This window comes from Natrix helvetica, assembly GCF_964273705.1.
Source record: "Natrix helvetica genome assembly, chromosome: 2".
Taxonomy (NCBI): Eukaryota; Metazoa; Chordata; class Lepidosauria; order Squamata; family Natricidae; genus Natrix; species Natrix helvetica.
In genome coordinates this window covers 202,193,934-202,482,291 of record NC_138552.1, presented here as the reverse complement: position 1 = coordinate 202,482,291, position 288,358 = coordinate 202,193,934, and positions in this window count along the sequence as shown.

Sequence of the window (288,358 nt, the reverse complement as noted above, 5' to 3'; positions counted from 1 at the left end):
ATTAGCCTCTCCGCAGAAAGTAAATGCTCTTCAAGGCTTTATAAATTATTCTGTAAGTTATAATAATGATACACATGAGCAATGGTCTATAGGAAAAATGAGAATCAATAATAAAGACTAAGATGTTGCAGAACAATATATAATTTGTAGATAGAATAAAAATTGGGTATACCACTTCTTTGGAAAAGAAATTTGCTTCTTCTGCTATTCACTGACAATAAGAGATAATATGAGGAATAAATAAGATTCATAACATCGTATTCAATCAATTTCCTAGAAAGGTCTGAAAAGCTAAACTTTAACACAGAATTTTCACACACATTGGGTGGAATCCAAAGAGCATCTGACCAAATATGCAGTAGATAGATAGATAGATAGATAGATAGATAGATAGATAGATAGATAGATAGATAGATAGATAGATAGATAGATGATGATAGATAGATAGATAGATAGATAGATAGATAGATAGATAGATAGATAGATAGATGTTGTATTTGTACTGATAAATAAATAAAGGGAGACTAGTATAGATCTATTTCGAGCTAATTAGCTCTCATCAGCTAGCCATACCCTTACTGGGATTTGAACCTGGGCTGTATTATATCTTAGGCAGAAGTCTTAGCCACTAAGCCACAGGCTCGCCTCCTTATCAGTTGAGCCAGGGAAATAGGTATGTATTTGTGTTACAACCCCTGGTATGCCTAAATATGGGAGGAAGATCACTACTCCCTCTTTCTGTCCTTCGGCTTATCACAGAAGACCATGCAGGCAGAAAACCATATTTTTATTTTTTTAATGTTGCCTTTTTTATATTTGTGTTGTATTTGTACTGATAAATAAATAAAGGGAGACTAGTATATATCTATTTCGAGCTAATTAGCTCTCATCAGCTAGCCATACCCTTACTGGGATTTGAACCTGGGCTAACACAAATGTATAACACAAATACATACCTATGTATACCAGGGGTTGTAACACAAATACATACATACATACATACATACATACATACATACATACATACATACATATATTCCCAAGAATTTTCCAGAACATATATACATACATACATACATACATACATACATACATTCCCAAGAATTTTCCAGAACATATATTATATAAACATAAAGGGAAGTGATTGTAATCCTGTTTCTAACTCCAGCTCCAGTTTTGATTTTATTTTGAAGTAAAATTATTTAATTATTTATTTATGCTTAACCTTTATCAAATTTCTATACCACCCTTCTTATATGCAGAGGTGGTATTCTACCAATTTGAACTGGTTCACCTGAACGGCTAATGGAAATTGTGGGTGGCTCCAGCCACACACACCCCTGGCTCTATGGCATCCCAATTAGGCCCTTTTTTAGTCATAAGCGCATGCATGGAAGGCTTAGCGCATGCACGGAGGTGGTGCATGTGAGTGAAGCAAGAGGAAGGGAAGGTAAATGAATACTACCCCTGTTATAATATAAATAATTATATTTTAGCTATTTAATTACATGTTAAGTTCATTTAGTCCTTATGAGACAGCATTCCTCTTGAGACCCAGGCAGTCCTACCCTGGTTAGCTTTCTGAAAAGTCTTGAAGGCAGTCATTGGGACCAGGTTATGTCAGTCCTTTGAGGAATCAGGCACAACAATAGTTATTGGAAAGTATTCAAAGATCTTGTGAAAGATGGCAGGATTAGGGGTTATACTTCCTGAGCAATAATCTTCCAAGAGGTGAGTGCAATTACAGAGAAGCCTCGCTGACCATGCAATTAATATTAATTAATTAATTAGTTCTTGCATGATAGTAAAGAAGAATTTTCACTTTGGGAGTTGACATGCAAAGCTTTGAAGGATGCACAAAACTTTGACATTTCACTTGGGAAGTATATGAAAACATTGCTAATTCTTAGCACACTACCAAATCCAGCATTTGGATTTCACAACCTTATTTTGGGATTGTCATTTGAACTTAGCTATTTCAATTGGCTGGATGAGTAAATAAAGTTGTTTTGATATTCATTTTTCTTTTCTTCCCAGTTCCTACCCATATCAACTAGTAATGATTTCAGCACGTCAGCAATCAAAATGATCAAATACTGAATGCTCTTGGATTTCAGATCTTATAAAGCTGGGATATAAAATGCTGGTTCTGAAGAATATAAAGTATTTTTGAAATATGCAAAGTAAATATGAAAAAAGAACACAGTACTGACACTTCAAAAAAGAAAGAATTTCACCTCTAAAATAGAATAATTTAATATTGAATATGTGCTTATATCTTGATATCAACATATCAAGATCTGTTTCCCCCCTTATAATAACAATCCTGTGAAGGATATTGGATAGAGAGTGGTCCAAAGTCACTGGTCCAAAGTCACTCAAAGCAAGATCTTCCTGTTGCTAATTTAGCTTGAGTCATTACACCATGCTGGCTCTTAGACTAATAACCATTTATTAACACACTATCAATTAATTATGAGAAGAACATTCTCTGTTTGTAATATGGCTAATCATATGGCTATATAGGATTTCTAGTGCAATAAGCACAAATGTTATGTTTATTATCATGTACCTTGCATTTTAATATAGTCTACTATTTACATCCCAACCAAAACAAAAACAAAAAAACCCCAACTTTGTAGGTTTTTAAACTATTCTCCAAGGAAAAGCTAGTGATAATTAAAACTACCTCTTTGGAATTCAACTGAGAAAATTAGAAGTTTCAGTTATTTATAATAAAATGATTTGTTTTATTTACACAATTATTAGCACTACCGAAGCACTTCTCAGGGGTCAAGTACAAATGTGTAACACATACAATATGATTTCATTTATTGCACATAGTCTCATGAGTCATTAAAGATTCATATTAATTCAACTATTTCTAACTAAATTTGCTTTTCAGTTTCACGGAAGCCTTGTTGTTCTGGGGAAAAAACATTTTAATGTGGCTCAGGGTAATTCAGAATTATCTTCAGAGCATCAAATTTATGGACGATTGCGATATTGTGAATGAATTGTGGATTGAGAATCAAATACTGCTGAATTACTCCTTGCCCAGTTTCTTTCTTAGGTGAACTTTTTTCTGGATGTTAATGTTTTGTACAGATGCATTAGATATAATTTCATCAGGAATATTATTAACAAGTTTTTCGGAGCTGTACTTGTTGAATGTGTCAATAGACACCTTGTTCTCCATCCCAAGGCAGTCCCCGAGACCAGTGCAAAAGGTAGCCTGGGTTTGCTCTGACTTGTCAATCCCTTTGTAGCATATTAAGATTTTATAGCTAATGTGCTGCATGAAATAGTACTTTATGCTCTAAGCTGCTGGAGTAAACTGAATGACTTTCTAAGAATCTTGCTATTGTTTATTCTTTTCCCTGTTCATGTATATTGTCTGAGCTGCTCTATGAGAAGCTCATGGTTTTCTGGAAATGAGAATGGGTTGATTACGGTCTTCTTTATTTTGTTTTTGTTGGAGCTCCAGATCTGGGGTCACTGATTTTTCAGCTGCACTACTAACATATGGAGCAATAAGGTATAAATACAAAGATGAGAATTACCTCTGTTTACTCTCCTTCCCCCCCCCCCCTCTAAGAGGCAACTGGACTTTCTGGTTTTTCTTTGCTTCTCATCCAAGAAGCTTCTTCAGCTCTGAGTGGATGGTGGAGAATGGAAGGACCATCTAGTTGGAGCTAAAGAAGCTTCTTGGATGAGAAGAGAAATGTTTTCAAAGAAAAACCAGAAACTCCAGTTGCCTCTTAGAAAAAAAAGCACCTTTGACACAACCGTGACCTGGATGAATGAGAATCTCCATAGACACTCTGTTTACCCTCTTCTCTATCATTCCACTCATTCTTTGTCTATGAGGATTTATCCATGCTCTAGCACATTTTTGCTGAGCTGAATTTCTCATTTCTCTCTTATACAGCCTTTTTCACACACATAGACATATATATTACAAATTTCTTCCCCAACTCCACCTTGCTCTGTAGTGATTTTATATATATATTACTCTCTATTTAACTTTCCAGAAATTGTTTTGTTATGATACCAACTGCAGCCTTTAAGTGCAGCCCTTTTACAACTCTGTCATCTATTATTTTGTAACTGCTAGATTGCACACATATATTTGTGTGTGCATGTAGTTGGACACAGGTCAGGAGGGGAGAGGGGAAAAAGAAGAGAGAAATAATTGGATATTTGTTCATATGTGGTAGTGGCTGCAAACATTATCACCACTTCTGCCTTCCTCATATATGGATAAGTGATTTAAAGTAAGAGCAATGCGAAGAGAACTGCCCCAGATCTTGTTAAATGTCTTCTATTTTTTCCCCACCTTTCCCATCATTAGAGTATTTTCCAGAGAAGTCTTTGTATGAAAGTCCAGATTTCACTTCCAAACACTGTCACAGGGAAAACCATTGCCTGCACAATTCTGGTCTTTACAGGTAAAGAGGATAATAAAGGTAAAGGTTCCTCTCGCACATATATTCTAGTTGCTCCCAACTTTAGGGGGTGGTGCTCATCTCCGTTTCAAAGTCAAAGAGGCAGTGTTGTCCGAAGACATCTCCATGGTAATGTGGCCGGCATGACTAAATGCCAAAGGCCAAGATCTTTCCACCAAAGGTGGTCCCTATTTTTCTACTTGCATTTTTACATGTTTCAAACTGCTAGGTTGGCAGAAGCTGGGACAAGTAATGGGAGCTCTCTCCATTATGCAGCACTAGGGATTCGAACCATAGAACTGCCAAGCTTTCTGATCAACAAGCTCAGTGTCTTAGCCACTGAGCCGCCACGTCCCTTTTAAAGAAGATAATACTTCCCTCCAAAAGCCATATTCGGCATTTTTTCTGTTGGTAACTTTACAGCAGGAGATACGGTGATGGACAGCATAGGAATCTTAATCTGTCTGATAAGTAAACTAACATTTATCGTCTTACCTGTGAATATTTTTTTATATATACCAAATTCTATCTCTGTTAATAAAATAGCTTTGCCAACTCTTTGCTCACACAGAACAGCTGTTCTATAATCACCTTTGTCAATCAGTCTCATTATTAAACTGCTTTTTTTCATTTCTACTTGATGTCCCTTCTTCCTGCTCGTGGATGAAGGACTTCAGGATGACTGTTATTGAGAGACCTGTCATATCAAGACATACACATTTCCTTTGCATTTTAAACAATAAGTCCTATTTAATACCACAGTTGTAATCCTAGCCCAGTGGGAGGGTAACCATCTCTCAGACAAAGACTTTGTATTCATTTTCCCTCCATTTATCAGCCCTTTGAAATGAATGCAAACTATAAGATTAACTCTTTTATTATAAGTGGCTTTTCATCTTATTAATTGCTAATTTATCCTATGTGGCTTGACAATATTTATAAAACAATGAAAAATGAATTTGATGTTTGCATTTTTTTTGCTTGCACTATTATTATGTTAATATTTTCATTTGCTTCTTTAAAAATGCAACCAAAAAGAAATGAGAATGAAATTGCAAAATAATATATTATTCTGTTCTATTCTATTAGAAAATTAAAATAGTGAAACATTAACTATTTCAGCATATTCCACAAGGCCTGTATAATGGCTGCAGAGATATACAGGAATAAGCTTCCATTAAAAAAGGACCCTTGAATATAAGCTATAACAAGAGACAGGAAATGCCACCTCTGCAAAGAAACTGGAGTAACAGTAGACCACCTAATAACTGGAATAACAGTAGAGTAACAGTGGCCCACCTAATTAGCTGCTGCAAGAAAATCACACAGATTGACTACAAACAATGCCATTGGAAAGTAGCAAGAAAGGCACATTTCAATATCTGCAAGAAATACCATTTGCCTGCAAGCAAGAACTGGAGGGATTACAAAATAGACAATAATGATGCTAAAGTGCTTTTAGAATTTGAGATATACAAGCATCTGTCACATAATAACCTCAACCTAACAACTGTCAATAAGAAAGACAAAAAAGTCAGATCTTGGATGTTGCAGTACATAGTGGCAGCAGAATTGAAGAGAAAGAACTGGAGAAAATTACAAAATGCAAAGACTTGAAAATAGAAGTAAAACAACTTCTATTGTGTAGAAGAAAAGCAAAGATAGTACTGACAGTATTAAAACAACTGGAACATTATTTGAATATCATCGGCATTGACACAATCACCATTAGTCAATTGCAAAAGGCAGGTTTATTTGTAATGGCTTACATCCTGTACAGTGGTGGGTTCTGGATTCCGTTCCAACTGGTACGGTTGCAACGGCCCCGGAGTTACCCACATGCATTAATTGATGCTTCCGCAAGCCTCTGCAATGCTCCAGCTGCTCCACAGAGCGTCGCGCAGGCACCATATGTGCCATGCGCATGCACAGAAGCACCAACAGCATAAAGCACCGTTAAGGAGTGCAGGCGGGCAGGTCGGCCCTCCGGAGCATCATAATGGAATAGTATCCAGTGCTCTGGGCAGGATCCGGTATGCCCGTACCTGGGCGTACTGCCTGCAACCCACCACTGATCCCGTAACAATACTTTCAATACCATCAAGCAACATTTGCTTACCCCAGATCCTTAGAAAGGACTTGATAGCTGAATAAAAATGCCAAATCTAGCCTAAACTTCTTCCTGACTATATGATCAATCATAATATAAAGTTAAGAAATGCACCCCTGCTGCTACTTTTAAATTGAGATTATCTCAACATATACATTTTTCAAAATTGTGCTACTATATCAAAATTTTCTAAATTAGCCTTGCATTTTAATGCTGAATATACTGAGGAATTACAAGTAAAAGAGGAATTAAACTCTTACAATGATAAGTCACATAAAAAGTCACATAAAAATGTGTCTATAATGAATCTTTGGACTTTTTCATTAGGATTCTATAGAGATATAGATGCCACAATGTGTGATAAAGCAGAAAGTAAGGGAAATTAAGTCTGCCATTATCATAAGAGAACACCAATTTACAGTACATATAGAAATTTGGGTGTTTGCTCTTTCCATAAAGAAATCTCTTAATAATTTAGAAATCCTACTATTTATTTATTTAAAACATTTATATATAGCTGCCGATCTTGTACAAAATTCTGAACCGCTCACCATTAACAGATAAAAGCACATCAGTGTGCAATAACAATGATAAAAAGAAATTGGCAGGGTAACTAGTAACTAATAAAGGTATTAAGATAAAAATACCTCTTTTATGTCAATCTTGAAATTATTCACATTTTTAATTATATTTATCTTTGCCTCATTGGAATTTTTAACTATCTGTTATATCAATATTTATCTCAGATAAACAATTAGCAATGCTTAAATAGACAAATATTTGGGGCAGGGGAATAATCACTTGAATTCCACATGGAAGAATTTATCAACAATACCATAGCGTTGAAATGACATTTCTCTTTACCTTCCAGAAATGGGAGGTTGCTACAGATTCTCCTGAGAACTTTGCAGTGGACAAGCTGGAACTAAGAGGAGGAGACAATGTTGGAGATACCTTTGTTCCAAGCCATATATGGCTTAAATGATCAGAACTGGCATTTTAAATTGTACAGAAGTGAATAAATAGCCAATGCACAGGCCAGAGTGCTGTGGCTATGTACTCATGTTTATGTATATCAGCTAATGATCAGGCTAGCATTGGGGAAAGGGGTTAACATAGGAAGCAATGGTGGGATTCAAATTTTTTTACTACCGGTTCTGTGGGCATGGCTTGGTGGGCGTGGCATGGCATGGCTTGGTGGGCATGGCTTGGTAGGCATGGCAGGGGAAGGTTACTGCAAAATCCCCATTTCCTCCTGATCAATTGGGACTCGAGAGGCAGAGAATAGATGAGGTGGGGCCAGTCAGAGATGGTATTTACCGGTTCTCTGAACTACTCAAAATTTCCACTACTGGTACTCCAGAACTGGTCAGAACCTGCTGAATACCACCTCTGATAGGAAGTAATCTGATTCTGATTTGGGGAGAAAAAGCTCACATTTAAGTCCTACTAATGTAGTGTTTCCTTCCCAATTATAATCATCTAAAAACAGGGGCATGTACAGTAAAGAAAATTGAGAGTTATGTGTTTAGGCTTTACAAGTTGAACTTTACAAGTTCAACAAACATGCCAACCTAATTTTTTGATATGGATCATGCAGTATATCAATTAGTCATCTCAGGATGGCAAATTCTATCCCATTCAGTGCGAAAATAATAAATTACTGGGAGCCTGTCTTATTATAAGCAGGAGAGCAAGGACTATGTTTGACAGGTTCATGAAGCAAGTACTGTTTGGTAGACCAGCTTTGTTGGTCTGTACTGCATCCATAACACCTGGAGGCAGAAAAGGAAAAGAGGCAGATGTGTACAAAAGGGACATAGTTCAAGACTGAAGACCATCAATTGCAATTTCTTGATCTTCCCTTAGTCCACAATGATAAGAGAATCACCAGAGAAGCCAGCGCTAGAAGAAGAAATTGGAGCCACTGCAATCCTCCACAAAAATATCCCCGGAGTAGTGAAATGTAGAGACATGGACATTCAAAAGGTGATCAGCCTCTTAGTCCAGGAAATATAAATGTCACTGGAAGTTCAAGCAAAATTATCTCACGTTCTTCAGAGCATTCGGCTATCAGAGAATGGCTATTAATCACTGGTCCTGAATGAGTGTCATTATACCAAGTGAAGTTGGGACAGCAGCCTCTTCTGGTAGTGCAGATATACTATACATCATAGGGAATCACATAAATACTTGTTCTTTACAGAGGGAAATAATTCATATATTTGACTGCTTGATTTACCATTTTAACTTTAGAGCAGAGATAGCAGACAGCCCACATTCTGCCTCCAGCATTATTTCTTATGACATCCACTATTAGTCCAAGCCAGATTCGAAGTTGTTTGTGTGTCTCATAAACTGATTCTAAACAGATAGAAATAAACATAGACACAAATAGAAAAAGGCAAGAATCACCACTAAATGGACAAATGATCAAGATGCTTGAGGTCATTTCTGAATTTCTTCTTTGGGGGATTCTAATTTTATGGGACAAGTGATCTCACAATCTGTTGTTGTTGTTTTGTCTTGCTAGTTAAAATATCTGGCAAATAACCCTGTATCTAATATCTGTTAAAAACATCATAAACATAATAAATACATAATACATAATACATAATCAGCCACCAATGTAAAATCTAAAAACTATCAAATCATTATCAACATATTGATTTTATAAGCTCTGCCATACATTCTGAGCTCCCCAATGACTTAGCCATGTCTTCGTATGAACAATTTCACAACTATATCAAGCCTCTAAATTATGTGAACATAGCATGTTTTGGGCTAGGTGCCAATGCTTTGAAGATGTTTAGCACTACATAACTTCCAAATGAGAGATAGCATGCCTGTTCTGAACACATGTCTAGCTGTAGTGATGAAAGCCAATAAATAGGGACAATATTTGCCATCTTTCAGTTGCCTAGCATCTATTCTCAACATTTCTCAAAGTTAATGAATATTGGTTGAGAGCACATTTCTTCTCAACAATGGGATTCAATCTATCTGGTGCTACAAAACTGAATTCATTTAAGATCAGTAGGTATTCTTCATGTTTCTATCAAGATTGAACTGAAATCCTGTTTCTTCCACCTGTTCCCAGTGGACTGATAAAATACACACTCTTGTCAGGAGAAGACTCAGCCAAAATAGGATTTTAATAGTGCTGCTGCTACTTCATTACCTTAACTTTTATTTTGCCATCTTCACCTAGCAGTTAGTATATTGTTTCTTTACTTCCCTTTTAATTTTAAACATATCTAAAGAAATCTCTTTTGTTACTCTTTGCATCTTCCACTAAATTCATTTTGATCTTTAGCTTTCATGACACCATTTCTACAAATATAGACTTTCTGTATTCATTTGTCATCTTTTATCCCTCATATGGGTCCTTTTTTGGCCATTAGATCTTTATTGAGGTTTTTTGAGCCCATGATGGTTTTTTCTGCTGCCTTCCATAGTTTTATTCATTTAGAACTGTCTATATGGTGCCTGTAATATTTTTTTTCCTGGAACTTCCACCCATCTTGAGTTCTTTTCCCCATTACTTTCTCTTGCTTTGGGATCATCAATATTTGGAATTTATTAATGCCTTGAAGGCCAGAACATTCACTTTATTACACTTATCTTTAGTTTCCCTTAATATTGCAATCACTTTTCCTCAAAGTTCCACTGACTTTCACTTTGTCTATTAAGTCTTGCCTACTGGCTATGATCAAGTAAAAAAATAGCAGATCATTTGGTATTTTCAGGGCAGTATCTTTATACAATAAAGGCTTCTTTATGGCTCTAAAGAGATATGTACATAGTTTGATCATTGCCATAGTTATGCTCTGCTCAGTATTGCATTAATCATCAAAATGCATAAAATGAAGAATCCTAATTGGAATTTAATGAATGTTACCTTGATTTTTTTTTTGCATACATTGTGGAAGTCAGCAAATAATAACTGGCTTCAATATGAAACCCTGCTTCTTGTTTCTTTAAATAGATATGAGTGTTGTAAGGGATACATGAAAGAGGAGATAATGTGAAGCAGGAATGATTATTGTAAAGTTAACATACTGACCCTGCAAGAAATCCACTGCATCAGCAAGAAAAAAATTTATTAGAACAGTATCATTAGACAGAAAAGGGAAAAAAGGAAAGAAAATCCTGCATTCTTTTAAATATGAGTTATTGAGGTAGGACAATTCCTTGGACAAAATCCAGCAGAGAACACCTGAAGAGTCCATTTTTGTTTGACCATTCTTTTAAAAAAATATTTCTTAAAAAACACAAAGTTTACATTCAGGGAAAATTTGAAGTCCTTTTCTTTCAAATATCATTATCACCATGAGGTTCAACTACCCTGAACACATTACCTGCCAAATTTTTACTTCACAGGTGAAAATGAACCATACTAAAGGATGGTTCCTGTCAGTCTGAGGGAAAGCTGGTAAGGTAGGGGGTAATGGGGCTAGCTGTGTGATTCAGATAGAATAGGATGGCTAAAAATAGCATTATTTCACTCCTTCCTGTAAGAATGTGTCCTTTCAAATGTTATCCTACCAGTCCTGCTGCCATTTTGATTGCATTTGGACAACTTGTCTTCCTAGGGCATATGATCCTGCTTAGTCCTCCATTTCTGCTCTTTTTATCTTGCCAATGATGAGCTCTTCTCTTCCTCCTTTACTTCTATTTACTTTCATCAGTCAGTTAAGCAGCCAGTCAACCTATGACAAACATAATCTAAAGGAAACAGTACACCAGTCAAGTAAGCATTAGCACAGGCATTCAGCGAGATGAACCAATCAGATACTACCCTTGGGGATGAGAGATAATGATGGTAATGATCCATGAAATAGATCCATGAAATAGTCTCATTGGCTGTGAATTTCCACTGCCTGTATCTCATTGGTTCAGTTAATGCAAGCAGAAGAAAAGAAGAAGAAAAAGTGCTGAATGTAGCTTCTACACTTTCTTCTGTTGTAATGTAATGTTACTACTGCTATTGTCTGGGAGGCAGCTTGCAAGTTGTGTAATCTGGTCCTAGTAATTGCATTATCTTACAACACTAAGAACAAATACTTGTATAGTTTAGCTTATTTATTTAGCTTACACATGCAATGTAAGAACAGAGTATAGACAAGCTATTTCATGGCAGAATTTGCACTACAAAGATAATTATGAAATTACTGAATATAACATGTACCATTGGTGATTACATATAAGTACAATTGCTAAATCCAGGGAATAAGCTGAGATCCATAAAAGAAGGCCATAGAACATAAACCTTGAAGAGAAAGCCAGCAGAGTCAGGCCACCATTACTTGTGTACTAATGAAAGCCATTTAATCCAAAGCAGTTGAATTTGTATTATATAGCATTTCTGCATAGTGCAACAGCCTATCAAACAATGAAACAGACCATTAACAAATGATACTTAGTACCAGACTATAGATCTGCTGATTACATCTATCAGTAGTCTGAGGATGCCAATATCTCACAGTAATTTGCTTGGATTCCCCCCCCCCTGCTTAAAATAACACAAGAATAGAATGAAACAAGCTTTAACATTGGAAGTTTTTAAGAAGATATTGGGCAACCATTTGTCTGAAATGGTATAGAGTTTCCTGCTTAAGCAAGTGATTTAAATGGAGGACCTCCAAGGTCCCTTCTAACTCTGGAATTCTGTTAAGCTAATAGCAATAGCAATAGTACTTAGACTTATATACCACTTCACAGTGCTTTACTGTCCTCTCTAAGTGATTTACAGAGCATACCCCCCCCCCAATCTGAGTTCTCATTTTATTGACATCAGAAGGATGGAAAATTGAATCAACCTTGAGCTGATGAGAATAGAACTCTTTGCAGTGGGCAGAATTAGCCTGAAAAAACTTCATTCTAACCACTGCATCACGAGGGTTAGTGACCTGTTAATACATTTCTTGAATGAAGAAGGGATGGGGGTAGGGAACAAACTCTTTTATCCACTTCAGTTTGTGTGTAGCAGTTGGAGCACTTTCTAAATGCTTAGCAAAAAAAAAAGTGTGTCAAAGAGGCTGATATTCCTTTTCTCTGCATGATCTCTAGGATTTTAACACTTTTAAAAAGTGCTCTGGTAAAGAAAAACTGAATTCCATTGGGACAATGTCCTTTCAAAGCATCAGGAATAGCAACAAGAGATTTTCAAGATTTTATTCTAGCTTAACCTGCCCAAGTGACTCGCCACAGCACTTACTCACGTGTAAAGTCAGACAATTTTCAGAATACGTGTGTTAGTGATAAGGCCAGTCATCCAATCAGATAGGATGTTATGCATATGTTTGTAATACTTAGACGTGGTGGCTCCGTGGCTAAGATGCTGAGCTTGTTGATCAGAAGGTTGGCAATTCAGCGGTTCGAATCCCTAGCGCCACATAACAGAGTGAGCTCCCGTTACTTGTCCCAGCTTCTGCCAACCTAGCAGTTCGAAAGCACGTAAAAATGCAAGTAGAAAAATAGGGACTACCTTGGTGGGAAGGGAACAGTGCTCTGTGCACCTTTATGCCAGCCACATGACTATGGAGACGTCTTCGGACAGCGCTGGCTCTTCGGCTTAGAAATGGAGATGAGCACTACCCTCTAGAGCCAGAAACAACTAGTACGCATGTGGGGGGAACCTTTACTTTTACTTTATGTCAGTCCCAAAATGTTTTGGCTATATTTGGTTTCTCATTAAATCTTGATGTGATACTTAAAGGTATTCTTGCAAATCTAATGGACAGGATTAAAACTGAAGGTCTTATTGTTCTTCCCTTTTCCTCAGACATCTTTTGAATAATGGAAATAAATGACATAACCCCTGTCTATGTGGATTTTGTCTGAAATAGCAGATAAAAGTCTTTGATTTTTCAATTCTGACTCTGGAAAAACTGATTGGCAAGTTCTTACTTGTGTAAACATATCTTTTACATATGTGACTAACTTTGGTGAGAACATATTAATATTTATATCTATGAATGAAATTGCCACTTATCTGATGTGCTGTTTTGCTATCCAATTGCCCTTGAGAATGCCTCTTTCCTTCTCTTGATATGAATCTCCAGTTTCACATGAAATCCTGGCCTTTTATTTGCTCCTTGTGCAGTACATGTAGTCCTCGATTTACAACAGTTCGTTTAGTGACTGTTCAAAGATACAACAGACTGATGAAAAAGTGACTTATGGCCATTTCTCACACTTATGACCATTGCAATCCCTGTGGTCACACAATCAAAATTCAGATATTTGGCAACTGACTCATATTTATGATGGTTGCAGTGTCCTGGGGCCCTGTGATCACCTTTTATGACCTTCTGACATGTAAAGGTTGTCAGGTTGTAGGTTGCAAAAAGATTGTAAATGTTGTAAAATGGGATAAATCTCACTTCATAACTGTCTCACTTAGCAACATAAATGTTGGGCTCAATTGTGGTCACAAGTTGAGGACTGACTGCATTACAGTTTGCTATTAAGGAAAAAAAATACATTGAATACTATAAAGTTCTGCTCTAATAACTTCTTATTCTTCTTGGATGGATTTTGCTAAAGATAGAGAGGTTCCCAACTGTTTCATCATAGCTGAAAAGAAATTCCTACTTAGAGCAGATGGCTTTCATGTTTGGCATTTATCGTATTTGCTTATTTGGATTGATTTTTCTTCTGACACCTTATTTCACTGCAACTGTCTTGGAATTGGGAATATGAGTTTCATGAACGCCTATTGATTTTTCCATATTACATTTTCCCCAGGATATCTATAAATAATACATATTCATTGAAAACCTTTCAGCTTTGTCTGTCCCAACTCCTCCCATTTGCCGCATGCTCTTTTTAAAAAAGGGTTCCCTACTTCTTTTCAAATGCTTTAAAGCATCATCTGTACTTTTAAGAGCTGACAAATTGATTTTCAATATTTTTACGCACGTTAAAGAAGAACATAAAAAGTAGTGGATTGACTAATAATGGCCCACATACTATGTGGAGAAGAGGCCATCCAAATACGAGCATTTGTTTCATTTAATATTTGCAACTCAGTCTGAACTCATAAGTTCAATTCTTTACTATAGCAATAGCATGTAACACTTCAAAGTGATTTACAGCCCTTTCTATGGGGTATACAGAGTCAGATATTGCAAAACTGCAAAGTAGTAAAAAGGAACAACCATCAGGCAAAGTTGGATCATATAATTAGGCCCCTACACAAGGAGGCAGAGCATGGTGCTTGTTATCCCTGACAGCATCACTGTATTCATATGTCTTATCTTCCAAACTGTAGACAAGTGAGGCTTTTTATTATTTTTCTAAACAAAAGTGTCACTCCAGCACATTATTCATTACTGATGACAGATCCCTGCATCAGGCATGAGAACTGTTAACAGAAAATTATACATTTAAAAGCAAAAGCCAGAAGAACACGGCTTTTCATTTGTGAATAACAGTAATATTTCCATATGGTGACCAACACTCAACTTGTTACTAAGCCTCTTTGACAAGCTATCTTTGCTTAGAATTATCTGATTTACAATGAAATCTTTTGTTAATAAACTTAAAAGGGAGTCCCATTGATTCCATGTATACAGAGAGTTCCAGCATCTTCCATATATTTTTCTAATAGGTTGTCAGCTGACATCACTTTAAGACACCAACTTGCCAATGTATCCTACAATCCAAACAAAATCTTTCAACATATTGCAAAAAGAGTTCCCGCTTTCATTTTTTCCCCCATAAACACCCCGAGGAATTTTGTTTGCAAAACTCATAAACTCTAATCGATTTTTCTTCCAAATTTCAAGTGAAACACCAATTTCCAGATATATCAACTTAGTTGTGCATATTTAGCTAATTGCTACTGAAAGGATTGTATGAATAGTGTTGCTGTCATGGAAAATTTTGATTTTGGAATGTTATTAAATAGAGAGGATATGAATAAAAGTTGTAGCAATGGGAAAAAAAGTAGAAATGGACTGATCAAAGTCTAGCTAAATCAAGATAAGCAGTCAATGCCACCAATTTATACCCCACTGAAATAAACTTTTTGAAATATGAATTGAGCTGACACTTCAGGACTTTTAGCGAGTTGTTTTTGTTGTCCTTTTGAACTGGAGGAATTATTTGTCAATTGATGAAGAAGTATGAGGATGTTAAAGATTACACTACCTCTAACTCATGACCGACTGAGTATAGAGTCAGGATTGTTACACAATCTGTTATATTAAATACAGTGGTATGTATTTTGTCTCCTTCGGTTGCACATTTTTACATTAGATATGTATATAAATATACATATAATTTTATTTAGTTTATTAAATTTGTTATGGCTGCTCATTCCAGTAGATAATATATGATCATTAAAAGATTGTTATACAACAGTTCTCCAAGGCTGCCTTAGCAAGTGGAAATAAATTACCATATTTTTCACACTATAAGACGCTCCAGACCGTAAGATGCACCTAGCTTTTGTGTGACCATCAAAGAAGACAATTATACCAATCTGATTAATAAAACTAAGAAGGATCTAGAAAGATGGAAAAACCTACAACTGTCCCTGATGGGCAGGATTGCAGTTATAAAAATGAATATATTACCAAAATTTCTTTTCCTATTTCAGAACATACCCATTAAATTAGAAAAAGGTGTCTTCAAAGATTTGAATCAATTGGTTTCAAAATTTATCTGGCAGGGAAGAAAACCAAGAATAAAACTTAAGGCTATGCAAGACACTAAGGAAAAGGGAGGATTTGGCATACCAGATTGGGAATTCTATTATACTGCGGCCATATTAACATGGCTAAGGGAATGGATAATGCTGAGAAATAAAAGATTACTCAAATTGGAAGGTCATGACCTCCAAGCAGGCTGGCATGCCTTCCTCTGGTATGAAAAAGGATCTGCACACAAATATTTTAGTAGACATTACATTAGACAATCTCTGTTAATAATATGGAATAAAATTAAACATGACCACTATACCAAAATACCTATTTGGCTATCTACGATGGAAGCATACATACACCCAAATTTAATTAACGTGGAAAATATAGTCATATATAAAGAGCTATTGAACAGGGAGGGGGAGATCAAAACTAGATCAGAATTGACATCACAAGGAATACAAGTAGAATGGTGGTCTTATTTACAGATACAGTCAAGGTATGCACAGGATAGGAAGAACGAAGGTATTGCCAAAGACTACACAATATTAGATAAACTGTTGATACAGACAGAAAACAGACTGATCAAAGTGCTGTATAGATTTTTGTTGGAATATAAACTAGAGGAAGAACATGTCAAAGAAACCATGGTCGCCTGGGTGAAAAAATTCAGTTACAATGTGGAATTGGCTAAGTGGGAAAAACTTTGGATACTTAATCAGAAATTAACATTGGCTACGGCGTATAAAGAAAACCTTTACAAGATGTTCTACAGATGGCATCTCCTGCCAGCACGGCTTTCTAAAATGTTCAAAAATCTGGCCCCAAATTGTTGGAAGTGTAAAAAAAACACAAGGCACTTTCTACCATATGTGGTGGACGTGCAATGAGGCAAAAAAATATTGGAAAATGATCCAATCATGGTTAGAACAAATGGTGGGATAACAAATTATGTTTAAACCAGAAACTTTTCTCCTAGGCATAATACCGGAGGGGTTTAAGAAAGATACACTCTATCTAATTATACATATACTGACTGCAGCGCGCATAACCTATGCACAGCATTGGAAAAAAGAAAATACACCATCAGAGCTAGATATAATCAGAAAAGTGTTGGCCTGTGCAGAGGCAGATAGGCTCACTTTGGAACTTAAAAATAAAGGGGAATCAGAATATTTTGAGGTATGGAATAGATTTTATGACTGGTATAAGTTAAGATGACAAGACTGGAACAAATGTATATATTGTGATCGAACAGAAGGACAGACAATGTATTAAGTAGAATAACTGTTAATGGTTGAAACTAGCTGTACATAATGTGAATATATGATCACCCCGACTCCGTGGCATTACTTTGTTTTAAATATAAAAACAATAAAAATATATTACAAAAAAAAAAAAAGATGCACCTAGCTTTTGGGGAGCAAAACAAGAAAAAAACATCTGCCTCCCAGCAATTTGCTTCCTTGCAGCAAACAGAAAACAGCCTGGTCAGCTTCAGCACAGCCTGACTTAGCACAAGAGGCTGGTTGGTGATTGGATTGGCCTCCTGGAATACCATCAATCAGCTGTTCCAGGCTGAGAGGATCACCACCACCCATCACCGCCACCGCTGCCTTGAATGGGCCAAAAATGGGATGAGTAAAGCTTGAAAATGGGGTGTGCAGAGGCCAAAAATGGGGTGCGCGGAGGCAGAAATAGGCAAGGCGGCAAGGGCAGCAGTGGTGAGGAGAGGCAGGGAGGGGTGGCAGGGAGGGGTGGCTGTGATCCCCACAGCCTGGAACAGGCTGTGCTAAAGCTGACCAGGTGGTTTGCTGTTTGCTGCAAATTGCTTGGAGGCAGAGGCCGAAGGGTGGGGGCTGGTGGGTGGGCGGGGCTTCAGTAATATTTGCTCTATAACAGCGATGGCGAACCTTTTTTGGCTCGCGTGCCACAAGTGGGGGGAGCGTGGGGGGTCGTGTGCGGGCGTGCCGCACCCATAATGCAACGCGCCCCCCAGTGCGCATGCACGCACAACGCGTCCATTTTTGCATGCTTTTTTCGCCCTCCCCAGGCTCCAGAGGCTTTATAGGAGCCTGGGGAGGGCGAAAAGAGCCTCGCCCGGCCCCCGGAGGCCCTCCGGAGGCTTCAGGGACCGTCCCGAGGCTTCCCTGAAGCCTTCGGAACACTTAAAACCACCCTCCGAGCAACCCGGAAGTGACTTCCGGGTTGCTCGGATGGTCGTTTTAAGCGCTCTGAAGGCTTCAGGGAAGCCTCGGGATAGTCCCTGAACAGGCACGAGACATGCATCTCCATCGCCCGGGCCTGGATTGCCTCCGCTGCGCGGCGCCTCAGGCCCGGCGTCCTTACGCCGCTCCGCCCAGCCTCTGCGCGCTCGGCAGGGCCCAGCCTTCACATTGCTGCTGCCGCCGCCAGGACAGGCTCGGCCGAAGGGAAGTCCATCAGGCCTCAGCCGCGCCGCCCTTGCCTCCTCCTCCTCCTCCTCTAGCCGCGCCATCGCAAGGATTAAGCCGAAAGGGGGGGGACGGGGAAAGCGAAGGGGGCTTTGTTGTCCTCCTTCTCCTCCTCCTATAAGATGCACAGACATTTCCACCCACTTATTTTTTTTTGGGGGGGGGGTATCTTATAGACCGAAAAACATGGTAGCTAATCTTAGTGGATTCCAAAACGCTAAACTCTTGGAAGAGGATGCGCTCAGATCTTGGAAGAGGAAATTTTATGTTTGAAAATTGTAAAAATCTCAGAAAACAACAAACAATCAGTACCATATTGTTGCCCAGAAAACTATATGGATTTGTCTATATAGTAATCAAAAACTGAGCTATGAGGGAATATAATTTTTAAGACAAAACTAAAATAAGAATTGTGGACAGACTGATAAATATTTTAGCATATTCTTAAGAGAGTTCATATAATCTGAGATTTAACATTGTGAAATAGTCCTGCTTCATTTGTATGTAATGAGTCACCTGGCTAATCCTCAAAATTGGTGGAATTTATTTGTTGATGTGGCCACCCATCTAACAAGAACTTCACCACAAGCAAAAAAAAAAAGTATAAAAGTAAACATGTAAAACACAGTCATATTAAAAACATGCACACATATTCAAGAGATTGGATCAGTAATGGAACTACAGACAGATAAATAGTTGTCTATTTCTTATAAATTCAGTAGTACCCAATATTTCTCATGATATAGCCACATTGTACCTTAGTTACAAAATTTAAAAAAGGCATTTCTTGACTGGTGATAATTAATATTTTTTAGAGAACTGGAAAAAAATATGTTGTTTCATCCCACAATCTGAAAGTGAGATACACTTCTAATCCATTGTATACCAGTGGAGAAATGTGAAACTTTAATTGATTCCCATTTGCCTCTCTGTTCACACTTGAAGTGTCATTTGACAGTAGATAATTCAAGCTGTAAGGCTACTTAAAGTCAGCTGTGCTTGCCAAACATTTTATTCAGCCTTAAGCAGTTGCCAGGGGAAACAGATGTACGTCCTGAGGCTTGCAGCCTATTGTACTCTGAGTACAGGGATGCAGGATGTCACTTGGTGAATGAACTTGGATAGTGGAAATAATATTCATGGAGACACTTCATATGGGGAAGACAGATTCTTTGGAAAAACCTGAACAATACCACAGTTGCAGAGCATAAGTGAGCATGGTAACCTTGTATTTGTTGGTTTGTTCTTTGGTGAATTATAATCTGTGATGTTAAGGGAACTTGAAAAGGATATCAGAAGAACAAACACTGACTCTTTTTTGAACTGCAAGATGCAGACGCCTTAAAAGGCATGTGGTTGTCATCAGGAATATCATCATTATTGTTATGCCCCCCCCCCCCAATCAAATATAGTAGGCTAAGCAGTGCTTTGAAAGAAGTGCTTTGGATCATCTTGAACTAAGGACGTATTATCCACTGTACCTCTGGTTTGTTAAAACATCTAATTCCTCTTTTCAGGTCTACTGTAGTTGCATAATGCTAAAAAAAGCAGCTGCCTTAATGAGTCATATCATAATGCTACTAAATCAAACTTACACCAATCAAGCACTCCTATGTACTATGCAAGGTTTGAAAAAAATATCTTACTTTTGAGGCATCTCCCTAGCCTCTCTCTAGGTCCTGTACTAGAATTACAACTTGAAAAATCCAGAGAGAAAGGAATTGAGATATAGAAACCATTTTGCTGCTATCTAGTGGTGATCTGGATACTGAACCCAGATCTCTGACTGGATATATGTTAAAGTAGCTATCTGTGACCCACACATTAACACTGAGCACATGGCACACAATAAAAAATTCAGGACACTATTTTATAATGGCCTGAATCTTTTGAATATAAGATTATAGTTCTATCAAAATAATTACTTCTAAAACAAGTCCATGTAGGAGATGATCAGGCTGAGCCTGAGAGAGGGGTCAAATGCATCATAAGTCATGAGTGCCTGTATGATTGCAAGGGATCTAAGTCCAGCCTACCTTGAATGCCTTTCTTATCTCTCACTCCTTTCCTTTGACCATTAGTTGGTCAGATTCTTGTAGAGAGTGTTCTATCTTGCGGAGAACACAGGTGGACAAATGGAGGCGAGCCAGGACTTAACAGAATGCTAACAATTTATTGCTAACAGGTTGCCAACGCGGCAATTCACAATACACGCGCTTCGCTAACAGGCAACAGCTGAGCTCTGCTCTGACAGCCTTTATATATGCCGCTGTCAGAGCAGTCAGCCAATCAGCGCTTAGCACAGCGCCCCCTAGTGCAGCGGACCAGAGGGAAAACTATATACATAACACTCCTTCACACTTAGAAGGCGCATGCGTAATCTTGCAAATACCTTGGGCGGCAACGGACCCGCCCTGATCTCCGCAGAGTGACGTCTGCTTCAGAGTTAGTGGCCGCGGCTTCCAACGGCCCGGGCCTTATCCCAACTGATTCAGCCACCGCTGGAAGTTCACAGGGAAGACAAGGTAGGTCCCTTGGTCTCCTTGCTCTATTTTGAGGTGGCTCTGGGGTGGTAGGCCTGGAAGTAGGTGTTTGTGTGTTTTCGGAATTTTGGCCTGGTTGTTCCCCAGTTGTGTCTGCCTCCCCTTGCCGATTTCGCAATTGATTTATATGGCGTCTCCATATTCGGCCGTCCTCTAGTTCTACTAAGTACGAACAGGGACCCGTGATTCTTCTAATGATTCCCTTTACCCAAAGTGTGTGGCTGGTGTAATTCCGGGCATATACAGTAGCGTTTACAGAGAAACCCTTTAATTGATAGTGTGAGTCAAGAGGTTTTGCTGGGGCATATTCAGGGTGAAGCCTGTCCAGTGTTGTTCTGATGCGCCGACCCATTAATAACTCAGCGGGGCTTTTATTAGTTGTGGCACATGGGGTGGCATGTTGCCAAAAGAGATAAGTGTCTATGTCCTCCTGCCAGTTGAGTGGACCGAACCTAGCCAGCGCTTCTTTAGCAGATCTGACAGCGCGTTCCGCTAGGCCATTGGCCACCGGATTGAAGGGTGCCACAAATGCATGTCGGATTCCCAATTGGTCAAAGAATTTTTTGAGTAGGGCAGCAGTAAATTGGGGACCATTATCAGATACCACCAGATCCGGTAACCCATGGGTAGCAAAAACCCTTCTGAGAACCTTAATAATGGCAGGGGCAGTAGTACTAGACAATAAAGCAATTTCTACCCACTTAGAATAAGCATCAACAATAACAATAAAAACCTGGCCCTTTACTGGGCCCGCCAAGTCCATGTGGATTCTGGACCACGGAGCTCTGGGTTGCTCCCAGTTTTGTATGGGAGCTCTGGGACCCGCAGGTCGGGACTCCTGGCACTTTTCACAGCCAGAGACCCACCGTGCAATGTCCTGGTCCATGCCCGGCCACCAAGCGTAGCTGCGGCCTAGTGATTTCATTCTGACGATGCCGGGGTGGCCTTCATGAAGCGTAGTCAGCACCGCGTCTTGGAGCGAAACAGGAACGACCACTCGGCTTCCCCACAGGAGGCAACCTTGCTGGGTAGAGAGTTCGTGTTGTCTGGTTGCAAAAGGTTGCCATTCGGTGCCCAGAGGTTTGGCTGGCCAACTACGCTCAGTCCAAGCCAGCACCCTGGAGAGCAGCTTGTCTCGCCGCGTGTGTGAGGCCACGTCAGCTGCTGTGATGGGCGACTGCATTTCGTCGATCAGGAGCACGTCGGAGGCAGGAGCAGGATCCTGGACAGCAATGGGTAGAGGGCATCTGCTTAACGCGTCAGCATGGGAGATGTGCTTCCCGGGTCGATGGAGCAGGGTGTAGTCATAGGCTGCCAGGAACACCGTCCATCTCGTGAATCGTGGAGACAAGATCTGGGGCATTTGCTTGTCCCCTGCGATGATGCCCAACAGGGGCTTGTGATCCGTCACTATTTGGAAATGACGGCCATACAGATAGGAATGAAAGCGCTTCACCCCAGCTACTATAGCCAAAGCTTCATGATCGAGCTGGCTATAGTTTCGTTCGGGCGAAGACAAGGTGCGGGAGAAAAATGCGACCGGCACTTCTAAACCAGACTGCAGACGGTGGCTTAAAACCGCTCCGACCCCGTAGGGTGATGCGTCACAAGTCAGAGTCACCGGGAGGGATTCGCTGTATTGGTGCAAAACAGTCTCAGAGGTTAAAAACTTTTTGATATTAGCAAAAGCAGCGGCCTCTTTCTTTCCCCAAAACCATTTTGCGGAACGGTCTAGCAATCGATGGAGGGGCTCCACAATAGACGCTTTATGAGGCAGAAAAATATTGTAAAAATTGAGCAGCCCTAAGAAAGCTTGGAGTTCGGCTTTGTTTGTTGGTGAGGGGGCTTGGCTGATTGCCTGCACCTTAGCAGGCGTAGGACGGATTCCTTTCTTATCGATTAAGAAACCTAAAAACTCAACTTGTGGAACCGCGATTTGGCACTTGGTAGTTTTTAGTTTTAACCCAGCACCGCGGAAACGCTGAAGTACGGTTCGTAGACGGGCCATAAGGTGCGCCAGCGAACGGGCTGATACCAGGACGTCGTCAAAATAAGGCACGACGCCTGGTATCCCTTGCAAAAGCCTCTCCATTAAGTTCTGAAATAACCCTGGCGCTACGCTGACCCCAAACTGTAATCGGTGGCACTTAAAAGCGCCTCTATGCGTAACTATAGTCTGGGCTTCAGCAGTTGCCTCATCCACAGGCAACTGCTGATATGCCTGAGCCAGATCGAGTTTAGCAAATATTGTTCCCTGTCCCAGTGAGTGCAATAAATGTTGCACTACTGGTAAGGAGTATGCACTCTGCTGTAATGCGCGATTAAGTGTGCATTTAAAGTCCCCACATATGCGCACAGACCCATCATGCTTCACTGGTATGACAATGGGAGTCTCCCAGCGGGCATGGTCAATAGGTTCTAACACCCCCTGAGCTATTAACTTATCTATTTCAGCGTCCACTTTAGATTTTAACGCGAACGGCACCCTGCGCGGCTTGAGCCGCCGTGGTGGCACTTGGGGGTCTAAATTGAAAGATATGGGTGTGCCAGTATATTTTCCTAAACCTTCCCCGAAAACTTCGGGAAATTCCTTAATCAGTGCATCAAGGTGTGGAGTGGTCTGAATCTGATCTATACCAGTTATGGCTAGACCTAAAGCTTCAAACCATTCCAACCCTAATAAACTTGGCCTGGGGCCCTTGACTACAATGAGGGGAAACCTCTTGTGAAACTGTTTAAATGATACCTTACAGTAAAACTTTCCTAGTACTGGAATGGAATTCCCTTGGAAGTCCCTCAGCTTCAATGGGCACGGGGATAGACGTGCCTGTGAAATACCTGGCACAATTTTCCTGATTCCTGCCCATGAGATGATAGACACGGCTGAGCCAGTATCTATCTCCATCTGACATGGTTTACCCTCTATCCTGACATTGAGGAATATTTCCCCCCTGGGTGCATGGATGATCTGATCTACAGCAGACTCATCCCTGTCATCATTGACTGTGAAACAAGAATCTTGTTTCCTAGACCCAGCATTCCTGCTAAAATTAGAGGGCTTCTTGAAACTTTGGTTAGGGCTGGGAGAATTCCCTTCTAACGCGCTTGCACAAGGCGCCGCTGCCCTACAAACTCTTGCCAAATGGCCCCTTCTCCCACAACGGAGACAGGCAACGTTCTTAAAATGGCAGTCTGCCCTATCATGCTTACCCCCACACCCAGGGCAATTTGCACGGAATGCAGCCTTACCCTGGCGCCCTTTTTGTTGCTCCCCACGCAGATGATGTACTTCATCGTTTCCGACAGCTCCAGAGTCCTCGAGAGTGTCTTCATGGTGAACCTCGGTAGTCTTTTCAACAGGTAGAGGGTTTGAGAATCTCTGGAGTTCGTTTCTGGACTTATTTGACATTTCTACAGCCCTGGCTTCATCAAGGGCTGTTTGCAAATCAAGTTCGGGTTTGGCCAGTAGATGGCGTTGTATGCGGAGGTCCCTAACACCTCCCACAATCTGATCTGTTAAAACCTCATCTAGGTCTCTAAATCTACAATGTACAGCTGCGGCTCGTAACGCAGCCACGTAATCATTTATGGATTCTCCTTCTCGCTGGACCCTACGGTAAAAGGCAAATCTTCGTGTAGTGCGGGAAAGCGATGGGGCGTAATGATTCTTTAATTTGGTCATTAACACGTCCCAGGTTATGTCGTGGACAGAGTGTGGGGCAACTAAGGTTTCAGCCAAATTAAACATCTCAGTACTACACAAATTTAAAAAACAAGCCTTTTTTCGCTGCTCAGTTAAATCTGTGAAGCCGTTGGCTTCTAAAAAACATTCAAAACGCGAAATATATGAGACCCAAGTCTCTGTGGCCGCGTTGAAGGCGGCAAAAGTATTCATGGATGCCATCTCTGAGGTAACTTTTTCTGTAGATTTTCAGCCAACGTAGTCTGCGAGGACAATGACTCACTCGACCTCTCGTCGAGTGATTCCCCTGAGGGAATTCAGCTCTTGGTGACTCAGCTCGTGGTTAGTGACTCACAGCTCTGCCTGGGCTCCTCCAGAGGATCCCACCTTCGTCGCCAAATGTTCTATCTTGCGGAGAACACAGGTGGACAAATGGAGGCGAGCCAGGACTTAACAGAATGCTAACAATTTATTGCTAACAGGTTGCCAACGCGGCAATTCACAATACACGCGCTTCGCTAACAGGCAACAGCTGAGCTCTGCTCTGACAGCCTTTATATATGCCGCTGTCAGAGCAGTCAGCCAATCAGCGCTTAGCACAGCGCCCCCTAGTGCAGCGGACCAGAGGGAAAACTATATACATAACAGAGAGTTTAAGCTTGCAGTAAATATTTATACTCATTTGAATTGCCTGAATCTATTGATTTTCCCAGCACTTGACAGTCTGTAGTTTTCTTCCTTAGTAACTTTTATAGTGGTCATAGTGGAATTGATTCCTATCTACTTCAGGATGATGCTTTAATGGTATCCTCTGACTTGGATGCCTTTATAACTGTTTTCATAAAGAAACAGAAGATAAATTTGAAATTACAATTTATCTGCTCTACATTTCTTAATGAAATGTGATTGTGCTCTTGGTTAAATATACCATAACATGACTTTCTCACCTAGGGAAGAGGTATTAAAGAAGACTGTACTTCACTTCTCACAGATGATTTGATAATCAAGGAAATATTGTGGAGGGAGGGGGATAATCTAGAATTAATCTGGATTCATTTTCTAGAACAGAACAAATATCAGGGAACAATTTCTTCATTAGGTTTTATATGGGTTAAATTCTGCACCAAATACTAATAAAAGAGTATCATAGTTCATAATATTAAAAGCTGTTAGGGTGAAGAATAAAATAAAAAATGCAAGCAAGGGATAATTTTTTATAGTAATAAAAAAAATTACTACTCCCACTTACTCCCAATTAGACTAGATTAACATGTATCCCAGGCATAGAATCTCAATTTCAAATAATGTATTACTTTTATTTTAGGATTTTTGAGATTTTGGCAGATATATGAAATGAACTTTGTCCCGTTGTGTTTGTGGCACATTCTTTGTTTCCACTGCAACACGATTTTAAAGAAACTCCCACACTTTACATAAAAGAAAAGAACACACTTTTTATGTTTGAGAAACAAAGAAAAATGTGCACAATTTTCTGAACAGCAAGAGGATTTTGCTAGAGCTGCACTTTCAAGTACTGGAAATCTCCTTCCAGTTAGTACTACTTGTAAGGTTAAAAGAAAAAAAGAAAACCAGAGGTTTGCTTACAGGATGAATAGATGTTATCCAGCTGTTCAGATGAATATATTATTTGCTTTCAAAAAGAAAAGAAAAGAAAAAGAAATGAATCTAAAAGTGTATGCAAAACATTCCTTTGATATTTTTTTTAAAATCCAGTTAACCATTTGAAAAACAAGTCAGTGATTAAATCCCTTACTGACTTCAGATGGCTTAATTTTTGATTACTACTACTACCACCAATACAATCACCATCAATTGCAAAGGCAGCTTTATTTGGAAAGCTTACATCCTGCGATACCTTTAACACTGTCAGGCAACATCTCCCTAGAGAATGGGACAACTTGCCACAGCCAACTTGCTGTAGCCAACTCACTGTGGCCAACTCGCCACAGCCATCTCACCACAGCCAACCTGCAGTGGGTGAAATCACCATGGGTAACTCATTCCATGACAATTCGTCGTGGGACAATTTAACAATTCTATTTAATTATTTAAAATAAATAAAAAATTTTTTTAATTTTTGCCATTCACATTTTACTCTCCTTTTGCATCCTTTCTTTAATGATTCTATTCCACCACTTCTTTGATATTAGTGTAACTCTTGTTCTAGAGTGAGTTGTCCTACAGTGAGTTGTCCTGCAGTGAGTTGAACGAGGCAGGTTGGTCATGGCGAGTTGACCGTGTCAGGCTGCTCATGGTGAGTTGACTGTGACAGTTGGTCATGGTGAATTGACTCTGGCAGGTTGGTCATGGTGAATTGACTGTGGCAGATTTGTCATGGCAAGTTGACTGTGGCGGTTGGTCATGGTGAGTTGACCATTGCAGGTTGATCATGATGAGTTGACCATGGCAGATTAGTCATGGCAAGTTGACCATGGCAGGTTGGTCATGGTGAGCTGGCTGTGGAGAATTGTCATAGACCCATCTCACTATCCCAGATCCTTGGGAAAGAGTGATTAGGTAGATAAAAAAGTAATGGATTTTTTAAAAAATGTCTGATATGTGATAAACCTAGAAAATAAATATGGCAACTCTACACTTTGATGAACTATGCAAAGTAGAGATCTGATTGTGATAAAGGTGCCCAGCTTGGAAAGCCCAGTGATTTTAGGAAATTCTTAGTCCCTAAATAATATAAATAGTCATTTATTTGGATGTGCTAATTCAAATATCAGTGACAGTGTTATCAGTGTTATCATTCCCAAGAGAGAAAGTAAATTTCTGGCTTATCAATGGCAGCCTTATTCTGGATCAGTTGCCCAGTACTGATATTTAATATGCTAGTAAGATGGACAATATCATCCTTTGTTACTACTCTGATTCATTAAAAAGGATGGATGTTGAAGTCTGCATTTAACTGAAGGCAACATATTTGTACCTTTTTGTGTGTGGGGGTGGGCAACATTGGTCCTACAGATACCCAAAATAATGATTCCCTGTGGTGAGAGAGATCCTTGTAACACCTAGCACTTCTTCTATGACAAGTTTGGACAATTTGATGTCTTTCAGTGATGTTGGCCTGTAATTTTCACCAGCATAGGCAACAACTTTGTCAGTAGCATTTGAGATGTCACAAGGCAGCTGAAAGTCACCAAGGCACCCTTTGACTGTCATCCCACTTACTACTTAGCAATACTTAGCAATTCTTTCAAAGGGAAGAAGAAATGTCTTTTGGAGTCAAGTAACCGTGCTGTTATAGGAATATTTACTGGTGACTATTACCACTTCCAAGGCCAATAACTCTTAACTCTGCAGCTTCTTGTCATGCAGTGATTTTATTGGGAAGTCTTTTATTGTCTACAACTAAGCTCTAAAATTATCCATTTGGGCCATAAAATAGAAAGTCATTAATAAAGTCATTAATAAAATACAAGCTATTTCAATCTAAGAACAGGATAAACATTTCATAAAATAAAATAACAGTTTAGTAGGTTGACTTGAAGCCTGCAAGTGCCACTTTCATGCTTATTCAAGCTCATAAGGTAGGAAGAATAGATTAGCAGTGACTCACAGAGGATTGGGAGAAAAGGGAAGTGATCAACCTTTTAGAAGACATGTTATATGATAATCATAGTTTCTGAATGCACCCTGAATGCTCTTTCCAGTATAATGTAGGGGCAGGTGGGATTATGGGAACTGTAGTCCACCACTTGTGGAGGTTCGAAGTTAGGAAAGACTGCTCAAATCATTAACATGTATCCCTAATATGCAGGTGCTTTTTCTATAAAATGCATGTCAAAAGTGTTTGTATTACAAAAGTGAGATGCTTAATATTTCCTTTAAGAATATAAGCACTCAGAAAAGAAACAACATATTTGTCATATAGCCTGCACTGAAAAATCACTTTAATTCATATTTAATTTAATTAATCACTTTATTCTTGCACTCGTGGTAAAATGGTTCCACTTGTATCCTCATGAGATACTCTTATTAACTTTGCTAATATGCTTATTTCTCAATCCACACTATAAAATTAATACAGATCATTCTTCAATGTCTTTTACTCACAGTGTTGTGATATTTAGAGGTTTAGAATATTCAATTATGATGAATAATTTCCATTTTATGTTATACCAAAGAGTTACAGTCAAGTGTAATGACTCAATAATGTTTATTTTCTTCCATAACCTTAAGCATATAGGTTCAGTTCTTGAGTGAAGCATGGTGAGAAGTAGTCACAACATCTTATTCTTTAATTGCCTCATACTTTGGCAGCCTCTCATTCTATAACAATTCTATATATTGGGTTCCTCCTCATATCCTGCTTATCATGGCAAAAAGATGCTGCATTATTTTTAAGGGACATGTCCCCATGATCCTCCTTTTAATCCCCAAACCACTGGGAAGTAGCCTGAATTCATCCTTAGTTGTTTTGCTCCACTTTAGTGAAGTTTTCCCTGTTCTACTGACACAAATCTTGCCCTACAAACAATCCAGATTTCTTGGTGATGATTCTGATAAACTTTAAAGTCTGCAATGAGAGTACTGTTGGTTATAGTGGGTTAGACAGCAAAGAGGAAGGGACATGTGGTTAGGGCAGATGCATTTGTCCATGTGAATCAACCCACCTAGGTAGACCAGACCTGAGACATCTGCCCATGTAGATCAGCCCCCCCCCCCCCCCAAGTAGACCAGACAGAAAACCAATGCTACGCGAAGACTATAATGCAGGGGTGTCCAAACTTGGCAACTTTAAGACTTGTGGACTTCAACTCCCAGAATTCCCCAGCCAGCAGAGAATTCTGGGAGCTGAAGTCCACAAGTCTTAAAGTTGCCAAGTTTGGACACCCCTGCTATAATGGTACTTTATTGATATAGGCTGATGTAGATATCTTACAATATAGACTCTTGCAAATCTGGCTAACAATCCCTCCCCTCCTTCTTACAACCCAGTGAATCAGATAAGTGTTTACTGAGGTCACTTCTTCTGAATATTATAATGACTCCCAGGACTTAAAAAATGTTTCAGCCCTCTTTCCACGGGTGATGGATTCTTGCATATTTCTGTCAAGTTCATCTCCCTTATTCTTTGCAATGTCATACTATATGGCACAAAATGCTGTTTAGGCATTTCACATTACACATAGGTCTACTGGTCTTGTAGAAAACAGCTAGAGCTGCTTTTAAACACATATCTTTCAAAATACTACTAGACCTGTCTCTATGGGGGTAAAAATAATTCCAGTCAATTTTTTAAAAAGTGATGTGTTGTGGGTTTTACCCAAATAACTGTGTTAAAGCCTTTTTCACTGAATTGGTCTCACTTGGCTTTGCACTATCATTTATCTATCCTGGAACAATTCCAACATGAATGTTCATACTCCATGGGATCCTTCTGGGTATTATTGGGCATGATGACTTGTTCTCAGAATAGAAATTCCCTTGATTTAGATTATACAAAAAAAGAAGAAATAAATGCAAACCTATGTCTCCTAGCTAGTTGGTCAATGGAGTATTGGCAGGGGAGTGGGAGAGAACTCCGAGGCAGATTCCCTCCTACCTGCATCCATCCTGTATCCCACAGGACTAACCATCCTTAGAAAAACCAGCATTATCATGTCAAAAGAAATAGATGGGGTATAGAAGAATGCAAAATGAGGTGGAAGAAAGTTCTTTTGATGTGCTTATATGGTCCATCCAGTACATTCCTTCATCACATTGACTTGTCAACTAGAATGAACAAATAGGTGGACATCTCTTTGTCTCTTCTGAAAGATTGATAGAGTTGGATTCACTTGATCAGGTTGGTAGAGATAAACCTTCACCTTCTGGCAAAGGGCTAGATTTCTCCAAAGTTGTGTTATATATTAGGGAATGTGACTGTTGGTTTTCCTCTGAGAGATGATGTCAGGTGGGAGGGTAAAGGAAGCTAAGAAATTCACCAATTGATTCCCTGAAACAGACTTACATTAGATCTGTAAAGACAGAATTACTTACTGAAACATCATAAAACTTGAATGAAAGGACAGAACAGTTTAGGTTGACATACTGTACTTTTCTGCTCATTCAAGAACAAAAGGAGTGCATTATAATAAAACCATGATAAAGATCTATGGTACGATAGCAAATCTTGGTTTGCTGCTAATGATGCAATAATCTGGGTCCTTTAATTCAGTGGTCACCAATTAAACCATGGACTATCGGTGGTCCACAAGAAAATGTTGGTGGTCCACAGAAAAATTATGTGCATTTTTTATATTGCACTAAAGTAGGAGTCCTCAAACTCTGACCCCTGGGACGGATACATGCAACATTTGTGTTGCTGCAGAGAGTCTCCCCCTTCTGGGTCTTTTTGTGTGGGTTGGAGAGGGGCAGAAATTCCAACTTGGGGTCTGCTTCAACCTCCTGGTGTGGGGCTTTGGGCAAAGGCTGAAGGGAAGTGCTGCTGGTGGTTAAGAGCTGGGGGGGCTTCATTCCAGTGAGAATGCACCATGGTCTGGAACTGGTTGACCATCTCATCCTACTGAGCCTCCAGGTGCTGGCACCTGGCCTTGCAGTACTGCATGTCTTCCCTCTACTTGGAAAGCTTATGCTCGTAGTCCTCCGTGAGGTGCCTCCTTCTTGGTCAGATCCAATTTGAACTGAGCCAGCTGTTTTGCCAACTCTTTCTCATGGTAACTGCTTAGCTCCAGCAACTGCTTCCTGTTGGGGTCCAAAGGAGCAGGCAAGGAGTGGCAAGTAGAGGCTGGCAAGGCGCCCCTCGACATGAGTGACATCGAGTTTGCCACACCCACCCAGTCACATGACCACCTTGCCATGCCTGCCCAGCCAGTCATTAGGCAGATCATATTAGTGGTCTGCGGGATTTAAAATTATGAATTTAGTGGTACCTAAGTCCGAAAGGCTTCTTTAGTTAGTCTTGGCCATGTGGCTAGGTAGAAATCACCTAGTTATTTCATATCATGTAGAACTGACACAGAAACTAGAAATGTACAACCAAGGGGAAATGAAATAATAGAGTCATTAAGTTGGAGTCATTAAGTACCTTTGAGGTCACTTAGACGATCTTTGATAGATGGTGAGCCAGCCTTTGTTTGAAACCCTCCAATGGATTGACTTGTTTGATTATGGGGGGGAACAGCAATTGCTTTAGAAAGACATTAAAGACCTTTTTGAACTCTTTGCTGAAAATGAATAAAAATGAACTGGAGATTTCTGGATTTATTAATTAAAAAGGTTTGTTTGTGGGGAGAAAAGGGAACCATGATATGCAAAGCAATTCGCAAGGGTAATTACTGCAAAATGCTGCAAAAAAAGATCAGAAGTCATTTTTTAAAAAGATATCTTTCTCTTTCTCTCTCTTTTGATCTTTTACTTTTTATTTTTATTCTTCCACATTTCCTTCTTCTTTCTATTTCTCCATTTACGGTGCTGTAATTTTTTTTTTTTTTTAACCTCGTGTGAAATTTTCTTTTAATAAAAATTGTATTAAAGAAAAAGAAAAGACCCTCCCCTCCCCGGTGAATTATCGTTGATCACTTCATCTGCCCGACTGTTCTGCTGGGTGGCAATTTGTTGTCAGGAAGTTCCTTCTGACATGTAGCTTAAGTCTGCTGCTTTGTAATGTTAATCCATTGGTCCAATTTGTCTAATCCGTTTTCTGTGTGATAACCTTTCAGACATTTGAAGATTGCTACAATATCACTCTTCAGTCATCTCTCTGTATGCTGTAAACATGTTTAGATCCTTTAACTGTTTATCATAAAGCATGGTGCAGATCTGAATTAAGCAGGGCAAAGTAAAATTTAGGTATATAATATGTATTTATGAATACCATTTATACCAGTCTTTTCATACATCATTTTAAAACTGTGAATTAAATATGCAGTATCATTGAGAGATTATCATAAAATAAGGTGATAGGGGAAAAAATCACTTGGTAAATGGTAGCAAAATATTTTACCAGTTTTACTAAGTGGCCACATTAGACAAGATATTGGAAAAGTGATTGAAACTTCCATCTCTGTTTTACACACACACACACACACACACACACACACACAAACTTCAGATGATTTGCAGTCACTATAGGTCCTCCTTCCAGGACAATAGCAGCTATGAGAGGAAACAGGTTTTTTTATATTAAAGATGTATTGTGAGGAAAATATTTCTTCTCTATGTGGATACTGCTATTGAAATGATTGAAACTAAACTCAAGAATCTTTATTCATGCCTCATCTAATTTGGCCCTGAGTACCCCTTGTTATGTGGCAGGAAAATTAATTCTAATTCTAAACTCTCTTAAACGGGTGTCATTTTAAGCCAGGAACCAATTTAGTGAAGTATTCTGCACCCAGGGAATTATTATGACAAATAGGAGATCAATTGCATAGATGAAACTGGATTGATTACCAGGATCAAGCTTTAGATTTTCCAATTCCGTATTCTTAAACAATCTAATCTCATTCTTGGCTTAGTGGATAAAGGGAATTCAGCATATGTAAGCATATTTAGTTTAGCAAAGGATTTTATACAGTTGTCTGTGAAAGCTTCACAAATGAAAAAAAAGTAGCTTTAACATTTTTGACATGTTCAGTTTTGTAGACATGAGGTATATGAGGCACACTATGTAGTAAACATGCAATGAAAACTTCATACAACCCATCCATATCCATGCAAATAAGACAAACCCATATGGGGAGCATGTACATATATTATAGCACTTCTAAGGATACTTCAACAGCATAATTTCCATTAGTTTCCACACTGCTTGCATAACATCTAAAACATGCCCAATTAGAGGCTTGCTGATGTTTTCTCAACCTGAGCCTTAAACACTTATTCATCTTGGGCTAATTTCATGCTGTTGTGAAATTGTGTGTGCACTAACAAATGAAAAAGCAGAAATGTAAGAAAACTGTATGAGATGTGAAATAAAGTACAGATCGGTTAAAGCCAATAGAAGCATTACTATTGAATTAAATGTAGCCAGAATCATACTTTCATGTTTTAGTCCAGATCATCACGAAAAATTAGGACTGTTGGGAATTAAGTTCACCCAAAGAGAAGAAAGGGACGCAGTGGCTCAGTGGCTAAGATGCTGAGCTTGTCGATCAGAAAGGTCGGCAGTTCAGTGAATCAAATCCCCATGTACTGGGCAATGGAGTGAGCTCCCGTTACTTGTCCCAGCTTCTGCCAACCTAGCAGTTCAAAAGCATGTAAAAATGCAAGTATAAAAATAGGAACCACCTTTGGTGGGGAGGTAAGAGTGTTCCATGACCTTCGGCATTTTGTCATGCTGGCCACATGACCATGGAGACATCTTCGGACACTGCTGGCTCTTTAGCTTTGAAACAGAGATGAGAACAGCTCCCTAGAGTTGGGAACTACTAGCACTTATGTGCAAGGGAACCTTTACCTTTACCCAAGGAGAAGAAAACTGGACTCTCTTGCTTGTCTTAGAAATATCTTTCATACTTGTCTTATGTTTTTTCTCCATGCTTTTCACCCACTATCATCATAGGCAGGGGCAAAAATTAAGTCCCACTGCTTCTCCACTCCTGCCACTGCTCCATTCAGCCTTAACCCCACCAGAATCTCTCAGAATGACTTTCTTAGACTTCTAGATATGGGTTGCATGAACTCAGATAATTGATGATGAAAACTTCTGAGATCTTTTTGCTGCCATCTGATGACCAAGTCATGATCAGATTTTTGCAGTATAGAAACTTCAACTCTACATTCTCCTCACTTGTTCCTTCATAAGATCAAAGTAGGAGTCTGAAAAGAGAAAGAGAAAGGCCTTTAACAATTATCAGGGAATCTACCAGGTCTTGCAAGAATGATTGCTTTCCACTCATTGAGGACCTGTATACTGCACAAGTCAAAAAGAGGGCTGAGAAAATATTTACAGACCCTTCACATCCTGGACGTAAATTGTTTCAACTTCTACCCTCAAAGCCAAGCTATAGGGCACTGTACCCCAGACACAAGGACAGTTTTTCCCCAAATGCCATCACTCTGCTAAACAACTAATTCCCACAATACAGTCAAATTATTTACTAAGACTGTGTTTACTAAGATTATTCTTCTCATCCTTACTATTGCCTATCTCCTCCCAGTCATGACTATAACCATGTTGCTTGTATTTTTACTATTTATATTGTTCTGCTTGTTTCCTAGTATGATTTGATAGCTTATTAGTAACCTATGATTATCACTAAGTGTTGCATCTTTTTATTCTTGATGAATGTATTTATTCTCCTTATGTACCCTGAGAGCATATGCACCAAAGATCAAATTCCTTGTGTGTCCAATCACATTTGGCCAATAAAGAATTCTATTCTATTCTATTCTATTCTATTCTATTCTATTCTATTCTATTCTATTCTATTCCATTCCATTCCATTCCATTCCATTCCATTCCATTCTATTCTATTCATTGTGATGCTCTTAAGATGTCAGCTGATCCAATAGCAGCTGGTGGAGATGGTAACAGTGGCCGCATTGGCTCCTGCCTCACCAACTCAGTCCTTTTTCTCTCCTGCCCATCTGCTGATGTTCTACTACATATCTAGGCTGCAATAATCCCAGTAACCACTAGACACAGCAACAAAGAGATACATAAAATCCTATTTCTTTTCTACCATCTAGTGACTGCAGATTTTTGGCACATCTATGCCTTGAGCAATTAGAGCAAAAAAGTTGATGGCAGGGGAGAATATGATGGACCTTCTGGATCTCTGGCTTTCAAAATGGCTCACTTCACTATATATACTCTATGTCAATGCCCCAGTGGCTGCTTTTGCCTCCCCATCTGATCTTTGCAAACACACCCCTTCAGGTCAGGCTACTGAATCTCAGGTCCAACAGAATATTTCTTTTGTAGTGAGCCAAACATGGAAGTGTGATCAAGGCAGCCTCAAGCAAGCATGGGTCACCCTCTCCTCTCTTCTACTGGAATTATGGGGGAAGGGGGAGAGAAAAACAAGTATCTGAGGATTGTTTGTACAATCCAAAAATGAGTGGTTTTGCAATATTTAAGAACCCACTTAATTCTGAATAATGATTAAGGGCACCCAATTACTTCTTTTTGAATCTAAATATCTGTATCGCCATATTTATACATACGCGCAGGAATTCTATAGTTTATTTTTAAAAAGCTTCTAAATTCAGATCTAAATACTGCCTCATTCCTTTGCAATGAGCTGAAGCTTTTTTTTTTTAAAGGACACGAAATGTATATTGTATGACCTGCTTTATTAAAATGTCTGCCAAATTAAACTTCTGTTCCTTTTTTATTCCTACTGGATCAGTTATGAAAAGCTAAGCAGTGGAGTTGGCACCTTGAAGCAAAAATTATATCCAGTTCGTGCCATTGCTTTTCCTTCAGCCTATACAGTTTCACATGTCCTTTGCAATATTTTCCCCCCTCCTGCTCTGTTCATGGGGCTAGTGAGCACTGCGCTGCAGTGAACAAGTTGTGGAGGTCATCATTTCTATAGGCTGACTTTAATTTCAGGGCTCTATTTCATCATGCGTAGCCTGGGGAATTTGTGGAGTTGGAAGTCCACGTATCTTAACATTGATTGAAAAACTGCTGTAGTGGTGATCTGCTGAACACTTGAGGGCAGAACTTAAGGTGGATAACAATCTGTAAGCTTTTCCCCACTGCAGAATTGAAGGGCGCTCTAGCCATTCTTGGCATTTGCATCTGGTCCAAGTCAGTGGTGGGATTCAATTTTTTTTTTACTACCGGTTCTGTGGGCATGGCTTGGTGGGTGTGGCAGGGGAAGGATACTGAAAAATACCCATTCCCTCCCCACCCCACTAACCAGCTTTCCAGCTCCTTTCTCCTGTTCAGGGCAACAAAAGATCAGTTGGGAGGCAGTGGGGGCGGGGCCAGCCTATTTGCCAGTTCCCTGAACTACTCAAAATTTCCGTTATCCGTTTTCCAGAACCCGTCAGAACTGGCTGAATACCACCTCTGCAAGTGCAAATCATTTTCTGGGTCTGTTGGCTTCATTTCCAGCTACTGCTACTGCCCTGGCTTCTTTCCGAGGAAAAGGGTGACAGCATAATAGATGATTCAGCATCCCTTAAGCCTGCCCCAGGAGAGACTCAGGATAAAGAGCAATAAAAAGTTTTCATGGCGATGCACTAATCCTGACTTAAACCTGTCACGTGAAGTGTTAATATCACTTTATAATGCCTTGGTAAGGCCACACTTGGAATACTGCATTCAGTTTTGGTCGCCACGATGTAGAAAATGTGGAGTCTATAGAAAGAGTGCAGAGAAGAGCAACAAAGATGATTAGGGGACTGGAGACTAAAACATATGAAGAACAGCTGCAGGAACTGGGTATGTCTAGTTTAATAGAAAGAAGGACTAGGGGAGACATGATAGCAGTGTTCCAATATCTCAGGGGTTGCCACAAAGAAGAGGGAGTCAAACTATTCTCCAAGGCACCTAAGGGTAGAACAAGAAGCAATGGGTGGAAACTAATCAAGGAGAGAAGCAACTTAGAACTGAGGAGAAACTTCCTGACAGTTAGAACAATTAATCAGTGGAACAGCTTCCCTCCAGAAGTTGTGAATGCCCCAACACTGAAGTCTTTAAGAAGATGTTGGATAGCCATTTGTCTGGAATGGTATAGAGTTTCCTGCCTAGGCAGGGGGTTGGAGTAGAAGACCTCCAAGGTCCCTTCCAACTCTGCTATTGTATTGTATTGTATTGTATTGTATTGTATTGTATTGTATTGTATTGTATTGTATTGTATTGTATTGTATTGTATTGTATTATCTGTGTCACTTGGGGTCTGAGGACAAGATAAAGGGGAAAAATATGTTCATGTGATCTGGCGGCTGAATCATGGCAACTGAACTTCTTTTCTTGCTGGTTCGGAATGTTTCACAGCTTATCCAAGCAGAATGCAGCTATGGAGGCAGTTGTTAAAGGTCCTAGAATGGTCCATGTTACACCACTGGTTGCCAGTTTGCTTCTGGGTGCAATTCAGGGTGTTGATCATCACCTTTAAAGCCCTGTATGGCATGGGTCCAGGTTACTTGAGGAACTATCTTATCCCGATGAGACTGGCCTGCCCTGCCCCACCTGCCCCAGCAAAGGATGCATACTACGGATCTGATTAGTGAAGGAATTTTGGCTGGCTGGATCTGGCAGAAGAGTATTATGTGTTGTGATTCCTGCCCTTTGGAATATATTAACCCCTGAGGCGAGATTGGCTCCCACCCTCCTGACTTTTCATAAAAGCCAAATGATTTGGAGACCTGATGGGGCAGCTTCACTCTGGAGGTGGTTGACTAATTAAAACCTAATCCTACCACTCCTACCTCTGGTGTATCCAGCTCCCTTGGTTGCCATCTTGTGTTAATGATTTTTATCTGCAGTGCTATTTTATAATTGATGGTTTTAAGGGATTTTTAAAAATATTTTTTATGTTGTAAGCTGCCCAGAGTCATTGGATATGAGAAAGAGAGTGTGTGAGTGAGTGAGTGAGTGAGTGAGTGAGTGAGTGAGTGAGTGAGTGAATGAATGAATGAATGAATGAATGAATGAGAATCTTCATTTACATCCATGTGAAGTTGCCTAATTCTGGTCTGGGTCAATACTGACTTGTTTGCTCCATAGCAACTGGTGATAGTTCTCCATTTCTATGAGATGCACACAAAGAAGCTTTTTGGTTCTGCTTTGCATTGGCACCAGCTATCCTATAGACGATCTTCTCATTTGAAGAAATGTCCCCTTTATTTTTGGTTTTCCAGCCTCTACTAAAAATAAAGCACTGGAGAATCTACAAGGATGCACGATCACTGGGAACAAGAATATATCATGGCTGGGGATTTTATGACTTTGTACCTATGTAATTTTTTTTACCATTAATTTTTATTTCCCATGTTTTATTACTGTAAACAGCCAAAGATTGTGGCAGGTTATAAATAAAGTAAATGAATTACCTATCACATGCATTCAGACAATTGTATTCCATAACATTTTCTGTAATTAAAAAAAAAAAGAGAAACACCTTCGTTTGTTACCACATTCTTTTTTTCCCCTGACGCTGTTTTAAATTCCACTTCCTCTGACATTCTTTTGTTCACAGCTTTCAAATATGCAGACATTGTGGGAGGACTGCCATTGTCAGTCTCTGGTGACAAAAATTTAGAAGGAGTCTGTCCGATGAAGTGGGCTGCAGCTCACCAAAACATATGCCTTTTCATAACATTTGTTAGTCAGAAAAGGTGCCACTGGACTTCTGATTTTTTTTGTGCATGTGTATTTCAGATGTTCATTTTATTCCTCATTTTCGAGTTGTCAACTATTATAGTATAGTGGGAGCATCATTCTTTTGTGATTTTTGTGGGAGCATCACTATTTTGTTCTAAAACTAATCTGTGGCAGATTTCCTTTCACACAATTTAGAGAAACTGGAGTTAAAAAAAACCACAGACCAACTAAGGTAATCCTTAACTTATGACCACAATTGCGCCTAAAATGTCTGCTCTTAGCAAAACAGTTAAGTGAATTTTGCTCCATTTTACTTGCCACAGAAGGGAAAAGGCGCTGAGGAGCCTTCTGCACACATGGTCCGGGAATGGGAACACGTGTGCAGGAGGCTCCTCTAGCCTCAGCCTTCTTTCTGCACATGTGGTCCCATTCCCCGCCTTCCTGAGTCAACATGAAGGGGACCGCGGAGTGTGAGCCGCGGTCCCGGGGAGCGCGCTCCGTGGTCCCCTTCATGTTGACTCAGGAGTCAGGAAGGCGGGGAATGGGATCACGTGTGCAGGAGGCAGCCTCAGCCTCCTGCACACGTGGTCCCATTCCCCACCTTCCTGAGTCAACATGAAGAGGACAGTAGAGCGCGAGCCGCGAGACCACAGAGCGCGAGCCGCGGTCCCCTTCATGTTGACTCAGGAAGGCGGAGAATGGGACCATGTGTGCAGGAAGAGGAGGCAGCCACAGCCTCCTGCACACTTGGTCCAATTCCCCGCCTTCCTCAGTCAACATGAAGGGGACCATGGAGTGCGAGCCGCGGGACTGCGGAGCACGAGCCGCGGTCCCCTTCATGTTGACTCAGGAAGGCAGGGAATGGGACCACGTGTGCAGGAGGCTGAGGCAGTTTGCTTGGAGGATCGTTTTGAACTGTCCAAAGACTTCAGGGACTGTCTGGAGGCTTCCCTGACGCCTCCAGAGGGCTTCTGGGGGGCGGGGAGGCTGTTTTCGCCCTCCCCAGGCTCCTATAAAGCCTCTGGAGCCTGGGGAGGGCGAAAAATGGCTTTAAAAAAGGGTGAACTCTGCTGTGCTTGCCATAGGTTCGCCATCACTGCTTTATAAGTCTCTTCCCCCACCCCAGCTTTTTAGGATGGCCTTTTTTTAAAAAAAATCATCAATCACTCAGGAAGGAGGGGAATGGGACCACGTGTGCAGGAGGGTCCTCAGTGCTAGCCTCCTGCACATGTGGTCCCATTCTCCTCCTTCCTGAGTCAACATAAAGGGGACCGCGGCTCGCGCTGATGACATCACCAGCCTCACCAGCCATAAACCTCACCGCAAGTCACTGTCACACAACCCCGAGACACTGCAGTTGTCATAATATGAGTCAGATGCCAAGCATCTGAATTTTGATGATGGGGCCATGTGGATGCTGCAATGATCCTAAGTGTGAAAGATAGTGATAAGTCATTTTTTTTCAGTGCTGTTGTAACTTCGAACAGTCACTAAACAAACTGTTGAAACTTTAGGACCACCTGTATGAAGAACAGACGCTGGTGTCTTGTACATGGAAGATTATGAATACTACAGTACAGTTAATTAGTAGCTCTTTGGGGTTCACATTATCTTAGGTCTGTGATGGCGAACCTTTTTCTTATGGTGTGCCAAAATTGTGCATGTACATGCTAGCCAGAAATGGATCGTTTCTGAACTTCTGGTCTTGTTGGGGCCTTTTTTTGCCCTCCCCAGGCTTCAGGAAAGCCTCTGAAGGCTGGGAAGGGTGAAAAACAGCCCCAACCGGCCTATTGGAATTTTGGACATGATCCATTTCCAGTTTCCAGGGGGTCGGGTTGGCTAGTTGGGGCTGTTTTTCACCCTCCCCATCCTCCAGAGCTTTCCTGAAGCTTTAGGAGGGCACAAAAACAAGGCCAATGAGCCAACCGGAACTTCCGGTTGGCTCTGTTTTTTCACCCTCCCAAGCCTCCGGAGGCTTTCCTGAAGTCTGGGGGGGGAGCCTTCTCTGGCCATCTGGAAGGCCAAGAATCAGCTGGCCAGCTGGCATGCCAGCAAATATGGCTCTGCATGCCACCTGTGGCACACATGCCATGGATTTACCATCACAGTCTTAGGTTGTATGGCAGAGAAATAATCATCCCATTGACTACATCACTGCTGAAAACTATTAAGATATAAGCAGTCTCCTCACCCCATCTCTGTCCCCCTTTTTTCTCCCCCTCAATATGTGTATAGGTATGTTTATTTCATTATTATATTCACAATACAGTAATCTTATAGCTAGAGAGTACATATTCTAAATAATAGTAATTTGCAGATAGTTTAGTTATTGGTCATATTAATGCACTGTGGTCTGTATGAGCTCTTTTATCCAACATCTGAGAAAACAGCTTGAGCATAATAAAGACCAAACTCCTTATGATCACATCTGGCAACTTTTCAATTAATTCAGCTATTACCACCTGCATTTTTATAAACCTGAACCACAAGCTATAAAACACCTGCAGCTTTACTTCATATATCTATTGAATCCCTCTTGGATCTAAAGGGTGCCAGTAACTCTGTCTCTCCCTACCTTGCCCCCTCCCCTGATACAGTAACTTCTCGTCTTAGCAATTTGATGTTTTTTATTTATGAATATGAATAGATATGATTTTGATTGCATTGATTCATTAAAATCTCTATTAACATGTGTATTCAAATAATTCATACGTGATGGAATATTTTTGCTAGCAATAAAAAAATCTTTTGAAAACAATTGATATAAACTTTTTCAAAATGTACTTTTTAAAACTTCTTCTATAACCACCTCAATTTTACAAATTACAGTGGAAATAAATAGCAATAGCACTTATATACCACTTCACAGTGTTTTACAGCCCTCTCTAAGCAGTTTACAGAGTCATCTTATTCAGGGGTGGGTTGCTACCGGCATTACTGCCAGTTTGGTGTGCAAACTTTTTTTGGGGGGTGTGGCAGTGGCACACCCCCAAAGTTACTACCTATTTGGCCAAACCGATCCGAACCGGTAGGAACCCACCTCTGATTCTATTTCCCTTAGCAATCTGGGTCCTCATTCTACCCACCTCAGAAGGATGGAAGGCTGAGTCAACCTTGAGCCAGTGAGAATTGAACTGCTCAATTGCTAGCAGCCAGCAGTCGGAAGATGTAGCCTGGCATACTGCATTCTACTGTCCTAACCTGGAATCCAAGATTGTTCACCTGATATATGCAAGATGTAGTTGTTGATTCAATTTGTGGGGCTATGATAGACTATGGATATCCAGTTTTGCTCCTTGTTGCTTTTTGGTTAAAAATCAATTGACTTTGTTGTCAAGGCTGTCAACCTCACCTTTAGTCATGGACTAGCATAAAATCCTTCTAGAGGCAGAAAGACACATGAAACAACTAAGCAAACCTACATGGCAACAGGTGTGTGATTTCATTGATTGATTTTTAATACAATTTTAATTACATAGCTCTACATTATTCATTATAGCAATTCTAATAATATGTTTTCCTTTACCCAAACCAATCCTGATTACAATGTTTCTACATTGCCTATTTCTAGGAATGTCACACAACTTTAACCTAAATGGTTATAGAAAAAAGGAAACCAAATCTGCCATAGACAAAATCAGTGACTTCTTACATTTACTGAAGGTTTTGAAAATGAAGTTCATTTTCATCAGCTTGTTTCAGGATAAGACCATGTTCTTTTTCTATCAAAAGAAAAAAAAACAATAAAAACAAAACAGCCTTTGGGAATGGAGTGTTTATTAATTATTTTTAAAATAATATAACTGAAGTTGTTTCCATTATGAACATTTTTTTACAAATGTTTAAAATATTGTATCTATTTCTCATAATCTCTAAGAAAAGAAAATGCCTCTATTAACCTTGGATCTATTTTCCCATTCTTCTTAATCCCAGGGATTTAACTATGACCCTTGTGTTATGACTTTATGAGATTTTTAGGGGCAAAAATATTATGGTAGGAATATCCACAGAAAACCAGTCCAAGCTGGTCAGCAAATGGATTTTGAAATTGTAATTTGATATTTATATGGGGAAATACCAAGAGTTAGGCTTTTCCACTGCTTCAAGTGAACATACAGTTTCCTCTTTCTTGTATGGAAAATTTACTGTTTTGCAGCTTCAACACAGCTATATCCAATGACGTGGGGTGAGGTTTATGGCTGGTGAGGCTGGTGACATCATCAAACTGCATGGTTGCTCCGATCGCATGGGCGCAGCCCGATCGGAGAAGTTTCTCTTCTCAGAAATGTCAGAAAGGGACAGGCAGGCTGCTACAGCTCCACTGAGAAGACATTTCTGAGAAGAGAAACTTCTCCTTTCTCCTCCCCCCCCTCCACTCCCTTCTAGCAGTGATGATGTACCTAGGCATTTTTTGCATCGGGTGAGCCCAGGATTCTTGCAAGGGGAATGGGATCACATGTGCAGGAGGTCCCCTTCCCCTGCACCCTATTCCCCTCCTTCCTGAGCCAACATGAAGGGGACCGCGGCTGCGCTGATCTGAGGCTGGTGCTGAGGAGCCTCCTGCACACGTGGTCCCATTCCCTTTGCAAGGATCCCGGGCTCGCACAATGCAAAAAATGGCGAGATTGGCACACTTGGGGCTGCTGCTGTGGTATCTAGGGAGGCTAAACCAAGCCGCGCGCCTCTCCCAGCCACTTTCTCAGCTTCCCGGAGTATTTTTTTTTTATTTTCATGATGAGAGCGGTGAGGCTCTGCCTCCCCTGCCTCCCCTGACTGCACATCACTGGCTATATCCTAAGTAAGCCATAGCTTTTGAGCCTTTCTTCCATTTCACATATGCTTAGTTCTGCAATGTGATGAAAAACTACTAACCAAGAACTCAAGGAAAGCTTTGCTTAAACAATCAGTAGTGACCATTTATAAAGATTTGGAGAAAACATACATTGATTCTGAATATGTATTCATTCTAGTTTCAGTAAAGCTAAATCAGGGAGGATATAAGTACTGTATGTATGTATATACACTTGTATTTTCTTATTTGATTTCTATTGCTGTCCATCTCACATAAATAACTCTACTCAGTTTATTAAACAAACAAACAAACAAACAAATGAAATAGACGTTTATAGTTGTCCAATTACCAAAAGGAACTCTTGGCAACAAACAGAATAAAATCAGTAATACATATTAAGTTAATTAAAACAGTGTCCTTTCACATCTGATTCTACTAGCCTCTATTCAATTCTTTGTTGGATTTTTTGAGTCACGTAACACACAGTATATGAGCATAAGAGGCGGCATTCAGCCGGTTCTCTCCAGTTCAGGTAAACCGGTAGTTGCGGCTGTGGGAGGCTCCAACCCCCCACCCCAATGTAATGCATGACCTTTTGTGAGCCGGTAGGGAAGGTAAGTGAATCCTATCACTGATGAGTACATGTACGTATATTTATTGAGGATGTACATTGGAAAGATTTTTTAAAAACTTTTGCTAGATTAGATTAAGGTCTACCAACTTCTTCCATAGTGGCCAAACAGAAGCCCACAATCAGGGCACAATTGCATTCCCAACAATATTTTCTAGTATATTTATTTAAATGATAGAATGGTGAAGAATTGAAATGTACTAATGGTCTGTACATTACTTCATCTATCTCCTGACACCATTTCCTGCTTCTATGGGCATCTAACAAGCAAGTAATTGAAGATCAGTGATTCCCAACTATAGAGTTTTCTGGTGTTCAAGGACAAGATAATTGTCAGCTTTACATCAAAGTGGCAATCTAGATGTAAAAAGGCTTCTTTGACTTAAAACTTTTGTCCCTATCTTACATTCCAGCTCCTGATCCCAATTCCTTGCCTTTCATCTATTACTCCCTGACATTTTCTGACAGCTTTCTGGACTTTTGCTATTCCCCATTGTGTTATGTTTAGTACACTATGAAATCATATTATTCAAGTCATTCCAGATTATTTAAAATCAGATTTTTATTCTACTTAACACACTAAATACTTATATTTGAAGTCCTACAGATGAACATACTTCCTTTGTCACTTTGAGAATACATTTATTTCAATCTGTTGATTCTTGCAGAATTTTGAATGACCTCTAGCTGTAAATATCCATCTCTGGTCTGAGTTTATCACTGGTTTTTATCTTCGATTACATGGTAAAATGTTCTCTTCTATTCCTGTGCTTTTAAATAAATGCTTCTGAACTGGACATGAAAATCCCCGGGGGCATGATAGGAAAATTAATTGAAGATTCACTGTCCTTGGAATTTTCTCTACTAGAATGTAATAGCTCAAATTAATTTCTCTCACATGTTAATATATTACAATGACACTTAGGCATTTTGGACTTGGCATTTCTTCAATTATTATTCCGCTATCATCGCTGTTTGCCACTGCAAAGCTTTAGTCATGTAATGTTCAATCCAATCATTCAATTTCTTTTCTGTTGTTTGCCTGGTGAGATCTCATAGATTATAATTTCTTCTAATATGTTTGTCTATACTGCATAAATCTGTGTTATACTCTCACTTGTGGGGAAATTCAAGGCAGAACTCCTCAGAATATTTATACAGTTACATACAGTCATGCAAGATGATACCTGCCTAAGTTTTGAAACTCTCCAGAGACATTTTTAAATTTAAAAATGACCATATTGTCAACCCTGAAGCTGATCTGGCCAAAGCCATCTTGGAGCTTCAGTGTTGCCACACTGGTGGGAGGGATAGGAAGGGGAGAATAGAGATAGCTGGGGTTGTGTACTTTCCCCTGGGACCCAAGGACGTCCTCACACCTGACCGGAGGAAGGAATAGTGATGTCACCAAACCTGCGGTTGCTACCATGATTTGGCCAGGTGACTGATTGTTTGGGTTTGAAGGGAAAACTTTTACTTTTAATTAGGTGAAAACCAAGGGGCCTCTCATAGTTGATTTTCACCAGATATGTGCCAATTTGATATTTCGAATAAAGCTATTCTTTGAGGAATTCACCTGCTTCTGAGTTTTTGCTGGCAGTGGATCTATTACTTCGGAACCTGACACATACAGTATATTTTAAGAGATAAAAATATCAAAAGACACCCAACCATTTTAAGATTACTGATTCTTAACTTGTAACATTGTTTTATTTTTACTAACATTGTATAAACGGAAAGACTGTGTATTTGTTTATCTAAATTTAATGTAAGGATCTCTAAAATCTGTTGAAATTCCAAGACTTCATATGCTTATTACCTTTTTTTCTCCCTCCCCCATTTCTTCTTATTGTTGTTCTATTTTTTTCTTTTCCTAATATGGCATTTGTGAGTTTTATATATCCCTTTGGGGATCCTTACCCACAGATTTTTTTTTGATCAAAAGGCATAACTGAACTGTTCCCTAATAGATAGATATGGTAAGAAAAATGATAAAAGTAGTGTAGAAAACCAAAGGCACATTACAAACAAAAAATAACACCCAAACTCTCATGAAATCACTGAATGAGCTAAAGTAAATTGTGGATCAAAACACTCAACAGAATAAGTGGTCTCATTATTATTTACAACATCTTCAATAAAACATTACACAATTCTGCATAAGTATTTATATATTGATACTTTGATGTTTCTCACCATGAAGCAGGAATGAAATTCAGCAGGTTCTGGAGAACCAGTAATGGAAATTTTGAGTAGTTCAGAGAAGCGGCAAATACTACCTCTGGCTGACCCCAAAGTAGGTTGGGAATGGAGATTTTGCAATATCCTTCCCCTAGGAGTGGGAAGGGAATGGGAATTTTGCAATATCCTTCCCCCAGGAGTGGGAAGGGATGGGGATTTTGCAGTATCCTTCCCCTGGAGTGGGGTGGGAATGGAGATTTTGCAGTATCCTTCCCTGCCACACCCACGAAGCCATGCCCACAGAATCAGTAGTAAAAAAAAATGAATTTCAACACTGCCATGAAGCACCAAGTAATAATTTGACATGTAAAAATAGCTCTTAAGGGTACATGAGGATCTCTCTATTTTGCTTAAGCTAAGCATAACTGAGTTTGCTTAAGCTAAGCATAACTGAGTTTGGTTGGTTTATGAATGGGAACACTATGTTCCACACAGAAAGGAAGACTGCATAATTATCTGCTCATTATTGACATTAACACAAATAAATGGACATTCAATGAACAATATTTCCCCCTACACATTATAAAATGGATTATGAAAATGCTTTGGTTATCATCATATTATTCCCACCCACCCATCCCAAACAATATGAACATTATTCTTTAGTTCTGCTTCTTTTTAATTACCATATAGCACCAAGCCTTGGGGTTTTTAAGGCCACAATTTATTATCACTTTCCAGGTAACAGAGAAATTCAATTTTCCATGATTTCTATAAACCATGAAGTCCCTATGGATATGAGAGATGATAGTGTTATTGCATCACCCATTATATCGAATGGAATCTACTCCATGAAGCTTCTTCTGTAGCAAATAAAATGCCACAATGTCTTTTGTCCTGTGAATACATGTGCTGTAACCAGATCTTCCCTAGAACAATTATTAATAGCTATGAGACACAATCTACATATTCCCAATTGGAAGATATTCACAATAAATTGCATTCAATATGCTACTGAAAGTAGTTCCAACTGATTTTCTACCATCATCATTTCCATGTGATGTCCTTCTGTTGCCTACTGATTTTTCTTCTTCATTTTTTAAAAAGTCTGAATTAATTCCATTGGAACAACTCATGCTGGTAATTAAGATGTAAATCTGGAATTGTGTGACTTGGGGCAGGGCAGTTAAAATAAGCTTTACAGCAATGCACTTAAAGTATTAAATAGATTCTGCAAAAGATTAACTACCAATTTCCCTTTTGTCAGAATGAAACACGAAGCATTTTTGTTATGATAACAAGCATGGAGGAATTTCACAGAGGGAGAGGTGCTGACATTCAAATTTACAGTACTTATACTTGTAAAATTTTGTCAGCCTGCCTAAAACATTTCTCATTACCAACAACACTTCCATGCCCTTTTGCCTTCACATGAATACCAACTTATATTTAATGCTTTATTTTACAATTCCTCTTTTTGCTCTCCCCTGCTCAGTTACTTCTGGTCATATCTCATAATTATTCAGTAGGTATGTAAAAGGCAATGTTTTTCTTATGAAGAAAAGAAAAGGAAACTTTTTTTTAATACAGACATTTTCTGCTCATTTATCCTGGGGTATTGTACACCCTAATTTGAATGTAAGAGCCACAGTGGTGCAGTGGTTAGAATGAAGTACTGGGTACTTCTGCTGAATGCCGGCTGCCTGCAATTTGGCAGTTCAATTCTCACTGGCTCATTCTTTCATCCTTCCAAGGTTGGTAAAATAAGAGCCCAGGTTGTTGGGGGCAATATGCTGACTCTCTAAACTGCTTAGAGAGGGTTGTAAAGCACTGTGAAGCGGTATATAAGTCTAAATACTATTGCTACATGATTGTAGATACACTATAACAATGAAATGCTCACTTATTCATTAGGTAAGGTTTGAAATTAAACTTAGCAACCAATAGTGGGGGGAAAGCATCCCTTACAGAGAAATATATCTGAAATATATCTATGTTCTAGATACATTGTACAAATTCTCACCAGACTAATTCCCACTGAACCTACCTATAATACAAACATGCCCTTTTTACATAATTTATTTGGGTCATGTTTCCTTGATATTGCCTTCATCTCATCCTAATTTTTCCTTAGATGTACTCCTGCAAAAAAAAAGTATTTCCCCATTTATTCCAAACGTATCCAAGGGAGACTTCAAGGTATAAAAAGATCTGCAACAGCCATTGCCTCAAAAGAAATCTAGGATAGATTGACAATGAGGACAGCAAATGTCATCTTTTTTTCTTCTGATGACTTAAGGGTGGGTAGATAGAATATCAACTCCCCCATGGGCAGGGAAAGGTTCTCTGTATGGTTCAAAAAGATGGCCAAAATAACTAGGGAGCCAGAAAAGATTACAACATTGTAATCTTTTGATTAGATAAGAGAATTCAGAACAGAGAATTACAAAATCATGTCCAATAGGAAACAAATAAGATATACCCCAATGTGGGATGCTAGGATCATCCACTAATTCTAAATGGAAGAAATTGATGACTGAATAAAAGAAAGTGCTTCTTCTCACAACATACAGTTCAACTTAAAAAGAGAACCAAGATAGTGTAGTGGGTAAATGGTTTGCATGCATGTGGGTGCCTGAGTCAGTATTGCCTGGGTTAGTCCCTTCAGCTTAATCAATGCTTAATCAGAACAGAGCTGAAAGGGACCTGTGAAATCTTCTAGTTCAACCCCCTGTTCAAGCAAGAGACCCTATGCTATTTCAGACAAGTAACTGTCCAGTCTCTTCTTAAAAACCTCCAGTGATGAAGCACCTCCAGTGATGAAGCACAACTGCTGACAGCAAGCTGCTCTACTGGTTAATTGTCCTCACAGTTAGGAAATTTCTCATTAGGAAGATTTCTTGGCAAGATTTCAGAAGTGGTTTCTCCTTGCCTTCTTCCTGGGGCTGAGAGAAAAAGTGACTGCCCTAAGGTCATCCAGCTGGTTTTGGGTCAAAGGCGTGATCTCATAGTTTTCCAGTTTCTAGCCCAGTGCCTTAATTATGGCTCTTTTGATAAAGTGACAAGATCAGTTCTCAGATATGATGGTCCAAGTTGGGTTTTTTTTCCAGGTTTTATCAGGAAAGGCTACAGGAGGAGATGCTTTATATGCAAAGGTTTTCTGTATATTAGGCAGGTGGGAAAAGGTCCTTTTATGAAATAATGGCAACTGTGGCATACTAATACTTGATAATACATTTGATAATAACAAAGGGAATACAAATAGCAATAGGTGCACGCTCTATCTCTATCTCTATCTCTATCTCTATCTCTATGTATATCTATATGTATATCTATATGTATATCTATATGTATATCTATATGTATATCTATATGTATATCTATCTATCTATCTATCTATCTATCTATCTATCTATCTATCTATCTATCTATCTATCTATCATCTATCTATCTATCATCTATCATCTATCTATCTATCTATCTAGCTAGCTAGCTAGCTATCTCTATATTTCTATCTATCTATCTATCTATCTATCTATCTATCTATCTATCTATCTATCTATCTATCTATCTATCTATCTATCTATCTATCTATCTATCAGTGATGTGCAGTCAGGTGAGGCAAGTGAGGCACAACCTCACCACTCTCATCATGAAAAAAAAAAGTAAAAGGAAAAAGCTGAGCTAGTTACTGCCTCACCGTGGATGACTCTGTTTAACTGTTTAAAAAAGCTGGAAAAGGTACGTGTGGGTTGGAGGGAGGGGGAGGAATTCAAACTTCATCCTCCTGCTGCTGTGCAGGGCTTTGGGCAAAGGCTGGAGGGAAGGACCCTGGCTCGCTTGTGCTCTCCCTCCCCAAGAGTAGTTTGATTGCAGGCAGAGCCACGTTGTGGGGCCAGTGTGTGTGCTACAGCATGGCTCTTTGCCTGGCTTCCTGCCTCCTCCTGTGGTCTCCTCACTGGTGCTCTCCCTCCCCAAGTGTAGTGACTTCCTCCCCAGGCCCCCATTCATTTCTCTCTCTCACACACACAGCTGGATAAAACTATATAAAAATCTAGCCCAGCTTCACTGATTACAAGTTTGAAAAGGCAACGTGGCTCCGCCTGCAATCAAACTACACTTGGGGAGGGAGAGCACAAGCGAGCACTGAGGAGACCACAAGAGGAGGCAGGAAGCCAGGCAAAGAGCCATGCTGTAGTACACACACTTCCCCCCAGCCTCTTTCTTTTGGAAGGCTCAGATCGGCTCCCCTCCGGCTTCTCTGCCTCTCCTCTCACCCCAGCCTGCCAGCAGGAGGTGGTGAGTGGGCTTTATTGTGTTCCAGGCATTTCCCACCCAGACAGCAGGCTGCATTTGCAATGGTGGAGGTGTTTGGGAAAGGCAGCAGGGGAATGGGGGGGATGGCAGAGGAGCTGCTTTCAAGCCACTGGAAAAGATATCCAATCCAACTTTTGTGTGTGGGGGAGTTTGTTTGAGAGTGAGTGAGAGAGGGAAGGGGTAGTCCAATCCAACTTCTGTGTGTGTGTGTGTGTGTGTGTGTGTGTGTGTTTGAGAGAGGGGGAGGAAGGGAGAGAGGGAGGAAGGAGGGGAAGGAGAAGAAAAAGAAAAAGAAAGAAGGAGCAAAGGAGAAAAACAAATGCTGTCGCTTTAAATTGGAACTGAGCATGCCTGGCTGTGGAATTCTGGGAGTTGAAGTCCACAAGTCTAAAAATATTTGAAACCCAGCACTGTGTCAGTGCCTCACCAGTCATAAACCTCACCGCACGTCACTGCTCTCTCTCTCTCTCTCTCTCTCTCTCTCTCTCTATCTCTATCTCTATCTCTATCTCTATCTCTATCTCTATCTCTATCTCTCATATATATATATATATATATATATGTGTGTGTGTGTGTGTGTGTGTGTGTTTGTGTGTGTGTGTGTGTGTTGTATTTGTACTGATAAATAAATAAAGGGAGACTAGTATAGATCTATTTATAGATCTATGTGTGTGTGTGTGTGTGTGTGTGTGTGTGTGTTCTGAGGTTTTCGCGGGTGTTTGCATGTACGTCTTTGGTTGTTCGGGTTTTCTCCCGCGTAGAATTGGAAGTATCTTCACGACGTTTCGATGAAGTCTCATTCATCATCTTCAGGCTGGTGCTTCCGGCTTGGTGCTTCCAGGAGCAATGTGAGATCTCAGCCGGTTCTTCTTTTGATATATATATATATATTTATTTGTATGTATGTATGTATGTATGTATGTATGTATGTATGTATGTATGTATGTATGTATGCTGCTCTTGTTGTATTCGGGTCTTTTCCCGTGTAAGATTGAGATTGTCTTGGCAACATTTCAGCGAGGTCTCACTCACCATCTTCAGGCCGGGTTTTGGGCTTAATTATGATCAGAGCTGCCGTCCTTCCATAAATCTTGGTGGGGTGTGTGTGGAGTGCTGGCTTTGTCTCAGTAACAGTGGAACAGTGGTATGCAGTCAGGGGAGGCAGAGCCTCACCGCTCTCATCATGAAAAAAAAATACTCTGGGAGAAGCGCGCGGTTTGGTTTAGCCTCCCTGGACATCGCAGCAGCAGCCCCAAGTACGCCGATCTCGCCATTTTTTGCATCAGGTGAGCCCGGGATCCTTGCAAGGGGAATGGGACCACGTATGCAGGAGCCTCCTCAGCTCCAGCCTCAGATCAGCGCAGCCATGGTCCTCTTCATGTTGGCTCAGAAAGGAGGGGAATGGGACCACGTGTGCAGGGAAGGGAGTGGGGGGGGGGGAAGAGGAGAATATATATATATATATATATATATATATATATATATATATATATGTATGTATGTATGTATGTATGTATGTATGTATGTATGTATGTATGTGTGTGTATATATATATATATATATATATATATATATATATATATATATATATATATATATATATATATATATATATATATATATATATATATATATATATATATATATATATATATATATGTATATATTGACCCAAGGTATTACTCACTATTTTATGTTTCTTCATATTCAACTATATATCCTTGGGAAATGAACAATTTCAAGCTTTCTAATTTCTTTTTGTGGTGGAGAAATTGAATTTCTAACTTTTCATAAATTGAAGGCTTCTGCTTCATTCATCACAAGAAACTGTCACTCACATCAGACACTTCAGCTGGGCAAACTCTAATGCCTGTCCTGTAAACACAAATCACATCTTTTTATATTTAACAGACATATTTTTACTCTAAGATGATTATTTTTAAAAGATATGGCAGAAGGGGCAACTACGTTTTCTCCCTTTGTCTAGAAAATCCCTTGTGTAGAATAAGAGATTGATCGCTTATATGCCTGATGTCAGAAAATTCAATTAGCTAAATCAAATCAATTTTTCAAATTGATCAATTTAATTGAAATCAATTTAATTGTCTAGTTGATTGCCTCTGAACTGATGCAGTGTTTTGATAGCATTTTATAAATGAACAGAAAATATTTTTCCCAAGTTCCTTTTCCAAATTGGATAGATTAACTCTTACCAAATGGATTAATTATCTTTCTCTATGTCTTTACTTTAAGGGTTTAGTTTTGAGACTATTCTAAGGTTTGAATCCCCCATTATGCTATAATATGGATCTGAATTCAGAATAAATCAGATCTGCATTTGATATTGCAATTCAAGCAATCAATTTTCAGAAAATGCTTTCTTACACAAAAAGCCATTGAATTGCTAAATGGGTTTAGAGGCAACTGATTTGATTCAGTAATTCATTTGATCCAGTGACTCATTTCTAGTTTGACAATCTAATTCACAAAGTTGATTGCATCCAAAATTGGATTAAATCACCTTCTAATTGAATTTCCAAATCAAACCTACCTACAGGTCTATCGGATATACTCAATTAAATGTTTAATTTTTCCCTTTAGAAATTTTTATGAGAGTATAAACCTATTATCCATGCAGAACTGTGTGTTAGCCTTTTGTTTCAAGACAATAAAATATCCATGGAGTACTAGAACTGGGGTGTAGTTCTATCACTTTCCAATATTTTGCTCCTTCATTTATTACAGGTCCTTTGGTGAAAAGAAGATAATTGATTAGATAGAAAGATAGATAGATAGATAGATAGATAGATAGATAGATAGATAGATAGATAGATAGATAGATGATAGATAGATAGATAGATAGATAGATAGATAGATAGATAGATACAAAATGATCTCATGTCATATTAATGTGGCAGTAGCACAATCCTTTAACATATTACATTTAAGGCATATGGAAACATGGTTGCTCCCATTTCTATTTTTGCAATATAGAATATGGTTTCTTTGCACCTTGTTAAGGTAATTCTCTTTTCCCTACCTGTAACCTATGGCAATATACAAAAGAGTAAAACTGCCAAGGTTTTCCCCTGGAGGAAAAGATCTAAAAATTCACATTGTATCAAGAGTTTTAATAGGTCAATAAGGCCATCAATGTCATATTGCAAGTGTTTAGGTTCAAGAATTCTCAGTTAGAACAAAAACATTGGGGATGAAAATATAGTGAACAGATGTTTGGATATAGGACACACGCAGTTTTAGATAGGTAAAAAGTTAGTACCCATCCTAGGAAAATGAAATATTCTAGGAAATATTAAAAAGGCATAATATTATATTTTCTGTAAAGGAGAAACATGTTTCTAAAGACAAATTCAGACCCTCAGCTCCCTGCACCCCAGCAGATATTTTGATGCCAACCTATCTACAAGACAAAGGCTGGGCCAGCTTATCTACAACACAAAAGACATGGCCCTCAGGACATGATAGGGTTAGTTCTCACATTCAAGATCCAAACCAGGATGAAGCCATTAAGCCATAAGAGGAATTGCCCAAAGCCCCTTCATTACATCATCACCCAGCAAGATTCAGCCAGGCCTGGGAGTCTGACAACCAATCAGAATACATTTCTTACACAGGAACAGGAAGCTCCAAGGTGAGGCCCAAGATAGGGTGTAAATCTCTCTCCCTCTCTCACCCATGTGCTCTTTTTGTCCAAGACCTCAAACCATGTGGTCCTGTCTACTATTAAACCACCTTTCCAAGCAGTCTCCACATTTCCAGCGTCTTTCTTCCCACTTGGAACTGAACCCAGATAGGACATTTCTTCCAACAGATATAATATGGGAGTAGGCTATAGGAGCCTATATGAGCTTAAATGGACTCCAGAGGATGGCAGAGGACAGGAAGACCTGGAGGAACATTGCCCATGGATTCGCGATAGGTCGGACACAACTTCGCAACCAACAACAACAAGACTATAGGAATATGGATTCATTCTACCAAGTGGACAAATTATGACTAGGACTCCCCCAATTGCTGTTAGAACTTTTTAAAATATTAAGAAAGAAATGGATGAATTCACATTGTTAAAAAATCTAGCTGTGCAAACTCAGCTGAACAAAGGATAGAATAAACATTTAGTTGTTGCTGTTGTTATATCATATTTTTAATACACAGGAGAATATAAAAGGAAATATTTAAAATATACTGCTGAATCAAGAAAGGACAGAAAATTCTATGAATGATGTACTGTAACCAAGCAAAAAAATATAGAAGTTGTAATTCATTATATTGCATTGAGCACAATAAATCTTAAACAAGTCTGTTTATCTTAATACGATGAGCTTTTAAAAACTTGGCTGTTTTATAGTGTTCTAGTTTAGACAACAAATCTGAAAAATAGCAAGCAAATTGGGAAGAGTTCAGAGAATAATAATGATTAAACATTTAGAAAACAAGGCACACGAGAAATAATATAGGAAAAAAATAAAGCCACGGGGAGAGAGAATTCATAACTAAATATGCCATGGGGTGTTTAAAAAGGACAGGGACCAATTATTCTTGCTATGTTCCAACTGAAGAAAATGAATAGGCTTATGGTAAGTTACAGCCCAGTATATTATTATATTTATATGAAAAGAAAAAAAAAGAACAACTTTAAAGGAACGACAATCCTTAATTGCAGAGGCTGCCAGAATGATGGGAAATCATCTTAAATAGAGACTGTCAAGGTTAAATTATTATTGCCAATCAGTGAAATAGCATCAGTTTTGAAGGGAAAGGCAGCTTACATGCAAAGCATTATTCAATTTGCACCCTTTGTCAGTTACCATAACATAACCTTTCCTAATCTGATATGTAGTAACTATTTTGGACAATGTGTTCTACTGTATGTCCCGAGCCATCTAGTGATGGATTTTTTCCCAAAGAAAAAAAAAGAAACAGAGGAACAATAAAAGGATTATTCTGGGAAAAATGATTGAGTAGATCTTTGACAGATATTCTTTCTTTGATCCTTCAGCATTTCACTTCTTTTTGTAACGGAGGAGAAGGAGAACTAAAAATTCAATAGCTGGCTGGATTGGCTTGGATGATTAGGATTTAATGTTTATATGATGTCTTCTTATATACATATATCTGATACATTTCATACTTAAGACAATCTTTCAATACTGGGTAAATCTGGTGATTTCAGCTAGTGGTTCAGAATTTGGCTTGGTTCATTTTTACCTGGTAGATTTAGTCATCTTTTCAGGCTCCACAGTTTGCCTAATGTCATTTATATTCTGTTCTGATGTTATTATTTCAGACTTCACACCTGGCACAGCAATAGATCTCAAGAGGCAGAATTACTTAGCACATTAATAAAAAGAATTAAGAATATTCAGAAAGCTCTAGGTTCATAATTGACAAGCGCCCAATATGCCACAAAAATGGAAAGAAACTGATGTAAAATATAGGCTTTCCTTGGAAGTAAATTATTTACTTTCTTAATAGCATTTATTAAAGAACCATTTTGGCGCAGTGGTTAAGGCATTAGGATAGAAACTAGAAGGGTGTGAATACTAGTCTTACTTTAACAACAAAGCCATCTGGGTAACTTTGGGATAGTCACTCTCTCAATCCTATGAAGCAGGCAAAGACAAAATCTTGACATACAACAACGACAAACAAACAAAAAACTGTGGGCATCAAAAGTCAAGACTGTTTTGAAGGCACTCAAACACACACAAAAGCAAAAGTTATATTTATTATTATTTATGAAAAGGTTATAATCAGAATTATTTAATAAATACTATTAATCAGAATAGATTGCAGTGCTAAATTTTTTAAAGGATGAAGGCATTTATAGGCAATATTTGCATGTGAGTCACCTATGGGCCATTTCTATGAAGGAAATGTGCATAGAATTGCAGCTGTTCACATTAAAGTTGTCCGCATCTTTTACAAAACAGTACAAGGAAACTGATACAAATATATAAATGCAGCTATAAATGTCATTGCTTAAAAGTCAAAACTCTTGCTCTGCATTACACAAAATATCCTATTTTTCGGAGTATAAGATGCACCTGAGTATAAGACGCCCCAAGATTTTGAAGAGATAAATGTAAAAAAAAAATGTTTTTGCTCTCCCTGGCTTCCAGGAGCGCTCTGCAGACCATCTGCATACCCCATTTTTTGTGAAAAATGGGGCATGCAAAGAGTTTGGGAAGCCTGCAAAGTGCTTCTGGGGGCTGGGAGGGCAAAAATGTGACATGTGGGGCTTGATCTTCTTAAAGGCTTTTATTGATCTTAAATCCACTTTTCTCTACCCATCTCACGGCAGGGCACGTCTAAACATCTCTCTCTGCTCTTTATTTTTTCCCCTTTCCCTCAGACTGGCGGTGATGGTGAGCCACCTGGCTCAAGGAGTAGCAGTCGGCTCACTTCTTCTCTTCAGCAAGGAGGGAAAGACATGCAGGGGGATGCTGAATGGCTGCTGCTGTGCTTGACTGGGACCAGCCCATTGGATGAGGAGGGGTGGGGATCCCTTCCATTTGGATTAATGGTTCCTTGTGGTGATGCCTGAGCGGCAAAAAGGAAGCATAAAGGAAATGAGGCTGCCTCATCACACACACACACACACACACACCAAATCTACCCGGATCTGTCATGCAGCAAACAGATGCAGTAGCTGAGCTCAATAGCAGCAGTACCAATAAGCACTTAATGACAGATACGGAGGGATTGGGGTGGGGATGTGCAGCAAGGGGGGGACCAATCTCCTCTGCACGAAGGCTTTTCTCAGGACTCTAGAACTCCACTTTGTCTCTGGAAAAAGCTATTGCCATCATTGGGATTTTGGCTAGTGAAAGAAGCACAGGATGGAAAGAAAACTTCAGAATGTGGGAGCGCCAGGTCAGGAGTCTCCCTGGCACTGGTAGATGGGCGCAATAGCAGCAGTAGCAATAAGAACTACATGACAGATCCGGGGGATTGGGGGGGATTGCAGCGCCCACTTCAGCAGCCCCTTCTTGGTTGGTTCTGGGCAGCAGAGAGTGCAATAACAGTGTTTTCAGGTGGCAGCAGGGTCATCTCAACTGCCTAGAACCATCTGAGAAGGGACAGGTGAAACAGAACTGTGTGAGAGGTGTAAGGCAAGGTGACTCGCTGCTCGGCCTCTCCCTTCTCCAGACAACCCAGTTAGGGGGCGGTCAGCTTCTGTTCCTGGCCCAGGAGATGGATCTGGCCAGGAGGAATGCAAGCCCCATTTTTGCAATTGGGGAGGAAAAAGAGCGTTTCAGGCAGCGGGCGATTCCAGGCTGCAGGGATTGCCCAGAGCCTGAAATGCTCTTTTTCCTCCCCGATTGCAAAAATGGGGCTTGCATTCCTCCTGGCCAGATCCATCTCCTGGACCAGGAGCAGAAGCCAATGACTGGCTTGTCTGGAGAAGCGGGAATCCGAGCAGCGAGCCACCTTGTCTTGCGCCTTGCCTCCTGAGCTGTGCCTGCTTCACTTTCCCCTTCTCCAGACGACCAAGGCAGCTATATTCGGAGTATAAGATGCACCCAGATTTTCACCCTCTCTTTGGGGGGAAAAGGTGCGTCTTATACTCCAAAAATATTGTAGGGTACTTTTTTTTCTTGTTCTGATCTGCAGTTCTGAATCTATTTTAATTGCTATGACAGGGAATTATCATATTCAATGATGCAAATACCCAAATGTTGACAAACTGCTAATATACTTTGAAGTGATATCGGGAGCAATATAAATATGTACAGAGATAAACCATCTGATTCCACATGTAGATCACCAGACATAATACATATGCACAACAGACAAACTGAAACACATATCTTTGGAGTTTTACAGAGTTTGCAGACTTCAGATAAAATGAATACAATTTGAACTTGGATTTTATTCCTAAATAACTCAACTTGTTACTCTGTTGTTTTACAAATCAGTAATCATACTTATGTGAATTATATGTATAATCTACATAATTTTAAAATATGCATGCGACATGTAACTTTCACACATAATACATATTGTGTAAATCAAGTAATGTATATAATGCAAATTATATACTTCACATTTAATGGACATTTGTTGTTTAATGTACACACATCCCCCAAACTGGTACATTAAATCAAGGTTTCTAATGCACATTTACACATATGCACAATTTAAAACATACATATGAGATACAATATGAATACAGAAAGTTGATCCCCCCCCAACTTATTTTAAAGAGTGAACAGTCAGAAAATAAGTAAAATACTTTCATTTGCCATCCAAAAAACCTGATGTCAGTTACAATGGCATTCAGTTAAATCTAGAGAGAGGAGGTCTATGCAAAGAACCTCTGGCCAATGGAAGAGAGAGAATGTGAATTCCTCCTTCCTGATCACCCTACATTTTTATATTAGAATTGAAAAGCTGGAGCCTTCCAGCTACAACTGTCAGGAGCAAATAACTAGGAGCATTTGCTGAATTCAAAGCACAGAAGAGTTTATTATTGCTACTTATAAGCAAGAATTTAGTCAACTATCAGTCAAAGCTAAATTGATGCTAGTTAAGGGTCAATGGAATTCATGTGGGCTGGATTTAGGTTTCTTGCGTCAATGCAAGGACTCCAAACTGATGACATATTTAACTCCACCTTCCAGCTCAACCTGCTCTTCTCCTATAGAAACTGTATTTGAACTCTCCATATCCTTCACCTTCAATCATATAGGCTAACCTTCCCTTTTTCTGGTTTCTATAGCATTATTTGTAAATGTTCAAAGCAGTTCTAGAAAGAAAGACAAATCAAGAAACTGAATTTCATTTTAAGAAATTGAATAAGGTCTGAGCTTTTAAGTGTAATGTCAAAATCCAAGACTGTATATTTCTCCCATACAGATTAATATGGGGAGATTAAATTGACTAATTGTTTGATGCTGGCAAGATACAGAGGTTCTTCCTAGGCAAATGAAACATTGGTTCCATGCTATGTGGCACAGAACCATTTTAAACTTAAATCTTGGGAACTTTAATGAAAAAGACAGTCAAAGTTCGTCCTTTTCAAGGAGGAAGCCTACAAAATTTTAGACAGATTGGTAGAGAATGATTTGCGCAAGGGGAATATTTTAAAAGGGCCGTTTTTATTATAGAAATGGATTCCTTATTTTTAATAGCTCCGGAAGAATTTGCAAAGGTGCCTCTGGGTAAGTAATCCAAACATTTTCAGAAGATTAGATGTAGAGTATCTTGTACAAGGGAGTCTTTAAAATTTGAGCAAAAGAAACTGACCCTTCCTCTCGCGTTTGGGTGGTAATTTACTTAAAACCTATGTAGAAAATAAGATGGTCTCTGGGTAACCCTAATTCTGAAAAGCTGGTATAGAGTTAGTTTGTTAATAAGGAAAGAAAAAACAGTTTGAGGCCTCTTTTTTTACTGCTCAGTTGAAAACTTTTATAAATTGCTTTTGTGCATCCCACTAGAGTTTTTTTTTTTAGAGCTGTAAAACACAATACTTTCCTCTCCTTTTTTACTTCTTTCATCACAACTACTTGCCATTTTCAATCTTAGAGTGGAAATATACTGATTTTAAATCAATATTGTCTGATCCTAAAATCTCTCAGTCTCCTTGGCTGGCCCAAGGCAGCATATATTAAATAGTGCTGGGAATAGCAATTTTAAGATTGTTTTTGAACAACACACATTTTAAAAAGGTAGACTACCATCATGCAGTCACCATTTTGATTTTTTTTTAAAAAAACTGTCTTGTAGATGCCTTTGATTGTGTCCCTCTTCTCTGCTTTGAACTTCTCAAGAATGCCTAACTGGTCATTGAATGTCACAGAATTCTGGACTAGGTAGTCCTTGGACTGATCCACGAGGAGTCTTCTGCTACTATGGATTTTCAAGCAGCCCCCAAAGTGAATGTCTATTTCTTCTCTTCAGTGAAACTCCAAGCTTCCCAAGCTAGCTGAGTTTGGTTTGGATTTTGTCCCAAATTTGTGTTAAATGTTAGTAACTATTGTAGAATCACAGCTTTCAATGCAAACAGATCTAATAACGATTCTGGATAAGCTGGCACTTATTAGAAACTGCCATTTCACATTTGGGTAACAGTGTTTGCAGAATCATAATAGCAAATGGCCTATATGTGTCCAACCCAATACTGAAACATTAGATAAGTCATATCCATTGCATGTGGCCATGCACTCTGCATATATTAGTGATGCTTTAAAGAATATTTCTGAGGCTCACGTGGTAACTGTGCAATCCCAGGAAAATATGCATTGAGGGTAAGATGTCAAAAGTTAAGCCACACCTGCCCTGAATTTCCTCTTCACCCTGTACATCCATATTATGTTGCTTTCAGGTAAACCAACCCCATAGCATAGATATATTGTGAGCCATAACTATGTAGTACATAAGCAATAGAAGGAGAAGCAGTACCTGAATGGCAGGTGGCTTGCCATGTTCTTTTTAGAAAGCTTCATACAAGCTCCTCAACCCAAGTCTCCCCTTGTCTTCTTATCATTCAATTTTATCACACAATTTAGCCTGCAACTCTGGTCTCTCACCATTTGTGAGATGGGCTTAGCAGTGTGCTCTGAGAAGAGTTTTGCTCCCTAGATAACACCGGCAGACTTTGCCAAAGATCACACTTGCCAGAAATATCTTGCTTCCTATCCCTGTCACCAACCACCCTCTTGGTGTCTCACCTCCCAGAAGGTCAATAGTCCTGCTCTGTCAGCTGAATGACAGGACCTTTTGCTCAACAAGGCAGTCAGCTTCTGCCCTGTCTTCTTCACTTGAATTTAAAATGTGACATCTTTTATGGCCTATGTGGGCCTACTTTCAACACTTCTCAGTGCCCCCAATGTGTTGCCAGAAATCACTTTCTCACAGGAGATGAAAGCATGCATGCCATCAATAGTTGCCAAAGTGCTCTTTTTTTTTTTTGGAGTGATTGAGGAGGTTAACCACCATTTAAAATAAGAAATGATTTGTGAAGTTTAAAGTTAAGGCTGGAGTGAATAAACTTCAAATAAAACAAAATGGAGCACTTAGAAAAAAGAAATAGCAATTCTGCTAAAAGGTCATTTGGAGAAACTTAATCCTTGTCACAATTCTCTGAGGATGCTAAAGGATTTTCCTCCCTTTGCCTATCAAATTTCTTTCCAGATTAGAATTCTGGTAGTATAATGAAATATTAGAAATACATCAAATGGGTCTTATTCCTCAGTAATAGAAAATACGATTCTAACCAGTTTTCCTAATCTGCATTTAAACACGAATTCATTGCATTAGACATAATGCATCATTGTTCAATTTGCAATCACAGTATTAGATGTAAGACTGTTCAGTTCCCAGTACACCTTAATATTTTTTTAAAAAAATATTTGAAATCATTTAATATGATGACAAAACAGTTCCTTTTATGCCTTTGATTGTACGCCGCCCCGAGTCCTTCGGGAGAGGGTTGCGGCTAATCAAATAAAATTTATTATTATTATTATTATTATTAGTGTATTAGTGATATACATTGGGTCCTGATAACAATCCTTGTATGACTGTACAATCAAATGTATTTTTATCTATCTGTTCATTTACAATTGCTTTGGCCTGGGGGATTTTTAATTTAACTTCACCTCATTTGTTCATATATTCATTTACTAAAGCTGAGAAAACGAGATTAAGTGCCATCAATTTGATGCCAACATTTTAATAGTCATATACATAGATGTTCTTAGGATAATACCATGTTTCCCCGAAAATACGACCTGTCTTGAAACTAAGGCCTTGCCACATTTTTCTTATGGGCAAAAATATAAGCCCCTCATGAAAAGAAGCCCCCTGGACAACCCCCTCCTCTGACCAGGCAGAACACCGTTCACCGACCTAGCGGTATCCCGAAGGTGCCAAGCCGCAGGAGCCAGGGGGGAAATGCGCTGACGTTGCTTGGCGACTTCAGGATACTGCTAGGTTAGGGAGTGGCATTCTGCCTGGCTGGAGGGGGGAGTTGCCAGGCAGCTGCTCCCTTACGGGCGGACACCTGAAGAGCTGGGCCCAGCCTCAGGGGTGAAGCAGCCATGAGGTGACCATGCTCATGAGCAGCCACCAGGCAAACCCCCTCTCCAGCAGGGCAGAGTGCCATTCACTGACCTAGAGGGTATCCCTAAGGCTCCAAGCAACATGGTGCTCTGCCCGTTCCCCAGCTCCCGTGACTTGGCACATTTGGGATATCCCCTAGGTCAGTGCATGGTGCTCTGCCCAGCTTGAGAGGAGGGTTGTGCGAGTGCCTGTTCCGCCCCCAGCTCGCATGCCTCCCAGCCTCATCATGCCCTGGCCCACCTCTCTCTGCAGGGCCAGGGCACCGCCACCGTTACCACGGCACTCCGAGCATAACTTCTTCTCCGGCTTCCAAACTCTAGAATTCGGCTTCCGATTCTTCCAGCAGCGGCCGCTCTAGGAGTGCGCTCTATGGTTGTGGGTTCTATGGCAGCCGCCAGGCAACCCCAAATCAATAACCCCTCCCCTGATAATAAGGCCCAAGCTATATTTTGTGGGTCAGGGAAACATGATAGCAATAGCACTTAGACTTATATACCACTTCACAGTGCTTTTACAACCCTCTCTAAGCAGTTTACAGAGTCATCATATTGTCCCCAACAATCTGGGTCCTCATTTTATCAACCTTGGAAGGATGGAAAGCTGAGTCAACCTTGAGACTCGAACTGCCAAACTGCAGGCAGCTGGCAGCCACCAGAAGTAGCATGCAGTACTGTATTCTAACCACTGCACCACCATGACAGTACAATGGTTGGAATGCAGTATTGCAGTATTGACTCTGCCCAATGCCAAAAACTTGATCCTAACCGGCTCAAGGTTGACTCAGCCTTCCATCCTTACAAAGTCGGTAGAATGAGGACCCAGATTGTTGGGGCAATATGCTGAGAGGGCTTAGAGGGGGCTTTAAAAAGCACTGTGAAGTGATATATACTGTAACAATAGCAATAGCACTTAGATTTATATACCACTTTACAGTGCTTTACAGCCATAACTCTACAGAGTTAGCATATTGCCCCCAACAATTTGGGTCCTCATTTTACCCACCTCGGAAGGATGGAAGGCTGAGTCAACCTTTAGCCTGGTGAGATTTGAACTGCTAAATTGCGGTCAGCTGGCAGTCAGCAGAAGTAGCCTGCAGTACTGCACTCTAACCATTGCACCATCATGCTCATAAGTCTAAGTGCTGTTGCTATTAGTGCTCCTCCTGAGAGCTAGAACTTCACATAAAGTGTTCAGAGTACAATGATTTAAGCCTGGTTATTTATGTCTTGATTGAGAGCTCTGGGTTGATTTTTTTTTTATGATCCATTTGTTTACATCCTTGGCTGTCCATGGTAATCTCATGGAGTCTTCTCCAATACCAAGTTCAAAACTTCAATATTGTTTCTGTCATGCTTCATCAGAGTCCAACCTTTGCTTCCATGAAGCGTTACATACACAGGAAAACCCTTACTGCTTGCTGGTTCTGATCTTTGTAATTAAAGATATAGGAATATTGTATGAAGGCATCTGAATATAATTTCCATCTTCATTGCTGTTTCACCAAGTGCTATTATTCAGCATATTCTTGATTTGATATTATGTGTTTTCTGCAGGATGTTTTCTGTCATTTCACAGCTCCACAAACACAGCCCTTTCAGCAGTTCCAAGAAGGCTCCACACCCATTTGCACCGTGACCCTGATGATACAGACAAACCTCCAAGTGGCCTCAAATACTCTCTAGTAGAATGCAAATAACCAGCTGTCTACAAGGAATATAAATCCTTCCATTCCACACCATCCAATAAGAGCTGAAGCAACTTCTTGGATGAGAAGCAAAATGTGTTCTAAGAAAAACCAGAAAGTCCAGTTTCCTCTTGAAAAAGTACCTTTGGGACAACCATGACCTGGATGACTGACAATCTCCATAGACAACATAAAATCAATATTCATTTTATCCCACTGAGCAAGCATATATCATTCATTTGAACTGAAATTGGATCATTCTTTTGGAGAATGAGCCAACAGTCATTGATAGGAGACTGTTCACACACTCACACACACTCACACTCACACATACACAGAGCAGGTCCTGGCTGCTGTTCAATGTTGCCATTCATGATTCAGTTCAAATAGCCCAATTAGCACTAAAACAGCAAGGTATTAAATTCAGTTGTAATATCTTAATGTCTTAAATAATGGCTGGCCTGACCTTGTATAGGACATGGAATTATTCCCTGATCTTCCTCTTTTTCTCGTCCACCACCCACACTGGATAATTGCCTCTAAGCATATATTTATTCCTTTGCCTTCCCTTCCCTTGTTCTGATCAATCAATTTTAGCAAGTCTGGTATTAAGGAGTTATGATTCTTGGAATGAGTGCTTCCAGTAGCTTTCTAATTAGAAGGAATAGTATTCAGAAGAGAAAGAACATATTCTGAGAACAGGTGGCTGGGATTTACCCCCTTTCTTGGGAAATCAAGTTATCACAGGCATCATTCCTACTGTCCTTCCTGATCAATGCAAGCAATGGTGACTTTTCTCTCCCACAAGCCAGCTTGACAAGCATAATTGGGTTTACCGGATGAGGGTTTAATCCTTCTTGGACTCCTAGTCCAAGAAGGATTAGTGGTGACATGATAGCAGAATTCCAATATCTAAGGGGATGTCACAAGGAAGAGGGGTCAACCTACTTTCCAAACCACTTGAAGGCAGGACAAGAAGCAATGAATGGAAACTAATCAAGTAGAGAAGAAGCCTAGAACTAAGGAGAAATTTCCTGACATAACAACTAATTAGTGGAACAACTTGCCTCCAGAAGTGAATGCTCCAACACTAGAAGTTTTTAAGAAGACAACCATTTGCTTGAAATGTTATAGGGTTTCTTGCCTGCACAAGGGGTTGGATGAAAAGACCTTCACTCAGTGGTGGTTCCTACTGCTTCAGACCAGTTCAGCCGAAGTGGCAGTGGTTTGGCAGCCAGGGTTGCTGGAATGGCAGCAAACCAGGCCTGCCATGTCCCCAAACTGGTTCTCCAGATGGTGCCATAGCCGCCAGTGCCGGGATCTTATTTTTCGCTTCTGTGCACACGCAGAACAATTTTTATTCCACTGTGCATGTGCACGTGCATGCAAAGTGCATGTGCATGCCAAGCACATGCACACGCATGTGCAAAGCATACACTCAGCACACCCACAAACAAAGCGGCAGTAGTGCCTGCCGGAATCCACCCCTGCCTTCACGGTCCCTTCCAACTCTCTTATTCTGTTAAGGGATGGAATTCTGGTTTCTATGTTTCTTCACTGACCAAGTGGAAAAAACGAGGGAGTGCAGGTCAATTTAAGAAGATTCTGCACAGCAGAAAACTGTTGACACAGTTGGATGATGGGAATACAATTGCAAAGGTTTGCAGTGGGAGAACAGTGACTATCAGAAGCCTATGTAGAAATGATCAAAATCTTTTTCACTAATTTATTCGTCTCTTGTACAGTACAATATTTCAGAGACGTCTCTATTTTTGTTTCCCTGCAATTTTATTTCATTACACTGAAAACAGAAAACTTTAATCATAAATATATTTTTTCAAATCAAATATAATTAACTACAGTTCTGTGAGGTCTCCTTGTATCTTAGAGGCCAACGTTTCTCTCATGGCAGAATTATAAAGTAGAACATAAAACAGATAAAAGAGTTGTGATTTCATATAGAAAAAAAATCTTTTTCCCAAATACCAGTAGTTTCTGAATGTATTGCTCTGTGTGCTTAAGGAAGCTCTTGGGTACTAATTAATCCCCCCCCTTTACCATAAACCTTTAAATTATGACCTTTAAAGCGCTCCATGGTGAGACCACCTACTGCCACCAGTAGCCTCCCACCGTCCAGTGCGATCCCACAGAGTTGCCCTCCTCAGGGTGCCGTCGGCCAGACAGTGTCGGCTGGTTACCCCCAGGGGGAGAGCCTTCTCTGTGGGAGCGCCTTCCCTCTGGAATGAGCTGCCCCCGGAGCTTCACATAATCCCTGACCTCCGGTCCTTCCGACGCGCCCTAAAATGTTGGCTTCTCCAGCAAGCCGGCCTGGCCTGTTAATTTTAACTTATTTTAAATGTATTGTCTTTTAAATTCGGTTTGTTATTTGGATATGTATTTTTTTTTAACTTTTGGGATGTGTGTTTTTTTAATGTTGTATGCCGCCTTGAGTCCTTTTGGAGAAGGGCGGCATATAAATCCAAACAAACAAACAAACAAATAAACAAAAGAGTTGTAATTTCATATAGAAAAAAAATCTTTTCCCAAATACCCGTAGTTTCTGAATGTATTGCTCTGTGTGCTTAAGGAAGCTCTTGGGTACTAATTAATCCCCCCCCCCTTTACCATAAATCTAGAAAAGACCAGTTTGGACAGAAGCTTTATGTCTCCATTTGCAGAAGAGTGGTGATCATAACTGCTACCTTTACTAAAAAGCTGTAAAGCTCTAAGAAAAACTGAAACACAATATCTGGTAGTAGTTATAACCACAGCAGTCAATAAATTTTTTTGCTATTACATACTCCAAGGATCATTTTCCAAGCAGTAAGCACTACAAGGGTAGAAGTATTTTACCAAGAATTTGATTTCCCCCAAATTAGGTCACATATGTGAGATATCATTTATTATTTACAGATATGCATATGCATAAGTGGAGGCATACAACATTAATGTTGCTACTAATTTCTGCTTTTTTTTTTGTCTATTACCGATATAATCAGAGTCATGGGACTCTTGTAGACAGTGAGTAAGCTCTCAGTTTTTTCTCTTAATTTCTCCCAAGCATACTTGAATAATTCTTGCTTTATACTCTAATATACCTTCATCTATGTCTATTTGGGTCATACAGGTAGTTCTTGACTTACAACTATAATGTCAGGGTTCCAAGTAACACCCCACAACTAAAGACGACTCCGAGACTAGCAATTCCTCAAAGATCCATTTTATTAGAGATGTCATATTGACACATCTGGGAAAACCCAAATCTGAAAGTCTCTGGGTTTTCCCCACCCAAAAGAAAATCAAAGACCCATCCCCTGTATCCACATGTCCATCAAGTGAACCAATCAATCCACCATCCCTGGTGACAACCACCAGTCACTCCCATCCAGGTGCAGGCCAAACGTCCTTGACTCTCACAGAAAGGAATGTTGTTATGGCTATATATCTTCACCAACTCCTTGCAAATCCCCCTCCTATTTTCCCAGGTACTAAATGTGGCAGCCCTGAAGCCCCAAAGAAAAGATGGCCTCCAGGGCTGAATATAATAGAGCCCAAAATTTCTGTTGCTGAGACATTTGTTAAGTGAGTCTTGCTCCATTTTACAACTTTTCGTGCCATGATTGCTAAGTGAATCTTTGCAGTTGTTAAGCTAGTAACATGGTTGTTAAGTGAATCTGGCTTCCTTATTGTCTTTGCTTGTCAGAAAGTTGTAAAAGAGAATCAAATGACCATGAAACACTGCAACCGTCATAAATATGAGTCAGTTGCCAAGCATCTGAATTTTGATCACTTGGCCATGGGGATGCTGCAAAGGTTGTAAATGTGAAAAATGGTTATAAGTGACTTTGTAACTTTGAATGATCACTAAATGAACAGTTGTAAGTCAAGGACTACCTGTCTGGTGGTATCTCAATCAGTCTATGGGATGTGGTAGGACAGGTAACACTGCTTACAAGTGCAAAGGGTATTGTCTAGGACAGGGGTCAGCAAACTGTGGCTCTGGAGCCACATGTGGCTCTTTTCTGCCTCTGCTGTGGCTCCATCACTGGTCGGCGCCACAATTTTGAGAGGAATTTCTGGTGAGAGGGGGGGAGAAAAGCATAGTGCTCCAGGAGGAGACTCTAAGGTGGGGGAACTGAACTTCCGGTCAGCTCCAGAATTGAACAGGGAGATTTCAGTTAGGACCTTTGTGGCGCCCGGTGTTTCTTTTCTGTGGGAAACGGGTCCAAATGGCTCTTTGAGTGTTTAGGTTTGCCGACTCCTGGTCTAGGATATTGCCACAAACACCATCTTGAGTTTTTTGACTTCCTACCATTGGGAGCTACTCTTTAGCTGCCACTGAAGCTCATGCTAGTGGATATCAACAATTGCTCGCCAAATCTTCAACAATCTTGTCACAGTATAAGCTATACAAAGAGTCTATTTTTTTTAAATGAAGGGATCATAAAAAATTATGACTCTAGAAAGAGTGCAGAGAAGAGCAACAAAGATGATTAGGGGACTGGAGCCTAAGCATAGTAAGAATGATTACAGGAACTGGAGATGGCTAGTCTAGTAAAGTAAAGACCAAAGGAGATATGATAGCAGACCTACAAGCAGGGATAAAATCCAGCAGGCTCTGACAGGTTCTGGTGAACTGGTAGTGGAAATTTTGAGTAGTTCAGGGATCCAGTAAATACCACCTCTGGCTGGCCCCAGAGTGGGGTAGAAATTGAGATTTTGCAGTATCCTTCCCCTGCCATGCTCACCAAGCCACACCCACCGAACCACTAGTAAAAAACAATGAATTTCACCATTGCCTACAAGTTCCCTTCAAATTCTTTTAGTCTGTTAGTCAAGCCAACACTATAATAGCATATTTTCAATGCTAGCCACTAGGCCAATGGTGGTTAACCTTTTCGGTCCTGAGTGCCGAAATTGGAGTGTGAGTGCACCGGAGTGCCGAAATCCAGAAAAGAGCAGCTGTCCAGTGCACATGTGTGTGACGGAACCCGGAAGAGCAGGTGGCAATGGCACATGTGCCCACAGAGGGCTCTGTGTGACACTTCTGTCTCTGCGTGCCATAGGTTCACCATCACGGCACTAGGCAATTGTCACTAAGGAGCAGAACATTCACAGTTATGCTCTGTTTGTCAGCTTCTAGGATGCATGTCATTACCCATTGTGAGATAGAAAATGCTTTAGTAATGATCATATTCAGGATTGTTCTAGTGGGAGTAGTGGTGGTAGGAAGGAGGAAGAGGAAGAAGAGTGTGAGCTTGGTTTACTTGACCTTAATAAAGTTATCTACAGGTTTCTGAGCATGAGTAAGATCTATTTATACCAAGGTCACATTTTTTTTTCTTTTTTAAAAATTCCAGACAGAACTTTGCTCACAGCAAAATGGCATTTTGAATGATTCATCATGAACACAGGCAATAATTCATGATCATGTCATCTGCCATTCATATTACGATAGTCTAAGAGAGACTATCCTGACATAAGGCATGGCTTGACAGTTTTACGTAAGTAGGCTTAAAATAAACAACAACAATGGGCTAAAGTTATCAGTAAATCAACTAATTAACCAAGTTTAAATAGCATGTATACAAACAGTTAAGAATGACATTAAAGCTTTTGGTACATTGATATTGGAAATGTATAATGGATGAGCCATAGATGAAAAGCCAATTATATTAGAATTCATTTTAATCTCCCATGTTGCATTTCATGAAGAAATGTAAGTTTAACCATACATCATGATTAATTGAGCTTTTCTATAAAACTGGCACTATCTGACAGTACAGCAATGTGTATTGTGTCTGCCCTATTTTTTTCTGTAATAATAAAAACATCTAAATTCTATTTTATTAGTATTTAAATGGCCATTGTTTACAAACATATGGCAAAATTATTACTGCAAAGGGGGAAAATCACTCAATGTTTTGTTGCACATTATTTTATGATATTAATATTGTTTCTCTGCAAACAAAAGACTCATTTCCATATCAGAGGAAGAGGAATAAATATTAGTTGACAATCTGTACCTTAGAATTAATGGAAATAAAATAAAGACATGAAATACCCTTCGAGTACAATAACTATCATTGGCTTCATAACATAATAAATTACCAGTGGAAGCTGCATAAAATATGTTGCCACAGCTATCAGAGAAATCATTACAATAATAAACTACAAGTCAGACAAATAAGAGCAACCAAAAAGACATGTTGCTATGGAGTGTTTTTGTTCCAGGTTCCAGATATCAATGCCGTTTTTCAAATGTATTCCATTTCATTCCATCTTTCCCCTCTCCTCTTTGTCTGACTGGTGAACAAAGCCCACAGAATATTTTCCCATCTGCACTGTTAGAAATGCAGGATTTCCAAAAAGGTTGCAGCTTCTCCTGAACTATGAACAGGTTGAAGATATTTGATTATTATATCAAGTATCTGTACTTAAGGTCACATAAAACTCAGCATCATTTTGTACTGATTATACAGAGGAAAATATTACATAGAGTGAAATAAAAATTCAGGGTTTTTAATATGAACTTTCCAAAACCAGAGAAAAATACACACTTTGTGTGTTGGGGGGGTGGGGGGGTTATCCACAATAACTGGAAACAACTTGAGATTGGTGACAGCTGGTAGGACTGGTTAGGTGAAAGACAGCACAGGAATAGGAGTTATAGAAAGAGGTGCTAAGAGGGAATAGTATGTGGAGCCAATTAAATCTAATTACTGATCTTTCTTCCTGGAAACAACAAAAATAAATGCTTAAGCACAATCCAACTGCATAATATTTAATTAAGCAGATGGATAATTTCTTCCTAACAGAGGTTCAAAAGAACTAGATACTGTTACTTCATTTTCTACACTGGAGATGGAATTTATGTGGGTTTCACCCCTTCCCCAAAACTGAGATCAGGGTAGTTTTGCTATTGTTTTTGCAAGCTGTTATCAGACACTTGATGAAAGTAAAAAAGAGCAAAAATTTTAAAAAAAAACCTAAACACAAATAAAGTAAATAAAGCTTAAGCTTAGAAAGGTATTTGGAGTAAATTTGGTATAAGCCAATATTTAATCTGTTGAACTGTTTTTATTCAGCAACTGAGAAAGGTAATTGCCATAAAAAAAGTTTAAGCATCTATAAGTGCCTGTAATAAAATAAGACTGTGCCTTGACTGCTTCAATCCCTGACCAAGAGAGAGAATCTAGGCAATTTGGGGTAATTTTTAGTTCAGTCAAGGCAGAATGAATTGCTCTACTTTCTCCTGGCCTTAACTGAAAACCATGTTATGATCCTCTTTTGCTACATAATTTAAGAATTTTCCCAGTGCCAAATAGGACTTTTTTAAAATGGACTTTTGGTGGTTACTTTTGCAAAATGATTTGGTGAAAAAATGAATAAGTGGGAAATTTAGAGTCTCTGACTTGTCAAACTCTCTCCTCCGATCAGAACAATCTTTGTGACTATGCTACCATCATTTTCCAATATAGAACAATTAAGAGAACAATTTATTTCAGGGGTGTCAAACTTGCAGCATCACGCTGTTGTCATGTGACATATATTGACTTTTCTATTCTTCGCTAAATTGGGGGGGGGGGGGCGCACAGCCAGCGCATGAGTTTAACACCCCTGATTTATTTGGTCATATACTCTCATCATATTTCCCATTTCTCATTCAAGGAAGAAAGACTTGTTTGAATGGATGTCAGGCATATCATTTAAGGTGCCTTTGTTTAACCTTGAATTTTTTAAATAGTGATTAGCACACAGAATATTAGGTACAGATTAGGCAACAGTACAGGAAAATTAGCTGCTTAGCTGTAAACCTCCAATCAGCGATACCATTACTTTTAAATGAAAAGAAAGTAAGCAATTGAACTATGGGAAAATGGGGGTGATGGCTAGATTGTAAATGCACACCATAAAATCAAATCGTTTTGAATCTTCAAGCCTTGGTGACTTATGCAGACACATCTGTTCAGTTTTCTTGGCTTTCTAACTTTGAATCAAATTTGTTTAAGAGCGGTTTGAGTAAGTGATAGAATTCTGACAGCAGTTGAAAATTGTTCAGTAAGGTTCTTCCACTTTTTAAAAACTGAACAGTCGTTACCACTTTAGGTGCCAAGGTAACTCACTACAAAGAAGCCTGTACCTGGATGAACTATGGATGAACTATGGATGAACTATGAGTCTGACTGAGGTCTATATTTCTCCACAATTTTATCATTTCAGCCTTATGCATGAGGTGGGGAGCAAATGTCAAAAGATGTACCGTAATGTCCCCTTCTTTTGCACTTCCATTAAGTGCACACAAATAGATTATTCTTGTTTTATCATTTTGATGAAATTGTGGCTTTGCTGCAGATGTCTTTGGCCTTGCAGCCAATTTTATCCTAAAGATCAATTTTCCTCACTATAGTGGTTTCAGTTGGGTTGGACTAAAACTCTCAGTATCAACAACTAGCATATCCAATGATCAGGGTGCTTAGGAATTAAGACAATACCTTTAAAGGGTATCAATTTTAGAGGATTGCTGTATTTTAATAGAAAAGCATTTTCATAAGTAAAATAGCCTTACCAAAAAAAGTGGGGTGGAATAATTTGACTGATGGATCCCATCCCACCAACAGGAACTAAAGAGGTAAGACAATTTAACAAGTATTCAATTTGTTTAGTTGCCATATGAAAATACTGAATAATTGTCAAGGACAATATTCCATACTAAAGCATTTTGATCTGCCTTGCTTGTAGAAATGTTCTCAAATCAGAGATTTAAATGTCTCGCATGTCAGGTCTTTTGTCTTTATTTTCCTCTAGCAGAGGAAAAGCAATTATCTGTTTCTCAAATGGATCTTTCACCCTTAAAGTTTTCTTTACATAATAGAACTGTGAACTGTGTTTTACAAATATTCTCTAAAAAATCAATACACAGAGATCCTTTTTCATGAAAGATTCTTTTACTCATATAAATTTAAATTGGCAGCTTCTCCAGTCCATAATCTGGATTTAGGAGGGAATTAAAGGGATTTGACAGAACTACCTAACAGCATGTTTTTAAGGAGCCATCCATCATCATATTAAATTTATTCACTTTTGCTCTGGACTAAAAATGCCTAATCTAAGGCTTAATTTTTACTGATCCAGGCATACTTGGAAATTCATTGAATTAATCCTCTACTTCCAATAATTGTTTTAAATAAGCTAGTATGTATATAATTGGCAGCTATATATCTTTTCAACATACACTCACATGTACGGACATTTCTATTATTTCCCTTTATCTATTTAAGAATAAAAACTTTTTGAAGTGGACTTGAAAACAAGGAATCATATTTGCATAATCATAGGACAGATTAACCTGATAGATTTGGAGATACTTGAGTACTTTTCATTTCTTATTAGTTCCTCTCCCTGAAATGTTAATTGATCTCCATGCTCATCAGCACTATGTATTTGATCAAGCAGCTTTTTTGCTTAGTATCTTCTTTTGATGTAGGTGAATGGTCTCAGTTGTGTCTTACAAATCTTTAATAAGGTTGCTGTTATCTTTGTACATTTTTAAAATAAAAGTTTTAATACATTTTACAAATATTGCCCCCTCACCTTCAATCCCTCCACCCTCCCTCCACCCAACCTCCCAAAGCAATACAGGGTATAAACATTTAACAATCATATGCTAACATAAGCTAACTGAAGTCGACATCCTACCTCCTCTTGTGCCTTAATTCCCCTTTTGTTATGCTAACTTTAGATAAGTTGTAACGTTCCTTATTCCTTCACTCATAAACTAATTGAAATTTTTTAGTCCGATATTTATTTTGAATATAGTCAATCCATCTTTTCCATTCAAACTTGTGTTTCTCATCTGAGTGGTCCTTCAAGTATGCTGTAATTTTTGCCATCTTTGCTAGATTTATTACATTTAGCGTCCGTTCTTGAATAGTAGGCAATTCTTTCCTCTTCCAGTTCTGCGCCACCAACAATCTTGCTGCCGTTGTTAAGTTCAAAATCAAATTAGTCTCTATAACTGTAATTATACCTAACAAAAACAACTGGGGGATGAACTTTATCCTTTTTTAAAGTATATTTTGAATAACCTGTCATATTTTTATCCAAAATGCTTTGACCTTTTTTCCAAGTCCACCATATATGGTAATACGTAGCATCAGCACAATCACATCTCCAACATTTAGGTTGTAAATTCGGATACATACAAGATAATTTTTTGGGATCTAAATGCCATCTAGACATCATCTTATAAAAATTCTCTCTCAAATTCTGAGCTTGATTAATTTTTACATTTGTTACCCAAATCTTTTCCCATGTTTCCATCATTATTGGCTCTTCGAAATTTTGTGCCCATTTCATCATATAGTCTTTAACTAACTCTGTTTCAGAATCTATTTCTATCAGTATATTATACAACCTTTTTATGTGCATTTGACTCTGGTCCCTAATTTGTTTTACCAGACTATCCTCACTTTGCGTGATACCAATTGTCTGGTCTGGTCTGACTAAAACTCAACCCTTCCAAGACGGAGTGGCTGTGGCTTCCGGCCTCCCGGTTCAACCAGTTGCTTCCATCTCTGGCCATTGGGGGCGTGCAACTGGCCCCCATGGAACAGGTGCGCAATTTGGGCGTCCTCCTGGATGCCCGGCTGTCCATGGATGACCATGTAACAGCCGTGGCAAGGGGGGTGTTCCATCAGGTTCGCCTGATGCGCCAATTGCGCCCCTTATTGGACCGGGATGCCCTACGCACAGTCACCCATGCGCTAGTGACGTCTCGCCTGGACTACTGCAATGCTCTCTACATGGGGCTTCCCTTGAGATGCACTCGGAGACTGCAGTTGGTCCAGAACGCGGCCGCGCGGGTGATTATGGGGAGGACTAGATACTCCCCTGTAACACCTCTCCTGCGCGAGCTGCACTGGCTTCCTGTAGTCTACCGAGTGCATTTCAAGGTTTTGATTATGATCTTTAAAGCGCTTCATGGCACAGGACCTAGTTACATGCAGGATCGCATCCTGCCCCATGCATCCCTACGACCAATCCGCTCACACAGAGAGGGACTTCTCCGGGTGCCGTCCACTAAACAGTGTCAGGGGGCGACACCCAGGAGCAGAGCCTTCTCTGTGATGGGCCCAGCCCTGTGGAATGACCTCCCCCGTGACATCAGAATTACTTCCGATCTCCGCTCCTTCCGTGTACAGCTGAAGACCCACCTCTTTCAATTATCCGACCTGGCTCAACCGTAAATTTTTTCTTATTCCCTCCTGACAGTCCTTTTAAATTTTTTTAAATTTTAAATTGTGTTATTATAACTGGGGTATTTTAACGGTGATTTTTAACTGTCTAAATGTGATGTAACTTGTTACCTCCTCCGTGCATGTATGTCTTTGTATATATGTATGCTTATGTGTTTGTACATATGTTTTATGTTTTATATGTTCTATTGTACGCCTCCCCGAGTCCTATCTGGAAAGGGAGCGGCTAATAAATTCAAATTTATTATTATTATTTATTATTTTTTCCATCTAGCTTGTAACTGTCCATACTGGAACCAGGTTTGAGTTACCCCTTCCTCTCTTAGTACATTCAGAGGCTTTAACTGTAGTACACCTCTCTATATATTAAGAAGTTCTCTGTATGTAATTACATCCTGTTTTTGTTCTATATTTATATTCTCTATCGCGTGTCTGGGTACTACCCATGTAGGTATCTTATCATTTAACCTATATTGGTATTTTTTCCAGACACGCAATAGCGCATTCCTTAATATATGGCTTTTAAAAGTCTTATCCACCTTCTTATCATATATTAAATAGGCGTGCCAACCATATACCAAATCAAATCCCTCAATATTCAGAATTCTATCCTCTGTTAAATTAATCCAATCACTAATTGTTGTTAAAACTACTGCTTCATAGTATAATTTTAAATTGGGCATTTTCAAACCTCCTCTTTCCCGTATGTCTTGCATTATTTTTAGTTTTACTCTTGGTTTCTTCCCTGCCCAGACAAAGTTATTAATACCTTTCTGCCATTGTTCCAAATTTGCATCTTTTTTAAGTATTGGTATCATTTGAAAGAGAAATAGAAACTTAGGCAAAACATTCATTTTTACTGCTGCTATCCTTCCCAACAATGATAATTGTAGTTTTTTCCATGTATTCATCTCTAACTGTATTTTATGCCATAATGGTTCATAATTATACTTATATAATTCCCATTTGAGGTTGTAATGTAAACTCCTAAATATTTAACCTTTTCTACTATCTCCCATCCTGTTACTCTTTCTAGTTCTTCTTTTTGATTTGTGGTCATGTTTTTAACTATCATCTTTGCTTTTCCTAGATTTATTTTGAACCCAGATACTTGACCATATTGATTAATTATGTTCATTAGACTTATAGCTGATTTCCCCGGTGGGTTAAAGTTACAACCAAGTCATCCACAAATGCTTGTACTCTATATTCATAATGCCTGATCTCAATTCCCTGTAGGTCATCTCACCCATGGATTCTATTCAACAATAACTCCAAGTTTAAGATAAACAATAATGGAGACAGGGGACACCCATGTCTTGTTCCTTTTTCAATTTTGAAAGGTTCTGTTAAATTACCATTAACTATCATTTGTGCTGTCTATTTCTGGTATATTGCCTTGATAGATTGTGTGAAGTACTCTCCAAAATGCATCTTTTGTATTATTTTTATTAAAAATTGCCAATTCACTCGATCAAATGCTTTCCCCACGTCTAAAAATAAAAGAGCTGCGGGGACTTGGTTGTTCTTCCCCAAATATTCCAATATATTAACAATTTGTCTAACACTACTTTTCATTTGTCTCCCCTATATAAAACCGGATTGATCATTATGAATCATTTGTTGTACAATTGACATCAACCTATTTGCTAATATTTAGCAAAGGTTTTATAATCTGTATTAAGTAATGAAATTGGCCTATCGTTTTTTGGCTGAGTATGGTCCTGATCTTCTTTTGGGATCAGGGAAATAAAGGCTTTTCTCCAAGATGGCGGTACCCTTCCTTCCATTTGAATTTTATTAAATAATTCCTTAAGAGGATCTAGCATTTCTAATTGTAATTTTTTATAATAAACCGCTGTCAATCCATCTGTACCTGGGGCCTTCCCAATTTTTAATTGCTTAATTACCTGGAGAATTTCCTCCATGGTTACAAGTTGATTCAGCCTTTCCCTTTGTTCATCTGTAACTATAGGTATTTTCTCTTTCTCCAGATATCTATCTATATCTAAATCTTGTATTTTATCACCAGCTTACAATCTAGTATAATATTCTGAGAAGGCCTTTTTAATCACATCCTGTTGATAAAGTTCTTTACTTTTGTATTCTACTTTCTCTATAGTACGAGATTTCTGTTTTTTCCTTAACATGTATGCTAGCCATCTACCTGGTTTATTTGCATTACAAAAAGTGTTATGTTTAGCGTATATCAGATTTGTGGCTACTTGGTCTGACATCAACATATTGAACTGTCCTCGCAGTAAAGTAATTGCGTCTCTTATCTTCTTGTTGTCTGGATTAGACATTAATGCCTGCTCCTTCTTTTTTATTTCTTCTTCTAATTCCCTTCATTTCCTCCCCTGTCTACGCCTATATAAATTATTCAGATTTATTGAGACACCTCTCATGTAAGCTTTGCTTGCATCCCAAGCCATTTCCATCCATGTCCCCTTATGCATGTTAAAAGCAAAATATTCTTTCAATTGTTTTTTACATTCTATAACGTTTCTCTCATATCTAAATAAATTCTCATTTAATCTCCAAGATCTCCTAGATCCCTCTCTATATTCCAATTCCATCCAAACCGGATTATGATCTGTTAGAGTTCTCGAGCATATCTTCATCTTCTTCACCCTAGAAAATAAATCATTTGTAATTAGTATAAAATCAATTCTGGAAAAGGAGTGATGCCTATCGGAGAAGAATGTGAAGTCCCGTTCTTTAACATTCCATTCTCTCCAAATGTCTCTCAGTTCTATATCATCCATCAACTCAAAAAAAGATTTAGGTAGTCTTGTTCGTGTTTGAGTATTTTGCAGTAGTCTTTTCTTATCTTTGGTAGTATCCATTACTCCGTTCCAATCACCCAATAGTATGCACGGTCTATAATCCCATTGTGTTAATTTAGTATGAAGCAACTTATAAATTTTTTCTTGTTGTTGGTTGGGACATATATTCCTGTTAAAAGTATTTTTCTATTAATAATTCAATTGCAATATATCTTCCTTGAGGGACTGCTTTGATTAATTCAGCCTTTAAGTCTTTTCTTAAGTATATAACTATATCATTTTTCTTCTCTGGAGCAGATGCCACAAAGTATGATCCCAATCTTTCATTCATCAAGTATTTCTGATCCTGCATTCTAATATGAGTTTCTTGCAAGCAAATTATATTGTTTTTAAATTGTTTCAAGTAGTGAAATATTTTTTTCCTTTTTTGTGGTGAATTTAAACCATTAAAGTTCCAGGTTAGAAATGTAATTGTCATTTTCAGCTCCCTGAAGCTTTCTAAGAGCTGCCTGGAAATCTTGTTGAGATTTCACCTTCGGTCTTGCCCCCCTCCCCCGCTTCTGAATTCGTGTTTCTTGTATAATTGTCTGGGTTTGCTCCATTTTTAATTCTTGCTCTTTACGTTTAGTTGCTGCTCGAGTTTGTCTTTGTTCCATAATTTCTTCTGTCTCCTCAGGTAAATCCAGAGCTTGAGCAGCTCCCCCTTGTACCTGAATATCTTGTTGTCTGGTCTCGCCTATTTCTTTTCTTCCTTTAGGTCCTAGGGATGGGGGGCATCCAGCCTTTAATACATTGCTATAAAAATCTCTTGCTTTCCAAACTGTGTTAAGACGATATCTTTGTCCTTGATAATTCACCACCAATCCGATTGGGGCCTCCCATCTAAATTGAATTTGGCGACTTTTAAATTCATCCACTAAGAATGCATAATCCTTTCTGGATCTCAACATTTTTGGGGGGATTTCCTTCAATACTACCACATCTTGTCCTACCACTTGTAACTTATTTTTATAAGTTGCTTGCAGTATTTCATTCCTGGTTTTCCTGGTGACAAAATAAATTACAATATCTCTTGGTAGTTGTCTCTGTCTGGCAATCCATGAATTAACATGGTAAATTTTATCAATCTGCCAGGCACACTTCACCTTTAGTTCACCAGTTAATTGCGTGAAAGCTTCGGCAAAAATATCTCTCAAATCTTCCTGGTTCTGTTCTTTCAAACCCCTTATTCTTAAAGCAAATTCCATTGTTCTATATTGTATCATTGTAACTTCTGCCTCTGATTTATCAATTTTACTTTGTGCCTCCTCAACTTTATTCTCCAACTTGATGTTAGACTGATTAATTTCTTCCACCTTCTCATCCAGAGATGTTATATAACCAAGTAAACCCTTAAATGCATCAACAATGTCCTCCCTAATCTGTTGATTATGGGTTTGGATTGAATCCTTAATTCCAGACATTTCTTCAGAGACGTCTCTAAAAGCATTTGAAATCCTTTCCTGCAAGACAACGGCTTGATCTTTTAATGCCTTTTGGAGATCTTCAAGTGTCAGAGTTTTTGTTTCTACTGGGGGTAATAAAGATTGTAATCTAGGTGTCTGGGCTGGGAAATTGCCAGCGCTCTTAGAAGCGCTTGGTTTTGTTTGCTTTGAAGCCATTTCAAAATATTCAAACAAAGTTTATTAAGTCCAAAAAGTCCACCTATTCTCCCACATTTGTTAGCCAAAACTGTTTTCTTTGATCTTAAACTCTTGAGTCTTTTAACGTCGTTAATAGGCAGTTAACAAATGCTGCCCCTTTTAAGTTTCACTTTTGACACACCCTTTATTATTCAATCACCATCTTTAAGTCCTTTTGTCTTCACAGAGGGAAGTATATTACTCCGGAATTAAGGTTTGTACTTACAATTATCTTCCCTCCTGTTTTGCTCTGCCTGCATATCTTTCAAATATAAATCTAAACATTGGCAGCAAGGGTGGTCTTGACGTTTCATTTCTGCAAAAGCAGAAGCGTCCCGGATGAGGAGCTATGTCAGGCTTCTGGGGAGCTCTGACCCTTCGTACCCCAGGTTCACTCCTAGGGGTCCCGGGGAGCTGTGCCCTTGCCCGTCTGCTCACCCCCTTCTTTTCCTGAGGGGGGAGTTTTCAAACCGCTAGACAGCTGATTTACACTGTTCTAGCAGTTTATTACTCAATACAGGGCTGGCGTTCCCGCCGACGGTGCCACCGGAAGCCCTATCTTTGTACATTAAAAAGCTGGACTGCTTGCAGCTTTCAGCAATCACTGATGTTGGGCCTTACCTAATAGGCCACTGCAAATCAGGCACAATCTAATTTGAATCATCAATTTGACCAGAAAACCTGATTTGAATTGGGAAAATATATCCAGTTTGATTTGAACGTTCAGACAGAATTGTCAGGTTGAATTGCTTCCCTTCAGATTTCTAAATCAATATTTTTAAAAAGCCATTTCTGTGCAGGTAAGCATCTAATTTGTCAAAATTGATTTGGAGGTATCCCATTCATTTTGACTTTCAAGTTTGATTAGCTGGTTTGATTTGGGAGTTTGATTGAATTGTCTTTGCAGTAGAAGCTCCAGCTTATTTTCTTTTGTAACATGGCAACACACTTTCACAAGAAATAGGAATTTGACTGCTCAGTTTTATCTGACTTTTTGACTTCATTGATATTCCCACCCAATACTCCTATTCTAACTAGTTCTGGAACATGCCTTTACAATAAGATGTGTTACATGACAACACCTGAATGTATACCAGTCAAGTTTACACAGCCATTAAGCACTCATTTGGGCATGACTGGCAGCACATCTTCAGAAGGGACAAAATTATGTGTAATCACACAACCCTTTCACATGATTATTGAATGCATGACGAAGATTGTGTGAACTACCCATGTCCAGTGAGTTCGTGTAATATTTTGAAACCTAATTCATTTTGAAATATTTGAGAACTTGCACTCCTAAACTGGATCTATTATTCTTAGGTTTTTTTTTCTTAAACTAAATGTTTCAATGACCAGCAGTGAAATTGTGAGATTCTTCTTTCCTCCTCATATATACTTTTAACTCAGGGGAATGTATAGCTTCAGGTGAAGTATTTGTTTGTTTATATCCTGTCTTTATTATTTTTTATACATAACTCAATTCAGTGAACATGCCTAAAACTCCTTCCCTACTTTTAACAATCCTGTGAGGTGAATTGAGCTGAAAGAATATGACTGGGCAAAATTATCCAAGCCAAGTTTCTTGTGTAAGGTATAGGTTCCCCTTGCACATATGTGCTTGTCATTTCCGACTCTAGGGGGCGGTGCTCATCTCTGTTTCAAATCTGAAGAGCCAGCGTTGTCTGAAGGCGTCATGTGGCTGGCATGACTAAATGCCAAAGGCACACGGAATGCTGTTACCTTCCCACCAAAGGTGGTTATTATTTTTCTACTTGTATTTTTACATGCATTTCAACTACTATGTTGGCAGAAGCTGGGACAAGTAATGGGAGCTCACTCCATTACACAGCGCTAGGGATTCAAACCACCAAACTGTTGACCTTTCTCAGCGTCTTAGCCATTTTGCCACCGTGTCCCTTATTTGATGCCTAAGCAGAACTGTAACTCATGGTCTCCTTGTTTCTAACCTGATGCTTTAATCAGTAAACCAAACTGGCTCTCTTTACTCTGCTAAAGTTTATGACCTAATAATTATCTATATCTTTAAAAAGCCACATCAGATAATGCTCTATTCCCTTATTATTATTATTCCATCAATGAACTACATTTGGGTGACTTGTTTATATTTTGACAAGGTAGAAACAATTCAAATTGGAGGCAAGGATTTACTGAACATTCTGTATCTGTAGTAAAACAATCGGCTTTGCACATCTTTTCATATAAATTTCCAATTTCCATATAAATTTCCAAATGGAATGCCCACATTTTAGAAGTAGTCATGGATCAGCCCTATATTTTTATAATGTTTACATGTTTACATGGTGTAGAAATTGGACCCACTGTAATTGGAAGATGCATAAAACATTATTAAGTCATGAAGCATCTTGCCTCTGACCATTTCATGTTTAATCAAATCTGGTAAATGTTATGCAAACACAAACATGCATACTGTTTGGCTAAGATAGGCCACTCCCTGAAGACAAGTAAGAGTCAAGTAAATATGCTTCTTTCATTTCAGCCGTCAGTGGAGCAAACCACAGTTATAATAATTGAAAGAGAAAGTAATTGAGTTATTCTTCAAATGTCATTGTTAGAAACAGTACATGGAAACACATGGTGACTACATGCCACTTGGCAAGCCATCAATAGACTTAGTTTACTTAGGCAGACACAAGGAATGTTTATTCATGGCCTAAACCAAAGAAACATTCCATGACGACAGAACTTTGAATTACTCTTCAAAATAATTTTGAAATTTGAGAAAGTTATGCTTAAAATCTTATGACCAGTGCTGTTTCAATCTGCAGTTAGTGTTCAACTTACAACCACAATTGGGATCGGAGGTGGGTTTCACATAATTTTACCACTGGCTCGCCGTGCACCGAGACTGTGAGCGCGCGCGCACACACACTTGCTTATTGGGTGCATGTGCTTGTCGTGCAAGCGCAGGTACCTTCCCCACTTGTGCACGCACCTTCTGTGCATGCACATGGCCTTTCACGCATGCACTTTGCTCGCGAAACACGACTTGCACCTATGTGCATGGCTTAGAAAATGTGGTTAAATAGGAAGGGATAGAGCCGGGGAGGGTGGCAGGTTGCCACTACCAGTTCGCCTGAACCGATCTGAACTGGCTGAATATCACCACTGATTGGGATCAGAATTTCCACTGCAAAGCAAGGTGATTATTAAGTGAGCCATCTCATATTGTAATGTTTTTGCTATACTTGTTAAGTGAACCACTGAAGTTGCTATGTGAATCATCGAAGCTGTTAAGCGAATCACACAGTCATCAAGTGAATCTGGCTTCCCAGGTTGACTTTGCTTATACAATACAATACAATTGTAGAGTTGGAAGGGACCTTGGAGGTCTTCTAGTCCAACCCCCTGCCTAGGCAGGAAACCCTATACCGTTTCAGACAAATAGCGATCCAACATCTTCTTAAAGACTCCCAGTGTCAGAAGCCAGCTGGGAAGGTCACAATGATCCTGCGATGCTGCCTCTATCATACATAAACGTGGTTAGCCAAGTGTTGAAATGTTGATCATGTGACTGTGGGGATGCTGCAATGGTCACAAGTGCAAGTACTGGTGGTAAATCACTGTGCTTAGTGCTGTTGTAACTTCAAAAGCTTGCTAAATGAATGGTTGTAAGTCAAGGACTCCTGTATTTGCAGTCACATATGTCTATTTGTCTACGTATTTCTTATATAAGCCTACCTCTCTACAGTTCTACTTGAACAATGGAGAATGTCAAGGATTCTGAAATACATGTCAGATCTCAGGATAAGTGAGATTCAGAGGAACATTAGTTGCAAGAACATGGACAGCACTTAATTGCCAATAATGTGTCCTCTATCAAAAGTAAATAGGGACGGTGGGGGGGGGGATGAAGATCATGGATTGGAAGCTTGTCCCCTTATAATCCTGAATAGAAAACAAAGCAAGAAAACCTGAGACAAGGAAGTATGGTTCGTCAGCTAATGACCACTGAAAGGTGTTAGGGTAATAATAATAGATATTTGTTCTGACCCCCTCCTCTTGTATACCAAGACACTCCGACACAAAGTCTCTTCAAAGATGTTTATTGACATACAGGTTCCACCTTGGCAGCAATCCAGCCTGCCAAGGTCAAGATAGCACTCTGGGCAGCAATCCAGCTACAGCGACACCCCTTGGCAGCAATCCAGCTACCAAGCTCCAGATAATCACCTTAGCAGCCAAGGTCCAGGGAACAGATTGACAGTAATCCAGGTAAAACCTTTAGCAGCAATCCAGCCTGCCAAAGTACGACACAGATCTGAGCTTCTCCAGCTCCAATGATCAGTTGATTCCTGCAAAGGGTGTGTCCACAAGCAGTCCCTTTATAGTCTGGAGAGGAGTCTAATGATCAGCAGCTGAGAGCCATTACCTCCGGTAATTGCTCAATTGCTCCTTACGCCGGGTAGCACGTCGGTAACGAGCATCTAATAGCTCACTGCTGTCTGACTCACTGTCCTGTGACTCCTCTCCACTGCTCCAAGGCATGACATCAGGAGCCCCCTTCCTTTGGCTTTCACCACTGCTCCATGCCTCAGGCGCCCCCTGGTGGCCAACCAGCCTCTCTGCACCCTGCTCAGCGTCGGAACCCTGTCCAGGGTCCCCCACCTCCTCTTGAGCCGACTCAGAGGACACCTCGCTGTCGGAGTCTGGTGGCAGCGGCACCGGCACCGGCACCGGCTGGGCCACAACAGATATTTATGCTATTCATATTCGGGAAAATAAGAGTTTCAGTAGTTTATCAGGCAACAGCACTCAAGTAAATGAGTTCATGGGTAGTGACCTGCATGTATTATGTGAATAAATGGATTTATTTGTATAGATTTTCTTATTTTGCATTCATACTTTTGGGATTGTTCTAGTCTTAAGGCAGTGAATTCCCTTCCTCTTGAGCTTTAGAAATCTTGTTTCACCATATCTCTCAAGTACCGAGATTTCAGCAAACATTGTCCATTTTTCTTCACATTATCTTTAGGAACTTGTTGTTTTGGAGAAAAAAAAATAAGGGTAGCAAATTGTAATTCTCAGGAAGTTTAGTTCAGCTTCTGGGCCTTTTCTACATTTCTTTTTAACCCCAGCATTCCTGCAGCCTAGATAATGCTTCTTTGAAGATGCAAGCATGATCCTAAATGAAGAAAAATAAACCTCTTAAGGATGAGTGGAGGTAGATAGAAATTATGTCCTTTTTCATAGAAATTGAATTGGTTTCCCAATAGCTTTTGAGCAGAAATGGTTAGCACGGCTCCTGCAAACTTAATTTAAAAAAGAAAAAGAAAAGAAAAGTTTGCATCAATTAACAAGCAGGCTCAGGGTGGAAAAATAAATAAATATAATCAAAGCAATGATTAGGAATCTGAAGCACAGAAAAACAATGCTTTGCACTCCTCACCCGTACTGAAAAATCATTAGCCATGGACTCCTGCCATTTGCCCATCAGTGCCTAATCGTATTCACTGCAGGAACAAAGTGAAGGAAGTGACATCATGTGATGTTGGGAAGGATGAGCCTGAAAAATCATATGCTTGGGATCATCTGCCTGGCTGAACGTTTTAAAAATACTAATTGAAATGCTTTGGGCTCATCCAAGGGAGATGATGCCATCAGTTTGACCGAGTTGACTAGAAGGGTTTTGCCTGCCCAAACTCTCTGAGGGGAAAAGGAGGAGCAGCAAGGATGCATTTGAGAGAATTACATTTCAGCGGATTGGAAACATACCTCGTGTTTGTGTGTCCCAAGCATCGGGTGCTTAGCAGCTGCAGTAATATCAATGGGCAATTGAAACCGACCCTCATTAGATTAGTGCTGAGCTTATTGCTTGTGCCAGTCTCATTATTATTGGTAAGTAAACTGGCAGATTGTCAGGATGCCTCATGGCAAGATGAGCTTTTGCAGCTTTTTTGTTTGCGCTTATAATAAACAATGAAGTTAATGCAATCCCTTGGGCACAGCTACGTCTCAGATGTTTTTTGCGAGCGGCAATCAGCTTGCTGGAGTAAACAACTTCTTATTTTAAGAAGCAATATTAATTAATTAAAGCAGGAGGCATGAGGCTGGGAAAGAGAGAGCAAGCGAGCGAGAACACCTGTTAATTATTTCCTGTCACCTGCCCCAGTGAAGCCCGCCAGTCGGAGAATGTTTGGTGGTGCCTTCAGCGTGCTCTGCTTGTCAGCTGAGCCGATTGTCAATTGGAGCTTGCAAGAGCTGACAACTTTTGACAGGGCACAACTAGATGTCACATCTCATTCTGATGTGAGTGGGTGGGTGGGTGGGTGTGCTTGCGTATATTGCTTTGATTGTCAGAAGAGCACTTGGTGATGACCCAAACTGTTTTTGCTTCTCAATTTCATGTCCAGTTCACATTGAGTTAAAGATGAAATCATGGGCTCTGTTACTGACTAGCTGTTCTGTCACCCAAGTCTTCTGTTTTCACAGCTGAAAGAAAGCAACAGAGGCTAAACAGACTGTTCTGATTATTTAAGTTGGCCGGATGATATAGGAATTTATATTTCACTATTTTGTGGGTTTGTACCCCTGCACAGCTACAGTAGGACTTGGTCTTCTTAGCCATCAGTCAGCTTTCAGATATAGACCAGTAACTGAGTATGTATTTCTGCTCACTTTTGCTTGTACTATTACCAAACATCAAATTACTTAACATCAAATTAAGAGCCATGGTGGCAGAATGGTTAGAATGCAGTATGGCAGGCTAACTCTGCTGACTGCCAGAAATTCGATCCTGACTGCTCAAGGTTGACTCAGCCTTCCATCCTTCTAAGATTGGTGAAATGAGGACTCATATTGCTGGGGCCAATATGCTGTAAACTGCTTAGAAAGGGCTGTAAAACACCATAAAGCAGTATATAAGATATTGCTCTACTTGATATCGCTCTACTTCTACTTGAAAGTACAGCTGCAGTAGATGTAAATGAATTGTAATTATTTTGTTGGCCCAGTGTATGTGGAATATTTCTTGGAATGATAGTTCTGTATCTGGGATCTTTTAACCAGACACTGGTCTAACCATAATGCTGGGAAGTCAGGAAGAGAGAGGGGGCAGGAAGGGAGGGAGAGCGAGAGAGAGGGGGGGAGGGGGGAGGGAGGAAGGGAGAGAGAGAGCCAAGTATCCCTCCAGTAACTACATCAACCACTCTGTGTGCACAAGAGAACATAATAATAAGCTTCCAGGGACAGCAAAGGTTGATCTGTGGATAGTCTCAGTTCACCCTGCAAGCAGGTCTAAATTTTAGAACAATTTCTTACTGAGCCAAACACGAGCTCCTTTTGTGGGAATTTTCTGCTGAAAATTCAGATAAAAAACTGAAGTACTCTCACTCAGTAATGGATCTGTTATTGTTGTTATTAGTTGTGAAGTCATGTCCAACCCATCATGACCCCATGGACAACATTCCTCCAGGCCTTCCTCTACCATCCTCTGGAGTTCCAGCCACCTCATTCTCCCCTTCTTCTTTTGCCAGCATTAGGCTCTTCTCCAGTGAGTCCTTCCTGCTCATTAGGTGGCCAAAGTATTTGAGTATCATCTTCAGGATCTAACCTTCTAAAGAGCAGTCAGGGTTGATCTCCTCTAGGACTGACCGGTTTGATCGCCTTGCAGTCCAAGTGCTTGCAGTGCTTAGCTGTGCACAAAGTAAACCGGTAGCAGACTTCAGAGCATTTCACTGCTGCCCAGAACCTTGTTTATTTTTCCAAGAAGTAGAACATGCATATATCCTCCAGCTCCCATCCCACAAACTATATGCATGCGTGCACAACACAGAGACACACACACACACACAGAGAGAGGGATCAACTGTTGTACATCAGAGGATTCTATACATATAGTATATAATTTTCAAGATGTGTTCCCAGTAGTCAGAATGGGATAGATGATTCTGATAGATAACTGGAAAATGATGACCTTGTCTTATAGGGAAGAGTTGGATAGGGTAGTTAAAAAATATTTATTTCATAGATTTGTATGGTCACCCATCTCAAATAAATTACTCTGGGCAGTTTGCAATATTAAAATACCAAAAACATTTGAAAACATAAAAGCTCATAGCAGCCAAGGATCATAAACAAGCAACAAGCAACAATCAACAAAACATAAAATATAATAAACTCAATCTACTGAAACATTCTCTTGTGCAAATCTTGATCAAATGAATGGGAGCTGGAAAAGAATATCTCCAATTATATAGTGCACTTTGAATCAAAGCAAGGAAAAATAATAATAGCTGAAAGCTAAAAATAAAAACTCAAGGTCAGTTGAGAATGGGTTGGTAGCCCTTCCAGTCATGGATAGTTTTTAAAAACCATCTTTCTACATTTTCTTATTTTATGCATTATAAATATTGGTACATATTTGCCTAAATATAATTCTGATGATCTCTTTTCTCTACTTAAAATTAATCTCTTTCTTGGTGAATACAGAACATTTTAACAGCCGCTAAGGAGTAAGCATATCATGGTGTGCACTAATAACATTATTCCTAATCAACTCATTGCTTCCTTGTACAGCCGTCATCTACTTGTCCTGCCAGAGTCTCATTTCCAGATTATTAAGTGGACAGCCAGGAAACCACAAGTGTAATTAGAATAGGGTGATTTATTAAAAGAGCTGACTAAATGACAGCAGGGTTTTTTGACAAATTCATTTCTTCATAGTCCCAAGCCTTGCAATTGTTGCTTATATAAATATCAAATCTTTAGGTATTGTTCAGCTACATCAGAAGTACTTAGGGAAAAATATAGAGACATGGATAAAAATACTTCCTTTAAAATGTCTCAGAAGCTGCTTGAAATATTTTAGGTCAAAGTGAAGATATGTATGTACTGTAATCTCAGCAGATTCACAGATTCAGTCATCTGCTAGGTGTTCTTACTGGATAATATTTAATCCACTGAAAGTATCAAAATATTACTAATGGCCTTTCCTATTCCTAGATCCTGAAACAATATATACAATAGCAGAGTCAATAGCAAATAAGCCTTTCTACTCTAACCCACAAGGAAAAAAGATTGTGTTCTTTCAGCAAAGTAAATATATTCACTGATTTTTTTACAATAGTAGAGTTGGAAGGGACCTTGGAGGTCTTCTAGTCCAACCCCCTGCCTAGGCAGGAAACACTATACCGTTTCAAACAAATGGCTATCCAACATCTTCTTAAAGACTTCCAGTGTTGGAGCATTCACAACTTCTGGAGGCAAGCTGTTCCACTGATTAATTGCTCTAACTGTCAGGAAGTTTCTCCTCAGTTCTAAGTTGCTTCTCTCCTTGATTAGTTTCCACCCATTGCTTCTTGTTCTACCCTCAGGTGCCTTGGAGAATAGTTTGACTCCCTCTTTGTGGCAACCCTTGAGATATTGGAACACTGCTATCATGTCTCCCCTAGTCCTTCTTTTCATTAAACTAGACATACCCAGTTCCTGCAACCGTTCTTCATATGTTTTAGTCTCCAGTCCCCTAATCATCCCTGTTGCTCTTCTATGCATTCTTTCTAGAGTCTCCACATCTTTTTTGACATCTTTTCTAGAGTCTCCACATTTTTTTGTGCATGCACCTTCCAGTTGTCTTAATTCCTGGGAACTACCTGGACTAGTTCCGGGGGGGGGGGGGGTTGCTGCTGGCATTACTGCCTGTTTGGCATGCAAACCCCAAAAATCAAGATGGTGCCGCCAAAGATAGAACCAGTTCAGGGAATGGCAGGCCGAGTTACTACCTACTCAGCCGAACCGGGCCAAACCGGTAGGAACCCACCTCTGACTGGTTCCCACAGATTTCTTGGCAACAATTTTCAAAGTGGTTTGTCATTGCCTCATCTTAGGACTGGGAGTGTTCAGGCAAAGCTCACCTAGCTGACTTCATGCCTAAAGTAGAACCAGAATTCGCAGTTTCCCGGTTTCTAACCTGGTGTTTTAACCACTACTTCAAACTGGGTCTTATGATCACTGATACTACACTGATCAAATAATGATTTCTGGAAATTATGGTATATCCTTCAATTAAAATGTTGGTAAACAGCCTTATATCTGGTGAAGGAGGTATGGCATTATTGCATTGGGTACTCTTAAAATACTATGGCAGAAGACTCTGAAGATAATGATGAGCAGTCCATCTATGGAGTACGATAATGAGTAAAAATGGCACGCCTGCTGATTTATTTGAAAACTCTGATGAAGTTGAGCATTCATTTAGTGTAAAAACTTGCAAAAATCAGCATTCACTAATTTGTTGTCTTTCAAATGTGCTGGGTTATAATTCTCAACCACATGGTTTAATACTCCCTAGAATGTTGGGGAAGTGAGTATTAACAAATCCAAAGTGCACCAGAATGTGAAATGCTATTATACATTATTTTGTCTTTCCTTTCCATTACATCAAATATTCAGGCCACCAAATCAGCTTTACTAGTGTCAGTAGTGTAGAAAGTTAGCATCTACCCTCTCCTAGAAGAATGAAATATTCTAGGAAATATTAAAAAGGCAGGATATTGTATTTCCCTGGATGAGAAAAGGAGAAACATTTTTAGAGACAAAGAGCAACTCCCTGCCACCATCAGATACTTGGTGCCCATGGAGCAGGATTGGGCCAGCCTATCTGCAAGACAATTAGACCTCCAGCTCCAGGGTGATGGGATTAAGACATGACCCTCCAGGACTTTATAGGATTATCTAACAGCAGGACTCACTGCATTGTGAAATTACTTGGGGACATTACATCAGCCCAAGGTTCAATCAAACTTGATTCAGACAGCCTAAAAAGTTAGCTATGACCCCTGCATACCCCCCCTGGGAGTCTTGACAATCAATATAATACATTTCTTGAACAGGAACAGGAAGGTCAAGGTCAAGGCCCAAGAGAGGGTATAAATACCTCTCTCAACTCCATGTGGTCAGCTGCTCAGAACCTCAAAACCTATGTGGTCCTGTCCACCAATAAACCATCTTTCCAATCAGCCTCCATGTTTCTAATATCTTTCTCCCCACTTGCAACTGAACCAGATGGATATTTCTTCCAACAGTAGGAAATTGAAGATCATATTAGTTATCCATCTTTTCCTTTAAACAATCTTGAAACACATTGAGACCTTGAAAAATGTGATTAACTGGTTCTGTAATAATAAAAGTTTTTTTTTTTAAAAAAAAAACGAGCTTCACTTCTGGCAACCCCAGGGACACATCTGTGTAATTTTCTTGAGAAGCAGTACAGAATGCCAATCAATATGGAAATGGAGCCCTAGTATTTCCTGTTAACCTCCCAACCAAATACAATCCTGCCTAGTTTCTGAGCCCAAACAAGGCTAGTCAGGTACTCTACCTCTTGTGGCTGTACTGACTGGAAGTTCTCCTACACAATGAGATTTGTTAATTTGTGAAAGAAATAGAAAGATGACTTGAAAGGTTAATTAATTAGCTGATGAGTATAGATAGAAAAACAAAAGCTCATTATTCCAAGTCTATTCGTACCTGAAGTTTGACAGAACTTTATCAGGAAAGATGTTAGTCTCAAGCACACGTTTAGAGTAAGGAGGACAAGCACCCAACTTTGTTATGGGAACTGGCAGCCTGCCAGTGACAAGCATATATTTAACATGAAGCATCAAGGAATTCAAGTGTAATATTTCTTTCTATTCATGGAAGTATAATTAGGTTTCATTTTCAAAGCTGCTCTTTAAAGAACTTTATATTTGCCAGGACAAAGGGCTGCTGTGTTTTTCACATTGTGCCACTGTTATCCGAAAGAGCTGTTGGCAAAAGATCCTACTACTATGGAAGATGAAGCTCAGTGATTACTCCAGATAGCATAAATACTGCCATGGTCTTTAGTTGCATGGCCTTAACCCCAGAAAAAGCAATGGATCCTAACCAGACGTGTAGGCTTTGTGATCTATGCTAACAAGGCAGCGGGGCTGAACCCTTAAACATGAGCTAATTTAACCATCTTAACTATCGTCTACAATTAATTTAACAAATAATAAAAAGGGATCATTGGATGTTGTTCAGATTTTCAGTATTTGGGAGGAACTGTTATGCATAGACACAACTGGGTTTTTTTTTGGTTTGGCTGGTTTGGCTGAACCAGTAGTAACTTGGCGGCCTGGGTTACTAGAACCGGCAGCAACCCAGGCCTGCCACACACCCCGAACTGGTTATCTCAGTGGTGCTGTAGGCACCACCATCTTGTTTTTGCCTTCTACGCATGCACAGAGCAATTTTTGTTGCACTGTCCATGTGTATGCAGCGTGCATCAAGCACATGCATGGGGCACATCCCGGCACTAGCGGCAATAGCGGCAGCAAGAACCCACCCCTGGATGTGAGTCCTAGTAAGTGCAGGGGAGAACAAGGTTGCTTTATTTGGCAGTGCCTTTAGTTCTTATTTAGAACATATTCAGTAAAAAAATAATAATGCAAAATTGCCGGAAAGATATAAGTGATACTTATGGAAATCAGTCAATAATTGTTCAATATCCACTTAAAAGTACTGAATGAGTAGAAAAAATGCTTAGTTTTAATTTTAAAAGACGTTGCTTTTACTTATGCTTTTACATTCGACTGAATTTAGTTATTTATGCAAAAAGGGATCTGTTCTTCAAGACCAATTCATTATTCTAACAGCTTCAACTTCTTCAGCTAAAACAAGCAGATTGACAAAAATTGAATTTTCAGTCAATAATAAAGATCAGTTGTACCATCAACAATGAATATTGGTGATCAGCATGAAGCTACAGATAAGTGCAGTGGGTGCCCTATCTCACAATTGACTATACTCTGTCTTCAGCTAGCCAAATCATCAAACTGAAGTGATTTAGTATAATTTACTATATACTTTTATACCACCCCACTATGAAAAGTTGACCCCGTTCGGAAATAAATTTACACTGGATGGAATGAAGTTGAAAGGAAGAGAGTGCTACTTATCCCAAAGCTTTGAACAGAAAACCTTCAAAGGCAGAAATGGATCAATTCTTTTTAAGAAGAGCTTAGAAAAATGACCTAGATAACTAGTAGTATTTCTAGTTCTACTTAGCTTACTCTCAGGGTACCACCTCACCTTTTGTACTTTACTTTCACTTCCATTCAAGCAAAGATGAATATGTGATTCCCAAATGGAAGAGGTGTCTAAGTCACAAGAATGGATCTACGATATCTGGAAAACATGATGATGATGAAGGCTATATGTAATTAAACGTAATCTTCAAATTCTCAATTGTAATAAGACAGATATGTAGATGCAATGTGGATAGTGTATTTAATTGATCTTATGGAACAACATTACCATACCAGGCTTGAAATGTTGGGCTTGGACAACCTAGAACTACGCGGCCTACGGTCTGACCTAAGCGTAGTACACAAAATTGTCTGCTACAAAGCCCTATCTGTCAATGACTACTTCAGCTTCAACTGCAATAATACACAGGCAAACAATAGATACAAACTCAAGGTAAATTGCTCCAAACTCTATTGCAGAAAATATGACTTCAGCAACAGAGTGGTCAATGCTTGGAATGTTCTACCTGATTCTGTTGTTACATCCTCAAACCCCCATAACTTTAACCTTAAACTGTCTACCATGGGCCTCAACCCATTCCTAAGAGGTCTGTAAGGGGGCGTGCATAAGTGCACCAGCATGCCTATCCCTCTGTCCTCATTTATTCATACCCATTTTCTGTGCTCATGTCCATGTTTACACTTATACCTGTTATCTCATACATGCTTGACAAACTAAATAAATAAAATAAATAAAATAAATTTTCTTTTAACATCATGGCAATTGTGTGCAGATTGATGAGAATATAGACTCTATTCCTACTGAGAAAGTGGCTCAACATACCTAATCCAGTAAATGATTTTGATGACCTCAGCAATTTGAACTGAATTATGGCTGGCAATTAGCTGCCCTGTGCACTCACAGCTCTTTTTGTCTAATTCAACAGCAACTTCTGTACCAACTAACGTTTTGACATCTTTTTCAATGCTTGGATCATTACATAATTGTACCAAAAGCTAATCTTCTAGTTGGGTGATTCTGCAGCACATAACTAATTATTTCTTTTAGAATTGTTTGCTTTTTTTTCCTGTTACTTTGTCTACTTTAGGACATCTAGATTGCAAACTCAACCAAATTCATTGTCAGAAAATTAATGATGCCAAAATTACATATCATTTTCCATTAAAGAGAGAAGCTAGAAAAATTCAGAAGACAGGTGCCAGGAGAAGAAGAAATAAATAAATAAAAAAAGTTGACATGCACAATAGGGACAGACCTGTTCCAACCAAAAATAAAACCAGTGGCATGAAATTAATGAAACATGATTTATCTTGACTATTGGGGGGATTTCCTAACAGATGTGAAGCAGTGAAGACTCTGCCTAGAACAGTAGAGGACTCTCCCACTCTAGAGGTTTCCAAATATGGGTTGTATAGCCACCTGTTGGGAATAATTTAGGGAACACCTGCATTGAGCAACAGCTTTGGAGTGGCTATTTAGAGGTCCCTTCCAGCTCAGACAATCTATATCAGTGATGGCTAAACTTTTTGTCCTTGTGTGCCAAAAATGCGTGCATGCCTACACCCATAATATAATGTGAGCCCCTTGGGGCCCCTGCACATGTGACCTCCAGCGTCCCATTTGGGACCTAGCAGTCCTCCCTGAGGCCTCCTCCCCCGTCCCCTCCCCGCATGCCTATGCTGTTACAGGTGTTATATCAGTCTTATATGCAGCTTTATTCCTCTCTAGCATTCATCTCCATTATTCAGCGATGCATTTCCTGCTCTCTAGGATTTACCTCTATCTGCTCCTGTGAGGAACTTCCTGTTCCTGTTGAATGCTTAATGGTTATATTCCCAATGGCCTGTATAGTGTTTGCAGAGACCCGAAAATCAACTGGCTGGTGGGAGACGCGCATGCATGCTTGGTGGAGCTCAGCTGGGCGATGGTTCGTGTGCCAGCAGGGAGGCCTCTGTGTGCCACCTGTGGCACGCGTGCCATAGTTCGCCATCATGGATCTATAGTATGAGTCTGTATTTTTATGCTCAGCACCACTACATGATTAAGTGAGCATTTAACTTATGCAATTATCCTGTTTCATGTTTGTAAGTAGATTTTGTTCACTGTTATTATAAATATGACTCTTACTATTCAAGAGTTCGTTTCAGACATGCATCATTGTACTTTGGGGGGGATTCCAAATGAACAGAATAACAAATTGCAACTAATGTTTTAATTGGAGAGAGAAAAGAGGACCACCCATCTCACTGATACAGAGACTCTGGCTAACATACAATATAATAAGAAGTTAAAAAGTGCTAAAAACAATTAAAATTTAAAAATTGAATAGAGAAGTTAAAAATTAAAAAACAAGGTGATGGTTGGCCTGGGGGAAAAGAAGGTTCTCTATTTCTCTATCAGGAAAAAAAATATATGAAGTGGACATGATATTCAATTTGCTGTGTTTCTTGGAAGAAACCATGGTACTTCAAATGTCAAATCTGAAGTATATGATAAATGAAATTACTGTAAAAAAAGGCATTAGCACAATGTAAATATGTTTAATTGTCACTATTTGTTGGAAAGTAGGCTTTTGATTCCCACTAAATCATAGCATTTCAAGAAAATCTGACAATACTAAAGTAAGAATGTTTTAATCATAGCCTTCTTCTATTTATGATGCAGGCGAGGAGAAGACGCCCTTAGTTACAAACAAAGCATTTTTCTTGAAACGGTTTTTGAGGAAAATAACATTTTGACCAGCTCTGGTAGTTACTCTTCAGTCTTGAAACTTCAAATTATCTTCAAGGAATAACAGCTTGCTATATCATTATAGAGAGAATACATCACTATATTGCATGTGTCACTTTTCTCAAGAGAATACAAAAGGGGGGGGGGAAGAGCACATCAATGTGAATTTGGAGAAATTCCACTTGTCTGTTGGAGATTATTTTTAAATACATCCCCTGATGCATACTTACTTCCTGTTTTGTTATATGCTAGCTGAACTTTAAATTATTGTGTGCTCTCAAAAGTCAGAAAGTTTTAATCTTTACAAATGGACAATAATTACAGGAAGTATTTAAAGCCATTGATTTAAAAAAATGGGGGGAATAAATAGCAAGTGTTTTGATTGCAAGCACCGCATTTTCACAGGGTGTTTGCATTATTTTATGGTTAAAAACATGTAGGCAGCATCTACTTCAGTAAGAAAAATGACCTTGATGTTCCTCATGCAAACATCTTGGCAACCGATATCTACCCATTAGTCTGCACCAATGACAGGCCTGCAAATGAAGCAAAACTGGAAGAAATGTGCAACCACAGAGATCACATGTTCACTAGGTAATGCTGATGCTTTCAAATCCCTCTGACCTTTTCTCCTTCCGAATGCAATGTTTCATTTGCAATAAATAAGTTTGGATTAATACTATAATTAGCAAGAAAAAGGTAACCTGAGATTTAGACAGCCTATCCTTCTTTAAGAGTACCATTTAGTTTTTAAAAAAAGATCTTTGGTATGACTGGGGATGGCTGCTCCACTGGTATGGAAGATCTTGGTTTGTTTGTGACTCTGTAGGAATGGAAATTCTCCAACAGACAGTTGCTTGAAATGAGCAGGAAAAAATACATGTGGGCAACTAATAGTAATTTTGACATTTCATACTTACAAGGAATAGTTAGGTTAACATTTCTGATTGTAAAATTAAATCTCTCTGATGCTAATCTTTTTTTTTTCACAGAAGGTATCAAAGGTGGACCAAAGTTAAGGTTGGAACAAAGATGGTGGGGAAGACGAGGAAGCTGCTTGGGAGAAAATGTTTTTTTTCCCCAGAGTAAGAGAGAATTGTATGCAGTTACTGCTGATAGGAACATGAAAATTGGTATTTTGTGGAGGGTTGTAATGAAAATGAAAATGAATAAGAAAAATTGCATGCAAAGCAATGATGAGTGCAAAACAGGATAAGAAAAGGATAATTGTATTGGTTATTATTGTTATTTTAGTTGGTTGCATAGACAGAGAGATGGTTAGACTGGGTTTAGCATTATTATCCACCCATTGAGTAGATGTCTATTATTTTGATGTTATTTTTGCTTTCTTTTGCCATGGTCATTCTACTTCTATTTTCATTCTGCTCTCTATTTTGTGATTTCCTCCAGTTCTTTCTCTTGTATACTGCTGTCTTCAGGTACTGCAACATCCACTATCTTATATTCATGTTTTTGTCTTTTTTATTGACAATTATTAAGTCTGGGGTGTTATCTGGCTGTTGCTTGTCTACTTGAATTCTAAAGTCCCAGATAACTTTAGCTTCTTTATGTTCTGGTACTTGCAGAGTCTGTCACCATTGCTGTCTGAATGAAGGGCTTAATACATTGCCATTATTATTTTTGGTTTCTTTCCTATCCATGCTTTTAGTTCCCTTGAGTCGAGTCCAGTTTTTTGGCGATGTATCTAATGACTGGAATTGTCTAGATGTTAATTGGCTTGATAGTATTTCTTCAATGAGTTTGGACTTTGACATCTTCTTCACTTTCACTTCAAATCTTCCTTTTGATTTCAGTGTGCTTTATATTTTCAGCTTGAAGAATGCCCATATATGTGTAGTGATCTTCTTCATCCAGACTCTTGATTTTCTTAAGACATCTTGATTCCGCCAGTTTTCACTATTTTTTCCTCTGTTGATGGTGAGGGTGGTACATTTGTCCAGTCAAAATTCTATTATATTATCCTGAATGTATGGACAATGTTGAGCAATGATTCTATTTCAGATAATATTTTTTCCATATAGCTTCAGCAGATGGGATAGCCTTTTTGATGTTTTGTAACCCCAGCCTAATTTGTGCGGTATTGTTGACAGAGGAATCAAGACAATGATAAACAGTAGTGGTGTTAGTGAGTCTCCTTGAAAGATTCATCTCTTAATGTTAACCTCTCCCAGTCTATCAACACTGACCAGCAACAGTGTATTTTATTGTGCCATTGATCTTTGCACAAAGCTTTTTATGTTTCTACTGACTCCTGTTATTTTTAGGCACCTCCATTCTTTTCCAATCTCCTTTTCTTTTTCTATTTTATTTGTACTAACAGATCATTAGTTCTTTTTCTTTTCTTTTCAAGCTTTGTATATTTGTGATGAATAAACAACTTTTCTTCCAGTAGCCTTGTAGCTGCTGGCCATAGTTGCCCAGATAACATCCCTGGGTTCTTTAGCCCATTTGCTACCAGATGTCTAAGAATGCCAATATTTAGCATGATCTGGGTGATGACTCATCTGATATATATATTTGTAAATTATGTCTACCATATTGTTTATGGGGCAAGCACTCTTTGTCTAGCTTCTCTGATGAGACCTGTTCATTGTTGCTGAACCTCTGATATATTTCTACTCCTCAGATGATGATGATGGTGATGGTGATGTTTTTAAATGTATTGACCACTCTACTGGACTCTAGATAACTGCAAAGTAAGCCAACATCTGCTAATTGATGACACAGCACTGCAATCAAAACTGTATGCCTTTTGTATGTGTATAAATGTCAAACACACGCAGAAAGGGGGTAAGGTTTTGGATGCAATGCACTCCTATCTACATGAAAATTCTTGTACAGCTCCCCTTCTGCAACAGACTCCCATGTTTTGTGCAATGCATGGAGAGAGAAAACATAGCTGCAAAGTAAGTAAATAACGGTTAAGATTTTAAAATGTACTCAATTTAATTGAAATAAAATATTATTTTGAAAAGATGCTGAGAGGGGTAAAGGAGAAGCTCCTAGAAGAGTACATTCAATTAAGAACAAAAAGTAATAAAATTATTTGCAAAAAAACTCAGCTGAGAAAAAGCTGGAAGGAACATTTTAGATATTGATAGCGGTATATAGAAGAGTAGATTTTGCATCAAAGCAGTAATGCTAGTATTCCAAAAATACATGATGAAAAGATAGTAATAAATGCTGCCTGAATTGTGGAACATGCACCAGGTATTGTTAATATAATTAAATAAATTTTAAAAATTGGATGCAGTTTGCTTTTGGAATAGTACATGAATTGCTTAATATGTATGCAAAACTTGTACATGAAACCTGAACCTATGCTTGGAAGAATAGCAATTATTGATCTCTTACACGAAAGGAAAGAAGAGTCAATGTAAAAGCTACAGACTAATAAATGTGCCTAGGAAAATGTTTAGCAACAGTCTAATTGAAATAATATCCAAACTAATAATGTATAAAAAGTGCCACGTGGTTTTATGCATGAGAGGAGATATGCAGATCAAATTTCTGTTGTTCAACAGAGCATTGAGAAATACTATATGTGAATTGAGGGTTGGTGCCTGAATGTGATAACAGCAGGATGTGATGGAGATTTTTAGAAATGCCTAAGATTAAATGGAATGCTTAATGAATGATTCAGCATTGAACAGGAAATAAGATAATGTCACCTGATGTTCTCTGCATTGTTTAATGTATTTATGGTTAAGCAGGGATGCTTATGGTGCTACTATATGTGCACAGCTCAAGGAACTGTATGTGTTTTATGTGCATATGATATCAAGTTGCTGGCTGAAAAATGATTAATATCAAATATTTCAAAGACTGCCTGATGCAATAATAATATTGTATATTGCTGTGTCAAAGGCCAAGATAGTTTTTATTTATTTATTTATTTATTTATTTATTTATTTATTTATTTATTTATTTATTTATTTATTTATTTATTTATTTATTTATTTATTTATTTATTTATTTATTTATTTATTTATTTATTTATTTATTTATTTATTTATTTATTTATTTATTTATTTATTTATTGGATTTCTAAACCGCCCCCTCTCCCAAAAAGGGACTCGGGGCGGTGTACAGTCAAATAAAATGCAGATAAAATACAATAATATAAAACAATTAAATACTAAACATTTGGATGGAGGAGATAAGACTGTACAAGAAATAAATATACTATAGAAACCCTAAAAAACATCCCTAATTAAAATACCCAAACCCAATTGAAATATCCCCGGGAGACAAAACTAAGAGAGTGCCAGGCCAGCTGATTGAAACAGGATAATCTTTTACCCGATAAGGAAAATGAAGTGATCTATTGTTATAGTTCCACATAACTGGTGAAAATTCCACACAACTCGTGAAAATTTAATGAAGGTAGAGGAATAGCTTACTAGGAGATTTACTAACATAGGAATATTTATTTGTTTTTTTATTTGACTTATTAAATTTCTACACTGCCCATCTCACCTAAGTGACTCCAACAAATGGAAAAATATTAAGATGTACAAATATTGATAAAAGTTAAAGGGTAGTACTGCGCGTGGTCCATGGTGAGGAATGAATGTTTGTTGAAAGAAATGAAAATGACTGTGTACCTGAATAACAGCATGCTTTTCCCCATTTTGTTATATTGAGGGTAAAGTAGGATATGTGAGGAGAAATATTAAGGTAAATTAAATGCACTAGGAATGACTTAAATTGTGTGTTTGGTAAAAAAGGAAAACATAGGGTCATGAATGAAAGGGTGACAAATACATGTGAACTGAATATAAAAGCAAGTGACTGGTACTAAAGAAAATAGACTGAGCATACAGAGAGAATCAGTAAGGAAGGAGCTACAATACAAATGTAGCAGGCAAGAATGAGAGCACTGAAAGGAAGGGAAATAAAATCTAGAAAGCCATTGCTGAGTCATTAGAGCCTCAAAAAAGGCAAAGTAGAAAGATACTGGTGGAAAACAGGCAGATTTCCTAAGGTAGAAAGATATACTGTATGTTGTCACTGAAGCTGGTACAAATTTGAATGAATTAGATATTTTTAATTTTTCTTTAAAAAAAACTTTAGTTTCTTTGGCTAACTGGTTGTCATCCTTTAATTAACTTTGCATGTTGTTGCCGATTCCGAAAGAGTAGGCCATGATTACTGTGCTTGCATATATTCAGATCCATCATATTCTAGCATCATCATTGTTTACAAGGTTTCCTGTGACCAGTGGTGAAATTCAGTTTTTTTTTTTTTTACTACCGGTTCTGTGGGTGTCGCTTGGTGGGCATGGCTTGGTGGGCATGGCAGGGGGAGGATATTGCAAAATCTCCATTCCCACCCCACTCTGGGGCCAGCCAGAGGTGGCATTTGCCGGTTCTCTGAACTACTCAAAATTTCCTCTACTGGTTCTCCAGAAACTGTCAGAACCTGCTGGATTTCACCCCTGCCTGTGACTCACAGAGGCCCCATGGGCCATGATAATGCTTAGCTCAGTGCTTGGTTTGAAAAATTGCCCAATTTCCCAGAAAGAATGGCAAAAGTAGGTGAAGTAGAAGTACAGACAATTTCAGGGGATAATCTTATCAAACTGCTATCTGATAAATGAAGGTTTTACATGCCTATTCCGAATAGGCAAGATCTCATGAAAGCTGTGGTAGACTTTCAATATTTCTACAGATCCAAAATAGTGTATATTTCTGTCCTGGGCAACTAGCCATAATCTGATGAATTAATATTGCTTTGGGAGTTTACAATAGGAGTCTGAGTTACTTTAGCAGACCACTGAATGTTCATGTGAAGTTCCCATTCAGAAGCAGAGTTTTATTCAAAAAATGTCCCAAGAAGTAATTCATTGGATCTGTTACATGGGTAAGTCACCGAGCAAATCCCACAATCTTTCCCATGCTTTTTAAAAAAAACTGGAGAGTGGCTATGATTTCTTTTGGGTTGAAAAAGAAGCTCCCCACATTCTAGAAACCCATCCAAATATATATTTCCTTGAGAATTAAAAGTTTTCTGATCCAAATTCAATTATTTCTAACAACATCTCTGTTAGATATTCACTCTAACTACCATGGTTTCCACCAAGGTCCTCTGTTCCAGGGGGAATAGAGGTTCAATCCTATTGGTTGAGAGGTCTGACAGCTCCCTATAAAAGGGCTGCTGTCAGACCAAGCAGTTGCTGGATTATACATGCTGTTCTACTGTTAATAAAGAGCTGCTGTTGCTATAAGCCTGTGTCTGTCTTCTCAATACCCAATCTAACACTGACAACAAACGTGGGATTGAAAGGAAATAGGCGAAGAAGAAGAACAATGAATCCAGCAAGTAGATTCAGCCCGGAGCTCTCAGCGCGGTATTGAGTGGCCATTTTGAGTGGCAAACTCGAATCGCCCTCTGTACGAAAATGGCCATGCACGCCCCACCAACTACATATGACCCAGTGGCTCAACACTGTGAATCGTACATGTTACAATTTGAATGCTTCCTCGAGGCAAACAACCTTATAGGCATCCCTGAAACCCAAAAGAAGAACCTTTTTCTGGGGTACTATGGCCGAGAGATTTTTGAAACAGCAAATAACCTGTTGGAGCCAACCCCACTCCAAGCAGTTCCTTGGGCGGCATTACAACAGACTTTGAAAACCCACTATGCACCCAAACCATCGAGGAACGTTCGCCGCCACGAATTCAATATTAGGAACCAGAGAGAGGAACGAATCAGTCAATGAGTATGTGGTGGTGCTTTGAAAGGCAGCTGCCTATTGTGTGTTCCGTGACCTGGACGACTTAATATTGGACCGCATAATCTGCGGTGTGCGGAACATTAATCTGCAGAGAAGATTGCTGGCCAGATCAAATCTGTCTCTGCAGATCACACTCAACGAAGCCAGAGCGTCCGAATCAGCGGACAAGTCAATGGAGACCTTGCAACGCCAACAGCTGATTCCCTTCTAGTCCAGTATAGCCAAATTCTGCCATTGGTGTTAACCTGCGATGCATCTCCATTCAGCGTTGGTGCTGTCCTCAGCCACCGCATGCCCAACGGCATGGAAGCCCCTATTGCTTTTTACTTGTGAATCTTGTCTTCTGAGGAAAGAAACTACAGCCAGATGGACGGCGAGACTCTGGCTACAGTGGCGGGAGTAAAAAGGTTCCATGAGTACCTTTACGGCCCAGATTTCGAACTTGTGACTGACCACAAGCCATTGTTGGGGCTATTGGCTGGGGACCGACCTACCCCAGTATTGTTATCTCCTCGCATGACCAGGTGGACTGTTTTCCTGGCTGCCTACTCCTACAAACTAATCCACTGCCAGGGTTCCACATTAGGACATGCAGATGCATTGAGCCGCTGTCCCCTACCAGAACTTCTTTCCGACCCCACTCCCGAGACACCGGTCCTCCTCATTGACTGCCTGGACACTGGACCTGTCTCGTCCAATGACGTTGCCCGTCATCCTGCAAAGGACTCCACCATCAAACAAATTTTGAACTGGGTGTGGAGGGGGTGGCCCAAGGGGCCTATTGGGGCTGATTTTAAATTGTATGTTACAAAACACAATGAGTTGTTGGTAATTAATGGCTGTCTACTGTGGGGGGACCGAGTGATTATTCCAAACAGACTGCACAGGGCAGTATTGGAGGTTTTACATATGGGGAATCCCGGCATTGTAAGGATGAAGTCTTTGGCTAGGAATTACATCTGGTCTAGGGTGCACATTGACTTTGCTGGCCCAGTTCATGGCTAAACTTTCCATTGTGGACACTTACTCGAAGTGGTAAGAGGTAGTCCTGATGACTTCCACCACAGCAGAAGCGGTCATCAAGGTGCTACGGAGACTTTTCTCCACGCATGACCTGCCCGATGTCTTGGTCTCTGACAATGGGGCCCAATTCATAGCCATACAATTTGAGACCTACTTAGCAAGTCAGGGAATCAGGCATGCCCTGGTCGCTCCATTCCTTCTGGCTTCCAATGGTCAGACGGAGAGAATGGTGTGATCTGCAAAAGAGGCCCTTGCTAGGATGGGCCCGGAGGATTGGCAAACGTAGGTTGATCACTATTTGTTAATCCAACACATCACACCAAGTGCCACAACCGGGAGAAGCCCTACGAGCTTCTCATGGGTCATCGGCTAAGGTCCCACTTAGACTGGCTACACTCAAACTATTCTGCCACATTGCCCCCTGACTCCACAAGCAAAATTTGAAACTTTAGCATAGGGGACTCGGTTTACTCCCACAACTACACCGGGGGAACTCTGTGGATCCCTACCTCGGTGATAAGCATCACCGGACCTCGCTCTTATCTCTTAGAGCTTGAGGATGGTAGAAACTGGAGGAGGCATATTGACCAACTCCGTGGCTGCCTTTCCAACTCCACCCTTAGAACACCAGATGCAACTCATGAACAAATCAGCCAAAGCCCTACCCAAAAGGAGCAAACACTTACTCCTTCTATAGCCAGCTCAAGCCTGAGGGTACCGGGGGACTTATCTGAATTTGTTGCAGGCCCACAGCGAGCTCCAAACTAACGAATCCCAGAAGCTCCAGCCACGGCTTGGGAAAAGTTCCAGGAGGTTCCACCGAGTGGAGCTGGAGAGCAGACAGGTCTGTCCGACCTGCCCAAAGAACTGGTTCCAAATGAACTGCACAGGTCGGGTAGGACTAAACAAAAACCTGCCTACCTGCGTGATTATGTGACCAATAGAAACATCCCAACCAAGAGGAGAGGAGTGTTAGATATTCACTCTAACTACCATGGTTTCCACCAAGGTCCTCTGTTCTGGCGGGATCAGAGGTTCAATCCTATTGGTTGAGAGGGAGCAGTTGCTGGATTGTACATACTGTTCTACTGTTAATAAAGAGCTGTTGTTGCTATAAGCCTGTGTCTGCCTTCTCAATACCCAATCTAACAAACTAATTTCTTGCAATTTGGTTCTACTTTTGAGTAGTAATCTTTCAGGACAGAAGAACACAATATAAGAGACTCCAGAACACATTCCCCAATCCCTACATAAATGTCCTGAACATTGCTATAAGGACTTGTAGCAGCCATCAGTAACTCTAATTATATGGTCATGATCAATTTTGGAGAATTTGTTTTTAGTACATACTACATTTATGAACGTTCAATCATGTGCATTTTAAAAAAAATGCATGCACAATTAAATTCACTTTTAATTTGTTCCCCCACAAAAACTCATAAACAAAATCATTTACTTCATTTCTGAGCATTTCTATGCACTACCAAAAAAAGCATTTTTATGGGTGAACTGTGCTGAAAAAAAATTAAAGAAATGCAAACTCTGACATTTAATGAGTTCCAATCTACACATGTAGTACCACAGTGAATATACATAATCAGTGGTGATATATAAGGTCACAATAAATGTAACATGTAACTGATAAGCAAAAACTGCAAAGATGCTATTAATAACCGAGATTTGGTTTTGTGCAATTACATATTCATTAGTTGTCCCCAAGAAGTGTGTTGCCTATTATCACTTGAAACATCAAAGAAATGCTACCTGGTTTTATCTAATGATTAGACATTTCCAGTTCATATGATACATTCAAGGTGGATGACCATATTTGGTCATTCTGCCAAGCATTGCTAAGTGAGGGCAATTGTGCAGATGACATGGAAGTTATTTGCACCTGAATAATTTCATACTCCTGAAAAAGGTTCCAGGTGGCAATCATAATGCACAGAAATGGGTAATAATATACTTTTATGGATAAGTGACCTGACTGTGTATTATTAATATAGCATAAAAAGAACAAATGATTAAATACTAGATGTTTTTGCATCCCCTGAATGAGAATAAATATTAGGCATAATATAAAGAAACATGATGTTTTGGATCTCTGTATTCATGCTCAATTACAATTCATACCCAAGAAGTAGTTATTAACTTATGACCACAATTGAGTCCAACATTTTCATTGCTAAGCAAAACAGTTGTTAATTGAGTTTTGTCCTGTTTTACAACTTTTCTTGTCACATTTGTTAAGGAAATTGCTGCAGTTGTTACAGGGTAAAATGTTGAGACTCCAGAAAAAGTGCAGAGAAGAGCAACAAAGATTATTAGGGGACTGGAGGCTAAAACATGTAAAGAACGGTTGCTGGAACTGGATATGTCTAGTCTCATGAAAAGAAGAACCAAGGGCAGAGGTGGGTTGCTCCCGGTTCGGGCAAACTGGTAGTGACGGTGGTGGGAGGCTCCGCCCACCTGCCCAGATGCTTCTACACATGTACAGAAATGTCGCATGTGCGCATGAGCAAACCGATAATTTAAAAAATGGAAACCCACCTCTGACTAAGGGTGACATGACAGCAGTGTTCCAATATCTCAGGGGCTGCCACAAAGAAGAGGGAGGCAAGCTATTCTTCAAAGCACATGAGGGCGGGACAAGAAGCAATGGGTAGAAACTAATGAAGGAGAGAAGCAACTTAGAACTAAGGAGCAATTTCCTGACAGTTAGAACAATTAACTAGTAGAACAACTTGCCTCCAGAAATTGTAAATTCTCAAACACTGAAAGTTTTTAAAAAGAGATTGGATAATCATTTGTCTGAAGTGGTATAAGGATTCCTTCCTAAGCAGGGGGTTGGACTAGAAGACCTCCAAGATCGCTTCCAACTCTGTTATTCTATTCTATTCTATTCTATTCTATTCTATTCTATTCTATTCTATTCTATTCTATGGTTGTTAAGTGAAACTGATTTCCCCATTGACTTTGCTTGTCAGAAGGTTGAGAAAAGTGATCACATGATCTGGGCCATTGTAATTGTCATAAATATGGGTCAGTTGCCAAGCATTTGAATTTTGATTGGGACGCTGCAGTCGTAAGTCACTTTTTTCAGTGCCATTGTAACTTTGAATGGTCACTGAGTGAGTTGAGGATTACCTGTATCTCCAAAAACATCAGATAAAGTGTGTTAGTGCATCACCCATACCTGTTACATTGGCCTACGTTGGTCTCAACAGATTCAGAATCTGGATCCAATTTTAAATATCCATTTATCATAGTATTTGACCTTTTGTTTCCTTTTTATCAGTAATGGATTAGATAGGGATTCCTTATATCCTTTAATCTCACTGAAATCAAGATTTTTTAAAAAAATCATGAAATTGTACTCAAGTGCTGGTCATTGACATTTTAACCAGAAACAAATGAAAAGGTCCAAAATTTCCTGTTCAGCAGTCAGCTACTAGAAACTGCAAATAGAAAGGAAACGTCAGCATAATAACAGAGTGTTGGATAATGAGGCAGAGATGTCGCTACTCTATCTCCCCAGACAGATCCATTTGGTGGATAGATAATTCCTGTAAATAACAAACATTTGTAACTATGGAGATACAGTATATCCAACGCTGTTATTGAAAGTTTCTAATGTACCAGGGTATTTTGAGATTTATTTTTCTTAAAAATAACTTGAGCTATAGTTTAGAATGCTTGAGGAATTTCATTTTTGTGAATTCACATGCCAACTGTTAAGGTTGGCACTAGTTGCACTAATTTGTTTTACGGAAGTGCTTTTGAGTCACTACTGACTTCTGGCAATGGAGCCAGACTGAAATTACTGTACATTTTAGCTAAACTGTAGTAGCTTAATAGATTTCTTTTGATTAAAATCAGAGATTTAAAAAAAAATCCTTATTTGAATTCTGCAAAAACAATGCTTTTTAACATTATAGATATTAATAGCAATAGCACAGACTTCAATACTGCTCCATAGTGCTTTATGGCACTCTCTAAGAGGTTTACAGAGTCAACATATTGTCCCCAACAATCTGGATCCTCATTTTAAAAAGTAAAGGTCCCCCTCACACATATATACTAGTTGTTCCCAACTCTAAGGGATGGTGCTCCTCTCCATTTCTAAGCTGAAGAGCCAGTGCTGTCTGATGACAATTCCGTGGTTTAGCATGACTAAACTCCAAAGGTGCTCAGAAGACTGTTACCTTCCCACCAAAGGTGGCCTCTATGTTTCTACTTGCATTTTTATATGCTTCTGAACTGGTAGGTTGGCAGGAGCTGGGACAAGTAACGGGAGCTCTCTCTGTTACACGGCACTAAGGATTTGAACCACTGAACTACCAACCTTTCTGATTGACAAGCTCAATGTCTTAGCCAATGAGCCACTGTGTCCCCGTCTTCCTCATTTTACTAACCCCAAAAGAATGGAAGGCTGACTCAACTTTAAATCGGTCCAGATCAAACTCCTGGCTCTGGGCAGAGTCAGTCTGCAATACTACAGTCTAACCACTGCACCACTATTACTGTAACTATATTATATATTTTATATGCAACTCAAGCTAATTTCTCTTTACTCAATGGGGCCCAGGCAAGTCAAAAGTTTGATCACCCATGTTCTAGATTATTGGTATGTTGGATGGCTGAGTTGGGAGTTGTAGTTTGGCAAAAGGATAGCAAGTTCCTCCTATTCATATTCAAGCATTTGCTTCCTTAGTATTAGTATTTAATGAACTGGTGGTTCAAGCAGATATATTTCTCTCCATTGCACCATATACGTTATCGGACTCAGCCTCTCCCCACTTATTCATCAGAACCTTGATTTGAGAAATTTCCTCCTGTTGAAGATGGAGAAGTGAATAAATTGGACCTCCAAACATATTTGCTTAAGCATGAAGCCTCCAGCTTGCATGATCCTTTTTTTCCATGGCAAGGGCAAACTTAAACCATGCAGACACATACTTTCTCTGTGTAGATAGATGAACTTGTGCTACATCTCTTTTCAAAGTGAATAAAAAAAATATGAAATATTTTTTTTTAAAAAAATTGAGTCAAGAATCTGGAGAAATAAATACTTTTCTTCTTGGAATAAAAGTTATCATAGTTTGATTTTCCATGTGAAATAGATGACATTAGTGTTTGAAAGACACTACTTTTCCATGTTCCCACCCGCCTACTTGACAGAATCAAGCAGAGATGGAGGAAAAGATGGGAGAAGAGTAAATTTATTTCAACAAGAAAATGGAGTAGCCATCAATCAAAGGGTATCTGCAGTTCTCTCCTTAGGGTAAACTTGGTGTGGTTCTGTTATATCTCATTTCAATAAGGGCCTAGCACAAAGCAGGGCTAAAAGGAGCCCTAGAGAAATGTGAGAAAGAGAGAGAGATTTAATCAGATTTACTGACAAAGTTAATCTATATTCTCTATGAAAGAGACGTCTTCAGGGTTATGGTTTTCAGTGTTGAACAAGAATTCTAGAAAGTTTAGAGAGCTGGACTAAGTCAAAATTGATTTTTCTCTGTTTACTGCGTTCCCCAGGTGAAAAGTTAATGAACCAAAGCTAAAGCATAAAAAAGGCAAGTTACTTAGAGAGCTATGATAAAAATATCATACAGGTAGATCTCACTCGATACTTTCATCTATCACAGTAGGTGCTTTGGTAACTCCTCTATACAGGTAGGAAAGATGAAAGGGTGGGAAAAATCACATTGCTGCTATTATAGTCTGTTTCTAAGAATGGATAAAATCCAAAGGAGGTCTGCCAATGGCAGTTTTATTCCTGTACACATAATCTATAGACATCTATAGAACAATTCCAGTGTTGATTAGTATTTCCCTCAGCTACATGCAAACTCCTATCATTCATTTATTTGAGCTTCAGGTTGTTGTGGCAATCATTTTGTTTTTGTTCGGGGTTGTACTACATCAAAGACCTAAATTCTTATATATTCTGTTTTTCAGTTTCAAATTAAAACTGAATAAGGAAGAAAATATGATATGCTAAACATGCTTTCCAACACTCTGCATGGAGCCTATGCCATTTGATCATTATACTATGTAAGCAAATTGGGTCAGGAGAAGATACAGAGGTGGTATTCAGCAGGTTCTGACCAGTTCTGGAGAACTGGTAGCGGAAATTTTGAGTAGTTCAGATATCTGGTAAATACCACCTCTGACTGGCCCTGCCCCCATCTATTCTCTGCTTCCCGGGTCCCAGCTGATCAGGAGGAAATGGGGAATTTACAGTATCCTTCCCTTGGAGAGGGGTGGGAATGGAGATTTTACAGTATGCTTCACCTGTAATGCCCACCAAGCCATGCCCACCAAGCCATGGCCACAGGACTGGTAGTAATTTTTTTTGAATTACACCACTGAGGAGATAGACTTCTACACGCCATATAAAGAACAGTGCATAGGTTACCTTGATGGAAAATGTAAAGCAGAGAAGGATCCAGCACTCGTAACTGTAGACTCCCAGAATATCTTCAGGCTAGAATAAAGCAATGGCAAACTACTTTCATATTGCTGCCAATGACATTAGATGAATGAGCAAGGGTATAGAGAAGTCAAAAGGCAGTCACAATGGTGCGGTACTTATTTTTTGTGTGTGTTGCACATGTGATGCACATCATCACACTAGCATGATTTCCATCTAAGTGGTGGCTGCTATTGTTGTTTACTGCACCCTGCAGGCACAACTGTGCATGAAATTATTTGTATTATTTATTTGGATATATTAGCAGCCCAATTCCAATAAACTCCAGATAGTGCACAAAACTAGAACAAAAAACATAAATCAGATACAAACATCAGTTTAGTTAGGCAGTCAAGACTAAATCTTATAAACAGCAAAATCAAACAAATCACAAACCACAACCTCAGGCCTGGGATTAAAATCAAGTTTACAAAGCCTTTTAGAACCTTCCAGACAAATGCATCCTTTTCAATGGGGGAGGGTGGTGGTGTTGATATTGGTTCGGTGGATGAGGCTTGACACAGAGAAGGTGACAATATTTAATAGAAGGGATCCAGAAATATCCACTCTGCCAAAATGTGCAGGTTGGGTAGAAACAATTGGAAGCAAGCAGACTATCAGATATCCATGCTCTTGGTCATATGGAGCTTTATAGGTATAACCAATATTTTGAATTGCACTCAGAAGCCAACTGGCAGTCAATGAAGCTCACATAGCAAAACTGGCACATGGGCATATTGAGAAGCATCCATTAGTGCTTACACCATCACATTTTGAACCAGCTGTAGCTTCAGGGTAGTCTTCAAGGGTAGCCCCATGTAGAGCTGTTCATAATAATTCAAGTGTGAGGTGACCAAAGCATGAGTACCTATCTGAAAGGCTTTCCAATTGAGAAAAGGGTACAATTTGCATACAAGCAAAGGCTCTCTTGATCATAGCTGCCAACTGCTCTTCTTCAAGCAGTAACGGAAAATCCAGAAGGATCCCCAAGTTGCATATCAGTCTCAGACTGGATAAGATCCAAGATCAAGGATGGTGACCTAAGAGATCCAAATAGCCACAGCTACTTAAGATTGAGCTGTGGTCGGTTCTGCCCAAACAGAGCCAAGCAGCCTCCAGATATTGGGCCAATATGTTGTATCATCATGTGTGCTGCTCAGGTTTGAGATGTAGAGCTAGGTATCATCAGTATGCTGATGATGTCAAACCTAGAACTGGAGCATGACCTCAGCAATGGTTTCACGTAGATCTTGAACAGGAGGGGAAACAGTACCAAACTCTGAATCGACCCACATGTGAGGGACCACAGACTCAATATTTCTCCCCATCCCTGTCAACACTGACTGGAACCTAGCAGTAATGAAATAGATGAACCACTGCACCACAGAGCCTCCCACTCCTAAACTTTTGATCTAGGCCAGAATCTTAAGGACTACACCAAATTGACTTTCTATAGAGGTCTATTCCTCAGAAAGTGATATTTAATGGAACTCCTTTTTGATAAATGGATGAAGCACTCGATACATTAATTTTGGAATGAAGCACTCGATACATTCACATATCTTGGACTTTAATGTTCATCAGTCCCAAAGGAGCCTGACCTAGAGCAAGGGATCCCAGAATCTATTAACCAAAGCATCTGGAGACATGATTTGATCATCACCACAACTAAATATGTGATCTCAGTGCACAAAAATGTACTTTCTAGGGAGTAAATTACTAGTGCATATATTTCTGAGTAAAAAAAAATGCAGTTTTGAAACTTCAGGTGCCTATATCTCAGCGATGGGATTCACTTATTTCCCTACCGGTTTGCAAATGTGAGAGTGTGCGCCTCTTCTATGAATGTGCAATGGTCGAGGCAGGTAGGTGGAGTCTCCTGCATATTACATCGGGGCCGGTGGGTGGAGCCTCCTGCAGCCACCACAACCGGTTTGCCTGAAGTGGAGAGATCCAGCTGAATACCATCTCTGCTATATCTGCTGTATTTTCCACATGTGAACAATGAGATTTTGTTTGGTTTCAATAGGTTTTATTTTCCAAAACTATTTTCCAGTAAAGGCATATGTTTCACCCAATCGGCACCCAAAAGCTTTCTAATGCTGTTTCCTATAATACTGGTGTTATTGGAATGAAGGAATTCTTTAATCATCTCAAACTGAATGACTGCCAACCGTGTATTTTATTGACTGTTAAACAGCTTCTGTTTAGATGAAATGCTACACACATCAATATTTTCAAAGGAGGGTTTATAGGTACTGGTTCTTTCTGTAGCACACATTGTGCATCCAAAATGATTAGTCAAATAAAAATTCTATAAATTCTCCAATTAGTGTTGGCTGAAATAATGGACTTGACATAACATCCATGAAATTAACAAGAAGGTTCCCACTGATGTAGGGTAAGATGAGTTAGTAGAAATGATACAGACATGTGTCTGCTACTGTGTTGAAATAGCAGAATGTATCTTCAATACATTTTTAAGCAAATAGATTAGGTCCATACCATACAATTCCTTTAAATAACACCCTACTTTCTGTAAATAACAGATTCACTTTTTAGGAGTCTCTTAGTGTTATTTTCATATATCTATGAAATAACTGAGTTTCAATATCAAAGCTATTGTATAACAGATCCAGAGATAATGTCCTCAGCATGGGGAAAAAATTGAAAAATTGCACATTGTGCCATAGTAAGCCTCTCTTGTTTCCTTCAGATCACGTCACTCAAGAGTAAGCATAGTCTCCCATGCACAAAACCATACCAATACATAAATACTACAGAAGAGACAAACACACACATAAACACATACCGACTTATAAATAGAACACATGTTTTTTTCATTACTCAGAACTAAAACAAAGGTCTCCTCTGGAACATTTCTGGTAAAGGTGGTGGAACAACCATAAGCAGCTGGTGCTTTCTCTACCTTAGTTAGCCATCTAATTGGAAGACAAATTGCTCCATCTCTTTAGCCAGGGAAGGACACAGCATGCAAAACTCCAGCATTCTTCTCTGGCATCCCCATCTCAACCCCCAGCAACTGCCTGGTAGATGTGTTGTAGAACTAACCATTTATTTTCTTTCCCTTTTGTGAGGAGTGGAGAAAATGTTTGTTGCTCCAGCACGGCCTTTCTCTCTTCTCCCACAGGCAGAGATCTCTTTATACTGTCATTCTGTTGCTTGAAATGTATCTATACTACACCTAACACAGCCACTGTTTTGCAGCCATAATAAATAATAATAAATAATAATAATAAATTTGGATTTATTAGCCGCTCCCTTTCCAAGTAGGACTCGGGGCGGCGTACAATGGAGCATAAAACATAAAAAATATATAATAACACCAAACGTACATACATACACAACACACATACATACACGGAGGAGGAAACAAATTACATGGGAGACTCCTTGGTTCTAAAATTGCTGGCATGCTCCCCTTTCAATATCTCACCTTGCAAGAGACTTTTATGTGTAAAACGAATGGTTCAAATCTCCTTTTTTCTTTCTATCTCCTTCCTTTGCAAAGCATCAGATAAATACTCAAAAAACGTTGTGAAGATAGTGAGAGGGATGAAGTTGCTTACTAGCAACCTACTTATTTCCTTTTTGTATGTAATGGCCAACTGTGGGATAATTTTTGTTGTTTGTGGAATTGTTTGGGGCTGAATTCCCCCCCCCTCCACACACACACCCCACAATATTTTTTTATTGATCAGTTGTGGAAAAATCCTGTCTGATTTCAGGGATTCCCTGTCTTTTAAGAGTTCCTTGAATTTTGATGTCAACTGAAATGACAAAGACTGCAAACTGGTAGAGCTGAGGAATGGAAATGATGGTGTGTTTTTCTTCCTAAAGCTGACAATTCTTCTTAAAGCATTTTTTCATTACTCAGAACTAAAAAAAGGTCTCCTCTGGAACATTTCTGGTAAAGGTGGTGGAAAAACCATAGGTGTTTTTGTGGTGAACTGGGAGGTGACTGGTGCTTTTGTAGTGAACTGGGAAAAATGGGCTTGGGTGTTGCCAATGTCCAACACAGATTTTGCACTTTTGTGGTATCTTTAGGTGGCTCTTCAGAAGATGGTCTCTGAAAAAAAAATCTGAATGTTTAGTAGGTTCATACAAAAAAAAAAAAAAAGGTTGACTGGCAATTAATCCCCAAGCTGGGATGGATCTTAATTAAATAAATATAAGAAAAGAGATGACCAAATATTTGAATTACAGATAGATGTAGCACATTCTCACACACACTCACATATATTCTATTTGCTTATGGTTTTTGTATTGAATATAATTAAGAAATAAACTCACCCCAATTTGCATCATTCAGTCCTCTTTTAATTCTCTCCTCTCAATCCTCATATGCTGTATATATCCTAGAAAATTCATAACAGATGCTAATTGCTCCATGGCTGAAATCTGGAAATGCTTTTTTTAGAAAAAGGTTTAACTGACATCAATGAAATATCTGTGTGTATACCACTTAATGTTTTTTTTTCTTTTAAGATATTGTCTTTAAACTGCTAAGACAATATCTCTGGAGTGTGTTTCTCTTTTAAGCTATTTGAATGTGAAAATATTAATGTTACTGTTCTTGTTTGACTGACTTACAGCACTTATTATTTTATAGTCCTTTTCAACACATGCTTTACTAGTGTGTGGGATTAACCTTCTAGATATAGTCCACTGACTTTAATGGAGCTGGGACTGAGTACAGATCCACAAAACACTGGAGGTTATATTGCTGTGGGATAAGAGTATAGCTTCAATACAAGGCTTATGAATTTAATTATTTTTAATAAGCAAAATCTCATTGCAGAAAATGAGACCTTTGTTCAACTTCACCCCAAGCAATTCTGTATTATAAAATTAATTCCCCCAAGAACACATTGTAGGGGGGAAAAAAGTTGATACATTTTTTCTTTATCATAAATGAGTGCAGCCTAAAAAGCTTCTACTTCTTTACAATCCTTGAATTAAAAAAAAGCAGCTCAGTGTTACTTCTTCATAAAGAAGGCTGGTATTATGTTCTCTCTGCTAAACATTCAGACTTGAGACTAAGAAAACAATGGATTCCAAATACTTCCTTATGTAAAACACTAGCATTTGTGGTGGGGATCTTTCTGCAGAAAGCTACATTCCCTTAACTCTTGCTCTGCTTTAACTTCAAGGGCTAACAAGTCTATTATATCTAGGATGTAGAACTTCAGAAAACCACTCCTGTATCACAAAGAGTTACATGGCTGGTCATCCCAAATTTAGTAGGTCATCCCAAATTTACGGTCCAAATCTGGAGGCGCTAGTTGAATATTAGTCTTCAAAGATGTCCTACAGTACTGCCTTTGACTTTTCTCAACACCTAGTTTCATTGATCCTCCCCAAAACTGCCTGGTTGAGCATTTTCCCCTTGACCTATATTTTTAAACACCAGTTAAATTGTATGCCTGTCCTTGATTTTATTGAGTCCTTTAGTTGAAGACTCAGATTATGTATGAATCTTCAGGAAAACTGTCCCGAATAGTTCTTCTCATATAACAAGGTAAGCGGAGAGATTTGATAGCACATCTCTGCCATCTCATTAGGTCTGTACTTCACAACCAAAACCTGAAAAAATACAAACATGCTATTTAAAGTGTTCTTTAGTTATGAGTTATGAAATCACAGAATGTACAGACATGAATGACTTCAAAAATCTTCTGATCAACCCCTTTTGATTACTGCTAGATTCCACTACTATAGTATACAGATTTAGTCTCTCTTTAGACACCTATAGTCCACCACCTCATGAAATTGTCTGATCCACTGTCGAACAACTCTTTCACTTAGGTTGTTTTTTCCCCAGCCATAAAGTACTTGCTTGTAATTTAAGCATATTGTTTGTTGTCCTGTGGGCTATAGTTATTTGAACAGTCCTATATCATTTTCTACATGTCGGCCTTCAGATACTTGAAGATAGCTTCTACATCAAATACATTCAATAAGAACAAGGAAATCTCATGCATCCAGACAAACACACTCCATCTAACAAAAACATCAAGTGGACTTCCAAATCACTCTATCCCAAAGCCTGGAAGAAGACAAAAGTTTTCAAAATCACTGAAATTGAGAAACATTGGTAAACATGACTTGGGAGGATTGTACCAAATTATTTGATGCTAATCAAAAGAGCTGGAACTTAAATTATTATTTTAGTTTCCACTTTTTAAAAAAGATACAAACCTTTTGCCTGATGGGTCAATGTGTACATGCCTTATGCCTGTTTCCCTGAAAATAAGACCTCCCCAGATAATAAGCCCAATTGGGCTTTTGATTGCATGCGCTAAAATAAACCCTCCCCTGAAAATAAGCCCTCCCCGAAAATATTGAGACACAGCAGCAGCCATGAGGTGACCACACTCGCAACCTCCTGTACCTTAAAAATAATAAGACCTCCCCAAAAATAAGGCCAAGTGCTTATTTCAGGGGTCAAAAGAAAATAAGACCCTATCTTATTTTCAGGGAAGCATGGTAATTATTAAAACATTTGTCAATGAAAAAAAAGATGACATAATTCAGTGCATAATCTGGTGTGCACCTTATGTAGTAGGGTGGCTAAAATAATAAAAGGAAACTTTCCTGGGGTTGTGGATAATATACATTTATGAGTTTAGTTTGCAATAAAATATAATTTATATGGGATATAATAATATTTCAGAAGTATTCCAAACTTCAAAACAATTTTCCCTGGCCTGAAATTTCCTGGGGAAAGAGCATATATTATGATTTGTTGGTCTCCAGAAAAAAAATTATTGTCCTGAAAATGAGACTAAAGATTTCCTCCAGTAATAATTGATTAGGGAAAGAATGTTTGTATAGTGTTTTTTTTTTTAAGTTTATGTGACATTGGGAAGAAATTGTGATTTAAACAGGTACACCTACAGTATCTTTTAAAGACTCGAAAGTGAAAACCCATGCTACATGTAAAAACATATTCAATTGAAAGAAAGGAAAATATTTGTGATGAGGGACTCTGGAGAAAGGATGAATTGCATTTAGTGCAATTTGGGTGAAAATGTCAGCCAAGTCTCTAGGTGCAAATCTCTGTTTCAAAAGTGGTCTGTGAACACGTGATATGAGCTAAAGAATTTCATCTCATACACACGAGAGATCTACAGTGACATTTTCTAATCTCAGTACAAGGCACATTACAATAGGATGCTTTTCTAAAAATATTATCTGGACATCTTTCAAAGGAATATTCTTTGCCAACCTCCATTCAAACTCCATATTCCCATTCAGAATAGTTTCTGGACATGTGTTGGTTCTGTTATCTGTCCTATAATCTGTTATGATCCATTCAAATATGTACTTTTATCATTCAATAATCTCATCATGGTAATCAATATCCTTGGCAGATAAATAGGTAAGATCGGATTTGCGTGTTTGTTTTTGGTATCACTGTTTTAAAATGTATGCAAAGGAAAGGAAAATGTGATGCTGCCTTTTGTTTTCCTCATTAATTCATTACAATTGTCTCACATTTTAGATATACAGTACCTAAAATTGTGCAGCCTATGATTGTACATTTTGCAGTCTTGCTCAACAGTTAAGTGTTGCGGTGGGCTTTTATTTTATAGAACTGCTGAAGGAACAATTATTTTTCCCCCAAATGTATTGTATTTATCTGTACACTTTGTCAGTAAAGTAAAATTTTCAACAGAAACATTTCCTTCTATCTAATTTGGTGTCTGTAGTAAAAACAAATAACAAAAAACAAAGCAGTTCTTGTGTTGTGATTAAAGGTACCAGGCTAAAAATTAGAAGACTGTGAATCCTAGGTCTAAATCTGTTGCATGAAGCTTGTACAGTGGCTTTGGACCAAACACACTCTCTCACAGCTGTAGGAATAAGGCAATGGAAAATTATTTCCATAAACCTTGCAAAGAAAACTGTCCTTATATCCATATAGCATCATTCCACCAACCATTGACAAAGGAATAAAAAAGTTATATTCCTAAACAGGAGCATCTATTCATGTAATCTCTGCCATGTTTTGGCTCCCCATCTGTAGCATGTCAGCTGTTCAAGGTAAAGAATATTTCTTTACACCTGAAGAATATCTCTGGCATTTCTTAGGGTAAGGGTCAGCAACAATAAACACTCAAAGAGCCACAAAGGCCATAAACGGAAGCCCCTGTTCAATCCTGGAGCCGACTGAAAGTCCAGTTTCCCCACCATAGAGTCTCCTCCTAGTGCAACATCCATTTCCCTTGACCTGTCCTAACCATAAGCCCTATCCACTTTGGAGCCAACCGGTGACAGGGAGACACATATGGCTCAGGCTTGGAAAAAATAAATGCCTGAATAATCTCCAATCCAGAAGAAGAGACATGCTATGATTTCCATTGGCTAAGGAATGTCAGCTGGTGGGATCCAGAAAGTCAGCTTTTTCTGCCCTGGGTACCTGTCCTCTGGAGCATCATCTTTCTGGAGATCAGGTTGACCCCCAAACCTGCTAGCCTTCTGTAAGGCCTTGAAAACCCTGTTCTGTGCTTGACTCTGGTTTTCAGGATGTAGGACAGAACCTACCACCTCTTTGGGTTAAGGGTTGTTTTTATGACTTTTCCAACTGCTATATGTATTCTTTTGTTTTATTATTGGTGTATGTATAGGGTTTTTTTAACGTTTATTTTAATGTTGTGAGCCACTCAGAGTCACATACAGTACTCGAGATAAGAGGCCATATCAATCAATTAAATAAATAAATCAATAACAAAAATCTCAGCATCATGCTTACAGAGGTACATGCACACTCATACCCACACACCCACACATCTTAAAGTTATTCGTTGAAATGAAACTCCCCGGAGAAAAATAAGTTGTCTCACTGGGAAACACTGGTGCTTCCATATCACCACCCAAGCCTCCAATCCACCCCCTAAGAAATGGCAGAGGTCTTGTTCCCCAGATGTGAATAAATATCATTTACCTTGAACAGCTGGAATGTTACAGATGGGGAGCCAAAAGAAAGCAGAGATTTCCTGACACAAGTCTTGACATTAATTCTGGGTACTAGTGAGACCTCTAAGATAATACATTCCTGTGGAAAAGGCAGTTATAAGAGTCAGTCTGAGATATTTTTATTATTTATTTTATTTTTATTTTATTAAGACTTCTAGACCGCCCCCTCTCCCCAAGGGGACTCCGGGCAGAGATAGACCCAGTTATACTAATAGTTGCTCCTGTTTAAGTTTAAGGTTTAAGGTTTAAGGTTTATTGAATTTATAGACCGCCCCCTCTCCCCGTAGGGACTCGGGGCGGTGTACAGACAGTTCATGTTCAAGACAACAAAACATAACATAGGACATCAAACAAAACAACGCACACATACCATCTGTGTATAAAACCCAAAACCAATTTAAATAATTAAAACAATTTTAAAAACCCGTTTAAAACCCCAATTTAAAATTTAAAAAGCCATCCAGGAAGGTTAGTAATAGATGTTCCCTGTAAATACAAGTTTAGGAATATAACTTTTTTTTCTTCCTTTGCCAGTACAGAATTGTCAATAAGTGTGTACAAAAAGCAAAGAGTTTATGAGGCAGGCCAATTCTCAGCTTTCCTATGCACTATAAATGGCTAATCAGAAAACGTTATAGCTGTTATAGCAGTGTGCTATAACAAGTCCCTTTTCTAGTTAAAGTGGCTGGTGAGTAATACACCAGAAATGTGTTCAAATGCACGACCCTCCATTTTCCAAGGCAGTTAATAAAAACCCTAATTTCAGTAAATTTTTATTCATGAAAAATAAAAAAACAAAAAAGCTGAATGCACAGAGTGAACTGAAATTATCCATATATGCCCCAAATGTGTGATTCTTTCCTAAAACCTGTAATAAAAACCTTAATTTTCACAAATTTCCATTACTCGTGTGAAGAAATACTCTGGTTCCCTACCATGCTCTTTAGTGTGAAGTTAACAACAATTTCTCTGTTGTAAAATATAAGTAAGGAGAGCGCAGAAACATTTTGGCAATAATCATGTTTGGATGCATATTTTTTTTTACAAAGGTAAACTGAAAAAGATTGGATTAAAATGAACCTTAAAAAAAGACACAGAAGAAAATATTTAAAAAACAACCCTGTCTTCCAGATGCAATAATAGTTACAGAGATGCATGTCGGAAATGGGATAATGCAAATCAAATTACTAATTCAGCTTTCCTAGGCAGAATTATCTCACATAAAAGAGCAGCATCTAATACTGTGAAAGGTACATTCCGGCAAATTTGTAATGAATCTATAGAGGAATATATTGACAGTATAGTCTAGTTATTCTCACCTGGTGATCTCATTTATCCCCAACTTAAATGATTTTTGCTTTTTAGTTTTGTGGACTGACGATTCTAAGAATCAAAGTACATAAAGCTGGAGGTTTGGGCAAGATGCCCATTTTCATAGCTTTGTATTTCTCTTAAATTAAATCTCAAGGCTTCGCAAAACAGGACTACTTGTTTTTGACTTTTATTGGAACAACAAAGGCAGATTAGAAGAATAGTCCCTTTTAATGACAACCTTGGTACTTGGAAGCAAGGGCGGAAATGTGAGGAAAGATTATATAACATATGCCAACTCAAAATGCTACAATATGAGGAAGGGTACAGATCGTCCTCAACATACAACAACATTTGAGCCCAAAATTTCTGTCGCTTAAGTGAGACAATTGTTAAGTGAGTTTCCCCCCATTTTTCAACCTTTCTTGCCATAGTTGTTAACTGAATCAGTGCAGTTGTTAAGTGAGTAACATAGTTGTTAAGTTGATTTTTCTCGTCAGAAGGTCACAAAAGGTGATCGCATAACCCCAGGATATGGCAAACCCCATAAATATGAGTCAGTTCTTAAGCATCTGAATTTTGATTATGTGACCATAGGGATGATGCAACAATTGTAAGTCACTTTTTTCAGTGCTGTTATTACTTTGAATAATCATTAAACAAACTATTGTAAATCAAGGATTATATGTATTAGCAGAAGCATTCTGCTTAGGGAAGGGCAGTTTCTAGTGACATAAGTCATATAAAGCTATGGTCATTGGGCCATGGCATAGGGCAGCAATGGCGAACCTTTTTTGGCTCACGTGCCATAAAGGGGGAGCGCAAGGGGGTCGTGCGCAGGCATGCCGCACCCATAATGCAACGCGCAACCTCCCCAATGCGCATGTACGCATGAGAGGCACTCCCCCCCATTTTTTGCATGTTTCTTTCTCCCTCCCCAGGCTCCAGAGGCTTTATAGGCAAATGTGACAAATGTGGCACGCATGCCATAGGTTTGCCATCCCGGGCATAGGGGAAGGTGCTATAGGAGGTGACCAGGTGACCCCAAAGGAAGGGTCAAACCAGAGGTTGGTTCCTACTGGTTCAGACCAGTCCGGCTGAACCGGTAGTGGTTTGGCAGTCTGGGTCGCTGGAACTGGTAGCAACCCAGCCCTGCCACGCCCCCAAACCGGTTCTCCTATGGAACCGCCATCTTGATTTTCAATTCTGCACATGTGCAGAACAATTGTAATTGCACAAATGTAATTCCCCCCTTTTTTAACGTTTTGCGCAAGCACATACCTATTTTGTGCAAATGTGCACACGTGCAGAGCGAAGTGAGCATGTGCGCACAACGTTTTTGCATGTACCGAACCAGCAGTAATGACAGGAGCAACCCACACTCGGGTCAAATGCATCATGAATCCCTTCACACTCATAAGATATCTAAGTCCAGCCCACCTTGAATTCCTCCTATTCTTATCTTCCATTAAATTCCCTTGGCCATTAGTAGTTCTGATTCTTGTAGAGAGCTCAAGCTTACAATAAATATTTATCCCCATTTGAACTGTCTGCGTCTCCTGATTTTCCTGGGGCTTGACAGGTGGCCTGCAAATATCATTCTGAGAACTTCATGGAGACAAAGAAAGAAGCCAGGCATGGTCCACCTGCTTATATGGCCAGCCATGTCCTTTATGAGAGCATTCCAACTGCATGTATAAGGCAGCTTCTGGAGTGGGTCTTCCATGGACATGCAAAATGTATGTGATAATCATCTTTTTAAAAAATGGCCAAAAAAGGAAAGGCTTTATGAATTTCAGTCTGGTTGAATGTTTTACACTATGAATTCTCAAAAGAACATTGAACTACATATCTACTGTTGGGAGAGACTCTTCCTTGGAGTGAATATGTGATCTGAGCATAGGATGATTAGGATTTAACTCTCAGTATGGAAATATGAATATAGTTGCTTCACGGTATGCTATTGTACTCTGCTGAGTCACCTTCAAGCAGGGGGCTTCAAGGAAAACTTAATCAGCCTATTTGATAGCAACAAAATATTTATGGTGACAGAAAAAAAGGAAATAATTTTAAGCCTTCACATTGCACATCCCAAAACATATGTTGTGGACTATTTCTTCATCGTGAGATATTGTATGAAAGTGTCAAAAACATGTATTGAGAAACTGAGATTTTCATTAAAAAGCTGTCAGTTCCATATGTGCTTAAAATTAGAATACAAAATAAAATTGTCACCATTCAGCAGACCTGTAACACAATCTGATTGCCTTGGAGTTTGTCCCATTTCTGTTCTCATAAGCTATAGTAAAAAAGCTACCCCAAAAAGAGCATTTTATAGAATGCCTACCTTTTGGCTGTATAATACTCATTTATGTATTTTGTTTTTTAAAGAATGGATTGAAGTTGCAGACTTTCAAAAGTTAAAACCAGTATTTACAGCCACAAAATATCTGGTACATTTCTGTAATAAATTATGTGTTTATATATGAATCTTTAGCAGCTTTATACAAAATACATAAAAATACAAAAAAGAGGGTGAAAATTTGAGTGTGTCTTATACACAAAATGTAGCCCCGCCCTCTCACCAACCCCCACCCTTTCGCCTCTGCCTCCCAGCAATTTACCTCCTTGCAACAAACGGAGAAATGGGGCTTGTGGAAGTGGCAATTGGGAGACCAGTGCTGAAATTGAAAGTGAAACTTGCTGTTTGCTGCAACAAGGCAAATTGCTGGGAGGCAGAGGCAGATTTTTCTTCTTCTAATCAAGCTAAACTGAATCAGGCTATTTGCTCTTTGCTGCAAGGAGGTAACTATTTATAGTCAATAACTATAAATGCCTATAGAATGTTCAAATTATTAGACTTACTTTTTTAAAGACTGCTTTATTATTGTTCTAGACAACTTAAAATGAAGAAGCTTTTTAAAATAAATGCTTGATCTGAAGAGGCCAAGTGCTAATGTATCTTCTTTTAAATAGCAGAGAATAATGTATACTTCCAGAAAGCCACATCAATTTTAACAGCATGTGTATAAGTATAGTTTGAAATGTAACACCACAAACAGTGTATATCTTCTGTACTATTTGCTGGTTGGTGCAAGAAGGCAAATTGCTGGGCAGCAGAGGCAGATTTTCCTCCCTTATTTTCCTCCCCAAAAGCTAGGTGTGTCTTATACTATGGAGCATCTTATATTCAGAAAAAATACGGTATATTTTACTAATAATTTCTTGATCTGAGATCTAAACTAACAAGTGATTCCTTAAATGAATATACTGTAAATCCTAACTGCCTGTCTACATCCCCACTATTCTTCAGAAAGCCCTTAAAAAGAATGACACTATTGATCTATTGTGCAAGAGAGGGAGAGAACAGGCAGAGGTGGCATTCAGCCAGTTCACACCACTTCATGTGAACCGGTAGCCGGCCACACCCCCAAACCGGTTGCCCAGTTGCCACTCGCTCTCCCTGCCTGCCTGCTCGATGCTCGCTTGATGCTTGCTCTCCCTGCCTGCCCACCTGACACTCACCCACTTAACCCAGTCCTATATATGTTGCCTTCACTCCACCACACAGCCCAGCTATGCGCCTTGCCAGTCACCTCTGTGCCTTGCCCGCTCTGCTCACCTCACCAAAGGCAAGTAAGTATTGCAGCCACTTGCCCTTCCCCTTGGGTCAGAAGCTGGGGGCCCAAGGACGCAGTTGACCCTTTTACACTTTAAAACCAATTGCATGTAATAATGTAAGACACTAAGGTTCTCTGGAAGTGGAGCAGCATATAAACTGTAGTAAAAAAAAACATAAACAAGTCAGCAAGGAAGCAATTATCCTTGGTTACTTTCACATTTCCAAAATGTGTGCTGCAATTAAATGATCCACACTTAATTTATATGGTAGGGGAATGTGCACATAAAGATGTCCATAATGTACAAATATACATGGTGGGTGAAGTTAGGTGCATACATAGCAAAATATAAACGTTTTTCATAAACATTCTGAAAAAAAGTCAAAATGAATTATTGTTTCTAAAAATACAAAGTTTATTACTGAATATTTCTCAATATATATTAATTTTATAAAGCAAAGAACAAGGTTGATTCCTCTAAGTTTTGAACAGGATGATTCCTCTAATATGTACTTTGGGACAGAATTAAAATAATAACAGAATAGCAGAATTGGAAGGGACTTTAAAGGTCTTTTAGTCCCTGCTCAGGCAGGAAATCTTATACCATTTCAGACAAATGGTTGTCCAATCCCTTCTGAAAAACTTCCAGTGCTGGAGCATTTAAATAGAAGTGATTTAAATTTTGTTTTAAAATATTAACATTTTTGTATCCTTTGAGTCAATGTTGACTCCTGGTGACTGCCAGGGAAAATCCCTGCAGTTTTCTTAGCAATGTTTTAGAAGTGACTTGCCATTGCTTCTTTTTAGGGTTGACAGAAGTGAGTGTCTAAAGATAATCCAGCTAGCTTGGTACTTGAGGTGGCACTAGAACTGCGGATCTTCTGGTTTTTAGTCTTAACTGCACCAAACTAGCACCCTTTTTGAATTATAATACATATTTCCACCATTGTGCACTATTGTGCACAACTGAATTGTGATATAACATTATTCTGACCTCACTGTGGCTTCTATCGATGCCTAGAATTGGTCTGTTGAGTTTTTCAAAATCCAGGACCTTTAACAAGCTATCTCAGTTAGCTCTCAGATCAGAAGTCAACACGCTTCCCCTAACTTGCAGCTTGCTATCCTTCAGACAGGTTGAAATTAATTTATCTGATCTTGAAACAGATGTTCAAAATACAAACTGGCTGATTCACTCACTGAACAGAATGAAAACTCTGTCTCAGATGAATGGGGGTTAGAATGCATGACCTCTGAGGCCTCTTGCAACTTTATGATTCTATTACTTTTTTTTAGTGTTATTTATTTCAGCAATAGAAGTGCTTAAATAACTATTGGATTTTCCATCACTAGGAAAAGAGTTCTTTGTCTTCCCATGTGCTGGATCAAAATTTATTATATGCTACCACAACAGGCAATTGGGGCTTGTGAAATGTATCTCCGACATATATTAGGTGAGGCTGTAGATGTGTGAATTTATTCAAGAGTGTGAATTGGTGTAGTCTAAGCTACAATCATCCAAATTATCAGGCAAACTACTTTGAATGTTCTGTTTTCATAATTTCTTCAAAATGCACATATTTCAATTTCACATTTTCCCCATAAAATTTCTGGCCTTCACACTGGTGTTATTTGTATGTGCGGCAAATTGTAATTGGATAATAAATGCAAATTAAAATCCCCCAGCAGTCTTTGCTGCTATTAACATATCTCTTATTTTCATAATCTATTTTTTTTCCAATGGTGTGGTATCTATTATCTTGTAGGCTTTGAAATCCAAGTGCACTAAAAATAATGCGACGTTTTTATGGTAATTGAGCTTCAATACTCAACAGAGACATTTTGGGTCACACATACAGCAACTCCTTTCCTAAGCAAGTGAAAAGAGAATACAAATACGAGCACAAGCATTCTTCCTTGTATTCTTGCTTGCTGCAGGTTTCTTTTTTTAGATTTTGCTGCAGTTCCTGGAAGAAGCTGTGTAACTTTCCCACTTTGCATCCATGTAGACAAATTGAAAAAGACTGGTAATGTACAAAACACAGGCTCAGTTGCTAGAGGGAAAACCAGAAGGGAAACCATCAATTAAATATCAAAGTTGTTAACCCTAAAACCAAGCAATGAGAATTATTTATTTATTTAATTATTATTGTTATTTTGAATGAACAATAGAGGTTTTCCCCTTTTGGAATTTTCAGAACCTTTATTAACTGCTGGGAGGTTATGAAATCACTAGATAAATCAGGGATGAGCAACCTAGTCCAGAGTTTTGAAATTTTGAAAGTGCACAGCCCTTGCCAGGCCTGGGTTGATGGGTGCCAGATTATCTTACACTGATCCAAATGGAACTAGCTATGATAAACAAAATCAAAAGAGTGATTTCATATGCCTGTTAAGTGCCTGAAACTTGCTTCCAACAGAGATAAAACTTGCAACAGAGATAAAATGGTTGACTGAACCATTTTAGAAAAGGAAGCTGAACTCCTGATCTGAAAAAGGTACACCTTCTCTTTCTTTAAAAGAGACTTGTCGTGGGTATGTTGAACAGAACATGATTGAAATGAATAGGAAGATGTCAATGCAATGCAATTCAGAGGATGCCCATCTAAAAACATCTAAAAGATTTCCCTGGTGTCTGTGCTGGCTAGAGACTACTGAGAATTCCATATCCAGGCATCACAATACACCACACTGAGAAATGCTGTACATTAAGAACCAAAGGTGGACCCTATAGGTTCAGCCTGAGAATCTGTCATAAACTTCAGTATTTCTTTTATTGGAAAACTGTGTGAACATATCTTACAGAAATAGGTGTAACTGAGTTTATAATATAGTAGCTATCTGGAAACCAGAATGTGCTGATACGATCACTTTCCTTCTTACATCTCTTACATCATATGTCACGGCTATGCTAATCACAGAGTGGTATCACCCCTTCCATATGGATTATCCATGACTGGCATCTGTCTAGTTTTGCCAAGCAGTAAATATGCCTTTGTGAAACAGAATGGAGAACTTTAATTCATGGAAGGTTATCTCCAATTGTATGTCTTCAACCTTATTCAGGATTACAGAGTTCTTTATTTTTAATATCAAGCCATAAAATTTTCTTATTTGCAAAGATAATGTTTCTGCTGAATTCCCCCTGCAAATAGTGTCTGAAATTCAGCTTATTTTTTTCCTCTGTTAAATCTGTTTTGTTTTGTTTTAAGTTGAAGCATAGGTCAAATGCAAATGTGAATATAAATTTATCCAGCATGCATAATTTGTAGTCAGTGTGGAACTAACTCATCTGTCTTCTGTATCTATGCCCATGTGATGAGCTCTCCTGCTAAGAATGACCTATTCATCCTTCAAATAAACAGCCAAAAGAAGAAGCAAAACAGTAAGGTCTATTACAAAGAAAGAGCAACATATTGTTCCCAATGTGATGCATTTGCCTCCTTTCTGTCAACAGTCTTAAGCAACTTCTATTTTAAAGCAAACAAACATATACGATAATATTTACAGATGCTATGGAAAATTTCCTGCATTTGAATCCAAACATCTGAGACATCTGACTTCAGAACTGGCTGGCGATGTGTAAATCAAGGATATTCAAAGGAGATATACATCCAAGGACTGTGGTATAAATTACATACCAAAAGGAGAAGAGTTTATTAAAGACCTGACAATTCATATGGCACAATCATTCCCAATCATTTTGTGCTTAGCATTTTTGGTTTTCCAAGGCCATTTCCGCACTAGTGACTTCATAGCATCACTCAACAATCACTGAAATGGAGCTATGCTGATGCAGTGGTTACAATGCATTATTGCAGGCTCACTCTGTCTATAGTCTGGAGTTTGAATCTAATGGGGTTTGAGGTTGGCTCAACCTTCCAACTTGTTGAGATCGGTAAAATGAGGACCAAGATTATTGGGGCAATGCACTGACATTATCAATTGCTTAGACAGTACTGTAAAGCACTATGAAGTGGTATGTAAATCTAGGTTCTATCACTATTGCTAAAACGACTGTCTCCATTACTATTATTTTGGCAAAATCATGTTTAGCTCACTCAAGAAGACAATAAGTCCTACTAGGGAAATAACCAAAGAGTTTGCCTTGCTTGCAAGTTTAGTATCTCCTTGTATTACCTTTAATGTCTGTGAGACTCTACCCTGACTCACCTCCTCCCAACAGGAACAAAAAATGTGCTGCAAAGGAAAAACCAGCCTCCAGCCCTTTCTCATTTTTATTTATCCACTGCTGGGCTTAGAAGCATTTTAAATTGCCAAGAAAAATGTAAGTGGACAAGAATTACTTGATCAGGAACTAATTATGATAAGACATTTGAGATCAATGAACCCAGTGAGACTCACCCTCCAAAAATCCTCATAAGTGAAAAAAAAACCCTGCTTTACACATAAGATTATATGGAACACGGAATGCGTAATTCCATTTAGATACAGCACTGATTATGTTAGATACTAGCAACTGTTATAATGGTTTCCACCAAGGTCCTCTGTTCCAGCGGAAACAGAGGTTTAATCTCATTGGTCGAAGGGTCTGACAGCTCCCTATAAAGGGCTGATGTCAGACCGAACCTTCGCTGGATTGTACATACTTGTTCTGTTACAATAAAGAGCTATTGTTGCCTTTAACCTGAGTGTGCCTTTCCTTTACTAGATCTAACACTGGCGACGAAGGTGGCATTGGAAGACAACTAGGTGAACCAAAAAGAGCGTAGCAATCCAGCAAGTAAATCCAGCCTGGAGCTCAGCGTGGCTTCGAGCAGCCATTTTTGAGCGGCAAACTCAAAACGCCCTCAGAACACAAAATGGCCATGCATGCCCCACCGACTCTGTACGACCCAGTCACCGAACACTGGGAATCGTATATGCTGAGGTTCGACTGCTTCCTCGAAGCCAACAACCTCATGGGCCACAAGAAGAACATGTTCCTGGGTTACTGTGGACAGGAAGTGTTCGAAACAGCCAAAAACCTATCTGAGCCAATGTCGCTACAATTGGTCACTTGGTCAGTGCTCCAACAGATACTGAGGACACACTACGCTCCGAAGCCGTCTAAGCACGTCCGCCGGCATGAATTTAATATTTGTAATTAGAAGGAAGGCGAATCGATCAATGAGTATGTTGCGGTGCTAAGGAAGGCGGTGGCATACTGTGAGTTCCGAGACCTAGACGAACTTATACTAGACCGCATCATATGAGGTGGGCGGGACATTAATTTGCAGAGGAGGTTACTTGCCAAATCTAATCTCACTCTACAAATTGCCTTGGACGAAGCCAGGGCATCCAAATCAGCCATTAAGTCTATAGAAACCCTGCAGCGCCAAAGCATTCCACAAGATGTGCGAAAGAGTGCATGTGTACACTGCGAGCTGCAGTGGCCAAGAGCTCAGAAGATGAAGATGACAGCTGCCACATGTGCAGTAGCCGTGCCAAGTCGGTGTGCAAATTCGAACTGCGTTTCCTGCCTTGCGCAAGCTGTGGAGGAGACCATGCCAGATCATCTTGCCGTTTCCACGACGCTATCTGCCAGTGCTGTGAGCAAAAGGCGCATCACCAAGGTTTGCAGAAGCGAGTACCCCACGATGACCTGGCAGCCCAGAAGCCGACCTAACCACCAGCACGGCGCTCAGAGGGTGACACCAGAGTCACCTACCACACCTCAATCGGCCAAGTCTGCACAAGGCGGCTAAAAAAGCTGAAGGTCACAGTCCTCATCGAGGGCTCTCCATGCGAAATGGAGATCGACACAGGGTCATCACTGACCATCATGCCGTGGTCTACACTCAAGCGGGCTATCCCTAGCCTGAAGAAGCATCATCTACAGGCCCCTGACATCCGCCTTCGTGATTACCAGGGGAACCGAGTCCCCATCGTGGGCCAGGGAACATTCCGGGTGCAATTCAAAAACTACAGTGGCCGGGAGGAGGAGCCAATGTCACGACGATACGGACGTGCGGTCTCGATGCTCCGAGACCGCAGCCGATACTTTTGCCACTGGGTGGTCCAATCGGACCTAAACCATCCCGCAGAGACAGTGAACAGGAAGAATATGTTTTGTTGATCTCAGGGACATCGCAAAGTCCCTGATCAAGCCAAGAGAAGTTCTTCAAGCTGGCAACAAAATGTCCAGCCACCAGGCTGATGAAGTCGGAGTGACTCCGAAATGGAAGGATACGGAAAGAGAAAGTGTTTCCAGCTGGTGAGGAATTTTTACCAATTTAAAAGATACTGCCTATAAAAAACTTAAAGTTAATTTAAATTTGAGAACAGAAGAAATAAGCGGTGGAATTAAGCTTTGAATGATTTTGGACAGTGGGTTATCTTACTTTTTAAATGTTATTTTCATGGATGGAATTTATGCAAGCCTTTTAAAATGAATGGATTAAGTTTTCTTCTTCTTCTTCTTTCAATATTATTTTTTGTAACCTATGGACTAAAATTCTCCTTCTTCATTACTGTGTGTGTTTCTCCTTTTTTCTTCTCTATTTTATTCACAAATTTGACTTTTTTTAACTTGGAATAAAAAAGATACAAAAAGAAACAAAGAAAATTGTAACAACAGAGGCAAAGACGACACTGCTACTCGGAGGCTGGAGGTTTGTGTATTGGAAACAAAACACTTTTACTTTCCTCACTGATTATTCTGGCTTGGCACTTCAAGGTCTCACTGTTTTGTCTATAGAGAGTGATAAGAAGAAAAGTATACAGATGTTCCTTTGAAGTATATCTTTAACCAGAGAAAAGTGAAAAATAAGATCTTACTGTGAATTTATGCTTAATCTTGTAAAAACCTTCCAAGCCAGAGCAGCAGTGTTTGTCAGCTGGAGATAATGGCACAATCTCAACAGCAGAAAGAAACTTTAAGTTTGCAAAATACATTGTTAGAAATTCAGAATTTATCAAAGACATTTGAGAGGACGGAGAAGTTGGAAAATCTAAAGCATTTAATAGTAAAATATGATGAAGTTGGAGATGTTTATCAAGTGGAAAAGGTGGAGGTTAGAGTCCTAAATACTGAAGAGAAAAATGACTACAAAGAAATTAAATCTGCTGATATCTATGGTGATTGGTTTGTGTCTAGAAATGGAAAGAGCGGAATATGGAAAGAGGAATTAAATGGAAGGGAACTCTACCCCAGATGGCAAGATACAGAAGAAGAAAAAATAAAAGAATTTATGGATTTAAAGAGAGAAATTTTGTTAGCAACATCATTGAAAACACCACTGACAATTAAAGATAAGATGATTAAGGAAACAGAAGAAGGGCATCAAAATTACATCGACTTAATAAGCAATGAGTTGCAAAGAGGAGTCCATACAAATTTGATTAAGGAGATGATTAGAGGACTGATACCACAAATGGCAGAAGATATGAGATTGTTTTGCTATTGGAAAGATACAGGTTGATAGATGAAAGGGTATAATCTAAAACTAGTTAAACTTAGTGAAATTTAGTGACAATAGATATAGTTAAATAAATAATTGATAATGATAATAATGTATACATATGTATTGCTATGATAAGTAATAATTGGATATGAATATTTAATGGTACCTATGAAAGGAAGATTAGAATTTTTTTTGGTTATATATAAAGGTTAATAAAAAAGAACTAAGTTAAATTTAGTTAAGTTTTTTTTATTAGGGGGAAAAATGTTATGTTAAGGGTTAGGGTTAGGGTCCTCTGTTCCAGCAGGAACAGAGGTTTAATCTCATTGGTCGAAGGGTCTGACAGCTCCCTATAAAAGGGCTGCTGTCAGACCGAACCTTCGCTGGATTGTACATACTTGTTCTGTTACAATAAAGAGCTGTTGTTGCCTTTAGCCTGAGTGTGCCTTTCCTTTACCCAATCTAACAGATTGAATCAGTTCTTTTGAAATAGAATTCTGAATAAAATTCAGAACCTTCTTTGAAGCAAGAAGTTTAATTAGATGGTTCCAAAGAGCTTTAGGAATGCACTGTTTTCTGATATTTCTGGAATTCTTTGTAAGCAACATCCCTTGCTGCAACCTCAGAAGCTCTCAAAGATTGCCATGAGCAGTTGACCAATCAGCTGTCTAACCTCATTAGCTTCTTTGCCTATCAGAGATGGTGGTAGCCTTGAGGTGCAACACTAGTGTTCCTATGAACTCGGTTCATTTTCTCAGCAATTAATTTCAGGGAATGTGACCAATCACGAGCCCTACTGTATCTCCTTATATGTTGTGTGTGTATACAATTACATATGGAGACACATGTGCTTACATTTCTTGTAAGTGAAATGGTGTGGAGGGACCAATTGATTCCCAGGGGCTTGAATCATAATGTCTGAAGACTACATTGGTTTGAAAGTGGAAGTTTTTATAGCAGAAAAGAAAGGTTTTTACAAGCAAGTATTGTAGAGGATTGATTTGAAAGATATCAGAAATGGAACATGATACTTTTATTTTCTTCCTATATTTCTGAATCAGCAGATATTGATGGCAAGTTGAGAACAAATAGTCATTTTATCTTTTTATAGATCACTGTATAGGACTCAGCATTATAGCCCCTACTAAGCACATCCTTACATTATAGATATATTCATTGGTAATAATCTGGCTATTGAAATGAATTAATCTTAATTAGGGATGTCATTATACAATAAATCAGTTACAAAAACAGATTTTTGTACAGCATTAGCCATACTTAATGGAGTCTGTTGGCATCAGTGTTTCTCTGTTCAAAATTCCATTAAAATATTTAGGAAAAGCACATCTAAAAAAAGCAGTGGCTATATTTTAAAAAAAACTCACTTCTATTGGGAACATTTACAGAACAAAGCCCCTCATCAAAGAAATCTGCGTAAAGTAGAAAATGCCTTCAATAAAAACCTTGAAAGGTCTCTCTATATACAATCCTTCACACAAGGAAAAATGGAAACGAAAATGAATGCTGCTTTTTTAGACAATTTTTTTTAAAAAGAATGTGAAGAAAAAGGACAAAATAAACCCACAACTAAACAAAGCCCATGATGGACTATAATACGTAATTCAAAAAATAAAATATATTGGATTTACATCTCCAATCACAATTAGACACATTGATAAACAAAGGAAAAATTAAAGGGAAAAGCTTGGTTTTCCTGTACTGTTAAACCATTTTAGATAACTTTACTTAAATTAAACCAGGGCTCATAACTATTTGATTCATTAGAATTTAAAATATTCCACCATGTTGGAATTGCAGATTATATTTAAGGTTTTATATGTATAGGTGCTTGTGCGCCGATTTCCCAAAACTATTTTTTTCCTTCTTCTTTTTTTAGTAGCCACAAGAAAGTCTGATCCCATCATCAACTGCATATCATCAGGGGCTGGAGAAAGTTTAGATACAGAGAAATCATGCCCATTCAATACAGCTTTGGATCTCCTAAAGAAGTATTAATTAATAACTTTGGGAGGGATGATATGAAATTAATATAGGAAATAATTTTAAATCAACAACTATTCTATTATTATAGCATTCTCATTCTGAAGATTCTTTGGCTTCATGCATGCTTAGGTGATCATTGATGTTTAAAAATAGATGTGGGATTGGTACTTTTTCTTTCTTGGGTACAATTTCTTTTCAAAATGCTCCCCTGCCTACTTCACTTCCAACTTTATTCCCTAACATATGCATGCATACACACCAATTATTTTATTTTGGGTTTCTTGATTAAGGCAAGTGTTACCTCCTAGGCAACATGGAAGTTCACAGCATTTGAAGTACAATATTCAAGAGAAAGATGTTGAGATAAGAAAATTTCAGGTGAAAATAATGTGCTGTTTATTCATAAATGTGTGCTAGAGAATCAGCACCCTGTCATATGTGTTAAATGAAAAGAGAAAGTTTATTCACAAGTTATGGGAATAAAATTTGGGCATTCTCTTTGTTTTGGGAAAAGATGCAAGTAATAAATTCAAATAGAAGGATTGTTTGATTTTAAAACTGTACCATTCAAGTCAGTGGTCCATCATGTCCTTTATAACTAAGATATAATATTCAATAGTTGGAGGTTCCTATGTTTGAAGACAGCCTAGAGATATTAGGAATATAAACAAAATTTAATCAGTTATGACTTTTTTTTATACATGTGCTAATTAAGACTTATTAAACCATTTTTTCCACTTACAATATATGCCCTGTATCTCATGAAATTCTCTTCAGACATCCCTTCAGGTTTCCAATCAATCTAGAAAATTTTGCATATATGTTGTTGTTAGTTCCAAAGTTGTGTCCGATCCATCGCGACCCCATGGACAACATTCCTCCAGGCCTTCCTGTCCTCTATCACCAGCTGGAGTCCATTTAAGCTCATGCCTACTGCTTCGGTGACTCCATCCAGCCACCTCATTTTCTGTTGTCCCCTTCTTCTTTTGCCCTCAGTCTTTCCCAGCATTAGGCTTTTCTCCGGTGAGTCCTTCCTTTTAATTAGGTGGACAAAGTATTATGCCCAAAGGATTATTGTAAGGATGCATTACAATTTTTAAGGATGCATTTTTGCAATTTTCATGCAAAAACAACAATAAAAAACACAATATAAATAGTTGTGTAAGAAAATGTACCCAACCAACTCTATAGGATTATCTCATGTGTAAAAGAGAAAAAAGAAAGAAAAGAAAAAAAGAAAAAGAAAAATGCCAGACAGCTGGGGGGAAAAGAGCAAGCAAACATTTGGAAAATAAGCAGCACTACTTCAAAGAAAGTTTAAGGCAGAACTCCACCATTTTTTATTATTTCCATTACTGTGAAAGTTGGAACAGGCTTGTATTAGGGGAGTATTGAAAAGAGATGGAAATAGGACCTATTTGAAAGGCAGGTTTGAAGCAGGTTTAGGGGAGATAAAGTGCATTTAAGCCCTGTAAGGAGTAAGAAATGACTTTATAATCAAATCCCCCAAATGATGAAAATGTTGTAGCTGCCTGCCCATTCTGTGGGTCCCCAAAGGAATGCTGGAGGCAATGCACTACCTAATATTTCTTTTTTATTTGGAGCAAAGACAGATAAGAGGATGTATATACTGTAAACAATCATAGATCATATTTTAAAAATTGGTTAGAACTAAGGTTTTGTCTTTTTTCTTATATTGCTAAAATTTGGGCATCTATTAAAATGAAATGTGAAGAAGTTTAAACCAATAAAAAGAAGTACCTCTTCATATTAGGCAGAATTATACTATGCTACATATTGCCATTGGATGTCATTCTGGAGAACATTTTCTGAACTTCGTGCTTGAAGTGGAAAAGAATGAAACTTTGATTTGGAGTTTTACCAAGTAGATTGATAGATCTTTACAGAAATGGCTGGTTCATATTATTATGAAAAATCAAAAAGTTGTGATCTGATGTTAATGCCTTATTTTACAGCAACAAAGAGAGTCAGAAGTCAATGCTTCTTTTGTTCTTCTTATCCTTCCCCCTTTTCCTCCCCACTGCTTTTCAATTTACTTTTGTATTTTATATTTTATAATTCAATAAAAATGTTAAACCAGAAAAAAAGATATTTTCTTTAAAAAAAAAAAGATGAGTGAGCAAATTCATAGAAAATCAGGCTACTAGTGATTACTGGTGTTTGATGACTCCTTGCTAATCCTAGAATAATGGGTTACTTATGCACCGTCAAATAAAACAGATCTCATCTAGTGTTAGATACAGAACTATCATTTATGTGGTATTAAGACCTTAATATGCGGAAGGGTTATCTGTGGTTTTGCTAGAGAACTTTAATTGATCCTGTTGCCACTGTAGGCTGCAACCTGAATGGCCTTCGATGGACACCAGTAAGTAGATTTCCTGCATTGTTCAATATAAAATATCTTTGAATGAATTAAGTCTGGCCTAGGAACAGCAGAGATATAATTGTAAAAATCCCTCTATTGTTTCTGAAGAATCTTTATGCAACACACCTGAAATTCTTGCAGCTGCACCCTGCTCTGCACTCTGTTCCTGTAGAAATATTACAGAGGTGGTATTCAGCGGGTTCTGACAGTTCTGGAGAACCAATAGCAGAATTTTTGAATAGTTCAGAGAACCGGTAAATATCACCTCTGACTGGCCCTGCCCCCATCTATTCTTTGCCTCCCAAGTCCCAGCTGATTGGGAGGAAATGGGGATTTTGCAGTAACCTTCCCCTGGAGTGGGGTGGGAATGGAGATTTTACAGTATTCTTCCCCTGCCACGCCCACCAAGCCACGCCCACAGAACCAGTAGTAAAAAAAAATTGGATCCCACCACTGAAAGATACCCATCTTGAAACAACATACTAGACTAGATGGGCTGCTGATTTGAACTCTCCTAAGATTTGTCTCATTATATAGTTTATCTTTCTTCTCAGGTCCTTGGATTTTATTTGCATTGGTTTCAGGTACCAACAGTGTGATGACCTTGCTCAAGTCTCAACATATAGAATAAATACCCCAATAAGGTCATTTACAGAAAGATCAAGTCAAGGTAAGTTCTTCTATTAGACTGGTTCTTTTGAGGTATGGACTATGCTGGTAAAGGCCATAACAAGAACCTCGTGGATTAATGTATCTCAAACTTAGTAATGTTTAAGATGTCTGAACTTCAACTCCAAAAATTCTGGAAGTCCAAACATCTGAAACATTGAGTCCAACACTGAAAAACAGTGTTCTGATTATATGCCCTTTACATCTTGATGTCAATGGTTTCTCACTCTTTTCTTGCGCTACAGTTTCAAGTATTTGTTGTCCCCTTTTCTGATAAATGCAACATTTCTCCCCCCCCTCTCTCTCCATGTCCTTCCATTATCACCTTGCCTTTCCTAGTTCATGAACTCTCATTTTAAAGGTACAAAGACTTTTTTTAAATTTAATTTTCTTCCAGACACAAAGAGGAATTATTTGAAAAATCCTGATTAGACACGATCAGAATCAATTGAGACAGCATAGAGTACACATGACACTAATAATGTTTAACATGCAGGAAACCCTTTCTGTTGGGAAAGCATTTTGCATATATTAAATCATTGGTGTCTAGAAACTCTAAACATCCATAGGTGCCTTTGCCTTTGATGGCACACACCAAAGCCATATTTAGGCCCTAGGCTGCTCTAATAAGTACACTTGATATTATCTCAGTGATCAAATTTCCTAATGTTTCTATCTAATTAAACTAATGTTTTTTTTAAAAAAAATCTATTGGCTTTACAATGGAAATGAGAGGGATAAAGTTCTTGAAGATAAATGGCTGTACACAATCTTCTCATTTTCTTTTCATATTAAAGTTGGGCTTTATGAGTCTGTTCTTTTTGGCCTATAGAATATAGGTTACTAATACCATCTAGACAATTCAGGTTATATAACACTATCTCTGGAATAGCACTTCATAAACCTTTCCCTCCCTTTCTATCTTCAGTGTTCTTTAAATACTGTTCCTTCTTCTTCACTAAGGGTATTTTTGTCTTGTTCTAGCTGTTCTTCTGGGGTGAAAACATAAACCTCCTTCCAAGTAAGCCACAGTATCAGAATATAAACGAATGTTTATATACTCCATGCCTTCTGACATAAAGGCTGCTGTGATAAAGAAGCAAATGTCAAGGTTGGAGAAGAAGGTTTAGGGAGACTGCAAATGCCAGAGGACAACAAAGAGAAACTTATGGAGAAAGCAACTGCTGTATTATGCCTCCATCCTTCTACAATGCCTGGGCTAGACTGAATTCATTCCCCAGGCAGAGAAGAGAGAGAGTTCCTCAAGTTGAGAAGGAGAGCCAAGGTGGCACAGTGGTGAGAATGCAGTACTGCGGGGAGGGGGCGAAGTCACGATGATACGATGTGCGATCTCAATGTTCTGAGATCACAATCGACACTTTTGCCACAGGGGGGGGGCAAACGGATCTAAACTGAATGAGACAGTGAACAGGAAGAATACATCTTGCTGAACTCGGGGATATCGCAAAATCCCCGAAAGAAGCAAGAGAAATTTCTTCAAGCCGGTGACAAAAATTCCAGCCAAGGCTGATGAAGTCAGGGCGGCTCCAAAATGGACGGAATGGAAAGTGAAAGTGTTTCCAGCTGGTGAGGAACCTTCATTGTTTTAAAAGAGAGACTGCCTATAAAAACTTAAAAATTGATTTAAATTGAAGAATAGAAGATTCAAGTGGCGAAATTAATCTTGCAACGGTTCTGGACAGTGGCTATCACATTTTCTTATATGCTATCTTCATGGATTAAACCTTTACAAGCTTTTTAAAATAGACAGATTAAGTCTTCTGTTTCTATCTTTTTTTTCTGTGACTCTCGGTGATTTATAAAGCAAAGCTTTTCTCTTCCATTGCTGTGAGTATTATTATTTTTTAATTCATTTAAAGACTGGAGCTCTTTTTCTAATTTGAAATACAAAACAGATATAAAAAAAGAAATATCTTAAAAGTGCTACGTGCCGGGAGGTTTTGTTGATTGGAGCTTTGTGTATTCAAGCGGAACTTTTTCCTTTCTTCACGGTTTGTTTTGATGGCTCATTACAGAGCGAAAGGGGTAAGCCAAATGTCCCTTTGAAGCATGTTTTCAACCAGAGAAGAGGGGGACAAACGGCTTTTGTAAATCCATGTTTTAATTTAAAAAAACCTTCCAAGCAAGAGCTCTTTGTTTAAGATGGCGGAGTGTCAGGAAAATGGAGAGATTGTAAGCCTGCAGACAATATTTTCAGAATTACTAAAATTAACAAATACATATGAGAAGATTGAACAAAAACTGGAACTTTTGGAACAGTTAACAGAAAGACGTGATCAAAAATGTGATGCTGTTCACCAAATGCAAAATGAGGAGATTAAAACTCAAAGAATTGAAGTGGAAAATGAATATAAAGCGATTAAACGTGCTGACATTTATGGTAATTGGTTTGTTTTTGAAAATGCAAAAAATGGAATACTGAAAGAGGAAATAAATGGAGAGGAAACCTATTTCAAAGAGCAAGACATAGAAGAAGAAGAAGAAGAAGAAGAAGAAGAAGAAGAAGAAGAAGAAGAAGAAGAAGAAGAAGAAGAAGAAGAAGAAGAAGAAGAAGAAGAAGAAGAAGAAGAAGAAGAAGAAGAAGAAGAAGAAAGTAAAGGATTTATGGACTATGAAACTTTATTAATGAAAATATGGATAACACTGCTGACAACTAAAGACAAGTGGAATAAAGAAGCAGAAAGAGGGCATCAGGATTATATGAGAGATCTTACAAGCAAGGAGTTGCTGGGACCAGTCCATACAAAGCTCATTAAGAAGAAGCTTAGAAGATTGATACCACAAATGGCAGAGGGCATAAGATTGTTTTGTTATTGGAAAGATACAGGTTGATAGATGGAAGAGTATAATTTAAAACTACTAGCTAAACCTAGTGAAATTTAGTGATAATAGGTATAGTTAAATTAAAAATTGATAATGATAATACTATGTACAATATGTAGTGTTATGATAAGCAATAATTGGATATGAATATTGAATGATACCAGAGATTATATATAAAGGTTAACAATAATAATAATAACAATAAAAATGAGAACTAAATTAGACATAGTTAAGTTTTGATTATTAGGGGGAAAATGTTGTGACCTAGAATGTAGCCAAATAAAAGAAGGATAATAATAATAATAATAATAATAATAATAATAATAATAATAATAATAATAATAATAATAATAATAATAATAATATAGGCATACCAGGGGTTGTAACACAAATTATATATATATATATATATATACCGTGTTTCCCCGAAAATACACCATGTCCTGAAACTAAACCCTTGCGACATTTTTCGCGTGCGCAAAAATATAAGCCCACCCTCGAAAATAAACCCTCTGGACAATCCCCCCCCCTCCGACCAGGCAGAGCACCGCTCGCCGACCTAGCGGTATCCCGAAGGCACCAAGCCACGGGAATGAGGTGGGGGCAAAGGCGCTTGCGTTGCTTGGTGCTTTCGGGGTACCGCTAGGTCAGTCAGCGGCGCTGTGCCCAGCTGAAGAAGGGGGTGTTGCTGGGCAGCTGCTCTCTTGCGAGCGGGCTCCTGAAGAGCCGGGCACAGCCTCAGGGTCGAATGGCTGTGTTGCGCTGTCGCAGCAGCAACGCAGCAGCCATGAGGTGACCAAGCTTATGAGCAGCCGCCCGGCAACCCCCCTTTCCAGCCGGGTACAGCGCCGCTGACCGACCTAGCAGTACCCGGAAGGCACCAAGCAACGCGAGCGCCTGTTCACCGCCCTCCGCGTCCCGTGGCTCGGTGCCTTCGGAATGCCCCTGGGTGAGTGAATGGGGCTCTGCATGGCTGGAGGGGAGTTTCGCAGCGGCTTTTCCTCTCCCCGCTGCCGCGAAGGGCATCTGCGCTGCTGGCGCCGTCCGCCGCTTGGGTTTTTTTTCAAAGCACGGAGGATGGATGCCGCTCTGGAAGTACGCTCTCTTTCCTCCAGCCATGCAGAGCCCCATTCACTCACCTAGGGGCATTCTGAAGGCACCGAGCCACGGGACGCGGAGGGCGGTGAACAGGCGCTCGCGTTGCTTGGTGCCTTCCGGGTACTGCTAGGTCGGTCAGCGGCGCTGTACCCGGCTGGAAAGGGGGGTTGCCGGGCGGCTGCTCATAAGCTTGGTCACCTCATGGCTGCTGCGTTGCTGCTGCGACAGCGCAACACAGCCATTCGACCCTGAGGCTGTGCCCAGCTCTTCGGGAACCCAGTCACAAGGGAGCAGCCGCCCGGCAACCCAAAAATAATAAACCCTCCCCTTTAATAAGCCCAAGGCCATATTTCGTGGGTCAAAAAAATATAAGCCCCTGGCGTATTTTCGGGGAAACACGGTATATATATGTATATATATATATATATATATATATATATATATATATATATATATATATATATGTATATATGTATATATGTATATATGTATATATGTATATATGTATATATGTATATATGTATATATGTATATATGTATATATGTATATATGTATATATGTATATATGTATATATGTATATATGTATATATGTATATATGTATATATGTATATATGTATATGTGTGTGTGTGTGTGTGTGTGTGTGTGTGTGTGTGTGTGTGTGTGTGTATAATATAAGGAAATTGGATGTAGATTGTAAACAGTGATCTGGAAAGGAGGATTAGAAAACTCTATTCTTAAATATTATTGATGTTTAGCTAGAATAAGATATAAGGATTTAATGTTAATGGAGGATTTTATAAATAAGTAAATGAAATGCCAGTATGTGGTTATGTACTAATTTTTGCTATATTTTATGATGAAGGACGTTTAAACAATTATAGTCAAATAAAAGTGGAGGTATGATGATGGTAATATGTATAAACATTTGAGTTAAGATACTAGAGTTAATATGAATTATACTTGATGACGGTAGAAGAGATGCACAAAAACCGTTTGTAACCAACTGATACACTTTCTACAGGATGTAAAGAAGGAGGATTTTTATGTTTGTTTTAAAAATTAAAAATAAATAAAAAAGTTTTTGGCAAAAAAAAGAAAAGAATGCAGTACTGCAGGCTGCAGTTCGGCAGTTCAAATCTCACCAGTTAAGGTTGACTCAGCCTTCCATTCTTCCGACATGGGTAAAATGAGGACCCAGATTGTTGGAGGCAATATGCTGACTCTGTATACCACTTAGAGAGGACTGTAAAAGCACTATGAAGTAGTATATAAGTCTAAATGCTAATGTTATTGCTATTCCTCAGGAATGACTTGAAAGCAAATAGCAAATAGAAAGAAGCAAATAGAAAGAAGGAAGGAAGCCAAAGACTTAATAAGATGGACACTACTTATATGATGAGGCTGGAATGATTGCTCTTGAGAGCTCAGGAGAACAAGCTCTTAACTGCTACTCCAGAATCGTCTCCTTGATAATCTAACCTTTTAGTTTGAACATTCTTGATTTGGGCTATTTTTGTGTTCAAGCTGTTTTTGTGTTCAACCCCCATCTCTGAATACTCAAGACATTTGGGAAGCACCCACTTCAGCAGGTTCTCTACATCTTTAGAGAGTCTAATGTTTGCTTTCTGGTACTTGCTAATCACCCTCTCCACCGGGGTCGCTGCTCCACCTTCTAGAAGTATAAGTAAATAGAGTACATACCATACATGATTTGTTGAAGTTGTCCAAAATAAAAGGGAAAGAAATGTGTAAAGGCCACTTGAAATAGCATGTAATAGGGATTTTAGCAAGATACAGGAAACTGGGTATCTTTGAAGATTTTTATGCATTAATAGATGCATTTACATCTAACTTGAATCCATCAGTTGAATCTACTCCCATAGGAGATAAGGTAGACGACATTGAGCTGAAATATTATTATAATGGTTAAAAATGGAAATCTGTGATAAATACATGGAGTCCATTAAATGGAGAACCCCTTGGGTGAAGGGAACAGTTGATGACCAATCCTCCCTCCTCTACATTATCTCCCTAGCTCTGGAAATGCTGACTGCAGATTGTAAATTTTAAACAATTACATGCATTTTTCCATTGACCATACTTTTTTCTCTTGTTAGTATGTCCTGGCTCAATACTTGGGATATGCTTATTGGTGTACACTTATTTTTTCTATTAGAATAGAATAGAATAACAGAGTTGGAAAGGACCTTGGAGGTGTTCTAGTCCAACTCCTTGCTCAGGCAGGAAACCTTATACCAGTGATGGTGAGCCTTTTTGTTGTTGGGTGCCAAAAATGTGAGGGTGCATGCACGATAGCATGTCTGTGTCCTGACACACATAATGCAAAGCGTGCCCCCATATCCACATGCACCCCACAAGTTTGTAAACTAACTTCTAGTAGGCCTGTTAGGCCTGTTTTTCCCGCTCCCCAGGCTCTGGAGGCTTTCCTGGAGCCCTGGGGAGAGTGAAAACGCCCTTCCCCAGAAGCCCTCTGGAAGCTAGAAATGGATAATTTCTGAACTTTCAGTTGGCCTGTAGGGCCCGTCTTTTGCCCTCCCCTGGCCCTTTGGAAGGCTGAAAATCAGCTGGCCGGCACGCACATGTGCACTGGAGCTGACAGCTCACGTGCCAGCAAATATAGCTCCGCATGCCACCTGTGGCACGTGTGCCATAGGTTCGCCATCATGGCCCTATACCAAGAGTGTAGAACTGATGTCTTCACGGTGGCATCACATGACATATCGTGACTTTTTCCCTTTGCTAAACCAGGTGCATACTGTTATGTGGCCTGCAGGCCCCATGTTTGACAGCCCTGCCCTATACCATTTCAAACAAATGGTTGTCCAATCTCTTCTCAAATGTGTTGGAACATTCTTCTCTCTGAATGCCAGAAGTTTGAATGCAACTTTCTTTAAAGTTGCAATATTAACGGTGGTTTTCATTTTTGGATCCATCCTTTGTATCTTTAGACACAAATACTTTTTAAAAAATATTTGAGTGGTTTCCTGAACCCCCCAAAAATAAATAACACCCTAGCACCAAAAAAAATTCTGAGAGTACCAAACCCTGAGTTTCACAAGATGGATAATTAGTCTAAAAGAAGACCGGCCAATTTATATAGTAGTTCACGAAGATTAAATACTGGCTGAGAATTCTAGTTGCAACCATCTGGAAAGCATCAGCTTTGGGAAAATTGGGTTTAAGTAATTAGCACTGTGACACAGACATTCAGATAGGTATAAAAGATCATGACAAACTTAACGCTCATTATGTGAAGTACTTTTTAAAAAATATCATAAGCATTAGAAAAGAGAGCAGATCTGAGAGTACATAGGTTTAAGGAACATACAATTTACTTGGTTTTATGAATAGCTACCATTACTTGTAATTTTGATTTCATGTTTTTTTCCCATATAGATGTCCATTTGTGGGTCAGATGTAAGAATGATGTTGGTATGGTTGAATCAGACAAAAGTAAGAGAAACATGAAGATAAATATAAAGGTACCAGATGATACAATAAAAGGATGCAAAACACATACCTGTCTATGGAGATTCCCAATCATTCAGCTCATGGTTGTCCCAAAGGTGCATTTTCCAACAGGTAACTGGACTTTCTTAGCTTTTTCATTAAAAATGAAAAAGAACTGAAGAAGCTTCTTGGATGACAAGTGAAACATTTTCAAAGAAAAAACCAAGGAAGTCAAGTTGCCTTTTGGAAAAGCACCTTTGGGAAAAGCACATAAGGATAAGGAACAATTCAAGCACTAGCTAAGAACCTACGTAACTGGAACATAATTTGTCAGATAGGATTGTGATACAAAATATATCCTATTGTAGGAGATTGCTTGGAATAGTAGAGACTTGCAGGAGAGAGTTATAGAGTCATAAAAGTAAATCCTGATTTATTCAGAGCTGCTTTCAACAAGCTCTCATTTTATGGCTATGAAAAACATCCCACATATTTTAAATAGAATGCTTCCTTATTAATAATAATAATAATAATAATTTTATTTGATTAGCCGCACCCCTCTCCCCAAGGACTCGGGGCGGCGTACAATCAAGCAGATAAAAATACACATAAGACAAACATATATACAAAAACAGAGACATATACATATGTGCATGGAGGAGGATGGACTTAAGTGAAAGACAGTTAAAAAACACAATTTAAAATCCCCTAATAAAATTACCAAATTAAAAACCCATCAGGAGCGTTACTAAGTTATGGTCGAGCCAGGCCAGCTATTTGGAAAAGGTGGGTCTTGAGCTTGACACGGAAGGAGCGGAGGTCAGTAGTAGTCCTAATATCCGGGGGGAGGTCATTCCACAGGGCTGGGCCCGCCACAGAGAAGGCTCTGCTCCTAGGCGCCGCCCCATGGCACTGTCTGGTAGACGGCACCTGGAGAAGTCCCTCTCTGTGCGAGCGGATGGGTCGTAGGGATGTATGGGGCAGAATACGATCCCGCAGGTAACTAGGTCCTGAGCCATGGAGCGCTTTAAAGATCGTAATCAAAACCTTGAAACGCACTCGATAGACCACAGGGAGCCAGTGCAGCTCGCGCAGGAGAGGTGTCACATGGGAGTACTTGGTACTCCCCATAATCACCCGCGCGGCCGCATTCTGGACCAACTGCAGTCTCCGAGTGCATTTCAAGGGCAAGGCTCATTCGCTTATATGGAATATATTTATCCTGTGTGTGTGTGTGTGTGTGTGTGTGTGTGTGTGTGTGTGTGTGTCCATACATAAGAAAACAGGGTTGCTGATATCGATAGGACACTTGGCTGATGATTAGCAGGCTCATGTTCAAGACCTGGATTGACCTAGCAGTTTGAAAGTGAGTGATCTCAAGTAGATAGATGGTACCACTTCGGTGGGCAACTTAATGGGGACATGAAAGGAGCTCCCAATTGGGCATCCCAGGGGCAACTGTGATGCCACTGGCTAATCCTTTCAACCCGGATGTGCTTCAGTACTCCCGATATAGTAATTGCCAGGTCTGCAGCCATCTTTCTTTTGGCTCTTTGGCATGCCACACTTTCTATTATTCTACTATGCATTTTCTATTGTGGGGAAATGGGAGTGGGGATTGTAGGAGTGAGATGTGATGTAGCCATAACAAAATTATTCCTAGAAAGCCAAGGTCAACCTTTGTCTTTGCACCTGACTGGAACTGGATGGGTGGAACTGCCAGCATAGCAGTGGAAGATTGGACCGTGTGATGGACTTGTGGATATGGGGGTAAGATCTTGAACTTTCAACTAGGTGGGAAAACTGGGAAGCTTTTAGATTCAGGTTTTCCCAGATGTGCCAACATGACTCTTAATAAATTGGAACTTTGAGCAATACTTTGCCTTAGACTCTGATTTACTTTTGGATGCTATTTGGAACCCTGACATTAACCCAAATCTGAAAGCTTCCCAGTTTTCCCACCTAGTTGAAAGTTCAAGATCTTGCCCCCACGCCCATAGCCATATATACATACCACATATAAACACATACAAGCAATCCATACATTATATATAACTTTATACATTAATGTCTCTTCTCCAAGTTGTGGAGAATGTGGACAGTGAGTGTTGTATTTGTGAAGTAGAAGATGAATTACAAGAAGGATAGAATTAATCTTCCTCTTTTTAACATTTAATCTTTTACTATGAAAGTCACTTCTTTTGATAGCTAAGAAAACAGACTTCTATTTCAAAGCATCATATCACTGATGATCAAACACTGGGGACTACCAATCTAATGGAAATTCAGATTATATTATTTTATTCCTTTCAATTAACACTGCCTGATTTCTGCTCAGCTGCACACAAAAAGAACAATTTGTTCTGCTCAACCATCATACTCTACAGTGTGTTCTAACAGCATTACGGCAACTGCTCCAGTTCTAAAACCAATAACCTTTCTTGATGAAAGAAAGATTGTATGATGAAAGAAAATCAATAGTGCAATTTGCTGACTAACTAGCATGGTTTTAAAAAAAGGTGATCAGGTATGGTGATGGCATTATTTCTCTGAGATAACTTCATGTTTTGATATTTGTAACTTTGGATGGAATTGTTTCCTTATCACTTAAGTGACTAATGTTTATTCAAAGATTTACTACTGTCCATGTTATTTCTTGCTACAGAGTTGAAAGATCTATAGAAGGGAGGGGGACTCTGCCTAGAGCTAATTATTTAACACACCATAATCTTTATTATTTTCAGCAGAACATCAATGGTCTTTTTCCCAAGAACAACTGATGTTTTCAGTCAAGTTGTCTGATATAATCATTCTCTTAAAAACAAAATCAAATAAACCATTAGCTTTAGCATATAACAGTTCTCGCCTTCTGCAAATCTCTTTAAATCTCTGACTGCCCCAATTCACAAGCAGCTTGCTCGAACCTTAACTGCTCTCAGCTTTGCCTTGGGCCATTAGCTAACAAACCAAGCATTACTGCAAGTAATGGCCATTTTTGCCAAATGATTATTACTTAATTGAAGTGCATTTTCTGTGTTTCTTTGTGTCATGTTGCAATGACTGTGCAAGATTGAATTTCATCCCTATGAAAGTAACATCCTGAAATAAAAATTGAGCTTAGAGGATTAAATGAGAAGCCTTACTTAAAATTTAGTGCTTTAATGAATAGTGTTTCATGATGGTGCTCTTTTTTTCCCAATTTTGCTTTTCTTCAGAACAAATCTACCAAATAATTTAGAGGTAGAATGAATGAGAATGACTTTTCAGTAATACATACAATCAAGGTACTGTATTAGCAAGCTGTGTTATAGATTCATTTGGATCAGATGCATTTGATTATTAGTATTCTGTTCTTCAGCAACAAGCTACATGTACTGTCTGTTGCCATGACAATAAATTGGGAAGGATTACCTGCCTACTTATCAATTTTTATTAGCACAATCAACCTACCTGCTTAACAGTAGCCTGTTTAAATGCCATTGATAAATATATAGCATGACATTAGGCATGCAAGTTAATGGTGCAGAGAAGAGGGTAATAAAATAAAAAAATATCCAAGTTTCATACATAGAAAGTATGTTGATGTGGCTCATTATTATGACAGCAGAAAAAAAATCTGAATGCAAATTTTAAAAAATAGCTGAAAAGTTTTAGCATAATATGAATATAAAAATAGAATTTGGGGGACTCTGAACTCCCTCTCCTTTAACATAGAAAAGATTAATCTAGAATTCTCTCCATTGGCACTTGCCTATTTTGTATGTCCTATTGAATATAGCACTGTTGAAGTGTTGACACCTTTTAAAATGATTTAAGAATTCAGAGACATATTTCATATTCCTATTCTTTGGAATTCATGTAGATTTACACCAAGACTGGATGCAAACAACAAGGGTTATAATTCAGATTGGTAATACAAGGCCAATGTCAGTGAGAATGGAGAAACTCATAATGGTTTAACTCTGATTGAAGCAGGATTGTCAATAATGATTTATGACATTTTTGAGTCATTCAACCCTTCTTATACCAATAATATCCATGTTTACATTGGCTAAATGATGACTGCTTGATGTAAGAAGATATTTTTAAGTCACTAATGGGGAAAATGGTCTAATAAGAGGCCATATATGAGTATCTGTCAGTGGGAAATGCCAGTGTCCATCAGAAATATATAAAGGCTAGGGTCATGCCTGCAAGCCATCTTTTCTTTTTGGACTTCAGGCCTGCATTTTTTCTACTGTGAGAAAATGGGAGAGGGGATTATATGGAGTTGGGTGATATGTAGCCATAATAATATTGTTCTTAGAAAGCCAAGGTCATCTTTGTTTCTGTACCTGGCCAGATCTGGATGGGAGGAATCTGTCTTCATGGCAGTGGAAGATTGGACCATGTAATGAACTTGTGGGTTTTGGGGCAGGATATTGAACTTTCAACTGGTGGGGAAACCTGGAAGCTTCCAGATTTGGGTTTTCCCAGATGTGTCAACATGACTCTTTTAATAAATTGGAATTTTGAGGAACTTCTTGCCTCGGATTCTTATTTTATTTTGGATGCTATTTGGAAACCTGACAGCTAGACTGGCTATTATCACAGTCTTAAGGAGACAGCTTGAACAAATAGTAGAACCCTTGTTATTTTAAAGGATGATGTATATTTCTGAAAGACTCTGCTTAGCAAGGATTTCTTTAAGGTGTTGGAAAGATAATAAAAAAAACAAGGCATGTGATTGTGTAGAATAATATAAAACTAAGATTAATCCAATTTAGCTTGCTATTTAGGAAAAGATGAAACAAGACAACCAACCAAATTGCACCCCAAGCTTCCTTTAAATTAAATTATTTTTGACCTATCTACAAGAGATGGAATTAAAATATGATTTGGGAACATGGAAGGAATTGTAATACGATATTTAGCAGGATGAAAATGTCAACTAGCAGTTTACCTGCCAACCTATCAGTTCAGAAATATTACTCCATCTTCTCATTAAACCAATTCTACATAACTGTAGAAGTCTCTCTTTGAAATATATCCACAGCACAGTATACTGAAGGATGTTTGCATATATAACTCTACAATGTCCTGCTTGTATGTCTGCATCCAGATTTGGCAAACTTTTTAAATTTATTTCATTCTGTTGTTTTGTTGACATCTCGATTAGCAGTTATAGCTAAGATAATTCAGTGTGTGGTTCTACTCAAGGAGACTTGTGTGATCCCATGGGCTCTTGTAGGCTGGTCTTCAAGATAACATTTCAAGCATCTGTTATGACTGTGACCCATCAAGAAGACAAGAGAATGTTTTTCTTCCCCTATGTGTTTTAGGCAAAAATGTCTAAAAACATTTTTTATTAAAAAGTGACTGCTTTTGTTAGGGATGTAACCCTAGGCTTGGCTTGGCAATGTATATAAGCTATGATTACTTTAGTGTTACTTTAAATGCTTAATAGATGTAATTGGTTTGTTACTTCAAGCAGCTATAAGAGGGAGCCAGAACGGCTGTTAGCTCTCTGTTTTGTTAGATGCTGATAGTGGATGCTGTTTGATACTGCTCGTGAGTTACTGAGTCTTGCTACTGTTAGCTACTTTGTGTGTTAAACTGAGAATATTGATAACTGACTGACTGAACCATGTATGACTTGGACTGTAAATTGGACTCTGAATACCTCTATATTTCTACATAGTAAACTACTATATTTTTGTACTATTCAGTGTCTCTGTATGCTGGTTTGTGCGTGTTATTCCATATCACTCTCATTACGCTTCTCTGCATACTCGCTCTTCTAACGGGGAGCTTAATTACTTAACAGTTTTGATCAACCATATTTAATTCATTTTGTAATTGAAATTTGTAGTGGGCTTTGATAACATATAGACAACTGCATCACTTTGTGATGCAAAGATACTCTGATTCTTATTAAGACAAAAGGCAAAAGTCCTTTGACAAGGACTTTTTAAATCACCTGGAAGCCTTAACCAAAAGCATGCATACAATAGTGTTTTGCATATGACCTCTTCCAGCTATTGGAAGTTCCAGATGACAGAGCTGGTCAAGGAAACAATTTGACCACCAGAATTAGATGTGATGAGGCCCATAAAGAGGTTGCTTTGTTTCATTGAAGGAATAACCCCCCTCTCTCCCCCCCACACACTTTAAAGATCTGGACAGCCCAATTTCAAGTATTTAAAGTGAAATCTATCCACCAAACCAAGACTAACATATCCATATTCTATTTTTGGGGATACAATGGTCTAATGTAACACATTTCTTTCAAATAGGAAACAGTGAATTTCAGATTTCATTGCCTTACATATTAATACATTTCTGGAACATTTTGTACAAGACACAATGATAGGGAAAATTGATAGAGATATAAAAATGACACAGTGTGCCAACCATCTAATGCCAAAGAACATTAGTTCAGATCTTGAAATGGTTCTATACTCTTGGTCTTCACAATCACCAGATATGGGAGTCCCTAAGAAACACAAAGCTGTTTCAAGGTTTTTGTTCAGTCAGCCTCATCTTTTACATGCTACTTTTTAAAAAAATCTGAAGGTATTTTGTTTTTCTGTAGATTGCCTACAAATTGAAGATCTTTTCTCCATTCTGTGGTGAGAGATTTGACAAGGCTGATCTTTTCAGTATATTAAAGGTTCAGACAATTCCCTGCCATTTAAGTGAGATTTTAAAAACAGAGGATGGGTTCTCACTGGGGAACCTGTGAAGATGTTTTCCCCACCTTAATTGTGCCAAAAATGAGGAATTGTGTCAATCAGTTTGCATTTTGCCAGATTTGCTATCCTCAAACATCATAGCAGACCAATCCCAAAGGAAAATAACACCTCTGCTTGAATGATAGACCCAGCAGTCTTATCTTCTAGTCAATTTGCTCTTATCCATATGCAAGAAGTACCTATGTTATCTAGAAAAATGAAATTGATCAGGGAAAAGCCATATTTTCAGATCTGAAAAAGAAAGGAAAGTGAGGGAAAAAGGAAAAAAGCCTTTTTTCTTTTTTTCCTCTCACTCTCAAGAGAAACTAAGAAAAACTTTTAGCTTTTCTAATAAAAACTTTTTAGATTTTTTTTTTTTGACGAAAAAGGTTTGCTAACCATATTCCATCCATTTTTGCCTCTTATTTATGACTACAAGCAGGTATAGGGAAGGGAACACAAAAATCCAGATGACCATAGAGAATGCTTAGAGAAGCTCTTGTTTCTTAATAATAAATATTGGATTGATAAATAAATAAGTAGCCCAATGAATCTGAAATAGTGGTATTGGCATAGTTTGTTGAACATCTCCAAAACTCTGAGTCTAAATTCAAAATGTTTAGAAAGAGGTTATCTGCCAGGTTACTGGGTGAGTGTGGGCATGGTTGGCATGGCCTAGTCGGCCTCCATCATGATAGGGGGGGGGGCATTTTTATCCTCCCTGGGATTTCCTCAAGCCCCTGGGTGGGAGAAAAGGGCCTCCCTAGGCTCCAAAGGTCCTCCGGAGGCTGGAAATGGCCTTTCCTGAACTTCTAGTATGCCCATTTGTTGCCCTCCCTGAGCCTCTACGCGTACTCTGAACTTACCTGCATCCAAAACAGACCGAGTGGGGATTCCTGGGAAAGGAGAGGTGAGCAGGGCAGGGCCAGCCAGTAGTGGGATTTGGAGGTTCTTCAAACTGCACAGAATCTTAGGTTCTCCTGAACCCCTGCGAACACCCAGCAGCCCACCCCTGTCTAATGAGCTAATAAGCTGGATCAATCTGATTGCTTTGGGTGTCTTCATGATATGCTGATTCCATTCCAATACCTTGATGAGCACAAATAATGTCTTAAATTTCTCCTAGGGGAGCAGCATTGGGCATGATAGCAAAGATCCAGGACCCTTTAGATCCAGAAATAAAGTTTTAGCATTTTTCATGTGGAATTTTACTATGAGAAGCTAAATGAAGGTGTTCATTTTTGAACTTCATTGCACTTTTCACCAAATGAAATGAAAAGGCACACATCAGTTCAGATCCACATTAGTTTTTGAAAGTAGTACACACCCTAGGTTTGGATGTCTTCCCTTTCTTCCTTATTATGTTGGGGTTTTTTGCTTCCTTTTTTAATCTTATTTTTTCTGTTATACTGCTGACTCTAAGGGGCAGTGCTCATCTCCATTTCAAAGCCGAAGGCCAGCGCTGTCCGAAAACGTCTACTTGGTCATATGGCCAGCATGACTAAATGCCAAAGGCACACAGAACACTGTTACTTTCCCACCAAAGGTGGTTCCTATTTTTCTACTTGCATTTTTCCATGCTTTTGAACTGCTAGGTTGGCAGAAGCTGGGACAAGTACGGGAGCTCACTCTGTTACGTGGCGCTAAGGATTCGAATCACTGAACTGCTGACCTCAGTGTCTTAGCCACTGAGCCACCACATCCCTTATAAATAAGTACACAATGGCAAAAAACATCTATTTAATGAATATCCTCTTTTTTTTTTTTTTTGCAACATGGAAAAATGGCCCTTGTAGACTTATTGCTGCTCTTTTTGAATGGTGCTAGGCTGAGGGACATAGTACCTACAAGGTTTGGTCCTAGTGAATGTAATGAAGCTGCCATGTGAATGGGAATTAGTGGGGGAGAGTGTAGTTTCAGCTTACATCCATGCCAGAGAAGTGGAGAATAGCTGCATTATGAACGCTGTCACATCTCCCAATCAATAAAAGCAAAGAACATTTTCCACATGAGATAAAATTGTTCTTTTGTATCATCTGTTCTTCTTCCATTTCAGTTTATGCCAATAATAAACGTTACTTCCAGAAAACTAACACCGTGTTCAATTATGTTAATCTAATTAACTGCAAAATCCTTTCCCCTATTCCTGAGGTTGATCTAATTTACTTTGTGATATAGTGCTGAAAACTATTCTTAGTTCTACACTATCCTACACTGCATCAGTAGGACTGGATTAGGTTCTCTACACTCAACCCCAGGAGAGCTATGCGAAAAACCAACAAAATCCATAACCGTAACCAATTACAGCACTCAGATTTTATTCAGTTGTGCTATTAGCCTTTTCCCCCTATCTCATGTAAATGACTCATATCCTAATAGAAAATAAAAAGCGCTGTATGAGGATGTATTCTTAGTACAGAAAATAGGTTCATACTTCCCCAACCAACAGGGGCCATTTGCATACACTATGATGCTACTGGCTTTCATTAATTATCAGATTTGCCTTATTCAGTAAAAACTTCTAATTCCAGTTAATAAACATATATGCACTTTTAAATATCCTTATTAACTGCATTTGTTTTAAAACAGCTGTGGTATCTGTACAGTTTTCTATTCATTTTTAGAAATGATGCAATAAAATGAAGACAGTATTGGAATCATTTTCCTATATTATTTTGATGAAGTCAATTTGAAACCTCATCTAATTAAAATCAATGCCCAACTAATTAATATAAATAATAAAAAGAATGATCAAAGGAAGGAGACAAGAAATATGTATGATTTCAAAAGAAACCAAAGGGGATATTCACATCTAACACAGCTTATTTTGCTACAGTGGAAAGGCAATGCACATTAATTAAAAAGCTGAGCTTGTCGATAAGAAAGGTTGGCAGTTCGGAGGTTCAAATCCCTAGCACCGTGTAATGGATTGAGCTCCAGTTACTTGTCCCAGCTTCTGCCAACCTAGCAGTTTGAAAGCATGTAAAAATGCAAGTAGAAAAAATAGGGACCACTTTGGTGGGAAGGTAACAGTGCTCTGTGCACCTTTGGTGTTTATCCAAGCTGGTCACATGACCACGGAGACGCGCTGGCTCTTCAGCTTTGAAACAGAGATGAGCACTGCCCCCTAGAGTTGGGAACAACTAGCACATATGTGCGAGGACAACCTTTCCTTTTTTTACAGAGCAAATATAGTAGTTTTTATTGTACAACTGCCCAGACGTATTCACACATTATATGAGGAGGCTCCAGAATTTATTCCATAGCCCTACCCTTTAAATTAATGAGGGTATATCAGAAAATTTGCTGAGGCTATACCAAGAACATAGCATCAATGAAAAGCCATTCATTCCCTCATTCAGATTATGCCCACCCCACATCATCTCACCCCCATATCCAAGAGATACAACAATGCCATTGTCCCTTTTCTTGTTGTTAAAAAAAATCCATTAAGGCGAAAAGGATAGACTAGTTATATCATATTTTTATATTGCTGGAGCTCTGTCTGGAAGCACACTGTTGTGACACTATATCTTGTCCCCCAAATGAAGCAATTAATTAAGTATTAGATGTGAGTGATGAGCATGTAATCCTTCAGCATAAAACAAACTTTATCTGGACTGCAAAAATCCAGGCTGTTAGATGGCAGCAAAGAGTTAAAGTGTGATTTTATTTAAGGATCTCTTTACTGTCATCCAGCACAGAGCATTATACCCCCCCAACATTTATTGGATTCTGACCCTGCTAGGGTTCCATAAATCTGTGAAGATCTGGATATTCCCCCAGGTATGTGGCCTTTAGGTTGGGTTAGACCATCATGATGTTTTCATATCTATGGTTGTGTGATTAAATTTGATTGTCCTCAGGCACCAAAGTACTATTATTGTGTAACTATTTGTTATTCTTTTTGTCTATTACTTATAATACTCTGTTCATCAATTTTCATCCCAATTGTGAAATGGGTGACTGAATACATTGATAAAATGAACAAATGCATAAATAGTGTCAACTGGAATTTCAACATACAGCAACTCTATCCCACCATTTCTTTTACTGCTCACTAAGAATAAACAAGGCTGACATTTTTTTTATTAACAGAGTTTTGTACAAACAGATTTTCCCCCTTTTCACACACCCCGCCATACAATGTAAATCTCATACAAATGTTATGCCCCCCAACCCCCCCACAAAAATTCACATTCAAATATTATACCAAATACTTTGCCCCCTCCCCTCCCCCCGTCTTAAAGTAAATTACTCGAATTGTAGCCCCTCTCCTCCCAACAAACACAATATAAATTTCTCTTAGATTAATAATAGCACATTGATCCCATTTTCTAAGCTAATTTGACATCTATAACTCTTAATATAAATTTCTCCTAAAATAACAATGTTTCGTTAATCCCATCTTCTCATTTATTCATACATATATATTTCATATATAATATATTATATTATATCATTTACTCATACATATATATTATATATTTATTATAAATAAATCTCATTTATTCATACATATATAATAATATATATATTATTATATATATTCATACATATATAGCACTCCACCCTAACCCTCCCCCACCTCCCACACAAACCCACCCCCCTGACTTCCGCTATATACCACTCTAACTATTCCAAACATCCCATATATTATTTACTCTGATCATCTATCAATCTAAACATTCTTACCTAAAGGCTACATAATAACTCCTAGTCTGGTATTTATTCTGTATATAATCAATCCATTTTACCCATTCCTGTGTATAATCCTCCTGTTTCTGAGCTTTTAAGAAGGCTGAAATTTTTGCCATTTCGGCGAACCCCGCCACCTTCTGGATCCATTGATCAATTGTCGGTAAAAAAACTTTTTTCCAATGTTGCGCAATCAACAACCTAGCTGCTGTAACCATATGCAAGGCCAATTTTGTTTCCCCTTTGGTGAAATCCTTAACTATACCCAATAAAAACATTTACGGAGTGAACTGTATTCTTTTCTTAAATACATTCTGCATAACCCACCATATTTTTATCCAAAAAGCCTTAACCTTGTTACAAGTCCACCATACATGAAAAAAGGTAGCATCTAGACACCCGCATCTCCAACATTTTGGTTGAACATTTGGGTACATGCATGATAATTTTTTAGGATCTAAATACCATCTGTAAAACATTTTATAAAAGTTCTCCCTTAAATTCTGTGACTGTGTAAATTTAACATTCTGAACCTATATTTTTTCCCACGTTTCCAACATAACCACTTCACCAAAATTCTGAGCCCATTTAATCATACAATCCTTAACCAATTCACTTTATGAGTCTCTTTCTAACAGTACATTATATATTCTTTTAACTTGTTTTGGGCCAGTCTCTTTTATCTGCTTAATCAGTTCCACTTCTTTATCCATAAAACCGACCCTGCGATCTTCTTCCCATCTCTTCTGTAGCTGTATGTAATGTAACCAATTTAAAGTAATTCCTTCTTCCAACAGCTGTTCCAAAGTTTTCAACTTCCATTCGTCCCCATCAGCGATAAGCACATCTTTATATAAACAACCCCCGAGTGACTTAGTATTCATGATCCCCATGGTGTCTGCAAGATCCAACCAAAGCGGTATCTTATAATCCCAATTGGGCCGGTGCTTCTTCCATATTCTCATCAAGGCACTTCGGAGAACATGATTGTTAAACACTTTATCCACCCTATCTTCATAAAAAAGATATGCATGCCATCCCAGAACAAGATCATGGCCTTCTATATTCAGCAATTCCATTTTTGTTTTCCCAAACCAATCTGCTACATGCGTTAGTACCGCAGCTTCATAGTACAATCGAAGGTTTGGGAGTCTGAGGCCACCTCTTTCACGAGTATCTTGCATAATCTTCATCTTTACTCTCGGTTTTTTCTCCTTCCAAACAAATTTATTTAATATTGTTTGCCAATTTAACAAGGTTTTATCTGATTTAAGCACCGGAATCATCTGGAATAGAAAGATAAATCTAGGTAGAATGTTCATTTTAATTGCTGAGATCCTTCCAAGCAAAGACAATTGTAACTTTTTCCACACTTCAAGATCTTTCTGTATCTTTTGCCACAACACTTCATAGTTATTTAAAAAAAGTTTTGTATTTGATTCTGATATTTGTATTCCTAAATATTTGACTTTAGAAACTATTTCAAAACCTGCTAAACTTACAAGTCTCTTTCTTTGAGTCTCTGTCATATTTTTAACCATCATTTTCATTTTGTTTTGATTTAGTCTAAACCCAGACACCATGCCAAATTCTACTATGATATTTTTCATCTGGATTATTGATTTCAAAGGATGTGAAAGGGTAACAACCAGATCAACGGTGAATGCTCTAGTTATGTATTCCTTTTGCCTGATAGCTATGCCATCTAAGGATTTTGAGTCCCGAATTGCGTTCAACAAGACTTCCAAAGTTAAAATAAATAACAATGGGGATAATGGGCAACCTTGTCTTGTGCCTTTTTGTATCTCGAAAGTTGTTGACAAATTTCCATTAATAATAAGTTGTGCATTTTGTTGCTGATAAATTGCTCCAATCGCCTGCCGAAATCGTGGTCCCATATCCATCTTTTCCAAAGTCTTGGTTAGAAAGTTCCAATTCACTCGATCGAAGGCCTTCTCTGCATCCAAGAAAACCAGCACTGCAGAGATCTGCTTATTCTTATCAAGATAGTCAATTAAGTCTATGAGTTGCCTTACATTCTCCTTCATATGTCTTCCTTCAATAAATCCTGCTTGATCATGATCAATAATCTCTTGAATAACCAGCATCAATCTGTTGGCTAGTACCTTAGCAAATATTTTATAATCTATGTTCAGAAGAGATATCGGCCTGTAATCCTCTGGTTTCTTAGGGCCCTCTTTGTCTTTAGGTATCAATGAGATAAAAGCCGCTTTCCATGAGGGAGGTATTTTACCTCCTTGTTGTATATTACAAAATAGTTGTGTAAGATATTCAATCATTTCCAGTTGTAAAGTTTTATAATACATTGCAGTCAAACCATCAGTCCCTGGAGCCTTGGCTAGTTTAAGTTGATTTATAACTAAAGTGATCTCATCAGCAGTTATCAGACGTTCCAGATTTGCCTTTTGAAGCACAAAAATTTTAGCAACCCTTTTTCCTTCCAAAAAATCATCTATTGACTTGTTCTGTATATTATCCTGTACATATAGCTTAGTATAATAGTCCACAAATGATTTTTTAATCAAATCTTGTTGATATACCGTCTTCCCTCGATACTCAATTTTATCAATAATTCTATCATTCGTATTCCTTCTCAAAGTATAAGCCAACCACTTACCAGGTTTATTAGCGTTAGCAAAGGTGTTATGTTTAGCAAATTGTAAGTTAGTTGCTATTTGTTCTGCTATAAGCATCTGAAATTGATCTTTCAACAGCTTTAGCGCCATCTGGAGCACCTGGTCATTCAGGTTTGCTATAAGCAGCCGTTCCTTGCTTTTTATTTCATCTTCCAATTCCATTCTCCTTTTCTGTCTAATTTGTTTATGTTTAAAGTTCATATGTATCAGGACCCCACGCATATAAGCTTTACTTGCATCCCAAACTGTTTCAATGGGAGTACCCTTATTCATGTTAAAACTGAAAAATTCCTTCATGTGTTTTTTAAGTTCATCAACATTTTTTTCGTATCTAAATAAATTTTCATTTACTCTCCAAGACCTTCTTGGCCTCTTCCCTAATTCAATTTGTAACCACACCGGACTATGATCGGTAAGTGTCCTGGAGAAAATCTTGGATTTCTTAGCTTTAGGAAGTAGATCCGCTGTTAACAAAAAGAAATCAATCCTTGGAAAGGATTTATGTCTATCTGAGTAGAAAGAAAAATCCATCTCATTTAGGTGTTGTGTCCTCCAAACATCTTTTAATTTCAAGTCATCTTGTAAATCAAAAAAAGCCTTTGGTAATTTGGTAGTGAATTTAGTCTTTGTACTCTTATCTATCCTTGGAGAAATCACTCCATTCCAGTCTCCCATTATTAGAATACTCTTAAAGTTCCAGTCTAAAATTTTTAAATGGAGCATCTTATAAAAGCTTTCTTGGCGTTGATTTGGAGCATATATTCCTAGTACCAAAATGGGACCAAAGTCTGTATCAAGTTGAATTGCTATATATCTACCAGCATCATCCGCCTCTATAACTTTAGTTGAAAATCTTTTATTTATATATATCACCACACCATTTTTCTTTACCAAATCAGAGGCAGCATAAAATGTTCCCAAATTTGAAGTCACTAAATACTTCTGGTCTTGCAGCCTAATATGGGTCTCTTGAAGGCAAACAACATCATTATTAAATTGCTTCAAATAATAAAATATTTTTTTCCTTTTTTGTGGGGAGTTCAATCCATTCACATTCCAAGATAATAGCTTAAGCATCTTTAGATCTGGTCTGGAGCGTTGAAAGCATTTGCTGAAGATCTCTCTCCACAAGACTAATCTTCGGCCCTGCTCCTCCCATGGCTCCGGTTTGCTTCTTAACTTCTTTCTTAGCACATTGTGTTTGGGGGTCGACGCGCTTGTGAGATTCTAGCATTTGTCTAGTCGTGGATCTAGTAATACGTTGTTCGACAGGTTTAAGTATCGGCATTTCAGTGAGAGACTTAGACGGTCCTGACATTTTTTTTTATTCCAAGGCTTTGGGTTTTTTCAGTCCTAAAAGGGCAGTGGTATTACTTAATAACTTTGGGGTTTCGTGCTACAAATTCCACATATAATCAGTGAGGGTCAAAATGGAGAAATTGAATGGAGCAATGGCTTTCAGCAGGAGTTTTGTCTGTAATGAGCTATTTCATGTTTCTTATCCCTCTTTACTTTAAGGAAATGATGAAAATGCATTTATTTTGATTTACTACCCCTTACATGTCTACCAAAATGCAGAAGAAGCTTTTTTTCCCCTTCTCCTAGCTTCTTTTAGTAACTGTGTACTTCAATGGCACATATTTTTTCAATCATAACTCTAAATTACATAATATTCTTCCTCAAAAAGCCTAATATGTCTTATTTTCTCTTGGGCCTTTTTAGCCCTCTTATGTTTTCACTACCACCAATGTGTTTAAGTAATGTTTTCTCTGATGTATTTGTAATGTTTATTTCAGCCTCAATTGCATTGAACTGATTATCATTTTTAATTATTTTAATCAATTAGTTTATTCTAGTGTGTTTGATTTCCTTTGAATGGATTTTGGTGTCTTTATTGTGCAACACAGGAAGATAACTAATTAATCTCAGAAGTGAAATATTCTAGAGCATTATTTTTATTTGACTCATAAAGACAGATGCAGTAAAGTCACCCTCAGGTCAAGCTTGACGTCCGGTGACTTCTGAGATACATATTTATTTTTTGCCAACAGTAACAAACAGTAAGAAAATGGATTGATTCTTTCTTCTTCTAGGATTCTTTTTTCTTCATGCTTTAATCTGCCATCCTGGAATTTTATTTTGGTTGCTCTTCTACATATTGATCTCTCCTAGGTCTTTCTGACCTCACCTGCTGTAGAACACGCACTTATTACAGTCCATTTAAGTAATAAATATATCAATTCTGTACCTTCCTTTGGAACCCATATATAATTTGGCCTCTTAGATATTACCAGTAATAAATCAGCAAAAATGGTGATTATGTGTGCTTCCTTTGTTTTATATTTTTCTAGCTCTTTTGTTCCTTCAACTTTAAAACAATTAAAAACACTCTGTGAGAAGATTAATACATAAATCCTGTTAACAATAATGAGATTTACTCATACAATTCCCTACATACCTCTTTAGAAATTTAGCCCTTAAGCTTAGAAAGTATTTTCGGGATAATTACATTTTTCCTATTCACTGCGTGTTTACAGATTAAACATACCATGCTGTAACTATACAAAGAGATTTTTTTCAGGTAATGTCCGTCCCCCTCACTTCATTGAATGCAATTATTACAGCTAAAACAATCTATGATGAGGATATGCTTTTTCCCTCAGGACTAGCAGGAAATGAACCAAACATGATGAAACAGGTATACAGTACATACATAGATAGATAGAAATGAATAAAACAATCTGGTTAGAAATTACTTTATTAGGTGCTTTAATTCTCATGCCTGCTAAGAATCAATACAGTTTGTATGACAAATCGCAACTAAATTTATTTGTACTGTATTTTGCTAGGATTTTATTTTTGTACAAATAACACATTCTTCTCTCTCTCTCTCTCTCTCTCCCTCTCTCTCTCTCTCTCTCTCTCTCTCTCTCTCTCTCTCTCTCTCTCTCTCTCTCTCTCTCTTGTTAGATTTTTTTATAGAGCTATCAAAAGATCAGCCATTATGACAGGATCCATGTTTCCTTTCTTTGTTTTGTTAATAGGTTAGGACAAAACACAATAGTAGCATTAAGAAGGGTTACAGTCTTATTTTCTTGCTATTTGCCTTCCAATAATAATTTATAGATTTTAATCTACATGTCTTTTTATCTTTTTTACTTTTTTAATATTTTGTTAAATATTAAAAAAAACAGCAAACAAAAATCAAAAATTTCAAGCTCCTTTCTTTAAAAAAAAGAATAGAATACAATAGAATACTTTATTGTCACTTTAAATGTACACTAATCAGCATATATTAAAGTGAAATTTTATTGCATTCAGCTCTCAAAGATAATCATTATGCATATACCCACATACCCACACATACATGACACAGAGAAACATCACAGTCAAGTTCAAATGTATACATATACATGTAAAAAAAAAAAAACAGAATCCTGTGAGTTTACATAGTGAACAAAACTGTTACAGAATCTGGTAGTCCTAGAAATGCTTCAAAACCTTCTCCCAGAAGGGAGCAACAGAAATAGACCGTGAAGTGGGTGTGTGGGGTTTCTAACAATGCTTCAAGCTCTAAGCACATAGCACTTATAAGCAATATCCTGAATAACGGCCACGGACTTCCTATAATCTTCTCAGCTGTCCTTACCACTTTCTATATGAACCTTCTATCTCAGGCACTGCTACCACCAAATAAATAAATGCATAGTTTGCTTTATATGCTTTGAAAATGATTTAGAAGAAAAGTTTCAGAAAGTGTGAGAACATACTGTATATGTCAAATCATTTTCATAAAACCCTGAAAGCAGATCTGGCTGCTTTAAAAAGTTGACTCTTTAAAATAGCCATACCTTTAACTTAAGTGAGTGAGGGATCTTAGAGTCCTAGTGGAGAACCATTTAAATATGAGCCAGCAGTGTGCAGCAGCTGCCAAAAAAGCCAACACAGTTCTAGGCCGCATCAACAGAGGGATAGAATCAAGATCATGTGAAGTGCTAATACCACTTTAAAATGCCTTGGTAAGGCCACACTTGGAATACTGCACTCAGTTTTGGTCACCACGATGTAGAAAAGATGTGGAAACTCTAGAAAGAGTGCAGAGAAGAGCAATAAAGATGATTAGGAGACTGGAGACTAAAACATATGAAGAACGGTTGCAGGAACTGGGTATGTCTAGTTTAATAGAAAGAAGGACTAGGGGAGACATGATAGCAGTGTTCCAATATCTCAGGGGTTGCCACAAAGAAGAGGGAGTCAAACTATTCTCCAAGGCACCTGAGGGTAGAACAAGAAGCAATGGGTGGAAACTAATCAAGGAGAGAAGCAACTTAGAACTGAGGAGAAACTTCCTGACAGTTAGAACAATTAATCAGTGGAACAGCTTGCCTCCAGAAGTTGTGAATGCCCCAACACTGGAAGTCTTTAAGAAGATGTTGGATAGCCATTTGTCTGAAACAGTATAGGGTTTCCTGCCTAGTCGGGGGTTGGACTAGAAGACCTCCAAGGTCCATTCCAACTCTGCTGTTGTATTGTATTGTATTAAGTGTCTTGGCTTTCAGGAAAGCTTGACAATAAATAAACCCTATGGTCATATTAATTGTATTCCTGTGCATCCCAAAAACACCTTTTCCATATCATTTTTGAAGCATGTACACCTACATATGAACCTTAAAATTCCCATATTTAGTTCTTTCATCCAAAAAGGTTGTATAGACGGAATATTCTTGGTTTATAGAATGGAAATGACAATTCTTAATTAAAACATCCTTCTGAAACTTTTCTTTTGAGTTGCAAATGCCAACCGCCCTCCCTTCGTGTGCCACCTAATTATAGTGAGATTAATTGACAAAACTTCAATTTCTAGAAACAATTTGTGTTTAAGGCGGTTAACAAGACTATATCAAAATAATACAATTTTAGTTCATTTCATAATTCAAGCCCGAAATTAAGCAAATAACAACCTAACTCATCAACTAAAAACAAGCCATTTATGTCACTTCATAGGTCCGGCACTTCAAGAAACATTGACCTCAGGGTCACCCGATGCTGTCTCTGACTGCCAAGTGGACAATTAATTCTCAGATGAGGCTGGTTTATAAAAGAAAAATAGCAGATTCTCAGAATATTTGCCAAATCTTCTGATCCGATGCCCACAAGCGGCTTCATTTATAAAAACAACAACAACCAAGATGGTGGTTAATCAGTGCTATCAATCAAGATGGTGGTCATACCACTGCTATGGGCAATGTGGTTGGTTGCAACCATATGACATTGCCCACCATCTTGTTTTTTTTTTTTTTAGTTTCACCAAGAATGTCTCTACTGATGCTGCTCATTAACTACACAACAATCACTTTGTGCAGTTTTAATATGTGTAAAACACAACTCAGAGGTCTGAAATAATATTCAAAGGATGTCTGGAGTCTGATATTATCAGGTTTATTTAGAATACCTATAACAGGGAAATATTATTATGATTTGCGTCTTTCAAATAGGGCAAGGGTGTTCCAAACTTGGGAACTTTAAGACTTGTGGACTTCAACTCCCAGAATTCCCCAGCCAGCTATGGTGGCTGGGGAATTCTGGGAGTTGAAATCCACAAGTCTTAAAGTTCTCAAGTTTGGACACCTCTGAAATGGGGCAACTGTCGACTTAGAACTGAGCAGGTTATCACTGAAATGAATTCTTATGGTTTATTCAGTCTATCCATAGTTTAGGAATTATGAATATAGTGCCTCTGAATATGTTATAAAGGTAGCATATCAACTGAAAATATTTCAATCTATACGTTCACCTTGTCAAAAAATAGTGGTATATTGCTCATAAATAAATATATTGCTTAACAGAGATAAATATACCGTTTGATTTACCAGAAATAATTGAGCTTTTATGAATGTAAGCCTCTGTGAATATCACTTCTTGTTCACAATAAAAAGAAATCTCATGAACTTAACTAGCTGTGAGAACTCCATCTTTCGTGAGGAATAGATATACAGTGTTATGCAGTAATGTATCACAGGAGTTCACCAGTGTCATTGTAAGCTGGAATTCTTATATGAAGCCTGTGTGACAGCAAGACAGAGTTGTTCTGAAAGTAGTCCTCAGGGAGCCCCCTCAAGAAAGGAAAACAGTGAGTATGAGGTTCAGTTCAGCATCATGTAACAGTGGCATTAAGAGTTACTTTGCCAATATTGTGTCTCATAGCTGTTTTCTGTTTTCTGCTGCAAACAAATGTTTCATTGCTCTCAAAAGTATGTATTTGTCTATAAGAGTAAGGTATGAATTGGATGCTTCTTCCATATGGAAAACCAGAATTAAATCCCACTTTAGCCAAACATCATGGGTTCAGGAGAACACCAATAGTATATGTCCACCTGTAAAACGACTTCAGCTGAGGCCATACTTCTGCTTTGTTTCTTGATTGCCATTCAAGGGGGAGGGGGAGAGCATGGTATGGGGGAACTCAGGAAAGTGGTCCCTCAGCAGGCTTGCCATAACATCTACCAGCCAGCATGATAATCAAAGTCCTGTCAATGAATGCCTGTTGAAGTTGAGTGAGAGCCTACATCTTCTGGAGTGATTGGCCCATGTAACCTGAAAGACATTGGAGGGTGGGGAGGTCTCATTCTTTTAACTATCTCTAAGCATGGTAATAATTTAGAGCTAACTTCACCTTTCTAAGTGCCAATATGATGTACTCAATGAAGGATCTCTTGAACCTGAACAAAGTGTCAGAGTCCTGAATTATTATGTATTTTTATAAAGGTACAGGGAGATGTTTATCTGAAATTTCACATTCAAGGAAAGGGAAAGGTTATACAATAAATAGCAATAAATAGAGCAATTCTCCATCTAGAAATTATTTTTCTCAGTTTTGGTATGTATGTACCTCTACAGCAATCCATAGCAATATTGATATATGCCTGCAAAGAGTGGGGAAGGACACCAATGTTATTCATTTCAATAAGAACTTTTTAAAGCAATGATTTTGTAGGGGTCAGAAATAATTTTTTAGGAGGCTATGGCAATCAAATTAAAACTTCAGTTGCATCCTTGAACTAAATCATGCTGTTTTCTAAACATGAATCACTAATTCAAACTGAATCAGGTCTAGTTAACATTTTTTATCTGAGCCTATACTATTCTTTTTTTCCCTTTTCATCTCTAGAAGTACCAACAGTACTTCTGAGCTTATGGACTTTCTTAGAGGCCATCACTTATTCATATAGAATGTCCCAGATATTGTTGGTGCTTTGCATTATTGGAATAGAACACTTTCAGGGTTTCTGAAAAAAAGAAGATGGCCATGAGAAACAGCCCTCAAAATCAGTTTTGCTGCTGCTGTCAAAAAATCCTCTTCAATCCTTGAATAGCATACATGAATAATAAAAGAAAAATAATGAATAACAAATGAGACTTCAAATGTAGCAGAATAAGACAGCTTCACAAATGCAGGCTCTTAGAGAATAAAGTACTTCCCCACTAAAGGTGACCAATGCTTCATAACATTTCTTTCTTATATATTGTGAAAAATCTACCAATCTAATGCTCCATATTTGAAAAGGTTCTGTATATCTTAAAAATCTATTCTCTGGTGCATTTGACCAATAGGACAAGAGGGCAGTGCCTCAAAAAAAAAAAAAAAAACTGAAAAGGAATACAAGTGAATAAGCCTTGTTTCCAGATATATATTCATTACAAGAATCATACAAGGGGTGGAGGAAAGGAACTCTGCCACTATTTGAGCAGTCAGTCCTTATTTAAAATTAATTGTTATAAAACCATTCTCTTTCCACAAATTTCAAGTACTGGTGCTCAAAAATGTTTGACTATTTGACTGCACATTTTTGTTTGCTACTGTAACAGAAAAAGAATTTCCATTTATTTGTGAATAGAGCATGGCCCCATCAGCCTCACTCTTCTAACAGAAAAGGAGGTCATCAAAATATTTTTGTAAAGCCAGCAAAATCTAATTCAAATCCTTGATTAGGTTCACAAAATTAAGCCAAATTTATTCAACAGTGCAAAGCTATTCAGACAATCAATGTGATACAATTCAGACTTTCCAATCAAATGATCCAATTTGGTCAAATCAGTTCAGGTTACCAGATTACTGGTTTGTAGGGTTGCTTAGCAGTTGCCTTCCTTCTGGACTGTATGGACAAAACTGCTCATGTAAACAGCTGAATAGTAAGTGATTAATGCCCAAATGTGTACATTTTACTTTAATAATTTGGATGTAATATTATTTTAGTATACTGTCTCTTAAAATGAAGAAGGAGGCTACAAATATGCAAATTTCGACTACTTAAAGTAGTATTTACTGACAGTAAATAACTTCAATATAATGAATCTATCTTTGGGTGACAGTAACTTAGATGGAGTAAGCTCCCGTTACTTGTCCCAGCTTCTGCCAACCTAACAGTTTGAAAACATGTAAAAATGCAAGTAGAAAAAAAATAGGAGCCATGTTTGTTGGGAAGGTAACAGCATTCTGTGTGCCTTTGGTATTTAGTCATGCTGGCCACATGACCACGAAGACCTCTTCAGACAGCTCTGGCTCTTGGACTTTGAAATGGAGATGAGCACTGTCCCCTAGAATTGTGAACGACTAGCACATATGTACGAGTGGAATCTTTACTTTTACCTTTAACCTAGACCAAGACTGAATTGAATTATTTCTCTTCTGTCATTTAAAAGTGTTATTACAGTTTTGGAGATGGGATTTTCCCCCTGTCACTGGTAGGATGAGGTTTTGCTTCTTTGTTTTGGTTGCTTAGATCCATATTCATTATTTTAAATGTTTTATCTTACTTTATTTTTTAAATTATTACTGTATGAGATGTCTGTAATATAGGGAAATTGACCTTAAGAATTGTTTTTCCACCCGAAGATATTAAAGTAATCCGCTGGAATATAAACTTACCTAAGATTTTTGCTATTTCTTTTTTAGAAAGGGTAAATACTGGTATGTAACAAACTGGAAAAATTACAACAGGTATAATTATGGTTCAAGAACCACACATTCTCCTCAATGATCGGCTTTCCTAAAGTACAGTAAACTCTGAATTGGAAAATCTATATTAGTAGGTATTCAAATGTGGGGTATCTATCAAGGTTATTGATAATTCTGTTTCAAATGGAATATGAGAACTATGACACTGAGAGACATTTTATTTTCTTGGCCATAAAGATAGTTGATAACACTATTGATGTAAGAGATAACCAGGCTGAGCCTGAGAAAGGGGTCAAGCATGTCATGAGTGTAGAATCCCTTCAGGCCCAGAAGAGATCTAAGTCCAGCCCATTTTGAATTTCATTGACCCTTATTTACCGCCAATTTGCTTTGACTGTTAGTGGTTCAGATTCTTATCGATAGTGTTAGCATGCAATAATCCTGTATTAATTTGAACCACCTTTACTCCTAATTTCCTAAACTTGGCTTATTTTTTACACCACCAAGAACACTCCTGAAATATACTGTACCACTGATCTGTTTTCAAACTACATTTTGCAAACCTTTGAGTAATTGTTGATGGTGATTTCAAACTATGCCAAGATGCTTAGTTAGACAGAGAGTAAAGAAAATATCTTCTCCATACTGGAAAGTATTGCAAGTGTATACAGTATATGCGGTATATATTTTCAACACTTAGAGAACATGCTTTCTTTTCTCATTTTTGGCTAGATTTTTTTTCCTGCTTTGGTGGATCAAGTTGTGGATAGCTCAAGTAGTCCAGTGGCAATCTCAGACCATACTTTGAAGATGCTCATTTTGAACTTTAAAGCACAACAAATTAGTTAATTCAGATGGTTTCCAAATGCTTCTCTTTAAATATATATATTTTTGGGCAGACCATATTAAGGAGATTTTTTTAAAATAAAAACCCATTAAACAGTTGTGCTATTAATAGGTTAACCTTTTGGGATGGATTTCAGGTATTTATCATGGATACACTATTGTTATCACTTCAGCCAAAAAAGGTTTAGAGATCTTTTATCTTGTACAATTGCAAATGATAGCTCAAGAATCACTTTTATCCTAATGCTAGCAACCACATAGATTAATTACATCAAGAATTTTTAGTAGCCCAGGTTAAATTGCAGCTGCTACATTGAAAAACGATTTGAATATTCTTTGAATTGCATTAATCAAAGCAAATGGGGATCAGAAAGCTGGAAAGTTATTGGCTCAGTGGTTGAAACAAAAGAAATGTATGCCTGGAATTCAGGCTAATGATAGCCTGTTATATACTAAAGCAGAATCTATTTCATTTTCATTTTATTTTAAATTCAATTATATAAAGTGGAGACATCTGTAACTAAAAGCAAGTTTTTAATAAGGGAGGACATTAAAATGGAACATAAAATTTCAAGAAGATTTTTAAAAAAATTGATACAACCACTGACTTAGAAGAAATCAGTTAAGTGTATGAAATAAAGTCTTTGGAGATGTACTAGAATTTTCTTATGGGGATTGTAAAAGGAAATCGAGAGATGATTTGATAACACAAGGATACTCTTGTTTTCCTTCCTTCCCCCCTCCCCCTCCCTATCTCCCTCCCTTCTTCCCTTCCTCCCTCTCTTCCTTCCTTCTTCTCTTTATAAATTTATGCTAGATTTTCTGTTTTATAAAACTTGAATTGAATGAATTATTTTCAAAAAAAGAAATAAAGGAACGCCTCTGGATCTGTTGGATTTTCAATCTAATGTCACAAAAGTATTCTAAATTTATTAGCATTAATATGATTATATAAATATAATTATCATTTAATATTTCTACTTTACTTTTATAGTTCTAAAAGGGAGAAAGTTCTTAGAGGATTTTCAAGTTATAGAGCAATATCTTTGTTTAATGTGGATGTTAAAATATTAACTGTGATAGGATATTACGGAATGTAATGATACCTCAAAATCATCCATCTCAGTCCGAATTCATAAAAAAAGAAGAAGCATGGTTTCTTGTATATAAATACAATTCAGTTGTTTTAATTTCATTAGATGCTGTAAAGGCTTTAGTTATTATTCAGATTCAAATTAATGAAATGGCCTCTCAGAATGTCTACCATATTTTGTCCATTGGATTAAAAGTTTGTATTTCTACCCTATGGCCAGATTTATTACAATTTATTATAATATGATAATATATTATATGATAATAATTTATTACAATTCCTTTCTTTCTTGACCAATTAAGTTATACCATGACACCCATAAGAATGCCTGTTATCTCCTTTGATTTCTAATCTTAGAAAGAACCCTTAACTTTTCTCATTAGACAGTATCAAGATATTACAAGTATGGCAGCACTTCATAATGAATACAAATTATTTGTATATTCTGACAATATTATGGCTATTTTGGATAATCATTTAGTGTCAATACTGTAGCTCACTGAAAATGTACAACCATGTAGTTTATACTCTGGTTATACTCCCGTTTGGGGGGGAGGGGGAATGAACTGCCTTTGGGATTTATATCTATAGACTGTTACAAAAAGAAAAGTTGGATTTACAATTTGTACAGACTGCATAAAATATGGGGATTTATATTTGTCTTTAAATATAACATGTTAAATTAAATATATCTAAATACTGCGTATGTATGTATGTATGTATGTATGTATGTATGTATGTATGTGTGTTACAACCCCTGGTATGCCCAAATATGGGAGGGAGCTCACCACTCCCTCTTTCTGTCCTTCAGCTCATCACAGAAAACCATCCAGGCAGAAAATCATATTTTTATTTTTAATGTTGCCTTTTTATATTTGTGTTGTATTTGTGCTGATAAATAAATAAAGGGAGACTAGTATAGATCCATTTCAAGCTATTTAGCTCTCATCAGCTAGCCATACCCTAATTACACCGGCCTAATATGCAATACAGCCCTGGTTCGAATCCCAGTAAGGGTATGGCTAGCTGATGAGAGTTAAATAACTGGATAACCTTTGATCAGTCACTTTTTTCCAGTCTGGGAAACAGGTAAAGACAAACTACTTCTAAAAAACTTTGCCAGGAAAACTGCAGATGCTAGTCTGGATGTTGCCAGGAGTCAACATTGATTTGAAGGCACAAATAAAGGGCGGAACGTATATATGTGATTTCAATGTATAACTCAATAATAAAAAAAACTTTGATTGATTCTCTAGTCTAAGATCAATATAATTAAATGAATATCAAGACTCACATGTATTTTAAGAATGATTCCACTGTTTAATCTGTATAATGTACATAATACAGATTAAACAGTGGAATCCTTCTTAAAATAATAAACTAACAGGAAAAGAAATTACAACAGACCCATAAATATTGGCTTTTTGTGAAGCTGGTTTTAACCTAACAGATACTACTAGGGTTTAGTTAGCATCTACATATTTGTGAAGTGAGAACTTCTCTGAACTTGGACAGCATTGACCACATCTCCATCCTGTTGGTTGTAAAAAGCCACACTGCTTGGATCTGCACAAATACATTACTGATACATTACCACATCCTAAGTTCTTGAGAAGAATTTGATGGAAATGAAAACCAACACCAGCTAAATATCTTGCAGCTGTGATTTCACATTGTTGTATATGATGATGATGATGTATTATGATTATGATTATGATGATGATGATGATGATGATGATGATGATGATGATTCAGTCAATTGCAGAAGGTGGCTTTACTTAGGACTGCTTCCATCCTGTGACAATATCTGTAACACCTCAAACATCCATTGCCTATCCCAGGTCCTTGGTAAGGACTCGATAGGTAGACAAAAATGCCAAACCCAGACTGAACATTTGGCTGACTGTCCGATGATTAAAAATAGTATGAATTAGAATTAGAATTCAAACCAACAGACACTGGCCACATCATATCCCATAGTTAACAACTGTTTATAAAAAAGATAAGAAAGAAAAAAAATGGATAGTAGACATGGCATAAGAGAATAGTGAAAACAGCAGAACAAAAGAGAAAGAACTGGAGAAGATAACAAAATACAAAGACCTATAACTAGAAATAGAGTGACTGTGGCAAAAGAAAGCAAAGGCAGTAATAGTAATAGATGCCTTGGGTGCAACCTCAAAACTTCTGGAGGGCCACTTGAACACTGACAAAATCACCATCAGTTAACTGCAAAAAGCATCTTTATTCAGAACAGGTTATACCCTTCCGACAATATTTTTAACACCATCAAAGAACAACCTGCTATCACAGGTCCTTGGGAAGTACTCAATAGGTGGACAAAGATGACAAATCCATTGTAAAATATCTGCTTGACTGTGCAATGAACCATAATAACAGTGTTAGTCTGATTTCCAGATCAATTAACAAAATCACTTCTATTTTCCCAAAGACACATCTGCAACACTCTCGCTGATTGGATACATTTCATTTCCTTCAACTTGACCTTCCAATTCAGTTTTTAAAAGTTGAGTAAGAGATTTGACTGAATCATCTCTAAATCAAAATTTTATATAACTCTAAGCAATTATAAACAAATACACTAGATAATCACTTAAGAAAGAAGGCTGCCATCAATAAAAAGGGAGGGGATTGGAGAAGTGTTCTCCTGTAGACATTTCTCTTTAGAAGTATAGAGTTCTGTAAAAAAAAAATAACTCTTGCAGCAGATGGTGCTTTGATGTAAGATGCCAAGGCTAGTGATATGTAGATGACACCATATGATAGGGTTTCTATCCAAGGATTTACAGACTTTGGTTATCATGACCTCTTGTGTCCATATGGAATTTATGATAATTACAATGTGTACAAGTTAAACATCTCTGGATATTATCATCTCCTTGACATGCCAAGCTATTCAATTGACATTTTACAAACTAAAATTTGCAAGAAGAAAATCATTTAAATTCAGTATTTTAAAAAAGATATTTCAGTCCTATTATTGGATTATATAAATTGAAGAAATTCATATTAAAATAAGAAGTAAAAATAAACATACTCTGAAATCTTGAAATTAGTTAAACAGCTGATTAATAGTAACTATCAATTAAGACTACCCAGGTTAATACAAATAATAATTACGGTAAATGAATTAAATTGCTTATCCAGTTTCATTTTTCTCTATGAATATCTTATTCTTTTTTCTTTCTCAGTGTTATGCAGCCTCATTTTTATTAGTTTTTTATTTTCATTTCTTATCTATCATAAATGCAAACCCTAAATACATCTGATTTCTATGTTATTGTTTCTTAGCTCAACTTTGTTGAGTGCCTGCTCAGGAGATTAAGCCATCAGTTTGTCCAAGAATTTTTGGCCTAATAAAAATAGTCTTTTACACTACTTTACCACACTACAGGGGCTACAGATCTAGCAAGATGGTCTTTATGCTTTTAAGTGGTGGACAACAAGAATGAACCTATGTGATCCTTTTTTTTGTGGATACCCAGCTTATCTAAAGCTTCTTTTTTTAAAAACAAAGTTTTATTGGTTTTTGAGTGTTTTGCAAAAGGAAAAGCTATGGGGAAGGTTACAAATTGTGGCAGCCGCAAACTGCGGTAGGTATACGCCCCCTCCAGACTCATGGTGTACATTTGCATAGCATTCAAATATTACATAATAACGTATAGTCAGTGTGGTAAATTCAAAAATAATTTCAATCAATTTGTATCATGTGGATTTTCTTACTTATTTGTGTGATCTGAGCTTTCTTGATGTCGCCCCATCTCCCCCAATTGGCAGTGCTCCGGCCCCTCCCGTGTCTTGTGTATCTACTGGGATGTCTTCTGGTTTTTCTAGGAGTAATTTATTTTTTTCCATAAAGGCCTGCGCCTCTATGGGTGTGTTAATTCTGACCCTTGTCTCCTCCAGAATATTAACATACCTTCAGGCAGCAACCAACGAAACCACACCCCCTTCTGGTATAATTTATTCACCAATTGCGAATAATATTTTCTTTTCTCCCTCACTTTCTTGGGGATCTGTTTCAGTATGGTTATCTCCTTATCTTTGTATATCAGAGCTTGTCCCCTTTGTGTATTCAGAATTTCATCTCTTGTGCTTTTCCTAAGAAATTTAATGTGCACCTCCCTGGGGACATTGTGTGTTCTAGCATATGTGGAGTTCACTCTATAAACCAGGTCTATTTCCCACCCCATCTGTTGTTTTTCTTTCTGGGTATACTCAGCCAAGATAGTTGTCATGATGTCCCTAATGTTTTCATCATCTGTCTCCATCACATTCTGAAATCTAAGATAAAAAGACATTCTCTCAAACTCTATTTTCATTTGTTGGGTGTCAAGCTCTTTGTTTCCCTTTTGCATGCCCTCCACCCCCCGCCCTCATCTCAGCTGCCCCCTGCTCCAAATGATCCAATCTCTGTGAGTTCTTATCAATTTTTTCCTGGTTCCCTCTAATTTCTTCTTTCATCTCCTTCAGCTGTTTCTTAATTTCCTCTTGTCCCTGTAGAATTTGTTGAAACATTTGATGAAACTCCAAGTCCATAGTTTTAACTTGTTTAAAAGCTGTCAAAGTTGATTGCGTGCTCGGACTTGAGGTTGCAGATGTCGGGGCAGAGGCAGCAAAGCCGGACTTTCCAGGAGGTGGTCTTTTAGATGTCATTGTTAGTAATAAAGAGTCCAGTCAGTATAGAGAAGAATCAGTCAGAGTGGTAGAGCAGCCAAGGGAGTTCGGGGGGGTAGAGAGACCAGGCAGAAGGGAACTCTCTAATCACCCTGGCAGGGAACAGACGTTTTTCACTCCAGGAAGTTCAAAAGCAAACAATCCACAAGAGGAGTATCCAAATAACACGGAGACAAAGACCGGAAGCCTGAAGTTAAAAGGTGGAGTCAAGTTCAGCTTTCATGAAGACAACGGAAGTGTGCCATCTTGCCCTGCCAACTTCGAGAACTGAGGCAACAAATGAAGTTTTCAGGATTCAAAGTTCCCAAAGATCACATTTTCTTGAAAGGGTTAAGTCTGAAGATCCATTTAGTTGGAGTGTGACCTCATTGGTTTGGCTCTCCCCCTCCTCCTTCCCTGGGGCTACGAGCACTTTTGTTTCTAGCTGCTTGTCCAAGGGGGGGGGAAATCCCCCTCCCCTCCAGCCGCACTTCTCCAAGTTAAACAAAAGTTCCAATTAACACCACTGACAAGTTTTAAGATTGGTAATAGGTATGAAGGGAGTCTACGCCTCACCGCACCACCGCTGCATCCTTCAAGTAGCTTTTTTTCTTCCGGACAGCCTCACAGCGAAGGCGCTTCAGCGCGCCTCCCCTTTGCGCTCCTCAGTGCCTGGAGCGAAGCGAGAGCCCCCCGACGGCCGCCGCCGATGCAGGGGTCCTCCCGCTGCACTGCTCCTCTGGCAGAATGCCTCTTCGGGGCGTCCTGTGCCCCCCAAGGGGTGGGGAGCCCACCGGGGATGCGCGGGGCGAGCAGTCTCTGCCTGTCGCCGGCAGCCGCCGGAACCGGAAGTCTTATCTAAAGCTTCTTGAACACCTATCATGATATATGGAATAATTTATGAGCCCATCTAAAACAAGTCTACATGTATAGATTTGTTCATGTTTATTATTTAATGTTTATTTCCATGCTTATTCACTAAACATGATGAGCATGGAGACAAGTCATTGTACACATAAGGTGTCTCTACTAATATCCCTATGGTGAAGGCCAAAAGAGAAAATGTAGTAAGTTTCAGCTGAAGATGAGAAGCAAACTTATTAAGAGTCCTGGCAATGACCATGTCTGGAATGTGAATCAATAACAGTTGGAAGGGACTTTGGAGATCTTCTAGTCCAATCCCCTGCTCAAACAGATGACCCTATAGCATTCCAGACAAGGGGTTGTCCAGTCTCCTCTTAAAAGCCTGCAATGATGGAACACCACAACTCCCGAAGGCAAGCTATTCCACTTTATTGTTTATTGTTCTGTTAGGAAATATTCTCCTTCATTTTAAGTTGCTTCGCTCCTTGATTAATTTCAGTCCATTGTGATCCATTTTGATCTATTGAATCCCATGATTCAAATGTGCAAAAGGCTTTTGCACATTTCAGTCATGAGATGCATCTTGTAAGGCTATACAGTGATATGGACATCATTCCAGTTGGTATTTTATAACACATGGGATCAAAGATTCAACTTTTTTTTAGGAGTGAAAATGGGAATAGCACTGCTACACTGGTACTTTAGTCAGATAGAGTTATTCAAATAGGTGTTGTTTTGGAATCCAGATCTGGACTCTGAAGTTCCAATTATTTTCCCTCAGCTACTAAACCATACTGAACTCTTCTTAAACAAAAGTGATAATAAGTGCTTCAGCAATATTTATGGATATTTGACTTGTGTTATTATTATCATTTTCATTAATTTCCTATGTTAATCTTAGAAAACCAGAGAGAGCTTGTTTTTCTGTCTGTCTGTCTGTCCGTCCATCCGTCCGTCCGTCCGTCCGTCCACCCATCCATCCATCCATCCATCCATCCATCCATCCATCCATCCATCCCTGTGTCTGTCTCTGTCTCTGTCTCTGTCTCTCTGTATCTATCTATCTATCTATCTATCTATCTATCTATCTATCTATCTATCTATCATCTATCTATCTATCTATCTATCTATCTATCTATCTATCTATCTATCTAAAGTTTTCAAACATCAACTTAGTGGAATGATTTGCATACGACATGTATAAAGGCATACTCATCCTAATGAATGACAACTGGAATTGTTTGCTAAGGGCTATATTTTGTAAGTCTGCACACACAGTGCTATGTCTATCTGCCATAAAGAAATGACTATAAAGAGCTCATCATATGAAATGAGTCCAAGACAAGCTTGCAATCACTTTCTTCTTTTCTTGCTTCCAAAAGCCATATTGCATTTGTGATTCTATTATACTTTTGACAAAGTTAAACAGGGGAGACTTCCAAATGTGTCACGAATCTATATTGGAATGAATGTGATGAGAAGAGGTGGAGAGATGGCAGTTTTTCTGTGGACTTGTCATTGCATTTCTTCTGACAGCATCTTAAGTGTTCTCATGAGCTGAATAAATCTTATAAATCCTATAAATAGAAAATGAGCGAAATCTGAGCTTTTCTTATTAATGTTAAATAGCTGAAAACTCATTAGGGCTGATGCAAAGCTGAGACAGAATTTCATGAAGCTGTTGATACTGCTAGGTGAGCAATATATTTATTTTTATATCTTGCCTTTGTTAGTTTTATAAATAACTCAAGGTGACAAACATACCTAATACCAGTGGTGGGATTCATTTTTTTTACTGCCGGTTCTGTGGGTGTGGCTTGGTGGGTATGGTGTGGCTTGGTGGGCATGGCTTGGTGAGTGTGGCAGGGGAAGGATACTGTAAAATCTCCCTTCCCTTCCCACTCCAGGGAAAGGTTACTGCAAAATCCCCATTTCCTCCTGATCAGCTGGGACTCGGGAGGCAGAGAATAGATGGGGGTGGAACCAGTCAGAGGTGGTATTTACCGCTTCTCCGAACTACTCAAAATTTCCGCTACCGATTCTCCAGAACTGGTCAGAACTGCTGAATAGCACCCGTGCCATAGGTTCGCCATCACGGGGCTAGAGGATTCCTTCTATTCTACTTTATTTCTACTTGAAATAAAAATGAGAGCTCTGCATTTAGAATGGGAAATACAGTATCAGAATCAGTACCACTTTCCACTTTTCCCCACCAGGCATAAAGTTCAATTGGCTTTCCCCTCCCTGATATTAGTAACAACCTTTAGAATGGATGCAATTGGAGTGTGTGGGGGATTAGAGTAAAGGCTCTTTGGTAATGCCTGTGGACCTGAAGGACTTTAAGCCCTCATGATACTTGGCACCCTTTCAGATTACCATCTGATTTATATAAGCCATTCTGCTGGACCATATTACTTACTATTGCAAGCAATTAGAGCTTTTTGCTTTTTAATGACAAGGTAGTAAGCAAGGAATGCTTCTTATCCTTTACTTCAGATCTCACAGTCTGCTTGCAGCAGAATATTGAATTCACTGGAACATACCAGTGTCAAAAAGCTGTAAGAACATGAATAAGGTGGCAAAAGCTCCAGTTGGTTTTGTTAATTCCATGACCATTTTTATTGCAGACTTCATTAACCAATCTCATTGAGTTCTGGTTTTATCCAGGCAAGAGGAGTTGCATGGTGACACAGCATTATCATCTGTCCCATGTGAGTTCCCTGATTAAACAAAATCTATCAAAAAAAAAAAAAAACTTGATGTGTGTCTGTGTTCTTGATATGGGTCAGGAAAAGGACCTACAGTAAACAAGATTGCAATTATTATGTTAAAAAGTTAATCATAGCTCCCAATCAAAGCTTTGAGAGCAGGGGAGAGGTATGGGTGTGTTAGTCTCTTTCAAATATTTTATGCTTGAGCTCTTTTTCAACATAGCCTTTTTATTTGTAGGCAACAGTATAACATGCAGTGGCTCCATACTGCTTTGGATTTTGATCTTTCACAAATCCTGCTGATGGTCCTTAGTGCTCCCTGATATTGGTTGTTTTCTTGAAGTCATTTCATTATGCATACTAGGTAATGTTGCTGGTGCTAATAAGGAAACTTGCTAACACTGATGATGCTACCTAGATTGGGTAATACAGCTCTGCAAAAAACCAGCCAAGCTCAGAAAGCACCAAGGACCCCTCATTTCAGCCCTCAGCTACAAATATTCTCCTTTATCAGAAACCATATTCTGACTTGATTTTAGATAACAGGGAGAATATGTGACAAGTTCCCAGGCCATTCCGCACATATATCACACTAACTTGTCATGGAAGTCCTTTAGAAAGTATCTTCCCAGGCATTTGCTAAAAGAACAATGCATATTGACAACTCATATATTAACCTAAATAAGGTCTCACCATTTAACATAAGGGGAAATGAGATCCACTCCAGATGCTGACAATTTTAGTTTTTTTTTTCAATTTTTGTGATTGAGAGGTTGTTTGATCTTTTTTTTAAAATAGCAAAATAATTCTGGAAGTCAAGAACATGGATTTTATCTCAGTCATATGAAACAAATTCATGTAATAATAAATAAATAATGGGCAACCGTTATTGTTAATAGTATTCCATATCATTTGTCTTTTGTACAGCACAGCCAAATTACAATGACCACATGATTGCAGTCACTTAATGATTAATGATGGTTTAACATAGTATCTGGCAGTAAAGCTTGGAGAGGAAAATTACATAACATAACATTTTCAGACATATATCACTTTAAAAAAATGTTTAAGCATTTCTTATATTAATTTCCTTCAAAATAGAAATGCATCAATGTGGTACATAGGGGCATCAGGAATTAAAAATATTTTGTACTCGGAAACTTTGTATGTGCAATTGCTTCATAATCAGTTAAAAAATGAATTCAAGAATAGCATTTTGAATAAAACATAGTTAAAATGTTAAGAGGGCTTCCCACTCATCCAGAAAGCTGAAATTTACAATGGCCACAGTGTTCTGAGTAGTAGAGCTAGGTGAAAAACTGACATCCTATGTCTGTATATCAAAATTTAGGATGGATGTGCTTTCTTGCAAAATAAACCAACAACCCTTATTCTATAGGACTTGAAATCATTCATATAATACAAAGAAAGTTGGATAATAGAAAAAAGAAATGTGATGCTGAAAAGCTCTTTCATGTAACACTTTGAAATAAATTAATCTTATGTTACTACTGAGAACACTTGTTCTGCTCTTCTGTCACTTGAAGTCAAACCATAAAGTTTTAAAATTATTCTTTGGTTTTGTGTGCATCTTTTAAAAATGATTTACAGCAATCACAAATGGGGGCATTCAAGTTTAGGATGAGTGGAAGTATGTCTTCTCAAATTGTAGTCCCAAATAAAACTATTTCCCTTAAACTCTTTCAATTTCATGCAAAAGAGGTGATTTTGTTTTGTCTGTATGAAATATTATTGAGTGTGGGAAAAAGAGGAAAATTATAATTGCTCTTAATAGACCATTCAATGGGTGATATTTATTTACAGCTTTGAAACGATTCATTTAATGATCAACAATGTATATAATCATGTATATGTATATATTTTTGATCCTGACTCAAAGACCATACATCTTGTGCAAATAATAATGGATGCTTAATTCTCAGGTATCAAAGGCTTTAATCCCATACATATTTATTTGATTTTGGAATAAATCACATTCAATAGAGATATAAATTAGGGTTGCTTGACTTAATAATTACCTGAGTAGGTTTTTAAACTGCTCTGTTAAAATATGAGCCACATTAAATGTGGCTCATGGAAAAGAACTATTTAAATATGAGTAAATTATATTCAAGACAGCTGTAGCCAGGATGGGGATTATTTTTTCCCCTGATCTCCCATCATTTGTGAAGTTTTCTGTACAGTGTTGTAAGATGATGGTTTTCTTCTCAGAAAAATTCTAGGAATGAGGATGGAGGAACAAAATAATAATAATTTATCATTCCACAGATGAATTTCAGCCCCCTTTCTTATATCTGATTGATTAAGTGCTATTATTAATTTTTAGCAACCACATAGATAGATTTTCACTGTGACTATTTGTCTCTAACCTAATCATTTAGATCTTCCAGTAGTGCACCATTCTATCCTTTTTGCTGCTTATTGTCATCTTCACTTTGCTTCCACCTTTTCCAGCTCTAGAAACTCTACAGCTAGGCTTTTACATAATATGTCTGAATTAGGCTAATTTGAACCTGGTCATTTGTGCCTTTAGTGACAACTCTGAATTCAGTTGTTTTCTTGAGTGTCCACAGTATTCTCAACAGTCTCCTTCAACAGCGATGTTAAAACCATCAACATTCTTCCTATCCTGCTTCTTCAAAGACCAACTTCACTTCCACAGAGTGTCAATATCAAGAGGAAGTATTTCAGTTCAAGTGTCCATTTAACATTTCTATATCCAATTTGCATAAAATAAGTCTCATAATAATTTAAACTCAGTTTAATTCTCTGATGACTTTATAGCAACTTTCAGTTTAATGAGGCAGGCAGCAGTGTTTAGATTAAATCTCTATGGGTCAATTGTCTATACCATGACAGATACAGCAGCTGATACACTAAATTTCAAACGTTGTTAATTACTTGGTTCTTTCCCACAGTCGTTATCTCCCTTTGTGAAATGTAGTTCTCCAAGAAAAGCTAAAATCCATAACTCTTAAAAGCAAAAATTACACAAATTGCAAACCAATTTGTCTGTACCTTTTGGCAGTATTAAGCTTATACATTCATATTAAGAAACATCTTCCACAATCTTATAAACCTTCAGTTATTTCAGAACTGCAGCTTCTAAGTGTCCTAAACATTATGGGAAATTTGGGGAGCTGAAGTCCCAATATTTTTGGAATATATCAGATGATACTGATCAAGTAGATCTGTCATATAGCGGACTTGGTATCAGAAGATAAAACATCTGTTCCCAAGAGTGCCATAATGGCACAGAAGGAAATTATTCAGCTTCAGTTTACAGAGCAATTACCCAGCTGATTGCATTTTGTGGCTTTGCCTCATCAATCCCACCTTTTTCTATACATTTCTTGACAATTAAGGCAAATCTAGCTTGTCTCTAACATCTATAGGAAAAAACACAACCCAGGATACTTCACTCCATATTAAGTGCTTAACTTCCAATTGCCCATATGCTGCTACAATATGATTGTTAATTGGTGATTTGGAGATGTGATTTTTTTAAGAATCTACTACCTAATGTTTTTATTTCAAGCACCACTCCCCAAAAAACCCACATTAGAAAAATAGACTTATGGTAACAAAAGCACTGTCATGTTCACTTTTCTTCAGCTGGAAATATCAATATTATTAGTGAAAGAACAACATGAATAGGTTTCTGTCATAAAGGAAACTCTATAATAAATGTACACATTTTGTACAATGACTGTGCAATGTTATATTGATGTTTTAAGAAACCAAATTCTCCTTTTCATCCTTTCCAAATTAAAGAAAAAAAATTATCTGATTTTTTTTTCATGTAATGGTTTTTCTTGTGGGAAAAGTTGTGCTAGCTAGCCAATGGAAAATCAATTAAAGTTGCAGTAATGATCAAAGGCAACTTGTGACACTTCAGCTATCATTGAATTTTGCCCAAAAGACAATCAATACTTGGTTATACAATGAAGCACACCTGGTTACTACATTGCACAGTGAACAAAGAAAGAAAACAATCAGATTATTTACTCTTTTTCACTATTCTACTAGTTTTAAGGCATAAGACGAGATTTCAAAATAATTTCTTGTCCCTTCATGACCCCAGGTTATATCATATCATCTTTTATGTCACATGGCTGTGCTTTTATTTTGCTTCTCTAACTAAAAATACTTCACTTTCAAACAATGGTCTGGCTGATAGATCAGTTTTTTGTTTGCCTTGCAGATGTTCAACTGCACACTCTAAATAGTCTGAGAATACTTCCAAACCACAAAATACTGGTCTTGGAAGAAAAAAAAATCTGCAGGAACAAAAAATACATCATTTGTTTGCTCTCAAACTTTCAGCAAATGCGCTGCTTACATGTAGCACAAAAAATACAAACTCCCATGCTGAAACAAACCATAAGTAGCTCTTGAACCACAAGCAGATACATGTTCAAAAATCGGATACCCACTGACTGTAAAGTTATTTTGTAGCCCTTAACTGTTGTGCCCAAATACCGATGGTTATCACAAATGCACATGAGAAGTATTGGGGAAAGGTGGTAAAGAAGCCAAGATAACAGAAAGACAGGTAGAAAGTTTTTGGATAGTCTAGCCCTTATTTTTGAACTCCTGCCTATTGCAGTACATGTGAAAAATAAACATTGAGATCTGAAAAATCATTTATTTATTTTTTGGTTTCTGCATGGGAACTATCAGCAATCTTGCCTTCCCTGGTTCACTTCCTTCTGATCAGGCTGATCCTGGATCCAGCAATTTTGGATAACTCTTGTACAGGTCCCAACCTCACTTTTTGGGAGAAAGTTATCAAGGGAGTGGTAGAGGGCCAACTTCTCAGCACCCTAAAAGAAGCAGTGTTTTTTGGACCTTTTTTCAGTCAGGACTCAGACTGAAGTATGGGAAACAGTAATAGGATGAGTGTGAGCATGGGGTACAGTGGTTGGATAACATGTATTGGGACCTGGATGAAGGTAGTGTACTTCTCCTAATCCTGTTAGATTTCTTGGCAGCCTTTGATACTATTGACCATGGTATCTCACTGTATCACCTATAAAGATGGAAGGTACTGTTTTGTAGTTTCTATCTGTGATAAGCAGAAAAGGTTCACCTGATAGTCTCTTTTTTGGAAGGCCTCTCAGAGGTCATTTCTCTCTCCCTGGCTCTCTAATTTTTTATGAAACATCTGGGAGATATCATCTGATAATTTGGGTATACACAGTGGTAGGTTTCAAAATTTTTTAGAACCTCTTCTGTAGGTGTGGCCTGCTTTGTGGGAGTGGTTTGCCTGCCATGTGACCAGGTGGGAGTGGCTTGCCAGCCATGTGACTGGGTGGGTGTGGCCAACTTGTAAAATGTGGTGAAACTCACTTAACAACGCTCTTGCTTAGCAACCAAAATGTTGGCTCAGAAACTCTGGCATTTGAACCACGCAAGTCTTAAAGCTGTCAAGTTACAAGACCCTTGCACCCCTAACCGTTTAGAAAAAAAAACCCAGGAGTGTTCAAACTTGACAGCTGTAAGACATGTAGACTTCAACTCCCAGAATTCCTCCTCCAGTCATGTTGGCTCAGGAACTCTGGCATTGAAGTGTGCAAGTCTTAAAGCTGTCAAGACCCTTGCACCCCTAACCCTTTATTAAAAAAAACCCAGGAGTGGGGTGGGGGTTAAACCTGACAGCTTTAAGACTTGTGGACTTCAACTCCCAGAATTCCTCCTCTCGCTCTTCATCTTGATGATGTGCGGACGGGCGGGGGGAGGGAGCTGGAACCGGTTCTAAATGGCACTGTAGATTTGTGGAACCTCTTCTATAGAAGAGGTTAGAACTGGCAGGAACCCACCCCTGGGTATACAGTAGCATTATCAGTGTGTTAGTGCAAATCTAACTTTAAATTGCCATTCCAGGTTGCAGGGGAGTTGTTGCCAAAGTTCAATCATATGCCTGGAGGTTGTAAGATTCTGGATGGGAACCAATAAGAAGTTCACAGAAGTTGCTGTTTATACACTGGAGTTCTCTATCAAGACCAGTATTATGTCTAGACAGACAACCACTACTTAGTAAGTCTGTGATTTGGGGATAGAATAGAATAACAGAGTTCGAAGGGACCTTGGAGGTCTCCTAGTCCAACCCCCTGCTTAAGCAGGAAACCCTACACTACTTCAGACAAATGGTTATCTAATCTCTTCTTAAAAACTTCTAGTGTTGGAGCATTTACAACTTCTGGAGGCAAGTTGTACCACTGATTAATTGTTCTAAAATGTCAGGAAATTTTCCTTAATTCTAAGTTGCTTCTCTCCTTGATTAGTTTCCACCCATTGCTTCTTGTCTTATCCTCATGTGCTTTGGAAAATAGCCTGACTCCCTCTTCTCTGTGGCAGCCTCTGAGATATTGGAAGACTGCTATCATGTCACCCCAGTCCTTCTTTCATAAGACTAGACATACACAGTTCCAGCAACCATTCTTTATGTTTTAGCCCCCAGTCCCCTAATCATCTTTGTTGCTCTTCTCTGCACTCTTTCTAGAGTCCCAACATCTTTTTTTTACATTGTGGCAACCACAACTGAATGCAGTATTCCAAATGTGGCCTTACCAAGGCATTATAAAGTTTATAATTATAAAGGATTATTGTGGAGCATTATAAAGGATCTTTGTGGGCTCAGGCTCCTGGCCAAACAACCAATGGAAGCAATAATTAGAGGTACCTTTTCCCAACTTTAGCTGTGTGCAAATTGCTGCCTTACCTGGTATCCAAGGATCTCACTATAACAACTCATACTCATTATCTCTTTATGAATATTAGACTGTTGCAATGTGCTTTACATTGAGCATTAATTCAGCAACCCTTATAGTCAGTGATGCTTCAAACCGAAAGCAGAAAACAAATTTTACAGGTCCTTCTCTGTTTGGCAATTGGATTATGATTACAATTTAAGGTGCTGTTTTTGACCTTTATGGTTCATAGATGCCAGTAAGACTGTCCTAACTGAAATGGCCCAATGGCTTGATCTTCTAGATAAAAAATAGTTATAGTCCCACACTTCTATGAACTGAGGCAGGCTGAAGGCACCAATTGACTTTGGTGGGGCGCCGATGATTTGGAATACCTTCCCAATGGAAATCTAACTAGCCCTCATCGTGTGAGTTTTCAGGAAAACGTTAAAAACTGAGTTATTTTAGATGATATTCTCCTAAACTTAAGCATTGTGCCATCTTTTACCTCTTTACTCACGTTTTTACCTGCTGTTCTTTTAGATATAAACATGTAACTATATAAAATACCAAAGATTCTTAGGAAGTCTGAAAAACCAATTAATTAATTAATCCAGTAGTCTTTTGGATTATGATCTATTTTATAAAGCACACTCAGTGTCAATGAAAGTTATGATGATGAGGGAAGAAAGGAGATAGCAAGGTCAGAGGGAAAATGAAAACAAGTAATGAAAACACTGATGATTACTACTGTTATTGGCTAATTATACCAACCCATCTCTTGCATGTAATTCCCCTCTGAATGCATTGTATCCAAAAATAACATGCCCCTTGTTCAGCATAATACTCCATCTATTATATTGAACTACAGTCCATGAAACCATATGGCATTATTATTGTAGGTTTTTAAGCCATCCAGGCTCCTTAGTTATATTTTATATATTTATCAAACATGAGAATATTCACATGTTTATTACACATATCTCCTTCTTTGTCCAAGGAGCCCTGGGTGAATTCAGAATTCCACTAATATTCTCAAAACTTTCTTTTCTTCTTCCTCTTTGTTCCCAGAATTACCATCAAATTTTCTACCAAGCATTGATATAATCTATAGAATATTTGTTCTCATCTAGGCTTCCCCAAAAAGCATGAAGCAGTTTTCTGGTCCCAACAAAATTCCTTTTATTAAACAAATGTTAATTCCTCTCATTCACATTCAGCAAAGGCCTGGTAAACAGTCTTTAAAAGGTGAATTTATGACCACAGACCTTATTTAGCTTGGAAAGCTGCCATGTAAATATTTTCCAAACGCAGTGCTGTGCAAGGAAAGACTTGGCAGAGAGTCTCTGAGATTCACGGACAGATTTTCACACTCCTGAAATGAATGAATGAACAAACGAATGAATTATTTCCTGAAAAAGCCCACTTCCCTTGTGTTCCTCTTTTATTTCCTATGAAAGAAGCATTCACCATCCACTTGTGGCCATACTCCCTTGTCAACCCTGATTTCTGAGCTGTTCTTTTCTTCTGGCAGCTCTGTGCATGTGCACACTGGGAACAGGCTCCACCTGTTCCTCTGTCTCACTGCTGTCTAGCTCCAAAGGCAGCCTTGGCTCCATCTCTGTCTCCAATGCAGACCCCTTGTCTGAGCCTTCCCTAGGACTGGTCCAAGTTTACCCCCAACCTCCTCACTGTCCAAAACTACTGGAGGGCCACAACAATATTATGAGAATGATCATGGGATACAACTTTTATCAGCTTCAGCTACTTTACTTTACTTTTATTTAGACTTTTATACCGCCCCCTCTCCCCAAAGGGACACAGTCAATCATTAGAGATGATGGAAACTAGATTTGAACAGCATCCCAGCATTATGAATGCTTTGAACAGTAGATTTCAACAATGAGCATTGTATATTTCATGGCTTCTTAATGTCATAAAGTGAAGGGTCTTTCCAGAAGAAATAGAAAAGCCTTTTCAGCTGTTATTAATCAAGGAACATTAACTTCAATGGCAGCTAGATCAGATTAGAGAGCAAATGAATTAATTGACCTTGATTGAAGTGAGAAGTGACACCTAATATCTCAGTGTTATAAAGAAGTTATCGAGTTTAATATCACCATCTGTGAAGTGCCTTCTAAAGCTATTTGGGCATTTGCTTAATTGCAGGAGTATAAATAATCTCAATGTTTCAATAACTATAAATGTTGTCAGGTTCATAATTAAAGTTTGACATTTTCTTATTTTCTCAACAGAACTTCAAGTTTCCAAGCAAATGTGATTGGTATATATTCAGCCACTTGGTATGGACATATTCAGAAGTAAAAAATAAATCATTTCTGAATGTGTTTGTCCAATCATAGGGATGTGTTCATACATTGATTAAACTTAAGTACTTACTTATTCCTGAGGTACATAGTAATAGCAGGAGTCATAATGTACTAATAATTAACCTGATTCCCAATTTCCATAAACTACACTAAAATGAATGATTGTGATTTTTTTTTTTAAAAAAAAAGGTCAATGTATTTTTCTGTGTTTATTATGTTTGTGGAATATCTGACATATGCATCATTATAAGGTAGTGCATACTATATCAAGTTACATCATTAAAATAGAAGAAATACAACATAAAACCAATTAAGATAAACCAATCTTACCAAGAGTGTACCAACTGTAACACAGTACAATAGCACCCACATATATTCTCAAACGTTGAGGCAATTAAATGATATGTTATCCATGCCTAAATCATAGTAAATATATTGTTTTGTGGGAGAGTACGCCCCATTGAAGAAAAGACCACTTCTTACTGATGATAGGAGAAAGCCTGCTGGAGACCACACAACTGGATGGTATCTGATGACGATTACAGTAGTCAAGCTGACCTTTAGGGGATAATGATTGTTTTCCTTACAAAGCAATAAGCAAAAGAAAGTTAAAACAATAATGCAACCAGGCAGCAAGATCAAATTAAACTACGTAGCAAGGCAATAACTAAGAGTTTTTGTCCAAACAATTTCATTTTAAAGAACATTTCACAGATGAGTTAGGGTTAGGGTTATAGAAAAGATGATTCCTACAAAGCCATCTATTGAACTTCCACCAGGTAGGGGGCTAGTAGAAGGAACTCTAAAGAGAGGGGTAGACAAATCAGCATAACATATTACAAGTCCTGCAGCTGTGCTCTCCAATGCAATTTATGTCACTTTGCCCAATATAGTAGGGAAAGCTATTGTCAGCCTTTGTTTCGCTATCTGCTTTTGGCTGCCATTGAAACAGGGAGGGGGGGTGGTATTTGGGAGGGGAAGTTTTAGTACAGGAGAGATTGTAAAAAGGGAGTTTTGTTCTCACCGTCTATTGCGCATGCTGGAGACTAGTGCTTGGTGTTGGTCAAGACCAACCATCCTGCATACCAACCTGATGATACTCCTTGAAGATGAAACTCACATGACACCTAAGGGATTTGCAGATTGGATAGTGGGATGAGGGTTACCAGGGGGAGGGGGTTGGTCATATATTGATATGTATGATTTCGTGCGCTTTCGCCTCAGCTCTTGCTTTGTTTAGCTGCTATCTTTTCATAACCAGTAAAAGTACTCTTAATTTTCTGCAAAATGGAGTTAAGTGGTTTCTTTCTTGGTTGCTGAGGGAAGCCGGCTTGACAGCTATGAAGGGATTGTCTTCCAGCTTCTTACTCAAAGGTATAAACAGAACTGTTCTCCAATATATTGGAAGGAGAAACAAAGAAAGTACACCATCTCTCTGGAAAAGCAAGAGTGGGAAGGAGAAATCCAGTAATCAGCTCCATCTATTTAAACAGAGGACATGTGTCTAGACCAGGGCCCGATGTGTCATGTGTTGATCATGATCACCCCCAGTTTAATGAAGGGGAAAAAAGTCTTGATATATCATGAGATGCTGCCAAGATGATGTGAGTTTGACACCCTGGTCTAGACCATCTCCAATGAATCCATCTACCCTTTCCAGAACTTTTGTTGATACTTGCAGTTTGGCATAATTCCCTTTTTTTAACCATTGGGCTGGATCCAGGCATTGGTTTAAAAAAATTACTACCAATTCAGTGGGTGTGGCTAGGTGAGGGGCATGTGACTGAGTGGATACAGCCAACTTGATGTCATTCACGCACACTCAGTCAAATGACCCCCCCCCCTCAAGCCATGGTGGTGAAAATTTTGGACAAAGAGGGGCACCAGGGCGGGGCTCTTCATTGTCTCCCAGACAGCACTGGGGGCGAGCCTGGCAGCCTGCTCTTGAAGCAATGGCAATGGTAGAGTCTGGCGCTTGGGGAGGGCAAGGTTAGCGCACTCCCAGCTGTGCCTTGGGTTGCCTCTGCTGGCTCAGGGCAGCGGATTCAGCTGCAGCCCATAAGAGTCGAGGCTGTGGGGAGCTGCATGCGTGTTCCATCCCCCTCCCAGCCTTTACTCAAGGAGGTGGCTGAGAGGCTTCTTTGTTAGCCAGCCACTTCCCAGCTCCAGTCAGCTTGCTATCCGATGGACACATCAGGTAGGTGAATGAGCAGCAACTCATTCCAGTTCAGGGGTGTGGCCAGCCTGCCAGTCCTACTGGTTCAGAGAGCCAAGCCTGATTTTTACTACCAGTTAGGCTGAACCAGTCTGAACTGGTAGGAACCCACCTCTGGCTGATGATGGTTATAAGTTTGCTGGTTACTTGCAGTACTAAAATGACCCTCTAGATGAGGGAAATCTTGAAGCTCACGGTTTGGGAACTGAAGGGCTATTTTTTTCTCCCCACCTAATTATGGAAGGGAAGAACAGGATTGGCTGATGCTGAAGGTAGATAGACATCTTGTCATCCCCCGAAATCTTCCAGCTACATAGCTGGAAAAGGCTAAACTACAGACTTTTCAGAGACTTCCTTTATACAATTTCCTTATTTTATAATCAAGTTCATCTTTATTCATTTGTTTTCATATGCAAAAAAATGTTCACAAGATAAACCTTTGCATATTTATTCAGAAGTACATCCTGGTGTTCGGTAATATTTTCCCCAGATAATTGAGTTAAGGCTAAATACTTAAACACTGTTGAAATACTAAATAATGCTGGCAACATAAAACTATAACATTATTAATAAATGAAGACTGTTAAAATAATTCTGTACAGCTATTACTTATGAAGGATTAAATGAAGGAAGATTTATAGGATGTTAGAATTGAAGCAAAAATAAAGATCACTGGGAGATAAATTAATCATTTCAACAAAATAATCAGTGCTTTATCATCTGGAAGGTAAATCAGGGAACATTTACTGCATTTCAAAAGAACAAAAGGAATGGCATAATTTTGAAGTTAATGTTGCTTCAAACTATTTCATTCAAAGTGTTCTAGCTAGTGATAGCTCCTTTACATGTCCAAAATAGCAGGCTTGGGGTTTTTCAGTAATAAACAACTGTACTTGAACTAATTTGTGGAATTAACCATTTTCTACTTCCTATTGATATCATTATTTTTTCCTTTTTTTCCTTTTCCTGTAAAACTAGATTTCATTTTTCTTTTTCTTTTTGTTTCTATTTTATTTCCATAGAAAACATTCCAGATGAACTCAAAGATCCATACAATTACGCACACACACACACACACACACACACACACACACACTTTCAACATATATTATTATAGGCATCAGAATTATTATAGGAATTCTCAGATTTATGTTGGTATTATAAGATCCCATTCCTTCCCTTTGTACTGGCACAAATGGCATATCAATCATTTATTTATTATTTATTAATTAATCATATTTTATATGAACAGTCATCTCATCTCATCCAGGTGATATCTGGCAACATACAATAATCCAATGAAACACACACACACACACACACACACACACACACACAATAATATAAATATATCTGTGTTAACAATGAAATATTATTACAATACATAAATTCCAGATATGGAGAAAATGAGTATATCACTTCAGTAATAGAACCATCTGAAGACGTCTCTGGTTCCCTGGGATCTCTTGGCAAGGTGACATAAGCAGGTTTTGAGTGATTTATGGAACATCACAAGGATTAAACATGGAGGAAGCAGAGGGAAGTTTTGAAGCTCTTTTGCATGGAACGTCTTGTAACTTTTTTCAGAAAAATTTGTGGGAGTAAAGCAAAATTAATTTTTGCACAGTCCCCAAATAACAGTGATGCAATAATTTAAACAAATCAGGAAAAGAATGTTAGGGTTGAACTGAGGGGTCCTTGATGCTCTCTGAGCTTGCATATGATTCAATGACTCTGGGTATTTCAAATTTGGTGTATTTGCTCAGCTTGGTTGTAGTATTTAGCAGTGTTGTCATAGGCTGTTTTGCTAATTCTATGTCTGTGGATGTGAAGAGTGCTGTGACCTCAAATGAGACTATGATTTCAACTTATCTATGGTCTTTGATTCTTTTGAGGCACTGTAGTTGGGAGTTGATGAAGTATTTACTTCCCTCTATGAGGTGTCCGAGATTATTTTTGTTAGTTCTTTAGCAATGGTGTAGATTAGAATTCAATTGGACAAAGAGGTATCTCTAGCTTGTGTGTTTTGGGGCATTCATAGAAGCATGGGAGGACAGATCCACTGCTTTTTATCTGCCACTCTTCTTCTTTGTTGATTTGACTTTTCTGGGTTATTAGTTTCTGTGTTGGATTAGTATTCACTAGGATGTAAATTTCATTGTCCTCCAGTAATTCTTTGGCTTTTTGTATGTATTGTGATCTGATCATAATAACCATACTTTGGCCTTTGTTTGCTGGTAGAATGGTGACAGATTGGTTTTTCTTTAGGTTTTTGAGGGCTTTGTCCTCTGCTTTGAGTTTATTCTGTTCTTTCTGGTCTGTGGTATGATTGTTTGTTCTATGGTTTCCTATTTCTCTATTGGAAATCTTCTATGGCAGTGGTCGGCAAGCCGCGGCTCGCGAGCCACATGCGGCTCTTTACACCCTTTAATGCGGCTCTTCTGTGTCCCGGGCGCCCGCTCCCCTCCCTCCTCTCGGGCTTCGGAGGGAAGCTTCTGCAAAAGCCCGGGCGAGTGACAAGAAGTTCCCGCCATTACAAAGTCTCCCAGGCTGTAATTTGCTGAGCTGTACGTGCGTGCCTGTTTTCCACGGCGTGGAGCAGTGGCGAGATTCTGCGTGGCGAGCGATGATTCCGGGGGCCATCAGTAGGGGGGCAGGGTCCCCCCTCGTGTTCCTCATCTTCCCGGATGGCCCCCGGAATCATCGCTCGCTGCGCAGAATCTCGCCGCTGCTCCACGCCGTGGAAAACAGGCGCGCGCGCACAGCTCGGAAAATTACAGCCTCGGAGACTTCGTAACTTGTTGTCACTCGCCCGGGCTTTTGCAGAAGCTTCCCTCCGAAGCGTTCCGAGGGAGGGCTGTAAGCTTCCCTCCGAAGTCTTGGGATGTTCTGAGGAGCCCCCCAAGGCAAAACGCCACTGCCAGGTAGTTAAAAGTACGTCTCTGATTCTGTCAGACTCTGTCAGTCTCTCTCTGATTCCCTCTCTCACTCCCTATCTGTTCCTCTCTCTCTCTGTCTGTCTGTCTGTCTGTCTCACTCACACACACACACACACACACACACACACACAGCGTGGTCACCTTGTTGAGTGTTCCAATCACATTTGAAACACTCAACAACTGGCCTGCATTTATGGTATTTTGCAGCATTCTGCAGTCATAGGACCAATTTTGGTCCTATGACTGCAGAATGTTGCAAAATACCATAAATGCAGGCCAGTTGTTGAGTGTTTCAAATGTGATTGGAACACTCAACAAGGTGACCACAGTGTGTGTGTGTGTGTGTGTGTGTGTGAGTGAGACAGACAGACAGACAGACAGAGGAACAGAGAGAGGAAGTGAGGGAGGGAATCAGAGAGAGACTGACAGACACACACACACACACACACACACAGAGAGAGACAGAGAGGGGGAGGGCGGGAGAGAAAGATAGACAGACAGAGAGAGAGACACACACAGAGTGAGTAATTAAGTGAATGAGTGAGAGACAGACACACCCACATACACAGAGTGACAGGAAGGGAGGGGAGAGAGACAGAGGGAGAGACAGAGACAGACACACACACACACACAGAGTGAGTGAGAGACAGACAGACACACACACACACACAAACAGAGTGACAGAGATGGGGGAAGGAGAGAGAGACAGAGATACAGAGAGAGAGACAGACAGATAGACACCCAGAGAAAATGACAGAGGGAGACAGAGAGGGAGGGAGGGAGAGAGAGACAAAGAGCCAGAGAGAGAGAGAGAAAGAAAAAGAAAAAAAGAAAGAAAGTGGGAGAGAGAGATGAAATTAAAAACAACAACATACAAACCTGACTTATTCAAACTATCCAAGGAAATGCAAGGCCATTAGTGGTTGTGACTTTGTCAGTCATTGTCAGGATGTAATTTTCTCTACATTGTAAGGCAAATTTTACGGAATTTAACGTTATCGATAAATAATATTGTTCTAAAGTTTTTGTTTTATTAGTTGTGTTATTTGTATCCTCCCGACCTATGTGGATACTTGCATGCAGAATATTCTCAACAAAAACTTATTGAAACTAAAAACAGTGTACCATCCTATGTATTTTCGGTTTTAAAAATGTGGCTCTCAAAATAAATTTCAATCGTGGTTTTGGCGAGATTTGGCTCAGTTGAAAAAAAAGGTTGCCCACCACTGTTCTATGGTAATTGTTCCTTTTAGGGTTGCAAAAAATCCTAGTTGATTAGCATCATCTGTATTGAAGTTGAGGCCTTTCTTTAGTATATTGAGAATATACTACATAGGTTAGGGGGGAGTTCCACCCTGAATTAACGAAGTGTGGACCATGGCTTCTCCTGGTAGCATACTTCTGAAGACAAGCAAAAATAAACCCGAAGCAAGATCTAATAAAAAACATTTTTAATATTAAAGAAAATAAAAATACAAAAGTGCTAACTCAATTAACTACATTTTGGCAAAGTTATGTGCCTGCCACCTTCGGCAGGCAAACAGAAGATCAGAAGAGAAAGTTAAGGAATGTGAATGAGCAGGCGCACTAAATCACTTGCAGATAAGAACTGTAGACCTGCGCAATAAATCTCAACACAGCTAAGCAAACCAATTAACGCAGTGACACCCCTTCTTTTTCTAGTTGGGTTGATAACATCAAATCATCAAATAAGGCACATCTTCTTCCACAGATACTCGTGTTGAGCTGCTGGAAGTGGTTTGTTGAGCATGTCAGCAATTTGATCATGTGTAGATACATATTGCAATTTAACAAAAACTTGTTTAACTAATTGCTTTGTGGTTTGATAACGAGTGTCAATGTGTCTGGACCTAGAACCTGTGAAATGTGACTCAGAAATATAAACCACCGATTATCTTCCATCACGGTGATTGGTCAAATCAGACGTGTCCAGATATCTGCGATCAAAGCATCAAACCATGTTAGAGAATTACATGCATCCGAAACACAAGCATATTCAGCTTCAGTAGATGAACACAAAACAAAATTCTGTTTTCTCACTTGCCAGTAAACAGGAGGTCCATTCAGGAACATCATGTAACCTGAAGTACTTTTGCGTGATTTCTTATCACTTGCCCAATCAGAAGCTGCATAACAACATAATTCTGCATAATCAGTATGTGTTGGTTCTAGCAATAACTTCATGTGTTTAGTGTCAGGTATTTCAATAATTTCTTAACACATGTCCAATGAAATTGTGTTGCCTTACCTACATGTCATGATAAGTGATTAACAATAAGTGCAATGTTGGGTCTGGTCCAACTACTAATGTATAACAGTGACCCAATGACTGAACGATAAAATGTTTGGTCCTCGAACTCAGGACTTGGTTCATATGTTAAGTTGTGAAAATCTGTTTGCGTGGGTGTCTTTGTTGTGTTAGCATCATTCATGTTGCAATGATGCAAAATGTGGTCAATTTTCTCGTCTTGTGAAAGACTAAACCCCTTCTGTGTTTTGTCAATCTGAACACCTAAGTAAGTGCTAATATGACCTAAAGATTTCAATGTGAAGTATCTCTGCAAACTTTTAGCAAAAATCTCATTTTCTTATTTGGATCAATATAAACAATATCATCAACATAAACAAAAATTATCTCATATGCATTGTTAGATCTTTTTGTGAACACGCATTCATCAGTTTCAGACTTAATAAAGCCCATTGAATTTAGTTTGTCAGTAAGACATAAGTACCACATTAAACAGTACCACATATGGTCTGTTTCAGACCATAAAGACTTTTATTCAGGAACCAGGTATCCCCTTCTTGCTGTTGGAATCCTGGAGGTCCTCTCACATAGATCTCTTCATCTAGGTCAACATGTAGATAAGCCGTGTCCACATCAAACTGGAAAACTTCTAAACCAAGAATAGTTGCAGTAGTTAAAGCAATTTTTACACTCTCAGTTCTGACTGTTGGTGAGTAAGTGTTTGTGTAGTCCTCAGGATAACATTGAGTGAAACCCTGAGCTACAAGTCTGGCTTTGTACAATGACTCACCATTCGGTTTCTTTTTGATTCTGTAGACCCATCGAGTGCTAATGACTTTTTTGTTTGCTGGAGGTTTTGCAGGTGTAAATACATTAAGTTTCTTTAAACTGTCCATTTCATCCTGCATTGCTTCATACCATTTCTCTTGCTCTGAATCAGGAAGCTGCGCAATAAATCTAAACACAGCTAAGCAAACCAATTAACAAAGTGACAATATATTGCAGTATATAGATAGTGGCTGCCTGGACATGTTGACCACTCATAAAGGCTCCAGTGCTTCTTTGATTCCGGAGTTAAGTTTCAATAGTTTGGTTTATAAATCATTTATAAATTAGAAATTATTCATCCAATCTAAGTAGATGAAATTAAGCACCTACATTGATATTTTGAAGTAACAAAAGATGTCCTCAGAGTTAGTCATCTCCTCAACATTTTCTTAATGCAATTGAAACCATCTAGAGCTTTTCCATGAGATGCTGGCAAAGACAATTATAAGCTAATTATAAAATTCAAGAATTTAGTAAATATTAACAGATGGATTGGAATAGCTTTGTATCTTTTACTCCTTTGCAATCTGCAGTGCAATCCCCCCTACTAATGAAGTATGTTTTCTCCATAGGCCATCCATTTATTCTGCTGGATGCCTACAATTTGGCAGTTCAAATATCAAGGTTGACTCAGCCTTCCATCCTTCCAAGATTGGTAAAATGAGGACCCAGGTTGTTGGGGGCAATAAACTGACTCTTTAAACCGCTTAGAGAGTGTAAAGCACTGCGAAACAGTATATAAGTCTAAGTACTATTACTATTATTACCACTCTTACTTGTCTTCTACTTTCTGTTTTAACTTTTCTCACCCAACAGCTATATATTGTAACCTTGTTCTAAGGTCAAATTCTGCTGTGAATACTGGAGAGTGCCCAGTAAGCATTATTATAATTATCAGTTAAGTACCACATTCTAATGGAGAACAAGGGTGATGAGATGAAGAGCTGGAGAAAAAAAAAGCAATGTCTTACTGGGACAATCTAAACTTACAAATGTTTGCATTATAATCAGCCATAGAAAAATAAGGGAAACCTATATAAAACAAAGACAAAATCTATGTCAATCAAAGAAACTGCATATCCAACCTAAAAAAAATAGTGTAGGGCATCAAATTTGAAGCAGCTCACAAAAATCTGACTTTCCATGTAAAATATGATAGATCCTGTTTCAGAAACCTAACTGTAATTATAGAAATAACTAATTTATTTTTCCCATGGCTATCCCATTATTATGTTATATGCTGGAAATTTTTTTAATAACTCTTATAATTCACACAACATATATTACTGTTGATTAAAATATGCGGAACTTTCAGAAACATTAAAAAGTTAAGAGGAGAGGTTCTTTTTCCTCATTACTATTCCAAATAAAGGTAAAGATTCCCCTCGCACCTATGTGCTAGTCTTTCCCAACTCTAGGGGGCAGTGCTCATCTCCGTTTCAAAGCTGAAGAGCCAGTGCTATCCAAAGATCTCTCTGTGGTCATGTGACCAGCATGACTAAATGCCAAATGTGCACAGAACACTGTTATTTCCCACCAAAGGTGGTCCCTATTTTTCTACTTGCATTTTTTACATGTTTTCGAACTGCTAGGTTTGCAGAACCTAGGACAAGTAATTGGAGCTCACTCCATTATGCAGTGCTAGGGATTTGAACCACCGAACTGCCGACAACTACTTTCTGATCGACAAACTCAGCATCTTAGTGTCTGAGCCATCTCTATTCCAAATAGAGTCCATCAAAAGCTATTTTGATGGAATAGCACACCACATGAGACTAGTATGGTCAAATGCATCATATAACATGATCTGCAGCTGGACTAAATGATGGTCTAGAAGTGTTGAGAATGTCCATTCCCACCTCCACCACCCAAAAAATACCAGGGAGAAAAATGTAAAACAGAAGATTTACCAATCAATTAGTGATCTGCAATGTATGGCTGTCTATTAACACAAACATTGGAATACAATGAATTATTAGGAGACAACAGCTGGAAGAATATCAACTGTTTTGTACTTGAGTTATTTCATTAATAGCATTTCCATGTTGGTTTATACCAGCATCATTTTTCAGTGTTCTACCTCTAATAGTTTCTGCATCTCTACTTCTATTATGGTCAGCCAGATGTTTAGATTGAATTTGGCATTTTGATCCATCAAGTTCTTCACCAAGAATCTGGGATAGGCAAATATTGTTGATTAATAGTGTTAAAGGTATTGTTGTAGGCAGGTAAGCTGTTCCAAGTAAAGCTGTCTTTTGCAATTGAGTTATGGTGACTTTATCAATGCTGATTGTGTTCAAGTGATGCTTCACTTGTTTGGGGATTATGCCCAAGGACTCATTATTATTGGTACTGTCTTTGCTTTCTTTTCCCACATTTGTTCTATTTTTATTTGCATGCCTTTGTATTTTTTTTAAATTTAGCTTGCTCATTTTGATGTCCCCACCAAATGTTCATTACTGGCACATTTTTACAGATATCCCAGTGAAACATTGCGGCAATTGTGTTAATACATTATTGTTTTTAATCAATTTGTGCCATCTTCTTGTATGAGCTGAATATATGATCTACTATTTCTTCTGTTGCTCAGTTGTATTATTGAATAGCTTGCTCTTGAGCCGATGAAATCAAGCCTTCAATTTCTTTTTTTAATGTTCCAGTTTTAAGTCATTGTCAGGTTTTATCTTTCCCTACTTTCCCCCCCAATCCTTTGTAGAAATTGACTTTGCAATCCTTTTTCCTGTCAACATTCTGCTCATGTTTTTATTACATTATTTCAACATTCATGGGTTTTTTCCTATACATTCAGTATGTTCTGATTTATAACTTGCATCAAGGCAGGGCTTGTTCTTGGCTGACTTTTATTAATCAGCCATGCATACTTTTCTTATTTGACATATTTTTTTATTTGAAGTAAACCTCTGTCTTCATTTCTGCAAGGTATTCTATCATTATCACTACAAGAAAGTAAATAGTCATGAATTTTTCCTTCCTTTCTTCCTCCCGTCCTCTTTGTTTTTTTTTCTTTTTGTTTCTTCAATCACATTTTCTATTTTGGGGGATTGGGTTGATTTTTAACACTATTGGAAATGCAGCAAAGCAAATATGGAATTCAATTTCCTTTTGAAATATTGGGATCTCACATGGGACTCTTCTCCCATTAGTAAAAAAAATACTTGCTTTTTTATACATCATGAAGAAATGCATAGTAACGTCCAGCTGTTTGACTCAAACAAATCACCATTTTCCCCATTACATAAAAATTCAACATCTGGCTTTTAAATCTTTCAACTATTTGTGATGCATTATTTAGAACTTACAGTATCTTTCTTCATTTCCTCATTGCCCAACTCAATAGCTACAGCAGAAAACAGCTATGATCACAATTAGTGGTGAAAGGCTCTGGAGGCTAAACTTGCGGATAGTTATCCTTCACAAGTTCTTAGTTTGCTGTAGAAAGCAAACAATTTATTCCCAGGTCACTAAGGAATTTCTTTCCAAGTCTGTCTGAGATAAATGGGCATAGGTTAGTCCAATGCTAATTTTTACCATCTCCTACCTATTTAAATTTTATATAAGTTAAATAGTGTGAGTGTGTGTGTGTATACACACAAACATATATATGATACAAATATTATTGCATCTCAATAAAAAAATTCATTAATATCTCAGAAGTGCAGTTCTATATGATAAAGAGGCAAACGCCTCTGTTTCTTTCCATAACAATTTAACTATAACCATTTTCACAGCATTGCCTTACATTAAAAGTAGCTAGTTTGGAAAATAATCAGCCACAAACTTTCTTTCTAAAGCCAGTTGAATTGCAGTCCATACTGGCTATTAATGCGCAGCAAATCTAAACAATGCTATAGCTGATTACAAATCAAGTAGATTATAAAAGAGCTCAATATTTCTTTCAGGCTTGTTGAGGAGTAATTTTGTTCCCATTGAGTGCAGCACAGCAGCATGGTTACATGAATGAATGTTCCTTCACGCATGGTCCAATGAAGCATAGACTGAGTTTAGGCAGTGTGAGTTGATTTTTAGTCAAATAAATTAACTTCCTGCAATTTAAGAAAATGCTGCAGCAACTAGACAACACTGCAGAATCCTCCGGAGATCCTCTTTGTGCCTCTTGACCAAGTGAAGTTTGTAAGAATATACTTCCTTCAACATAAATATTCTGCCTTTTTAATGGACTAATAGATCAAGATATTCTGTAATAAACTTCTGGTAACAGTTAAATTAGAAAGGTTCTAATTCTAAAGAATCACAGTAGATTCTTGATGAGCTGAGATTTGATTACCTTCTGAACTTTGCCCTTCGTGTACAGCAGCTGCTACATTGCTCAGCGCCAATGGCAACAGTCATGGGATTCACAACTTCTAACAACAAGGCAGCAAGTTTGTTGGAAATTTGGAGTGGTATAGGAAAAATACCTCTTTGTCGGAGATATAAGGAGCTCTACAATAAGCGAGTGAATAGATGGCATAGCTGTTTGACAATGGTTCTTTTTAAATGAACGATGACTTTATTCTACTCAGAAGAGAATACAAGAAACTTTTTGTTTGAGGAAAGCCAAGATATAAAATGCCAACTCATCAATGACTTCTTCCTCAGTTCTAATCTTTCTTTGTTCTTTGCAGGAAAATGAGAACTTATATAATTGCTATTTGTGTTCTGTTCAGTCTTGCTAAATCCAATTGGCTAAAATCATCCTCAAAGCCATCTAATGGATATGTCCCCTTTATTTTTCCTTAGGGAAGCCCCCAACTACAAAACATTTATTTAAGCACATTTATTTTTAAGAAACCAAGTTGCATTTAAGTGCTTATGAAAATATTCAAATTCTCAAATTCTCAAATTCATCATGTAGTCAAACATACAGCTAGGCATGCATTTTGATTTCTAAATCTTGATAGGCACATGGAAAAATCTATCTATTAAGACAACATTATTCTAAGATAATGGTTTCAACCTATGGTTTCAACTTTCTCCATTCTCCTACTAATAATATGTTAACTCACAAACTGAAGAAAAACTGAGACTGTGTTTGCTTCCCATACTTGGTTTTACATATTATTTACGTGCAAACTTGCACATTCATGGGATGTTAAATAGATTTGTAAGAATCAACCTTGATTCACGTCTACCCAGAATTCAAAATCTGAAGGGAACATGATTAGATTAGCATTTGTGATTCAAGGGTAAACCAGTTCAAGCTGCTTCAAGATTCAAGATTCAGCTAAAAAACAAAGATGTCCATCTGCCACATGGGAAAGCATTAAACACCTGCACCTGCTTCATTTATTTGGCAGAATGGGATGAAAAGAGCAGGGCTGATAGACTCTTTAGAATACTCCTGCCAAGTTTCAGCTGGACATCTTCAAGGATTTCACTCTAATGAATGTTTGAAATATTCCCTGCCAGCTTCTTTTAAGGCTGAGAAAGCAGGAATGAACAAAAGGCAGGATCATACTTTTCAGATTTGTTGGGGGAAAGAGACTGAATTGTCAAGTTGTCCTGAGTCAGGGTAGAAATGTGACTCAAAATATAATTTTTCAAAAACTGTTTTAAAGTAAATTATCATTCCCCCCCCCTTATTTACCAGGCTTGGTTGACACTAACAAATACTGTGTGTGTGTGTGTGTGTGTGTGTGTGTGTGTGTGTGTGTGTGAGAGAGAGAGAGAGAGAGAGGGGGGGGGGGAGGGAGGGAGAGGGAGGGAGAGGGAGGGAGTGGGATAAAGAGAGAGAGATCAATGAAATTAATAAACTGTGAATGGTGTTTGGAGACTAAAGTAGCAGGGATGCCAGGGTAAGCATTCCCAGTCATTTTCATTGATACATATTCACTGAATCAGTGAATGAAATCAGATTAAAGCTGTCTGATTCAGAGATCCATTTTTCTACTTCTGTGAAAATCCAAAGTATTGGAGAATTATTAGCTGCCCATATTCAGAAATTAAGTCTGGAAAGATTAACTATCACTTTTCTTGAAGCCCCAACGTGCCATGCTATTCAATCAAAGAATAAAGTTCCTGCTCCCCCCTATTCAATTTATTGATTTTATACCATTAAATTGTTAATGAGAACATATTCAAGCAAAAAAGCCTGCTAATTCCTGAAGCAGATTCCCAGGTCACTGTGAAATCAAACTTTTATTAGACATCTACTATTCAGTCCTATAACTCGTTGTGTCCCTTGTTATTTGCAGAGCACTAGAATTATCTATAAATTTGAAAAAAAAGCAAAACTTAAACCTAGTGAGAAATTATGTATGTATGCTGAGAGGAAGGGGAGAGATAACATATCAAAGAAAAATGTCTTAGGAGATTCATAAAATGATAATTATATTTTCTTTGAAATTGGAGCTGTTGCAAACTAGTAGTAGTTTGGTAGTATTTCATTCATTCATCAATTCATTCATTGATTCCTTCATTCCACTGCATCATAGACCATAACAAAGACTGTAGCATTATGGGATATACTATCGAATCATTGTCCTTGTTTCTTCTGAGAATATTGTTAATTTTAATTTGTGTATTAAATTTTTATATTCTTTTTTTATTTTTAAGTAGAATCAAAATATTGGAGTAATAAACAAACCTGCCCTTAGCCTTACAGCTATAGTTTTTATAGGTTTTAATTATTAATGATATTTGTTATGTTTTTGTTATTGTGCTTTATTGTTTTGTGCTCTTAAATTTGTATGCTAGCCAAAATCACATATGTCAAATGGGCAGTTTTGTAAATTTAGCAAATAAATAAATACATGCTTCTATTTGAGCACTGTAGTGAGCATAAACAGTTTCAAGACATCTGCAAATGATTTGAAAAGAAAACCAATGGAACCAAGAGGAAGGATTCTAAACCAAACAATTTTTCACTTAGCAGCTTCATTACCTATTATACAGCACTCTTCTCCAACATAATAGCAATAGCACTTGTATGCCTCTTTGTGGCACCTTACAGCTTTTTCTAAGAAATTTACAGAGTTGACATATTGCCCCCAAAAATCTGGGTCCTTATTTTAACTACCTTGGAAGGATGGAAGTCTGAGTCAACTTTGAGCTGGTCGGGATCGAACTGCTGGCATGAGCAGAGTCAGCCTGCAATACTGCATTCTAATCACTATGCCACCATGGCTCTATGTCAGGCCTGCAGCCATCTTTTTTGGGGGGGATCTTTGGCCTGCCACACTTTCTATTATTCTACTATGCATTTTCTATTGTGGGAAAATGGGATGGGGGATTGTACGGAGTTAGATGCTATGTAGCCATAACAAAATTCTTTCTAGAAAGCCAAGGTCATCCTTTGTCTTTGCAACTTTGCACCTGACTGGAACTGGATGGGTGGAACTGCCAGCATGGCAATGGAAGATTGGACCATGTGATGGACTTCTGGGTGTGGAGGCAAGATCTCGAACTTTCAACTGAGTAGGGAAAACCGGGAAGCTTTCAGATTCGGATTTTCCCAGATGTGCCAACATGGCTCTCTTAATAAATTGGAACTTTGAGGAATCCTTTGCCTCAGGCTCTGATTTAATTTTGGATGCTATTTGGACCCTGACACTCTAATGCTGTCCAGAATGACCTTGAGGAAGTTGAAGTCCAATATTTTTGAAGACATCACATTGGAGAAGATTACTCTAGACCAGTGTTTCTCAAACTTGGCGACTTTAAGTCCTGTGGACTTCAACTCCCAGAATCCCCCAGCCAGCATAGCTGGCTGGGGAATTCTGGGAGTTGAAGTCCACAGGACTTAAAGTTGCCAAGTTTGAGAAACACTGCTCTAGACATAAGGAATGTGCTGCTACTAAACTTGGAATACCCTTCCTGTTTTTTATTTATTTATTTATTGAATCTGGTCAGTCAAACTTTTTGGCAATTTTCATCTATTGGAGACTTGACCTGCAAGCTAATATGCAACCTCAATTGGAATTTTAAAAATACTTAAATAATCCTGTGCCTAGTTTTCATACAAGTCATGGTGACTTACTGAAATCAATATGTGGTTTACAGCATTTTAATAAATAACAAGTATAAATGGTTACTATAAATAATAACTCTGATTATCATATGCAATCAAACCTTTCACCTGCTGAGAGGCATACCACATTTATGCAGATCAGCTTTAGGCCTTTCATCCATGAAATTATAGAATGTATAATGTGATGGGCCATGATATTTTTAGTTTACTGTAATTGCTTATTTATAAAAGAGCTATCAACAGCCCACTTTAAATAAATTCCAAAATCACTGTAGGGCATTTAGAAATGAATATTTTATATGACATTTTAAAAGATTATGAGCATCCCTTTGAAACAGTCAAATTAATGGCTATTTGGCTGTTTAAAGTCATTCTGTGCAGATTTAGGGTAATCGTATATAAATCATAATTACTGCATTCAGGTTTTAATAAAAAGTGGATCCCACCTAACTGACAATACTGCAGCATCAGTGTGTTTATGTGTGGATATTGATTTGAAAGAAAGAAAAACCGATCAAAACATTTTACTGCTTTTTCGTGGGAGAGAGAGAGAAAAAAAAAATTAGACAATGGGATTATTATTTAGAAAGAGCTACCTGATTTTCACCCTTTTTCATTTGATCATATGCATAAAGGATGCTATAATCCAGCAATTTGCAATTCTAGTTCGGGATACTCTAGATCGGGGTGTCAAACTCGTGGTGTCACATTGTTGTCACATGTATCACAATTTTTCCCCTTGACTAAAACACCCTCATTTTAGCAAAGGGTGTGCTTGATGCATTCAACCTGTGGGCTGCGAGTTTGACACCCCTGCTCTAAATCAGTGTTTCTCAACCTTGGTAACCTGAAGATATGTGGACTTCAACTTCCAGAATTTCCCAGTCAGCATTTTGTGGAGGGTAACATTTTGACAGTCCTTAATACCTCTGGTGTTCCCTTTAGGATATGCTTTAATTATTTGTATTGGAGTCTTCTAATAATGCCAGAAGATTAAGGTCTTAAGTTTTGAAAAAGAGTTAATACTGCATCCCATTCATATATCACCATAGTATTGCTTTTCCTCACAACCATAACAGGAAAAAAGAAAGAAAGCAAGCAAAATATTTTATGTATTTCTCCCTCCGTGTCCTCAGTTGTGTTATTAGCCTGAATTATAAAAAGTCTGCAATTCAAGATTTTTTAAATGGTACATAACTGCAACTTTGAGTGTTGGGGAAAATAGTTTGTGTTCAGATTTCCCATGCAAATGTCCTGAGGGCTTTTAAAGCATACTATTGTAACTTATTCTAGAACAGGGGTCAGCAACTTTAAACACTCAAAGAGCCACAAAGGTCCTAACCAGAAACCCCCTGTTCAATTCTGGAGCTGACCAGAAGTCTGGTTTCTCCACCATAGCTTCTCCTCCTAGCACAGCATCCTTTTTCTTCTACCTGTCCTATCCGAAGTCAATTGTGGAGCTGGCTGGAAAACCTTGCTATAGAGTCTCCTCCTGGTGCACCCTGCTTCCCCCCAATCAGAAGCTCCTCTCCAAATTGTGGTGCTGACTGGTGATGGAGCCACAGCAGAGGAATGAAAGAGCCACATGTGGCTCCAGAGCCGCGGGTTGCTGACCCCTGTTCTCAAAGACATTCTAAATCATCCTCAAAATTCCATATCTGGAGTTCATAGAGATGTTAGCTTGTCAGATACACAATCAAGTTATTCACTATAACTATTGAAATGGGCAATATAATAATCCTACCAAATACAGGATGGTGACACTGAATGTTAGAAAATTAACTGATATCTTTATATTCAGATTTGCTGGATATAAAAAATAATAATCTATGGTTGATGGGTTTAAGCATAATACAACACTTCGACCTTTTCAAAAACAGATATTATAATTGAAAACCAAATAGTTCCTTGTGGAGTTTCTATAACTGAAAGACCATGGGGAAATATATTTTACAGAATTTCATATATTCATTTGTCTTCCTGACCCAGCGCAAATACTTTGGCCTATAATATTAAGCAAGTTAAAAACAAACAATAAAAGTGACAGATACCTTTGTGTTCATTTTATGTTCTTCCATTGTCTAAATCAGGAGTGTCAAACTCAGGATTTTGTTTGCCCTTGGGGGACTGGGATGGGTGTGGCCTGATTGTCATGGCTGACTTTGAGTTGGCATGGCCAGGGTGGGCCAGAACAGCATGGGCCAGTCCCTCACCATCTTCAGGATGGCCCCCACAGGACAACTCTGGACCTATCGTGGACTGGATCCGGCCTGCAGGCCACTTGTTTGTGACATCTGGTCTAAATAATCTTGTATGATTCTGGATATTTTTTTTCATGTTCTTTAGAAGAGAGGGAACTGTTTATCAAATAGTTAGGCTGGTTGGTGGTGGTAATCTCACACTTACCCAAAGAGATTTAGATGGTGTTTGAACAGTTGCTGATTGTCAATATCCTTTAAAAATAACTGCATATATTTTCTTTTATTTTTAAGGCTTCTTCTGATATACAAATAGTCTTCATTTATCAACCAATTATTCAATAACTAGTCAAAGTTATAATGGCACTGAAACAGGAGACTTATGACTGACCCTCAGGTTATGGCCATCTCAGCAGATCACAATTCAGGAACCTGGCAATCTGCATTCAATTCTGATGGTTGCTGGGTTTTTGCATTTTCATGATTGTCATTTCCACTCTTCTGCTGACTGCTGGCTGACTGCAATTTGGCACTTTGACTCTCCCTTTGACGCTCAAGGTTGACTCAGCCTTCCATCCTTCCGAAGTCAGTAAAATGAGGACCCAGATTGTTGGGAGGAAATATGGTGACTCTGTAAACCACTTAGAAAGGGCTGTAAAGCACTGTGAATCAGTATGTAAGTCTAAATGCTAATGATATAGTAGGCTTCCAACAAGCAAAGTCAATGGGCAAGTTGGAAGGAAGTCACAAGTTGTGGTTACAGGTCACCATATTTAAGACCTGCAATGATTTGCTCAACCATCTCAGCCAGAACTGATGAATTGAAGTTTTAAGTTAGGCATTTCGCTTTACAAGTACTTTGCTTAGGAACAGAGCTGCTGGTTCCAATTGCGATCAGGACTACCTGAATGATCAGAGCCTGCAGGTGGCCATAATGAGGAACAGTTGATGACACTATCTTTTCACCTCTGATGCAAGCACAAAAGTGAACGGTTGCTGGTGACACACATTTTGTCATTTACTTATTCTTGTCACAAGTGTTTCAAAGGGCTATCATCAAAAAGGATGAGAAGAAGCTCAGGTGAGCTTCAGAAACCGTTTGAACAGTACTTCCTCACAAGTAAATCTACTGAAGAAATATAGTGTAAGAATATTGCTAGGTTAAAAGGAAAATTCCTTGCAACAGTTTTTAATCTTTACAGTACTTTCAATTGTTCAGGCCAGTAGTTTTGTTAAGAAATAAAGCCAGAATGACCCACTTTTCAGTGACTGGCGAGATAAAGAAAATAGTATTTTATCATATAGCTTTTCAAAAGTGACAGCACTCTAACAAAATAAGTTGCCCTCCTGGACATTTTACCCTTTACAGAGCCCTTAAAGATTCAGAAGCCTAATGTTGAAAGGTTGGCCATTTCCTCACTAATGAAATATCTCATTAAATCATTTTAAAATTCTTTAAAATATTTTTCAGACTGGTAATCAATGAGTCTCCAACTGAAATACTGACATACAATTTTACCAAGGAGAAATATAAATCAATCAAGAATGTGCTTCTAAGACATGTACTAATAAAGACTGTTTTATTTGAATCAATAGTACTATATTTCCTTTAAAATGTTTTTCTCCTTAATTGAGTTAGGAATAATTGAGCTGATCATACAATGAAACGGGTAGAAGTCTACAGTTGGAAGTGATGGGGTAAACTTCTCTCATCCATTTCTGATATTTTCTTTGGAAATACACTTCTGGACAAAAATCCTTAATATGGATGTTAATCCTTAATATATTTCATATCTTTTTGTTTAGAAATGCTTGCTTTAATTAAGATTAAATTGATTGTTAAATTGTTAAACAATTATTCTCTCTTTTTCTAGAAAGAAAATATAAATATAGTCATCTCTTTTTCTATATGCATGTTTTCCTTAGTATAGAATGAAATAGTGTAATAGCCACTGTGTAAGACACACACAGAGAAGAGTAGCAGAGTGCACCCATGAACATGAACTAGCAGTCAGAAGACACAAGGAAAACTTCTTAGTCTGACAATATATGCATAAACTCAACCTTCATTTCAACCAGGGAACTGTGAGCATGATAGACTAAGCTAAATCCAAAGTTATGGAATATCTGGAAGATTGGCATTCAGACAAATCAGCCATCAATAGACATAGATAAATAAACCACATGTGTACACCATGCAAAAGAGATAGTAAAAAAGCTAAGACCAAACAAGAAGTTCAGAACACATTCTTTCCAGAAATGAGATAAGCAGGGGTTAACACTACATCAACAAAGAACAGAAAACAATACCCTAGTTAAGGAACTACCAAGGATAAAACTACACCCTCACCAACACTGGCAGGGCTAGCTAACATATGTGAACAGGGATAAAACCCACACTCATCAGGACTGATGATTTTACCTAGTTGGGTAATGAAACTGCAAGAAGCAACCAAGCTCAAAGAGCAAAAGGACTTCACACTTTCCTTAGAATAATCAGGCTTTAAAACTTATCTGAAATTTATTTTATAAAATTTCTACGCAGGGAAGAAGTAGAACACACTATTAATTTCCCCCCAAAAAAGTGCCGCTCACTTAAGACAGAACGTAAGTATCTTCCACACCCTAAAGATACTCATGTAGATTACAGCCTTGATAGGAGGAAGTCACAAAACTTTGCTTCTGGTGAAAGGACTTTAGAAGTCTGGAAAAAGAAGTCTGGAATGAATAACTTTAGATATATCCTTGCAAGAGTTAAGCTCAATTTTATATTTTTAAAAAAATGGAATGATGATAGCAAATGATAGAAATGGATAATAAGAAACCATTAATCCCATAACATTCTTGTTCATTATATTGCTGTACATTTTCTAAATACTTAGAAGATACTAACAGAAGTTTATTAATGGTTTGTCATGCTGCCTACAATTCTCATATGCAAATGCTGCCCTTTCTTAGTTCATATTTTGCACGCACCAAATTATATTTTTCATAACTACATTTTAGAGTAATTGAAATATTACTAAGGTAGACAGAACCTATGATATCTAACAAGCTAATGACTTGTGATTCCTCTTGCATGTACAAATAAATCTGTCTGGAAAAAATGATGGTATAATACTCAAGCTTTAAAATAACCAAATTTGTTTTTGCATCAAAAAATGTGGATCAAATGAACAACCCTTTACTATTGACCAGGATTTTTCTTTTAATTACCCTATGTTCTTTTTATTTATTTTCCCTTAGCAACATTTTCCTTATTATATTATAACATTACCATCCTTTCTTTTAAGGCAGGCTTCCATTTTTCAATTCCAATTTTTCAGGTGAGAGTGAGTGAGTGAATGAGTGTGTGTGTGTGTGTGAGAGAGAGAGAGGTGGGGAGGGCTCCTTTTCTCTGCAGCTTTTGGCATTATATCTCTTTTTCCATGGGTGCTTCAATTCCTGGTACAGTTATGTTGGAAGATGCAGAATGAAAGAAGGGGCAGAATGAATCTGTTCTATACCCCTGAATTCAGTTCCATTCACAGAAATAAACCTAGCATTCAGAACTGTAAAGTTATAGTAATAAAACATAGATGATATCTGTCTGTCTGTCTGTCTGTCTATCTATCTATCATCTATCTATCATCTATCTATCTATCTATCTATCTATCTATCTATCTATCTATCTATCATCTATCTATCATCTATCTATCTATCTATCTATCTATCATCTATTTATCAATAGGCAGGCAGACAGGCACACAGGTAGGTAGGTAGGCAGGCAGGTAGGTCATTCAAACAAGGTTCAGTCCAGTTTGGACTTTTGGCTATAGCTTTCCTCTCAAGTAAGAACTTGTGGATTGAGAAAGTTGTCCTAGCATTTCATTCCTGTTCAATTATCTGATGAAAAAGGGGCCAAATAATCTTTTTCTAAAGCTCTGAAAAAGCTATTGTACTTAGCAAAAAAAAAATCAAAGATCTAGAGTAATGTAATTTATTCAGGTATGCATTATAGGGGATAAGAGAGGAGTTCTTCAAATTCTCCTTTATATTATTCATCCCTCTTTTTTCCTTATAAAATATTTAAATAGACTGTTGTTTATTCAAAGCATTTACAATATACAGTATTTGGTTTATTAAAGACTTAGGTATCTTCTATATTTTTTGTTCACCTGTAACTGGCATATTTAAGGAACACAATGGCTCAGTGGCTAAGATGCTGAACTTGTCGATCAGAAAGGTTGGTAGTTCAGTGGTTCTAATGTGCCACGTAATGGAGTGCCACGTCCCTAGTGCCACGTAATGGAGTGAGCTCCCATTACTTGTCCCAGCTTCTGCCAACCTAGCAGTTTGAAAGCACATAAAAATGCAAGAAGAAAAATAGGAAGCACATAAAAATGCAAGAAGAAAAATAGGAACCCCCTTTGGTGGGAAGGTAACAGTGTTCTGTGCACCTTCGCCGTTGAGTCGTGTCGGCCACATGACCACAGAGACATCTTTGGACAGCGCTGCCTTTTCAGCTTTGAAACGGAGATGACCATCCCACTCTAGAGTCGGGAATGACTAGACATATGTGCAAGGGGAACCTTTATCTTTACCTTTACCTTAACTGGCATATTGGGTTTTTTTCTTTTTTTTCTTCTAGAGGAGTGGTTCTCAAACCTTTCTTCACCATAGACACTCCTTATATACTTTTTGTAGTCACAGTCCCTCAAAATTTAAGATTTACATTTTGGGGGCCTTCTTCATTTCTTCAAGCTTTTATGGAACCTCTGTGATGACATCACAGCCCCCCCCCAGAGGTCTGTGGACCCCAGGTTGAGAACCTCTGTTCTAGAGTATTTCTGTTAATATGTAAAATCAGTAAGTCTTAAAATTCCTAATTTCTGCTTAAAAGGATTTTTCTGTCTCTAATTTTAAATGACAGTTAGAAAGACAACAAAGAAAGATGTTTACCTACAGTTCTCTCTCTCTTGAAATTTAGCATTAAATTCAAGACACCAATTTAACTTCTAAAAAATATAAAACCTATTGCTAACTTACCTGTCAAAAATGTCCAGGTGACTATATTTATTTCAAATGATTTCACTCCTCTGAAGAATAAGAGGTAAAAAACAGGAAGAACTAGTATGCATGTGTATGTATTATGTATATACATATATGTCCTGACCTTTTCAGAGATGAGTGGGTAAATAGTTAATAACATATAATAGAGCTTTCATATTTTGTTGAAGATTCTCTAAGTGCTTGACAGGCTTACATTAAGCAGATCAGTGTACTAAAGAAATAAGTAGGCATTTCTTGGTTAAATATTTGTAAAGATGCTTTCATGCCCAAGATTCCCCATAAGAGATTTTACATTCTACTCACAGAAGCCATGTGAGAGATAAGATAATGTTCATTACTTGTACTTTATTCCTCTCACCAACAGAAAAACAAAATGATTAATGCACAGAAAGCAATAGGAAACAGACAAGTAAATCTGAAAGTAATGTCATGTGTATCATTTAGCAGTATGCTATTCAACTTCTATAATTCACAAGAAATTATTCCACCATTTATGGATGTTTGGGGTGGTTTGTTTAGAAATGGAGCAATAACAGACTTGAAAGAAATATTGTACTGCGCCATAATACATATAAGCCATCTTATTTTCTACAGTCCTACTAAGTTAGAATAAAAGTCTTCAGTCTGTTTCCTTGACAGCCAAAGCTCAGTTGAATATTTTAATATCTTGTTATAAAAATGGCAGGACATTTAGGAATGACCCTATCAATGAATGAAAACTTCAGTTTAGAGAAACAGAAGCAGATCTACATTTTTTCTTTGAATTTAATTTCATGTATGTATGTATGTATGTATGTATGTATGTATGTATGTATGTGTGCTGATAAATAAATAAAGGGAGTAGTATAGATCTATTTCAAGCTATTTAGCTCTCATCATCTAGCCATACCATATTTATTTATCAGCACAAACACAACACAAATATAACAAAGGCAACATTAAAAATATAGCTTTCTGCCTGGATGGTCTCCTGGAGTGAGCTAAAGGACAGAAAGGGGAAGCAGTGTGCTCCCTCCCATATTTGGGCATATCAGGGGTTGTGACACTAATATATCTCATAATCTATATCTCTACTTGTGCATGATCAGTCGTGCAGCTCTATAATTCTTTTCCTCCTCCTTCTCTATGCTGAAGAGCAGAAAAATAGAGGGATGGAAAGAGTGAGAGGGGATGACTGATGGAGCCTGCATTTGCTATTTAAATTGCAATTTATTCAAAAACATTTTTTTATCTAAATAGAAATATGCAAGCAAGGTCCTTGTTCGCATAGATCAGTGATGGCGAACCTATGGCACGCGTGCCACAAGTGGCACGCAGAGCCATTTGTCAGGGCACGTGAGGCCCTGCCCGGTCAGCTGGCCAGCTGAATTCACCTTTTTAAAAGCTATTTTTCGCCTTCCCCAGGCTCCAGAGGCTTTATAGGAGCCTGGGGATGGCAAAAAGAGCCTCCCCCGCCCCCCCGGAAGCTTTAGGGACCGTCCAGAGGCTTCCCTGAAGCCTTCGGAATGCTTAAAACCACCCTCTGAGCAAACCGGAAGTGACTTCCAGGTTGCTCGGAGGGTCGTTTTAAGCGTTCCAAAGGCTTCAGGGACCGTCTGGAGGCTTCCCTGACGCCTTCGGAGCTCTTAAAACTACCCTCCGAGCAACCCGGAAATGACTTCCAGGTTGCTCGGAGGGTCGTTTTAAGCATTCCAAAGGCTTCAGGGACCGTCTGGAGGCTTCCCTGACATCACTTCCGGTTTGCTCAGAGGGTGGTTTTAAGCATTCCGAAGGCTTCAGGGAAGCCTCCGGACAGTCCCTGAAGCCTCCAGAGGGCCTCCAGGGGGGTGGGGGAGGCTCTTTTCGCCCTCCCCAGACTCCTATAAAGCCTCTGGAGCCTGGGGAGGGCGAAAAAAGCAGGTTAAAATGGGAGGGTCGTGTGTTGTGCATGCATGCGCACTGGGGGGGTTGCGCATTGCATTATGGGTAGAGCACACCCGCACACGACCCCCCCTGCGCTTCCCCCACTTGTGGCACGTGAGCCAAAAAAGGTTCGCCATCGCTGGCCTAGATGATAATCAAGTAAGGGTTTTTAATAAGTAAAAAAAAAGGTAAAGGTTTTCCCTGTCCAGTAATGTCCAACACTAGGAGATAGTGCTCATCTCCATTTCTTAGCTGAGGGATCCAGTTGTCTGATGTTTCTGTAGTCATGTGACTGGCATGACGTTGAGGGGTATGGAATGCTGTTGTACCTTCCCACCAAAGTGGTACCTAATCATCTACTCACATTTGCATGCTTTCAAACTGCTAGATTGGGAGGAGCTAGAGAAGGAAGGGGAGTTTAACATATAATGTGATATTTGGGTTTTGAACTGCCAACCTTTTGATCAATAAACCCAGTGTCTTAACCATTAGGCTACCAACCCCTTTTCTGTAAGTTTTGTATCTGCATATAGTTTATAGGAATGCCCCTCTTCGTTTTGATTCCTCTGGTGTGGAGTCCAGTATGGTTGAAACTCTAACACATTCTCATCTTCCTCAAAGCATGCCAGCTTCACGTCAAGTTGGGCTTCATTGGGGAATTATTATTATTATTCCAGCACAGTAATACTTATGTTCTTTTATGAGTGAGCAATATGCTGGGAATCCAAGTAATAGACATTTATTTGGATTCCCAGCATATTTGTCAGCCACAAAAAGGTACACTTTGTGTTAAGAGAACTTCAATGGCAACAACTGCAGCTCATCTGGCAGCTACAGTATTGGCGTGGCTTCCTGAGGGAAGAGAGCCCAGCTGTTATAGAGGCTGATGATTCTATCAACTCTGCTGGGCTAATTGGTTCATAGTCTGAGCTAGTTGGTTCAGCTGAACAGCTACCTGATTTTTATATTCAAACAAAGTGATGGCTGTTTAATCCATAGAGGATTGGTGTTTGGTAGCCATCATTCTGCTCCTTAAAGAGTAGAGAAAGAGCAAGCCAACTGTCAAGCTCAGTGGGAAGACTCAGCAGAATTTCGGAGACATCTGACAATTCATGGAAATACTAAGTTTTTGTCTCAGATTTGGCTGGTCTCTGACACATCATACTGCCCAGATGAATAGCAATCTTTATTGTATGTTAGGAAAGAGACATTGAAACAGTTGATTGCCCTGTTGCAACATGAACATGTACTTTTCTTTTTATATCTACTCTATTCCAATTTTCTTACTCTCCCTCCCCTCCCATGGTTTAATGAACTTTTTGCCTTGTGCTTCCAACAGCAATAGCATTTAGGCTTATATGCCACCCCATAGCGGCATTCTCTGGGCAGCTTACAATGAAAAGCATTATTTGAATATTGCCACCAACAATCTGGGTCCTCATTCTACCAATCTTGGAAGGATAGATGGCTATCAAACCCCACTCCTCTTTTGATCAGGCAGTCATCACTTTAAATAAAAAAGATCAAATGGCTGTGCAACTGAACCAGCTACCCTTCAAGATCAAACACCAGGATGTGGGCAGGGTTTGTTTGCTATATTGCACTTTAACTACTGTGGCACTAGGGCTCAAAAATAGCTCAAAGCTGGGCTAGTCTATGCTGTTGATATAACTGACAACTCTATCTTGAGAAACTTTGACTCTTTTCTCTTAAAATAGTGGGAAAATTGCAAAACTGTTTTCACCTCATGTATTGTCTTCCTGGATATCTGTCTTTGTAGTATTATTATTCATGCTTAAAAGCAGAACTTTGTTAAATCATAGATTTGATTTGTGTGTGCTTTTCTACCCGGTCTCTTCTAAATAAAAATAGTGAGCTTCAGAAGGCACTTTGGACAGCAGACTTCTGCCCAATGTGTGACTCCTCTAGAGAGGGATATCCATTTTTTAAAAAATACTTCTCCTAAAGAGTCCATCATGTTCTGAAATACTCAGTTATATTAATATACTCCTCCTAATATTGGTTTGAAATTTATTTTCTTGTAATTTATGCCCATTGTTTCTTGTTCTGTATTCTAGAACAATTTTCTATATGACAGCTCTTTGGATACCTGAAGACAGTTAGCATGGCTTTACAATATCTTTTCATCTCCAGGCTAAACCTATAAAATCTTTCAATGTTCCTCATTTTTTTCTAGACATCTTTTATAATTGAGCAATATTGCATACCTACATTTTTTCTTGACCTGGCCATGATCTTAAAGCAAGTCTATTTGCATAGTACCAGGAAGATTATTAAAAGCCACTATCAATTTAAATAAGTCGTACAGATGAACTGTTCTGTCAATTTTGCTTTTGTACACATATTTTTTTTTAATTTAAGTTCTTTCCATCCTACATTTTGAACCTTGATTAATTCTTCTTCATTTAACGAATCCAACAAAATTTTCATTTGCATCTATTCATTACGTATAGCCCTTTCTAGCATTAAGAGGAACATGGCATTTTTAGCAGTTGAATAAAAGTTAAAGAGGAATTACTCAAGATAAAGATGGTGACCCTGCTTTGCCACCATTAAGTATATTTGTAGAAGTTGTTGGTTGAATTAATCCTTTTTAAAGTTTTATTTCCTTGACAAAGGTCTATTTTTTCCTTATTCTTCCTGAATAAAATTGTAAATTTTAGACAATTGCTATGAAATATTAAAATATGCATCCTTCATTGATGAAATAATTGTTATATTAAGATTTATACTGATGACTGCTTTAAAAGAAACCCAGAACAAAACAAATCCACAAACCTGAGTCTTTGCTTTGAGCACATAACATGGCTGAAAATGTATGTGAGCCTGTTTCCAAAAGGTATTGAACTAACTGCCAGCCAGTCTATGATAGCTGGAGGCTACCTAGTTGGAAAATTCTAATGTAGAATCTTAAGGCTAAGAGTAGAACCTAAGGCTAAGTGTAAAAGGGAGCATTAAACTTCAAAAGTTGTAATAGAAAAAAGCACAGAATTTCATACTTTAGTTGAAGATACCATAGCTATTAAATACAAGTGTTCTTCTGGAATATTGAGAACAAGCCTTGGGTACTTCTAGAGGCTTGTACCAGTTATGGAAATTAAATTTCTTTCTGCCTACATTCACAAGCAATAACAGAAATGTTAGTTTTAGTGCAGAAAATTAGGAAGTCATAATATTGAAGTGATAATATTGTTGTTGTCTAGTCAATATTTATTCTTGGTGACTGCCTGGATGAGTCCTGCAGTTTTTTGGCAAGAGCTTTAAAAGTGGCTTTCTTTTGACTTCTTTCTAGGACAGAAAATTCACCAATGTCACACAGATGACTTTTTACCTAAGATGGAACTAGAACTCATATTCTCCCAGTTTTAGCCTGGTGCTTTAACCACTACATTAAATTGGCTCTGCCTCTCTATCTAACAGCAATCTGGAATCTTAAATATTATATGTGTCCTCAGGGTTAAGTCCTGATTTCCTTCCTCCCACATTTTGAGACAATGATCTTTTAGTTTCTACCACCTGACTTTTGTTTAAGAAATAAACAAAATGTTTGATGTGAAATCAAATATTCTCACCTCACCAGGTTTGAGCCTTGTAAGTATTGGCTGGCATAGGGGATTCATCTGTTCTAAAAACAGGAGGTCATTTATGGTAAACCAGAGAAGTTTCCATGGATACTGTTTCCCATTTCCACTGATCTTTGTCCTTTGGCAAAACATTTTCAAACAAATTACAGGGCTTGCAGTGGTTTAATTTCTTCTGAGCATGTCTATATTCTAGCAGCTGCCAAGAAAGCCAACACAGTTCTAGGCTGCATCAACAGAGGGATAGAATCAAGATCATGTGAAGTGTTAATGCCACTTTATAATGCCTTGATAAGGCTACACTTGGAATACTGCATTCAGTTTTGGTCACCACGATGTAGAAAAGATGTGGAGACTCTAGAAAGAGTGCAGAGGAGAGCAACAAAGATGATTAGGAGACTGGAGACTAAAACATATGAAGAACGGTTGCAGGAACTGGGTATGTCTAGTTTAATAGAAAGAAGGATAGGGGAGACATGATAGCAGTGTTCCAATATCTCAGGGGTTGCCACAAAGAAGAGGGAGTCAAACTATTCTCCAAGACACCTGAGGGTAGAACAAGAAGCAATGGGTGGAAACTAATCAAGGAGAGAAGCAACTTAGAACTGAAGAGAAACTTCCTGACAGTGAGCACAATTAATCAGTGGAACAGCTTGCCTCCAAAAGTTGTGAATGCCCCAACACTTTAAGAAGATGTTGGATAGCCATTTGTCTGAAATAGTATAGGGTTTCCTGCCTAGGCAGGGGGTTGGACTATAAGATCTCCAAGGTCCCTTCCAACTCTGCTATTGTATTGTATTGTATATTGCTATATTGGACCTAGAGAATTCCCCTATAAGTAAGGAAGATGTTATAATGTGGCATTTTTATTTGAAGAATCATTGCTGTCAGCTATTCAGTGAGTCCAACTTTCAGCCACTCCATGGACCAGCACGCTCCATGCCCCTCTGTTTTGCACTGACTCCTTCAAATCTGCTATGACAATCCCTATATCATCCTTTATAGTGTCTGGCCAACAGGTACTAGGGTGGCCCCTTCACCTTTTCCTGCTGATCACTTCCAGCATGATTGACTTTTTGAGTGAGTCACATGACATGACCAAAGTATGACAGCCAATTTCTGGTGATTTTGTCTTCAAGTGATCTTTTGGTGAGATTCGGTCCAGGATTTCTTTGTTTGTTGTTTTTGCAGTCCATGCAATGTGTAATAGTCACCTCCAGCACCACAGTTGAAAGGGATCTCCATCCTTGCCCTATCTGCCTTTTTCAGAGTCCACATTTCTCAGCCATAAGTAGCAATTAGAAAAAAAAATATTCTGTTAACTAATCTGCATTTGGTTATGAGGCTGATGTCTTTACTGTTCCAGAAGTTATTCATACCATGCATTGCAGTTCTTCCAAGTGCTACAAGCCTTCTGATGTCAGGGCTGCAGTCACCACATTTCACATATGTGTAGAATACCATATTCCAGTTTGTTATTTCTAAATAGAAACTCTTCAAAGAAAATTAAAGTTATGGATAGTGGAGATTTTTGAGTGCCATGAGCATTTTGTAAGAATGCTACTGCTGTAGGCATCATACTTTCTTCTCAGAAATTAATGCTAGAGTAGGGCTGCAAACTTAGTGCCAATTTCTAATTTCAAAAATATACCTGTGCACTGGCTACTCCTTTTTATACTTTTAATCTACACAATGCACAGACTTAAGTGGGAAATTTAGACCCACTTGAATCTTAAATAAAATATCACAGTTTGAGAAAATCGCCATAAGCAAAGTTATCAGTGAATAATGTCATCCATACCATTAGTTTCCACTTCCTATGGAAAGAAAAAAAAGTAGTTTTAAAAATTTGACAGTGACAACTGTATTGGTGAAATGGGTAGTTCAACAAAATGATGAAGCTTGTCAGCAAAGTCCTACAGTCAGACAGAAAAGAAGATACATTAGATGTGACATTATGCTAGTTAAGAAAACAATATAAGAATCTCAGAAAGCATTTGTTCGTGCAAAGCAGGAGTGCCAGAGATTTGCCTAATGTCAAAGTATGAGAGTTTATTTAGTATTAACAATTATCCTCCTATGTTAGAAAAGTAATTATCCTGGAGTCATTTAATATAAGCACCATGCTCATTAAACATGTAAATACAGACATAAAAGAGAAAGTATGAAGAAAAAGAATTCATCAAGTGGGCCATCATCATGAACCAACAGAGAAGGTTGTAGTGTTCTTGTCCATGGAGATTCTCAGTCATCCAAGTCATGGTTGTCCCGAAGGTCTCAGAGCTCAAGAAGCTTCTTGGATGAGAAGGGAAAAGTTTTCAAAGAAAAACCAGAAAGTCCAGTTGCCTCTTGAAAAAGCACCCTCAGGTTCTAATGTTCAGTTCAAATCCGACAACCTTTTCAACCTGAAGTGGGACTTCAGTTGTTAAACTGGGGATCATGGGGGTTATGGAATACAGTATTGCAGACTAACTTTCCCCAACGATCCTGATTAGCTTAAGGTTGATTCAGCCTTCCATTCTTCTGAGGTCAGTAAAATGAAATTGTTGGGTGTAATATGGTGACTCTGTAAACCATGAACTGCTTAGAAAGCACTATGGAGTGGTATATAAGTCTAAGCACTATTGCTAAGAGACGCAGTGGCTCAGTGGTTAGAATGCAGGACTATAAGCTACTTCTGCTGACTGCTGGCTGACTGCAATTTGGCAGTTCGACTCTGACTGGTTCAAGGTTGATTCAGCCTTCCATCCTTCTGAGTAAAATGAGGACCCAGATTGTTGGAGGCAATATGCTGACAATATAAACTGCTTAGAGATGGCTGTAAACTGCTTAGAGAGGGCTGTAAAGTCCTGTGAAGCAGTATATAAATCCAAATGCTATTGCTATTGTTATTATAACAATCTTAGGTTCTTCAGGAAGAAGAATGACCTAGACCCGTGATGGTGAACCTATGCATGTGAGCCAGAAGTGGCACACAGAGCCGCCACTCTGGGCACTCCAGCTGTCATCCATTGCTTTTCTGGGTTCTGGCATGCACATGCATGCTAGCCAGCTGGTCTGGCGTGCACTGGAGCACAGAAAAGTGGAAGAGCAGCTGCCTGGCATGCATGTGCACGCTGGGAAGATGAGCTTCCGGGTTCCGGCGCAAGCATGCACATCAGCCAGGTGGTGTTCTTGCACATATGCATGCCAGAAACCAGAAGGCCAGGTGACCGGCACACATGTACATGCTGGGAACTGGAAGCACAGCTTTGTAGCATGCACATGTGCACCAGGGAGCTGCTCTTCCAGTTTCTGGCGCTCCCAAAAATGTGTCGAAAAGGTTCACTTGATGCCGAAAAGTTCCGCCAACACTGACCTAGACCAACTGCTTTCAAAATGCTCATTATTTTTCTCCAAATGAAGGTCTTTTCCCTTTTTCTCTCATCATTTCCACCCAAGACTATCAGCATTCTATTCTCAATGACAACAGGGAGCAATAATTTTAAGTTATTTCTTCTCTTTGCCTATATTTGCACATTCCCATTTCATTGTGGAAAAGTAGCAACTTTGAGTTGAATCACTGTTTTCCTTCTTTGTGGACAGGTGAAGGAAGCAGGCTGGAATCTGCTCACTTCTGAACCTGCACCATTTGCCGTAGATTTTATTTATTTATTTATTTATTATTCGTATTTATAGACTGCCCCCTCTCCCGAAAGGGACTCGGGGCGGTGTACAGTCACTAAAATGCGTTATAAAATATATACACAAAACAGTTAAATAATTAAATACGTAGGTGGAGGAGGTTACAAGAATGTATATAGAATAATAAATATAGTACATTAAAAGCTCTAATAACCCAGGAGTTAAAATATTACCCAAAATTACCCATTAAAATATATCCACCGGGAGGTAAAAACTAAGAATGTGCCAGGCCAGCTAATCGAAACAGGTGAGTCTTTAATTTTTGACAGAAGGAACGGAAGTCAGTGGTAGTTCTAATGTCGGGGGGGAGGTCATTCCAGAGGGTTGGGCCCATCACAGAGAAGGTCCTACCCCTAGGCGTCGCCCGCTGGCACTGCCTAGTGGACGGCACCAGTAGTAGTCCCTCCCTGTGAGAGCGGATTGGTCATAGGGATGTGTGCGGGAGGATACGATCCCGCAGGTAACTGGGTCCTGTGCCATGGAGCGCTTTAAAGATGGTAATCAATACCTTGAAACGCACCCGAAAAACCACAGGTAGCCAGTGCAGCTCGCGCAGGAGAGGTGTCACGTGGGAGTATCTTGAGCTCCCCATAATCACCCGTGCGGCTGCGTTCTGGACTAGCTGTAGTCTTCGGATGCATCCCAAGGGAAGCCCCATGTAGAGGGCATTGCAGTAGTCCAGGCGAGACGTCACCACCATGAGTGACCGTGCGTAGGGCATCCCGGTCCAGTAGGGGGCGCAATTGACGCACCAGGCGAACCTGGTGGAATGCCCCCCTTGCCACAGCTGCCACATGGTCATCCATAGACAGCCGGGCATCTAGGAGGACGCCCAAATTGCGCGCCCGCTCCACAGGGGGGAGTTGTTCACCCCCTATGGCCAGCGATGGAGTTAGCTGGCTGAACCGGGGTGCCGGTAGCCACAGCCACTCAGTCTTGGAGGGGTTGAGTTTGAGTCTGTTGTCCCCCATCCAGACCCCGACGGCTTCCAAACACCGGGACATCACTTCGACAGCCTCGTTGGGGTGGTTTGGGGTTGAGATGTACAGCTGCGTATCATCAGCGTACAGATGGTATTCAACCCCAAAACCACGGATGATCTCCCCCAGCGGCTTCACATATGCGTTGAACAGGAGGGGCGAGAGGACCGACCCCTGCGGCACCCCACAAGAGAGCGGCCTCAGGGTCGACCTCTGCCCCCCTGTCAACACACATTGCGTCCGGTCAGAGAGGTAGGAGCCGAACCACCGTAGAACGGTGCCTCCGACTCCCATCCCCCCCAGCCGGCGCAATAGGATACCATGGTCGATGGTATCGAAAGCCGCTGAGAGGTCTAATAGGACCAGGATAGAGGAACAACCTCTATCTCTGGCCCTCCAGAGATCATCAACCAACACGACCAAGGCTGTCTCCGTGCTGTGCCCGGGTCGGAAACCGGACTGGCGTGAGTCTAGATATTCGGATTCGTCGAGGTGTCGCGGAAATTGCGCCACCACATTCTCAACAACCTTCGCCAAAAAGGGAAGGTTGGAGACTGGACGGTAATTAGCTAGTTCCGTTGGGTCCAGTGAAGGCTTCTTGAGCAGGGGCCTCACCACCGCCTCTTTCAAGGCGGTTGGCAAGGATCCCTCACCCAACGAAGCATTCACCAGGCCCAGAAGCCAGCCTCGTGTCGTCTCCCAGGATGCCAGTACCAGCCAGGAGGGACACGGGTCCATTGAACATGTGGTGGGTCGCAGCCATCCACGTAACCTGTCCAAATCCTCGGGGGCAACAGAGTCAAACTCCTCCCAGAGTGGTCTCACAAGACTCGCTGTTGACGGCTTGTCCGGTCCACTGAAGGGGGCCCATCCGCTCCAGATCTGAGCGACTTTGTCCTGCAGATATTCCCCAAACTCCTCTGCTCTTCCCTGCAGGGGTGCCCCCCGCGTCCTCTGTGATAGGAGGGAGCGGGTCACCCGAAACAGGGCGGCAGGGCGGTTATCGGCGGACGCAATAAGGGCGGCACAATGTCTACGTTTGGCCGCCCTTAATGCCACAAGGTAAGTCCGCAAGTAGGCTCTTACCTGTGCTCGATCAGATTCGGAGCGTGAGGACCTCCACCTGCTCTCTAGACGTCTCCTGTGGCGTTTCATCACCCTCAGCTCCTCGGTAAACCAAGGAGCCCGGGTGGATCGCTGCCGCAGGAGACGTCGCAAAGGCGCAACCCGGTCCAAGGCCCCAGCCGCCGCCCTATTCCAGGCGGCCGCTAGGTCCTCCGACCGGGAGTGGGTCAGGGCTATAGGTATTGGCCCAAGCTCCATCTGGAATCTATCCGGTTCCATCAGGTGCCTGGGGCGGTACCAGCTTAGACTGTCTGGTTCCGCCTCCTCGCGGTGGGAGGTAGCGCCAGGGAAGTTCAGCCAGAGAGATGAGTGATCAGACCATGACAGGGGCGTGATGACTAAATCCCCCAATCCCAGATCACTCGTCCACTGCTCAGATACGAAAACAAGGTCCAGTGTGTGACCACCTTCGTGAGTGGGGCCCTGAACTAATTGGGTCAGTCCATGGCCGTCATGGAAGCCATGAACTCCCGAGCCACCTCAGAAGCCTCTCCCGTCGACGGCAAGTTGAAATCCCCCATAACCAGAAGCTTGGGGGTCTCAACTGCCGTTTCCGAGATCAGCTCGAGGAGCTCGGGCAGGGCTGCTGATGCATAGCGAGGAGCCAAGTATACAATCAGCAAGCCCCACTGCCTCCCTGGGCCCCATTTCACACCAAGGGACTCACACCCGGGTATCTGAGGAGCAGTGAACTCTCTCGGCTCCAAACATTCCCGATGTTTGGCACTTCTTGGAAACACAATATTTGATGAAGAATAAGAACCAATCCAAACACACAAGGAAGACAAAAAGGCATAGGTCTTCCTACCTTTTACTATATCAAGATACAGGTAAGATTAAATCACGTTTGATTGCTTTCCACTGTAAAATTAAAAAAAAAGTGGGAATCCTGAATATGAAAAGAGTCCCAGTTTCAGTGTTTTAATTATTGCCTATCACTGAAAATAAATTAAGGACAATTACTGTACAGTTATTATGTTTTACATCCGTTTCAGAGTGAAATGAATTTATTGCACCCCACAGCAGAGTGTATGCACTGGGCAGAATTCTGCAATTTTATTTATTGATGTATTTGTTTATTACTTCAATCTATCAAATTTACTCTGCATAGTTAAAACAGTTCAAAACATCATAAAATGTATAACAGTAAAAAAAAATCAACAATTTTAAATCAGCAATCAAAATAAAAACAAAACCACCAACAACCAAACAACTTAGGCACTGAACAGATTCTGCCAAAAATCTAGAATTGCAAGCCCAATGACTAAATCATATCTTCAAGTCTTTGTGAAAGGGTGAGGGCAATGACAGAAAAGTCTTTTTTTCCTTTCAAGTCTTATTAGAATACCTTAATTTATTTTTTAAATGTTGACTTTCTTTATAGATTGTGGGAATGGTTAAGAATGTGAGTCAAAGTTGCTGATAGATAACATTCCATCCATGGGTGAAATCAGGGGTGAAATCTACCTACCTTCACTACCGGTTCGCAAATGCGCATATGCAGGAACTTCCGCGTATGTGCAGAGCGTCAAAAACGGATATGATGACGTCCAGGTGGGTGGGTGGAGCCTGCTACTGAGCATGCCTGAAAGGTAAGTAGAACAGGGAGGCAGGGGGGAAATCTGCTGTGCCTCACAATTTTGATTAGCTAGAAATCAGGAAATCCTGCTTTATAGCTAATATAAATCTTGCATCACCGCTGATTGTTGGAAATATCAGTTGATGCGACTAGGTAGGTTTTTTTTTTTTTTACTACTGGTTCGGGTGAACCGGTCCAAACTGGTAGCCTTTCCCCCCCTGATTCCATCATTTGTTAATCAGATAAGAATATATTATACTGTTTTAAACTAATGAGGTCCAGAAAGTCAGAATTAAATTGGGACATTCGCATTTAGTTAGAACAGTGATTGGCAGCCTTATTTCCAGTAAAAAGTTACCACAAAAATCATGTATTAGAAGGACTGAAGCAAATTGTTTGTGTGTGTGTGTGGGGGGGGGAGTCACTCATTCTAACAATAATTCTTTCAATATTTTCTAACCATAATTTTCAATTTTTAAATCTGATTCCTTCTTTTTGCAGTCTTTTCCTCACTGAACTGTGTTCTGGGGAGTGATAGGATCCCTCTTGTTAAAAATCTGAACTGATATTTTCAAAAGTGGTGGTCAAGTCAGGCAAAGGGAATTCATGTAGCCATTTGCCATCTCAAAAGTGGGGATCGTGCACTTCTTACAGTTGTACGTCGCAGCTTAAAGCAGTTTTTCCTGTCCAATATGCATCTGACTCAATACTTCAAAAAAATGATACCAGTGTTCCAATATCTCAGGGGTTGCCACAAAGAAGAGGGAGTCAAACTATTCTCCAAGGCACCTGAGGGTAGAACAAGCAGCAATGGGTGGAAACTAATCAAGGAGAGAAGCAACTTAGAACTGAGGAGAAATTTCCTGACAGAACAATTAATCAGTGGAACAGCTTGCCTCCAGAAGTTGTGAATGCCCCAACACTGGAAGTCTTTAAGAAGATGTTGGATAGCTATTTGTCTGAAACGGTATAGGGTTTCCTGCCTAGGCAGGGGGTTGGACTAGAAGACCTCCAAGGTCCCTTCCAACTCTACTATTGTATTGTATTGTATTGTATTGTAAATACAAAAAAAATACTTGTTTCCAGGGGTGGGTTTCTGCCAGCATTACTGCTGGTTCGTCGCACGTATGTGCATTTGCACCTAAAAAGGTCTGCGCATGCGCACAATGTTAGAAAAGGGAAAAAAAATTACATTTCTGCAAAGAAGATTGCTCTGCGCATGTGCAGAATTGAAAATCAAGATGGCTCCGCTGCCGATAGAACTGGTTTGGGGGGCGTGGCAGGCCGAGTTACTACCTACTCGGCCAAACTGGTCCAAACGGATAGCAACCCACCTCTGCTTGTTTCTCATGTCATAGTTTAAGATCTTTTTGATGCACCCTCAAAATGTAACATAAAAAACCATCCACAAAGTATGAGAATGTGTGCTGTACTTTCCACTAAACAATATGGACTATATCTTTGCTGTGGCTTTTTTTATGGCACCCATAAGATCCGTATTTCCACTTGTTTGGGCAGGGTGCGAGGAACCTCACAGATTCTACTCTGTAGATGAACTTTAATGAAATTTTCTGCTCTTTTTCCTCTTTGTAAAAGAAAAAGCACTATGTAACTTTAACTACTACCAATTGCAAACACTTCTTGCCTTGCTGCTAAACAAGATTAATAATATATACCCACTACATGAATTATTCATTTTTATTATATTTAACCAGAAAGGAAAGCTGGAGTTCTTTTGCCACTGTATGCTCAAAGCTTTCCTAGAATAAATGGAAATTAAAAGGATGAAAATGCCAAGTGGAACATATTCAGAATCCTCTGCTGCCTTTTATTTTAAGACTTGTATTCTTAGAAGGAGCAGCTGATTTCCTACTGAGCAACAAAAGGCCTCTGGACATCTATCTTATTTATTTATTTATTTATTTGATTTGTTAGCTGCTCCCTCTACACAAGGGACTCGGGGCGGCGTACAATAAATAAAAGCACATATATATATATTACACGGAGGAGGTAACAACCATTACAATACATAAAATAATAATAATGAAATTAGAAATTAAAATACCCCAGTTTAAAATTACTGATTTAAAAAAGACTGTCAGGAGGAATAAGATGGAACTATGGTTGAGCCAGGCCAGATAGTTGAAAAAGGTGGGTCTTGAGTTTTGAACGGAAGGAGCGGAGATCGGAGGTAATCCTAATGTCGAGGGGGAGGTCATTCCAAAGGGCTGGGCCCATCACAGAGAAGGCCCTACTCCTGGGTGTCGCTATCTATCTATCTATCTATCTATCTATCTATCTATCTATCTATCTATCTATCTATCATCTATCTATCATCTATCTATCTATCATCTATCTATCTATCTATCTATCATCTATCTATCTATCTATCTATCATCTATCTATCTATCTATCTATCTATCTATCTATCATCTATCTATCTATCTATCTATCATCTATCTATCTATCTATCTATCTATCTATCTATCTATCTATCTATCTATCTATCTATCATCTACTTTCCTTCCTTCCTTCCTTCCTCTCATTAAAAATTTCTATTGACCTCATTTGCAGATATCCAAACAATGAAAGGGAGACACGTGCTTGTAATTTGTGAAGGCAAAAATGAGTGTGATGGCTGATTTGATTTTATAAATAGAAGTGAAATCTAAATATTTTAAATAAAACAATTGATCAAAAATTGTACAAAAATAGGCCAAACTAGGTGGACAAATATATCTATGTCAGGGGTGGGGAATGGTGGTCCTTTTGTGACTTGTGGGCTTCAACTCCCAGAATTCCTGAGCCAGCCAAGTCCACAAGACATGAAGGAGCCATGGTTCCCCACCTCTGATTTATATCCATTTAGTATCCTTCTTGGTTCCTTTTTATCTGATATGTAGTTCCATTTTAAAATTAAACTGCATTTTTAGAAACAGTCTCAATATACAGTATATATGTGTAAATAACATTTAAACTCATGCTTCGGTAACCATTTTAACACAAAATATATATTTTTGTCTATGTATAAATATTGAAAAATGTGACAATATTCAGAGAAGTATATCCTTTATCATTCCTTGCATTGTGTGTAGGTTGACATCTCTATATAAAGAGACTGTATCCTCCCAGCTACTGAAATTTAGCTTATATTTCTCACAAGCTTGTTGCCTGAAACACAGTGGCGTTCTTTTCCAGCTCATGTCATCATCCTGCCCTATAAATAGTTTTAACCGCCACAGGGATTTTTTTTTTTAAAAAAAGAAGAAGCAAACACACCAGCATGTTGTTGGATATCTGTTGTTCAGAATTCAGACTCACTAACTAATGCTTCTCTTCGACAATGTAATGTTATTTTAATGGTTGCTTCCTTCTGCCATCTATTTATGGAAGGGATATTTAATTATAAGCCTGTTTTAGCACTGCCTATATTAATCACATCTAGAGGGTCAGGTACTGCCATATTTAATATTTAATGTTTTGAAAATAAATTAAAATATAGTAATTTAAGACTAACAAATTATCCAACATTACAAAAAGAATTGCAAAACTAATTATGTAGCCTGGTTGCTGAAAGGATTACTAAACGGAGTCAAAGACTTTTCCCTCTTTGTTGACAAATGAGATCAAGGGCCATTTGCTGGGAGATCAAACATCGAGTATAACTGCTTGAGTTTGCAATTTCAATACCTGGGTCATATTGCTATATATAGTGGCTGGAAGGGCCTACGCCACTCTGTTTTTATTTAGGCCATTTGCTATTTTAACTTACCTGTTGAAAATTCATTGGCTTTGGAACTCGTCATATGAAGACGTTAGCTTTATATGCTCAGATTTCTATTGTACCAGGTTGGCAGCACACACACACACAGACTTTGAGGTGATTCAGTCAGGACAAATCTTGCAGAGCATTGTACATTGAGAAAGATTTATCTTCTTGATTTGTCTTCAGCAATACCCTAAATATATCTTCTGAGGACAGTCTTGTAATTTCTTTGATGCTTTCCGTTATCCTTCTCTGTTCCTCAACTGTGTGTCAAGTAGTTTTCTTCTTCTTCTTCTTTTTGCTAATCCATCATCCATTCATAGTCCATGTCCAATATTTGTTTTAGTTGGTCCAGCTGTTTATAAAATTAAATATATTTTAATTAATGTCCCCACATGCATACTTTGAAAGTATCTATTTGTTTTCCTTTTTTTTCAATGTACAACTGCCATAGCCAAGCATTATCATTGGAATGTGTTTTATGTGTAAGTTTGTATGTGTGTGTACTGTGTACATACAGAGACATATAAATATATTCAGAGAGAAATGTATATATCTAAATGTTCATACATCCACATACACACAGATGTATAAAATACTACACAAAATACTAGAAGGATTCTTTCCCCTCATGTCCAATTATGTCAACCAAACTTGAAAATTCTTCCCTTTTCAAAAAATAAAAATAGAACATCATAAGCCATAGCCTTGTGCATGGCTAAAGCAGCTTTTACGCAGACTTTCCATTTTAAAACCCATTATCAATAGCCTACATTGATAATGGGCAGCAAAAGCAGAGACCAAAAGCTATCTCCATGCCATGGAAATGCAAATGCTCTTGGCTATCGGGTACCTCCCTTCTTGATCACATCACAAATAACGCCATTTGACAAAATTTTGGTGTGGCACCAATAATAGAGAAGATGAGAGAAAGCCGACTCTGCTTGTTATGGGCATGTCCAGAAAGCAACACCTTCCACTGTGGTCAAGACTGCCTACCAATTAGAAGTCAATGTCCGGCAACCTCTCAGGCATCCATAACAGAAATGACAAGACACCATTAACAAAGATATGCAAGCCACAGGCCTGCACCCTGGAGACACAGCTTACCATGCAAAATGGCACAGAAAAGCAGATCCTGCACCACTAGGAAGAAGAAGATCAATAGGCTACATTGCCCTTCTTCATTTAAAAAGAGAGTTGTCATGGATATATCAAACTTCCTTTACCTTGAGTAATACTCAAGCTACTGTTAATAATAATAATAATAATAATAATAATAATAATAATAATAATAATAATAATAATAATAATAATAAAAAATTTGAATTTATTAGCTGCTCCCTCTCCAGACAGGACTCGGGGCGGCGTACAATAAAGCATATAAAATATAAAACATATGTGCAAACACATAAACATCCCAATACACACATATACAAAGACATACATGCACGGAGGAGGTAACAAATTACATCACATTTAGACAGTTAAAAATCACCATTAAAATACCCCATTAGTAATAACACAATTTAAAAATTTAAAAGGACTGTCAGGTTAAAAGAACAGCAGCAGGACCCTTTAAAAAGATTGGCAATTCCCCAAAAGGAACACCTTTTTAAAAATATTTTTAAATGTAACAAGGGACATTACAAATTATACTGACAGAAGGATGTTTACATTTTAGGCAAAAAACACTGAACTGTCTGTAACAATAAATTATTCAGAAACTGACAATATTATGAGGATAATGCAATGAAGCAAGAAAATTGTAACTCTAGATAAATTTGATCCTGTCTTTTGCTCAATCAAGCAGTGATTGCCACTACACAAATCTTATCTCTCTAAAGATGTCACAATCATAATATATAACAGATGTTAGATGTGACGGTTGTTCTGTATTTCATACAATAAAAACATAAAATGAGAAGGCTGGAAAAGATACTGGAGGTCATCTAACCCAATGCTTGTAAACAAGAATTTCCTAAAGAACTTACTAAAAACTTACAAATAATATAGTGAAAGAACTTTCAAAAAGCTTGAGAATCTCATAGAGATGAGCAAATATTCTACCAATGCTTCACTACAGTGCCTCCAGAAAATCAGACCTAAACATTTGTTTTCCCCAAAATAAGACCTCTCTGGATAATAAGCCCAACTGGGCTTTTGAGCGTGTGCACTAAAATAATTTCTCCTCCGAAAATAAGCCCTCCCCAAAAATATTGCAACACAGCAGCAGCCATGAGGTGACCACACTTGCCACCTCCTGCAATTCAAAAATAATAAGACCTCCCTGAAAATAAGGCCAAGCAATTTCAGGGGTCAAAAGAAAATAAGACCCTGTCTTATTTTCAGGGAAACACAGAAGAAGAGGAGATTATGGTTTCATTCAATGTCATAGCACTCTTTACATCTACAGAGGCAGGACTAGTAAGGGAATCCACAGCAGCAGAATACATAAGGTACTCAACCTAGCCGAATACACTAAGCCAAATACACTAAGATTGCTACACTCAGATTCGTGGACCTCATTAATCTTTGCTTCACGGCCATGTTTATAATTGTGATAATGCTGGTTTATTATTGAAATATCTAGCATTTGAGGGGCTGCCACAAAGAAGAGGAGGTCAACGTATTTTCCAAAGCACTAAAAGGCAAGACATGAAGCAATGGATGGAAACTAATCAAGGAGAAAAGCAACTTGGAATTAAGGAGAAACTTCCTAACAGTGAGAAAAATTAACCAGTGGAAAAGTTGGCCTTCAGAAATTGTAGGTGCTTTATCACTGGATGTTTTCAAGAAGAGATTGGACAACCATTTGTCTGAAATGTCATAGGATTTCCAGTGAAAAAAAGGGATTGGACTAGAGGACCTCCAAGGTCCCATCCCTCTCTGTTCTGATTGATTGGTTGAAATGTAAATCAAAAGGTTTTATATTTGTAACTGTAATAGTTGGAAGTTATTTTTTCTTTATGCCTTTCTACTTACCCTTCCCCTATTTTTTCCTTCTTAATCATTTTGTTTGTTTTTGATATTTTATCTTTTGTAGAAATTTAATAAAGTATATATATATTTTAAAGGTGTCTCTGTTCAGTACCTATTTTTAGTTTGACGTATGAATATACCAACAAATCAAGGGAGCACCCATGGGATAACCATTCTCAGGACTCATGGTAGAGACATAATACAGCAACTAGAAACTACTCTTATATAGACAACCAAAAATAGACCCAGTAAATAGATGACATCTTTGTAATAAAAAAAGAAACAACTAGAAAAAAAAACAGCTGAAACTACCAACAACATAGTCAGACGAATAAAGTTCACAAGGGGAAAAAGAAAATAGCAAACTATCCTTTCTAGATATCATTAGCAGAGCTAACAATTTAGAAACGCAACTCTGTTGAAAAACAGCCCACACCAACCAAGTGCTCCATGACCAAAATAACAAGCTAACTTCCCCCAAGAGCAGTTATGTACAAATATTATTCAGTAGAGTACAAATGCATTGCATTCAGAACGCTAGAAAAAGAAGACTACCTATACATCTTCCAACAAAATGGTTATCAAAAAGTGCCTAAATTTAAAAAGAAATGCTGGAAAATCCTAGAAGCTTGGCATTTAGATAAATCAGCCTTCAAAAGACACATGGTAATAAACCATAGGTCTCCCCCCCCCCCACACCACACAAATTCAGAACAGAGAATAAAAATACTAAGGAGAAAACAAAAAAACCCAAACACATTCTTCTCAAAAGCCAACACACAGATAAACAGGAATTAACACCACACAAACAACCAAGCAGAAAACAATACCCTAAAGCAGGGCTGTCAAACTGGCAGCTCGCACGCCAGGTGCCTCACGCGCAAGCTACACACCCACACCAGCTCAAGTGTGCAAAGGTTTTGAAAAGGCGAAAAACATCATGATATGTCATGTCACATGATTGTGTTTGACACCCGTGCCCTAAAGGAACTAGCAAGGAGAAATCCTACCACCACCGAAATGGCAATGCAACGTATTGTATATAAAATGGGAACAAATGCCCATTTGTTACTCTTACTCACACTGATGATATTACCTACCTAGCTAGTGAAATGCTTGCAAGCAATCTATCAAGATGTTCAGATCCTCTTCATATGTGCTGCTACCCAGTATGGTCTCTCCCATCATATATTCATGCTTTTATTTATTTATTTTCTTTCTATTCAAACCTTCCATTTTGTCACTGCAGAAAATGATTGTATCAGTTTCTGCCCATTGTTCCAGCTTGTCAAGATCTTCCTGAACCTTGATACTACTTTGCAAAGTGTTTCCAATCAATAATAGCACGATCCAGCCAACTTCATCTTCTTCTAGGATTTGTGGAAGACATTATTGATTGCTTTGTTTAAGGTGAACACAAACACTACATCCAGCACATTATGGTGGATACGTAAACTTGTCATTCAGTCAAAACTGAGGTTAGTTTGCCATGACTTATTCTTGATAAAAAACAAGTTGACTTTTGGCAAGCAAAATGCTCTTTGCTAAATGCCTAGCATCTGACTGCTTAATGATCTGTTCTGGAGGTTTGCCCAGTATCAACATCATACTTTTCCCCTTTTGAAGATAGGAATAACAACTGCTCTCATCGAATTGTCTGATATCTATACTCTACGATTGTTTAAAGTTCTCAGGTGACATCATCAAGCTCCTTAAGAGTCCCAGACATAATTGGACTGGCACTAGAAAATTAAACATTTTTATAGCAGTCAGATATTTCATATTTCATCTTACTTACTCTTTCCATCAATAGAACTGTTTAAGGGCTTATTATTACTATGGCTTTACTCCTTGGAATTTATGTAATCTGGTCCAGATAGACATTAGATAGCAATAGAACTTAGACTTATATACTGCTTTACAGTGCTTGACAGCCTCTCTAAGCGGTTTACAGAGTCAGCATATTGTTTCCAACAATTCTGGGTCCTCAGTTTACTGACTTTGGAAGGATGGAAGGCTGAGTCAACCTTGAGCCTGGTGAGATTTGAACTGCCAGATTGCAGTCAGCAGAGTCAGCAGAAGTAGCCTGCAGTACTGCACTCTTACTACTGTGCCACCGTGGCTAAATCTTCTACCAGACTCAATTATCCATTGTATATACTTTCAGTCAAGAATGAAGTTGTTTTCTCTTCCTTATAGTCTTATCTAAATGCTTGGACTTTTATCTTAAATTCCTAGATCATAATATAAATCTGCACAATATATACCCCACAGTGCCTCTCCTTTCATTTAGTTGTTCTTTTTAAACAAACTATATCTTAATCTTTGCATTTCATTGGTGAACTATTCCAGGTAACGTTACATATTTTAGAAGAGAATAAATACTTTACTAAAAATATGCCATGAATGTACTACTGCTTCCTATATTATTTCAAATTACAGCTTTTTAGAAGATAGATCTTTTTGTTTATTTTATTTATTTAGTTCTCTCTTGCTTCTCTGTTTATTCCTACATTTCAGCGGCTTACAACAATAAAAAAAAATATGTATAGTGTGTGTAAACATAGCAATTAAAATCCAATGCCAAATTATAGTTTAACATAAAAATAGAGCATATGTGGATATATGTTTACATGATTTCCATAAAAAGCAGGGAAAAATCAGCCAATCCAATGATGTATAATTTGCAGCCCTCCAGTAATTGATATTTGGGTTAAGATAATAAGGAAAGTTGTTTGACATGTAGAGATATAGCCAGAGGGAAATACAGTTGACAGCTGGCCTTTGGTGCCTGAATTCTTTGAATGTACCATTGTGCTAAATTCCTATCTCATTAAATCAGCTGTTTAGCTACACTGCTAGTTACTACTGCAGCTCAGGAGGACAGCTCTGATGTTGCTTGCAAAAACCTTGTAAGGCAAACAAGATGACTGAACCATGAAGTGTAACATAATATAAAAGTCAAGCCAGTCACATTCTTGACTGTGTCAGTAAATTTCTGGATTCCTTCATAGATCAAAGTGTTCTGTGGCTAGATTTTTCTTCCAGCTTTTTTTTAAAAAAATACCCTAGTGTTGGCATTGCAGAAGTCAAACCATTTCCCCCCAAAAAAATGTCCAAAGAGCAGTTCAATATACTTTGGATGAGTTCCTTATATAAAGAAAATTCACATTCCAGCACTGCATGCTGCTTAGCTGTGTCGAACCAGAAAATGGGATTTTAAGCATTCTTTTCAAAAGACAGAGACTGTTATTAAACCGCTGTTCCTGGAATCATCCATTTGTGCGCAGGATAAATACCACCAGCCAAGAGAAAGAATGAGGAAAGGTCATGCAGTGTTCCTTTCCTGCGTATCACTTCAGTCATACTGAAAGCAATAAGAACTGCAGCACTCCAGACACTAATGGTCTTATAGTCCTATCAGCCTCTGTAGACAATAGCCTAATTCATCTGGTTCACATGGTATCCACAGCTGTAGATGAAAGAAATAGAGCTTAAGAAGATGGATGTAGGCCTGGCTCATACAATCATTTACATCACTTGCTTAAGCACTTGAAGTCTTGCGGCTAGGAGTTGAGTCCTTTAGGAAACATTGAGATAATGAGTAGTAAAAATGATTGATTCACACATGTCTATCAGCATTTGATGTGGTATACCTGCAGCTAGGAACACACACACACACACACACACACACACACAGATTTTGCTATAGATACTGTCCTGTTTCAGCCATTTGCATATTATTAGAATCACGAGACATGAAGAAAACAGAGATTCTCTACAGAGAGAGGGTATTTCTGTCTCAACCCGGAGTGATATGTCACTAGTATAGTATGTGTTTGTTTTTCACATAACCCTTCATTAATGAACATTGTGGGATGCGGCTTGGGGAAAGGGAAGACCCAACAACAGTCTATACTGCAAACTGACCATTTGATTTTAGATAATAGTTGGAGAAAGATCTGTGCATTTCATTCCATCACTTGCCTGAGACAACTCAGATGGCCTGATCTAATTCTGAATGCGTTCGCATACATTTATTTATATAGAACAGCTGGATGTACTGTTTTTCATGTCCTTTTGCCAATCCCCAGCTCTTCAAAAGTAAGAGCTCACATAGGAAAAACAGCACCAGACTTGTACCCATCTTGTTTGGAAGTGTTATAAATACATGGAACAAAAATAACACACTGTATGTTATCAGCAATAACATATTATTGCATATGTGTGTGTGCTTCTTTTTTAGGTTATTGCTGATTTTAGTATCCTGTGTCTATGAACAGGTCTTTCAAAGATCATAATGGGTCCTTCAAACAATCAGTGCACAAAGGAAGCTTATGTTAGCCTTTCATAGTTCCCACCAATTTTTAGAACACATTTAAATCTTCTTTTTTAAAAAAACAGAGTACCCTCACTTTCACTTTGAAATGATACTACAGGTAGTCCTTGACTTACATCAGTTTGTTTAGGGATCATTTGAAGTTACAACAGTACTGAAAAAGTGGCATATTTTTCACATTTATGACAGTGACAGCACCCCCATGGTCAGATGTTTGGCAACTGACTCATATAACTATGGTTGCAGAATCCTGAGGTCATTTGATCCCTTTTTGCCACCTTCTGACAAGCAAAGACAATGGGAAAGCCAGATTCACTTAATAACAGTGTTACTAACTTAATAACAGTGATTCACTTAGCATGTATTGTGACAAAGTGGTTAGAATGCAGTATTGCAGACTAACTCTGCCCACTTCCAGGAGTTTAGTTCTGACCAGCTCAAAGTTGACTCAGCCTTTGGCTTCTGGTTCCGGCTGCGGTATGCGACGGGCAAGCTTTGCTCGCCCCGCGCACTCCTGGTGGGCTCCCCTTTGATCGGGGGGGGGGGGCACAGGACACCTTGGAGGGGCTCCTGCCAAGGGGGCAGTGTAGCGGGGGACCCCCTGTGTCGGCAGCAGCCGGGGGGGCTCCCTGCATCGCCCTAGGCATCGGGAGGCAAGAGGGGAGGCGCTGCAGTGTCTTCGCATTGAGGCAGCTGGACAAACTGAAGATTTGAAGGACGCAGTTGCAATGTGGCGAGATGGAGATTCCCCCCGTTCCCTTTCATGAGTGAAGGAAAAAAAAAGACTGTCAGCCTTTTGAAAAAACTTTCAACCTGCTCCTGGGAAGTGTGATTGGAGAGAGGGGGATTCCCCCCCCTTGGACAAGCGGCTTTAAACTATTTTGCTCTCTGCCCCCAGAAGAGGAGGGGGGGAGCCTGGAATGAAATCACGCTCATAGCAAATGCGGATTTTTTTTTACTGTAATTGTGAAAATGAGGTGATGATCTGTTTCTTTCTGAAAACTTTTGGTTTGTTGCTCTCTGATCCGGGAGCTGGCAGGGCAAGATGGCACACTTCCGTCGTCTTCATGTACTTTGAAATTTGACTCCACCCACAGAAACTGCTGGCATTTGTCTTTGTCTCCGTGACACTCAGAGAAATCTCTTGTTACATTTTACCCTGGACATGGAACATAGGATTTTATTGCTTTATTGCCTGGAACTAGAATTGAGAAAAGATCCTTATCTGTCTAGACTTCCTGCCTCGCGATCTCTCTTCGCTATCCACCTTCCCAATTGTTTCCTCTCTGTATTGACATTGTCATCTCTGAGCTTTGCTTACTACAATGCCACCTAAAAGACCAGGGAAAATGGGTTTTGCTGGCTCCGCCCCAGCATCTTCAACGTCGAGCCCCAGCGGACAATAGACACCAACTTCTTTGTTCCAGCCCAAGCCCCCTGAGGTGGACTTTCAACAGATGTTTCAACAACTCTTAAAGGGGCAGGAGGATTTAAAAAATCAATTGAAAGAAATGAACGAGCAGCTCAGAGAGAACCAAGACCGAGCGATCCAAAATTCATGGAGACTGGAACTTTTGGAGGAGGGGACGGCTGAGATGAGGAGGGAGGTGAAGGGGGTGCAGAAAGGAAACCAAGAACTTGAGAACCACCAGATAAAAGCGGAATTTGAAAAGATGTCCTTTTTTCTTAGATTTCAAAATGTAACTGAGGCTGATGATGAAGATCTGAGGGATATTATGACAAACTTATTGGCTGAATATATTAAAAAAGACAGACAACAGATGGGGTGGGACATGGACCTGGACTATAGAGTAAACTCAGCATATGCCAGAACACACAATGTTCCAAGGGAGGTACACATTAAATTTCTCAGAAAGACCACAAGAGATGTGATTCTGAGTGCACAAAGGGGGCAAGCACTAAACTACAAGGATAGAGAAATAGCCATTCTGAAACAAATCCCAAAGAAAGTTAGAGATAAAAGAAAAAATTATTCGCTTTTAGCGAAGAAATTATACCAGAAAGGGGTGTGGTTTAGATGGCTTTTGCCAGAAGGTATGCTAATATTCTGGGAGGACACGAGAGTTAGAATCAACACAACTATGGAGGCTGAGGCCTTCATGGAAAAAAATAAAGTCCTCCTAGATAAACCTGATGATACTATACGGGACATACAGGACACGGGAGGTGCCGGAGCTCTGCTGGAGGGGGGAGAAGAGGCAACATTGAGAAAACTCAGATCACAAAAATGAACTAGAAAATCTGTTTGATATAAAATGATTGAAATTGTTTGAAGATAAAAGTTTATGCTGACAAAATATTATTAAGTAGCAACAATCTGATGTAATAATAAATGAAAGTTATGAGAATGGGGGGAGGGCCATTTCCTGCATAATGTAACTGTCAAAATTTGTAATTTTACCCATTACCCTTTTCCTTGATTATCTTGTTTAAAACCAATAAAATTTTGTTTAAAAAAAAGTTGACTCAGCCTTGTGTCCTTCTGAGGTCAATAAAATGAGGACCCAGATTGTTGGGGGCAATATGGTGATTCTGTAAAACACTTAGAGAAGGCTATAAAGTACTATGAAGCAATGGCACATGTGGCAAGAAAAGTAATAAAATCGGACAAAATTTACTTAGCAACTTCCTTGCTTAGCAACAAATGATTTGGGTTCAACAGTGGTCCTATGTAGAGGACTACATATATTTATCTGGATCAACAGAATCTTAGACGAATGAACACAAAATATTCCTTTATTGCTATTGTGTTTTCCATTATTCCATTGCATGCCGTTAGCTATCCATGAAATCAAGCATTTATTCCATAAAGATAAATCCTATCTAACCAATCTTGAAACAAGGATGTCAACAAGCATGTGGATAGAGATGACCCATTGATATTGTATACTTTTGAAATCAACACTTTAGTTTATCACGGTTGATTTGCAATGGATTTACTTATCAAAACATAACTAGTGCCTCGAGTAGGGGCTTCAACTCCACCCACCTACCTGCCACCCCCCCCCAAAAAAAATACCTCTGGGAAAATCAAGATCATATAATAACACAAATAGAGAACGTTGGTTATTTCGGTCCTTTTAAAATCATGTTCTATCCTGGCAACATCATTGCAAGGTAATCCTTCTAAAACAAAAATCTACTATGATGGCCCATTCTTCAGTATTTTTATTCAAAAGGAGGGGGTATTTTTAGTTGCTACAGCAATGCATGTATTTAATGCAAAAATTACATCTTGAATTTTATATGGAGCTCCAATTTGGATTACATTTGCCAATAATAACGTAGCTCAAGTGCAGGTGAAAGGTTTAAAATCTGTTTTAGATGTTTCAAATTATCCTCTAAATTCTGTTATTCTCCTGAAAATTGAGCAATACCCCTTGAAAACAAAGGCTTGGTTATGAACTATTAAATTTTAGTTGCACACATGCATTTTTTAAAAAACAAGGAAGGGTTGCTTCAAGAAACCCAAATGAATCTTTTGTAGATTTGTGATTTAAACAGGTGACCCAAAAGATTAGTCAGATTGTCATTGATCCTATTTATTTTCCAAGGATATGACATCAGCATTTCATTGTATTAAACAAAGATTATGGGATAATTCAGTACAGGAAATAATGGCTAAAGCCGAAGTTTTGTGTTCACCTGTAACTTGTGGAATTAATTACAGCTTTCTAAATATCCAAATGGTTTATATTTAAGTAAATGGCAAATGGCCTTTTCAAAAGCCAGATTAGATGTATTGCCATCAAGTAAGCCCCATGGTAGGTTTCAAAAATCCTCATTTCTTAAAGATTTTGAGCTTCTAATGGCATTGATCTTGAAAGAGATCATATTTTAGTGTATTGTGAATTTTATAAGAGTCTTCAGAAGGACATTCTCTGGCCTATTTTAAAATCAAAAGCAGTAAGTATGTTAAAACGTTATTTGCAGATAAAAGTCTTACAGAGGCAGCAGCCAGCTTTTTAACTATGGCTATAAAAACAAGGTTTTCAATAACACATCTATGATGTTGGAGTTTTAAGTGCATTGCAATATTTACTAAATATTTTTCTCGCTAAAATGTCTTATCTAGTGCCAAATTTTATATTATATTTGTAACTTGCTATACAGGCCCTTTGGCTGCAAGGAAATTGATTGAGATATCATATACTTGGATTTTCGAAATTTCTTACCAAATGCCTTCATCAAATGCTCTTGAGTAAACTTTGCAGTCATGTGATAAGAGAACCTGGTCTTGTATGAATGGTTAATAGATTTTACAAATAGGAAGGGCTAAATGTACAATTGTATCAATCCATGGAAATAAGAAGCATCATTACTGAGACAATGCTTGTTCATAAATTATATTTCCTTAATTAAGTACTGAGCTGCCCAAGTTTGTAGAAAATTCTAAATTATTCTGAATGGCAAAAAAACACAAGTGTTCTTATAATTACTCCAAAGTCTAATTCTATTTGTCATTGAAAAGACAAATGCAATTTAATTTAACTAAATGTAAAATGATGCACTAACGCAGATCCCTTCTCCCCAGTGTATACCAATGGGGCTGAGCTATCTGTAACTAACCAAGAAAAAGACCTTGGGGTCACAATGTCATAGATTCATCGGTCACAGTGTCATCGCTCAATGAAGATGTCAACTTAGTGTGAGGCAGCTGAAAAATGAAGAAGCAAATTCCACCATGGAGATCTTTAGGAATGGGATTAAGAATGAAAATGCCAACAAAGTAATGCTGTTATACAAATCTGTGGCATGTCCACTTCTGAATAATTTGTACGGTTCTGGTTACAACATTGAAAAAGGACATAATACAGCTGCAAAAAGTGTACCAAAGGACAACCAACACTCATGAAGTAGCTCAAATATTTTCTCTATGAGAAAATCCTAAAAGACTAGAGAGAAAAAATCCAACTAAAGTGAAACATGATCAAAGCACATAAAATACATAGTGTGGGAAAATTGAACTGGGAGAAAATGTCTTTCTTCTTCCAAAACATTAAGCAATCCAATAAAGCAAATTGGAAGGGGATTTAGAGATGACAAAATAAAAATACTGTACAAAGCTAACCTGTGGGATTTGTTTCATGTATTGTTTATTAAATTTATTTGCTGCCCATCTGACATTAGAAAGCAACAAGATTTAGTAATGCTCACTCCCTTGGATGGCTTTAAAAGAGTATTGCCTAAATTCAGAAAAGACATGTCTACCAGAAATGGGTTTCTACCGGTTTGGACTGGTTTGACCAAACTGGTAGTGGTTTGCTGGCCTGGGTCACCGGAACCGGCAACGACCTAGGCCTGCTATGCCTCCAAACTGGTTCCCTGGTCAGCATGGCATGGTTTTTTTCCCCATTTTTAATGTTCTGAGTATGCACAGACCTTTTTATGGGTAACTGTGCATGCGCGTGGCACACACATCTAGCGTGTGTGTGAGCAAAGCGAGCAAAATTGCACGCACACTGAACTGGCAGTAATGCTGGCAGCAACCCACCCCCTGATGTCTATCCTAAGTTATTACATACAATATCTTGAGTTAGGGGCCACCTGATGCCAAATGCAAGTTACAGTGGAATGCCTGTAGGTGAGGAGTATGTAGAATATTATTATTATGGCACAGTCCACCAGATGTTCCAGCTACATTTGGCAATTTTGTCCACCTCTTGAGTTTTTGCCAATGGTCTGGGATAGGCAGATGTGGATGGGTTAAACTGTTGTAGGATATAAGCTGTTCTGAACAGAGCTGCCCTTTACTGGTGGTTATTTTGTCAATGCTGATGAGGTTCAGGAGGTGGTCCAGTTGTTTGTTATGGGATTACATCCAACATTATTATCAAATGTGTTTGCTATCCAGCTCACAGTTTGAAATAATTCCTACTTGCAAGTTGTGTATAGCTTTTTATTGGCCATTAGAAAAAAAAATATTGGACTAAGAAGAGCCACTCTCTCATCCAGCAGGGTTGTTGTTATGTTCTAATCACATGCAATCTTGTGTTCAGGTTCAAATCAACCCATGTAGCAAATGTATGGAGAATTCATTGTTCAACTTAGGGTTAATGAACAGAGTAGAGAGTGATATATATGTATATATATGCTAGCCGGCCTGGCATAATTCGACAACTTTTCCACCCCTAGGTCATTTTTAATTGTCAATTTTAGTTTTTAAACTATTAATGTTATTGGGGTTTTAACCTTTTTCAGTATTGTAATTATTTATTTATTTTTTACCTCCTCTGTATGACACTGTGCTGACTGTTGCTTGTGTACGTCGCCCCGAGTCCCTATGGGGAGTGGGGGCGACTAATAAGTTTAAATAAATAATAATAATAATAATAATAATAATAATAATAATAATAATAATAATAATAATAATATATCACTTAATGAAACAGGCTCTTGATAGAAAGAAAGGAAGGAGGGGGAAAGGGAAAATGATGTTGCTGATGCTGGTTAAATAAGTACTCAAGGTACTTTTTACAATAAAATAAAATAAATACCCATTGAAACTAGTGCAGTTAAAATCAGAATAATTAAAATCGAAACAATTAAAAGCTTGGCAAAAGGGAACCACTTTTTGGCATTTTTCTGAATACGGACATTTTTAAATACCAAACATTCCTCCTGGTATATTTTAGAGCAGGGGTGAAGCCCATGGGCCAGATGCGTCCCAGAAAGTTGTGATATGTTATATGATGACACACCCACCTCCAGTTTAGCAAAGCGGGGAAAGTTGCAATACATCACGTGATATCTCTGTTTTATAGCCTAAAGTTGTACAGGTGACAGCACCTTTCACATATCATATAGCCAAACATCTGGTTACTCTGGCCTCATCAAAAGGGCTTCTTCTGAAAGTTCAGAATGGAAGGATCAGCACCACAAATAAGTCCTAAGTTATTTACTATATTTCTGTAAAGGTTAAAATGAGAGAAGGGGATCCGTAGTTTAGGTGGAAAGATGGATTGTCCATTTTGCCATTTTAAGCTGTATTCTGCTGGACTTCTAAAATTATGCACACCTCTTGAAACTGAACAGGTGGCCTGGATGTTACACTAAGGTTTGTACTTTGATTCTTTTCTGCATGAAACGGGTGATGGTATTTTGGGGGGCAAGAAACCTGATGAGTCACTGCTGCTTTCTTTCCACCGTTAAGTTACATGTTCTACAAAACCTGAGATCTACATACAAAATCAGGGCCAGCACATACGACAGAACCCAAACCATTAATGAACATACCTTGTAGTCTTTTTAGGAATTCAAATGCAGCATTTGTCTGTTTAGTTACAATGAACTGGCTGAATACAGAACTACTACATCTCATTAACATAAATAGCAAATTGTACTACTTACAGTATATTGTTACATATTTTTTAAAAAGTATAGAACTGACAATTATGGGATGGAAAAAGATATAATTAAAAGGAAAGAATATTTGCTCAAACTGTTTATATCACACTATTTTTCGGCAAGTATGTTCAGCAAGGAAAGCTTGCTGCAGAAATAAATACCAGCAGGTATTTATTTCATATCTGAAAAATTTCTCAACCATTTCCAGGTAAAACAGAGTTCATCCATTTTTATAGAATTATGCATGGAATGCAAATATTTTAGTCATTTGAGAAATGCTTTCTGGAGCCATTTAAAGACATTTGCGATCTGCAGAAAGATAGAAAAATCTGTCATTTGCAAAAGTGCTACAAGCTGAAGTATCAGCATGAAATAATTTTGTAATAGTCTGGCTTCTGCCCAAATTGAACGAAGATCAGCTGAAGCAATAGTGCTGCTGGTGGTATATATTTCAAATATATTCAAAAAGAAAGTTGAGATATGAACTTTTAGGCATGATGCCCAGAAAAGATAAAGTCAACTGCAGTAAAGAAAAATCTTGTCAGGAAAATATTTTACTCCCATATATACCATTAACAGATCATTTTTCTTCCTTTTTTTAGTTATATATCCCAAACTATAAATGTGATTATGGAAATCACCGAGATGTTCTAAGTGAGTGGATCACTCAGACTACAGCAGAAGCATCATTCAGAGACCACAAAACATTGGTTTAAAAAGGAGCACTTTGTATGCTTAATCATTAATTTTATTTAGCCATCTGTTAACAGGGACAGCCCATGATTTCATGGCATTCCAGTGCCCTTTTCCAGACTTTCATACCCTCCTCCACGGCCACAGGCATATCGAAGCAAATATTGTATATTCAAAAAAAATGTTAACACGCTCTTATATTAATAGCAAATTTGCATTTCCACAGTATGGATATTGAATCATTGGGTGTCTAGTTTCTCTTATTTTTCTAAGTAGCTTGTAGGAAAGCAAGGAAGTGTCATTTGAAAGCTTAGTCAAACTGCATTTAAACTGAGCCTTCTGGCTTCTTAAAAAACAAAGCAATTATAGAAGAGAAAGATATAGCAGAAAAACAAAAACAAAAGAAAAAAACCAAAGGGAAGTATCAACGTAATGAAAGAACAACCAGGTTCAGAATAGGCTATGGATAAACAGATATTTCTATAGTTTTTAAATTACTTTGTACTCTGCAGGCCACCCAAACCCTCTGCCTCATTGGGGGAAGGGAGGGGATGAGCAAAAAATTGGTCAATTTTTCACAAAAATTGGCATATATATTTTTTGCAAAAAAAACTGGGCATGCTTAGGCTTTGGGAGGCTTGTAGAGTGCTGGGGGGGGGAGGTCAAAACAAACAAAAAATGGCCCATTTCGTACACATTTTTGCCCTCCCTAGCCCCCAGGAGCAATTTGCAGGCCTCCCAAACCCTCTGCATGCCCATTTTTGCTAAGTGGACACGGTTTCAGGAGGCCAAAAATGCTGTATTCAGTGTATAAGACACACCCAGACTTTCACCCTCTTTTTTGGGGGGGAAAGATGCATCTTATACTCTGAAAAATATGGTGTGGATGTGTGTGTGTGTGTGTGTGTGCATACACACACACACACACACACACACATCAGCAGAGCCTTATCAGCAGGCATACCAGGGGTTGTAACACAAATACATACCTATTTCCCTGGCTCAGCTGATAAGGAAGAGAGCCTGTGGCTTAGTGGCTAATACATCTGCCTAATATGTAATACAGCCCAGGTTCAAATCCCAGTAAGGGTATGGCTAGCTGATGAGAGCTAAATAGCTTGAAATAGATCTATACTAGTCTCCCTTTATTTATTTATCAGCACAAATACAACACAAACATAGCAAAGGCAACATTAAAAATAAGAACATGGTTTTCTGCCTGGATGTTCTTCTGTAATGAGCCGAAGGACAGAAAGGGGAAGTCTGGAGGGATAGAATCTAGCATAAGGGGGGGATGGCACTGAAAGTCCATTGTTGTAGTAACTGTAGATGTTAGTCTGTGGTGCCAATGTCATGCATGGTTTTCTATCAGTTTTTGGTGGTACCTCATTTTTTTGTAGATGCTTCTTAGCTAATCACGAGTTAACAGTTGCAGCTTCTAGTTCCCTTAGCTGGATGTGTCAGTGTTGTAGGGTTTCTTTCACAGCATCATTGTAGTAGTTGCATGGTGAACTCAAAGGTTTCTTCCCAGACTTCCCAGACACTGAAGAGAAAGTAGTGAGAGATATGGCAGTCATCCATTCTGATGATGTATCTCACCTACCTCATCTGGGTTCTGATAATCAGGGACTCAATATTGATAGACTGAACATAATCTAAGACCTCCAGATTAGAGGCATGTTCTTGCTACAAAGACCAAAGATTGAGCGGAGATTGCAGAGGTGAAAATTGTTTGATGTGCCTTCAGTAATCTGGACCAGATTACTGTGGTCCATGAGCATCCACCTTGATTGTAATCATTGATATTCTTCCTATTTTCATTCACAGGCTCATGGAAAACCCATTACCAAAGGAATGCAGTTCTAGGTTTCCTGTCAATTCTCAAAGTAAATGTTACTTTTTTCATTAGCAACATTTTTAAACAAAAATATAAATGAACAACATGATTTTAATCACAGACAAGCCCGGAAAGATAGCTAAATCTAAACAAGTCAATTATTAACCAACAAGTAATTAGCTTGCTCCATTTTTAGAACAGCTTATTAAATTTATCTATGAAATCGATAGGGTTATTAAAAATTATGCAAAATCATGGTCGGTAGAGTACAAAGGAAATGGAAGCTAATTGCATAAGAATTTTTGAGGAAGAAATGTGTCATGAAAATATGCTGAATTCTTAATATATATAAAAAAAATGTTCCTAATTAAAATAGAAGTTGTAGGGAATATGAATGGATACAAATAATCTTAAACAATTAATTTAATACATCTATTTAGTTTTCAAATGCTGCAAATATTTCAATATAAGAGTAAAAACATTGCCAAAGGCATATTGGCTGGATCATGTTTTTATTCCTCATTCATTATTCTGAAATGATTATCATCCCTGGAAGCTATACTTACACTGATTCACCCTATTTAGATATCCCTTTCCTAATATTTCTATACTGATATAAGAGGATAATAATGCTGGGCTAATGAAATCTACATATTAATCCTATAAATGGCTACTGCATCATTGCCTATATCCTGAGGGACATACGGTAACTATTTCATTATCAATAGCAAAGCTGCTTTGTTGGATATAGAAACAAAGTAGTGTCCTATTCTTATTTGACATATGTGGGGTAGAAGCTAAGAATAAGTTGTTCAAAGTCTAACCTGCTCTCTTAAAATAAATAACAACACAGAAGAGTCCTTGCTAGATCCTATTTGGCCTTTTTTTTTGTTAAGATTGTCTATGCATCTGGTAAGTGGCATGTGAAGTGCAATCACACTTATGTTAGACTTCAACAGAAACCATTGTCATTTATGTTTCTAATATGGAAATCTCACAATGAGATTAATTTTCTTCCAGCTCTATACAGTGCAGCAGATTGTTGCAAATGTGAACTCAGTAATTCATGGTCTAAAAATGCTTTTTTTGAAGCCACAGATGCTCAAAATTTGGTTAATTTTGAAGTTTAATCTAAATTCATATTTAGATCTGCAATTAATGAATGACATCCCAGAATTTTTCTCTGTTCTCTCATAGTTTGCAGCAAAATTGTTTAGACAATCTCACTTTTCTGTGATAGGGGAAAAAAATCTCAGGCACATATTGACTGTAATGGTGAACACATGTCAGAGAGAGAGAGAGAGAGAGAAGAGAGAGAGAGAGAGAGAGAGAGAGAGAGAGAGAGAGAGAGAGAGAGAGAGAGACTGCAAATGAAAGAAATATAGGCATTGGTGTCATAACTGCAAATGGTCCATGTCCAAGGCAGTTGCTATACAAGGACCCTACCAGTATTTGTCTCTTTGGATCTCATGTAGAGTATTTTCCCCATCATCAGCTATCAAACATCAAAGATGTTGCAGTCAAAGCTTCAGGAGAGACTGCTGAAATCCACAGCAAACCACTCAACCAACTCTCTCCTGCCCCCATCCCATTATGATAGATGTTAAATACTGAGCACCAGTGGTGGGATTCAATTTTTTTTACTACCGGTTCTATGGGCATGGCTAGGTAGGTGTGGCATGGCTTGGTGGGTGTGCCTTGGTGAGCGTAGCAGGGGAAGGATACTGTAAAACCTCCATTCCTACCCCACTCCAGGGAAAGGATACTGTAAAATCTCCATTCCCTCCCCATTCCAGGGGAAGGATACTGCAAAATACCCATTTTCTCCTGATAAATTGGGACTTGGGAGGCTGAGAATAGATGGGGGCTAGGCCAGTCAGAGGTGGTATTTACTGGTTTTCTGAACTATTCAAAATTTCCACTTCCGGTTCTCCAGAACTGGTCAGAACCTGCTGAATACCACCTGTGCTGAGCACCCTTCCAGCTACAGCAATTGAGATTGTGGAACTGAAAGAGGAGAGGGTGTCCATATCTGGACTGCTACCACAATTCAGACAACCCCTAGCAAACTGTTTAATTTTCTGTAACGGTTTGCTGTCATTTAGTGATCATGAAACCTCGATATGGTCAGAAAAGTGGGAGCAGAAGGATGCAGCCTGTAGAAATTGCCAGGGAATTGCCCGGCAAAACCTTTGGGACACTCCTTTCTTCCCCCCTGCTTCTCCTGACTGAGGAATACCAGTGGATAAAATGTTAACAGCTACTCTGTATTACCTTTCCTTCATTCATTTGCTCCTGTTTCTTTCCATATCCTCTTCCATTGCACCTCCTACTCGGTGACCATATTTGAGCTGCCAAATTCCAGGCAGATAATGGATAAGAAACAGTATCAGGAAGCTCCACCGATGATTTACAACAGCCCTTCCCTATTAAAGTTGGTTTATTGAGAAAGTATGGGGCAAAGAGTAAGTAGCTACTGTATCAATGAAGCAATGACCACATTGCTCTGTGGTCTCCAGGAATTATTTGTATTTACACCCCGCATAAGGTTTGTATCTGAACAACTCCCTGATTCATATACTTTCTTATTGAACATAGTCCAGAATTAGAGCTGCAAAGCTCTGGATGACCATTCGGTGGCAGCAAAGACAAATAGGAGTTTGCAAATCTGGTAGCCCTACATTGTCTGATCTGACCAGGATCTCTAGCAGAAAATAATTTCATTACCTTTTTACTGGAGAATCCAATGACTTGGAGACCCTCCATCTGCAAATCATTCCTCTGTCACTGAGTTATGGCTGATACCTTACAGCACTTAATTTATATGTTTATTCAGATAAAAACCAGCAATAAAATAAAATGAATGTGTGACAGAATAATCAGGGAGTGTTTAATGCCTTTGAAATATCTGAAATATTTAAGCTAGCTAAATGGCAAAAGATCTTACACTGACCATCCAATCTTCTTCGCTTGTTGTTTCACCCTCTAGCTATCTATTATCTAATAAACGTAAAAGTTCTTCACTGCCAAAACAGCCTGATGGGGTTTTAGCACACTGACAGAGATTACTGCAACATTTAATATGCCAAGCATGATCATATTATGTAATTACATACTCTGACTTCTCATTTTGGAGAGTGGATTGTGAATAAATATAGTACTGTGAGAGGTGGTGCCTATGGAAGGGAAGCTGGAGTGATGAATTATAGGTAGTAGTTGATATACAAGCACAATTGGGACTAGAATTTCCCAATTCCTAAGCAAGGCAGTTGTTGTGTGTCATGCCAAGTTTCATGATCCTTTTTGCTAAGCAAATCACTGCAACTATTAAGTGAATCACACAGTCATTAAGCAAATCCAACTTCCTCCACTGACTATGCTTGTCAGAAGCCAACTGGGAAGGTTGCAAATGAGGATCACATAACCCAGGACACTACAACCATTGTAAATACATGCCAGTTGCCAAGCTCCCAAATTTTGATCCTATGATCATGAGGATCCTGCTATGGTTGGAAGTTTGAGGATCAGTTGTAAATCATTTCCTAGGAAAAAGGCAGATTCCAGAAAAAGGGGCGAGACCAGAGGCAGTGAAATTTGGAGCTGGATAGGAGGCAGAAAAGGGGAGTGAGAATAGCTACTCCCTAGAATTTCCCAGGGTATATCCATTAAGCTGAGCATAGTAAAGGTTAGTATGACAAGATTCTGCTTATTGTGTGAAAGCAAATAAAGAATTGAACTCTGGCTGACCTGTTCTACATAATTTTTGGGCTTTTCCCTGACAAATATTTTCAATGTTAAACGCACTCAAACTAGCCCAGCTTTATATCTATTGGATAAGTAAGTTTCATAAAAGTTTCCCATTCAGATAATTTTCTACTGCCCAACAGATATCTATTTTAGGATGACAGTTCTAAACCTTTCCTCCAAATAAGCAACAGCTACCTTTCATTGTCCAAACTCTTCTTGTGTTTTCTCACCATCCTTTCTCACTGAAGAGAATGGAAACGTTCCTGCTGATTGTGATGGAGGGAATTACATCCAACTGGGCTCAGCCATCAGGTACAAATAAGGTAAACACAAGTAAGAGGTAACACTATGAATCACCTTGGGCCTCAGCAGAAAGAGAAAAAGCATTTTATAACCGTTTCCCATTAGCCATTGTGTTAGAGACTGGGAATGTTCCATCTCCTCTGGGATGTTGAAAAAAACACACACCTTGCAAAGTTCAAAAACATGGTAGGTGGCTGTGTTTATTAAAGCAAAAGACACAGAAGTAGTCAATGCAGAGACATCAACTACACAAGACTTTATAACTGTTTCTAGGTGTAACAACAGCGGCCCAACTTCTGCTTTTTTAAATGGATTGATTAACTGATCAACCATACAACCCTGAAATTAACTTTCATTCTTGGCTTAGCTCATGCAATGGAAAATATACTTCAGAGAACTTGACTTTCATATTTCCATAGCTCATTTCTTGGGAAATTCCCTTCCTGGTTTCCACTTCTCCCCAGGAAGCTCTGGATCCTCACTTACTTATCCCAAATTATATTCTTACCATAGTTTATAGTTTTTAACCTGAGCCATCAATAAACCTCATTTCTCAAACTAATGCTCTTCAACAAAACTTATTCAGGGATTGTATCCCTGTCAACCATCATATGGCAACCAAGAAATAGAACCATTCTCTTTCCTGGAATATGGTAGCCAACCTAGTAGTAGTCATAGTTATAAGGAAGTATTATGCATAGTCAGCCAGTTGTTTAGAATTTGGCATTTTTATCTACCTATTGAGTCTTTCCTAAGGACTTGAGATAAGCAGTTGTGATTGTCTGATGGTATTGAAGGTATAATTGCAGGACATAAGCTGTTCCAAGTAAATAGGTTTTCTTCCAGTAATCCTGCAACTGTTGGCTCTGGGTCCTGCAGCCCATTTCATACCAGATGTCCAGGAACTCCAACACCAACACAGTCTTTGTTGATCTGGCCAACAACTAACCTGGTATGTGTAAGTTACATCTCACCATATTATTTATGGGAGAGATACTCTTCATTTGGGTCCTCTGGCAAAACCTATCCAGTATAGTTGAACCTCTGGCACAGTTCTCATCCTTCTCAGAGCATGCAATCCCACAACCACATAAAGGAATTGCATTATTATTGTTCTTCCCAACACTCAGTGGGTATGAGAGAAAAGAAAAAAGAACATGTAAGTCATCAAGTAACCAGACGCTTCTGCATGTCAACTGGAAGTTTTCACCTATTAGATGTTGGACAAGATTACAGTTTCAACCAATACAACCATCAGAAAAGGGTCCTTGGAATATCAAACATGAAATCTACATGGACAGAAAGGCAGTATGTACCTGTTTTACATACAAGGTGAAGTCTTTTTGAGGGGGATTTAGAGAGGTATCCTCCCAATCCCTTGGGCCCCAAGATTGTTTGGGAAGTACAGCTAAACCACTGAGTAAATGTGGTCCTCTAGCCTTTATCTTATTATATTTAATGATAAGAGGCCTAAAGGCATTTTAAATATTTGTAGAATGTGTGAACATTTTCTCAGAATACTGCAAGTTTCAAATGAAACAGAACAATGCATTTGTCTTTAGGCTCCTGCAGCTGACTGATTGTTGGGGGGAAAATCTAGAGAGTCAGAGAAGAGAACAAGAGATTGACAAATTTAACTGGCTACTCAAGGGAGCAAAATGACTGCTGTGTAGTGTCACACAGCTACTAATCCTTCAGAATCAAGTGGAACAATGTTTTGGGGGTGGGAGGAGAGATGACAATGAAACAGAAGCCTTTTATGTCTGACTTCATAGGTCATCCACCCCATGCAATGTGCTTCTTCTGTGAATCTCTCAGCTAAGTACTTCCAGCAATAGCAGTTCAAGAACACTGAACAAGAAAAACCAACAAAGAACAAGACACAATGAACCATCAAGAAATACCACTTAGCTGGCATATTGCAGAAGCCAGAGAAGATTATCCATCTTTGCCATAAACAATTTGATGGAGTGTTCATTTTAAGCAAAATGTGGAATATTTAAAATCCATTGCCACTGGCAGGCATGCACAGTAAGGCTAGTGTTCAGTCTTACAAGGGAGAATTAGGCATTGTTAGTTTACAAATTATTGGAGGGTGGGCACAATATCTTTCACCATGATGCTACATACCCAGGACTATAAAAATTATTTCATTATATCTCCCAACCCATTTTTAACCTTTTACTCACCCAAAAGGCAGCATGGGTTTATATGAGCCCTCTCTCACACAACAGATGATGTGTCCCATGGAAGATAGGGACACCAGATGCTACCAAGATAATATTACAATGGATAATATAGGGCCAGGTGTGACAATCTAGAGGATTTGCCAGAGTATAAATTTAAGTACATTCTACTCATTTGATTTATTTAAATCAATCAGAATAGATCTGTGGAAGGGACTATGGAGGTCTTCTAGTCCAGCCTCTTGTTCAGGCAGGAGACCTTATACCATTTCAGACAAGTGACTGCCAGTGTCTTCTTTAAAAAAAGCAACCATGACTTCTGAAGGCAAGCTGTTCTGCTGGTTAATTGCCCTCACTGCTAGGTAGTTTCTCCTTCATTCCAGAAGAAACTTCCTAAAGATTTAGAGAGCTACCCATCTCACAGGAACTCTTCTGGGTGGCATTAAAGATTAAAACCACTGCAATAACATATGCCCATGATGTCCTGGTTAAAACAATAATCCCCAGAACAACAACAACAACAACAAAAAAACAAATCACCACCAGAGATCAACTAACCCTCCTAGACAAATGCTTAAGGGAACAAGCCAGTCTACAGAGCCTTACCAGAGGCTAATAGTTTCAAGCGTCTGTTGGAATTTTATCACATAGAAAGATGAGACTGCAAATCACTGGGAACATTATGTGGAAAATGAGACACTTGTATATATCTCTAAGGTACACACACTGAGCTGAATTTGACTTGCAATGACCATATTAAATGTCCATATAGTATTATTTTCTTGGTCAGAGTGGTTTACCATTACTGTTTTCTGGGAGGCATGGCCTTTGTGTGATGCATCTGGCCCATGGGCTGCCAGTTTGACACCTGTGCTCTATACTATTACAGACAAGTTGTTATCCAATCTCTTCTTAAACACCTCCAGTGATGGAGCATCCACAACTTCTGAAGGCAAGCCATTCCACTGGTTAATTGTTCTAAACATGCTTAACATCATTGGTGAAATTCAAATTTTTTTACTAGTGGTTCTGTGGCATAGCTTGGTGGGTGTGGCAGGGGAAGGATACTGCAAAATTGCCATTCCCACCCCATTCCAGGGGAAGGATACTGTAAAATCTCCATTCCCTCCCCAGTCCTGGAGGAAGGATATTGCAAAATCTCCATTCCCACCCCACTCTGTGGCCAGCCAGAGGTGGTATTTGCCAGTTCTCAGAATTACTCAAAATTTACGCAACCTGTTCTTCAGAACCTGTCGGAACCTGCTGAATTTCACCCCTGCTTAACATGCTCCAGAGATATTATGTGAATACATTGTTCTCTTTTAAAAAACATGAATAAATGTAATAAATATATGAATCAATAAAATGTTGAGAAAAGTGGAAGGAAAGAGAAGAAAACAGCCAGCTGGAAGGGAATGGACTCAATTAACCTGTAATGGAAAACCTGAATGATCACGCTGGGCATAGATTGTTACAAAGAAAATCTATCTAGGCAGTTGCTAAGAGTCAACATCAATTTGATGGCACATAATCAATAATAAATAAATAAATATGTTTATTTAGTAATATAAGTAATAATGTTGATTTAAAGGCAGAGGTTATATCAGTGACCTCCAATCAACAGAAGAGACAGTACTGACTGGATTTTTTTCTCTCCCTGCACTGCGATCTCTCTTCTGTAGATAGGGAGAAGACTCCCTTCATAAAGATTAGAGATTTATAAGAGAAATTGCAAAGAACATAAACTTTCAATATGTAACTGGAAGCCTATATGCATTACGGATGTAGCCAATTAAATATTAACTTTCCTTGTTAAACAGCTTAAGTGAATCAATTATAATGAAAGTTGGCTCTAAATAAAAGTTACTATTAGTTCAAATTATTTAACATGAAAGACTTTTAGCTGTATTGTATATTGCATCATGAATGCCACATGAAAGTGTATGTTCTCTTAATAGAACACATAAACATGAAATAAGCCAAAGAACCAGAATTTTGAATTGCCACAGCTGTACTGTGGCAATTGCCACAGCTGTACTGATTTTTTGTTAACTATATTTGTTGACAAATAGAGGAAATAGTTATTAGAAGGTTTATAATTAACTTATATACATCTTTTGGATATTTGATTAAATGAGGACACATGCCACATTTTGTGGATGCCCTGGACCATGTTGCTCTACAATGTTTGAAGTATCAGATACAAACGATATATAGCATCACATTTGGCCCTCTGAAGGAAAATGTTTTGCCTGCAGCCTATAGTAATCAAACTTTCATGGCATGTGCAGGCTTTATTGCTCATGGAAACCAGGTGGTACTCTAGTTAAACTGAACACTTAGACAGTCAAAATGATGTCAGTTCAGCCCTTTCCTGGAAGAGACTGCTCTGGCTTCTATTATGCATGTCTGATAACATCCAAATTGGATTACTGGTTATACATGAAACTTCCAAGAATATCAATCGGAGAAAAATGTAGTTGAGAAAGAAACCTTCTGTTTCCTGGACATACAGTAGAAAACTAATATTTCCAGCTTCCTTCATTATCTTTTCATATAATCCCAGGTTGAAAGCTTAGGTTTTGACTCTTAAGGCTCAGAATGCTTTGGTCTACGAGAGGAATCTTTATGGAGCTACCTGGAAGCTTTAAAGGTCTTAGAGCTGGAACACAATCTGGGGTTCTGCAATCCAGGAGTTTCCAAATTTCTTCAGGAGTCATTTTGTCTTATTGTTCTTCTCTTCTATAGAATAAAATGTTGGTCTCACAATTGTGTAGAATGCCAAAGTAGACACATTCTGGCCCTGATTAAGCAGTGAAAAAGGAATGAACAGGTTAACACATAGGTATGTATTTCTGTTACCAGGGGTTGTATGTATGTATGTATGTATGTATGTATGTATGTGTACATGTATACCTCTTTTTAGTGGTGTTGGGGTGTGGCAGGATGTATATATATGGATACATACATACATACATACATACATACATACATACATACATATATATATATATAGTGTTATATTTGTACTGATAAATAAATAAAGGGAGACTAGTATAGATCTATTTCGAGCTAATTAGCTCTCATCAGCTAGCCATACCCTTACTGGGATTTGAACCTGGGCTGTATATATCTTAGGCAGAGTTGCCTCAAATCACAAGGTATATAAATTTAATCAATCAATCCCTGATGGTGCCACTCTTTGGGTGTGCTAATTTTGAGGTGAAATTCTGTTTCATGGTCCATCTACAGGGTATAATTATCAATGCAGGGACAGTCATTTGCCAGAGAGAGAAACTCATTCTATGGAAAGTTGGAAAGAATCCTGTTAGACTCCTTCATTCCCTATATTTAGCTGACAAGTGAAACCAGAATTGTCCAAGCCTCTGTGTCATCAGGAATATATTCTGTTCCATAATTTGGCTTATTTTATTTTTAACAAAAAAAATGAGGTTGTAAGGTTGATGTGTTTTGGTTTTTATTGGTATAATTTTTCCTGTCTATACAGTTTACATGGGTCTGTTACAAATCAAGTACAACTCAACATCACTTTTTAATTTCACTTAATTATAGAGGGATTCATAGTCACAGATGGATTTCTCCTTAGCTGATCCAGTTGGAATCAGTTAAGTTTTTCGTTTTAGGCAACAAAAGTTGATACAGGAACAATTGACACAAATCATTGAGGCAAACATTCACAACATATGCCTCACAGGTTTTTATGTTTATTTGAAAATAACAGATGAAACATGAGAGGTAGTTACAGTATGTGTCTCTATTACTTTAACTCTGTTAACTTAAGAGTTAACTACAACTATTAAGCAAGCGTGGTTAATATGAGTTTCAAACATTTTACAACTCATCAGAAGCAGCAAAATTCAACAAGATTACTGTGTGTGTGTGTGTGTGTGTGTGTGTGTGTGTGTGTGTAAAATAAATACTGGTAATTTTGTTTTAATCAAATTCATATAGCCACCCATCTCTCTCACATGATTCTAAATATACAGTATGATTGTAACTATACCATATACAGTAAGTAAATAATAAATAAATAAATAAATAAATAAATAAATAAATAAATAAATAAATAAATAAATAAATGGTAGCACAGTTGTTAGAATGAGGTATTGCAGGCTAATTCTGCTGACTGCCAGCAGTTCAATCCTGACCAGCTCAAAGTTGTCTCAGCCTCCCAAGCTTGAGGTTGGTAAAATGAGGACTCAGATTGTTGGGGGCAATATGCTGACCCTGTAAACTCCTTAGAATGGTTTGCAAAGACTATGAAATGGTATATACCATATTTTTTGGTCCATAAGATGCCTACCCGCTGGCCTCCACCCTTCGGCCGATGCCTCCTATCAATTTGCCGCCTTGCAACAAAAAGCCTGGTCAGTTTCAGCAGAGCCTGATTTAGCATGAGTAGCTGATTGGCAGTTGGATCAGCCTCCCAGAATACTGCCAATCAGCTGTTCCTGGCTGCAGGGAGAACTGGAGGCCAAAAATGGGGCGTGTGGAGGCCAAAAACAGGATATGTAAAAGCCAAACATGGGGCACACAGAGGCTGAAAATGGGGCATCCAAAAGCAGAGATAGGTGGTGGTGGTGATAGAACAGCTTATCGGCAGTATTCTGGGAGGCTGATCAAACCACCAATCAGCTGGTAATGATAAATCAGGCTGCGCTGAAGCTGACGAGGCTGTTTGCTGTATGCTGCAAGGAGGCAAATTGCTGGGAGACAGAGGCAGATTTTTTTTCCTTGTTTTTCTCCCCAAAAGATAGTGTGTGTTATAGTTCAGAGCATCTTATAGTACGAAAAATACGGTAAGGATGTGCTATACACGGAGCTGCCTTTGAAGAACATCAAAAAAACAGCAATTGGTCCAGAATGTAGTGGTGTGTAGAACTTGGGATGTCCTACTTCATAGGTTGCAATGGTCTCCAATAAGTTTCCAATTCAAGATGCTGGTGATCACCTATAAAGCACTACATGGTATGAGACTAAATTATTTGTAGTATTGCCTGACTGCAACAGATTTAGCAAGGTAAGGCTGGTTCTGAACACTTTCTATGAAGCAATGTCATGTAGTAGGGCCCAAGACATGTGCTATCTCAGTTAGCACCTTTGCTCAATGGTACAGGATCCTCCACCCAACATTCAGATGGCCCTGAACCTTTTAGTTTTGCAAAGGATCTGAAGACTGGCTTTCAGGCATCGGACTAGGATGTTAGTTGAGCCCAGAATCTATGGATGTTTGTCTTTTCCTTTTTTTTTTCAGATGGACTATTAGATACTTAGTTTTCATTGTATTACTCATACGTGTTTAATTATTATTACAAAGGAATATTGTTGTAATAATTTGTTGTAAGCAAATACTGCTTTTGTGTGCTGTTAGCATGTTTTCATGGGTGGTCACACTATTCATTTGAATAAACAAAAAAACTGGGTTGAGAAAGTTTGGGGGAAAAAGTCTGGTTATCTAGAGGAAATCTATCATAGTGAGTCAACTAGGGTTATTCGTTTTAAACAATGGAATGTAGAAGTAATTTAAAGCAATCTGGAAAATACTGTACATTTAAATGCTGGATATACGTTTCTGATAAAGCATTGACAGATATTTAAGGGTGAAAGCAAGAGAAAGGATAGACAAAATACATTTAGTTTTGCTCTACAATTAATCTGTTACCCAACTTCCTCAGGCCATAGCACAGCAGTATGGGTTGCAGTGACGTGCGGTGAGGTTTATGGCTGGTGAGGCTGGTGACGTCACCAGGAAGGCGGGGAATGGGACACACGTGTGCTGGAGGCTGAGGCTGCCTCAGCCTCCAGCACATGTGATCCCATTCCCGCCTTCCTGAGCGCGCTTTCAGTGCTTTTCTGTGCGTCTGGCGTTTAGGACATCCGGCTATCTACCTAAACGCCAGACGCACAGAAAAGCACTGAAAAGCACTTCGCCTCCAAGCCACTTCGTCTTGATGACGTTGCCGCAGCTGCTGGGCGCGGCCAGACGGAGATAGCCAGAGCGGCGCCAAGGGGTCCGGGCGGACGAAAGAGCGAGCAAACGAGCGATGGAGGATCAGGCAGCCTGATCCTCGGTCGCTCGTCCGCCGGACTGCCTCGGCACCACTCTGTCTACCTCCGTTCGTCCGTGCCCGGCAGCTGCGGCGACATCATCAAGACGAAGTCCATCGGAGGCAGAAATGTCGGTGCTCCCGGACTTTGTCTTGATGACGAAGCCACGAAAGCGACTGGGGAACAACGAGAACCTTCCTGCCTCTGCTGGACTTCGCGCGCTCCTCGCGACAGCAATATATGTCCAGAAGCGGCTTTTGTGGCTAATGGGGTTTGGGCTTCCAGCCCAACAGCCCCTGCCACTTCTGGACGTCTATTGCAGTCGCGAGGAGCGCGTAAAGTACAGCGGAGGCAGGAAGGTTATTGGCGCTTCCGAGAACCCTCCTGCCTCCGCCGGTTGCCCAGCTGGCACCGCCCCGTGTGTGCACCTCCTCCTCCTCCTCCCTCCTCTTTCTCTTCACTCCCCAAAGGCTCTTCTTACCAGAGCTTAGCGGGAGCCGTGTAAAAGGGATGGGAGGAAATATATATTATTATTATATATTATTATTTCATGATAAGAGGTGAGGCTCTGCCTCCCCTGCCTCCCCTGACCGCACGTCCCTGATGGGTTGGTTTAAAAAAAATGGGGCAAAAATATCTACTCAGCAGACAGATAAAAATACCCATTTTTTTCCTTTCCCAATTATCTTCTAATTGCTGAGTTAGACCTACATTCCAAATCAGCTATAAATGTTTCTCTTAATTGTCTTGACTGGAAGGAAAATATAAAGAAAAGTCAGGAATAAAGCTAGAAGGGAGAGTTAAGGAATAACTTAACACCATTATTTTCTGTAGTATATAAGCGATATATTAGACAGTAAATAACTATTTTTCTCTTGCTTTCTAGGCTTCTTTACTTCCCCATCCATATATATGGGAATGGAGGGATGGAATTCAGCTTATGAAAAAGGGGTGAAATCCCAACACAGAAATATAACAGCTGCACATTAGAAGGAGAGCTGGCTGGTGATTATCTCCTGTGCTACTGATAAAAATCCTTCTGTCTTTCCTGGACTGGAAAATGTGTTGCTATCCTCTTATTCTGCCAACTTGAGTCTTGGCTTGTTACTGGCAATTTATGGCTATTTATTAACCAACCATTATATGCAAAACGAAACTGGTTTCTATTCAACAGTGATAACTGGGAAATGTAGTACCCTGGATCATTTTTTTTCCCAGCTTGTAAAGAAAATTCGGATTGTTGAGGTGAAAGAGGAAAATGAGGCCTGCATATCTGAATGTGCATACAGTACACTGGAATTTTCCTCTCATTTGTTCATTTAACAAAGGGGAACATAAAAGGGAAACTTGTCCCTATATTTCAATATGATAAATTTTGGGGCAAATGTTCTTGTAGACCAGAGGTGGGGAACTATGGCCCCTTTATGACTTGTGGAGTTCATCTCCCAGAATTCAAGAACCAGCATGCCTAGCTCAGGAATTTTGGGAGTTGAACTCCACAAGTCATACAACAACCTACAAGGGCACACAAGGGCCATAATTTCCCACCCCTGTTCTAGATCATAAGAAGTACTGAAAACAAATAGCATACTTAGAAATCTCTTGTTTTAATCACTTCACTTTCAGTTCATAATTTCATGGTTATTGTTAACTAAAAGCATACATAGGGCTTTGCTGATCTCACAACGAGCTGTTCAGTGACTCAACATTCATTCCAACATATCTGCAGGAATCACAACTTCAGCAAAAATGACAACAGTGTTGTAATGCAAAGTTCACCACTTTCACATATGCAAACAATACCACAACATGTGTACAAAAAGGATAGTGTTTGCATTGCATTGGTGCAAATCATCATATGCCCTCTCTTGTAGATCCACTGCCCTTATGTCTAAGATGAAAATGAAAGTCAAAACGCTTTGCTTTGATCTTTTACACAGTCGCTTGCAGCATTTGTACTAGCCAGGAGAGATTTCTTCACAAGCTCTTCATTTGTACAGAAGCTTTTGTGAGTGTCAGAAGAAGCTAAAACAAAGCTGAAAGCCTATGCAGTCTGCCTCACTGAGGACTTCACACAGTCTCTCTGCCTCTTTTAAGTGAATGGTGCTTTGCCTTAGAGCATTATTTCTTGGCAACTTCAAGATATGTGGACTTCAACTCCCCAAATTCCCTAGCCAGCCAGTTCTGGGAATTCAGATCCACATATCTTAAAATCATCAAGGTTGAGAAACAATGCCTTACAGGCACAAAGCACCTCATTGAGGTGACTAATATTATACAAACTTAGTTGGATACACAAAAAAGTAATGTTGTACTTACCCCCCAATCCAAAAACTAACATTAAATTATGGCTTTCTGTTCTTGTTTAGTGGACAATTGTAACCATTAGAATTGAGTCAGGTGTCATGTAAAGCTAGGATCAGTGGTAAACTTCAAACTGAACATGAAAATTGCATGTTTGAGGGGAAAAGCATAACTAAATTGTGGGAATAAGTCTTCCCTTTTTTAATGTTCTGGAAGAATAAAGGAAAGGAAGGGAAAAAGAAAAAAATATCATTTTTCGTTATAATACTTCAAAACTGTCTTCAATTATATCTAATCATTTATAAATGTCAAAATGTTTTTTTTTTTGAAGTAATTTATCTTAGAGCTATCAAATAGTTAACTTTCACCAGCATATACTTTTAGGCAGAGGGTTTTTTTCCCCCTTCTAGTCTTGATTTTGTCATTATTATTACTCTCGTATATTAATGAATATCATATTAGCTCTATAATGTTATATATGTATTCACCTTACTTAACATTTGCTTTTGATCTGCACTGAATCCAATAATGATTTTGGCCACAAACAAAATGATAATAGGCTGTTAGCAGATTTAAATGCTAATAAGCCATGCCTGATCAAATCAATATAACTGAGAAAGGGAAGGGGAAAAGCGGGGCTGCCAGTATAATACAAAGAAACAGCATAATGCTAGTAAACATATTAAATGTTTAGGGACCTAATTAATGAATATAATACCAGAACTGTAGATGAATAATGATATGCTTATCTTGAAGGAATAGGTCATTAATAAAGTTTGATACAATTTCTGATCTTAAATCTTGAATGGGAATAAAGAGTATCATGGGACAAACTAAGAGGTTAAATTATTTTTGTTTTTATTGTTATTCTCAGTTATGAACTGAATATCTATGCATGAACTAATTTGTGTCTTGGAGTTATATTCTGGCTTTATTTCAGCAGCTCAACAAGGTATACTTGGCAACTTTTCCATGTTTGTCCCCTTAAGAATAAATCTATAAGATAGGTTAGTATGAAAGAGAGAATGACTAAGCCAAAGCCCTCTAAGTGATCTTCCACTTCAGAGGATGAAATTAAACCTGGTTTTCCTTCATTCTAGTCCAGCTCGTTACAAATGATCATTGGATACTGGATAGTTTAAGTTCACGATAGCAAAAGATACAAATAACTGCCTGAAAGTGTAATTATTGTAGACAAAAGAGAAAGTTTCAGATCTGTAAACTACTATCAGTTGTTTTTAGTCAAATGAGAAGACAGTGTATCTTCTCCAAAAACATGTCCATGACTTGTACCTTCCTTCACTATTCAACAACTAGTCTGAATATGAACAATTTAAGTTCATTTCCCTTTACGTTTCCTTAAGTAATATCTATCCCTGGTTATAATTTCCTTATGAGGCCTCCCTTCCATTACTATAGCTAAAAGAAGACCATGAACTCATGCACACAAGACATTGGAGGGCTTCAGAAATTTAAGTAGAATGGAGGGATATGAGCCACATAATAGTAATAATCTGAATCAAGTGTACTATGGTTACCAAATTATATATTTCTATTACTAACCCAACAGAGAAAAGAAAATTTGTAACTGTTACTATCAAACATGCAATGCTTGTATTTTTATTCATCAGATAGTTGAATAAGCCATAGTTGAACAAACCATAATATATGAGTTTGGATAATACATACATACATACATACATACATACATACATACATACATACATACATACATACATACATACATATATATATATATATATACACTTACTTACTTACTTACTTACTTACTTACTTACTTACTTACTTACTTACTTACTTACTGGTATCAACCTGCAACATCTTAATCTACCAGTAGCCTTCAGTGAACCAATGATTTTCAAGGTTCCATAAAACATCCCTATGTTGTGTCTCTTGTCACCTTTAATGATAAGTTCTGCTTCCCATTAAACTATTATATACTCTCCAATGAAAGCATCTGCCAACAAATTGTCAATACGCAAGAACTGTTATTGCTCTTTTCCCGGTGCTGCCTTGCTAGGTGACTGAAAAATCATTTCCCCACTTCTCTATACTTGAGTTCTCATCATGATCCTATTGCAATACTGAGTAGCAAAGTTGCATGGGGGAAAAGAAATAGTTTTTCCCCATTTGCTGCTCTTGCATTAAAAGTGCTACCCTTGCAATAAAAACCTCTCATGTTGCCAATCTTTGCCTGAAGGTAAGGCCTGCCCTATTAGCATCTTCTGGAATTACTACAGAACACAATTAAGAAAAATTGTAATAACAAGGAATAAACACAAATGAGAATAGAGCACAATGTGCAACTCTAATTATCTTAATTTGTCCTGGTTTCTTCCCACTGGCTTTGGGAAATACACTCCACTTCCTAGTAGGAGCAGCAGCAGTAATAGGAAATGCTAGCTTAATCATTAACTTAGATATTTGTTTGAAGACCTTGCAGGATGCTGCATCAGTATGTTCTTTATTACAGTCTTGGCTTGTTTTCAGAGTGCTTGGTCCACTCGTGAAAAATATACAATAAGAAACAAAGCTTGTGTATTTTAAGTACTAGCATGCTTGAGATGGGCATTTGTAGAACTCAAATAAATAAATAATCTTATTTTTACAGTTCCCTTACTTTGGCTGTGCTTCATTACTTACCGTTACTTTTTTCCATATATACCTGGACTTTAAAATGATACTGATTTATTCCACAATATTCTATGCTTCTATCCCAGAGTTTCCTTGTAAGGAAATATTATTTATTGCTATTTTATTACATAAAAGAAATAAGTTTGGTTTTGGCTATGTCAAAGTATCCTTACTATACTTCAGAGATGTTTCGGGCAGTGGGTCCCATCTCCTTAGACATTAACTATGGTGTCCGAGAATTGAAAGTCTATAAAAATATTTTATATAGGTTTTTTTGAATTTTTGATATTGCAATAAATGTTTGAGATGTCATAATTTACAGTCAAATGACAGGCTTTGTTTGTGTTCAGCAAATGTGAATAAAACACCTTTCAGATTGTCTTGCTTGATGAAGATGCATAGCAATAGCACTTAGGAATAGCATTTAGACTTATATATCATTCCATAGTGCTTTACAGCACTGTCTGAATGGTTTACAATGTCAGCTTATTGCCCCCAACAATCTATGTCCTCATTTTACTGACATCAGAAGGATAGAAGGCTGAGTCAACCTATCAAGAACAATGGAGGCAGGAATACTGGACTATGGCTTCTGAGACATATTCTCTTTCATCTATCGACATCTGACTGAACTTAGTCATTGTCATAAATGCCCCAGAAATACATGACAATCTCTGGGTATATGAATGAAAGTTTAGCATTCTGGTGGGACCAAATTTAAGTTTTATCTTACAGCAGATCCCAAATAAGGCAAATAATAATGAACATAGGATATTTTCACATATACAAATCTGAGTTCATTCACTTACTACCCAACCTGCTTTGTATTCAAAAGTATATAGATGTTGATCCCATATTCAAATTATGCCAATCTGAGACCTCATGGGTTGACTTGAAACAATAGATATACTGTAGCGCTTGTGTCCTAATCGCTTAGGACAATGACCTATCATTATTTGTTTGTTTAACACATTGATTTGCTTCCCATTCCCAAATGCTTTTTACAAAATCATTACAAGTCATCAGCATTAATTCCAATAATTGCTCGTTATGCAATAAAGGCCCTGCTAGAGAGATAACAGAGGTCATTACTGCAGTAAGTCATCCAGCAAGAATTGTACAAGGTATCTGTTGAAGACAAGGAGAACTGGTTGGATCATACAGGAGGAGGTGATCTCATAGGCAACTGGGATCTAAACTCCATTAGACTTTGGATACCAAACTGTGCATCTGATAGGGGGCAACAGACAAGAAGAACTGGAGTTGAATACAGCTTGGAGAAGTGCCATATCCTGCTTGTCTTGTCACATTCTGGGTCAGCTGCAATTAGATGATTTTCATGGGGCACCTAATGAAAAGTATATAATGATCCCAAGTTGAGGTTAATAGTTTATGCCTCCTTAATGCCAAGTCTCTCTCCTTCAAGTAGGAACACAGCTCTGAAGCTAATAGAAGCCTAAATGCCTTATGACAAATGGTGGGATTCAATTTTTTTTACTACTGGTTCTGTGGGTGTGGCTTGGTAGGCTTGGCATGGCTTGGTGGGCATGACAGGGGAAGGATCAGTGATGGGATTCAAATAATTTAACAACTGGTTCTCTGCCCTAATGATTTATTCCAAAAACCAGTTCACCAAACTGCTCAGAAAGTTAACAACCGGTTCTCCTGAAGTGGTGTGAACTGGCTGAACTGGCTCCCACCACTTCTTATGATCAATGCTGAATCCAAGTGGGCTCTGACCCTATAATTTAAGAAGAAATATAATGCTCTCCTGAAGAAACTTATCTCCCAAATCCTGAAATCCTGTATAAGCATCTCAGATTGTTGTTGCTGTTATTACCAAATTTAGCTTCAGAGTGGTTTCTTTTGTTCAATCCTTTTCAATATGGATATAGAGAGAGACATACATCCTTCAACTTTCAGGAAAGCATTGGAAGTGAATTTCATCTGATTATGTTGAAGACAATAGAGATTACTGTATTTATAAATTAATGTTATTTGAGTGGTGTTTTGATTTTTGATTTTTTTACCTAAAAATGTTAGGCAGTAAGTGTTATTTCCAAACAATTTGCTTTAAAAGGTTGTTAAGTTGTTGTAAGGGTAGAATTATTCATTATTGTTATAATTTATAAAGCAATTCAAATCTTTATATTGAATCTTCTCTTGGGAGTTGAGGTATACTTTTATATTAACACACACACACACACACACACACACACACACACACAGAGGCTGATGCAACTCAACTGCTATTGAATATTTGTGGACTCTATTGTGCTGGGCAATCTATTTACAACATAATGGAAAAGAAGAAGAAGAGTGATAGGAGGTGAGTGCTTGGCCATTGCAGATGGAATCACACAATCAATATTCTAGTCATGAACAATCTGGCAAAATGCAGTAAAAACCAGGATGCGTAGTCTTGTGCTATGTTGTTATTGTACTAGAGCTTTCCAAAGCAGCCTCAGGGAGGAGAAAGAGCAATTTCCTTTGAATTCTAATGAGATCAGTGTGTTTAATACACTTAATTTCTTTGAAGTCAGCAGCAAAGTGTTCAATATATACTTCTGCATCTGAATGTCAATACATTATATCATGATTTTCCTGTGTAAAGTTTATCCGGAGCAGCATGCTGAATATGGATGGCCATGTGAAATGAAAACCAAGATACTTTGAAACCTGAGGCAGGGGAAAAGAAGGAAGCTTCATTTGCCACAATAAGCATAGAATTAGCAGTTAAATCTCTATTACTTTTATAGAAGGGCATCTCCCACTGAACCTAGGTGAAGGTGATAATCCATTGAGTGGTACACAGAGCTCTGTCCTCTAGCATTTCATTAAAACTTCCAACCTGTTCAGCATTTTTACTTCCCTGAAATGGTAGGACTGGCCCTGTGTGGTGTAATTCAAATTCAAGCTTTTCATATGCTCCTTCATTATGATAACTTTCCTTTGGGGGGCTGTGAATCTGTTCTGATCGTTTGCTCCAATGGTCAGAGCTCACAGCTCCAATCTTCTGCAAGTTTTTTTAACTGAATAAAAGAAGCTGGTTTCCAGGTAAGTTTGCAAACGATTGCAAGCTTAAACTCTATTTCCTGATCTGTAAAATGAGACCAGTGACCTTGGCTTGGCAGGATTGTTGTAGAAAGGATAGGGGAAAAAAGAGTTATAAAAGTTTTTTGGGGGTGGGATGGGGTGGTAAACTAACTGGCAATGAATAGAAGCCACTAACCAGCATATTCATTAGAAAAATAAGTTAATGTCAGGTTTTGTTTTTTTTTGTCGATTTTCATTCACGTATTGTCTGAAAATATCAAAGCCAGTGTTTCTGGTTCAGATCATATTATAGCTTGACTCAAGTTTTATAGCTTATTCTGTAAATAAGATTAGAAATTGCCCTTGAATAATAGACCTTTAATATTTAAGTCATTATTAACAATAATAACAACAAAATTATGTGTTAGGGTGAAAACTTCATAAACGATAAGGAGGTAAGGAGAGTGATAGTAAAAAAAAAAAAATGTTAGCAAACTTATGTATTTAACATTGCTTAATTTTGTACTTCAAAATATAGCTTCCAGATCCAGATACAAAATAATATGGCTCAGGAATATGTGGTGTAATATTGTTATAAGGTGTCTTTGGAACTACGCATTCCAGATTTTATCTTTTTAAACCAACTCCTACAAATTAATGACTTCAGCTTTCTTCTGCTTGTTCTTCTCCTCTTCCTAGTCATCCAAGTCAGCCTTGAGTCCTGGCAACTCCATCAACAAATCCAGCAATTTTCTGGGCTATATTTTTCAGAAATGGTTTGCCTTTGCTTTCTTCTTAGAATTGAGAGAGTATGACTGGCCCAAAGTAATCCAGTCGGCTTTGTGAACTAATTCAAGACTAGAACTCATGATCTCCCTGTTTCTAGCCTGCTGGGTATAGCCACACAGAATCTGCTGAAGTGGGTAGCCATAAAAATGTAATTAATTAATTAATTAATTAATTAATTAATTAATCAAATAACAACAGCAATAACCACTGCACCAAATTAACTTTCTTTTTTTCATTTTAGGAAACTAATTAGGTGAAAGAAGCCTTATTATTATTTATTGTTGAAATGCTCTGGTATTCTTTTCATGCTCACTAGCTTGAGTCACTGGGATTGGCATTTCTGAGAGATAATTCTCAGATTTCTGAATGTCTTTCATAAAGAAATATGTTTGCCATATACTGTAATACTTCTTGGATGCTAGGAAGATATGTTTATTCTTTCAAAAAGTATATATGAATATGATAATAGAATTTTAAGAAGTGAGCAGTGCTTGAAAATATTGTGTTTCTTTTGGTTATTTTTTGGAATTGAAAATTTATATTATTTGTATCTCAGAGTTTTTAACTGATTTGGAAATTTGGTACATAATCAAGTAATGATGGGAATTCTTGATAAGAATTACAGGAATCTATCAATGGTTGCATCTCAACAAACTTCATACCCAATCTTGCTGGAAGCTATGTAAAAATTATGTTCAGGTTAAAATCTGATATAAGATGGTTCCTTAAAAGGAGTCAGAGAATAAACTGAACAGATCTTTATCACAAAACTGTATCTCTAGCATCATCTTACTTGAGTTAAACCTTGTGAGCATTCTTTGCTGTTTCCTTCCATTTGTTTTCCAAATGGTTTATTTCCTTCTGCACATTACTGATGTCACATATTGCTTGAGATAAAATATTCAAAAATATCTGCAAGCATTAAAAAAACACCAACATTATCTCATGCCCCACTTGATTCCTTGACCACACATTCATTCAAGCTATCAAAACCACAATTAGGATATTGGTTTAGAACCAATGGTTGGTATCTTTATGAGATAACCTTTGATGACTTCCATCGCCACAGTTGGTTCTAATATAGATTTTTTTTAAAAAAATGTTAAGAGCTTTGTTCAGTCATTAATAGCTATACTAAATCAACAACTCAGCAGGGATAAGGCAATTTTCTTTCTTCGGAAAATCTTTGCTTTCACTCTCTCTGAAAGCAAGACAAGGTCTATTAAAATAACATTAAGAGAAGGAACTGCCAACTCAAATTAGGAAAGTTTCAAACATCTTGAAACAGAAGGGGGGATATGATTAACAGGCTGATCTGATAACTAAGGAGGAGGAACAACTATCATGAACAACCTTCAGACTGAATTATATCTTCTTTCCACTGTTCCCATTTAGCTCTTTTAATTACATGTCTTTCAGAATATAAACATATGTTCCTTGAGCAGCTTCATTCACACTCTCCACTATAATGGCCATTTTCACACATAAATAATAATTAAAAACAACAACCTAGTTTCGTTTTATTGCCTTTTCTGTGTAAAAATGTGTATGTCAGAGAAACAAGTATTTTTTATTACAAAGGATATTAGACCCAGCTTTAAGTCCATTGCTGAATAATATGATATAGATTGAGGATTTACGCCCACTGCATTTTCTTCATTGGCAAATATTTCTGGTGAACAAATAAACAATATTGCCATCTGTTAATCCCCAACTCACTGTCAAAGCAATCTTGGGTTGTTTTTTCTATTCTACCTCTGAACTATACTTTCTATGTTACGTTGCCTCAAGTGCCTTTGTCTATTTGAAATAGTGTATTACAATTTATTTTAGGCTAATTCCGGAAGTTTATTAGCTCTATTACAGAAGCAAGAATGCTTCTTTAAACCCTGGTAAACGTAAACTGAATTTATTTTACCAGGGTTTCAAATCTTTCAGAGTATCTTTCAGAGATACTTTTGCTATGACTGCTGTAATATAATAATGTTATATTACATATACAGTTCTTTTGTGGGGAAAAAGAAGGCTGCTGGAAGAACCATCTTTTTCTTTATTACTTTCTTTCCTTGGGCTTCCTACTTTCTCCTGTGCTTTTTTTTTAAAGAGCCCACCAGTGCAGCATTTCATCATTTTCCAATGACCTGAAAAATAAGGATTTTCACCCCTCAGCTTCCAAATAGCCCACAGATTATTGGGGACTGACTCTGAAGCCCTTCTACCTTGAAAGACTGTAAAAAAAAGTAAAATGGATGACAGGTAGTCTTATTTTTAAGGAAAGCATGGAGAAACATTGAAAGAGAAAACTAGAAGTGAACATAAGTAAGAGAATTGGGACTACCAGTTAATACCACAATTTGAAAAAAATAATCCAGAAAACAACAATACCAAGTCCCTTCTGTAGTGTCCTTAAATCACAAGGAGTTGACATTACCACTTGTTTCTAAGTCTGTTGTGAACGATCACATTATCCCATTAAAGCAACATGGTTTTCTGTTCTGACCCCCCTTCCTCCTTTGCCCACACAGAACACGCTCCGGAACAGTACAAGGTAACAAGGTTTATTGCACAAACAAACAGAAGGTTCTGTGGCAGTAAACCACCAAGACAAAACTCACACAAACAAAACACGAAAGCAGCTATCCAGCTTGCTAGAATTCCAGACTAGAACTTCTGGCATAAGTCCTCTGTTGACTGCTGCAAAGGGCGTATGCACAGTCAACCCTTTTTATAACCTGGAAAGGAGTCTCCTGATCAACAGCTGAGAGCCCTTACTGCCGATAATTACGCCCACGCTCCTTGCGTCTATAGGCACGGCGATAACGAATGTCCAGGAACTCCCTGTTCAGCTCTGACTCACTGTCTCGTGACTCCTCCCCACTGCTCCAAGGTATGGCATTGGGAGTCCCCCTCCTCTGGCTCTCACCACTGCTCCATGCCTCAGGCGCCTCCTGGTGGCCGACCAGACTCTCCGATCCCTGCTCAGCGTCGGAACCCTGTCCAGGGTCCCCCACCTCCTCTTGAGCCGACTCATAGGGACCCTCACTCTCGGAGTCTGGTGGCAGCGGCGACGGCTCCTGCTGGGCCACAACAGTTTTCACTCATTCTTGTTTACTTATTTCACTATCTCTTATTTCACTATCCAAAAGAAACAGTATTTGTTCTTACAAATGAATTTTTTTTTCAAAGCATACATTTCCATTATGAATCATTTACCTGCAATTGTGAACAATAAAGCCAGAAGTTATTCTGGAGAATTTAGTTGGTGAAGACTTTATTAGAATGTTGATTTTCTGTTTAGTCCCCTGCAGTCTGAAAACCTAAACACAGTTAAGCAAACATTGCTGAGTCTTAAAACTTGGGAGTGACTTTCGACTCCACTTGACAGGAAAGAAAAACACACATTTTCAATCTGATAAACATAACTGTGTGGAAAAATTCATTCAGTGACTTCCATACAAAATCCAATCAGCTTTTGGAAAATGAGGAATTGTATTCACACTTCATTCATGCAAAGAATAAGATAATATAGAGTTTTCATGATGGTTGAGCACCCTGCAGGTGAAACAGTTTGCTGCAACACATATGAGGCCAGACTGGGTCCATTACATAAGCAAAATTTCTCTTAATTTGTTCTTGTCCCTCAGGTGTCAAATACATTTTCTTCCAAAATGAATGGACTAAAGCAAAGATAGGCGGCATTTGCACGTCAATGAGATTCCCACTGAATAACAGCTATGTTGCTTTGGGAAAACCAGCTGTGATTCTAGTGTTTCATTAATGTGATAAAATTGATGCAACCTGCCAATACCTGGATCCTTGTCATGAAACCTTGGTATTTCCTATTGTCATTCATGGTGGCTATTTTTAAAAATAAAAATAAAACTTTAATTAAAAAATATAATTTCACATACAACACAGAAAAGAGAAAAGGTTAATATATAACTTCAATTTCTATCAATGTTTCATAAAATAAATCCTGGGTTCTATCTTACTTTTATATGCCTATGATGTCCAGGTTTCAAGTAATACCCACAACAAAAGAAGACTCCAAGGCGTGAGATTCCTCAAAGTTCCATTTTATTAGAGATGCAGTATTGACACATCTAGGAAAACACGAATCTGAAAGTTCCCAGTTTTCCCCACCCAAAAGAAAGTCAAAGATCCATCTACTGCACCCACAAATCCATCACATGGCTCAATTAGGTACCATCCAAAACAAGAGATGCCTCCTAGTCACTTCATCATAGCTCCAGGGCCAGATGACCTTGACTTTCTGAGAAAGAATGTTATTATGGCTATATATCACCCATACTCTGTGTAATCCCCCTTCCCATTTCCCCCATTAGAAAATGTGGCAAGCCTGAAGTCCAAAAAGTAAAAGATGGCTTCCAGGTCTGACATATGATTTCATTCGGTCTCAACATTTGTATTTCATGCAGTACATTTTTGATACAGATATTTGGTAATTTTCCTTTAGAAATCCATTACCGTGTATTATGTTTGTGTGTGAACATATTTTGCTTTACTATGCACATTTCATATGCACCTGTTTTTGAGAACTATATCACAAAATTCTGAAGGATACCAAATATCAAAAGTAACAACTCCTGCTTGTGTATTGAATGGAATATTGTGTAAGCTTCTATCAAAATATGAAGTGAACCAATTTTTCTGCATCATCACAATTAAAGCCTGGAAACCTAAAATGCTCAGTTCCAGGATTCCAGCTACTGTATTTCTGAACTGAGTGACTTTAATTTAAATTGTAATTTTGAACTGAATGCTTTTTATATCCTGTGGCACATTCTTTACTGATAGCAGCTAATCCCAAAAATCTCTTTTCCTCTATGTAAGCAGCTTTTAAAGAATGAATTAAATATATTACAGAAACAGCTGTGTGTGTTAATTGGCTATTATTAATTTTCGAGCAGAGACAAAAAAACACCCTGGGATCTGTCGGAACCCAAGTTTTACAAACCAACCTGAACCAAGATGCACAGGATGACTCAAAGAGTGGGGTCAATTATCCATTGTCGTTCACAACACACAAGTGCAAGCAAGTGATGACTTATTGCTAATCTAAATGAAGCTAAATGAACTGCACAACAAAATAATTACTTATATATTATTCCTATATAATTTTATAATCAATCTTACATAAATGAACAGCATGAATCTAGAAAATAAGCAACAGAAGATAAATGTGTAAGTAAAATGTTTATCTTTCTTATCATATAGCAGGTTACTAACATATTAAAACTCAGACCTTAGTATAACTACTCTTGTTCCTGATTTTAGATTTAAGGCAAGAATTCACAACTTTTTCTAGTCCAGAATAAAGTAAAAATAAAGGGTCATTCAAGATGTGTTCTTGATGAATTCCTGGACAGATGCGGGTAATGTGCTTAGGAGCAATATTGAAGTGTTTTGGAATTGCCTTTTTCCAGAACATCTGGCTTGCAGTTCTAGGGCTCCATCTGATGACTAAATGGCCCTGATTCTGCCCAGGCAACTTTGCCACTTGCTAAAAATTGATCAAGAGTGTCATCACACAATTATCTTACAGGCACCACCTTTTTCCAAATCAAACTATTTAAAGCACAGACCCTCACAAGATAAAATAATTAAATCTAAAGAATAGCTGTTAAGTGAATTCCCACAACTTCCATTCACACTTCACTCCACTCCACTCCACTCCACTCCAGAGTCTGCCATAATGCAATCAGTTTCTGTTTTTCAACAACACTAACACAAAATATTTGCTTCACAAGAAAAGCTAAAAATAACACATGAGTATTTTGTGGTTTTCAGATTTCCAATGAAACCAAAGAATGATGAGGTGCAAAACAGATGAATGTTGCACTATTTGAATGATGTCATGTGTTTAGCTTCATTTGGGGTGATGTGTACACAAGAATTTTGCTCAACTCGACTTCTTCTAAATTTCCATCATAACAATTTTTTTTAATGATCTACAGTTCCCTTAATTTCCCTGTTTCCATTAAATCCCAATGAAATATAACATGGGAAATTCCTTTGTTAAGTTTTTTTTTTAAATAAATTAATTTAATTTAGAAAGCCTCCTGGCTCCCAAATGATTCTGGGCAACTTATATAATTAAAACCAAAAAGAAGAAAAACAAGTGCAACTGAAGCAATCATTCATTCCCTTAAAAAATAATAATCAGGCTCTACAAATAACTAGACTTGGGAGTGTAGACTTCTTTTTTAAACCATATGAATTTCAGGGGAGGGGGGAGTTTTAGAACGCAGCAGCCATGATTGAGAAGACATGTAGTAGGTGATACTATTCAATAGAAAGAACCTATATTTCTCCAACTCTTCCTGACTTCACTGGATGGGTGATCCCTCAGATGGGCAGGCTGTATGGCATGAAGGGTTGTATAAGTGACAATTGTCACTTATAAAGGGCTTTATGAGCACTTTGAATTGCACCTGAAATCATTAATGACACATGGATGCCTCAAGTGTCCACGCCACTGCATTTTGGACTAGCTGCAGCTTCTGAATGATCTTCAAAGGTGGATTCATATAGAGTTCGTTATGTAATCCATTGAATGAACACCTGATATGCCTCCTGCTCAAGAATTAAGTATGCAAGATGAACCTATGCCAAGATCTTCTTGGCCACAGCTGCCACCTGCTCTTTGAGCAGTAGTTGTGAGTTCTGGGTAGCCATCAAGTTAGGCACTAGTCTCTAATGGGACTAGTTTAGTGCCACATATTTTATTTGTTTGTTTTGGTAACAGTGCTCTTACCTCTGCTAATGAAAAAAAAAGTCTTTTGGAAAGTGTTGGAGAATTTCTTTTCTTCCAAAGAAATTTAGAAAAATCATTCACCCAATTTGTTTGACCAGCTCTGCCCATCTGTAGTTCCACTACTTACTTACCTAAACATTTAACACTAGTATTAAAAAAGACTTTCCTGGTGATAGGAAGTAACATTGTAATGTAGGATAAGACTGTGAACAGTGTGTACTGTTATAGCATGCCTGTTTCTTTTTACAGTATTCGTGCTTTGTTGCTTATTCACATATGCCATGACAGAAAAAAATGTACAGCATCTTAATGCGTAGATTATTTTGGCAGCATCTTTTGCAAAAACTGACTATTTCATATGTCAATTTCCAACAGCTAGGAAAGGGCTTGAAGGATCCTAGGTACTCTCTGAGCTTGGTTGTTTTCTTGCAGACATTTCATTGCCTTCCATGTTACACAGTGTGGCAATCTACATTAGAGCAAATCAGACTGTGGTCCAACTACTTCAGCACAACATTTTCTACATTGCCAGCAGCAGTTGTTCAAAATTTTAGATTTGAGTCTGTCCCAGTGTTGCCTAAAGAGGCTCGTATCTACTTAGAAAGGATGAAAGATATTTTTCAGCACCTTTGTCTTCCAGATCAGAATGAGTTTCATGAATTTTGGCCAGTAAGGGGGAAGAAAAGGCAAGAGGATACTAAAGGGAACCACAGAAGGTTTATCATTAAAAGACCAATCCTATGAAATTTGGTCAGAGAGATTCATGCATAAAAGAAGCCCACCATATTAAAAAAAGTATTTCTACTGTGCATTAGAACCTCCTTTTCAATCCAAAGTATGACTCTTGCTTTGGAAACCTCAGTTTCCAAATATTCCAATATTCCAATATTCAGTTCAGTGTTGCTTGGATGAATTTCCTCATCAGACCTATTTCATTCATAAGTATAGACCATGGGTGTCAAATGCGAGCATGTCACGTGACATATCACAGCCTATCCTGAGGTTTTTTGTCTTTGCAGAGCCAACATGGGGTATGGCTTGACGTGATGCATCTGGCCCACAGGCCACCAGTTTAACACCCCTGGTATAGATCAATTGACATGATATGTGGAATTATAACAGGATCTGTCTCATTCTAATGTTTGTAATGCTATACTAGTCAAATATCAAAATATATTGCTATTGTTTAAAATAAAGTAAAACAAAGTATTGGATTTTTTAAAATATCAGATCTATTTTGGCAGCAGCTGCCAAAAAAGCCAACACAGTCCTAGGCTGCATCAACAGAGGGATAGAATCAAGATCACGTGAAGTGAAGTGAAGTGTTAATGTCACTTTACAGTGCCTTGGTAAAGCCACACTTGGAATACTGCATTCAGTTCTGGTCGCCACGATGTAAAAAAGATGTGGAGACTCTAGAAAGAATGCAGAGAAGAGCAAGAAAGATGATTAGGGGACTGGAGGCTAAAATATATAAAGAACGGTTGCAGGAACTGGGTATGTCTAGCTTAAGAGAAAGAAGGACTAGGGGAGACATGATAGCAGTGTTCCAATATCTCAGGGGTTGCCACAAAGAAGAGGGAGTCAAACTATTCTCCAAGGCACCTGAGGGTAGAACAAGAAGCAATGGGTGGAAACTAATCAAGGAGAGAAGCAACTTAGAACTGAGGATAAATTTCCTGACAGTTAGAACAATTAATCAGTGGAACAGCTTGCCTCCAGAAGTTGTGAATGCCCCAACACTGGAAGTCTTTAAGAAGATGTTGGATAGCTATTTGTCTGAAACGGTATAGGGTTTCCTGCCTAGGCAGGGGGTTGGACTAGAACGCAGCCGCGCGGGTCCAGAACGCAGCCGCGCGGGTAGTCATGGGGAGTACTAGGTACTCCCACGTAACACCTCTCCTGCGCGAGCTGCACTGGCTGCCTGTAGTCTTTCAGGTGTGTTTCAAGGTTCTGATCACCATCTTTAAAGCGCTCCATGGCATAGGGCCTAGTTACCTGCGGGATCGCATCCTCCCACATACATCCCTGCGGCCAATTCGCTCTCACAGGGAGGGCCTTCTCCTGGTGCCGTCCACGAGGCAATGCCAACGGGCGACACCGAGGAGTAGGGCCTTCTCTGTGATGGGCCCAACCCTCTGGAATGACCTCCCCCCCCGACATTAGAACCATTACTGACCTCCACTCCTTCCGACAGAAACTGAAGACACACCTGTTCCGTCTAGCTGGTCTGGCATAATTTATAACGTCTACCTCCTGGCATACACATTCTTACTGGTTTTTAGAGGGATAGTGTTTTAAATTCAACCTGACATGACATTGGGATTTTAAACTTTTGTATCGATTTATTTATTTAGCTGTACAGTTTGGCATCTTTTATCCTCCTCTCATACATGTATTTATGTAGTTATTACTATGTTTTAATTTGTTGTATTTTGATACGGACTGTACACCGCCCTGAGTCCCTTTTGGGAGAGGGGGCGGTATATAAACGCTAATAATAAATAAATACATACATACATACATACATACATACATACATACATACATACATACATAAATAAATAAATAGAAGACCTCCAAGGTCCCTTCCAACTCTACTATTGTATTGTATTGTATTTCTTTCCTACAAATATTTCCCCTGCTGCATAATTTTAAAAAAATCATTTTAGAATATTATATTTTCCACTTGTTAAGTAAGGTTAAACTGAATTAATATCATTGGGTAAGGAATTTACTGGCATGCAAACAACCTCAGCATATCACCACTACTTTGAAAAAGTAAACAGCAATGGTCTAGATATCTAGTTTCTGTTATTTATTTTCTCATTGTGCATTTCCTAATTAGCTGGTTCCTACCCGCTGTTGATCTGCAATTTTACAGTATGCTTTTTTTTTTCTGATCCTTCTTCTTAATTTTTCCCCTCTTGGGAAAAATATCTCACCTAATACGACCAAAGAGCACTTATAATAAAAAAAAAAGAATCTTCTTAAGCCCTTGCATTTCTGCTTTCAGAAATAGTTTTCACACCTGAAAATGGCCTGGCTCCCATGTGGAGCTGTCAGGCTGTTAGCTTGCAAATAAAGAGATCGACTGTACCTGCTCCCTCAGATTTATGTCAAAATGGGGGAGGACATGATCCATGAGACCATCTCCTTTCCATGGAAAAATATAAATCGTGGAGTTCCCCAATGATAAATATATACAGGTTATTCTATAGTTTAACTAGAAAAAAAAAGAGAGGAGTTAGAAACAAAAATGTGAGGTTTTGCTGGCCTACAGATAACTAAAACCCCAGCAATATTGTACTTTGACACAGCTATTCTGAATGCCACTTATTTAAACCTATGGCAGGTGAAACCTTTCTGCCTTGAAGGCCATATGAGGTGGCAGGTGCTAAATAGGGAATTGCTTTTGCACACACATGGGGGGGAAGATAAGTATATACTCTTGCCGTGAACACCCATGCAGAAATATAGCCTTTATCAACTCTATATTGGCTGTATCAATTACCTCCGTGCCCCTAGTTGAGGAGGCTAGGAGTGTAATCCAACTCTTCTGAAAGACAATAGATGCAGAAAAGGATTAAAGTGTCATCTTCATGCTTCCGATAGTAAATGCAGTATGTGCTTTTGGTCTGCTACACACATACCCATGCGAAAGTTCACACTGATACAATGGTTGTATTGTTGTTCTTATTTGTGTATTAAACTATGGAAAGAAGACACACAAAAGCATTCTCTTCCATGTCTCCCTGATCATTTTTAATGTATAATATTTTCACACTGGTAGCAAAAATTCAAAACAAGGTATAATCTTTGTTTAATGTTTTTACATTTTTAAATAATTTTTCCCTTTTTTTGTATTTGTGTCTACTGATTCCATATTGTTAGAGGAAGAACTCAAAGCAACTTGCACATATATTCCCTGCTACTTTATTCCCACAACTTGAACTCAGAGAGGAAGTGACCTGGCCAAATTCATTCAGTGAACAATTCATTGAATGAGGACTTCAACCAGGAACTTTCTGATCCTAGTCCAGCCCCTTATCCATTATATTACGCTAGCTGATAACCCGGCATTGCCCAAGTATTTATTTATTTATAGAGGGAAAATGTCTGGACCAAACGTAAATACATATAATTAGATAATTATAATTAAAATAGTCTCTCACATCTTAAGGGATTTTTAGCTTTCATTGGTGAAGCAATAAGCTATCTCATTGATTCTACTTTAACCTGGAAAAGACCCATTTAAAGTGGTTAGTCTGTAGCTTGTGGGAGAAAAATGCCTGTCTCCCCCCACTCCTATTCACATTCTTTTCAATCAGTTTTATAAAAGAGGTTCAGAGAGAGAAAGCCCCATAAATTAAGTCAAGGCAATGATGATGGTGTTGTTGCTACACTGTACATATGCTTATAACCTTTTAAATCATAAAATATTAACAGCAAAACTGAATGGTGACATGCTGACAGCTAAAGCCATGAAGCAATATGGACACATCAATCGCTTGCTCTATTTTGAGGGCCAAAAAATAGACTCTCCTGAACTATTAACAAAGTATTATCACCATAATATTCCAGATGTCTTTTCTCCCTTCTTTTTCACTGTTTTGTTCATTTAATCAGTTCTCCCCCAAATTGCTACAATGAATGAAATCAAATCTGAGGGGAGAAAGTAGCTATATGTTTCTGTACTTTGTCATCTGAAAATTGTCATTTGAAGGAAAAATAATCTCTTGCATGATTTGAAACAAGTTGGCTGGCAATAATTGGCGGGTATGGCTTTTTTTTAAAGTGTCAAAAAGCAATACAAGTTTGTCGCGAACACCGCATCATTTATGCTTTTTTTAAAAAAATCCAAAACAGTTTCCTTCATATGGTAGTTATCTTGCCAGATGTGAAACCTTAAGACTATTGAATATACAGGAGATGAAATGCTGGATCTTGTATAGACTTCAAAGTCTAGGGAATTCTGAGATGTGGAAACAGATAAAAAGGAAAAATAAAAGCTGCTCTCATCTCTAAATTAATATTAAAGTCAGGTGCCGTACACCTCTTGGGATGTATATTTGGAAGCAAGTCCTACCTGGTTCCATGCCACCTAATTAACCATACAGAAGACTGAAGATTTAAACTGCCCATGATTAGAATGAGATACAGTCTCCAAAGGTTGGCTCAAAATCTACAAACAAAACTTCAACTCACATTCCTTTCACAATAGGCAGAAATCAATGGAAGTACGGATGATTGATAGCTAAATTGCTAGATAGCGCTCACTTTTATGCTTGACTGCTTTGGATATGTGGCAAGATATATTTTGTAGTTGAACAAAGGTTGAGACCTCAGTATCGTCCTCACTAATCACTTGGAAATTTTTTTGTTCAATCCAATTCTTGACTCTCAAATGATTTTAATGACGTATTTATTTACGCTCAGAATAATTCATCCTAATCACATAGGGTGTTTTTTTGTTTATGTTTTGCTAACTCCATTTAATGCTAGTAAGCAGTCAACAGAATAGGCTGTATTTTTATTTGATGGTATTATTATAGTAGCATATTATTCAATTTTTCTAAAATTACAAAGGAGCTAGGACTTTTTTCAAAGGTTAGCATCCATCACTCCTTTTATCCAGAAAATATAAGACCTCTCCTCCTATGGAAAATGTAAGGGGATTTTATATATATATTTATTTATTTAAATTTGTTGGCTGCCCAATTCCAGGTGGAAATATGAAACTAAAAACCAACACAAATATATAGCCCAGACTACAATATTCTGCTAACAAAACCCATGAAACAAAACAGGGGTCATTAAACAATGGCAAACATCAACCCCAGGCCTGGACTCACAATCAGGCTTTCCAGAACCCCAAAATAGAAGGTTCCATCCTTATGACTAATTAAACTTACTTGATCTTAAATATAACTTCTGGATTAAAAGCTGGCATGAAACCTTGAGCTCTATAGTCAGGCTTCTTGAATGTAAGCAAAATGCAATAGTATTATTTTATCACAAAACTCTAAACAAACTAATGTATGGAATTAAAGTCCAGTTCTCAATGCCTCAAGAATAAGGCCAGTGATGCCAAAACCCAACATGCCTATAAATCTAACTCCCATGTGTTGCAGACCATTTCATTCAAAGGACACTCAGTATCCTTTGATCTCAGTATAATCATCCTAGAAAAATTAAATTTCTCCAATATCATGGAGTAAGAGATTGCTGAACTCACACACATTAAAAGTTTTCAGGCTATCTCTGAAGGTTTCAACAAACACAATGGATTTTTCACATATTACAATTATTAATTGGTACTTGTGACTTGTCTCTCAACTATAACTTGCATCTGCACAGCTACCCTATCTTCTATCCTCCACTGCCACCTCACAATTGAAAACTTATACCAAACTAGTTACATCAAAGGGGTTGTTTGAATTGTCTGTACCAGTCACATTCAGCAAGGATAGAGGTTTGCAAAAACACAGGTTAGAACCTATAAAATAATATACACTTTTTTACTCCTTGCTGCCAACTTTCATTAAGTGCCACTAATTATAAGCAGTTGTAGCTTCAGAATCCCTCTCTGGAGTCAAAACATAATAGCAGTGACAAAGTGGAAGAGAGTTCTTAGAAGGCCAGAAGCAAACAGCCTGAAATCAAACAGTTCTTTTCAAAACAAGAGTCAAGAAAGTGTCTCTAACCCTATTAAACAGCACATCCAGGAAAAAGATGCTTTATTATAAATAGGGTTTGAATTGATATATAGTAGCCACAAAAATTCTTTCATGAAGGTTTATTAGCTTTCCTATAATAATCCTATCAGAAGTTTATTACAAATTTAACAAATTTAGGAGTGACCATAACTCTAAACCATAGCTAATAAAAAATGGAAACAAACATTTGGTTCACTGGTTAGTTTCACATATCACTGAAATAAGGTTTATTTTAAGCAAAGCTTGAAGAATCCATATAATCATTCACACATAATATTTAATCATCAGCTGCATTCATATTTTATTCTTAACTGAAACAAACCCAAATTACATTATAACTTCTATTCTTCTGTTGAACCTAGTCAATAAGTCCACTAGTCCACATGCTCAGAGGATTTTCTATTAATAAGAGAGTGGACTAACAATTACTTGTAAATTTGATATGATAATCTAAAGCAGATTTCCAGATTTTTGCACTTTAACTTTCTCATCAACCCATTCAGCATGGGAAATAGCAAGAAATTGTGGGAGGTGTAATCCACATGATTTGGAGAACATTTGACTTAATAATTCTGCTTCTGCCAATTTGTGTGTTTTAGATTATGTACTCAATCTTTTTTTTTAACTTTAATAGGCTTCCTATTTTCTTCATTATTCTCTGAAGATGAGAATATCCAAGGGATTTTTTTTTCTTAAATCATTGAATTGGCTGTTTGGTTATAGGAGCAGGAGAACTATGTTTTCTTCTTCCCTTTTTGGCGAAGGTTGTAGAGAATGTGGTGGCACAGCAGTTTCCACGACACCTTGAGGAATCCGAATATCTAGACCCACGCCAGTCCGGCTTCCGGCCCGGACACAGCACGGAGACGGCCTTGGTCGCGTTGGTCGATGATCTCTGGAGGGCCAGAGATAGGGGTTGTTCCTCTATCCTGGTCCTATTAGATCTCTCGGCGGCTTTTGATACCATCGACCATGGTATCCTCTTGCGCTGGCTGGGGGGGATGGGAGTTGGAGGCACCGTTCTGCAGTGGTTCGGCTCCTACCTCTCTGACCGGACGCAATGTGTGTTGGCAGGGGGGCAGAGGCCGACCCTGAGGTCACTCACTTGTGGGGTGCCTCAGGGGTCGGTCCTCTCGCCCCTTCTGTTCAATGCATATGTGAAGCCGCTGGGGGAGATCATCCGTGGTTTTGGGGTGGAGTATCATCTGTACGCTGATGATACGCAGCTGTACATTTCCACCCCAGACCACCCCAACGAGGCTGTCGAGGTGATGACCCGGTGTTTGGAAGCCGTCGGGGTCTGGATGGGGGACAACAGACTCAAGCTCAACCCCTCCAAGACTGAGTGGCTGTGGCTACCGGCACCCCGGTTCAGTCAGTTGATTCCATCACTGACCATAGGGGGCGAGCAATTGCCCCCTGTGGAACGGGCGCGCAATTTGGGCGTCCTCCTAGATGCCCGGCTGTCAATGGATGACCATGTGGCAGCCGTGGCAAGGGGGGCGTTCCACCAGGTTCGCCTGGTGCGCCAATTGCACCCCCTACCGGACTGGGATGCCCTACGCACGGTCACTCATGCACTGGTGACGTCTCGGCTGGACTACTGCAATGCCCTCTACATGGGGCTTCCCTTGGGACGCGCTCGAAGACTGCAGCTAGTCCAGAACGCAGCCGCGCGGGCTATTATGGGGAGTACTAGGTACTCCCATGTAACACCGCTCCTGCGCGAGCTGCACTGGCTGCCTGTGGTCTTTCAAGTGCATTTCAAGGTGTTAATTACTATCTTTAAAGCGCTCCATGGCTCAGGACCTAGGTACTTGCGGGATCGCATCCTACCACACACTTCCCTGCAACCGATTCGCTCTCACAGGGAAGGACTCCTCCGGGTGCCGTCCACTAAGCAATGCCAACGGGCGGCGCCTAGGAGTAGAGCCTTCTCTGTGATGGGCCCAACCCTCTGGAATGACCTCCCCCCCGATATCAGAACCACCACCGACTTCCGCTCCTTTCGACAAAAACTGAAGACTCACCTGTTCCGTTTAGCCGGCCTGGCCCATTTATAGTTTTATTCTACCTCCTGGCAGATATTTTAATTGGGTATTTTTAGGGTATTTAAATATTGCTTTTAACTACTTTACTTCAGATATGTACAGTTTCTTATTGCCTCCTCTTTGTGTTTGCATTTTTCTATTTATTGATGTGTTTTTATTTGACTGTACACCGCCCCGAGTCCCTTTGGGGAGAGGGGGCGGTATAAAAATCTAAATTAAAGTAAAGTAAAGTGCCACTCAATATAGTTTAATGTCCTTAAATGCTCTGAAGTCAAAGAATGTATCAATTTTACAGCTGATAAAATGTAAAGCTAATCTAATTTTGGATGCCCCCATGTATATTACTGGTCCACTAAAAGCCAGGAAACAATTTCTGTTTGTAATGAAAGATTTAATTAATTAATTCAGTAATAAATTAATTTATTTCAGTAATAATCCTAAGAGGTCAGTGGAGGCATGCATAACTGCACCAGTGTGCCTAAGGTCCCTGTCCTACTGTCCCCTTTTATTTGTACCTATTTCCTATGTTCTTATACATGTTTATTCTTATTCCTGTTATCTTCTACATGAGTGACAAACTAAATAAATAAAATTAATTAATTAATTAACAATAGAAAATTCTATGCAAAGTAGAGACTATATATATGCTCTTTTAATAAATGTGGGTTTACACTGTGCAGTCTCTAGTTTGCACAGAACTTTCTATTTATAAATTAATATTTACTTTTCCATTTCTTTCTGTCAGAATTATTATTTCCTAGAAATCTTGCTGATTAACGTAACACAAATAAAAGCTGACAGATTACAATTAAAAGTAATAATAAAGAAAAAAATGTAGTTAGTATTCACTACTGTGGTGTTATTTCACTTACTTTACACAACTAGTTGCATATACTGTATTTCTAAAAGAGCCATTCCCATGTATCTCTCGAGAGATATTTCTTTTGCTATGCTCCAGATTATGTCAATGTTTTTCATTCCAACACTTCAATCCTGAAAGTATTATCTGAAAATAAACTCCTTGAAATATAGGGCTCTATAATTCATTCATACTTATGTGGGTGAGGGTGAAAGTCTAAAAATGTTGAACTGGAACTTTTTCTTCTACAATCTTTTAATTTAAATTCATGTCCTAATGTGATATAATTGTAAATTTCTTTATGCTGTACTGTAGATAGATGTAACTTGATTGTATCTATTTATTTATTGAATTTATAGGCTGTTCCATTCCAGCTGATTTTGGCAGCTTTACAAAATTAAAACGACAATAAATACAAAACAATTCCAGCAATAAAAAAAAAACAGTGTTCATTCTCCATCCAGTAGCATTTCCACATGGATGACTCTCTCTAGGTGTTTAACAGCATAGCTCTGTGCCTGCCTGGAGACTATTCTCATTTAAGTGTTTATAGGATTGCAGCTTAAAGTGATCCACATATTCTCCCTCCAGCAAGCTATGCAATACTTGTGCACCTTCCAAGTACTCAAAGACCATGGAAACCGATTAGCTAAGAAAGCAAAACACTCAGAAATACTTAGACCTTTGAAAATAAAGAAAATATTACTTCACATTGAATAAAATAAAGGTTCACATTCTAAAGAAATATAATAAATCCTCTATTTAAATTCTTCCTGATTATCCATTTTTAAATATATATATTGGAAACACATTTTTGATATAAAGTTGTTTGTTTCTTTACCTGGGTTCTACTCTCAAAATTTAGAAGTCATGTAACAGTGGCTCACATAACCAGGTTACCTGTTTGGAGCACCAAGCAGAACATATGTTCTGCTCCATACATAATTCAAAGAAAATATATACCATATTTTTGGGAGTATAAAAGTAGCATAGCACCTTTTTCCCTCAAAAAAGAGGGAAATCTGGGTGCATCTTATACACCAAATACAGCATTTTTGCCTCCCAAAAACCCGCCCCCTTCACCAAAATGGCTGTGCATTGCCTTTAGGAAGCTTTAGGAGTTATCCTGTGGGCTGGGGAGGGCAGAAATGAACAAAAAATGGGCCATTTCTTGCTCAGTTTTGCCCCCCAGCCCCCAGGAGCACTCTATAAGCCTCCCAAAGGCTATGCACGCCCCTTTTTCTGACAAAAAAATGTGCCTGTTTTCACAAAAAAATGGGCCATTTTTTGCTCATTTTTGGGCCACCCCTCTCCCCAGGAGCATTCTACAAGACTCCTAAAGGCTATTCATGCTCCTTTTGGGTGGGGGGAGTCTGCAGAGTGCAAAAACTTTTTTTTTTAATTTGCCTCTTCCAAATCTTGGTGCGTCTTATACTACGAAAAATATGGTATATTCTTTGAAGCTGTTCTATATACCTTCTTTACTCTCTTCAAAGGAAGTATTTTAGTTTTACGCTTTCCTTGGCCAGGATAAGTGTAACATCCTGAAATCACTTACGGTGCTAATATGGATCACCAACATACGTATATTGGTGTGGAATAACAATTCTGTGCCTTTGTGCAGATGCTATCAGCAGGTAAAGATAAATTTATTCAGTATGATTACTGGATCTATGCTGCAAGACTGACACTGGCATTGGCATGGTTACACTATTTATAAATATGCATAATGTGTCCATATCACATTGCCTTATATGATTAAACTTTATATATATTTTTTGCACAAAGGCAGCTTATTCTATATATGCCATTTAAATGTTAATGGCCACACTCCCATCCTAGAATATCTTGACGTGTGCTGATTTATTACCTTGGTTTCCTGGTTCGTGACTTCTGTGATTAGAGATAGTGGAGAAAGTCTTCATTTGTCTCGAGAATGTAAGGGAAGACTATTCTACAAAATAAGAATTAAAGAAATGAGAAGAGTTCCCTATCAATGAAGAGAACTATCTGATCGTGAAGATTTAAAGAGATGAAAGTTTTAGAATAAGAGGCTGAAATCAGACAATACAAATATGAAGACGTGCACTTAATTCAGGAGCATCAGATGGAACTTGACCAATAGGGGCCAGGAGAACTGTTTTGCACCAACAAGGAGGTTGCCCATCTGAGTCAGCTGGGGATAAATCATAGATTACAGAGCCAAGTGGAGAATAACAAGAAAGAAACAGATTGGATATTTCACCCCAAAAGAAGAAACCTACCCAGAAAAGTGAGAGGATAACTGCTACGCGGGACTATGCATCAAGACAATTACAGTGACCTTTTTCATTATTTATTAAATATATATTTATTTATTAAATTTATTTATTAAATAATTTATTTATTAAAATTATATGACAGCCATCTCAATCTCAAGCAACATTTGCCAAAGAAGGGAGAAAGTTGGGCAGTTTAAGAAGCAGAATGATGAAATTCATCCTCAATGAAACAGTTTGGCCTGGTTTAATGTCATCACCCTACCTAGGTCACACTGTTGGTTTAGGTGTTTCCTGAGAATATAAGTAAAAGACATCAGACATTCACATAGAGAGCAGAGGGAACATCCTTTACCTTACCTTTATTTCAATTTTTATACCACCCCCTCTCCCCAAAGGGACTCGGGGCGGTGTACAGTCAAATGGAATAGATAAAATGGACTACAAACATGCAAACATAAAAACATAGAAGAGGAGGCAATACAACACTGTACAGGTAAAGCAGATAAAAACAGTATATCAACAATCCTAAAAAATACCCAATTAAAATTACCCAGTTAAAATATATCTGCCAAGAGGTATAATAAGGTTATGAATGGTCCAGGCCGGCTAAACGGAACAGGTGAGTCTTCAGTTTTCGTCGAAAGGAGAGAAAATCGGTGGTGGTTCTGATATCGGGGGGGAGGTCATTCCAGAGGGTTGGGCCCATCACAGAGAAGGCTCTACTCCTAGGTGCCGCCCATTGGCACTGCCTAGTGGACGGCACCCGGAGGAGCCCCTCCCTGTGAGAGCGAATCGGTCGCAGGGAAGTGTGTGGTAGGATGCGATCCCGCAAGTACCTAGGTCCTGAGCCATGGAGCGCTTTAAAGATGGTGATTAACACCTTGAAACGCATCCAAAAGACCACAGGCAGCCAATGCAGCTCACGCAGGAGCGGTGTTACGTGGGAGTACCTAGTACTCCCCAAAATAGCCCGCGCGGCTGCGTTCTAGACTAGCTGCAGTCTTCGAGCGCGTCCCAAGGGAAGCCCCATGTAGAGGGCATTGCAGCCGAGACGTCACCAGTGCATGAGTGACCGTGCGTAGGCAATCCCGGTCCAGTAGGGGGCGCAATTGGCGCACCAGGCGAACCTGGTGGAACGCCCCCCTTGCCATGGCTGCCACATGGTCATCCATTGACAGCCGGGCATGTAGGAGGATGCCCAAATTGCGCGCCCGTTCCACAGGGGGCAATTGCTCGCCCCCTATGGTCAGCGATGGAATCAACTGACTGAACCGGGGTGCCGGTAGCCACAGCCACTCAGTCTTGGAGGGGTTGAGCTTGAGTCTGTTGTCCCCCATCCAGACCCCAACGGCTTCCAAACACCGGGTCATCACCTCGACAGCCTCGTTGGGGTGGTCTGGGGTGGAAATGTACAGCTGTGTATCGTCAGCGTACAGATGATACTCCACCCCAAAACCACGGATGATCTCCCCCAGCGGCTTCACATATGCGTTGAACAGAAGGGGCGAGAGGACCGACCCCTGAGGCACAAGTGAGTGGCCTCAGAGTCGACCTCTGCCCCCCTGCCAACACACATTGCGTCCGGTCGGAGAGGTAGGAGCAGAACCACCGCAAAACGGTGCCTCCAACTCCCATCCCCCCCAGCCGGCGCAATAGAATACCATAGTCGATGGTATCAAAAGCCGCCGAGAGATCTAATAGGACCAGGATAGAGGAACAACCCCTATCTCTGGCCTTCCAGAGATCATCGACCAACGCGACCAAGGCCGTCTCAGTGCTGTGTCTGGGCCGGAAGCCGGACTGGCGTGGGTCTAGATATTCGGATTCCTCAAGGTGTCGTGGAAACTGCTGTGCCACCACATTCTCTACAACCTTCGCTAAAAAGGGAAGGTTGGAGACTGGACGATAATTAGCTAGCTCCATCGGGTCAAGGGAAGGCCTCTTGAGTAAGGGCCTTACCACCGCCTCTTTCAAGGCGACAGGAAAGGACCCCTCGCTCAAAGAGGCGTTCACCAGGCCCAGTAGCCAGCCTCATGTCACTTCCCAGGATGCCAGTACCAACCAGGAGGGACACGGGTCCATTAAACATGTGGTCGGTCGCAGCCGTCCACGCAACCTATCCAAATCCTTGGGGGCAACAGACGCAAACTCCTCCCAGAGTGGTCTCACAAGACTCACTGTTGCCGGCTCCTCTGGTCCACTGAAGGGGGTCCATCTGCTCCGGATCTGAGTGATTTTGTCCTGCAGATATTCCCCAAACTCCTCTGCTCTGCCCTGTAGAGGGGCTTCCCGCGTCCTCTGTGATAAGAGAGAGCGGGTCACCCGAAACAGGGCAGCAGGGCGGTTATCGGCGGACGCAATAAGAGTGGCACAATGTCTGCGTTTGGCCACTCTTAATGCCACAAGGTAAGTCCGTAAATAGGCTCTTACTTGTGTTCGGTCAGATTCGGAGCGTGAAGACCTCCACCTGCCCTCTAGGCGTCTCCTATGGCACTTCATCACCCTCAGGTCCTCGGTGAACCAAGGAGCCCGGGTGGGTCATCGCCGTAGGAGAGGCCGCAAAGGCGCAACTCGGTCCAGGGCCCCAGCGGCCGCCCTATTCCAGGCGGCCACTAGGTTCTCGGAGCGAGAGCGGGTCAGGGCTACAGGGAATGGCCCAAGCTCCGTCTGGAACCTATCCAGTTCCATCAGGTGCCTGGGGCGGTACCAACTTGGACAGTTTGGTTCCACCTCCTCGCGGTGGGGGGTAGCGCCAGGAAAGTCCAGCCGGAAACATGAGTGATCTGACCATGACAGGGGAGTAATGGTTACATCCCCTCTTCCCAGATCATTCGCCCACTGTTCAGATACAAAAACAAGGTCCAGTGTGTGGCCACCTTCGTGTGTGAGGCCCTGAATTAACTGGGTCAGGTCCATGGCTGTCATGGAAGCCATGAACTCCCGAGCTACCTCGGATGCTTCCCCCGTCGACGGCAAGTTGAAATCCCCCATAACCACAAGCTTGGGGGTCTCAACTGCCGTCTCTGAGATCAGCTCGAGGAGCTCGGGCAGGGCTGCTGACGTATAGCAAGGAGCACAGTATACAATCAGCAATCCCCACTGCCTCCCTGGGCCCCATTTCACACCAAGGGACTCACATCCGGGTATCTGAGGTACAATGAACTCCCTCGGCTCTAGACATTCCCGTATAACTACCGCCACCCCACCACCCTTACCCAGGGCTCGAGGCTGATGAAATGCACAGAAACCCTGTGGGCACATTTCCACAAGGGGTAAACCACCCTCGTGGCCCAACCAGGTCTCCGTTATCCTTGCAAGGTCCAGCTCCCCCTCTGAGATCAACTCATTAATGAGGGGGGCCTTGTTGGTCACGGACCTTGCATTGCAGAGCATCAGCCTCAGGCCCTGGCTCTGTAGTTCCTGACCACCTAGGTTGCGCGGGTTGGTAGAAACGACCGGGTGTAACCAACAACCACTGTCTCCCAACCGATGCTGTGGTCTTCTCCTGTCCTCACATCCCCTCCTCCCCGCGACCGATGTAATAAGACAACCCACTATTGGAACGTTCTTTCCCCTCCCCCCCTCCACCACACTCACTTCCCTCCTGGACTCACCTGTTCGCCTGGCACTGGCCCTCCTCCTGGACAGATTTCCCTCCCCTCCTACCCTAAACCCTCCCTGGAGCCCCCTAAAAAGGATAAAACACATTTAGTTAAAAACCCCCTAAGCCTCCGTTTCTTCCACCTCTCGGGGTCTATAAACCCGTCATCAAGGCGGGCCCTTGCAAGCGTCAAGGGCCATGCCTGCGAGAGGGGGGTCTCCCACAGGAGGAGCAGGTCAAGCCTCATATAAATAATCTTCAGAATCTTAAAAACACGATGGGGTCAAAGGTGTTATAGATGGTAAGTGGTCAGTCATAGAAAAAAAAGGGGGGGAAGAGTTCTTAGATGTCCAAATGGTGGTCTGGGTGGAGGAGAGATGGTCCAAAGGGTAGATGATCCTAGGTGGTCCTAGGTGGGTGGGAGTTCATGGAGAGAGTTTAAAGATGGTAATCTGGAGTTCTTAAGGAATGGAGTTCCCGATTGGGAGGGGGCCGATGTTCTTGGGGGGCAGATGGTCTTGGCCTAAACATCCCTGTGGCCTACCCATAGCCCTAATATAGGGCTTCCGGTGACCTCTGGTGTTCCAGGCCGCCCCCAGCCGCCCCCAACCTCCATTCCAGTCTTACTCTCTCATGACTCCCACCTCAAATCCAGATGTTGATGGGACTCACCCAATGTCCTAATGATGTTACTGGCATCCATGACATATCTTTCAGCGGCTGCTGTTAGAGCCAGCCTCTCTCCTTCCAGTGTCCTTCCAGTGTCCTTCCAACTCCTTCTTTTTCCTCTCTCTCCTTTTTCCTCTCTCTCCTTTTTCCTCACTCTCCTTCCAGTCTCTCCTTCTCTGCTTCCAAACCTCTCAGCTCACCAGCTCACTCCTTCCAAACCTCTCAGTTCACCCGTTCACCAGTCTCTTTCCATCCAACCTCACATTCCTCCTTCCTGCCGTTCTCACAT